Genomic DNA, 220,333 nt, shown 5'->3' on the forward strand with positions numbered 1-220,333 from the left:
GCCGGGCCTCACGCTTGACACCTGCCATCAGATTTTGTACAGCCACTTTGTCCACCTTCCTCGCCGCAGAAAGCCAGTTTGCCTTGAACTGGTGCTCGTCCTTAGCAGTTTTTTTTGGTCTTCTTTAGGTTCCGCTTGACAATAGCCCAGTATTTCTCAATTGGGCGGAGCTCTGGCCTGTTGGGAGGGTTCTTGTCCTTGGGAACCACCTGCACGTTGTTGGCGGCGTACCACTCCATGGCCTTTTTACCGTAATGGCAAGATGCCAAATCCGGCCAAAACAGTACGGAACAACCGTGTTTCTTCAGGAAAGGCAGCAGACGTTTATTCAAACACTCTTTCACGTAAATTTCTTGGTTGACAGTCCCGGAAGCTATGAAAATGCTGCCTTTCAAGCCACAGGTACAGATGGCTTGCCAAACCAGATATTTCTTTGCGAACTTTGATAGTTTTATGTACTTGAAAATATCTGCTACCTTTCCCCTTCCTTTTGCCGTATAAAACTCCTGTCCCGGAAGCTGCTTGCAGTCGGCTTTGACGTAGGTTTCGTTGTCCATTACCACGCAGTCAAACTTCGTCAGCATCGGCGTGTACAGCCTCCGGGATCGCGCTTTGGCCGTCGTATTTTGTTTATCATCGCGATTTGGAGTCACTACCTTCTTGTAAGTCGATAGTCCGGCTCGTTTTTTGGCTCGATGCACGGTTGTAGACGATACACCCAGCTTATTTGCGGCATCTCGGAGAGAGAGGGTAGGGTTTCGCTTGAAACTACCGGCAAATCTCTTTGTCGTCTCAGCGGCTTCCGGTTTTCGATTTCCCCCCGATCCAGACTTCCTGGCTGTCGACAAACCTTCCCCAAACACTTTAATTACATTTGTAACGGTTGATTTGGCAACTTTTAGCGATTTTTCCAGCTTTGCGTGCGACTAGCTCGGATTTTCGCGATGCGCGAACAAAATTTCGATACGCTGCTCTTCTTGCTTGGACGGCATTTTGACAACTGAAGAGTGAATTCCAAAATCAAAATAGGAGCAACATTCTACACACACACCTTCAAAATGAGGGGTGTTCAGGTTTTTTAAATGCAAAATTGAAAGAAATACGTCATGTTTATATTGACCAAATTTTGACCGTATCACCCTTTAGGAGAAACAAGGAAACTGAAATAGAAACCATTTAGCTTTGTATTTTAAAATCAGATAAAATATATTGTCATTCGAAAGCTGTTTGGGATATCCACTCCCTCATCAGACAACATTAGACGAAATCATCTTACTAAAATCAATCTTCAAAAAATTTAAAAAAAAAAAATCTAAAATTTAACTCTGTTTTGAGATACCAAAATCGACAACAATCACTAAATACCCACCCGGTCCGAGTAGCGTATCAGTATGGGCGAAAGCAGTGTAGCAATTCAAGAGTTTCAATTTCCTACGTTTGTAATTTCTCCTCGCTGTGCTCAATTTCGATACAAAACACAATGAAATAGGGAGTAGGAAGCTGACAAACAACAACCAAAGAAAACAAATTCATGGCACTAGGCCAGTAGCACAGGAACAATAGCAACAACATTAGCATTGCTCCCCAAGGCAGCAACATCATCAGAGCATGCCAAGAGCAACAACAATATTACCATTAATACAACAACAACAGCAACAACAGAAATAATAATAACACTGAACAAACAGTAGTAGTAGCAATAACAGCAGAAATGAAACTTGAATCTTCATATCCTGAAGAGGAAAATTTTCCAATTTCCATTACTCTGATAAAGACTGTCGTTGAGGTGGTGCGCATAATAGACACATACATTCTCACTCTCTCGTTTGCATTGTGTTCTCTTTTTCATACTTCATATAATTTACTCTTAATTTCTGAGAGTTCTTTCTTTCTCTCTCTTTTCTTTTTCGACATACTTCATATGTATGGAGCATCATTGTCGAAAACATCATCAGCTAACTCATCGCCCTCGTACATCATCGATATAATTGTAGCATAATTCGAGAGTTTATTTTCGTGCTATCTCGCATTCAGCCAAACGAACTCATTCTATGAACACACACATACATACATACACACTAGTTGGCATTCTTAGGTTACTACTAATGCTTAGTTATGTCGATGTCTATGTGGTTGTACATAACAGTATATTTGTATAAGCAGATCTATGCAAGTGTATGAAGCTGATATGGTTGGTTGCCTTTATAGTCGCTTTTCTCTTTTTTTATTGTTTCGACTTAAGCACGTGAAATTTCTTCACATTGAATTATAATCACATACGAGGGTTGAGGTAAAAAATACTGGAGAGAATATTTCTTTCATTCATCTGTTCGTTTCGCCTTTGTTTATAAGGGAAACTGGCAGTAGACTTTCACCCATAATATTTCAACTGTTGCATAGAAGAGAATAACCACTTGGGACCAAAATGACTGCCCGTTGTTGAAACTTGTAGAGAATTTTAATAGCAATACGACGAATACCACTTAATGTATCTTCTGTTAATAGAGTCAAAGCTTGGTTTTAAGAACAACATAGTGTCAAGCACTTTTATTATTTAGAAAAATTCGTTATGAGAAGAAATTCGTAAGCAAAAATAAGCTTCGTCACTGAACACAAATTTTTGCGCGATGAACTTTCTTAACAGAACACGAATTTTAATAAACAAACTCAATAATGTTCAAACGTTGTTCGTATATAAGACGATTCATGGATCAATTGTAGGCCAAATTCATGACGTATGACTAAATTAAAACACGAAACGTGCGTCAGTTGTTTAAAGCAGTGTTGCCAAAAAGATATTTTCTAAAACATACTTATACATAATAATATATAAAAAAATTCTTTTAAAAAAAAACTAATGACTTTAATAGTGGCAGCCCGATAGGGTTTTAGGCTAACTTTGACTATTCAATCCATTTTGATACCACAGGTGGTGAACTCATCAATGAATTCTACCCGATTATATATTTAGCTTAATGACACTTAATGACCCCTTTTTCATAGCCGAGTCCACATTAGGGTAAAATCACTTTGAAACATTCAGAAATGTCACCAGCATTACTGAGAGGGAATAAACCACAGCTGAAAAACTTTTTGGTGTACGGCAGATATTGGGATTGAATCCAGGACCCTTTGGAAGCCAGATGACATGCAAACTATTGCACCCCCGTGACTACCAATGTGATTTTGATATATCTATATTACTTTCATGACTCCACTGAATACAGCTTAGGCTTAAAAGAGGATCCAAATGTCTAATGAGGGGCGTTATGCGCTCCAACTGCTTCTTTCCATCATACCCTTATTTTATTCCGGGAACACGGTGTCTTTGACGAACTCCAAATTGGGCCTGGATCATTTTTATACCCTCCACCATAGGATGGGGGGTAAATTAACTTTGTCATTCCGTTTGTAACACATCGAAATATTGCTCTAAGATCCCATAAAGTATATATATTCTGGGTCGTGGTGTAATTCTGAGGCGATCTGAGCATGTCCGTCCGTCCGTCTGTTGAAATCACGCTAACTTCCGAACAAAACAAGCTATCGACTTAATACTTGGCACAAGAAGTTGTTATTGATGTAGGTCGGATGCTATTGCAAATGGGCCATATCGGTCCACTTTTACGTATAGCCCCCATATAAACGGACCCCCAAATTTGGCTTGCGGATCCTCTAAGAGAAGCAAATTTCATCCGATCCGGCTGAAATTTGGTACATGGTGTTAGTATATGGTCTCTAACAACCACGCAAAAATTGGTCCACATCGGACCATAATTATATATAGCCTCCATATAAACCGATCCCCCGATTTGGCTTGCCGAGCCTCTTGGAAGACCAAAATTCATCTGATTCAGTTGAAATTTGGTACATGGTGTTATTATATGATATTTAATGACCATGCAAAAATTGGTCCACATCGGTTTATAATTATATATAGCCCCCATATAAACCGATCACCAGATTTGACCTCCGGAGCCTCTTGGAATACCAAAATTCATCTGATTCTGTTGAAATTTGGTACGTGATGTTAATATATGGCCTCAAACACCCATGCAAAAATTGTTCGAAATCGGTCATTAATTATATATAGGCCCCATATAAACCGATCCCCAGATTTGACCTCCGATGCCTTTTGGAGAAGCAAAATTCATCCGATCTGGTTAAAATTTGGTACGTGATGTTACTATATGGTACCCAACAACCATGCAGGAATTGGTTCCTATCAGTCCATAATTATATATAGCCCCCATATAAACCGATCCCCAGATCTGACCTCCGGTGCCTTTTGGAGAAGCAAAATTCATCCGATCTGGTTGAAATTTGGTACGTGGTGGTAGTATATGATATTTAACAACCATGCCAAAAGTGGTCCATATCCGTCCATAATCATATATAGCCCCCACAAAAACCGATCTCGAGATTTGGTTTTGGAGCTTCTTGGAGGAGCAAATTTCATCCGAGTCAGTTGAAATATGGTACATTGTGCTAGTATATGGCCGTTAACAACCATGCCTAACTAGGTCCATATCGGTCTATAGTTATATATAGCCCTCAGATACATCGATCCCCAATCGCACAAAAATTGGTCCATATCAAGTTCATAATTGTATATAGGCCGCATATAAGCGACCCCCCCCCCCCCCCCCCCCCCATATTTCAATTCTGGCTCTCTACGTATCGTGCAAAAAGTCCATATCGATTCGTAATTATTTGTAGAACGATGTTAAGAAGTTTTAAGATACCACAACCCAAGTAATTCGATTGTGGATGACAGTCTTTCGTAAAAGTTTCCACGCAATCCATGGTGGAGGGTACATAAGATTCGGCCTGGCCGTATATACATGTTTAGAGCTTCCATTTAATATAGAGCTTCCACCGTATCTGTAAAGATGTTTATCGACAAAAATTTCAATAATTTTCATAATAGTCCAATACAATGGGTCTATGAAACAAAATACAACAAGTTCCGGACAAATTGAAAAATGATTGGATTCTAGATGCTAAAAATATTAAATCGTAAAATCATTCTCTGTAGGGTTTTCATTAAAATATGTCGCAATATCACCCATTTTCACTACATCTTCACACACTCACACACAATTTTATAGGAAGAATGAAGTACCCCGTGGGAAAATTTAACTAAATTGTGTTCCACATTTTTAGATTTCCATAAAGCGTTGTTAAAACCATGAAAATTGAAGCCTTGTTGTACTTTTTAACAGCAATTCAAGAAATTACTCTCATAGGAAAAAAACTGAAATCATGGCCATTTTAACCATACAGTAGGTTAGGTTAGGTAAGGTGGCAGCCCGATGTATCAGGCTCACTTAGACTATTCAGTCCATTGTGATACGACATTGGTGAACTTCTCTCTTATCACTGAGTGCTGCCCGATTCCATGTTAAGCTCAATGACAAGGGACCTCCTTTTTATAGCCGAGTCCGAACGGCGTTCCACATTGCAGTGAAACCACTTAGAGAAGCTTTGAAACCTCAGAAATGTCACCATCATTACTGAGCTAGGATAATCCCCCGCTGAAAAACTTTTTGATGTTCGGTCGAAGCAGGAATCGAACCCACGACCTTATGTATGCAAGGCTGTATGCTAACTATAGCACCACGGTGGCTCCCATACAGTAATTCATTCTTACTATTTTTCGGATTCGTACGAACATTTTCTTCTGCTTTAGTTCATATTGAACCTATGTGTACGGTCATTGAACTTTATACCCACGTTTAGTTCATAAAATTTTTGAGACATATGTACTTAAAGGGAGGAAAATTTCATTGGACTGTGGAAAATTAGCGCTAGTTTAACTACGGACTTTTTTGATGATACCTTTCGGACCCATACCTCGTCGATTAAAAACAATTTAATGGTGCTCATATTTACGGCAACTAGCTTTTGTGTTTGTTCCGTGTTCTATGGTTTTTTTGTTTTCGTTTGAGTTGATGTTCTTAACTTTCGCATTGCACGAGCTACCAAAGAAATGTCAAAGACGTACAAACACTCTCACACACACACACAAACGATTTCGCCTACAAAAGCCTCGAACCAAAAGAAAATATCAGCACAAAGAGGACAGACCAAAAACAAAATGCCAGTGAATTTTTTCTCGCTTACACCTGTTTTTATTCATAACAAATGTTTTGTAATCACAACAGTGCATGATTTAAAAAGAAGAGAAATTCATTAATTATTCACTTTCAGTTTTATTTCACTTGCTTGCTCTCACATAGGAAAACATACACTCACGCACCCATACACACACACACACACCCCATAACGAATGTTGCAAAAACAATAACCTTTAATTGTCTCTCGGGATTTAGTAAAGTTCACTTGAAGCACAACAACATCATAATCATCACCATCAGCTTCAGTCAGAGTTTATGGTCTTAGCTTGGCCATGTATGTTGACGTTGATGCTCTCTCTGATTCTGAGTCTGTGACGGTTACGGCTACCTCGTCGTCGTTGTTGTTTGGTGGATCTGTTGTTTTTTTTTTTTTTGTCTTTGAGCTACGCCGCCCTCCTCATCAACCTCGTGCAAACAGAAAACGTCAGTTCCATGCCACCAGGCCATGTAAACACTAAGGTATACCCCCTCCCCCGCACTATATTCATTCAAAAAACGAACGAACCACCACAGGCATTCCTATGAGTACCCGTCGTATGTTATGCATGCGAGAAGTTTGCTTGGTTGGAGAACTGATGTAGTTCTGATATGTGTGGTTACACTCGAAAGAAAGTATCTGTTAAGTATATTTGAAGACATGCATGACATTATATTGAACTCTATTGCTGCATTATAGTCACATTATTGCGAACTCTCCGGAAGAGAGAAAGTTAGGGTTTCGCTTGAAACTACCGGCAACTCTCTTTGTCGTCTCAGCGGCTTCCGGTTTTCGATTTCCCCCGATCCAGACATCCTGGCTGTCGACAAACGTTCCCCAAACACTTTAATTACATTTGTAACGGTTGATTTGGCCACTTTTAGCGATTTTGCCAGCTTTGCGTGCGAGTAGCTCGGATTTTCGCGATGCGCGAGCAAAATTTTGATACGCTGCTCTTCTTGCTTGGACGGCATTTTGACAACTGAAGAGTGAATTCCAAAATCAAAATAGGAGCAACATTCTACACATACACACCTTCAAAATGAGGGGTGTTCAGGTTTTTTAAATGCAAAATTGAAAGAAATAAGTCAAGTTTATATTGACCAAATTTTGACCGTATCACCCTTTATGGATGCGGACGATCGGAAACAGATGGAAGAAAACATTAGCAACTTACTGGAAAATCAACACAATATCAAATTCATGATACAAACAAAAACAGACATCCGCTGTAGAATCTACGGTAAATCTTTTATGTACTACCATGAAGGACGTGAATGACAATTTTAAAAGCATAGTGGAACAGATGAATAACATCGCGGCGATGATGGAGGAATCATATTTCATTTACAGGGAGTCAATTCGATTTTTTATGGTAACCAAAGACTTGGACGCAATAATCCGGGAGAACGAAAGAGTTCAATCAAGTATGATTAATTTGCTGATCGATATTAACCCTTCTTTGATTACACCAATGCAACTTCAAGCGGAGATGACAAGGATAAGAGAGCATATGCCCGATCATCTTAAATTCCTTGGGAAGAAATACGAGCAGATAAGAGCAGTGTATAAACTTCTTACTGCAAATGCGGAGTTGATTGAAAATAAGTTGATTGTGTCAGCTAGCATCCCGTTGTTTACACAGCACAACTCTCAGTTGCACCGCGTAATTCCGTTACCTGTGATGCTACAGGAATCTAAGTTTATAACCCAGACTACAGGACACTATATGATTTATAATTTTAACATGGATGCATCATATAATGACTCAAGCGGATTTGAATATGTACCAGCTGTTTACTGATGATGACTATGTTTGCGAAGGAAATTGGCCGTGGATTGATGCAAATGACCATTCCTGCGAGTTGTATTCCCTTAAGCCCTTGATCGCGCCTAAATGTCAATTCGCGGATTCGAAGATGGAGTTGTTATGGATAAAGCGACATGCAGACAATAGCTGGCTACTCAAGGTGTTTCAACAAACCACCGCGCATGTGTTCTGCCAGAGCGAGCCACCACAACTATTTCAGTTACCACTGCAGGGCATCCTTACATTGAAACCGGGATGTACGTTAAGAATAAAGGGAGCTACAATTTCTACGCCATTTAACTTGGAATCCAAACTATTAGCAGAGGACAGAGTTCATTTCGTTGTTAATACAAGCATGATATCCAATTTTTCTATCAGGCCTTTAGTACTTAAAGTTGTGTTTAACAATTCCGCTAGATTATCGGATTTAGAAAGTCAGTTGAAAAGATTGATGCTACTCAAATCCAACTCAAAGGCCTCAATTTCCATAATATATCTGGACATTTATCTCTAATCGTAATAATCGCCATCGGAATTATAGCTATGATTTGTGCAATTATGAATTGTCTTATGTCTAAATGGATAGCAACAATTCACTTTGGGGCCGGGCAGAATGTTTGAATTTCTCAAACATCATTTATCGCAGGCGAACACATAGTGCTATCTGTACTTAAAACAAATGTGGCCACAGCAGGGGAGAATTGTGGGTTGGATAGCTCACACATCACTTGTCCTATGTAAATAGAATCAATTGTAACCTAATGTATTTTTTATTATCAATCCATTGTTTATATGTTCCTTTAAAAGGTGATACGGTCAAAATTTGGTCAATATAAACTTGACGTATTTTGCATTTAAAAAACCTGAACACCCCTCATTTTGAAGGTGTGTGTGTAGAATGTTGCTCCTATTTTGATTTTGGAATTCACTCTTCAGTTGTCAAAATGCCGTCCAAGCAAGAAGAGCAGCGTATCAAAATTTTGCTCGCGCATCGCGAAAATCCGAGCTACTCACACGCAAAGCTGGCAAAATCGCTATAAGTTGCCAAATCAACCGTTACAAATGTAATTAAAGTGTTTGGGGAACGTTTGTCGACACCCAGGAAGTCTGGATCGGGGGGAAATCGAAAACCGGAAGCCGCTGAGACGACAAAGAGAGTTGCCGGTAGTTTCAAGCGAAACCCTAACCTCTCTCTCCGAGATGCCGCAAATAAGCTGGGTGAATCGTCTACAACCGTGCATCGAGCCAAAAAACGAGCCGGACTATCGACTTACAAGAAGGTAGTGACTCCAAATCGCGATGATAAACAAAATACGACGGCCAAAGCGCGATCCCGGAGGCTGTACACGACGATGCTGACGAAGTTTGACTGCGTGGTAATGGACGACGAAACCTACGTCAAAGCCGACTACAAGCAGCTTCCGGGACAGGAGTTTTATACGGCAAAAGGAAGGGGAAAGGTAGCAGATATTTTCAAGCACATAAAACTGTCAAAGTTCGCAAAGAAATATCTGGTTTGGCAAGCCATCTGTACCTGTGGCTTGAAAAGCAGCATTTTCATAGCTTCCGGGACTGTCAACCAAGAAATTTACGTGAAAGAGTGTTTGAATAAACGTCTGCTGCCTTTCCTGAAGAAACACGGTTGTTCCGTACTGTTTTGGCCGGATTTGGCATCTTGCCATTACGGTAAAAAGGCCACGGAGTGGTACGCCGCCAACAACGTGCAGGTGGTTCCCAAGGACAAGAATCCTCCCAACACGCCAGAGCTCCGCCCAATTGAGAAATACTGGGCTATTGTCAAGCGGAACCTAAAGAAGACCAAAAAAACTGCTAAGGACGAGCAGCACTTCAAGGCAAACTGGCTTTCTGCGGCGAAGAAGGTGGACAAGGTGGCTGTACAAAATCTGATGGCAGGTGTCAAGCGTGAGGCCCGGCAATTCGGATTTGGAAAAGCGAAAGCCTAACTGAATATTTTTCCTGAATTTTATACTAATTGAACTTGAAAAAGAAATTTAATTTGATTTTTTAAATAAACGATTTCACCGATTTACACGCGTTTTCCCTTGACCAAATTTTGACCGTATCAACTTTTATGATTTGTGCAATTAGGAATTGTCTTATGTCTAAACGGATAGCAACAATTCACTTTGGGGCCGCGCAGAATATTTGAATTTCTCAAACATCATTTATCGCAGGCGAACACATGGTGCTATCTGTACTTAAAACAAATGTGGCCACAGCAGGGGAGAATTGTGGGTTGGATAGCTCACACATCATTTGTCCTATGTAAATAGAATCAATTGTAATCTAATGCATTTTTTATTATCAATCCATTGTTTATATGTTTCTATATATAGTCTTATCTAGAGTTTAAAGTATTTATAGCTTGTGTCTACTTTGGGCTAAGGTATTGTAAGAATAGGCTAAGAAATATTTTGTACGATAGCAAGTAAGAAAGAAATATTAAAAATAAAATGAGTGTGTTCAGCAACCTCGACCAAAGCGGAGGCATTTTTATTCAAACTGTAAAACATAACATGAAACGTCAGCTGTTTAAACCAGTGAAAAAAACAGACAATAGATAACAAATCACCCTTTACATCTCCCCAGATCAGGTCCCAGAGACTATATCCTGTTCTCAGATCCCAAAAAAAAAAAAATACTTGCTGGCAAGAAATGTTCGTCGAATGAGTCGGAGTGATCGCCGGCTCTGTGACCTATTTTGAAGTAAAGGACAAAACGTACCACAAAAATTTGATTCAAAAGTTGGAAGGTAGCTATAATCAGTACTACATCACGTTTGGGGGAAAACTAATATCTCCAAACAAATGTATTATGAGAAGTCTGTTATATACTTACAATGTCCTGTGAACAATTGTCTTTATATGATCCGCTTGCAATTCAGATATTAGGTTAGGTTAGGTGGCAGCCCGATGTATCAGGCTCACATAGACTATTCAGTCCATTGTGATACCACATTGGTGAACTTCTCTCTTATCACTGAGTGCTGCCCGATTCCATGTTAAGCTCAATGACAAGGGACCTCCTTTTTAAAGCCGAGTCCGAACGGCGTTCCACATTGCATTGTAACCACTTAGAGAAGCTTCGAAACCCTCAGAAATGTCACCAGCATTACTGAGGTGGGATAATCCACCGCTGAAAAACTTTTTGGTGTTCGGTCGAAGCAGGAATCGAACCCACGACCTTGTGTATGCAAGGCGGGCATGCTAACCATTGCACCACGGTGGCTCCTGGACCGAGGACTTAAAAAATGGTCTACCATAAACCGGTACTGCTTTCCAGATGTGATCCCACACTATACTGTACACTTGATGGGCTGCAATTAGCTTTGAAGAATGGCTCTTGGATTTTGAGAATCCCAAAACCTACAGTTCTGCTTATTATGGTGCTTATTACGAGTTATGGAAAATGCTCTAAAAAGAGCGCATCAGTGCGAAACTGAAAACGGTGGTCATTTAAGTGACATAATTTTTCATACTTAGTGTAAACCAATTAGCTTTTTGTATATTATATAATCTGAAAAAAAAAACAATAAAAATATTAATAAACGAAACAGTTATTAAACTTTTATAAACATTGATTTCTTTAGTCCCACCCTGTATAAATGGACATGGACCCTATATAAATAAATACCTAGAGTTTGATTTCTTTAGCTGTTTGTACCATATTATAAAAATTCTTCGATTAAAAAAGAAGATCAAATAAAACCTCCAAGCTTATTATTAACCTCCATGCTTGAAAATAATCGAAGTTCCTTTATTACATTTTTTTCTTCGAGTCTCTCTGAGGCTATGGTAAGCATACGTGAGCTTTTGGGTGTGTGTGTGTGTATGTGTATGGTGGGGTTTAGTACTTTCGTAAGACTTGCCTGTTATTATTTTTTTGTTGCTTTTGTTGTTGTAACTAGCAGTAAGTTAAGAACTTTTGACATGGTACATGTACATGCATTGCCAACTCACATACACGTACTAACCCAAGAGGCAAATACTCCCACACACACACACACACCCGCTCATCCATACTCGCGTGCACCCATGTATCTTCTCTCGGCGTGTCGGGAAAATACAGCTAAGAGGTGAGATTGGGGGGTATTGAAATATATGTGAGTTTGTTGGAGTGTGTGTGTGTGTGGGAATGGGTGTATGGGATCGTATCGGATGTCAGGGTGTATTAGTCGTTTATGGAGTATACACATACTCATACATAATAACATAAATGATGTTCAAATGGCAATTTCGTGTTATGACTTTGTAAAACATTCTTACCATAAACACTGTCGCCACACAACCAGCTTCATCGCTATCGGCAGCATCGCAGTCAGTCGGCAATATCTAACACCAACGTCTATATCCTTATTGTTAGGGAGAGGGGCGAAAGGGGGGAGGAGTTATAGGGAAGGTCGCTGGAAAGCTTAGCTTTGACATATTTTGCAAACAATTTGCTTAGCATTGAACACTGTGCCCAGGCATCATTAGCCCATCCATGTTTGTTAATATGTTTGTCTCTCTACACCTAAATGAGGGCATACCCATGGAGTACGGTGGCATGGGAGGGGGGCCACAAAGGTGTACTGTCAGGCTACAGGGAGGAATAAAGGAAATTTATTTGCCACAAAACAAATTTTACGACAATAATCAGTTTTGGATGAAGTTCGAGAGACGGCGATGTTGTTATTAACCGACAACAATATGGCTTCGCATCCAAATTGACCATGACAACATTCGTTTGCCGTGTCAATGGAATCATTAGAGAAACACTCAGCATCACCATACGTCATGGCATCCGGATTCGTTGTGTGCGTGTATACCAAGGGATAGGGGAATTTTTGTTTTTTTGCTTGGATTAGTGTGATGGGCTTTTGACTGGTCGCTGGTCTGGTTGCTTGGGGGTTTTCCAATTAATTGCATGGAAGGAAGTGGGCAGCATAGCGCCACTGACTGGAAATAATCAGTCGTCATATTTTGTAGGTTCCTGTGTTGTGGTTTAATTTCATGGCGAGGTAAATAGAGTTGGTCATCATTAGAAACACTTGTTCAGCATTTTTAATGATGTTACAGTCACAAGATGTTGCATATTTTGATGGGCCGGAAGAAAATATTCAATGTCAAATACAGATTAGGCCATAATGACACACAATCAAATTAAGAGCTTGGGCAATCTGTCCAAAACACCCTGAGGAGGATCATACTTTTCGATGACCTCTCTTGTTGGTTAAAACTTCATGGTGCGATAATGAGATATTTTCTTGGAGGAGAACTTATTCTTGGAATGGTCCAAAGCTAAGCAGAAAGCAGCGATTCCAACGTACAAATGAACAATCCAATTTCAAATACAAAATTCAAAAAAAAGTTACTAATTTCGTCCAAAATAAATGGATATACGAAGAGGTTGATTTGAAACAAAAACAGTTGGAAGGGACACGTATAAGTTCCAACGATTTTGTCTTTAGTTATTGTTTTATTTCCAAATTTACCCCTGTTATGAGGGTTTCTCTTTTATATTTTGTGATTGGGCAACACCAGTGTTACAATCTTCCAATTGATAGCTCTATCGTAACACTTGACATTTTTGAGGTTATATGTACTCATAGCGTTGTTGTTTACAGCTTTGTTTGCTTTTTTACAGCACCTTTTAAAATTCATCTCGCCCAACAAATGAAATTATATCGTGAACATTCTCGTGCCATTACTTTTTACATCTTTCGAAGTGCATTAAATCAACAACAGGGCATCGATGAACTTAATTAAATTTGTAACAATAAAGCTCCATCAAAGACCAAAATTTAGCAATTTTATGGTGAATTCCACAGAGATCGTACTTCACTCTAAGACGAATTTCGTGAGTCTGTTGGTGTTCCGGAATCCATTGATGATGTGCGTCAAAACTTGATGTTTTGGTAGATTTAGCAAAATATTCCTCTTCAACTGAGAAGTACTTCACAAATTACATCTAGAAATAAAATTTTGACGAAATTTTCTATAGAAATATAATTTTGACAACATTTAAATACAATTTTGGCAAAATTATCTATAGAAATAAAATTTTAGCAAAATTGTCAATAGAAATATAACTTTAGCAAAATTGTCAATAGAAATAAAATTTTGACAAAACTTTCTATAGAAATAAAATTTTGACAAAACTTTCTATAGAAATAAAATTTTGACAAAATTTTCTGTAGAAATATAATTTTTACGTATTTTTGAGTATTGTTGACCTATTTTATGATTATTCTGTTTATTAATTTTGTTCGGCTTGAGGTCATAGAAACAATCGATTATTTATGTGTTTTAATATTTATTTCCAATATTTCGGTTAGTGCCACTAGCCATCTTCTGGGATTTTGTATCTACATAAAATACAAAAATTAAATTACATTTAATGTTCACAAAAATCATAATATTATTTAAGATATAATTTATTGAAAATAACTAACTTGAGTTCGTGTGCTGCTGTTCGATTCGCAAGTCACCGTACACTAAATAAGCTTCCTTTGTGTCGATGCTTGTTTATGATATGTCGATACATTCTCGCGCATTTTTCCGTGTCTTTTTTGAAATTCATTCTCTATTATATTAAGCATCTCAATAGTGTATTTTCGCCTATGATTATTCTCTTGAGCAAGTATCTCGACGTTTGTAAAATTGGGCTTTCTATAGAAATAAAATGTTGACAAAATTTTCTATAGAAATAAAATTTTGACAAAATTTTCTATAGAAACAAAATTTTGACAAAATTTTCTATAGAAATAAAATTTTGAGAAAGTTTTCGCAGAAATAAAATTATGAGAAAATTTTCTATAGAAATAAAATTTTGACAAAATTTTCTATAGAAATAAAATGTTGAGAAAGTTTCCGCAGAAATAAAATTATGAGAAAATCGTCTATAAAAATAAAATCTTGACAAAAGTTTCTTTAGAAATAAATTTTTGACAAAATTTTCTATAGAAATAAAATGTTGACAAAATTTTCTATATAAATAAATTGTTGGCAAATTATCTGTAGAAATAAAATTTTAGCAAAAATGTCTAAAGAAATACAACTTTAGCAAAATTGTCAATAGAAATAAAATTTTGACAAAATTTTCTATATTTTGACAAAATTTTCTATAGATATAAAATTTTGACAAAATTTTCTATAGAAATAAATTGTTGGCAAATTATCTGTAGAAATAAAATTTTAGAAAAATTGTCTAAAGAAATAAAACTTTAGCAAAATTATCAATAGAAATAAAATTTTGACAAAATTTTCTATAGACATAAAACTTTAGCAAAATTTTCTATAGAAATAAAATCTTGACAAAATTTTCTATAGAAATATAATTTTGAAAAAATTTTCTATAGAAATAAAATTATGGCAACATTTTCTATAGAAATAAAATTTTGACAAAGTTTTCTATAAAAATCAAATTTTGAGAACATTTTCTGTAGAAATAAAATTTTCTATAGAAATAAAATTTTTGCAAAATTGCCTATAGAAATAAAACTTTTGCAAAATTGCCTGTAGAAATAAAACTTTAGCAAAATTGTCTATAGAAATAAAATTTTGACAAAATTTTCTATAGAAATAAAATTTTGACAAAATTTTCTAAAGAAATAAAATTTTGACAAAATTGTCTAAAGAAATAAAATTTTGACAAAATTGTCTATAGAAATAAAATTTTGACAAAATTTTCTATATAAATAGAATTTTGACAAAATTGTCTAAAGAAATAAAATTTTATTTTCTATAGAAATAAAATTTTGACAAAATTTTCTATAGCAATAAAATTTTAACAAAATTTTCTATAGAAATAAAATTTTGAGACAGTTTTCACAGAAATAAAATTATGAGAAAATCGTCTATAAAAATAAAATCTTGACAAATTTTCTTTAGAAATAATTTTTTTACAAAATTTTCTATATAAATAAAATGTTGACAAAATTTTCTATATAAATAAAATGTCGGCAAAATTATCTATAGAAATAAAGCTTTAGCAAAATTGTCAATAGAAATAAAATTTTGAGAAAATTTTCTATAGAAATAAAATTTTGACATAATTTTCTATAGAAATAAAACTTTGACCAAATTTTCTAAAGAAATAAAATTTTGACAAAATTTTCTAAAGAAATAAAATTTTCACAAAATTTTCTAAAGAAATAAAATTTTGACAAAATTTTCTAAAGAAATAAAATTTTGACAAAATTTTCTATAGCAATAAAATTTTAACAAAATTTTCTATAGAAATAAAATTTTGAGACAGTTTTCGCAAAAATAAAATTATGAGAAAATCGTCTATAAAAATAAAATTTTGACAAAATTTTCTATAGAAATAAAATTTTGACAAAATTTTCTATAGAAACAAAATTTTGACAAAATTTTCTATAGAAATAAAATGTTGAGAAAGTTTCCGCAGAAATAAAATTATGAGAAAATCGTAAACCTTCAGCAAAATTGCCAATAGAAATAAAATTTTGACAAAATTTTCTATAGAAATAAAATTTTGACAAAATTTTCTATAGAAATAAAATTTTGACAAAATTTTCTATAGAAATAAAACTTTGACCAAATTTTCTAAAGAAATAAAATTTTCACAAAATTTTCTAAAGAAATAAAATTTTGACAAAATTTTCTAAAGAAATAAAATTTTAAAAAAATTGTCTATAGAAATAAAATTTTAAAAAAATTGTCTATAGAAATAATGTTCTTCAAATTTTTGTAATTTAATTGTGGCAGAAGTGGCAATCATGTTCGTGACAGGTGACGAATAGTGAATTTACACCTATGAGCACGACTATATGGGTATTTCAAGATGATCCAAGCCCAACAAAAATTACCTGCGCACGAAGCACTCCAAGCAAATGATCGGGTGTTTTTGTTTTTTTCAGAAAAAAAACCAATCGTACCACAAGAACATCGCAGAACAGTCAATTCTGAGTGGAATACAACCATTTGTTTACCAGTTGTTTCCCAAGGAATCAGGAAAACCAATCACCGAAGACGGATCACTCTTCACCACTACAAAGCGAGTTCTCGGCTCTGCATTTTTGAGCATTTCGATTGACGGGTCATCTGGGGTATATTCCTGACATGACATCGAATAACTTCTTTTTATTCCCGTACGTAAAAAAAAATAAAATGAGTTCAGTTCAAAAGAATTTTAAGAACGTATCGTTTGATCTAAGGGTGAAACGCCTTCAACGGAAAGTTCATTGACTTTTGGTCAAGTTTTTAAGGACATGAAATCATTACAGTAATCCCTCGATTTACGTCGTGATTGGTTCCCGAATTTGACGACGTTAGTCGAAACGACGTAAACCGAATTAACAATTCCTCATACTTACTCCTAAGTCCATTTATGTATGTATGTGCGTGTACATAATAAAAAACTTCAAAAATAAAGGCAATTCAGTAATTTCGGTAAGAATTTCAGAAAAAAAATGTTTCGATGTCATCATCGTTGATACTTATTTTACGTATGGAAGGCGTTTCTGATAAAGTGGGCAAAAAAATCGACGACGTAAATCGAATTGCGACGTAAACCGAAGTTTGATGGAACAAAAAATTCGACGACGTAAATCGAAACAACGTAAACCGAGATGACGTAAATCGAGGGATTACTGTATGCTTATTACAATAACTTTTTTCAGAGTGGGAATCCCCCCATAATAAAAAGGAATGAAACAAACCGTAATTATTTATTTTCATAAACATGTCAACGGCATGTATGTTATAGTTCAAGCTTCTTTACATTGTCCACACTTCATTTGATTCTTTACTCTTGACTTTGCCAACTGATTGTCATCAGAGATTTTTTTTCCTCTTTCTTCGTAAGCAACTCAGCAAGAGCTTCATATAATTTCATGTGGTTTACCCTATTAGAAAAGTTTCTTCCGTATACACTTCGTTGTTGTTGTTGCTGCTGTTGATATGACCTCGACATTTTATAAAATGCTTTTCTTGTCTTCCTTGCAATGACTGGCAAACAACAAAAACAAAATTATTCTCAACCACAAAGTCAGGATATGGAGAACAGAACCGGAATCCTTCAACAACAAACGAACGAAAATTATACGGCTAGAAAAAGCCACCATCACTTAGGGCGTTGATGGACAGTACATGAAGCAATTGTGTTTGTCGGTTATTTTAAATTTAATCTAGAGCATCATTTAGACAACAGACAATCTCTTCATGACCGAATGAATGAATGAATGAATGAGTGCGGAAATGGAAATGCTTTGTGGCAACTGCAGTTGTGTAAGAAATTTGTTCTCCACATTGTTCATAGTTGGCGGAGAAAGCTCGTTATTCCACATGTTTCCTAATGCATTGTATGTCGCATGGCATTTTTAACAACCTCCATGGATGGCAGCATTCTCTCAAACAAAACGACTAGGAAAGAATGTCCGCAAAATAGTTGAAATAAAATACCTCTGGATTATAATCAAGGACAGCGAAATGGATTTTAAAAATGTTGAACAAGTATCTAAACCCCTAAACAAGATGGGAAATGAAAATGCTATCCGCAATGTTAGATTGTCAGGGTGAATATCTTGGAAAATTGAAATATATCATCTGATAGAATACCATTAAAATTGGCTTAGAGTCACTTACTCAATACATAACCAGAGGATATACCATTGAGAGATCGCCCCATAATTTGGGATAATATAACATAAAAAAGTTTTTGTGTCAATCGAGAAATAATTTGATATGGGTAAATATGACCATATTTTGCACTTTGAAGCTGCTATGTAAAAAAAAAATTATTTCAACGAAATGTAATGGAAAATTACATCAGGAGAATATGACCACAAAATCATATAATATTTCCTTGACAGGCAAGAGGGTGGTCCCATAAGTATCTATCTAATTGGATAGTTACTTATGGGATCCATTATTTGGATTCAGAGGACTTTGGCTCTTTCACTTCAATGGCTGCCGTTGAAAAATTATATTCAACTTGGTTTTGGATGACTTCACAGAAAAACCACCATATCCATTAAGCAGACTATGTTAAAAAATAAATTGACACTTTTGCAAAATATGTAAAAAATTGGCGGCGAAACCTAGGGACCCCAAAGCCGATGACCATGAGTGACTAATGGACTTTTTGTAAAAAAGTTTAAGTCAACTTTTTGTTATCTTCAAAATCGACTAACCAACTTTTGAAAATCTAGTCAAATCACCTAATCGACTTTCGATGTTGATCAAAATCTAACCGACTTTTTATAATCACAATAAAAGTCGAATTCGGATTGAATGAGGACCATAAAGTCCACCATAAAACAAGTCGAGGCGATGAAACTTGGCTTTTTTAATAATCGATAATTGAAAATCGAAAATCTACTTTTTTAATTTTTTAAGACAGTTTTTTGCAAACGCAACAAAAAGAAGATGGAAATTGTTCTACAAGCATTACTTTTTAAAACTTATCCAGGGATCATCCATCCAAGTTTTAGAAGATGCGCTTTAAGCGAATGATGCAGTTTTAACTAAGAAAAAATTCACTCTAATGTGGATTTCACCCGTTTAGCTTTTAAACTTCCATGGTTGTTCTTTTGGGAAGGTTTGAATTTTTATTTTTTTTACAAATGCAAATTAATAAAATATTTAAATAAAAAATTTGAGTGTTCTTCCTAAGTCATTACTTTTACCGTACATCCAAAAATACTCTTCTAGAGATGGGCTCAATTTTCACTTCAGAAAAAGTTCCTTTGAAGTAGTACACGGACGAAAAAGACTGTTTTTGATATGTTTGGGTGTAAAAATTATATGTTTGGAACTCAAATTTTTTTAACACAATATTTTTAAGTGCAAGCATATAATGTTCATAAACTACCACATGTTTGGGAGATATATGTTAATATGTTAGAACATATTATGTTTGGGACATAAAATGTTTGTAAATATAATATGCTTAGATGTAAACATATATTAATTTGGAAATAGCCTATAAACATATATATGTTTAGAAAGAGAGACCTACACGCTCACAAAAAATCGCTTCTGTAACATATACTCCCAAACATATTTTGCTTCAAGCATATACATTTTTGGGTATTGCCCAAACATTTATATGTTTGATCTCTTCCAATATATAATATGTTTGAAAGCATATTGGTCTAAACAATATATGTTTGGGTAGTCTAAGTTCCAAACATTTTGTATTTTTGCATCCAAATTCAATAATGTTGTCTTCCAAAAAACAATATGTTATTATGTGAACATATAATATGTTTGGAAGCATTTTGCACCCAAAAATATTATATGCTCAAAAAAAATTCTCCAAAACAATATTGTGCTCAAAATTTTATTTATTTATTTACATATTTACAATCATAATGAATTATGAAAATAAACAGGTAATATAGGTGCTAACAACATAGGTTTTCGACCTGAATGCTCAAAAGTTTGTTTCTGCCCAATTGTATATTCCCCCACATCTTTCTCACTTCCACGAGATTTTTTAGTTCTTAGCACCTTTTTCTGTAATACAAACATTGTAGAAGAAATTATTTAATTTTATGATTTTTTTCTAATTTAATTTTACTTTTTGCCGGACGGGGATTCGAACAGCGGACCACACAGTTTATAAGGATCAAAGAAGTAGCTGATCAATTGCCCAAGGAAAAATAAAATGTTAATTTTGTAATAACAAGCAACAACCACCAACTTAATTCAATATCGCTCCCTGTTAAATAGCGCTCCAAGCTACTAAACACATATATGTTTATAGGCTATTTCTAAATTAATATATGTTTGCATCCAAGCATATTATATTTACAAACATTTTATGTCCCAAACATAATATGTTCTAACATATTAACATATATGTCCCAAACATGTTATTCTAGTTTATGAACATTATATGCTTGCACTCAAAAATATTGTGTTTAAAAATTTGTGTTCCAAACATATAATGTTTATAGCCAAACATATGAAAAACAGTCTTTTTCATCCGTGTAGAGACTATGCTGCAAGTAAAATAATGGAAGTAACCAATTGGCGCTTTAAAAAAAATCATTTAAAATTTTTACTACCAGTGTATGCGCTAAGGTGAAACGTGTATGTTTGAACAATACCAACAATATTTTGTTTGAACCAATCTTGAAAAGATATAAGCTTGAAGCAAAATGTGTTTGGGGTATATGTTACAGAAGCGATTGTTTTGAGAATTGTTTTACACAGTTTTATTAGTTTTTACTTTCTTTTTTAATTAATTAAAGTTTTTAATTTTTTGAAATTGAAATTCCAAAACATATTTGAAAAGTGTATCGATCAAGGTAAAATATTTAAGTTTTTTTTTGTTTCTTTTTTTAAGCAAATTCGAAATACTGACAATGCAGTGGATGCCTAAAAATAGGAATTCCGCCTTATGACAAGCCTACGTAAAATTCATTGTTTCTGAGCCAATTTTTGAAACTAAATTTTGAACCACATCTGAATCCAAAAAGATCATTTTCATAGCTTAATTGAAATGTGGCCATATCTCTCGCAATTATTGCATTGTAACACTCCCTTCGGTGTATGCTTCGATATGTGTATTCGACAGCTCAATATATGTTTTATTTCCCTGAAGCCCTTCATGTCATATAAGTCGTCTTCGTCCCATGTATTGGATAAACCCTCCATCATATGAGTAATTAGTTTACAATTTGTCGATGTGTAGGTGTAGAAATCTAACCCTAAATTTCTGATAAATTCACTGACCTTGGCATGTTCCTCTACCTTTACTAGTTGTAAGCCAATTAAATTTCTGTTACAAATTTCCATTGTGAATAATCCGTGACACAAAAAAAAGACACTTTATCAGTCAATTCTTTAGGATTGCTCCCGTATATTCTAATGACTGGTGGGCTGGACTTACCTTTAGTCTTCGTTTGTGTGGTCTTCTGTTGAGTATTTTCCATCGTCTCTTTCATGTTGTTTGTTGGACCTTGAGTCTGTTGGATCTGTCCTCCATTTCGTATGGATGGAGGTTCTTCTTGTTTCTTTTTTTGGTATGGCTCCTTTACTAGTTGAAGCAATCGGCTGTGTTGCATTAAGCATCTTTGCTGCGTCAAAGTTTTTCGCTAATTTGAGTGATAGCAAGATGGGGATCCAAATCACTTTTGTGGAAGCTCGTTTTTGCAGGGATCTTGAAAATTGACTCATTGAGTTTTGATCTTGATCAAAATCGACTAATCGACTTTTTGTACTGGAGAAAATCGACTCGAATCGAATTCTTTAGTCCTTATGTCGAATTTCATCTACCCAAGTACAATGAAAGAGGAATGTGAGCAGGTGTTTTTCAGACGAAGTTTTATCAAATTGTTAAATGGCCAAAAAACGATTTTTTAAAAATTTTTAAAAAAGTTGAAAAGTCAAAATTTTTGTATCTTCTGTGAGTTATGGAATAAAATTGCAGTCTCTCTTTTTTTTTGTAGGCTAAGTACTTATCCAAACACACCCGTATATGCTGTATTTTTTATTTTGTGATCTAATTATTTGCGGACCATTCTACTCTAAACAAAAAATTACTTGGCTCTTAAAATGTTGACCTTCTCTTTAGGATGTTGGTGTTGATTCCAAGCCAAAGACACGACTTTTAAATCTAGAATCAATAAAATTAAAATTAGAATACAGATTTCTTTTATCGAATTTGCATTCCTTTATCACGGTCTATTAAAAAAGCGATTCACGACCAAACAAATTCCAGTTAAAAAATCCAAATTATAACAAATACTTCAAAACAAAATAATATTTTCTTAATTCCAACAACACTTTAACCCAAAGATGTTAAATCCTTAAAATAAGTCTTGAGCTATATTTGAAGCGTTTTTATACCCACCACCATAGAATGGTGACGGGGGTATAATAAGTTTGTCATTCCGTTTGTAACACATCGAAATATCGATTTCCGACTATATAAAGTATATATATTCTTGATCAGGGAGAAATTCTAAGACGATATAACGATGTCCGTCTGTCCGTCTGTCTGTCTGTCTGTTGTAATCACGCTACAGTCTTCAATAATGAAGCAATCGTGCTGAAATTTTGCACAAACTCGTCTTTTGTCTGCAGGCAGGTCAAGTTCGAAGATGGGCTATATCGGTCCAGGTTTTGATATAGTCCCCATATAAACCGACCTCCTGATTTGGGGTCTTGGGCTTATAGAAATCGTAGTTTTTATCCAATTTGCCTGAAATTTGAAATCTAGAGGTATTTTATGACCATAAAGAGGTGTGCCAAAAATAGTGAGTATCGGTCCATGTTTTGGTATAGCCCCCATATAGACCGATCTCCCGATTTTACTTCTTGGCCTTATAGAAACTGCAATTTTTATTCAATTTACCTGAAATTGGAAATCTAGAGGTACTGTAGGACCACAAATACGTGTGCCAAAAATTGTGAGTATCGGTCCATATTTTGGTATAGCCCCCATATAGACCTATCTCCCGATTTTACTTCTTGGGCAGTTTTTATTCAATTTACCTGAAATTGGAAATCTAGAGGTATTGTAGGACCACAAATACGTGTGCCAGAAATTGTGAGTATCGGTCCATGTTTTGGTATGGTCCCCATATAAAACGACCTCCCGATTTGGGGTTTGGGCTTATAGAAACCGTAGTTTTTATCCAATTTGTCAGAAATTGGAAATCTAGAGGTATTTTAGGACCATAAAGAGGTGTGCCGAAAATGGTGAGTATCGGTCCATATTTTGGTATAGCTTCCATATAGACCGATTTCCCGATTTTACTTCTTGGGCTTCTAGAATCCGAAGTTTTTATCTTATTTGCCTGAAATTGGAAATCTAGAGGTATTGTAGGACCACAATTATGTGTGCCAAAAATTGTGAGTATCGGTCCATATTTTGGTATAGCCCCCATATAGACCGATCTCCCGATTTTACTCTTGGGCTTATAGAAACCGCAGTTTTTATTCAATTTACCTGAAATTGGAAATCTAGAGGCATTGTAGGACCACAAATACGTGCGCCAAAAATTGTGAATATCGGTCCATGTTTTGGTATGGTCCCCATATAAAACGACCTTCCGATTTGGGGTCTTGGGTTTATAGAAACCGTAGTTTTTATCCAATTTGTCTGAAATTGGAAATCTAGAGGTATTTTAGGACCATAAAGAGGTGTGCCGAAAATGGTGAGTATCGGTCCATATTTTCGTATAGCCTCCATATAGACCGATTTCCCGATTTTACTTCTTGGGCTTCTAGAATCCGAAGTTTTTATCCTATTTGCCTGAAATTGGAAATCTAGAGGTATTTTCGGGTCATAAAGAGGTATGCCGAAAACGGTGAGTATCGGTCTATATTTTAGTATAGCCCCCATTAGAACGATCTCCCGATTTAACTCCTTGGGTTTCTAGAAACCGTAGTTTTTATCTGATTTGCCTTAAATTGTAAATATTCTGGTATTTTAGGCTCACAAAAACGTGTATCGGATTAAGTTTTTATTGGTCCATTTGGTAATGCCTCCATATAGACCGACTTCACTTCTTGAGGGTGTAGAAAGCGCACTTATCATGAAAATTGCTTGAAACTCAATGTAAAATTTCCAGATTTTACTTCTACAGATTTAAGATTTCAAATCAAAACGTTATTTTATAATTTTCTTGCACACTTACAAGAGATGTTAATGATTCCTCTAAAACTCAAACAAAAATGGTTCTTATAAATCCAGAATCTGATATAGTCCTCATAGGTGAAATCTTTAAATTTATCTTCGGGAAGTGTCCTCAAGTCCTCAAGCCCTCCTGAAATTTCAAAGGAACCCCTAATATTTGGTTCATGGTGGTGGGTATTTAAAATTCGGCCCGGCCGAACTTACTGCTGTATATACTTGTTTTATCTTAAATCTAAAAATCCATGCATGTATTAATAATAATTTACGGACAGTTTATCGAAGGAATTTATATGGTAATAATAGGTTTAAAGTTTACGTAAACTTTTATGAATATGGGATCGATATTTCAGTCAATTTAAGGACGATTTCTTTAAATCAAAGATCAGTTTTTTTACTTTAAGGAAAATTTGGCTTAGTTCAAAGACATACGAATTTTGGCATATTGTGTCCTAGATTTAATAAAAAAAAATTAAGCAAAGATTAAAAACTTTATTCTAATGAAATATTTATTATTCTAAAGAAATTTATCTTTAATATTTTGGAAATTGCGCATCCTAAAATTTAGGTTGCGCAATCTTTAATATCACGGAAATATCTTTTTTTTCAGTGTATTAAAATGTCAAATATATCCCGCACTCTCTAATAACTCCCCTCTGTCCTAGTACCTACACTATTAGAAAAATATGTTTTCATATGTTCCGATATAAATAAAATGTGTTTCGGGCATAATTTTTAAACACAATATATTTAAGAGAATCAAAAGAGAGCAATTTCTGTGAAACCGCTTGTATGTTGTTTCGGAAAACTGTTTTATGATAAGGCCAAAAATTTGATATGCTTAAGTCTAAATATTATTTAATTTGAATATTAGAATGAGTATTCGGAGTAAAGAGAATAGACATTCGGAACCAAAATAATAGACAATTGAAAAGAAAAAAACAGCATGTGTTTTCGCTTGAGAGCAGCATTTTATGTAACAGGTTGGCTGATGACTCCCCGGTCTGACACATAGATGGCGTCGGCTAGTATTAAATGCATATTATTTTTATATAGTACCAACCTTCAAATGATTCGTGTCAAAATTTGACGTCTGTAAGTTAATTAGTTTGTGAGATAGAGCGTCTATTGTGAAGCAACTTTTGTTATTGTGAAAAAAATGGAAAAAGAGGAATTTCGTGTTTTGATAAAAGGGAAAAAATACGGTGGAAGCACTTGACTTGGCTGAAGGGAAAAAATACGGTGGAAGCACTTGACTTGGCTTGATAATGAGTTTCCGGACTCTGCCCCAGGGAAATCAACAATAATTGATTGGTATGCAAAATTCAAGCGTGGTGAAATGAGCACGGAGGACGGTGAACGCAGTGGACGCCCGAAAGAGGTGGTTACCGACGAAAACATCCAAAAAATCCACAAAATGATTTTGAATGACCGTAAAATGAAGTTGATCGAGATAGCAGAGGCCTTAAAGATATCAAAGAAACGTTTTGGTCACATCATTTATCAATATTTGGATATGCGGAAGCTCTGTGCAGAATGGGTGCCGCGCGAGCTCACATTTGACCAAAAACAACAACGTGTTGATGATTCTTAGCGGTGTTTGCAGCTTTTAACTCGTAATACACCCGAGTTTTTCCGTCGATATGTGACAATGGATGAAACATGGCTCCATCACTACACTCCTGAGTCCAATCGACAGTCGGCTGAGTGGACAGCGACCGGTGAACCGTCTGCGAAACGTGGAAAGACTCAAAAGTTCGCTGGCAAAGTAATGGCCTCTGTTTTTTGGGATGCGCATGGAATAATTTTTATCGATTATCTTGAGAAGGGAAAACCAATCAACAGTGGCTCTTATATGCCGTTATTGGAGCGTTTGATGGTCGAAATCGCGGTAAAACGGCCCCATATGAAGAAGAAAAAAAAGTTGTTCCACCAAGACAATGCACCGTGCCACAAGTCATTGAGAACGATGGCAAAAATTCATGAATTGGGCTTCGAATTGCTTCCCCACCCACCGTATTCTCCAGATCTGGCCCCAGCGACCTTTTCTCGTTCTCAGATCTCAAAAGGATGCTCGCAGGGGAAAAAATTGGCTGCAATGAAGAGGTGATCGCCGAAACTGAGGCCTATTTTGAGGCAAACCCGAAGGAGTACTACCAAAATGGTATCAAAAAATTGGAAGGTCGTTATAATCGTTGTATCGCTCTTGAGGGGAACTATGTTGAATAATAAACACGAATTTTGACAAAAAAAAAATATGGTTTTCTTTTTTAGACCGGGGACTTATCAGCCTGTTATGTGTGGACATGAGTTTTGTTTATCATTTTGACACTATGGGCACAATTTTTTTCTTGGTTCGTTAAAATAAATTGGAACGTACGAGGAGGAAGTCAAAATATTCAGGCAAAGGAAATTAAAAAAAGGTGGAAAATATAAAAAAATTACTAAGGGAACTTCATAAAAATAACGAAAGGGCACTATACTCTTTTTAGAGTTGGGACAGTAAAATGTATAAAAACAAAGTTTAGTTCCTTTTTATTAATAAGTAGTCCAAGACTACGAGTTTTGCAGCTAAAACAATTGAATAAGTTTATTTTCTTTAAAATGAATTATTAAAGAAAAGTAAAAGGCAATACAGGGACATTTTAGAGCGATAATGCCTACCCAGCAAAAAAATTTGGAAGTTCTACCAAAGGCACAACTTTAAAAGCACTTCCAATGATGTTCTTTATTTTAACTACACAGGAAGTTCTTTTCATTCAATTTTTTATAACATGCTTTTTCCATATTTTTAATGGGTAATTTTAACTTTTTTTGTTTCAAATTTGTTAAAAATAGTTTAAAAATTCATAAAATGGTACAAATTGTTTAAATTTTGTCGAAAAAAAATGCTAAATCCAATCTGAAAAAATTGTGCACTTTTGAAAATATTTGAGGCCAAACTTATCAGACAGGCGTTAGAATCCATTAAAAATTATAAAAATTTATTAAAATTATTTATTTGACAAAATATCACAGAATTTTTTTAATTTACACCCAAAACATTGAATTCGGATCACACCTAAAGAAGTGATGCAAATTCAGTGCACCGGCTCTTGAAATGGAGGACTTCCGTCCTATGACAAGCCCATGTTAAATTCATCGCTTCTGCGTCAATTTTGCACCACTTCCGGATCCAAAAAGGACATTTTCATTACTTTTTTGGCGACGCTTTTTTTGCTGGGTACTTAATACCGGCCTAAGGTAAAAATTAAATTAAGTACAAAACACGATAAGTTTTAAATGCTTTTAAAATGGTGTTAAATGCTAGTAAAACATAGTTCATGCCTTTCAAAATTTCAAATTTTTATACCAAAAGTTTTTTGTTACAAAATTGTTCTTTTTGCTATAAAAAATAATATTTTATTCAAAAGCTCAGTCCATTTCGTTTATATCAAGCACTGTTCTTTTCTGACTGTAAATCTTTAATAACCCACATTTCGAAGTTTCATTATAAAAATTTAATAAAGTATAAATATAAATGTGTGAATTAAAAAAAATAGTGTTTGGCGGGAACAGGGATTGTACCCACGACCCTTTGCATGCAAGGCAGACATGCAAACCACTTCTCCAAGTGGCCAACAAATGTATGTTTCTCTTAAATAATGTTATGTTTGCATGGGCTCGTGGGCGCTGCAAACTATGCTATATAAATGTAACTTATAACGATAATTGTCTCTTACGTAGCCCAGTGAATAGTGTGTTGGCTTACAAACTGTATGGTCCTCGGTTCGATTCTCCGTCCAGGCGAAAGGTAAAATTTTAAAAATTTATAAAATTGAATAATTTCCTCAACATTATTTGTGTTACAGAAAAAGGTGCCAAGAACTAAAAATGGAAGTGAAAATTATGTGAGGGAATGAGCACAACCTCTTTGGGGAAAATTCTTCCAAGCATATAACATTTTAGGGCTCAAAATGCTTCCAAAAATATAATATGTTCACATAAAACAAATATTAAAAAAAAAAATCAGAAAAAAATTAATTCATATTTAAAGTTATTACTCCTTCAATAGATTTATCAATAAAAACCCTGCTGAAAAAGTCGGAAAAAAGCCGACGAAACGTCCAGGAAATGATGAAATAAAATTGTTTTATTTGCATCTTCAAACAAATTGACCGAAAATAGCCCATCACAAATAATTAAAACTTAAATATTACATTGGTCATTAAAGAAAAACAAACATATTAAAGTTTCTGCAATATCCAATAATATATGTGCTTCCTGCCAAATATGTTTGGAACATATGTTAGAGAAGCGAAGTTTTTTTGAGGGTGTAGTTCCCATGCGGTTCAACCCAATATCCACATCTAAGGGATGCTACTAACACAGCACTCATACGAGTATGAACATAACTCAGGATTGAGAGTTTCCATTTAATTTTATTTGACAAATGGCGTTGTTGTTGTAAAAAAAAAAAAACAAAACAGCCATATAAAATGGCAAAGTAACACATTTGCTTCACTAAAGATTAAAGGGTTTATGATGGCAATTCAAATGTCACTTTAAAAAAAAATATAAAAATAAAAAATTCTCCCACACCACACACCATTTCCAAACAAATAAAAATTTAAAAAAACGCACACAAAAAAATTTTCAAAAGCCACAAAAATGGAGCAAAGCAAACAAAACAAAAAAACTAAAAACAAAATGGTATTCATAAAACAATTGTTTCAAAATACATCCCCATTGACTATTTTAGTACCAAGTTTAGTGGCAAAACAAAACCAAAAAATATTGGGCCATTGCAGTAGATAGACCCTGGGGACCATAAGCCCCATTGCTGATCCACCTAACACTGGTGAAGCAGTTGTTTAGCAACGGAAAAGAACAACCATCACCGTCATTTAACGTAAATTCTTTTTTATGATTCTATACCTCACAGGCGGTAATGGAATTGGAGGTGATATTCGGGCTGAACGTAGTACTGCTTAAATTCCTAATCATTTCCACGATGGCTGATTCGATTTGAATGCCCTGGTGTTGTGGGATTTCTGTTCTTTGTCGTTCTTTCTTTTGGCAGATCAAGTAACTGCAGGTGCGATAAGACACAAAATATAAACAAAGCCAAACAGACCCATAAAAACGCACTACAGCCGCCTTAGCCATCAAATCCAACACAAAATGGGCCCCCTTCGCCATAAAAAAAAAAAAACAACAAACTTTCGATGTTCTTTCCCTGGAAAAGTAGCTTGTAAGTTTCTGTGTTTTTTGCTCTGATTAAGGGGTGTTCTGTGTGGGGGAAGCTTTTTTTCTGGTAGGTTGCCGAAAGGGGGCGGGGGGAGGGTCAAAACAATAGCAAGCGACGCGCTATATTTTTATCGAGAAATAACCGGCCAAGATAAGATAAGACCATCAATGGAAAATGAATGGATGGGTGGATGGATGGAATGAATCGCTGTTATTGGAATGCCATAGCCCATTTGGGTGAACCAAGTTAAGCGAATATTAGTATTGATTATATTTCCCCAGCAGGTGGAGGCAAAACCGAAGACAAACGAAACAAAAGTAACTCAACTTTAACTGCCAAAGAATTCCATCGAAGTTAATCAAAAAGAATAGAAAACGGAAACGAAATTGAATCATCCAGACAGCAGTATGGTAACGACACAGGCCAAAATGGCATGGGCCATAATGGTCCTGCTAATGATGCAGGCTCTGGTAATTGCCTCGGCAGAAAGTTTCGATTTTCTTGGCGATAATGTTGACGATATCGAACGATTTTGTTATCCTGAGAATTACAAAAATACCCGCCAGTCCTGTGAATGTAGCAATGAAAGTTCCCCACCTTGGGGTTTGCGCGTAGTGAATGTGGACTGCAGTTTTAAGAATCTCAAGACAAAGGATTTCTCCGAAATGCTTCCTTTATATGTGGATCGTTTGGATTTAACCTGGAATACTTTGGAAAGAGTCCCCGCACTGGCCAGTGATACCCTGCGTTTGCTGAACTTAATGCACAACAACATTTCCATGATTTTAAGTAAAAATTTCATAAACATTGGCAATTTGCAAGAGCTTTATCTTAGCTGGAATAGCATACAATCGATTGAGGCGAATGCCTTTGATGGTTTGGGTTATCTTCAGGTATTGGATTTGTCCCACAATAATCTCCATCAATTGGCCTTTCAAATATTTGCCCCTTTAAAAACGTTGGAATCTTTATCCATGTCCTGGAATCGTGGCCTCAATCAAACCGAGGGTATACAAGAATTGGATTTCTATCAAACTTTTGGAGTCAATGTTAAACTGAGATCTTTGAAATTGGAAGCCTGCAATCTCGGCAATATATCTTTACCTCAGCAAGTCCCCCTTAAGGAGTTGGATTTGCGACGTAATCTCTTCACAGAAGTTCCAGGCCATTTACCCTCAACCCTGGAAAAAATTGATCTGAGTGAAAATCTCATGGTGACTTTCTCGGAAAATGATACTAAACATTTAAAGCAAATTCACGAGCTATATATGGAGGATATGCCCCGTCTACAGACCATAGAAGAGAACTCGTTTGTCCCTTTGCAATCTTTGGAAAAAATCAGTTTTCAAAACAGTCGTGGTCTATCGCATATACATGGCCATGCATTTGGGGAAAACTCCACTCGTCCTCCCCATCTGCATACAATAGTATTTCGTGGCACTGGTCTTCACACATTCAATTCAACTCTCTCCCCCGTCTTTTTCCAGCTATCCTCGTTGGATCTTCAGGGAGTGCAGTTACATTGCAACTGCAAATTGGTATGGCTTAAAGATCTTGCCCTGGAAACAAATGGCCGTTGCTTTAAGCCATCCCGCTTGCGTGGCATAAGCCTAACCTCTGCCAATTCCAATGATTTCAGCTGTGAACGTTGGCCCCGATGGGTCTATGGCATCATCATCTTGGCTTTGATTGTCCTCTGCTCCGTGGGAATTTATTTCATTGTTATGGGTCTTCGACCCCATGGAGGAGTAACTATGCGACGTAAAGTGGGAGCTGGCAGTCCATATGCTCGGGTGACCATTGAACCGAATCGTCAAGAACATTATTAATTTCATGACACATTTTCTTATTTATTTTTATTTGCACACTAAACCTAGATATAGATAGAGAGTGAGAGTGAGGAAAATATATAAACGTTTAGCTAGTAAGTGTTTTATCTATGTGTGAATTATCTATGTTTTTATTTTTGTATATTAAATAAACAAATCATTTATTTTATACTAGCCAGTGACGTGTCAATAGTGTCTATGAAGATAACAGAATTTTGGGAATGAACAAATTATCAAAAACTGCTTTAAAAATATATTTCTTAGACAATTTATAAAAAAGAAAACAAAATAAAACAAGGGGTGGGAAAAGATAAAATTTATATGGAGAAATTAATATCAAACATTTTAAGATGAAAGAATGGTTATTCCAATATCTCCTTAAATATGCCACCTAAAGCCAAAAAGAAATTAATTTGTAGCCATTTCTAAAAAAAATTGAACTTTTTATAAAAACATTAAAAATTTTAAGAAGTCGTTTTTGGAATTTTTGAAGTTTTAAACAGTCAACATTCAACTGCTGCGTCAACTTTGAACCTATGAACTTTCGACTTTTTGCAGAATTGTCATAAAAAAAAATGCATCGTACTGGCAATTAAAACTTGTATTTTCGACATTTCCGTTAAAATTCGTTTAGTCATTTTTGACCAAAATTTCACTATTTTGACAAAAAAAAAATTAATCGTAGAATTAAATTGTTCACCCTAAAGGTAAGTATTAAATTCGAGTTTAGCCGCTAAAATAAAAAATAAATCAAATAAAAACAAGTAAGTAAAGTCTAAAGTCGGGCGGGGCCGACTATATTATACCCTTCACCCCTATGTAGGCCAAAATTTGTGTTACCATCGCAACTACTTCACATTTGCTGGAAGCTATATAAAGGAGACAATTTTTTTACTTCTACAAAATCTCTAGAATTAAAATTTAAATCGCCTAACGCTATCCAGTTAATTGGAGGAAACTTCCATTGAAAATAGGTCTACAAATGTGTAACAGTCTACCATATTTCCCCAACTCTGGTGTACGTATATATGGGAGCAATATATAATCTGAACCGATTTTGACTAAATTTGACATGTATAGTTAGAATAAAATTTCTGCTATCTATGCGAAATTTCACGTAAATGGGAGTATAACTTTGGCCCCCCTGGTCATATGAGTGCAAATCGGACGGAAGATATATATGGGAACCATATCTAAATCTGAACCGATTTCAACCAAATTTGGCACAATTACCGATACTACTAAACGTACTCCTTGTGCGAAACTTGAAGCAAATCACGGCAAATCCCTGGATTTTGAGGCCATATAAGTTCAAATCGGACGAAAGATATATATGGCAGCTGTATCTAAATTTCAACCGATTTCAATCAAATTTACCAAGCATTGGTAGAATGTCAATTCTACCCTCTGTGCAAAATTTCACGAAGATCGGTAGTAAACTTTGGCCTCTGTGGTCATATGAGACTAAATCGGACGAAAGATATATATGGGAGCTATATCTAAATCTGAACCGATTTGGCTGATATTTTGCAAGATTTTCGAGATTCATAAAATATTCGGATGTACGGTATTTCAAGAAAATCGGTTGATAAACACGCTAACTATGACAAAATCGGGGATAAATATATATGGCAGCTATATCTAAATCTGAACCGATTTTTTCCAATACCAATAGCGATTGTCTCTGTCCCAAGAAACGGCCCTATGTCAAAATTGAAGACGATCGGACTTAAATTGCGAGCTGTACTTTGTGCACGAAATTACATATACAGACAGACGGACGGACAGACAGACAGACGGACATCGCTAAATCGACTCAGAATTTAATTCTAAGCCGATCGGTATACTAAAAGATGGGTCTATGACCACTATTTCTTGGCGTTACATACAAATGCACAAACTTATTATACCCTGTACCACAGTAGTGGTGAAGGGTATAAATATAAAATGCAGATGGAGAATAACCTAAAGCAACTTCTTATAAAGTTTATATTCTTTAAAATGGATTATTAAAGAAAAGTAATCGTGAAAAATGGCGACTTTAGCGGCTAAACTCCAACTTAATATACACCCTACGGGAAATTGGTGCAAATTGCCACTGATGGACCTATCACAGAACTGGTACCTGTACTCCAGTTATTTGCAATTTTTAAATAGTCGTAATTTATTTATTAAGATTTTAATATCAAGCATTTTCACATTTAGTGAAATAAAATTATCAGAATAACCTATTGTTCAACATATTTCAAAAGTTTTTTTTATACCCTCCACCATAGGATGGGGGTATATTAACTTTGTCATTCCGTTTGTAACACATCGAAATATTGCTCTAAGACCCCATAAAGTATATATATTCTGGGTCGCGGTGAAATTCTGAGTCGATCTGAGTATGTCCGTCCGTCTGTCTGTTGAAATCACGCTAACTTCCGAACGAAACAAGCTGTCGACTTGAAACTTGGCACAATTAGTTGTTATTGATGTATTGCAAATGGGCCATGTCGGTCCACTTTTACCCATATAAACGGATTCCCAAATTTGGCTTGCAATTGCTCTAAGAGAAGCAAATTTCATCCGATCCGGCTGAAATTTGGTACATGGTGTTAGTATATGGTCTCTAACAGCCATTCAGAAATTGGTCCATATCGGTAAATAATTACATATAGCCCCCATAAAAACCGATCTCCCGATTTGGCTTGCGGAGCCTCTAAAAGAACCAAATTTCATCCGATCTGGCTGAAATTTGGTACATGGTGTTAGTATATGGTCTCTAACAACCATGCAAAAATTGGTCGACATCGATCGATAATTACATATAGCCCCCATATAAACCGATCCCCAGATTTGTCCTCCGGAACCTCTTGGAGGAGAAAAATTCATCCGATCCGGTTGAAATTTGGAACATGGTGTTAGAATGTGGTCTCTAACAAATACGCAAGAATTGGTCCACATCGGTCCATAATTCCTATAGAAAATTTTGTCAAAATGTTATTTCTATAGAAAATTTTTTCCAAATTTTATTTCTATAGAAATTTTTTTCTAAACTTTACTTCTATAGAAAATGTTGTCAAAATTTTATTTCTATATAAACTTTAAACTTAGTTATATACGTATTTAATCGACCTTTTTTAGTTTAATTTATACCACGTATGGACTATGTGGTATATCTTACAGTGTTAGGAAGTTTTAATATACCTTGCCATCGGCAAGTGTAACCTCAACCCAAGTATTCGATTGTGGATGACAGTCTTCAGTAGAAGTTTCTACGCAATCCATGGTGGAGGGTACATAAGCTTCGGCCTGGCCGAACTTACGGCCGTATATACTTGTTTTCATTTCGGGTTCGATTGGGATGCCTAAATTGAAACAGATATTTAAGAGTTTGTCCGAGACTGATTCTTGAGGACCTGTCTATGGGGTGCTCCTGCTAAATTGTCCCAGGACGTGTCCTTTGGGATGAGTCCTAAAATGTAAATTTACCCCATCAATGACAAACCCATGTTAAAGTGACCGGTCCTTTCCATACGTTTTGACCAGAACTGGGACTGGTCCATACACACCAGGGACTAGTCCTGTACCGGTTCTGTGGTTGATTCATTTCCCGTAGGGCACCGTCAAAACGAAAATTTTTATAAAAATTGTCAAAATAAATCGAAATTTAATGTTAAATACGATCTTACATATATCCCCTTAAATACACTGAAAAAAATATTGACCTAATATGGACGATTATGCAACTTAAATTTTAGGACTCGAAATTTACGCAATGTTAAAAACAAAATTCTTTAAAATAACGACATTCTAATTAAAAGAAAGATTATAATTCTGGCTTCAAATTTTTATACCCTGCTCCACACTGTGGAACAGGGTTTTATAAGTTAGTGCATATGTTTGCAACACCCAGAAGGAGACGAGATAGACACATGGTGTCTTTGGCAAAAATGCTCAGGGTGGGCTCCTGAGTCGATATAGCGATGTCCGTCTGTCCGTCTGTCCGTCTGTCCGTGAACACATTTTTGTAATCAAAGTCTAGGTCGCAGTTTTAGTCCAATCGACTTCAAATTTGGCACAAGTATGTGTTTTGGCTCAGAATAGATACCTATTGATTTTGGAAGAAATCGGTTCAGATTTAGATATAGCTCCCATATATATATTTCGCCCGATATGGACTTATATGGCCCCAGAAGCCAGAGTTTTACCCTAATTTGCTTAAAATTTTGCACAAGAAGAACCATTAGCACTATAGTCAAGTGTGCCAAATTTTATTGAAATCGGTTCAGATTTATATATAGCTCCCATATATATCATTCGCCCGATATGGACTAATACGGTCCCAGAAGCCAGAGTTTTACCCCAATTTGGTTGAAATTTTGTACAGGGAGTAGAATTAGCATTGTAGCTATGCGTGCCGAATTTTATTGAAATCGGTTCAGATTTAGATATAGCTCCCATATATAGCTTTCGCCCGATTTACACTCGTATGACCACAGAGGCCAATTTTTTGCTCCGATTTAGTTGAAATTTTGCACAGGGAGAAGAATTAGCATTGTGGCTATGCGTGCCAAATTTGGTTGAAATCGGTTCAGATTTAGATATAGCACCAATATATAGCTTTCGGCCGATTTACACTCATATGACCACAGAGGTCAATTTTTTGCTCCGATTTACTTGAAATTCTGCACAGGTAGTAGAATTAGCATTGTAGCTATGCGTGCCAAATTTCGTTGAAATCGGTTCAGATTTAGATATATCTCCCATATATAGCTTTCGCCCGATTTACACTCATATGACCACAGAGGCCAATTTTTAACTCCGATTTAGTTGAAATTTTGCACGGGGAGTAGAATTAGCATTGTAGCTATGCGTGCCAAATTTGGTTGAAATCGGTTCAGATTTAGATATAGCTCCCATATATATGTTTTTCTGATTTCGACCAAAACGGTCAAAATACCAACATTTTCCTTGTTAAATCGCCAGCTTAGTCGAAAAGTTGTAAAAATGACTCTAATTTTCCTAAACTTCTAATACATATATATCGAGCGATAAATCATAAATACACTTTTGCGAAGTTTCCTTAAAATTGCTTCAGATTTAAATGTGTCCCATATTTTTTTTACTAACATTGTATTCCACCATAGTGCATTTGCCGACTTAAATTTTGAGTCTACAGATTTTGTAGAAGTCGATCAAATTCTGTCCAGGTCGAGTGATATTTAAATGTACGTTTTTGGGACAAACCTTTATATATAGCCCCCAACACATTTGACGGATGTGATATGGTATCAAAAATTTAGATCTACAAAGTGGTGCAGGGTATAATATAGTCGGCCCCGCCCGACTTTAGACTTTCCTTACTTGTTTTTCATTAAATTTAGGACCAAATCTTGAAATTTTGCGTACTTCTTTTGAAGTTGTAGTAAGTAAGGCAAATGTTCCTTAGAATAAAGAAAAACATTTTAAATTTAAAGAAATCGTCTTTAACTCAACTGGCATAATGCATTTTTAAATTTAAGGCAAAATCGCTTCAAATAAAGGCTAAGACTTATTTTAAGGATTTGCATCTTTGGTTTAAAGTTTTTTTTGTATTAAGAAAACTGTTTTTACTTTGAAGTACCTGGCATAATTTGGATTTTAAAATTGGAATTTGTTTGTACATAAATACCTTTATTAATATATTGCAAAAAGAGAATAAAAGTTCGATGATTGAGATCAATATCCAATTTTAATTTTATTGATCCTACACCCCAAAAAAAAAAGTGAACCCACCGTGGAAGAAAATGTAGGTTTATTTTAGTAAATTTTAACTAAAATAGTTTTCTAATTGCAACATGTTACAAATAAGTTAAAATTTTTGTCAAATTGAAGAAAATTTATTAAAAATAATTAATTTTTTTCTCTTGTTTAAGAAAATTTCATATGTTGAAAGAAAAAATTGGATTTAAATATTGTTAAAATATCTTTAGCGCTATACGAAGTTCATGACAGGTACAATTTTAGTAAAATTTACTCATTTGAGAGAATTATGAACTCAATTTAAGCAAACTTCTGCCATTTTAGGAAAATATGAACTATTTTATTTTGTGGCAAAATTGTGCACTATAATTGTATACAAATTTTTTTTTGATTTTTAGTTCACGTCATTAAAGTTAGCAAAAAATTATTCAAATAACGAACATTTACTCATATTGTGCAAAATTTAACTAAAATCAACTAATCTTCATGAACTAAAATAAAGTTCAATTGTCATTAGAGCCCCTTTTTCTGGGTGTATATTTAAAGCCAGGGAGGCCCGTAAAAAATGTCTTTATTTTAAAGTAGCCGCATCTTTGGCTCGGAATCAATACCAAAATCCTTAAGGGAAGGTCGAAATCTTTAGATCCAAGTAAACTTTTTTTTGGGTGTATGCATCCTATAGCAAAGGACCCCAACGAAACAATCAAATTTTAAAATAATCATAAATTGTAACGATCCTCAAACATTCAAAAATTTTGTTAATATTTCCAAAAAATCGAAATGTTGACAGGAAAAATTGTTTTTACTTACATCTGCTTAAATATGCGATTAATTCGAAGCCATCCCCAAAATTCAAAAATTTTGTGAAAATCCTCAAACTAACGAGAATTTTTATGTGAAAAAACACATTTTGTTTGAATTTACTTAAATATGCATCCTACAGCGAAAGAGAGGTTGCTTTCTGACCACCTCACCAAATCAAAAGGTTTGTGAAAGTCAAAAGAAAAATACGAAAATATAAATTTTAGTAAGAAAAACTTTTTTACTTATATCCTCTTAAATATGCAACCTAGGATCAAAGAGGCGATTAATTCGACATCATCATAAAAAAATCTAAAATTTTGTGAAAATTTTCAAACAAACAATAATTATACCCTGCTCCACACTGTGGAACAGGATATAAGTTAGTGCATATGTTTGCAACACCCAGAAGGAGACGAGATAGACACACGGTGTCTTTGGCAAAAATACTAAGGGTGGGCTCCTGAGTCGATATAGCGATGTCCGTCTGTCCGTGAACACAATTTTTTTAATCAAAGTCTAGGTCGCAGTTTTGTTCCAATCGACTTCAAATTTGGCACAAGTATGTGTTTTGGCTCAGAATAGATCCTTATTGATTTTGGAAGACATCGGTTCAGATTTAGATATTGCTCCCATATATATCTTTCGCCCGATATGGACTAATACGGTACCAGAAGCCAGAGTTTTACCCCAATTTGCTTGAAATTTTGCACAGGGAGTAGAATTAGCATTGTAGCTATGCGTGCCAAATTTGGTTGAAATCGGTTCAGATTTAGATATAGCTCCCATATATAGCTTTCGCCCGATTTACACTCATATGACCACAGAGGCTAATTTTTTGCTCCGATTTAGTTGAAATTTTGCACAGGGAGTAGAATTAGCATTGTTGCTATGCGTGCCAAATTTGGTTGAAATCGGTTCAGATTTAGATATAGCTCCAATATATAGCTTTCGGCCGATTTACACTCATATGACCACAGAGGCCAATTTTTTGGTCCGATTTAGTTTAAATTTTGCACAGGGAGTAAAATTAGCATTGTTGCTATGCGTGCCAAATATATAGCTTTCGCCCGATTTACACTCATATGACCACAGGGGCCAATTTTTAACTCCGATTTAGTTGAAATTTTGCACAGGGAGTAGAATTAGCATTGTTGCTATGCGTGGCAAATTTGGTTGAAATCGGTTCAGATTTAGATATAGCTCCCATATATGATTTCGACAAAAATGGTCAAAATACCAACATTTTCCTTGAAAAATCGCCAGCGCTTAGTCGAAAAGTTGTAAAAATGACTCTAATATTCTAATACATATATATCGAGCGATAAAGCAGAAATAAACTTTTGCGAAGTTTCCTTAAAATTGCTTCAGATTTAAATGTTTCCCATATTTCTTTACTAAATTGTGTTCCACCCTAGTGCATTAGCCAACTTACATTTTGAGTCTATAGATTTTGTAGAAGTCTATCAAATTCTTCCAGATCGAGTGATATTTAAATTTATGTATTTGCGACAAACATTTATATATAGCCCCCAACATATTTGACGGATGTGATATGGTATCGAAAATTTAGATCTACAAAGTGGCGCAGGGTATAATATAGGCGGCCCCGCCCGACTTTGGACTTTCCTTACTTGTTTTTATATTACAAAATAAATTTAGCTTGAAGCTCCTTAAATATGCATACTACAGTGAAAGAGAGATTAATTTCTGACCCAAAAACTCAAAATTTTTGTGAAAATCTAAAAAAAAACGGAGTTTTAACATGAAACTATTTTTTACTCTTATCCTCCTAAATATGCATCTTAGAGCGAAGAGTATGGGAATTTGTATACATCCCAAAAAAAATACAATATATCTAAATTTTTAGGAAATTGTTATTCTAAGAAATTTGAAATCAACGCAGCTTAAAATGTCATCTGCTCCATGAGAAGTCCGTTGGAAATACATGTGGTCTACTTTGGAATTCGAAATGAGCAGTCTCAATGACTTTCGAATTTTTGGAGAATTTTCAGGGTAAAAAAGAGCTACAAAACTTTTCCCTTTAAATTAAATAAAATCTCTCTAAATTTCAAATATAACAAAGTCGCTTAGTCGTTTTTAAAGATTACTAAAATTCGACTTTGATTATTCCACATTTTCTGAAAAAAAAGTAAATTTTTCGTCCTACTACAAATAGTCCAAAAATACACATTTCTTCTTTAACAAGTAAAACGATGCCTGGGACATGACTTCTTGCTATTAGAGAAAATACATGAATGATAATCAGCTGGCTTTACCTCAGTCATGTTACTTACTATCTATTTGCAAATCTCCAGAGAATTGGTTGTGACATTTTTCCTTTCTAACAACAGATTCCAGTTCAATGAACAAACTGAATGTGCTATTCATTCTTGCTTCTTTTGGCCATATCTATGGATTAAGTTAATATCTGACGTTTAGCATAAATCTGTTTAACTCATAAACATAAATGACAGTGGCAGCAAAAACAAACCCCAAAAAAGGAGGAGAATTTAAACACTGGCAAACAGTCATAGCCGGCCCCCAACTAAGTAATCCCCAAGCGATAATTAAGTCTATAACCACCCCACTAGCTCAATCCCTTTTTCCGTGTTTTCCAAAAACTGAAAAAGGCATTGTAGTGTAATCCTTTGGCTTCATTGTTGCTCATTAAAATATTCCAAAACAACCCCCCCCCCCTCTCTCTCCATGACGAACAAGTTCCTTGTGCTGCCTGTCGTCGACTGAATAAAAAATTGAAATGAAAGTAGTCTCCAGACTAACATTTCGCAGCGAATTCCAATTTCAACTTCTTTTGCATTTGAAATTTATGATTTCTAAATGGAGGAAATTACAGATGCTAAATATTCACCAGCAACTCCTTGAATGGTTGACAGGACTAAATGAAGATGCACAGCAAGGACAAGGATGTTTTCATTTGGGTCCAAAATAGAGAGTAGGAGAAACCCTCCCCCACCCCCTCTTAACCAGAGGTATATTTATTAAATGCATTACACTTTTAGGAATGTGCCCTAAATGTTTGCCTTCAAATTTATGTCTTGGTTAGCAAATGCCAAAGGCTGTTACCCAAAAACAAATGAAACGAAATATCTGTCACAAGTAATCCTTGCGGTTTAAATTTTTCTGTGCGAATTGTCAACCGTAGCTGGAGAATTGAACTCACAATGGCCTACCATGGAGTTTTTGTTACTCTTCAAATGTCATTTAAGGCTTAGACAAGAAGCCCTCTCCATTCCCAACGCATATAAAAACAATTCAACAATTTCCAAAGGTGTCAAATGAAAGTGGAAAATGGGTTAGTGAGTAAGTGAGGCTTTTATTGAATGACACAGGATATAACAAAAAAAAATCCATTAACCATATAGAATATGGGGGTTTTTGAATGATATATTGTTGGTTTTAACTTTGAAATGTATTTACATTTAATGGCATTTTAAAATGTTTTTTTATTAATAATTACAGATGTTATTTATAACACTTTTCTGGCAAAGCAAATGGATGAATGATTTCATTTCAATTTGAATTAATGTTTTTATTTGAATTAAATTAATTAAATTATTTGAATTAAAAATTTATTTTTTATTTGACAAATGATAAATTAAAACCACAAAGGAAACCTATTATATTCCTATTGTCCAGGGGCTTAAAAATTATCTTAAAGTATTCTATGACATTTGTATTTAAGTAAATAAAATTGAAAGTTGTATGAAATGAAATTGAAAATTTAGAATTGTTTTAATTAAAGATGTATGTTTGACCTATACCTATATTACTTTCCTCCCATTGCATTTCTACAAAGGGGGGCTATAACACATGTGTAAAATTAGCGTAATTTCGTGAAACTCAAACTGAAGGTGAAAGATTATCGCACATCGGCAAATGTGTTTACTCAGTTTGGAATAACGTACGAGGTTGTATATTTGCTCATTTTATATTAAAGACGCGTGATACCAATTTTCTTAGTTTTTTTTTTTGCAGCAAATCTTTAATATTAGACAAACAAAATAATTTCATCAGTAAAATGCCTCACTAAATAATGGCAAATAGGTGGGACGCAAAGAATGTTTCCCAAATAAATTCGGTTAAAAATTTATTGTTTTCAAACAAATATACAAAAATTTAATTGTAGCTTAGTTTATTTTACCATACTATGGGGCGGAAATGGATTTCCTTAATCAAAATACCACACAAAATTTATTGTTTTTTAATGGTTTTTGGAATCAACAACAAACACCTGTAATGTTTAAAATAAAATAAGCATATAATAACAGGTTGGCTGATAAGTCCCCGGTCTGACACATAGATGGCGTCGCTAGTATTAAATGTATATTATTTTTATATAGTACCAACCTTCAAATGATTCGTGTCAAAATTTGACGTCTGTAAGTCAATTAGTTTGTGAGATAAGCATCTTTTGCGACGCAACTTTTATTATTGTGAAAAAAAAATGGAAAAAAGGAATTTCGTGTTTTGATAAAATACTGTTTTCTGAAGGGAAGAAATACAGTGGATGCAAAAACTTGGCTTGATAATGAGTTTCCGGAGTCTGCCCCAGGAAAATCAACAATAATTAATTGGTATGCAAAATTCAAGCGTGGTGAAATGAGCACGGAGGACGGTGAACGCAGTGGACGCCCGAAAGAGGTGGTTACCGACGAAAACATCAAAAAATCCACAAAATGATTTTGAATTACCGTAAAATGAAGTTGATCGAGATAGCAGAGGCCTTAAAGATATCAAAGGAATGTGTTGGCCATATCATTCATCAATATTTAGATATGCGGAAACTCTGTGCAAAATGGGTGCCGCGCGAGCTCACATTTGACCAAACACAACAACGCGTTGATGATTCTGAGCGGTGTTTGCAGCTGTACACCCGAGTTTTTCCGTCGATATGTGACAATGGATGAAACTTGGCTCCATCACTACACTCCTGAGTCCAATCGACAGTCGGCTGAGTGGACAGCGACCGGTGAACCGTCTCCGAAGCGTGGAAAGACTCAAAAGTCCGCTGGCAAAGTAATGGCCTTTGTTTTTTGGGATGCGCATGGAATAATTTTTATCTATTATCTTGAGAAGGGAAAAACCATTAACAGTGTCTATTATATGGCGTTACTGGAGCATTTGATGGCCGAAATCGCGGCAAAACGGCCCCATATGAAGAAGAAAAAAGTATTGTTCCACCAAGGCAACGCACCGTGCCACAAGTCATTGAGAACGATGGCAAAAATTCATGAATTGGGCTTCGAATTGCTTCCCCACCCACCGTATTCCACAGATCTGGCCCCAGCAGCGACTTTTTCTTGTTATCAGACCTCAAAAGGATGCTCGCAGGGAAAAAATTTGGCTGCAATGAAGAGGTGATTGCCGAAACTGAGGCCTATTTTGAGGCAAAACCAAAGGAGTACTACCAAAATGGTATCAACAAATTGGAAGGTCGTTATAATCGTTGTATCGCTCTTGAAGGGAACTATGTTGAATAATAAAAACGAATTTTGACAAAAAAAATGTGCTTTTCTTTGTTAGACCGGGGACTTATCAGCCAACCTGTTACTAAAGACTGTAATTCACAATCTGTAATACCACAAAAGACTGTAATACCAAGATACAGTTTTTAGGGAGTTATATGTCTTTAAATCTACACGGACGAAAAAGACTGTTTTTCATATGTTTGGGTGTAACTAATATATGTTTGGAACTCAAATTTTTTAACACATTATTTTTAAGTGCAAGCATATAATGTTTTTAAACTAGCATAACATGTTTGGGACATATATGTTAATATATTAGAACATATTATGTTTGGGACATAAAATGTTTGTGAATGTAATATGCTTAGATGCAAACATACATTAATTTGGAAATAGCCTATAAACATATATGTGTTTAGAAAGAGAGACCTAGAGAGTATGCTGCAAGTAAAATAATGGAAGTAACCTATTGGTGCCTTAAAAATATATACACACAAAGAAAATTTCATTAATTTTTTTCTACCAGCGTATGCCCTAAGTTGGAACATAATATATTTGAATAATACAAACAATATTTTGTTTGGACCAATCCTGAAAATGTGTTTGGGGTATATGTTACAGAAGCAATTTTTTTTTTTTTTGAGGGTGTAGACTCTATAAAATTAAAATCAGATTTGATCTATCGAATTTTCATCTTGGTTTTGCGTTATATTAACAAAATTATTCATGTACAAATACATTTTACTTAAAAAATCCAAATTATCAGATATACTTCAAAGCAGAAAAGGTTTTTTTAATATCAAGAAAAAAAAACTTTTAACCAAAAATGCAAAATCCTTTATATAGGTCTTAGCCTATATTTGAAGTTTTTTTATCTTCAATCCAAAGATTCAATATTCTCAGTTAATTTAACGATTATTTCCTTAAATCAAAAATGTTTTTCTTTACTTCAAGGACAATTTGTCTTACTTCAAAAACATGCGACTATGGGAGTTTATAAGTAAGTATGAACTGATATGTAGCAATTTCCATATGGTAATTAGGGCGCCAAATTCATCGAATAAAATATTCTACTCCAAGACGTTCTGGAAGTCAAAGCTGAGGATCGGGGGCTATACACTCAAAAAAAAATTAAATCTAAATGACACTAAAGGCAATTTAATTTTATTTTAATTAATTGAATTATTGTGTGTTTGAGGAAATTTTCTTGACTTTATTAATTTTTTGTGTACGTTAGTTAAATTAAGTAGAAAAGGGAGACAAAACATTAGTTAAAATTTTCTAAAATTAGCTAAAATATTCTAAAATTAACAAAAACTCTCCTTCCTGGTGCGTTCACTGTTTTTTTGAGTGTATATAATTATGGACGTATATGATCCAACTTTTGCTTGGTTGTCAAAAAATTGCAACCGGATCGAATAAAATTCGGTACTCCCAGAGATTTAGGGACTCAAATCTGGAGATCGGTTTATCTGGGTCCTCCATTAGGATAAAATTTGCTCCTCCAATTGACTCCGTAATCAAATCTGGAGATCGGCTTCTATGGGGGCTATACCTAAAAGTGGTCCGATATGGCCCATTTGTAATACAATATGACCTACGTCAATAAATAAATTAGCTAGATTTCAACAAACGGAAAGACGGACATCCAGACAAATGGATGGACGGACGGGCATCGCAAAATCGTCGCAAAATTTCTCCACCATCCTCTCCATCCCAAAATAACATTTTTTTCTAGAGGGTGATCATATTACTTCTCTGCGTGTACTTACCAAATAGGTCAGCCTAAAATTTACATCAACAGAATTCAAGCGCCACCGATGGCAATGGTGAGCAAGGAGCGATCATCGACCGTTACGGCCAATTTATCATCGACGATGGGGTCAAGATAAATGCCCAATCTTTCTGGGTAAATGTCCTAAATACACTACTGCACAAAATTTTCCGTTTTGAAACCTTTTGTCATTTACCAAAAAATAAAAGAAAATGATGGCCACACAAAATATTTCCATTTTTATCACAACAGAGAATAAAAAATAGATTTAACTACTGAAAATTTTTCACTTGAAATTAATTGAAGAGAAAATATTAATTTGCTTTAAACCCTAACGGAGCTACCGGGTGATTTGTTAAGAGCTTGATAACTTTTTTTTTTTAAAAAACGCATAAAATTTGCAAAATCTCATCGGTTCTTTATTTGAAACGTTAGATTGGTCCATGACATTTACTTTTTGAAGATAATTTCATTTAAATGTTGACCGCGGCTGCGTCTTAGGTGGTCCATTCGGAAAGTCCAATTTTGGGCAACTTTTTCGAGCATTTCGGCCGGAATAGCCCGAATTTCTTCGGAAATGTTGTCTTCCAAAGCTGGAATAGTTGCTGGCTTATTTCTGTAGACTTTAGACTTGACGTAGCCCCACAAAAAATAGTCTAAAGGCGTCAAATCGCATGATCTTGGTGGCCAACTTACCGGTCCATTTCTTGAGATGAATTGTTCTCCGAAGTTTTCCCTCAAAATGGCCATAGAATCGCGAGCTGTGTGGCATGTAGCGCCATCTTGTTGAAACCACATGTCAACCAAGTTCAGTTCTTCCATTTTTGGCAACAAAAAGTTTGTTAGCATCGAACGATAGCGATCGCCATTCACCGTAACGTTGCGTCCAACAGCATCTTTGAAAAAATACGGTCCAATGATTCCACCAGCGTACAAACCACACCAAACAGTGCATTTTTCGGGATGCATGGGCAGTTCTTGAACGGCTTCTGGTTGCTCTTCACTCCAAATGCGGCAATTTTGCTAATTTACGTAGCCATTCAACCGGAAATGAGCCTCATCGCTGAACAAAATTTGTCGATAAAAAAGCGGATTTTCTGCCAACTTTTCTAGGGCCCATTCACTGAAAATTCGACGTTGTGGCTCGTTAGTAAGTCTATTCATGATGAAATGTCAAAGCATACTGAGCATCTTTCTCTTTGACACCATGTCTGAAATCCCACGTGATCTGTCAAATACTAATGCATGAAAATCCTAACCTCAAAAGAATCACCCTTTACATGAAAATCGCCGTTAATTCGCTTAATTTTGTATCAGAAAATGTAGTCAAGTTCTACTTAGGTATATTAGGTAACATACTCTTAGGGAGCCACCGTGGTGCAATGGTTAGCATGCCCGCCTTGCATACACAAGTTCGCGGGTTCGATTCCTGCTTCGACCGAACACCAAATAGTTTTTCAGCGGTGGATTATCCCACCTCAGTAATGCTGGTGACATTTCTGAGGGTTTCAAAGCTTCTCTAAGTGGTTTCATTGCAACGTTCGGACTCGACTATAAAACGGAGGTCCCTTTTCATTGAGCTTAACATGGAATCGGGCAGCACTCAGAGATAAGAGAGAAGTTCACCAATGTGGTATCACAATGGTCTAAGTGAGCCTGATATATCGGGCTGCAACCTAACCTAAATCTAAACCTAACATACTCTTAGGTAAAGTTAGGTTAGGTTGGTTGTAGTGGCAGCCCGATATTTCAGCTTGACTTAGATTACTCAGTCCATTGTGATACCACAGTGGTGAACTTTTCTCTTATCACTGAGTGCTGCCGGATTCTATGTTAAGCTCAAGGGACTTCCTTTTTATAGCCGAGTCCGCAGGGCGTTCCACATTGCAGTGAAACCACTTAGAAAAGCTATGAAACACTCAAAAATGTCACCAGCAATACTGATGTGGGATAATCCACCGCCGAAAAACTTGTTGGTGTTTTGTCGAAACTGGGTTTGAACCTACGACCTTGTATTTGCAAGGCGGGCATTTTAAATATTACGCCACAATGGCGCCCGTTTAACATGCAATTGAAGACACACATCGACGAACGTCTTGTTGCCCTCCTCCAAAGGGGATAAACCTTCAATGAGAATCCTTTTCGTTTATCGGCCGAGTATGCGATAGAAAGCAGTGCGTTCAATCCTGTCAAACAGCAATTGAATATTTTTCAAATTAAGGGAGCTCTTGGAGGGAGTTTCCCGATAAAGACTATTCTTGAACTCGTCTTAAGTTTGTTGAAGCCAATAATCTTCGCTAAATTTGAAGTAAATTGACTTGAGGGCTAATGTAAAAACGAGCTAGACAGACGAACGTGTGAACACGTCAAATTCCGAATGTTAAGAAAATACTTCCATTTCCACTTGCGCTTCTGGTTTCCAATAGTGCACACAAAAAAAAATTTCTGATTCAATCACGAAATTAATTGATCCAATGAATTTTTTAGTTGAAATGTCTTCAATCACAGAAATGATAGTATCAATTAAAAAATTAATTGACAGAAAATTAGAAAATTAATTGATAATATTAATTTGTGTGATTGATTTTTGTTTCAGTTAAAAAATTTTTTGAATCAATTAAATTTTTAATTGCATATTTTTTAAAACTCAATTAAGATTTTAATTGGAAAAATGTTCGTGAAATTTTTTTCTGTGTGCCTATTGTGATATACTTTCTACATTCTGCGGGGAATTGAAAATGTTGAATATATAACAATGTTTTTACTTCACATTTGTATGCTTGGTTTTTATTTTATTACGTTGAGAATCTCTTGTTCTCTGTTAAGCGGAACACGAGTGGAAGAACTAGACGAAGAAGAAAAACATATAACAAATTTCCCAAATAAAATTTTCTTATTTTGCTATTTACCTCTACGTTTTTCTACAAAGAATAATGCACTTTTCCAATTTTCACTTTCTGATGCATTTTCTCGATATTTTGTTTACAAACAATGTAGAAGAAAAACATACCAAAAATGTGTGCAATAAACATGCCTGAGTTCCCCACACATACTTCGCTCTCTCAATCTCTGTAACAATTTTATTTTCAGAGATTATAGGAGAGTGTAGGATAATCGCTCTTGAATTTGAAAATGAGTGCATGTAAGAAGATCACCTCTCGAGGTGAATACACTTCGACGTATCTGAAAATTTCAATATTCAACAATATCGAGAACTTTTCAACACACTTTAAGGTGGAACATTCAATTCGTCCCAAAAAGCTTTGGCGAAATTTTATCAAATTCAAGTAAAATGGTTCAGTTGCGAGCGGACCTCTGCACGGAGTGGAACAAAATAAAAGTGAAAAGAAGAGAAGATATAACGAATTGACTTAGTCCGCGGAAGAATTTTGTGAATATTAAAAAAAAAAGATATTTAAATAAAAAAAAAACTGAAACTGAAAAATTAAAACTAGGAGACACAGACATATAGTCTCTAAAAGATATACAAAAAAATATACATATATCGTGCTGAAAAAAAATGAAATTAATATAATAAATTTAAATAGCCAAAAATTTTCATATATATATTAAATTAACAAAAAAAAGTAGAAAAAGAAATATGTATATTTTTAAATGTATGTCTTTGAGTTTATATGTATGTGCTAGCAAGAAATCTAAAATTTTTCTGGCGAAACGATTCTAAAAATATATATTAGATAGACCCATACACAGACAAACCATAATACGCATACATGCAAATGCTTGCTGATGATCTTCTATATACACGCTTTGTGTATGGTTACTCGGCCCCGTGTGCAATAGATAATGAGCAAAACAACAAAAATCTCTTGAGAAAAAATGTTTTCAAAGAAAAAATTTCGAAAAGAATAATAAAAATATTTAACAAATGAAATAGAAAATTTTAAGAAATATTATAGAAGAAGAAGAAGAGGAAGGAAGAAAGAAAGTCAAGTGTGTTAAAAAAATGTGAAAACTTACTGAAGAAGATATTCACCACATTCACCACGACCAGAAAAAAATAAGACTACAAAATATTGAAATCTTAAAGATGAAAAATATTTAATAAAGTTATAAAAGAAATTTTTCTTTTTTCTATTTTGAGTGCATTTATTTCTTATCTCACTCACACATAGCCAATTTGTTTTTGCTTTTTTCTTTTGTAGTTTTTTTAGTTTTTATTTCATTTCCCCCCAAACCTGAGTTTTTTCGCCGATGAATTTCATTTATCATTCAAGTGAAATTAAGTTCTCTCTATGATTTGATTTTGTAAAACGAATATAAAGAAGAAGAAGAGAGGAGAAGCAAAAAAAAAATAAAGAAAATAACGAATTTAGTTGTTACGTTCTAAAGCCAAATACAAAAAGAAATGCATTTTCCGCGTTTAAAACCATTACTGACTTTGGTCATTTGTTCACTGTTTGTGCTGAGCAGCTTCCCCGAAAATGTGAATTGTGCTAACAACAACAACAAGAAAGCCCCAGCTCCAGCTCCAGCTGCACCTGTTGAACCCGAGGCTGTTATCGAAGAAGTCACTGCCAAACAATTGGAAAAACTATTGGGCGATAAGGATTATGTAGCAGTTTTCTGGTGTAAGTATCCTCCATTCATCATCGATGTGACCACCACCATCACTCTAAATATCTGGCATCATTAGCATTAAGGCACATTCATCATCAGCATTGGTGTCAAACCTAATCCCTACTCGATCTCATCGAGGCAAATCAACCCGCCAACTAACCAACCCAGCTAGCTAGTCAACCAATGGGCCACCCACCCACTCATTGTCTTTCTTTATTTTCTTTGATTTTATAAAAAAAAAGAAAACCAAAAAAGTTGTTCGCCTTTTTTTTTTTTTTTGCTGATTATATAAAAGAAGAGACTCCTCAAGTGGAAAAGAATTTCTCTATTGTATTCCACCTCTTAGTTGGTTGGTTGGTCTACTTGGTTTTTTTGTGTTTATTTATTTTTTGTCTATTTTGAATATTTACCGACTGACACACGGACGGACGCACAGACAGACAGACGTACGGACAATAGACCAATAGACGGAAGTCAAGAATTTCTTTTCTCGTTCTCTAGTCTATTTCGTCGAACAATTGCCCACATTTTATATATGGGACAAAAGATTACAATAACAACAATAAAAAAATACCAAACAAAAACAGCGCAATCAAAAACAAGTGAGCAGGGCTAAAATCGGCCAGAGGCATTAGCATGATACCCTATACCATGACAGATTTCCAAAATTGCTCAGAAAAATATTGAAATTTAAAATTAGAGGTGGGTCTTTTACTTGTCAATTGAATTGTTTCCCAGAAAAATCTGGGTAATTAGTTGAGCAATACAGAATTTGGGAATAATGCCTTACCGTCGCCTTAGTTTCGATTACTATATATTAAATTTCATGAGTACTACCATACAGCTAATAAATACATATTTGTTGTTTGCTTTTTACAAATATGATTTTCGACTACGCTAACAATTGAGCTCCTGGTAATGTTGAAGAAAAGTACTTCCTTGGACCTGACCTTGCGATAGTTATAATATAATAAGGAATTAAAATGGCACCATCGTCAAGTCTTAACAGTTTGGTGACACTAAATGCCATACATTTTTACTTTTTTGTGACACTTTTTTTTACAAAATATCAGTTTTTAATTGCTCTTATATTGTAATATTTTTTGATGTCGGCCACTAGTCTATAAAATGGATTTATTTCGATCTGTCTGAGTAGAAAGCAGGCAGCAAAGCAGTAATACGCCGGATAAAATTCTCGCAAACGATAAGTTTACCGAAATATTGAAAAATAAAATCAACGAAAAATACAGTTTCACGTTCATTTATCCATCTACACCGTTCAGAATACGGTTGTTATCGATAAACAACAAAAAATCAATTATTCTTGTCCTATAATTATATTCCTGAACCATTTTCCCTTTTCAAATGATAGTGCTTTCAAATAACCTTCCAAAAAGTATGAAAATGACGAAATAAATATACATATCTATTATAACCTAAATTTAGGTGTAAACTGAAAACAATATAAAAATTCTATATGCACTGAAAAAACAGTGAACCCTTTTCCATTGCAAAATGAACTAAACTGTAGTAATATTGACCATGATTTAGCCCTTAAGATTTTTTTCATCTTGTCTAGTTTATAATTTTCTTAAATTTTAGTTCATCTATAACATTGTAGTTTAGTTCATTTTTACAACACCATAAGATTTATATACCCCTACCAAGTTAAAAAGTCAGTATTATTTTGGTTTACTTGCTTATTTTGTGAGAAACCCGATAATAAAAATTGGTTAACAGTCTCTTTAAAAATTCGACGACTAAACTATTTTTAAATCAATCATTCCACAGTACAGAGAAATTAAATAATTAAAGGAACAACAAACCGTTTTACTATTATGAAAATTTTCATACATTAAAATTAAACTTTCTTTAAGAAAAGTACTTTTTTATAAAAACTTATGATGAAAGTTCTTAATACAATGTTTTTTGTGAATAAAAATTATGATCACGTGGAACAGAGAGTAGTTCATTTGAACCCGCTGTTTGGACATTTTGACTTATCCTTTTTTATTCATCGTAGGTAATTTTTCCACATATCTTGCTGGAAAACAATGGAAACAATAATGAAAATTGTTAAAAATGAACACCATGTAATGAAATATAATTTTTAATTCTTCATTTTAACTTGTAACTTACCATATTTGGGGGGGCATTTTATCAAATGGTGTATGGAATTCAACTTTTCTTTGGAAAACGTATCTCATAAAATTTGTACCTGAAACAATTAGAGAAATAATGAAGTATTCTAAATAAACTCATAAAACTGTGTTGTTATCGATGTGAAGGATAAAATAAAATAAATATTCTAGTTGAAAGAAAGCCAAAGTTTTAATATAAAACTTACCAATTCTCTATTAAATTGTATGCTGAGGGGAAATATAAAAAGTTGTCCAAATTTATTTGGGTTACTCTGAAATTAAATATTTATTTTTTACATTAAATAAAATTATTAAATAGGTTTTCAAAAAATCTAATCAGTCATCATTCGTCAAAATGACGACACGTAATTTCATTTTCGATTTAAAATGCATTTTAGTCTATTGGGAAATGGTAAATTTAAGTTATACTAATTCGACCGTTTTATGAATTTTTGTTTTATACTAATTAAAACCAAATTGAATAAGAAAATAAATTCAAGTTTGGTTCACTTTTTCGCTCACGATAAAAATTATAGCGTCTTGAAATGAGCGATAGTCAAAATGACGAAGGATGACGTTAATGTACAAAAAATAAGTATGACTGTAGAGGGTTAGAAGAAAGTTAAAGAATCCTTACCAATTCACTATTAAATTACAGGCAAAGGAGTACTAAAAATTTGTCCAAATTTTTAAGGGGTTATTCTGAAATTAAATATTTGTTTTTACATTAAAAATATTACAGTGGTTTCCAAAAAAATTGATTAAAAAAATACTAAAATAAGGTATTAAAAACCTGTAATTTTGACGATAAAAAGGTCACAAAAACGTAAATATTCTAGTTGAAATAAAGCCAATTTTTAAAAGAAAACTTACAAATTCTCAATTTTTTAAATTTGTTCGAATCCATCTGGAGTTGCTCTGAAATTAAATATTGTTTTTACAATAAAGAAAACATTAAACTGGTTTCCAAAAAAAACTAACAAATAATAATATACATAAAAAATATTCTTTTTAAAAGAAAGTCATATTAAAACAAGTATATACGGCCGTAAGTTCGGCCAGGCCGAAGCTTATGTACCCTCCATCATGGATTGCGTAGAAACTTCATCTAAACACTGCCATCCACAATCGAATTACTTAAGTTGCGGTAACGCTTGCCGATGGCAAGGTATCTTAAAACCTCCTAACACCATCTTCTAAATTGTATGTAAGTCCATACGTGGTATATATTAAATCGAAAAAGATCGATCCAATACGTATATAATTCAGTTTGACAAAGTAGACATAAAATTTTGACAAAATTTTCTACAGAAATAAAATTTTAACAAAATTTTCTATAGAAATAAAATTTTCACACAATTTTCTGTAGAAATAAAAATTTTGACAAAATTTTCTATAGAAAGAAAATTTTGACAAAAATTTCTACAGAAATAAAATTTTAACAAAATTTTCTATAGAAATAAACTTTTGACAAAATTTTCTATACAAATAAAATCTTGGTAGATTATTTTTGGCTCGAGTGGCAACCATGATTATGAACCGAATAAAATTTGAACAAAATTTTCTATAGAAATAAAATTTTGACAAAATTTTCTATAGAAATAAAATTTTGACAATGATGAAAATTTTATTATGAACCGAATAAAATTTTAACAAAATTTTCTCTAGAAATAAAATTTTGACAAAATTTTCTATAGAAATAAAATTTTGACAAAATTTTCTATAGAAATAAAATTTCTATACAAATAAAATGTTGGTAGATTATTTTTGGTTCTAGTGGCAACCATGATTATGAACCGATATGGACCACTTTTTGTGTGATTGGACCAATTTTGGTATGGTTGTTAGCAACCATATACTAACACCACGTTCCTAATTTGAACCGGATCGGATGAATTTTGCTCCTCCAAGAGGCTCCGGAGAATGTTTTATATGCGGGCTATATATAATTATGGACCGATATGGACCAATTCTGGCACGGTTGTTAAAGATCATATACTAACACCATGTTCCAAATTACAACCGGATTGGATGAAATTTGCCTCTCTTGGAAACTTCGCAAGCCAAATCTGGGGATCGGTTTATATGGGGCTATATATAATTATGAACCGATGTGGACCAATTTTTGCATGGTTGTTAGAGACCATATACCAATATCATGTACCAAATTTCAGCCGAATCGGATGAAATATGCTTCTCTTAGAGGCTCCACCAGCCAAATCTGGGGATCGGTTTATATGGGGGCTATATATAATTAAGGACCGATATGGACCAATTTTTGCATGGTTGTTAGAGACCATATACCAACATCATGTACCAAATTTCAGCCGGATCGGATGAAATTTTCTTCTCTTTGAGGCTCCGCAAGCCAAATCTGGGGATCGGTTTATATGGGGGCTATATATAATTATGGACCGATGTGAACCAATTTTTGCATGGTTGTTAGAGACCATATACCAACACCATGTACCAAATTTCAGCCAGATCGGATGAAATTTGCTTCTCTTTTAGGCTCCGCAAGCCAAATCTGGGGATCGGTTTATATGGGGGCTATATATAATTTTGGACCGATGTGGACCAATTTTTGCATGGTTGTTAGAGACCATATACCAACACCATATACCAAATTTCAGCCGGATCGGATGAAATATGCTTCTGTTAGAGGCTCCACAAGCCAAATCTGAGGGTCCCTTTATATGGGGGCTATACGTAAAAGTGGACCGATATGGCCCATTTTCAATACCATCCGACCTACATTGATAACAACTACTTGTGCCAAGTTTCAAGTCGATAGCTTGTTTCGTTCGGAAGTTAGCGTGATTTCAACAGACGGACGGACGGACGGACGGACATGCTTAGATCGACTCAGAATTTCACCACAACCCAGAATATATATACTTTATGGGGTCTTAGAGCAATATTTCGATGTGTTACAAACGGAATGACAAAGTTAATATACCCCCATCCTATGATGGAGGGTATAAAAATACTTACCAATTTATGAATAAACTATACGCTGAGATATAACAAAAATTTTCCAAATTCATCTGGAATTGAATATTATTTTTTTACATAGAATAATAAAAATTTCAATACACTTTCAACATATTTTCCTAAATATTCTTAAAAACTTTTTTCTAAACTACTGTTAAAATATTAATAACTTTCATTTAAAAGGTTTAATTAACAAACACCAATATATGTCTCAAAAATCCAAAATATTCCACGCCTTTATATTCCCTTGTTGCATACCAGCTAAAAAGATGCAACAGCCCACGCCAACGCCAACTATACAACTGAAGCATCCCAAACAAAACCAAGCAAAGCCAAAACATTCCTACAACAACAAAACACATGTGCCTTTATTGAAAACAACACCTCATCCAGCCAAATAAACCATCCGCGAATAACAAACACACACACACAAACCACTAAATGGACAAAAATAAAAACAACCCCACACTCATGTATACACAACAAAACTCAAGTAACATCATCTTTACATTAATCACATTCCACTATGCCGATAAAGATCTCTGTACTATGCATTAGTTCATAGCATCTGCTGACAATTTACTCTAAGAATAATATTCGTAAAGGCAGTTTATGAACGATGAAACGTTTAACTTAAAATTTGCAAAATTTTCATGAAATGTTATCTACCATTTTTGACGAAAATGTCTATAAATTTAATTACATGTGAACTAAAAATATTTCATTGGGTAATTTTTTACCAACAATTATTAACTATAGGAATTGTCAGTAAGAAATTTCTATCCACTTTCAAGTTCATTTTTCGTAAAAAAATATTTTCTCATACAAAAAAGTCTTATAGTAAATTGCACTTATTATTTAGAAAATACTTTACATTTCACAAGTAGTTTTATAGCATAACAAACGAATTTTTAACTACCAGTTAAGAAATTTTTTAAGGAAATTTCCATCGTATTTTGTAGGCCATGAACTAAACGATTGCTACTTAGAATTTGTAAAATTTCCTTTCGAGTAGTTAATTTTCGTTGAAGATACGAAAGATGAACTAAAATTCTGGAAAATTCTTGTAATAAATTATTGTAAAAATCTTCTTAAATTTACGAGACATTTTTTTTTCTGTGTGGTACAATTGATATTTATAAGAAATTAATTTAGCAAAAATATTCTATTTTATGAGAAAGAGTAGCATTTTTGTGCACTTCTTTTATCCCATTCTTAATTGCAAAACTGACCATAATACGTACATTCGAATCCAGTTACAATTAAAATATTTGATTTTAAATTCTAAATTGGATATCAAAGTAGCCACAACAACCTCTTTATTCTGTATTATACACAGAAAAAAAAAATCCGTAGTTAAACTGACGCTAAATTTAACTTATTTTTATTGAAAAAAAATTATTTGCTTGTAATTGAATTTTATTATTTTTATCGAAATTTTCCACAGCTTAATGAAATCATACTTTTGTTAAGTATGTCTCGAAAATTTTATGAACTAAACGTGAGTATAAAGTTCAGTGACCGTACACATAAGTTCAATATGAACTAAAGCAAAAGAAGATTTTCGTACGATTTCCAAAAATAGTAAGAATGAACTTCTGTATGGTTAAAATGGTCATGATTTGGAGCCAATGATTTTCTTCGTTATTTTAGTTCATTTTTCTTCTATGAGATGATGTAATTTCGTGAACTGCAGTTAAAAAGTACAAAAGGGCATTAAAATTTCCTAGTTTTAACAACGCTTTGTGGAAATCTCAAAATGTGGAGTAAAATTTAGTTCAATTTTCGTGCGAGATAGTTCATTATTCCTATAAAACAGTTCACTTTTTTTCGTTGTAGAATTATTTTGTGAGTTGTCCCAACACAGAGTGATATTGACAATGATTACAGAAACATAACAGGTTGGCTGATCCGCGGCCTAACAAAGAAAAACACATTTTTTTTTTGTCAAAATTCGTTTTTATTTTTCAACATAGTTCCCTTCAAGAGCGATACAACGATTATAACGACCTTCCAATTTTTTGATACCATTTTGGTAGTACTCCTTCGTTTTTGCCTCAAAATAGGCCTCAGTTTCGGCGATCACCTCTTCATTGCAGCCAAATTTTTCCCCTACGAGCATCCTTTGAGAACAAGAAAAAGTCGCTGGGGGCCAGATCTGGAGAATACGGTGGGTGGGGAAGCAATTCGAAGCCCAATTCATGAAGTTTTGCCATCGCTCTCAATGACTTGTGGCACGGTGCGTTGTCTTGGTGGAACAACACTTTTTTCTTCTTCATATGGGGCCGTTTTGCCGCGATTTCGACCTTCAAACCCTCCAAAAACGCCATATAATAGTCACTGTTGATGGTTTTTCCCTTCTCAAGATAATCGATAAAAATTATTCCATGCGCATCCCAAAAAACAGAGGCCATTACTTTGCCAGCGGACTTTTGAGTCTTTCCACGCTTCGGAGACGGTTCACCGGTCGCTGTCCACCCAGCCGACTGTCGATTGGGCTCAGGAGTGTAGTGATGGAGCCAGGTTTCATCCATTGTCACATATCGACGGAAAAACTCGGGTATATTACGAGTTAACAGCTGCAAACACCGCTCAGAATCATCAACACGTTGTTGTTTTTGGTCAAATGTGAGTTCGCGCGGCACCCATTTTGCACAGAGCTTCCGCATATCCAAATATTGATGAATGATATGACCAACACGTTCCCTTGATATCTTTAAGGCCTCTGCTATCTCGATCAACTTCATTTTACGGCCATTAAAAATCATTTTGTGGATTTTTTTGATGTTTACGTCGGTAACCGCCTCTTGCGGGCGTCCTCTGCGTTCACCACCCTCCGTGCTCATTTCACCACGCTTGAATTTTGCATACCAATCAATTATTGTTGATTTCCCTGAGGCAGAGTCCGGAAACTCATTATCAAGCCAAGTTTTTGCTTCCACCGTATTTTTTCCCTTCAGAAATCAGTATTTTATCAAAACTCGAAATTCCTTTTTTTCCATTTTTTCACAATAACAAAAGTTGCTTCACAAAAGACGGTCTATCTCACAAACTAATTGACTTATAGACGTCAAATTTGGACACGAATCATTTGAAGGTTGGTACTATATAAAAATATAAAGCATTCAATACTAGCGACGCCATCTATGTGTCAGACCGGGGACTTATCAGCCAACCTGTTAATTCTATCATTAGTCTTTTGATTTCAGCTTAAAACGTTATGTTGACTAAACTACAAGAGTAGTTTAACCAACAGAGGAAAAGTATTTTTGTAAAATTGATTTGGGCAAAGCCCGTTAGTTGTATCATGGTGAAAAATTGACTTTGATTTTTTCCACTAACCAGTTTTTAAAGCCTTAAAACTCGATCTTTCAATGATCAAATATAAATAGAAGGTTAAGTTAGGTATAGTGGCAGACCGATATTTCAGGCTCACTTAGACTATTCAGTCCATTATGATGTCCCAGTGGTGAACTTCTCTCTTATCAATGAATGCTGCCCGTCTCTGAAAAACTTTTTGGTGATTGGTCGGAACTGGCATTGAACCCATGCCCCTTTGTATGCAAGGTGGCCATGCTAACCATTGCACCATGGGGGCCCTCATAGTGAATATCAATTACTATCACATCACCGAGCTAAAGAATTGGAGAAGCGGAAAAAGAAAGACATAATTCTCTTTTAAATTAAATTCGTACTTGACAATAGGAAACAAATTTTAATTTATTATTTTTTTTAAATACTGTCAAAGTCCTTTAAAAATGTGTTAACGACAACTTAAATTTCCAAATTCAGACTCGAGATATTATATAGATATTATTCTATTTTTAAAATAAAGTATTGAAAGCTCTATCTCCTTTTTGTAATGCTTTTTAGCAAATATTCCATTAATTATGAAAATTACAAACAAATTGGGCAAATGTTCCCCATTATTAAATTTAACTTTATGTGTGAGGTTTTCATTAAAAAAAATAAACGAACTTTTAGTATGACGTTCATATCTTCCTCTTCCATGATTTTTGTGTTAAATTACGTGATGCTCACGTTTATTATGCATGAGAGATCCATATATGCCATATGCTACCCTGTAGATTTGTCATCGAAAGGTGCTTATTGAATAATCACAATGCTTCCATTTTACAAAATTAACAAAAAATTATATACTTTTTTCTTTAAAGAGTGAATATCTATTTATTCAAAAATTAACAAAGAAAAATAATAATGAAACCTATCTTAAATATCGAGATCAGTTAATACAGGGATGTATCCAAAAAAATTCGTTTTTCTACATATGGGTCTTTAACAACACCAGGTTCAAAATTTTAAGCAAATGGGATGAATATTCGATTCCGCAATTTATGATATCTCTTAAGTCATTTAAAATAATAAAAAATATACTTATCTATGCTTAAGAAGTAAAATGGCAAAATCTGTCCATAAAGAGGCGCCATATGTCTAACTACTTTGGTCAAAATCAGATTTTAGATATGCTTTCTAGACTATCCAGGAGTCACATCCATACATTTATTCATATGGGGCTGCCATATAGCAAATGGATCGACAAAATACAAATAATAAGTATGATAATCTCCATCCTATAGTGAAGGCTAATTCAATATAGGTTAGGAGGCAGCCCGACTTAGACTATTCAGTCCATTGTGATACCACATTGGTGAACTTCTCTCTTATCACTGAGTGCTGCCCGATTCCATGTTAAGCTCAATGACAAGGGACCTCCTTTTTATAGCCGAGTCCGAACGGCGTTCCACATTCCAGTGAAACCACAGTGAACCACTCAGAAATGTCACCGGCATTACTGAGGTGGGATAATCTACCGCTGAAAAGCTGTTTGGTGTTCACCATGTTCACCACCATTGCACCACGGTGGCTCCCTAATTCAATATAAACCGCATATATTCCCGGGAAAAATTATGACGACAAGCTATTCCTTAAATTTTAGTTCTTTGAAACATTCAACTAATGGAAGATGACAATTAGAATTTCCCTTCTTTGGGATATTCAAATCATGCTGATGTAGGGTATTTACTTATTTTCCTCCTAATGAATTCAGAGAACAGCATCACAAGAGTTGTGTGCGACAGCTAGCTACCGGTCTTGACTACCTTCCTTGTTTCTTCGCTCACCTTGCCTCTAATCTTTGTTCTATTTGGTGGCTATAATAGAATTGTGATGAAAGATGTGAGAGTATTCAAAAGAGGAATACAAGAGAATACAAAGACAACCATAGCCAAAACAAAAACAAAAAAAATGAAAAACAGCGGGACGAAAATAAATGGGACAGCAACAAGTGCTGAATTTATGCTACTGTCAGCGTTCCTTCTTGACTTGCTTGCTGGTGGCATCTTTCCTTAAGTTGATGTTGTTGCTGCCGTTGTTTTTTTTTCCTCATTGCCCTATTTTCGCATTCCATTTCATATCCGTCCGCTTCTTGGTGTATTCTTCAATTTTTTCTGTTGTTGTCTACAGTACAAAAATGAAATTAATAATGAATAGACGAATGGGTGTTACTCCCCTGTGCAAGACTTCATGGTCTTCGGTGTCTTCATAGGTACGTGCAATGTGCTCCTAATGTTCCTTGACTGTCTTTTCTTGTCTTGTCTTACTTCCACATTCCAGAGGTTATGAGTCTTCAATTTCATTGAGATTTGACAGGTTGACAAAAAGCCTCTTGACGACCTAAAGTTACAGGATAAAAGTCTTCAAAAGCTCTTACACTTCCCCTCTTGTGTCAGATCAGAATTCATTATCATGTCAGGGCAGTAATCCCTCCCCATGGGCAAGATGAGAATTAAAAGCCGCTTTCGAAAAGGCTTCACTTCACTAAATCTGGCCTAAGAAGTAAATGAAAATATAATTCCTGCAAAGAGCAGCAAGCACCATGCAGGAAGCCCATCAAAATGTTATTACTTTGGTGTTATTATGAAAGCCTATTGTCATTGAAGATGGCCAAGAGCTAAACAACATTGACAAAAGCCATCGGCCACCAAAACGAAAAAAGGATAATCTTTGCTACGTGTGTCATCACTCCAAAATTGGTTGGCCCCCTTTTTTGCTGATACTGAAGCTGAGTTGGCTTTTCGGGTAATTACCGATGGCACAGGAATGCAAATAAAATTTTAGTAATATTATGAATTTACTGCCTATTGTTTGGTACAACAACTCAAATAAATTTACTTAAGTGTTTTGCTGTTCGTTTTTATTTTTTGCTCTCCTTGAAGCAGCATTCTTTCTTTCATAGCCAATTCATTTTCTCCCATCCTCCCGGAATCTGTATGAGCATTCAGAGCTCCATACCATCTAACATCCATAATCGACTGAAATACGTTTCATTAAAAGACGGCACATTTGGTGTAACCAATAAAAATTATTTATGTGGATTATTTAGGAAGACTGAATAGCCTTACAGTCAGCCATAAAATATATTAAGAAGATGAAAAAACAAAAAAAAAAAAACAAGCAAACACCGAGATCAATTGAAGCATAGCCTAGATATCATATGGGGAAAATATATGAGTGTATGAGTTTAAATCCCTAAATTACTGTGCAACATGTATGGCATAATAATTAAATTCAAGAGGAAATAATTTAATTATTGTCCAAAAAATTCATTTAAGTCATTCTAAAATGTGGTCAATCTTGGCTATAGTTATTTTTGTGAAAACACACAAAAACAATCTATGAAAATTTCAAAAAAAAAATGAGAAAAAGTAGTGAAACATCTATTGAAAAGTCAACCGACTAACCATAGTAAAAAAAAAACAAAAATATGAATTTAAACTTCCTTTTAATATAATTGATATTGATCACTGTGAAAATCTAAAGTTTCAAAATAATTTTTAGTAAAGTTTGTTTTTCCCATCAAATCACAGGACTTAGATTTGGCCTCATCCTCTTCGAACGACAAAATTTTTTCAGGAAATAATTTGAGATTTGATAACATCAATTAATCGCTGGTGGTAATATCTGGAGTATGTGATCGATGACGACAGCCAACTAGAGAATAAATTAATTTATTTTGCAATAACTTTAAGTGATGTTTTGTCACAGTGTATTGCCTTGGTTCCATTTTGTTTAAAGTCTACAGTCATTTGAAGCTTTCGCCAGACAGTCAAATATTCCTATGTGTAGTCGCAAATTTTGCAAGCTATGTTAGTTCTAAAATACATTAGCAACTACCTTGCTACTCGACCGTGAACTTTTCCAAACTTCAAAATAATCGTGAGCTGTTCAATCGCTCCGGGATGAAAAAATGTGGATATCAACGTCACATGTCGGTGCATTTTTACTGGTGGGAATTTCCCAACACTGCTTTGTAGGATCAAGTCATCGTTTTTTAGGTTAAACGTAAGCTCGTGCGGTACGTACTTTTGAACAGTGCTCAAAACCTTAAATTACGTTTTTATATTGAGAAATAATATCTTCTTACAATGAATGCTGCGTGATTCTATGTAAAGCTCAACGGTAACAGGATTCATTTCTATATTATTTCATGTACTAAGCAATAGCTTAAGATGGACAGGCTATTATTTCAGGCTCATTTGGACTATTCAAATACATTGTGATACCAGAGTCAGAGTCAACTTCTCTTTTATCACAGAGTGTAGCCCTATTCCGTGTTTAGAACAACTACAAGTGAGAATCGACACATGGTAAACATTTTACTGTTTGGTAGATTGGTAGAATTCTTATGTTTTGGTAGATTTTGTAAAATATTCCTCCCATACGAGGTTAGGTATAGTGGCAGCCCGATATTTCATGCCCACTTAGACTATTCAGTCTATTGTGATACCACAGTGGTAAACGTCTCTTTAGACAAAATTTTATATACTAATAAAATAAATAAATTTTGACAAAATTTTCTATAGAAATAAAATATTGACCAAATTTTCTAAAAAAATACTTGACTTTTTTTATGGAAATAAAACTTTGACAAAATTTTCTATGGAAGTAAAATTTTGACAAAATTTTCTATAGAAATAAAATTTTGACAAAAATTTTCTATTGAAATAAAATTTTGACAAAATTTTTTAAAGAAATAAAATTTTGACAATTTTTTTTTTTGAAATAAAACTGACAAAATTTTCTATAGAAATAAAATTTTGACAAAATTTTCTATAGAAATAAAATTTTGACAAAGTTTTCTATGGAAATAACATTTTGACAAAATTTTTTATAGAAATAATATTTTGACAACATTTTCTATAGAAATAAAATTTTGACATAATTTTATATAGAAATAAAATTTTGACAAAATGTTCTATAGAAATAAAATTTTGACAAAATTTTCTATAGAAATAAAATTTTGACAAAATTTTCTATAGAAATAAAATTTTGACAATTTTTTTTTATAGAAATAAAATTTGGACAAAATTTTCTATGGAAGTAAAATTTTGACGAAATTTTTTATAGAAATAAAATTTTGACAAAAATTTTCTATAGAAATAAAATGTTGACAAAATTTTCTAAAGAAATAAAATTTTGACAATTTTTTTATAGAAATAAAGCTTTGACAAAATTGTCGATGGAAGTAAAATTTTGACGAAATTTTCTATAGAAATAAAATTTTGACAAAAATGTTCTATAGAAATAAAATTTTGACAAAATTGTCGATGGAAATAAAATTTTGACAAAAATTTTCTATAGAAATAAAATTTTGACAAAATTTTCTAAAGAAATAAAATTTTGACAAAATTTTCTAAAGAAATAACATTTTGACAAAATTTTCTGAAGAAATAAAATTTGGCAAAATTTTCTAAAGAAATAAAATTTGGCAAAATTTTCTAAAGAAATAAAATTTGGCAAAATTTTGACAAAATTTTATATAGAAATAAAATTTTGACAAAATTTTATATAGAAATAAAATTTTGACGAAATTTTATATAGAAATAAAATTTTGACAAAATTTTCTATAGAAATAAAATGTTGACAAAATTTTCTATAGAAATAAAATTTTGTCAAAATGTTCTATAGAAATAAAATTTTGTCAAAATTTTCTATAGTAATAAAATTTTGACAAAATTTTCTAAAGAAATAGAATTTTGAAAAATTTTTTTATAGAAATAAAATTTTGACAAAATTTTTTATAGAAAAAAAATTTTAACCAAAATTTTAATTGTATAATTAGACAAAATTTTCTATAGAAATAAAATTGTGACAATTTTTTTATAGAAATAAAACTTTTACAAAATTTTCTATGGAAGTAAACTTTGACAAAATTTTCTATAGAAATAAAATTTTGACAAAATTTTCTATAGAAATTTTGACAAAATTTTCTAAAGAAATAAAACTTTGGCAAAGTTTTCTATAGAAATAAAATTTTGATAAAATTTTCTATAGTAATACAATTTTGACAAAATTTTCTATAGAAAAAAAATTTTGACAAAGGTTTTGATAGAAATAAAATTTTGACAAACTTTTTTATAGAAATAAAATTTTGACAAAATTTTCTATAGAAATAAAATTTTGACAACATTTTCTATAGAATTAAAATTTTTACAATTTTTTTATAGAAATAAAACTTTGTCAAAATTTTTATAGTAATAAAATTTTGTCAAAATTTTCTATAGTAATAAAATTTTGACAAAATTTTCTATAGAAATAAAATTTTGTCAAATTTGTTTATAGAAATAAAATTTTGACAAATTTGTTTATAGAAATAAAACTTTGACAAAATTTTCTATAGAAGTTTAATTTTTTTCAAAATTTTCTATAGGAATAAAATGTTTACAAAATTTTCTATAAATATATAAATTTTAGCAAATTTTTGGCATGTTGTGCCACTTTTGAATGCATTTTTTACTACAATATTAGATAGAAGAAATAAAAATATAATCAGTGCCTTAATAAATAAAGGAGTTTACGCGTTCAATGCTCTTTTTGAGACCTTTTGCCCCTCTCATATATGAGTCTTACCAATCGACGACATTTACCTCCTAAAAGTATGCAAGAAGTTTTTCTATTGTGTTGTAGACCCAGTTACTGCATTGAGCTACTAGTTCCAAGGAGTGAATTTCGATTAAATGGAAATAAAATAATTTTTATTCATTATTACAGCTCTGCATAAAAAAAATAATATAAATACATTTAATTCATATAAAGTGAAACCTCTGAAAGGTGGACATCCCCGGTCGCCTAAATGTTTTCCAACTTTGGGTGGAGTCCAATTATGAGAGGTTAATTTTATTGTGTTAATACAGCAAACATCCCCATACAACTGTCCACATTTGGGAGGTGTCCGATTTTCGGAGTGTCCAAATTTGAGAGGTTTTCATGGCAAATTTAATTTTTCATATTTGGTTTGGAAAATAATGATCTTTTAACCCTTTCTTTCCAAGAATACTACTTGAAAATGAAAAGTTTTCGAATATAACATCCTAATAATTTCTTTCTTTTCAACAATGCCTATTCTAAAATACGTACCACGGTACGTATGTTATACACATGAATTCAAATTAATATAATTCATACGTTAACTACAACCAACAATAATATCATAAAATATCATTCAGTTTAATTTTATAATTGTATTAAATTTTTGCGGCCACTAATGATTTTTGTTTTTTCAAAATAGCATAAAACACCCACACACATTCTCCCCAAAGTGTAGCACATTAAAATTAACAAATCTCTTCAGATCTCTCCTTCTCTCCCTCTCTCACGCGTTATCTTTTAAGAGCTCCCCTTTAAGCATTAAAAACGGAAATGAGGTTTTTTAATCTCCAGTGTTGTCTTTCTGAGTGGTATAATATTCCGTTTTTTTTTCTCTCTCCTTCTTGTTTCATTTGTGGCCCTCAGAGAAAGTCATTTGGCTCGTCAGTAGCAAATAAATGTACATATACACAATTAACTTTAATTAAACATTACACATTAATTTTTAATCCTCAACAACTTGAAATCCACTGGATCTCAGATTTCTGTGTCATTTGACAACTTATGACCGTAAAGGACGTAAGCAGCAACTACTCAACCTCGACCACACCACACACCACAACCACACATACTCTCAACTCCAATGAAAAGAGGACGTAGGACGTCGTATGTTCTTTGTGAATGTGACAACTTTATATATTAAATATTTTGAGCAGTTGGTTTTTAATTAAAAATGAATCTGAAACTGAATGGGTACATGAATACCATAGCACTTGATTCTCGATTTTGTAAATATCAAAAAGGGAAATAATGTCGTGTTTATTCTTGTGAGAATATAAATTTCTTCAATTTATGAAGATTTTAAATTTTTAATAAATTTCATTTTTGTTTTCTTGTTTTACCTTTTTTTGTTTGTTCTTCTCATGTAAAATTGCTTTTATGCGGAGCAGCAAACAACAAAACACATTTTAAAATCCATGCATATCTAATTTCTAATCTATTTCATATTTATTGAAAATAATTTCCTTTTGAAAATGAAAAAGCCATAGAATCATGTTCAGTCTATTGAAGCAGAATTTAAAATCATCTTCTCCTTCTTTGGGGTCTTCTAGTCTGCCTAAGAGGCATGCATACAATTCAGCTTAGTTTAACTCCGACCATTTCGTCATTGTATTGCAGTATAATCTTTCATGTTCTGACTATGAAAACGAATGAAACACATAAAGTAAAGAGAGAGAGAAAGAGAGCTTTGTCTAAGGTTTCATCCTCTTGTCCTTGTGGCATCATCAGAGTTTATTTAATGCGGTTGATGTTCCTTGACATTAAATTCTGTCTTTTGAGACATTCATTCAGGCTATATTATCGTCGTCATCATCATCATCAGCATCAACATTAACATCATTGCAGAGCTCATTTTTTCATTTGTGGCTCATGTCAATGGTGCTGCTATTATGGTAACACATAAAGATAGCAAAATTGTCAAGGTTTGACATGGTTTATCTTCACATTTCGAGGGCAGCGTGAGGCAATGTAAATTTCATTTTTGATTGTCATTAAAGCCACGTTTATCCGCTTATATTTCACGTTGCTTTACGTTGTTCTTTTGTCAGGTATTTATTGATTTGCGGTGAATTAAAATAATTACCAATATAATGGGTGATGTAATTAATTTCTCGAAATTTACCTCCCATTTGCGGATAAGTAATATTAATTGAAATTGTCAATTAATATCACTTATACGCTGACCCCTCCCTTACTCACTCAATATTGCACACAAACACTCTCTCTCTCTCTCTCTATCTATCTCTTTTGTGATGAGTATACAGGGCTGAGGGCATTTAATGTTTATCAGTGGGAGTGTGATTTTCAAAGGAACAATTAAGGTAGCCAAAACTGACTAAGAATGCATTTGCTGACAAAGTAATCTAAACTAAATAGAAGTAATCCTTATATTTCAGAGAGTAATTGGATTTTAAGTTAAGGGTCAAAGAAGCACATTAAACTTCAAGAGCTGATTAAAATATTTCAAATGATAGTAGATAAGAAAAAAAATACATAAATACTATTAAAAGGTACACCTGTAGCACCTAGAAGAAATAGAAAAATATCCATATCAAGAATTAATACTTATTGGAGCATGCTCATGCGGAAATATGAGGATGTAAATACAACCATTAGAGCCTTAGAATTTAATGTACGTTACAAATGAAAAATTAATTAAAATATCCAAAGACAAATACTTGGGATGAGGTCGAACAATTCCTAGGTTCCCAATTAGGTGAGGTATAGTGACAGCCCGTCATTTTTAGCTCACGTAGTCCACAATGGACTGGTGGTGGAATTTTCCCTTATCAATGAGTGCTGCCCGATTCAATGGCAAGCGACTTCCTTTTTAAAGCCGAGTCCGAACGACGTTTCACATTACGATGAAACAGTTTACCACGACAATTCCTAGTGGTGAGAAAGTTCGGAATCATTGGCAATTGTATCCCATTTGTCGTCAACAAACCTACGGGAAATTGACACAAATTGCTACTGGGACTGGTATCAGTGCACCAGTTAAAATAATAATTTATTGATTTCTATACTCTCTTGATATTAAAATCTAATTGGATCTAATTGGTCATACTAAATTAACGTGTTCTTAGACAAATCCATGAACGTCGACTAGTCCGTACACACCGGGACTAGTCCTTTATCGATCCGGGGGTTGACCAATTTCTCATAGAGGAATTTAAACAGACTTTTTTTGAGGTCATGCCACTAGCCGTCAATTTCCCATAGAGGAATTTAAATAGACTTTTTTGAGGTCATGCCGTCATGGTACTCTGGCACCTAAATTGGGATTCTAATAAGAAATACACGCAATAACTCTCACAAGTCGTCCTCAGCAGTCATTGTCGTTCCACCGAAAGCTCCGAATCGTTTTAAAGATCCAGGTACCTCGTGATATCGGGAGGTATCCCAAATCCAAAAGCTATAACAAATTGGTGGACATATTGCAACCAATAACATACATTTCACATAAATTGCACTATTTATTAGAATCGAAAAAAGATCCTACACATAAACATTTTTTTCTGATTCAATCACGAAAATGATTGAACCAATAAATTTTTTAATTGAAATGTCTTCAATCAAGGAAATGATAGTATCAATTAAAAAATTAATTGATCCAATTAAAAAATTAATTGATACTATTAATTTTGTGATTGATTTTCCTTTCAATTAACAAATTTGTTGAATCAATTAAATTTTTAATAAAATATTTTTTAAATTCAATCAAAATTTTAATTGGAAAAATGTTCGTGAAATTTTTTTCTAAGTAGTAACTCCTGTTAGCAAATCGCTATAAGACCATCATTGTAATGCCACAGAATGCTGTCCCTTTCAATGATAGGGACTTCCTTCTTCTTAGCGAAGCTTTTAAACACTCATAAATGTCAAGTGCATTACTTAGAGGAGATGCAACCATTGCCGGGAAACTTGCCGAACGAGTTTCTCGGCAATGGTTCATCTCACGTCAAGGTGACGTGAGATTGGTATTTCACTGACATTAATTTTGTCGGCCAATTCATGAGTTTCGTGGCTCATTGGAACTTCGGAAACCAATGGGCAGTAGAAGGCACACTCTCCGTAAACAATGCATATGTTCCGAGCGGCATCGGCTGCTTGACTGTAAAAAACATATCTTGCAAATGTTGGACGAATCCCCCAGATTTCTGAGCCTGAAAAAGTATGAACGTTTCGTTGTTTTTTATGGGAGAAAGAACTCATTCGAAGGGTTATGTATACAGAAAATAAATTAGAATTTTTTTTGGGAAATATTAACTATCTCATGCGCAAATTAAACTAAATTGTATTCCTTTTTTTTTTTTGAGAAATCCTTAATGCGCGGTTAAGTAAACGAAAATTTACTGACTCTTTTGGATTTTTAACTATCACTTACAAAATTCTCATTCGTCAAAGTAAAAATAAAAATAAAGAAAAAATCGAATGAGATGAAGCCTTTCATATGACTGACTAAATCTGGAATCTGAAACTGGCTAACTTCAAATTTGGGGTTGATAAGTGCGTTGTACTTGAAGGCTATATCAAAGACTTACCGATGTAAACCCAATTTGCACATCTCTTTATGAAGTACCTCTATCTATAATTTCACTCAAATCAAACTAAAACTCTATATGGCCACGTAATTAATTCTGGAGATAGGGACTTAAATAATTAATCGGGAGCCACCGTGGTTCAATGGTTAGCATGCCCACCTTGCATACACAAGGTCGTGGGTGCGATTCTTGCTTCGACAGAACACCAAAAAGTTTTTCAGCGGTAGATTATCCCACCTCAGTAATGCTGGTGACATTTCTGAGGGTTTCAAAGCTTCTCTAAATGGTTTCACTGCAATGTGGAACGCCGTTCAGACTCGGCTATAAAAAGGAGGTCCCTTGTCATTGAGCTTAACATGGAATCGGGCAGCTCTCAGTGATAAGAGAGAAGTTCACCAATGTGGTATCACATTGATACATCGGGCTGCCACCTAACCTAACCTAATTAATTAATCAATATTTTCAAATTTATAAAATTCAAAAATTAAAAAAAATCATGAAACAATTTTCTTCAAATTATCTTTATACCATTAGAAAACCAAGAAGGTAAATATTTCAAACACACGCCAAAAAAAGTGAACTGTTTTATAGGAAGAATGAACTACCACGCACCAAAATTGAACTAAATTTTACTCCACATTTTGAGATTTCCACAAAGCATTATTTAAACCAGGAAATTTTAATGCCCAGTTGTACTTTTAATATATACTCAGACAGTCAACCTGCAATAAAATCCTTGGACTCTGTGTTCCTCAACTCGAAAACGGCCATCGACTGCCGCAAATCTCTCAATGAGATGGCTGAGCAGCAGAATATTCACCTAATATGGGTGCCTGGCCATAGGAACATACCGGGGAACTGCGAAGCAGATGAGCTAGCAAGGCTAGGAACTACCTTACATATTCCAGGTGAACTAGAATCTGTTGGTATGCCTCTGGCTACCTGCAAGCTCTTACTGCGTGAGAAGGCTGTCATGATGGCAAATGTTCGATGGGAGAATTGTAAGGGTTGTTACGACACCAAGCAAATATGGCCCCATTTAAACTTAAACCGCACACTAGATATGCTAGTGTTCTCGAGACGCCAGATATCACTCCTGATATCTGCTATAACGGGTCGCTGCCTGATAGGCGATTTTGCAAAAACTATTGGTGCGAAGTATAATGACTATTGTATGAGCTGTCATGATGCGGAGGAAAAGGAATCAATAAAACACCTCTTGTGTGAGTGTCCTGCATTTTGTGTAAGGCAAATTTTTGGGGCATATAGCTTCAGATTAATGGCGGACCTGGAAAACGTTAACTTAAGCAGTCTGCTAATGTTTTTGGAACAATCTGGTTGGTTCAACAGAAGAAAATAATCGAGAAGGTTCAACGGTTAAAACTAGAAGTGTCCATATGTAATAGGTACTTTTAGTTAGTGTGGTATCACAATGGACTGAATAGTCTAAGTGAGCCTGAATCTTAATCGGGCTGCCAATTTAACCTAACTGCAGTTCACGAAATTACATCATCTCATAGAAGAAAAAATGAACTAAAAGTAAAGAAGAGAATCATTGGCGCCAAATTATGACCATTTTAACCATTCTGTAGTTCATTCTTACTATTTTTGAGAATCCTACGAATATTTTCATTTGTTTTAGTTCATATTGAACTTATGTGTTATGTGTATTTATATTCACGTTTATAAAATTTTTGAGACATACTTGAAAAAATTAAGATTTCATTAAGCTGTGGAAAATTTCGATAAAAATAATAAACTTTAACTACAAGAAAATAATTTTTTTTCCAATAAAAATAAGTTAAATTTAGCGTTAGTTTATCTACGGAATTTTTGTTTTCTGTGCACAATTGCAAACAAAGTGTTACTTTTTAACACAAAACCCTATAATCAATCAATCAAAATTGTCAAGTACACTTAATCGAAATTTTACCCTAAAAGCTTTGTAAATATTATTATAAATATGAGAAATAAAAGCTTTTCAATATTTCAAACGAAAGGTTTATTTCATACATATGTAAAAGACCTTGACCTCCATTAAGGATGTTGCCAAGATTCCAAAGCCCACATATACCACATGGATGTTCATTTTTCAATTTCCTCAACCAAAAAAAAAACATATTCAACAGTCAAATCATGAGCCATCAATCAATCATGAACTTGCATGTACACATATTTAATTTAAATGGAGAAGAAACAAGAACAAAAAGTTGAGGTTTTTGATTGATATGCGTCGTCTCGTCTGCATTATCACATCATCTCAATTTGCGGATGCTAGCATTTCCACAATTAATTGTAACAAATTAATAGCAATTTCATTTTGCATAAATTAATTGCAATACAAATACAAGCGCTTTCTGGTGATATACAGCCATTTAAATATCACTCGGAGTATAGGAGTATACCCTACAATGGGCCAATCATCCTACTTAGATCGCATGGTCACAGGTGTAGTTGCTCTGTGGAAAGCCATAAATTAAAAGCTAGCTAAATATCCGTTAATTTCCCGTCCATATTTCAGTTCGTTTTGCTAATGGGGTATCTAAATGATTGCCTGACTGGCTGGTGGGCGGTATTTAATCTGCACCTTTAAAAAAACATGTGCGTTCAAAGTTTGATAATTAATGATGACACTGGCTGTGTACTTGCTCGAGTATACGAGTATGTGTATATGATGGTCTCAAATCTCTAGGCAACCAGCCACCCACTCGCTCTCACTCATACGCCCAACATATTTGTGAAAAAAAACAAAGCTCCCATTGTGCCAACAGAAACAAAAAAAAAACAACAACAAAATGAAATTTAAATATGCCCGCCATCTTCCATAGATATATAACCGCCAAAAAATATTTTCGAATGTCTTAAATTACTTGGCATAGCCATCATCATCATCAACAGTCGCCCAACATACTCAACGTACCCACCTAATGATAGCACAAAAAACCAGAACGGCATTAAAGCTCCCTTTAGGTCATTGCGAAGTCGTTTCGGATAGGTGGCTGTCATTGCCTTTTTTGCCCCTTAATTAATGCATATAAATCACAACTGGCAACAATGTAATATTTTGCAACAACAAAAACGCCAACAACAGCCGAAAAGACCAAGAGCATTTGTAGCCTCAGCATCAACATTGAATGTCTGCGACAAACATAAAAAGCAGCCGGAAAAAGGCAAACAGGCTGGGGCAGGCTGACTAACAGTTAACAAGGTTTCTTAGGGGCCTATATCTTAACCTATTTAAAAATATTTCTTAATTTAACAAACAAGAAAACACACACATTCGCACACACAACAACCACAAAAACAAAGCAAAAGGCAAATAGATGAATATGTATGTGCTTAAATACCCCCCACTACCCCGCACACTGGTATGTGTGCGTGCGTTGTTTTTAGACTTGTTTTTAAGAGAAATTGATTGGAACCCCTATAAAAAATGTTCTCGCTCTTACTCTCCCCTTACCAAGGCACACAGCAAGAACTACAACAAACATGAAATGAGAAAGGGAAAACATACGCACCGGTTCAACCACTACTACGACATCTTAAAAAAAAATTCTCGAACGCAAAGACATCGATGCACAGTGTTTTGTATTAGAAGCAAGAAACACACAACAAAAAAACAATGAGAAAAAAATGTGTTATGGTTCAAATAAAAGGGAAAATTCATATCTATCAAAAGTCACAGCCGTGTTGGCATACAAAAATTATTCATAATTTTGATTTATTATTTAATGACGTCATTGGATTGCACTAAGAGATTTTTGGCATTAAAATTGTGGATGTCTCTTTCGTAGGCAAGATTTAAATGGTTTTGTTTAAGTTTACCTCTTGCTTTGAGTTTTTCTTCTATTTTGATTAAAAATGCAATTACTTATATTTTATATTAATTAAAATTTATCAGAACTATGTTTGCATAGGATAAATATGGAGAAGTTGGGTGAACAATAACGAGATATCGCAGCAAAAAATTTTGGAAGTTCAACTTTAAAAGAACTTCCAAAAATGTCCTCCGTAAGATGTTCTTTATTTTAACTGCACAGGGAGTTCAATTGAGTCAATTTTTTTTATAACTCATGTTTTCATATTTTTAATGGGAAAAATATTTTTTTTTTATTTCAAATAGGTTAAAAACAGAATAGGAATTAATAAAATAGTACAAATTGTTTAAATTTAACCGAAAAAAATGTTAAATCCTTTCTAGAAAAATTGCGAATTTTTGAAAATATTTGATCCCGACAAGCGTTATAATGCATTGAAAATCATAAAAAAATTGTCAAGATATCACAAAAAATTCTTAATTCACAACCAAAACACTGAATTCACCTCAAATCTTAAGAAGTGATGCAGCAGCTGTTGAAATGGTGAACATCCGTCCTATGACAAGTCCATGTTAAATTCATCGCTTCTGCGTCAATTTGGCACCACTTCCGGATCCAAAATGAATATTTTCACTATTTTTTTGGCGACACTTTTTTGGTTGGGATATTCTACAATTGATTCCTATATGCTTAAACTATTTATGCTTACGTAGATCCCCTTTTATATTCTAGGTTATTACAATATCCCTGCCCAATGCTAACCGTTATACCTTATGGATATTACCAATAGTAGTTTACTCGTCGGAGTTTTAGGAAATTAAAGGATGTTTTTTAGCTATTATCTTTTTGGCAACACTGTTTTCTGTATTTTATTGAACCATCATGAATGGAGAATAATTTATGAAGACATACAGTGTGGCTGATATGTATTGCAACCATGCTCTGGGTGCTATCACTTCCAAACCTCTCGTCTGACAGCTGAGAGATTACTCCCAGTGACAGTTCCTTTTTTTATTTACAAGCTCACGAAGGCATTTGGTCTCTTGCTTTCAGAAATAAGTTATTCGTGATGGAATCCAACAATGCCAGAAATAATCCGAAAAGTGCTGGTCAGATTTGATAGAAATTTGATAGATAGGTAGAAAACTTGGTCGTGAACTGAACATATCGCGAGAACGGATGGAATAAATATTGAAAAATTACCTTGGACTAAAGCTATTGAAGTTCCAAAAAGTGCAATACCTCACCGATGCACAAAAAAGTTGGTCTTGAGAGACCCAAGCAGTTGCTTCGCTTACACGAACGTGGCCAGTTATCGAATTTGATTTTCTCCGATGAACAGCCATTTGGGAACAAACAAAAAACAAAATTTACTTGCTCAAAATTTACATCTTCGATTGGCCACCAGAACTCACGCGCCGCCGATGGTAATGGTGTGGACCAGGGTTGGCCTGTCACAAACTGTGACTTTTGCGACATACATTTGCGACGGTATAATACGTATGTCGCAAAAGTCGTAAACCTACTGTAGAAAACCAAATTTTGAATAGAAGAAATCCTGAACATTTTTTAATTTAGTTTGACAGCATTCGCTGTGAGTTTCTGCAGAAATTTGTGAAAGTTTTCCCATGGTCAAGCCTATTTTCTTGGTATCGAAATTCCCGTTGGTGAGTTTGCAAAATACCTTGGGGTTATATTGGACAGGAGACTGAAAGGACGAGAAAATCCACGGTTACCCTGTACTCGTGCAAAAGGCAATAGGGAAAATGTGGGAACTAAAACCGAAAATTTTGGACATTCCTAAGAATTGAAACTTATTCGCACATACCATCGTCTTGGATATTATCGAATTCGCTGCCTAGCTGACGCGACTAAAGTATTTTGAGTTTGCGACTTTTGTTACTTTTTCTACATTTACGACGCGTATGCGACAGTCGCAAACCTAAAAAAGTTTGATACAGACCATCTCTGGTGTGGACCGATGGTCACCTCCGCTATTGGGAAAATGTTCTAAAGACAGTATTGAAGCCCGGAAGGCAGACAAACTTTTCGGCCGCAGACCAGGAACATTTCAACAGGACTCATCACTGTCGCACACAGCACGCGTTAACCAAGAATGACTTATGCTATGGTCACACTGGGCAAATATTTAACAGAAATCAAAAAAAATCCAGCGCCATAGCCAAACCAACAGAAATTTTAGCTTACATTCGATATAAATATAACATCGTTATTTTATTTTTTTTTAATGTTGACTAAATTTCCTTAAAAAAAAAATATGACAAAATTTTCTATAGAAATAAAAATTTAATAACATTTTCTATAGAAATAAAATTTTGACAAAATTTTCTATAGAAATAAAAAATAATAAAATTTTCTATAAGAATAAAATGTTGACAAAATTTTCTATAAAAATAAAATTTTGACAAAATTTTCTATAAAAAATAACATGTTGACAAAATTTTCTATAGAAATAAAATTTTTACAAAATTTTCTATAGAAATAAAATTTTGAAAAAATTTTCTATAGCAATAAAATGTTGACAAAATTTTCTATAGAAATAAAATTTTTACAAAATTTTCTATAGCAATAAAATTTTGAAAAAATTTTCTATAGCAATAAAATTTTGACAAAATTTTCTATAGAAATAAAATTTTGACAAAATTTTCTATAGCAATAAAATTTTGAAAAAATTTTCAATATCATTAAAACTTTGAAAAAATTTTCTATAGAAATAAAATGTTGACAAAATTTTCTATAGAAATAAAATTTTGACTAAATTTTCTTAAAAAAATTTTACAAAATTTTCTATAGAAATAAAAATTTAATAAAATTTTCTATAAGAATAAAATGTTGACAAAATTTTCTATAAAAAATGACATGTCCAAATTTTCTATAGAAATAAAACGTTGACAAAATTTTCTATAGAAATAAAATTTTTACAAAATTTTCTATAGAAATAAAATTTTGACAAATTTTTCTATAGCAATAAAATTTTGACAAAATTTTCAATATCAATAAAACTTTGAACAAATTTTTTATAGAAATAAAATGTTGACAAAATTTTCTATAGAAATAAAATTTTGACAACATTTTCTATAGAAATAAAAATTTAATAAAATTTTCTATAGAAATAACATTTTGACAAAATTTTCTATAAGAATAAAATGTTGACAAAATTTTCTATAAAAATAAAATTTTTACAAAATTTTCTATAAAAAATAAAATGTCCAAATATTCTATAGAAATAAAATGTTGACAAAATTTTCTATAGAAATAAAATGTTGACAAAATTTTCTATAGAAATAAAATGTTGACGAAATTTTCTGTTAAAAAATTTTAGAAAGTACAGTTTATAAGTTAACGCTTTTTGTACTATATAGCCAATAAAGAATCCAAATACAAATACAAATAAAATTTTGACAAAACTTTCTATAGAAATAAAATTTCGAAGTAACAAACTTTTCTTCATAATAAGCACAAAAACTTGAAACTAAGATTTTTTTTGTGAATTTTTGGTAAAATTTTCTTCAATTTTGGTAGATAATCTTTGACACGAGTGGCAACCGTGATCTCAAGCCGTTGGTCTGGGGCATTGTGGAGGCTATGATTGGCACTAAAAATTACCAAAATGTCGATAGGAATGAGTCAAAATAACACAGAGCCACTTTCTTGAAGCTTGAAAAAGTCGTGTAATAATTCATGTCATAGATAGCCAATTCGGACAAATCTTAACTTATGCAAAAATTTGATTTTATTTTCGACATTTTTGCTATAGAACTATAAAAAATTAACTTCAATGAAAAGGCATTTCATGAAATACCGTTTTTCGATGTATTGATAACCCTTGTGCAAATTAAGATAATTTGAAACAAAATCCTTTCTTAAAGCACTATGCGATGACGGGTGTTAAATGTACATAAAAATGAATAGAGGCAGAAAAAAAGTGGGAAATATGGACGGACACAAAGAAAAGACGTATAAAATAAACATGAGGTGAACATATGCATCGTAGACGACAGACCAACCAACCAACCGACCAAACAACTAAGCGACCATCCGACCTTAAAAAATGTTGAACACTCTACATCACAAGATTAAGGATAGATTAGCAAAGGAACACGTAAAGAAAGAGAAGACGACCACGACAACGACTACCGCAGTGGAGCAAAGTAGAAACATACCAATTATGGATTAGAACTATAAGCCATATTAATGATGGCCAGGTTGGAAAGTAACACACCGTCACCATCACTACCAGACACTTTGCTGTAGGCCTACACAATTTTTGGTCAATAAATAAGCCATGGTAAGCCATGAAAACCATAATAAAGGGTGTTCTTGCGTAGCAGAAGGTTCGACAAAAGAGAAAAATGGTCAATTATGGCTGAAAACTTGTACTGCTGATGCTTGTCAAAAGTGACTGCTAATGTCCCTAGAAGGAAACAAACTCACACAGAATGGAGGCCAAGAAAACACCACGACCAAACACGAGTGCTTTTGGCAATGTTCATGTACTTGACGGAAATATAAAAATAGATGTACTTACTAGATTGCATTGATGGGCATTTCCTTTATTTCGTTGTGTGAAAAGCCCCCAAAAAAGGGCAAAAAACTTAATTTTGAATTTATTGTTGTGGCTCAATAACAACATTTAACGAGTCTATTAGGAAAAGGAAGAACCAATTGAGGGTAGGAGGTAGTGAAGAGGTCAGGGAATTCCCTTCAATCGTAATAATTTCATTAGAGTCTTTATGGTCATAAAGCTAAGTTGATTTATATCAGTAGGGTTAATACGAACTGGAAACAATAATCAATGCAGGATTTGCCATACACATCCTAATATGTCAAATTGGGACCAAATTAAATTATCCAATAAATTTTCTTTGGAAATATAGAGGCCATTACTTTGCCAGCGGACTTTTGAGTCTTTCCACGCTTCGGAGACGGTTCACCGGTTGCTGTCCACTCAGCCGACTGTCGATTGGACTCAGGAGTGTAGTGATGGAGCCATGTTTCATCCATTGTCACATATCGACGGAAAAACTCGGGTGTATTACGAGTTAACAGCTGCAAACACCGCTCAGAATCATCAACACGTTGTTGTTTTTGGTCAAATGTGAGCTCGCGCGGCACCCATTTTGCACAGAGCTTCCGCATATACAAATATTGATGGATCCTTTGATATATTTAAGGCCTCTGCTATCTCGATCAACTTCATTTTACGGTCATTCAAAATCATTTTGTGGATTTTTTTATGTTTTCGTCGGTAACCACCTCTTTCGGGCGTCCACTGCGTTCACCGTCCTCCGTGCTCATTTCACCACACTTGAATTTTGCATACCAATCAATTATTGTTGATTTCCCTTGGGGAAGATTCCGGAAACTCATTATCAAGCCAAGTTTTTGCTTCCACCGTATTTTTTCCCCTTCAGAAAACAGTATTTTATCAAAACACGAAATTTCTTTTTTCCATTTTTTTTCACAATACCAAAGTTGCTTCACAAAAGACGCTCTATCTCACAAACTAATTGACTTACAGACGTCAAATTTTAACACGAATCATTTGAAGGTTGGTACTATATAAAAATAATATGCCTTTAATACTAGCGACGCCATCTATGTGACAGACCGGGGACTTATCAGCCAACCTGTTAGATCGCACAAATGTATTTGTAGACAGATGGACATGGCTAGATCGATTCAGGGGCCTGCCTTGAGCATTATTTCCAAAGACACCCCATCTCTATCTCGTCTCCTTTTGGGTGTTGTAAACATATGCAGAAGAATAATGGTCTGTAACTATAATAACGATCCGTCCCTTGTCATGGTCAAATCCAACTAGGACTGCTGCCTATCTATTGTATTCTACTGATTTGCGACTTACTATTGTTTCCTAACTCCCTATTTGGCGAAGAAAACTTCCAGACTCGCCACCGCCAACAGATTTTTCCTGAAAAACAGGAGATGATTGGAGCTATCCTTCAAAACAATTTGCCACTCTTCCAAAATTATAGACCTTTTTTGACCATTAAATATATCGGTCCATCTCATTGTATCGTTTAAAAAGCCATCGACATTACCGTATCATATGTGTAAGGTTAACCGATAAAGGTCACTATACCTTTGCAAAATTTTCCAACGACTCATTAAGCTGCCAATGTCTTTCTGTAGACTTTTTCTAAAATAAAAATTTTCGACCGTCACAACTATAATTCTTTGTGGTTTGAGTTATGAGGGGATATATTAAAAAAAAATTAAAATAATTTGTTTAAATTATATTTAATGTGGGAACTTAATAGAATTGAATTTACTCGAATTAATCAAATCAATTTTAATTTCATTTCATTTAGTTATGCCTAATTAAATTAATCCAATTGGTATCTAGAACCTACTCATTGTGGATATAATTAGATCAGTCTTCCCTAAAAATGCTCTCTTAATGGTTTTTATGATTTTCTTCTCTTCTCAATTCATGGTAGTTCATGAGCAATGTCATGCTTTCGTCAGTTTAATAAATCAATATCTAATTACTATTCTTTGTGAATATCATCCATGGCAATTACTCAATGCAATTCAAAATTTCAACAAAACAATATATTCTCCATTGGTTTTATTGACCTAGGAAATATTGTAATTCTGCAACACTAACATGTCCGCTTTCAGGTGGTTGGAAGTGTACATTGATGGTGGAATACAAAACATACAAAAAAGATATAAATATGTATGAAATAAAGATCTGCATAATTCATATGGTTTTTTTGTTTTTGGTAAATATTCATATGTACTAAGTACACAAACACACTCTATTGCACGCACACCCATACACTTAATCTCATTCACACACACACACACACACACACACACACTCGCATAGTCTCTTATGAACATGGACATAGGATAGACCGACAATGGCTTATGTGAAAAGTAGCAACAGAACACAATTTTTATTTATTATAAACACTTTCATCTCTTGCTCCTGCAGCATGCTCGCTCCTACACAGCTGCCTTTCCCCTCATTGGGTCCCATAACAAGCCGTCACTCATACTTCTGTTTAAATGTTTATTCGAATTTTTATACTCGTATTTACATTATTTCGGTTCCTCATTCATTTCGAATTTTGTGAAAGCATTCACAAACATAACCGCCCCCACCCTCACATCCGTCTCTTTGTCGCATGAGTACACTCACTCACTAGAGAATGTTGTTGAGAGCTGATGTGTGAAACTGTTATGCCTGTGAGTAAATATGAATACTGAGCATTGCATATCAACACCACACACACACACTTCGCATCATATTTACTTGGATATACTTGAGTGACAAATGTATGTGTGTGTGAGTGCGTTTCTGTGAGTCGATTAATACAAGTATACATTTGCATATTAATCAAAATGATGACTTGTTTGTAGGTGATGGTGTTGGTGGTGGCAATGTTGGCTACACATTCAATTTTCCCTTTTTGTCTTAATTTAAGAAGAAAAGCACAACGACATCAACAAACACTTGCCAAAGCTAATTCTGGCTGTTGTTGGAACGACAAACTATCAACACAACATCAACCTCATCAAGCCATTCATTAAAGGCATTCACATAATTGTCCCACTGTTACAAGTGGCTCATAATCCATCCATCCATACATCTATGCATCGCAAAACGTTTTTATGAACCAATCAACATGTGTGAATAATTCGTGTGAAAGGCAGGGGGAGGGCAAGTGGAAAGACGACACATAAAGCAACTTAAAAAAAACGGATGTAAATGCTTTTGATTGAAACATTTCATGTATTTTAAATTTATTTGCTATATTTATATAGAGAGCAAAAATGAGATTTATTCAAAGTTCAAAAATTATTGGTACTGCGATAAGATACAATTTCGGACAAACATTAATTAGGATAATATCTCAGAACTACGATAGAAAAAGTTTTATAGTTTTTTTTTTTAAATAATGTTTTTTTTTTTTTTAAATTAAAATTACTGATAAAACGAGCTCCAAGTCTGTATTTATACCCTGCACCACACTGTGGAACAGGGTATTATAAGTTATTGCATATGATTGCAACACCCAGAAGGAGACGAGATAGACACATGGTGTCTTCGGCAAAAATGCTCAGGGTGGGTTCCTGAGTCGATATAGCCATGTCCGTCTGTCCGTGAACACATTTTTGTAATCAAAGTCTAGGTCGCAGTTTTAGTCCAATCGACTTTGGCACAAGTATGTGTTTTGGCTCAGAATAGAACCCTATTGAGTTTGGAAGAAATCGGTTCAGATTTAGATATAGCTCCCCTATATATCTTTCGCGCGATATGAACTTATATGGCCCCAGAAGCCAGAGTTTTACCCTAATTTGCTTAAAATTTTGCACAAGAGGAACAATTAGTTCTATAGTCAATTGTGCCAAATTTTATTGAAATCGGTTCAGATTTAGATATAGCTCCCCTATATATCTTTCGCGCGATATGAACTTATATGGCCCCAGAAGCCAGAGTTTTACCCCAATTTGGTTGAAATTTTGCACAGGGAGTAGAATTAGCATTGTAGCTATGCGTGCAAAATTTGGTTGAAATCGGTTCAGATTTAGATATAGCTCCCATATATAGCTTTCGCCCGATTTACACTCATATGACCACAGAGGCCAATTCTTAACTCCGATTTAATTGAAATTTTGCACAGGAAGTAGAATTAGCATTGTAGCTATGCGTGCCAAATTTGGTTGAAATCGGTTCAGATTTAGATATAGGTCCCATATATATGTTTTTCTGATTTCGACAAAAATGGTAAAAATACCAACATTTTCCTTGTTAAATCGCCACTACTTAGTCGCAAAGTTATAAAACTGACTCTAATTTTCCTAAACTTCTAATACATATATATCGAGCGATAAATCATAAATAAACTTTTGCGAAGTTTCCTTAAAATTGCTTCAGATTTAAATGTTTCCCATATTTTTTTACTAAAATTGTGTTCCACCCTAGTGCATTAGCCAACTTAAATTTTGAGTCTATAGATTTTGTAGAAGTCTATCAAATTCTGTCCAAATCGAGTGATATTTAAATGTATGTATTTGGGACAAACCTTTATATATAGCCCCCAACACATTTGACGGATGTGATATGGTATCGAAAATTTAAATCTACAAAGTGGTGCAGGGTATAATATAGTCGGCCCCGCCCGACTTTAGACTTTCCTTAATTGTTTTTTACTAGGTTAGGTTAGGTTAGGTGGCAGCCCGATGTAACATATTAGGCTCACTTAGACTATTCAGTCCATTGTGATACCACATTGGTGATCTTCTCTCTTATCACTGAGTGCTGCCCTATTCCATGTTAAGCTCAATGACAAGGGACCTCCATTTTATAGCCGAGTCCGAACGGCGTTCCACCTTGCAGTGAAACCACTTAGAGAAGCTTTGAAACCCTCAGAAATGTCACCAGCATTACTGAGGTGGGATAATCCACCGCTGGAAAACGTTTTTGGTGTTCGGTCGAAGCAAGAATCGAATCCACGACCTTGTGTATGCAAGGCGGGCATGCACCACGGTGGCTCCCATATTTTATATTTTTTTACTAACATTGTGCATTAGCCGACTTAAATTTTGAGTCTATAGATTTTGTAGAAGTCTATCAAATTCTGTCCAGATCGAGTGATATTTAAATGTGAGCAGTTTTCTTTTTTTTAGCATAATATTATCAGTGTTTTCTTTTACCACCTAAAAGTATGCATGAAAAATTTTCTGTAGTAGATAAACCGGGTTAATATTTTGAATATTAAATTTCAAAGTTCTTCAACTAAACGGAGATAAAATTAATGTTAGACTGCTATTACGCTATACAATTCTCTGATATAAATGCGTTTTATTATTGAATTTTATTTATGAAAAACTGTGCAACTAAATTGAGTGTACCACCTTTTATGGTTTGTGACACCTTCTTTGTGCCAATTTCTAGAAATTCTCAATACTAACGCTGCATCCCACCATTTCGGAAATGATCTTGGAAAAACGTTTCATAACCAGTTTGGTCAAATATTTGTCATACCCTCAGTGAAAGAAAAAGTATTTCCAAATTTTTGGAAAATTTGTTAAAAATTTTACCATTAGCGCGTATTACCATAACATTGGTAATATCGTGTATACTACCCAATAAGACGATGGCTCGACAAGTACTTACTCAGCCAACAAAAGATTAACTTTTGCAAAATGTCAATTGATTTTTAAACACACATCGCCGTCTATTAACTCGATACACTTGGGTCAAGCACTTTATTCAACAGAACTGCCAAATAGGCCTTTAACCTCAAAAAAAAGTCTTCAACGAAAGCCTTTTTTTGAATTTAGATACAAAGACAAAATTCTCAAGAGGTCAAATTGGGAGCAATCGGTTGATTGGTCAGCAATTCTCCTCCATTTAACGTGGAGAGGGTGAGGTGAGAGGCTGTAGATTATAATGTGAGGCCATGTAAGGACATTTTTCTGTAATAGATTTCTCAGCTATCCCTTAGGGATAGGATATGCAAATGACAAAAATGTTTGCAATTATAAGAATGCATTCTCTCTTTGGCATTGACTATTGAACTGAGCCGATACATAAAGACTAGCCACGGACCATTCCCTTTCCATTTATGCTGGCATAGTTTTTATTCCTTACTCACGTTGCTCAATAAAAAGGCCCAAATAAAGGGTGGTTAAAATTTCAAGGGCCGATGTTGATTTTGAATAAAACACAAACTATTTAGGAAATTATTGTAATTTTATTTTATTATGATATATTGGTATTACTCAATTATGTATGGAATAAAATATCGGCCAAATGGGCGCCGCGACCTCGGTGGCACACCTTCATCCGATGGTCCAAATTTTCGATGACGCTGAGGCATAATGGAGGTTCTATGCCGTTAATGTGCCGAATTATCTCAGCCTTTAGCTCTTGAATTGTTGCTGGCTTATCGACGTACACCTTTTCTTTCAAATAACCTCAAAGAAAAATCACATGATCTTGGGGGCCAATCACATGATCTTGGGGGCCAATTGACATCGCCATTACGTGAGATAACACGGCCATTGAATTTGTTGCGCAAAAGTGCCATTGTTTCGTTAGCTGTGTGGCAAGTAGCACCGTCCTGCTGAAACCACATATAGTCCACATCCATATCTTCCAATTCGGGCCATAAAAAGTTCGTTATCATCCCACGATAGCGAACACCATTCACAGTAACTGCCTGACCGGCCTCATTTTGGAAAAAATACGGCCCGATGATGCCGCCAGCCCATAAACCGCACCAAACAGTCGCTCTTTGTGGGTGCATTGGTTTTTCGACAATCACTCTTTGATTCTCATTCGGCCAAATGCGGCAATTCTGTTCATTGACGAATCCACTGAGGTGAAAATGTGCCTCATCACTGAAGACGATTTTCTTCGACAATTGATCATCCACTGTTGCCATTTCTTGGAACCATTCTGCCCATTCACGACGTCCATGGTTCAAATTGAGTAAGTCTGAAATAGAGAAATGTCAAATAAAATTCGGAAAAAAACTTGGCGTTTAGGTGTGGTTCACATTCAACATCGGCCTTTACAATTTAACCACCCTTTAGACAATTCAATCGGATTTGCATTTGCCATATAGGAAAACCTCCATTCGCTTCGCCATCTCACATATTGTTGGCCCACAACTATGGCGTTTGGCAATGCTACCAGTATAATTATAACGATTTATGAAGCCATAACAAATACAAACATTTTATTTATTTTTAAAAGACACCTAACCAGCTACGTTGCAATTTTCCAGCCAGATATAACACAATTCCATATAAAATTTTCCTTTTCGAAAAACTTTATTTTAAAATAAACTCAAACGCAAATGCTTTTGTTGGCTGATAAACAATATAATGGATTGTTAACAAAACAAATATAAAGTAAAATAGTTAAATCAGTGTAAACCTGGTAAACACTTCGTGTCAGCTACAGAATATTGGCTTACTCATCACCCTCATTAAGAACACTTAAAATTGTCATACTGATTCAGGTTTCCCCATTCAACATCTGTTGCCTATCCCACACTGTGTGTTTTTATGAATCAAAAAATCAACAAGTTTCAGATCAGTGACATGGGAGCAATGGTATTGCTGGTGGCTCTCGTATATCTCAAGCTATTGCTCATATTTTGAAATCTGAAATGGTGATTTTTTGATTCATTTGCATACCCCAGTGAATTTCACAGATTCGTAATGACACCACCAAACCAAAAACAAACAAAAAAAACACGGTGATAGTAAAAGGGGGTCAGTGGGTGCTAACACCGGAAATGGTAGAAACATTGACTAAGGAAGAAATATTTGTCATTGAGCTTAACATGGAATCGGGCAGCACTCAGTGATAAGAGAGAAGTTCACCACTGTGGTATCACAATGGACTGAATAGTCTAAGTGAGCCTGATACATCGGGCTGCCACATAACCTAACCTAACCTAACCTAAGGAAGAAATATTGCGAAGCAGGGAAAACAAAACGAAAGAAACGGCAAATAAACAAATCCCCCTCCCAAAAAAAAAGAAAATTCAGAAAAACCCAAGAAGAATACATCAATTAATAATAAAAAGCATTTCAGAGATTTCATTCATATATAAAACAAATTGGGAATTATGTCACTAAGGTAGCCTGCTCTGCCTTTGTGAATTTCTAACAGCGATGGCAATGACGATGATGCTGTTGCTGATGAATTCTGTGGCAGAGACCATGTCATTGTTTTGGCATTGTTCACATTGTGTTGAGCACCCACTGTGCCACACCATCACCATGGCCACCATCAAACACTCTTTGTGATTCAGTGCAGCAGGAATCTGTTGGAGGTGCCTGCCATTCGCCAATTCATTCGCGCGTCTATTTACGCGAACACGTGTAAATTAATTGTGCTCTGCCAGGTTGCTCATAAATCAGTGTTGAATTTTGCTTTCCTTTCCTGCTGTCTTATTCATGGTGTAAATATTTCCGTAGCCCACCAACCAACCTACTCAATTGAATTTTTTAAAAACAACAGAAAAAAGCAAACGCTGAGAAGAACTAATAAAAAAATTTACCATAAATTTTTTTATTAAGGCTATGATCTATATGGCCATGATATAGGACAATTAATGTTACATCATAGATTTTAATTCGGTGTGGACAATCTAAAATTTCCTTTATTCTTGCAGGGTAGCCCCCATTAATATTAATTCATACGGAAAATACTTGGGTCTTGGACGACTCTAAAGGTTTTCAAACAATATGCATGTATATTGTTTGAAAACCTTTAGAGTCGTCTTTTTCAAACAAAGTCGACTTTTTGATTCACAATCCCTAAGCGTTAAACGCTCATTCAAAGGTCAAATGTTTCGAAGGCGCTGAGACTTAATTAAAGTTTTATGCCGTTAATGAGCCGAAATATCTCATCGTTTTGCTATTGAATTATTGCTGACTTTGCAACGTCCACGTTTTCTCTCAAATGTCCCCAAAAGGAAGAAGACGTATGGTGTCAAATCACCCTAGGATCGTTTAGATGTGTTTTACACTCAACATCGATCCCGAATTGCCATACATGACCAAAAAAATACCCAATTTACAAGCGATCTCAACGATATTCTTGTCAAATCCAGTATTTTTTTTAAATTTTATTACAAAAAATTTTATTTATTTACTTTAATTATTATTTTATACAATTAAACACTTATTAATTGTTTACTTTGTATTTTTCAGATGCAAGAAGCTGTGTTACTTGTGATAAAGTGTTAGCCGAACTCGAAAAAATCGACGATGACACCGATTCCTTCGGTGTTGATTTCGTTAAAATCAACGACAAACGTTTAGCGAAACAATACGGTATTAAAAATTTCCCAGCACTAACATATTTCAGGTAAATCCAATGAATATTATTAACATACATGACTACTCAACTGCTTCGGTATTTTCTTTAGAAATGAAATTTACACAATTTTTTTTTTAAAAATTTCTTATAGACATGAAATTTTGACAAAATTTTCTATAAAGATGTAATTTTGAGAAAATTTCCTATAAAAAATAAATTTTGAGAAATTTTCATTTAGAAATGAAATTTTAAGGAAATTTTCTCTAGAATTGAAATTTTGACAAAATTTTCAAAAGAAATGAAAGTGTTAAAAAATTTCCCATTTAAATGAAATTTTAACAAAATGTCCTATTTAAATTAAATTTTGAGAAAATTCCTCTTTAAATGAAATTTTAAGAAAATTCCTATAGAAATAAAATTTGAAGAAAATTTCCTATATAAATGAAATTTTGAGAAAATGTATCGTAGAAATGAAATTTTGCCAAAATTTCATATAGAAATGAAATTTTGAAAAAAAAATCCTATAGAAATGAAATTTTGGGAATATTTTCTATGTAAATGAAATTTTGAGAAAATTTCCTAAAGAAATGAAAGTGTGACAAAATTTCCCATTTAAATTAAATTTTAACAAAATGTCCTATTTAAATGAAATTTTGAGAAAATTTCCTCTTTAAATGAAATTTTAAGAAAATTTCCTCTTTAAATGAAATTTTAAGAAAATTTCCTATATAAATGAAATTTTGAGAAAATGTATCATAGAAATGAAATTTTGGGAAAATTTTCTATAGAAATAAAATTTTGAGAAAATTTCCTATAGAAATAAAATGACGAAAAAAAATTCTATAGAAATTAAATTTTGAAAAAATGTCCTAAAGAAAAGAAGGTGTGACAAAATTTCCCATTTAAATGGAATTTTAACAAAATGTCCTATTTAAATAAAATTTTGAGAATATTTCCTCTTTAAATTAAATTTTAAGAAAATTAATATAAAAATAAAATTTTGAGAAAATTTTCTATAAAAATAAAATTTGAAGAAATTTCCTATATAAATGAAATTTGAAAAAATTTGTCATAGAAATGAAATTTTGCCATAATTTCCTATAGAAATGAAATTTTGAGAAAATTTATTTATTCCATATTTATACTTATAAGTAAATTACAAGCATAAAGGATAAAGCTATGACAACGGAGGTCTTAAGCTTAGAAAAAATTTCCTATAGAAATTAGATTACGAAAAAGAAATTAATAGAAATTAAATTTTGAGAAAATTTCCTAAAGAAATTAAATTTTGAGAACATTTCCTAAAGAAATTAAATTTTTAAAAAAATTCCTATCAAAATGAAATTTTGAGGAAATTTTCTGCAAAAATGAAATTTTCAGAAAATTTTCTATAGAAATGGAATTTTGGGAAAATTTCCTATAGAAATGAAATTTTAAAAAAATTTCCTATAGAAATAAAATGACGAAAAAAAATTTTCTATAGAAATTAAATTTTGAGAAAATTTCCTAAAGAAATTAAATTTTTAAAAAATTTCCTATAGAAATAAAATTTTGAGGAATTTTTTGCAAAATGAAATTTTGAGGAAATTTTCTGCAAAATGAAATTTTGAGAAAATTTTCTATAGAAATGACATTTTGAGAAAATTTCCTATAGAAATAAAATTACGAAAAAAAAATTTTCTATAGAAATTAAATTTTGAGAAAATTCCCTAAAGAAATTAAATTTTTAAAAAATTTCCTATAGAAATGAAATTTTGAGGAAATTTTCTGCAAAAATGAAATTTTGAGAACATTTTCTATAGAAATGAAATTTTAAGAAAATTTCCTATAGAAATAAAATTACGAAAAAAAAAATTTCTATAGAAATTAAATTTTGAGAAAATTCCCTAAAGAAATTAAATTTTTAAAAAATTTCCTATAGAAATGAAATTTTGAGAAAATTTCCTAAAGAAATTAAATTTTTAAAAAATTTCCTATAGAAATGAAATTTTGAGAAAATTTCCTATAGCAATAAAATTACCCGAATTTATTCTGATAATTGGTTGATAGTTTTGCTGCGAGTAGAGGATGCTGATGAGGAATGTGGTAATTCCGAAACAGCTGTACATCCAACCATCTTGCAGTCTATAGGGCTTTGCCCAAATAAATTTGACAAGCATACTTTTCCTCTGTTGGTTAAGCTACACTTGTAGTTTAGTCAATGCATGGCTTTAAGCTGAGATCAAAAACAACAATAAGAAAAAAATGTTGTATAGAAATTACATTTTGAGAAAATTCCCTAAAGAAATTAAGTTTTTAAAAAATTTCCTATAGAAATGAAATTTTGAGAAAAATTTCTATAGAAATTAAATGTTAAGAAAATTTGTTGTTCCAATGAATTTTTTGTCCGAAAATTTCCCATAGAAATGAAATTTTGAAATAAATACCTATAGAAACGAAATTTTGACAAAATTTCATGTAGAATGAATCAGAGAAATGAAATAATCAGAGAAATTAAATTTTCTCTTACAGAAATGAAAATTTGAGAAAATTTCCCATAGAAATGAAATTTTGAGAAAATTTTCTTTACAAATAAAATTTTGACAAAATTTTCTTTACAAATAAAATTTTGACAAAATTTCCTATAGAATGAAAATTTTACAAAAAAATCCTATAGAAATGAAATTTTGAAAAAAAAGAATCCTATAGAAATGAAATTTTGAGAAAATTTCCGATAGAAATGAAGTTTTTAAAAAATTTTGTACAGAACTTAAATTTTGACAAAACTTCCAATAGATATGGCATTTTGAGGAAATTTCCTAAAGAAATGACATTTTTAAAAATATTAATCTTAAAAAATCCTCTCGGAATAAAATTTTGACAACATTTCCTGGGCATATAAAAATAAAGATCAGCAAATTATCCTCTTTCTTTAGTCAACTACGGAAGCAGTTATTTTATATATGTTTTACTACCCTAAGAATTTATTAAACTAATTATTTTTAATACTTGTCTATCTATCCTCCTTGACCATAGGGAAAAGGAACCAATTATCTATGATGGTGATCTTATGGACGAAGAGGGTGTTCTCGATTTCCTCACATCATTGGAGGCTATGGACTTGCCAGATCGCATCGAAGAAGTCAACTCGAAAATTTTGTTGAAAATCATCGAAGACACCGATTTTGTAGCTGTACTATTCTGTAAGTACTTAATGTTCTCTTCTAACTTTTGTTTAATGTCAGTCAAGGATTTTTTATTTCTTGATATGAAAAAAAATAGAAACATTTGTTTTTCGTCCATATTTAAAACAGAATTATGTATCGATCAGGTTTTGATAAACATGCAAAAAAAAAAACAAAGCAATTCCAGAAAGGAAACAAAAAACATAATTTTTAAAGTGAAGAACTTGTAAAGCAGTTGCAGTTCTTTCTTTTAATAGAGTTTTATTATAGAGTTGTGACTAAACCCAACAAAAACAAAAAAACGAGCATCCGAATAGAAGATTGCAGAATGTAGCAGAGAAGAGAAATTGCGCTCTATCTCTCTCTCTCTCTCGTACGCACTCACTTACACTTACAATGAACGTTTTGTTCTCAGTATTAACCCAGTTTATAGAATTGTGACTAACTCATTTTCTCTTCACAAGAACAAAACATAAAAGAAAAATAAATATCATCCTCCTACACTGAAAGAAATTTGTTTGTCAAAGATCAAGAATAAATAAAGTGATGTTCCAACCAACAACTCGTTCAAAATAAAAAAAAAAAATAAACAAAACCACCCAACCAAGTGTAACAATCTGACCAACTCTATTCATTTATTCGAATTGATCACACACAGGTCCTGATCATGCAACTTGTCCGCCCAGGGTTATGGGTAAGTTTGGGTTCTTTTTGAAAGCATCGAAACCCTTTCTTCCTTACGTTTCCATTTGAAATTTGCTAGTTTTCAATTTGACTTTCTTCCTTATTTAAATATGGAATGCCCGCCCGCCCTATGTTTCCTCATTACAATTGGAAATACAAAATAATTATGTAGTATAGTCCTGTTCTCCCCAGATTTTTTGGAGTCTATCATTTTATTATCGTATCAAAGAAATCATCGATTTTATTTGTACATAGAGCAAAGAAGCTACATATATTTCTACCAATGTAGTTTCTTTTCCTCGACCATAAATAAAATAATTTCTTTCTCCCTAAAAAAATTTTAGACAAACTTAGATCTCTTTTGATATTAAAAGTCTTGGTTTCAAGGACAAAAATAACCGAGTCTAAGGCCTTATTTCAAATGAGCTTTATTTAACCTTAGAGAAAAATACTTTTATGGCAAAGGATATCTTTTTTATTTGTCTTGAATTGTTTTTAAGAGCAGAGGAATTATTTTTTTGATGTCTTCCCTTCGTATTATTTGGCTTTAAATTCAAGTTAGTGGCAAGCTGTAACGTAGTTTGAACGTAGGCAAAATCAAATTTCTGATTTGTAGAAATTTCGTTTTACTCTTAGTAGAGTGAAATCATTTGACTACCGTTGCTACTAACTTCAGTTAAGCTAAACATTTCCCTAGGCTTTCCCTCACTATTTCCTTTTTCTTTCACTATCTTCTCTTACTTTTTTTCTTGCTATATTTTTTATTGCTTTTTTTGTTGTCTAAATGCATGCTAAACCTAAACATAACCTTTTAATGTATCCAAATGCAACACATCAAACTGACATCGTTTTTAATTTTGGCTGTGTCATTTTAAATGTGATATCTTTCGAAAATGAAATTTCAATCAGACGGCATTAGATGAATTTTTGCTATGGTCTTTGCCAATAAGGTGGCCATGAGAGATATATTGAATAGAAATAAATTAAGATAAGAATACAAATTAATTGTTAAATAAAAACATATAACCACGTAAATGAATGAATTCATGCGCCCAAAAGAAATTTTGGATAAAGTTAATTCGTTTACCATTTTATTAATAAATTATTTTTTACAGAAAACACCGAATATATTTTAGATTAAATAAGTGATCAAAGTGAGTGAGTGAAATCTGTTTATGGTAAACACAGTTCCAGGTTTACAGTTAGAAATATTTTTTTTTTTTTTTGGCAATAGGTAATCCAAATTCTTAACAACCGAATTCATTTTGACTTTATAAAAACGTTTTATATATATTAAATATTTAATTATGAAAATATAATTATATTATGGACTGTATTGGTGGTATGAAAATGGGCCCCAGGAAAATGAGCTCCAAATTCAAAATATGGGGCGATGTTTGAAATGAATATGAGCCGCATAACAATGAGCCCCAATGTAATAAAGCATGGAAATGGACCCAAAATAAATGGAAGCTCATTTTCTTGTGTAATTTAAAACACCTTGTGATATTTCCACTTTGGAGATGAGAAAGCCTTAACTGCCGGCCAAAGTTGGACCACCCAATCCAATTAATTTTTTTTTTTGTGTTCCATTTATGTGGTTTTGGGGCTCATATGTTATTCACAACGTCGACACTGAAGTTTTTGGAAAAATTAAAAATATATTAAATAAATATAGACCCCAGGAAAATGAGCCCAAAAAAACTACATGAAGTACGACCCTAAAAAATCCAAATGGAAAACATACAAAATTTTATGTTGTTATTTTCCATATAATTTTTGGGGCCATATTTCATTTTTGGTGTATGGCTCTCATTCAGAAATAATTTAAATAGCTTAGAGCTAAAATGCGCTTATTAAAAAATACTTATAGACGTTTTGATTATGGGTCACATGAAACTGAACCCCAACAACCTAAATGAGGTGCGACCACGGTTGCCACAGTTGGTAGATTTCTACCAAAATAGGTAGATTTTTTACTGTTTGGTAGATTGGTAGAATTCTCCAAGTAACATGTACTTAAATTTTCTATAGAAATAAAATTTTGACAAAACTTTCTATAGAAATAAAATTTTGACAACATTTTCTATAGAAATAAAATTTTGACAAAATTTTCTATAGAAATAAAATTTTGACAACATTTTCTATAGAAATAAAATTTTGACAAAATTTTCTATAGAAATAAAATTTTGACAAAATTTTCCAAAGAAATAAAATTTTGACAGAATTTTCTATAGAAATAAAATTTTGACAAAATTTTTTTATAGAAATAAACTTTTGAAAAAATTTTCTATAGAAATAAAATTTTGACAAAATTTTCTATAGAAATAAAATTTTGACAAAATTTTCTATAGAAATAAAATTTTGACAAAATTTTCTATAGAAATAAAATTTTGACAAAATTTTCTATAGAAATAAAATTTTGACAAAATTTTCTATAGAAATAAAATTTTGACAAAATTTTCTATAGAAATAAAATTTTGAGAAAATTTTCCATAGAAATAAAATTTTGACACAATTTTCTATAGAATAAAATTTTGACAAAATTTTCTATAGAAATAAAATTTTGATAGGAATAATATTTTCTTTTTTTAATATTTGCTAGGAATATATTTTCTATAGAAATAAAATTTTGACAAAATTTTCTATAGAAATGAAACTTTGACAAAATTTTCTATAGAAATAAAATTTAGACAAAATTTTCTATAGAAATAAAATTTTGACAAAATTTTCTATAGAAATCAAATGTTGACAAAATTTTCTATAGAAATAAAATTTTGATAGGAATAATATTTTCTTTTTTTAATATTTGCTAGGAATATATTTTCTATAGAAATCAAATTTTGACAAAATTTTCTATAGAAATGAAACTTTGAAAAAATTTTCTATAGAAATAAAATTTAGACAAAATTTTTTATAGAAATAAAATTTTGACAAGATTTTCTATGGAAATAAAATTTTGACAAAATTTTCTATAGAAATAAAATTTTGACAAAATTTTCTATAGAAATAAAATTTTGACAAAATTTTCTATAGAAATAAACTTTTGACAACATTTTTTATAGAAGTGAAATTTTGACAAAATTTTCTATGGAAATAAAATTTTGACAACATTTTCTATAGAAATAAAATGTTGACAAAATTTTCTATAGAAATAAAATTTTGTCAAAATTTTATTATTTTATATTTATTTATAGAAATAAAATTTTGACAAAATTTTCTATAGAAATAAAATTTTGACAACATTTTCTATAGATATAAAATTTTGACAAAATTTTCTATAGATATAAAATTTTGACAAAATTTTCTATAGAATTAAAATTTTGACAAAATTTTCTATAGAACTAAAATTTTGACAAAATTTTCTATAGAATTAAAATTTTGACAAAATTTTCTATATAAATAAAATATTGACAAAATTTTCTATAGAAATAAATCTTTTAAAAAATTTTCTATAGAATTATAATTTTTACTGTTTGGTAGATTGATAGAAATCTCCAAGTAACATGTACTTAAATTTTCTGTAGAAATAAAGTTTTTACAAAATTTTCTATAGAAATAAAATATTTAAAGAATTTTCTATAGAAATAAAATTTTGAAAACATTTTCTATATAAATAATATTTTAACATCATTGAGTTCAAATCAAGTGTACCTTCGATTTAAGTACAATATTATATTTACCAACACATATTTAAATTAACATAAAATCACTGTGGAAAATGTTCTTCACTTCAACCCAATCCAATTTTTGAGTGGACATCATCTCCTACAATGAAAAGCATCCAGATTCTTTTAGCCTTGAAGCACTCTTGAAATACTTTTTTTTAATAATAATGATTGCCATTTTTCTCAACAAAAGTACTTTTAGAATTCATCCATTCCCCTTCATTTCATTTCGGTTTTTTTTTTTGTGACCATAATTTCCATGGAAATTAACTGTCTCACCTTTTTTCTTCTTCTTCTGTTTGTAAGGATCTAAACGTCATTACATTTTACTATCGTTGCTATGTTTTTATGTTGGTCCTTTTTTGCTTTTTGAATATTTAAACAACCTATTTGGAGAATGGTTTATTTAACCACAACCTTAGGTGGGGGGCAACCAACACCAACACCATCATCAATATTCAATTTTATTTAGGATTTTTTTTTTTGATAGCCCCATAGTAAAGGCTCTTCAAGTCGATGAAATAAAAATTGAATGCATAAACAATAAGTTTTGGTCCCAGAATTTCGTGATTAGCAAACCAAAACACATGCAAAAGTCCAAGTACGTGAGGAAATTCATTGGAAACTATTGGGTCACTTAGGCCAGTCCGATCTACTTGCTTCAATACACTCCATTTTCATTGAAATTCATTAAATATTTCGACTATAGTGAAAATGTGATGAAGAGAGCAAAGTTTTTGGGGGAGAAGAGAGTGAGTAGATGGAGGCATTTCATAAACTGCTCTTTTTTCTCTTAGGTTTATTTATTGATTTTATTGAGAATATGTATGAGTCAGGGCCAATATTTTCTCCTGACCACGATAATGTTATGATGCAAACCCCATGATGATTTTTAGTTTGTTCATCACCACGAATTTCTCTGAGGTTTCCTCCTTTGAAATTAACCAACATTGTTGCTCTGTTATAGTCAATCGTGGTGGTCACCCCATGATTATGTTGCTGTCTGAGATTTTGACCCAATGTTCGCTTGTTGTTTTTGTTTTTTTTTTCAAATTTCGTACAAATGTACAAAATGTAGTAAAACATGCAGATATATATCTACAAAGTCATATAGGTCCACACACATACACATACACATTACATGCTTGTACAAGATTAAATGCTTTTCTACACTTTGAAAATGAATATACGATTGTGGAATATTTCAAATTGATTTCATCATTTTTTTAATTTAATCGAATAATAATTATTATACAATAATTTTAATTTTTACTTGGGTAGATTTGGGGAAGTTTATAGTTGGGCGAACATCAGTTTAGTTTCGTTGTTGGTTGTTTTTATATAATTAATTTCGAAACAAGTATTTTTTAAATGAATTTAATAAAAATGCGTAGATGATCCGATAAGTACCTAAACTACAAAATATTAACAAACATTTTAGAAATTTTATTAAAAGTTTTCCACCCGGCCTATCACGATGGACTGAATAGTCTAAGTGAGTCTGAAACTTAATCGGGCTGCCACTTTAACCTAACCCTAGTCTAGTGAAGTTTCAACATTTTTGACTTTTTTCAAGTTTGACGACTAAAAAACTACGTTTAAGCTATTCAAATTTGGATGCATACCGAGCTCGAATGGGTGAACCATTATGAGAGAGCACTTTTTTCTTCGCAAAGTGCGTCTATTTTTCTCAGTCATGAAAATCGGCCGAAAAATTCGGCACTAGAATTGGTTTATTCTTTTTCAGGTAGGGAATGCGGGCACGGTTGCCACAGTTGGTAGAATTCTACCAAAAATGGTAGATTTTATACTGTTTGGTAGATTAGTAGAATTCTTGATGTTTTGGTAGATTTTGAAAAATATTCCTCTCCAACAAGAGGTACTACACATTAGGAATAACAATTTAGACAAAATTTCTATAGAAATAACATTTGACAAAATGTTCTTTAGAAATAACATTTTGACAAATTTTTTACGGAAATTAAATTTTGACAAAATTTTTAACGGAAATTAAATTTCGACAAAATTTTCTATAGGAATACAATTTTGACAAAATTTTCTATAGAAATAAAATTTTGACAAAATTTTTATATTGAACAAAAAAATTGACAGAATTTTCTATAGCAATAATATTTTGTCAAAATTTTTTATATAAATAAAATTTTAACAAAATTTTCTAATGAAATAAATTTTTGACAATAATTTCTATAGAAATAAAGTTTTGACAAAATTTTTATATTGAACAAAAAAATTAACAGAATTTTCTATAGCAATAATATTTTGTCAACATTTTGTTTAGAAATAATTAATTAACAATTTTCTTTAGAAATAAAATTTTGACAAATTTTTTACGGAAATTATATTTCGACAAAATTTTCTTTAGAAATAAAATTTTGACAAATTTTTTACGGAAATTAAATTTCGACAAAATTTTCTATTGAAATAAAATTTTGACAAAATGTCTATAGAAATAAAATTTTGACAAAATTTTTATATTGGACAAAAAAAATTGACAGAATTTTCTATAGCAATAATATTTTGTCAAAATTTTTTATAGAAATAAAATTTTAACAAAATTTTCTAATGAAATAAATTTTTGACAATAATTTCTATAGAAATAAAGTTTTGACAAAATTTTTATATTGAACAAAAAAATTGACATAATTTTCTATAGCAATAACATTTTGTCAACATTTTGTTTAGAAATAATTAATTAACAATTTTCTTTAGAAATAAAATTTTGACAATTTTTTTTGCGGAAATTATATTTCGACAAAATTTTCTATAGAAATAAAATTTTGACAAATTTTTTACGGAAATCAAATGTTGACAAAATTTTCTATAGAAATAAAATTTTGACAGAATTTTCTATAGAAATACAATTTTGACAAAATTTTTATATTGAACCAAAAAAAAATTGACAGAATTTTCTATAGCAGTAATATTTTGTCAAAATTTTTTATAGAAATAAAATTTTAACAAAATTTTCTAATGAGATAAATTTTTGACAATAATTTCTATAGAAATAAAGTTTTGACAACATTTTTATATTGAACAAAAAAATTGACAGAATTTTCTATAGCAGTAATATTTTGTCCAAATTTTTTATAGAAATAAAATTTTAACAAAATTTTCTAATGAAATAAATTTTTGACAATAATTTCTATAGAAATAAAATTTTGACAACAATTTTCTATAGAAATAAATATTTGAGAAATATTTCTATAGAAATAAAAATTTGAGAAATTTTTCTATAGAAATAAAAATTTGAGGAAATTTTCTATTTGAGAAAAATTTCTACATAAAAAAATAGAAACATAATAGAATAGAATTTTCTATAAATTAAAAATTTTTAAAGTTTTAAATTTCGTGTTACTCTATTGTGAGAAAGTTCTCCCTTTTTGTAGAAGTAAATAACTTAAATAAAATAATAAAACTTCAAAATAAGATTTTTTATTTGGTAAAATTTTCTTAAAATTTTGGTAGACTTTTTGTCTACTTAGGGACTTGGGGATTTGATGGAAAATTTCCATTGGTTTTGGGGATATTTTCTTTTATTTCTACCAAAAGAAAACTTGACTCCTCTATATTCCACGGCATACCAAAGGTTGCAAATGGAGCATTTGGACTGGAAATTGACACAGGATTATATTTTGAGGGCCAATGGCGCTTAATTATAATTTTAATCAGCTTAGTTATGACATTTTTCTAGAATCCTAAAGCAATTTTGTGAGGACTAGTGCCCAAATTTTGGACCTTGGTGAGTACTCATCACTGATTTGGATAATTTTTGGATATTTAGAAGTAAATTTACGTTCATAAATACATGGTGACCGAACTTCCATTTTCATTTCTCGAGCATTTTGATGATGCTCACTGGCGTCCTGTCGTGTCGTGTTTCGAAAAATTGATGGCAACAATTTTATATATTCTTTCAATTTTGAAATTATTTCTGATTTTCCATAGCAAAGCCTTTTTTTCTTTATTTGTTTTTATAAAAAAAATTGGGTTTTTGAGAAGAATTTTAATTTAAATTTAGGATTTTTGGAGACGAAAGCATCACACTTTGGGGACATGAGCCAGAAAAATACTGGCAACACTCACTTTTTAAAAACCCACATAAGGAAAAGGGTTACCACACACAGCATGTAGATGATCTTTTATTTCATCGAGCGATTTACTTTCTAATAACAAGAATCAGATCACCGACCGATATGGCCCTTTTTATAAAATCCATCAAACTAACATTTCAAATATGTATGACAAATTTGATTTAAATCGAATGTCGGATAGACAACAGAGTCCAGAAAATTCATGCCGATTTATTATAAATTTTGTACAGAGTGTATAATTGATGTCCCAGCTAATTTGAAAGAAATCGGTTCAGATTTAAACAGCGTTCATACTATACCACTTTCTTCATTCTGGATAAGCCGTCCTTATCGCATGTATTTCAGATTTTCAAACCCTTAATTTTTATACCATAAGTGTTGGCCTACGGAATGGTCTATGGTATAATAAAATCGGTCCCCTCCCCCAACATACAATTATCCTCCCCGGTTTGGTTTATTAATTCCCAATAAAACCTGAGTTATAATCACAAGCAGTTTTTTTCGCAGTGTCCCTACATACATTCGAACATATCGTTGTCTATATTGTCACAAAGTGAAATTAAGTAAAGACATCGACATCGGCAGTAGTACACAACATGACCAAATATTTTTAGATTTTGCCATGGCAACAACAATTTTGACAATAATCATGAAATGAAATGCCAATCTTCTAACATCCGTTGCCCCTACCACTGCTATATGTGTATGGGAGTGGAGCATGGTACTTCGTCGCTTGATGTTAACGCATTCTAGTCTAGAATAAAGTCATCAGCACATAAACGACAAAAGCAATAACCAAACCTGCTCCCCTCGCCAAAACCCCTAGTGCCCATCTGTATTTACTTTATATTCTGCAATATAATGATGATATTCAGTGAAGCATTCAGTCTAAAAGGATTGATGAATGCCAAAGAAATGCACTATGGGATGACATCTATATTTACAAGATACGAGTCAAATTTATTGATGTGTCAGGGTTGCCATCAGAAAAGAAGCTTAAATTTCTTAATAAATTAACTTAAATTTAAATTTCATTCTAAAGAAACTTAAATTTCTAAATACTGATGTTTCAAAAGCCGAAGAATAAATGCGTCTAGGCAATAAACCTACTTAGAAGGACTGCCACAAACATCTCAATGATATGACTGAGCAATTCAACATTTTTATTAGCTTAGGTGGATGATGATACGAACACTGATAGAAAAAAGCTTTATAATATTAACGAAATTTTTTCTTTGAAATGAAGCCAACAAAATTATTTAATAAAAACAAATAAGTCTCAGTTATTATAATAAATTTGTGATTTCACAAATAAACATTTCAAAATATTAATGAAAAATGTCTATATTTTAATGAAGAATTTTCGTTATGAAAATGTTCTTTGTCTCAATTTCGAAAAACTATCGTTAAGTGAGTATACAAGTAGAAACTTGCAAACCCCTATTAAGGCATAGAAATCTACCAGTTTCCCAGAGAAAGACCATTGGAGATCCAGGAAAGATTCTGAAGACATCAATAAATGAGCATGCTTTGGATATGTTGTTTAGTTTGGGTTATTGAAAAATAACAAGTATATATGGCCGTAAGTTCGGCCAGGCCAAATCTTATGTACCCTCCACCATGGATAGCGTAGAAACTTCTACGAAAGACTGTCATCCACAATCGAAATACTTGGGTTGTGGTATCATAAATCGTTTTCTAAATTGTAAGTTAGTCCATACATGGTATACATTAGACCAAAAAGGTATGTGTAGGTAAGTCTACAAATAATTACGAATCGATATGGACTTTTGCACGGTACGTCGGGAGCCAGAATTGAAATATGGGGTTCGCTTATATGGGGGCTATATACAATTATGAACTTGATATGGACCAATTTTTGTATGATTGGGGATCGATTTATCTGAGGGCTATATATAACTACAGACCGATATGGACCTAGTTAGACATGGTTGTTAACTAGCACAATGTACCAAATTTCAACTGACTCGAATGAAATTTGCTCCCCCAAAAGGCTCCAAAACCAAATCTCAGAATCGGTTTATATGGGGGCTATGTATGATTATGGACTGATATGGACCACTTTTGACATGATTGTTAAATATCATATACTACCACCACGTACCAAATTTCAACCAGATCGGATGAATTTTGCTTGTTCAAAAGGCACCAGTGGTCAAATCTGGGGATCGGTTTATATGGGAGCTATATATAATTATGGACTGATATGAACCAATTCCTGCATGGTTGTTCGATACCATATACGAGTACTAACATCACGTACCAAATTTCAACCGAATCGGATGAATTTTGCTCTTCCAAGGGGCTCCGGAGATCAAATCTGGGGATCGGTTTATATGGGGCCTATATATAATTATGGACCGATTTCGACCAATTTTTGCATGGGTGGCCATATATTAACACCACGTACCAAATATCAACTGAAACAGATGAATTTTGGTCTTCCAAGAGGCTCCGGAGGTCAAATCTGGTGATCGGTTTATATGGGGGCTATATATAATTATGCACCGATGTGGACCAATTTTGACATGGTCACTAGAGACCATATACTAACACCATGTACCAAATTTCAGCCGGATCGGATGAAGTTTGCTTCTCTTAGAGGCTCCGCAAGCCAAATCGGGGGATCGGTTTATATGGGGGCTATATATAATTATTGACCGATGTGGACCAATTTTCGCATGGTCGTTAGAGACCATATACTTACAGCATGTACCAAATTTCAGCCGGATCGGATGAAATTTTCTTCTCTTAGAGGCTCCGCAAGCCAAAACTGGGGATCGGTTTATATGGAGCTATATATATATAACTATGCACCGGTGTGGACCAACTTTTGCATGGTCATTAGAGACCATATACTAACACCATGTACCAAATTTCTCTTAGAGGCTCCGCAAACCAAATTGGGGGATCGGTTTATATGGGGGCTATATGTAATTATCGACCGATGTGAATCAGTTTTTGCATAGTTGTTAGAGACAATATACGAAAACCGTGTACCAAACTTCAACCGGATCGGATGAAATTTTCTTCTCTTAGAGGCTCCGCAAACCAAATTGGGGGATCGGTTTATATGGGGGCTATATATAATTGTGGACCGATGTGGACCAATTTTTGGATAGTTGTTAGAGACCATATACGAAAACCGTGTACCAAACTTCAGCCGGATCGGATTGAATTTGCTTCTCTTAGACGCTCGGCAAACCAAATTGGGGGATCGGTTTATATGGGGGCTATATATAATTGTGGACCGATGTGGACCAATCTTTGCATGGTTATTACAGACCATATAGTAACACCATGTACCAAATTTCAACCGGATCGGATGAAATTTGCTTCTCTTAGAGGATCTGCAAGCCAAATTTGGGGGTTCGTTTATATGGGGGCTATACGTAAAAGTGGACCGATATGGCCCATTTGCAATACCATCCGACCGACATCAATAGCAACTACTTGTGCCAAGTTTCAAGTCGATAGCTTGTTTCGTTCGGAAGTTAGCGTGATTTCAACAGACGGACGGAGGGACGGACGGACGGACATGCTCAGATCGAGCATGGGGTCTTAGAGCAATATTTCGATGTGTTACAAACGGAATGACAAAGTTAATATACCCCCATCCTATGGTGGAGGGTCTAAAAATGTAGCACAAAGTGTTGAAAAGTCTACAAATTTTTTTCACAAATCCTTCACAAGTCCTTGGAATACTTTGGGCTATTGTTTTTTTTTTTTGCATTTATCACCAAATATACAAAAGAAGATTATACACGAACGTGCATGTGACTACTTTTTTATACAAAACTGTCTCAGTGAATCCCAAGTACCTTAAATTGTTCCAAGTAAATGGAATATTCCCTCTATAGCCCACAGTGCATGGTGAAAGGAAATGGACATAGCGATGTTCTTTCCCTAGCAATTATTTTAAAATAACCATAGCCATGAAATGCACTTTAGTTTTGTATGGGGGCTATTTTGGTACGCTGATATGATTGCGTATCTCATTATTCTATCACCCATTGAGTGATATGTAAATATTTGAATTGGAATCGCTTTGCTACGCAGAAATATCCAATAAAGTGCCCTAAGGATATCAAGAGTTCTAGTTGGCTGTAATACTTTGAAACTTGAATGTTAGTTTTGCTCCATCAGCTTTTGCAAGAGTTAGCCAAAAGTTATGCTTAAGGAAAACAAACCGAAAAGAAAACCAAACAAATTAAAGCAACTACCAAGATTCATGCCATCTTGTCCGCCGCCTTCTGCTCTCTTCCCATAAAACTTAGAATCAAAATAAAAAATTAAAACATTCAATATACATTTGTTTTAACAAATTGTTTAGTTTTGAAATTAAAATTAGAAAATGAAGACACACATTTGTTACACTCGCAGTGGCCAAAGAAACAGAAAGGCAACGAAGGGAGAAAAGAGGCAGATAAGTAGTATAGGCAGACGGACTATAGACAGACGTTTAGTTAGATGGATGAATGGGCATACAGACAGACGGACGGACGGACGGACGTACGGATGGACGGACTGATATAAAACGATTTAAGAACAGCAAAAAAGTTCAACACAACGGGTGTTAGTTTGTTGTAAAGGAAACACACAAAACATTCATCGTTACAGATGTCTTTGGCTTTTTCAAAGCCTTTCACTGGCGCCCACACAATTTACATAATTTTTCCTCTGTTTTTCTAACACCCCGTTTTCACACCATCCTCCTTCAATAGCCGTAAAGTGAGGAAGTGAGAAGAATTTATTTTCCATAAAAGAATGTTAACAAAATGCAAAAGAACAATGCAATAATGCTGCAGCCGAAATAGTTTCATAATCTTTGCATTGCACTTCAATGACGAGGCATACGTGTGGAAACATGGCCAGCATTTTGCAAGGCATACCCCATTGAAACTTTTAAATTTTTTGAAAATATGTAAATTTTCATAGATGGGGCAATTGTATTTAGAACGACTTCAAAACATTGTCTGGTTCATCCAAATTTTTAGAGAATTTCTTATATCAAGATTTGCATAGAAACTAAGTTTGCTTTAAATTGAATTGTGGTTACTTCTCCCCAAGATTTCTCATAACGGAAATAAACTGTACACACAAAATAAATAATGATTTTTCTCCGAAACAAAATTTAACATCAATGAAATTCACTTCCATTGTTAAAGAGTTTATTTACTTTACATTTATGTTTAGTTTCAATTTAAAACTTTATGTTAAAGAGTACACTGAAAAAACAGTGAACCCACCAGGAAGAAAAATTTCGGTTAATTTTAGAAAATTTTGGATATTTTTAGAAAATTTTAACTAAACAGTATTATAAACGTTGGCATCACGCCGATGTCATAAAAATAAGTAAATATATTTCGACAAATTCAAGAACATTTATTAGACATAATTAAATTTTTTTCACTTGTTAAAGAATTTTGTACTTTGAAGGAAAACATTGGAGTTCAAAATTGCGAGAATGTCTTTAGTGACATACGAAGTTCATGATGAACGTATTTGTAGTAAAATTTACAAATTTAAAGAAATATTGAACTATTTTGTGGAAGACACGAATTTAGTTAATCTTTATCCTTCATTTGTGTATATTTTTTTCCTCGGTTTTAGTTAATTTAACTAACGTACACAAAAAATTATTAGAGTAGAGGAAACTTTCTCCAAACATAATAATTCCATGAACTAAACGAAAGTTAAATTGGCTTTAGTGAAATAGAGAGTTCACTTTTTTAGAGTGTAGCTGAACAAATAGAAACGATATGATGTGTTCTACTATAACAAAATGTCGACAACGCTTTTAAAAATCGATTAAATTAAAATCTACTTCTTCTTTATCGTCTTTGTGTTAAAACAAAGTTCCAAAAATATATTTTTTATATATTTGCAAATTTCGATAAATCGACATTTGATTATTTTCCCAATCGACTAATCGATATTTCATGTCATCCAAAATCGATTAATGGTCTTATAAGGTCGTCTGTATGCAAGAGAGAAAACTTGATTATTTATAAAAAAAGTGGAAAAAGTATTTTTTTATACCCTGCGCCACACTGTGGAACAGGGTATTATAAGTTAGTGCATATGTTTGCCACACCCAGATGGAGACGAGATAGACACATGGTGTCTTTGGAAAAAATGCTCAGGGTGGGCTCCTGAGTCGATATAGCCATGTTCGTCTGTCCGTGAACACATTTTTGTAATCAAAGTCTAGGTCGCAGTTTTAGTCCAATCGTCTTCAAATTTGGCACAAGTATGTGTTTTGGCTCCGAATAGAACCCTATTGTATATATAGATTTAGATATTAGTCTTGTGTCGTTCCGGAACGAACTAGTTCCAACGAACGGTTCACTAAAAGGAACGATTGTCACTAGTTCCATCTCTTTCGTCCTCATCGTTCCTTTTGTCATTTAGTTTTATGTTCAACTTACGCTCCATAGTTCCGCGGATCGCAATTTGTTTTTTTGACTTTTGCTTGAGCTATATAACAATTTATTTATTTTGGCGCGTATGTATATTAAATCATTGATTGGTATGCTGCTATTCAATAGAATCATTAGTTCCATTTTAGGAACTAATGATTCTTAATTTCTTGCAATGAGTTTAGTTACTTCTTTAAATTTTCCATTCAATATTTTTTCTTCCTATATTTTTATAAACTATTTTAAGTAATTTTATTCAATTTTTAATATTTTTTTGTATCTTCGTTGCAATGTCATCTCTGCCTTTAGTAAAGGGTGATTCTTTTGAGGTTAGGATTTTCATGCATTAGTATTTGACAGATCACGTGGGATTTCAGACATGGTGTCAAAGAGAAAGATGCTCAGTATGCTTTGACATTTCATCATGAATAGACTTACTAACGAGCAACGCTTGCAAATCATTGAATTTTATTACCAAAATCAGTGGCAGAAAATCCGCTTTTTTATCGACAAATTTTGTTCAGCGATGAGGCTCATTTCTGGTTGAATGGCTACGTAAATAAGCAAAATTGCCGCATTTGGAGTGAAGAGCAACCAGAAGCCGTTCAAGAACTGCCCATGCATCCCGAAAAATGCACTGTGTGGTGTGGTTTGTACGCTGGTGGAATCATTGGACCGTATTTTTTCAAAGATGCTGTTGGTCGCAACGTTACGGTGAATGGCGATCGCTATCGTTCGATGCTAACAAACTTTTTGTTGCCAAAAATGGAAGAACTGAACTTGGTTGACATGTGGTTTCAACAAGATGGCGCTACATGCCACACAGCTCGCGATTCTATGGCCATTTTGAGGGAAAACTTCGGAGAACAATTCATCTCAAGAAATGGACCGGTAAGTTGGCCACCAAGATCATGCGATTTGACGCCTTTAGACTATTTTTTGTGGGGCTACGTCAAGTCTAAAGTCTACAGAAATAAGCCAGCAACTATTCCAGCTTTGGAAGACAACATTTCCGAAGAAATTCGGGCTATTCCGGCCGAAATGCTCGAAAAAGTTGCCCAAAATTGGACTTTCCGAATGGACCACCTAAGACGCAGCCGCGGTCAACATTTAAATGAAATTATCTTCAAAAAGTAAATGTCATGGACCAATCTAACATTTCAAATAAAGAACCGATGAGATTTTGCAAATTTTAGGCGTTTTTTTTTTTAAAAAAGTTATCAAGCTCTTAACAAATCACCCTTTAGATGACAGTGATGACAAATATAAAAAGCTGGAACGAAAAGGAACGATGGAACGATTTGAAGGAACTAGTTCCTTCGTACAAAAGGAACGACGAGTCCGAATCACTATGGTGAACGATTTTGCCCAAGACTATTAGATATAGCTCCCATATATATATTTCGCCCGATATGGACTTATATGACCCCAGAAGCCAGAGTTTTACCTTAATTTTCTTAAAATTTTGCACAAGAAAAACAATTAGTACTATAGTCAAGTGTGTCAAATTTTATTGAAATCGGTTCAAATTTAGATATAGCTCCCATATATATCTTTCGCCCGATATAGACTAATACGGCCCTAGAAGCCAGAGTTTTACCCCAATTTGGTTGAAATTTTGCATTAGGAGTACAATTAGTAGTGTAGTCAAGTGTGCCAAATTTTATTGAAATCAGTTCAGATTTAGATATAGCTCCCATATATATCGTTCGCCCGATTTACACTCATATGACCAAAGAGGCCAATTTTTTGCTTCGATTTAGTTGAAATTTTGCACAGGGAGTAGAATTGGCATTGTTGCTATGCGTGCTAAATTTGGTTGAAATCGGTTCAGATTTAGATATAGCTCCCATATATAGCTTTCGCCCGATTTACACTCATATGACCACAGAGGCCAATTTTTAACTCCGATTTAGTTGAAATTTTACACAGGGAGTAGATTTAGCATTGTAGCTACGAGTGCCAAATTTGGTTGAAATCGATTCAGAGTTAGATATAGCTCCCATATATATCTTTCGCCCGATATGCACTTATATGGACCCAGAAGCCAGAGTTTTATCCCGATTAGCTTGAAATTTCGCACACGGAGTACAATTGGTAGTATAGTCATGTGTGCCAAATTTGATTGAAATCGGTTTAGATTTAGATATAGCTTCCATATATATATTTCGCCCGATATGGACTTATATGGCCCCAGAAGCCAGAGTTTTGGCCCAATTTGGTTGAAATTTTGCACCTTGAGTAAAATTAGTCATGTGTGCCAAATTTGATTGAAATCGGTTCAGATTTAGATATAGCTTCCATATATATATGTTTTTCTGATTTCGACAAAAATGATCAAAATACCAACATTTTCCTTGTAAAATCGCCACTGCTTAGTCGAAAAGTTGTAAAAATGACTCTAATTTTCCTCAACTTCTAATACATATATATCGAGCGATAAATCATAAATAAACTTTTGCAAAGTTTTCTTAAAATTGCTTCACATTTAAATGTTTTCCATATTATTTTACTAAAATTGTGTTCCACCCTAGTGCATTAGCCAACTTAAATTTTGAGTCTATAGATTTTGTAAAAGTCTATCAAATTCTGTCCAAATCGAGTGATATTTAAATGTATGTATTTGGGACAAACCTTTATATGTAGACCCCAACACATTTGACGGATGTGATATGGTATCGAAAATTTAGATCTACAAAGTGGTGCAGGGTATAATATAGTCGGCCCCGCCCGACTTTAGACTTTCCTTACTTGTTTATTCTGATATTAGTCCCTCCCTGTGCGTTGCAATCACCCTACAGACATCAAAATGTTCAATGGTAGTTTATCCCTTAGAGCAATAGTGATGGTTAGGTTAGGTTAGGTGGCAGCCCGATGCATCAGGCTCACTTAGACTATTCAGTCCATTGTGATATCGGAATGGTGAGCAATAGTGATGGTATTTCGAAAACTGCACTGTGAATATAAAATACGAATCGCCTTTTATATTTCGGCATTAGAGACCAAAAACATCTTATCTTAATTATCCAAAATCGCTTTTTTGTTTTTCACAATATTCCCCATTAAGCTCTGAAGAAGGTGAATTAAATAATTCGGCAGTAAAAGTGATTAACATCAACTACCTGGAGATGGGTGAAACGATGGTAAGGCTGTATGATGTCAACTAATTGGGTCCATTCGATCCAATTGAAGAAACACCCCCCACTTTGTTCAGAAAATAGTGCAGTTTCATCGTGATAATGAATCGGTTTATGATACCCGTCCCGCTCCCCGACACAAACAGTCCACTGTTTTTGGCCCATTCGCCTTCTTTTTGTTTCTTAACTGAAAAACAATCAGTCATATCAGTCAATTGAAGAAGTTGCCTTTGCAAATGGGACCTATTTTAACGGCCTTCAGGATTGTAGCGTCGCCCAAAATCTACACTATATTAGAGATATGTACTTGAGTAATATTTTACTCACGCGCACTCACGACAAAAAAAATTTTCACTCGCCCAACACTTCTGGTAAGACTGCCGCTTACACACGAGAATAGCTTTTAAAGACTCGCACTCACAAGTTGAATATTTTTATTCACGCATACTCACGATCAGAAGAAAGCTCTAACGCACAGACTCACGAATATTCGCCTCATTCAAAAACATCGTGACTCACCATTTAGTTGTACGTCACGTTTGAAATTTGCATATTGAGAGTGCGTAGATACGAACACTTTTACTAGCATTTGAACCAAATGTCCAAGCACGTTTACCAGTCTGATTGGGGTATGTCCAAAACATAAAGAAAAAACCTGTAGAAAAACCTTGACCTCTCAATTTTGACTTTCACTTGCGGAAATAAAAAGAAGTCATTCGGTGCCAAGTCAGGACTATACGGCTTAATGAGCCATAAAATCGATATTTTGAGGGCATGCAGTGTCTTGAGACGATGGGTGAGAGCTTGCCTTGTCGCGGTAAAGAGTGATCCGTCTTCGGCGTTTGGTTTTTCCGAATTCTTGGAGGACAACTGGCAAATAAATTGTTGTATACCACTCACAGTTTTGCGTTGTTCTTGTAGTACGACTGCGACATCTCCGGGAACAAAAATAGGCGATCATTTGCTTGGAAATGCTTCCTGCGCGAATAACTTTTGTTGGATTTGGCTCATCTTGAAATACTTCATCCAATACAAACAATTTTTTTTGACGGTCAAATGTTCATGCAATACTGAAATATTGCATGTATATCAAAACGTCTTACGTACGTATAACCTCAAAAATGTTAAGCTTTACGAAAGAGCTGTAAAATAGGTTAAATTGGCATCCCAATTTATTCCAGGTTCCTTAGACTATTCAGTCCATTGTGATAATAGAGCTGTAAGTTCACAGATGGCAACTCTAGAGTTGCCAAATCCTGTCACATAAAAGCAAACGTCTTAACCTATATGACCCAACTTTAAATCCTATACAAACCGAATAAAAGATAATATTCTATACCAAATTTGAAACCATTTGATTACTTATCGTAAGAGTTATCGTGTTAATTTACGAACGGAAGGACTTGATGCATTTGAGACTAGGAACAAACAAAAATTATCGACGTAAGTCTGATTTCTTAAACACTCCTTATGATTTTAAAATATTTGTTATATATCAAATGCTTATACGGTGTACTTTTGGGACACTGGTGCAAAAAGCTTCGTAATATTAACGAAAGTAATAAAACTGAGCCAATGGAACAATTTCATAAATGCAATGAAATGTTTCATTATTGCCATGAATTTTTTATTTAATAACAAAATACTTCCTACTATTAATGAATATTTTCATTATCTCAATGAAGAAATTTCGTAATGTCAACGAAAAATTTTGTTGGGCCAATTTTAAGAAAATCTTCCACATATGAAAAATTGCATGTAACTGGTGTAGACAATCATTCTAAATAAATATTTAAAGAAGTACAAAAACAAAGCGTGTTCTTACTAGCTCCATTTGTTATCGAAAAATACCTAAATCTGTATTCACTTTGTGCCATTTCGAAAGCATTAAAAAAAAAACATCAGTGAAACAAACAAAATCACAATGACCCACCTGAACACGAAATCTATTTGAATTGTTGTGATTTTTCAACTTTCAATCAATATTTTCATTGTGATTTAAATGTGTCTTCAAACAAATTCATTGAAAATCAATAAATTCTCATTTCACATTTTGAAACGAACAAACGAAAAGAAACAACAACAAAAAATAGAAAAAGCATTTGTCTTCACAGATTTTCAACAAAACGAAAAATGTAAATCTCCCCCTACGGTTCGGCCAGACGGAGGAACCACTTCAACTGGGTCTTTGTAGTTGGCATTCCGTTTCGTACACTAGACAAAACAAATTGCCATTGTGTACTCCGTGCAGAAGATGTGCGTCCATTTGTCCGTCCATCATATCCATCCGTTGTAGTACGTACATCCGTCCGGCATTCGCATACAGATTTGAATCGTTGTCGTCGACGTCGTTTGCCATAGATCTTTGCACACACACAACGGCAAATGCTCGTTGCGATGGACGGACGTACGGACATATGAATGGATTGATAGATGGATGGGTGGATGGATGTTTTTATCTATAGAAGAGACACAAAATCTGTTTGCCACCTACAATTGATGTTAAAAATAGAATTAAATAACAACAACTACAACAACAAATAGCTATACATCAGCGGAGAGCAGATATAGACAATGATAACAATAACACCAACAAGGGCAATAACAAACAAAACACACCAATAAAATGAATACGTTGGTATTTGTGGCCAAAATGATTTTCTTCGAGTAACAAATTCAAAATTTCAATATTGCGATTCTGAAAGATAGCCAGCCGCCATCAAATGTAGCAACACTTTTTTTCTTCGAGGGATTTTGAAATGTTTTAAATTTAAACAAAACTAAAAAAAAAAAACATTTACCAACAAATATACAAGCATTAATAGAGCTAAACAAATACAAATGTACACGCACAATAACTCTTGCCAAACACAAAAGCGCGCACACATACACACGCACGTATTCAAATCCATCCAGAGATACAGAATGGATGATGTATAAGTGTATGTATGTATTTGTTTTCATAACACATAACACACATATAACCTCTCTCACTTATTCTCCTACCCGCAATGAATGTTCTGAACGGACTCACTCACACTTTATCACTCAGTAACAGGCTGCTGCCTGGTTGAGTGATGTGTTTCTCCATCACTGAAAGCCAACGTTGTGCGAATAGTTTTTCAAATGTTTTTGAGGTTAAAAGTATGAAAGCACAGGCAGCCTGTGGCCCACTGGCATCCGTAGAGGCCAGAATCCACATGCCGGAATATGGGTCATGCACATGTGTGTTTCAGCCTTAATTAGTTTGATTTTTATTACAAAAAAATATATAAAATGTTTTTCGTTTTTTTATTTTACACTAAAATTTGTTTCAACTGCTTTTCAAGGCCGGCAGAGCAGCACCTAACTCAATCCATTTAATGGGCGGACGAAAGAACCCACGGGGGTAAATCGTAAAAGTTTCTTTTGGTGATGGGACTTCTGGAAATATCATAAATTTTCCAAATTTTTGTGTAATAAATGAAAGGTATGACTTAGACACAGAATAGTAGGCATGGAGAAATCTTCCACTGCAAACAGTGTAACAGTTTGCCATGAACATTTTTTTTTTGGCATTGTGTGGTAGATTTTGGTATATGCCTTCCATACTTTTGGCCAGAAGCACTCCCAGAAAATTTGAGGAGCACAATATTCACAGCACAAAGGTGTATCTTCCATATGTCGGATTTATGATGATATTTTTTTTTTGCCTAGAACTTTATCTAAATAAAATTAAAAGAAGTAAGCATGAATCAGTGAGGTAGGCTGACTTAGTTAATTAATTTATATGAATTAATTGTGATTGATTTAAAATTTAATTAAATATACACATATGAAATTCCGTTTTCTTAAGATTAGTTACAATTTTATTTATTTATTTTTTTAATATTTAATAATTGATTATGACCATGAGTTTCCATTTTACTCTGTTGTAGTTGCTGTTTTTTTTGAATCAATTAGTTTTAATATAAAATAAATAAAATAACTAATTTATTTCATATTTTACTCAACGTTTCGTTGGGGTTTCCAACATAAATTTTAAATTTTTAAACTTCGATTTTCATTATACCCTGCGCCACACTGTGGAACAGGGTATTATAAGTTAGTGCATATGTTTGTAACACCCAGAAGGAGACGAGATAGACACATGGTGTCTTTGGCAATAATGCTCAGGGTGGGTCCCTGAGTCGATATAACCATGTCCGTCCGTCCGTCTGTCTGTGAACACATTTTTGTGATCAAAGTCTAGGTCGCAATTTAAGTCCAATCGCCTTCAAATTTGGCACATGTTCCTAATTTGGGTCAGAATAGAACCCTATTGATTTTGGAAGAAATCGGTTCAGATTTAGATATAGCCGATATGGACTTATATGGCCCCAGAAGCCAGAGTTTTGGCCCAATTTGGTTGAAATTTTGCACTAGGAGTACAATTAGTAATATAGTCATGTGTGCCAAATTTGATTGAAATCGGTTCAGATTTAGATATAGCTCCCATATATATGTTTTTCTGATTTCGACAAAAATGGTCAAAATACCAACATTTTCCTTGTTAAATCGCCACTGCTTAGTCGAAAAGTTGTAAAAATGACTCTAATTTTCCTAAACTTCTAATAAATATATATCGAGCGATAAATCATAAATAAACTTTTGCGAAGTTTCCTTAAAATTGCTTCAGATTTAAATGTTTCCCATTTTTTTTATTAAAATTGTGTTCCACCCTAGTGCATTAGCCGACTTAAATTTTGAGTCTATTCTGTCCAGTCAAATTCTGTCCAGATCGATTGATATTTAAATGTATGTATTTGGGACAAACCTTTATATATAGCCCCCAACACATTTGACGGATGTGATATGGTATCGAAAATTTAGATCTACAAAGTGGTGGAGGGTATAATATAGTCGGCCCCGCCCGACTTTAGACTTTCCTTACTTGTTTTTATTTAAATTTAAAAAATTTCATTTTATATTATAAGTTGTTTTTATTATATTCGACCTGTATTTATTCTTTTCTCATTAATAATTGTTGATAAAAACAAAATCAAGGTCGTTTTTATCAAAAACTATATTTAATTATTAATTTTTCCTATTATCTCCAATGTTAATTAAATTAATAAATTAGACTTAGATATAATTATATATAAAAAATATTTTATATATAATTTTTTTTTAGGGGAAAAATGAACTATTTCGTACGAAAACTTAACTAAATTGTACTGTCTTTTTTGCGATTATGCGTTGGTAAAATAACAAAAATGAATTAAACTGTTTGGATTTTTAACTACCAGTTACGAATTTCTTCCTTCTCGCAAAAAAAAAAATGAACTAAAAAATATAAAAAAACAAATTATTGCCGCCAAATCAATACGCTGTAGTTCATTCTTACTAATTTTGAGAAGTGTATGAAAATTTTCATCTGCTTTAATTACCATTGAACTTATTTGTACGCTCATCGAACTTTATACCCACATTGAGGTTTTTTTTGAGACATACTTGAAATAAAGAAAATTTCATTGGGGAAGCTTCTTAAAATTTTTTAAACAATTAACTAAAACAAAATAAAATTGGTTACAACAAGAATTAAGTTAATGTTGGCATCAGTCAACAAGGGAGTTTTCGGTGGAATTTTAAAGGAACTCCAGTTTAGTTAGAATTACTGTTTATTCGATTCGACTAAAGTTTGGAATTTTCTGAAAGGAGTCGCTAAACATGATTGTGATGATAGTAATCCATTCTAATGAAATCAAACACACATGACAAAATGTATATCGATATAGCCCCTATTTAGACCTATCGTCTGATTTCCTTCATAATTCCTTATTAAAATTATGAAAATTTTTTTAAATCTAATTTTTTGCCAGTGTGACAAACAAATTAATTAAAAATTAAAATCTTAAATTTCTTTAGAATCATAAATTGATATTGTATAGATTTATATTGAATTTTAGTGTAAGAATAAAATGGAAATAAATAAATAAATAGAGGTAGAATTCTACCAAATATGGTAGATTTTTTACTGTTTGGTAGATTGGTAGAATTCTTGGTTTTTTGGTAGATTTTGCAAAATATTCCCCTCCACCTAAGAGATACTTCACAAATTTTGTATAGAAATAAAATTTTGACACCATTTTTCTAGGTATATTATATAATTTTTTATAAAATCTTCTCTAGGAGTAAAATTTTCTCCTAGAGAAAATTTATATTTACAGAAAATTTTAACAAATTTTCTGTAAATATAAAATTTGGCAAAAAAAAAATAAAATTCTGATAAAATCTTCTCTAGAAGTAGAATTTTGACAACATTTTTGTAGGAATAAAATTTTTACAAATTTTTTTCTAGGAATAAAATTTTTACAAACTTTTTTCTAGGAATAAAATTTTTACAAACTTTTTTCTAGAAAATAATAAATTTTTTTTCTAGGAATAAAATTTTTACAAACTTTTTTCTAGGAATAAAATTTTGACAACATTTTTTCTAGAAAAAGAAAAGAGGGATATTTAAACGCCCAAATAATCATAAAATAGTAAATAAACTTCTAATATAAAATAAGAAATCATTTCATTCGAATAAACATTTTTTTCTTATTATAATAACCACAAAAATATTACCAGCAACTGCCAACAAAGATTTTTTGGTAGTTGTTTGGTAAAATTTTTTGCAAATTTTAATAGATTATTTCTGGCTCGAGTGGCAACAGTGGTCCCAACTACATTCGTTCATGAAAAAGTACAGTGCGTCACATATCAGGCAATGTCAAATGACATCGATGTAAAGTCCACCATTCATGATCTCAAAGTATTAGCACGTGAGTAATATTTTGCTCACACACACTCATGACAGAAAAATCTTATTCATACACACTCACGCACAATATTTTTTGGTGGGACTCACGCTCACGAAAAGAAAATTTGTACCCACGAACAATCACGCATGAAAATATTTTAAATGTCGTGACTCACGAATAATTTTATGAGTGATTTACCTATAGAACCTTACTGAAAACATGAGTATGGTTAAAATCAAATGCGTTATAAAACTCTTACCACCTAGGATGTGACTAAAATTATAAATGAATTCAACTCGTAAGCATTTTATGTTAGGTTAGGTTAGGTGGCAGATCGATATATCAGGCTCACTATTCATCTATTCAGTCCATTGTGATACCACATTGGTGAACTTCTCTCTTATCACTGAGTGCTGCTCGATTCCATGTTAAGCTCTATGACAAGGGACCTCCTTTTTTATAGCCGAGTCCGAACGGCGTTCCACATTGCAGTGAAACCACTTAGAGAAGCTTTGAAACCCTCAGAAATGTCACCAGCATTACTGTTCGTAAGCGGGATTATTTTCGTGAGCATATTTTTCCGAAATTTGTTACTCACGCACACTCACGAAGTTATTATTTTCGTGACTCACGCTCACGCACACTCATGCCGTTTCCGTCAGCGTGACTCGCGACCCACGCGTGAGTCACGACAATTTCGTGTCCCGTGCACACCTCTATCTCAAATCCTAAACAATAATAACAACAATAGTTGTATTTTTTTTTACTTTTTATGAAAAACAAATAGCTTGGTACCCCAGCGCAATTTTGATAATTTTCGAATTCAGCATTATTTCACGAAATATCCCGGTCCCAATCTAAGCCGAACAATCTTTACATGCACACCAGAACTTTTTTTGCTAAAATGATATTTAACGTAAAACACGGGCTCGAATTTTTCAAACATTTTTTTCGTATTATTTCCATCTTAAAACGCCATTTTTCACAAGTACTTCTCTTTAATAATCCATTTTAAGGAATACAAACTTTGTGAAAATTTGCTTTAGGCTATTCCCCATCCAGTTATAATGAAATTTGCAACAAAGATGTTGCATTTCTTTACTGATTTAGTTTTCACTTTAGCGGCTAAACTCGAACTTAATACCCACCTTTAAGAAAGAAGGAAAAGATACAACACGCTCTTATAAGCTTTAGAGTGAATATTGGTTTCAAAAAAATGAAAAAGTACTTTCGGTTTCTAAAAGGTACCTTTTTAAAATCAAAAGGTACCACTCCACCATTTATTACCCCTGAGGTGTATATGATTAGCAGTTGGACTTAAAGAACTTTAATAGCGAAGGCTCAGGACCCGCCACAAAACAGTTTTTGTTATTAAAAATGTTGAACTGTCTCATAAATCTTCTTCATTTACGATTTTGTAACATCTTTTTTTATTAGTGCTGTAAATAAGAAAACACATAGAAAACAACAGGAAGTACCTTTCAATGAAACAACTATTTTTGTGAATATTTATCTTTGTCACAAAGCACTGTGCCGCAATACCTTATGGTAAACATGTACGCTTTCAACACAGCCTCTTTCTTTGGCATAACCTTTGGGGACCTTTTGAAGGCTGATAACTGTTACCTATTGCCTTCACCCAAACAAACACCCTCCCCCCTCCTATCCATCACCAACTCACACCACTAACAATATCACCTCATCTCACCTCTCATCAACAACCTGAGAAAACTTTTAAGTTTCACATAAGGAAACTTTCTTCAACATTCGAGGACAATCTTGGAAGAAAGTTGTCATTGATGTACTTATGGCTGTTAGCAAACAAAAATAAACCTTTATCATTTGGAGTTGGACAAAAGGGACAAAAAATAAACAATGGAAGAACCAAATACACACCAACAACAAATAGAATAAAGAGAAAACTAAGGACAAATGTCGAAATATCTTTGATTAATTGGAGGTTTTCAACCAGAGATTGCTTTATGGGAAACTTTACCACACTAACTCAACCAAATTGAGGGGCCGAAATATTTATTCGACCATAACGAACCCCAATGATGGTGGAGAAAAATAAATAATTGAACATTACGTGTTCCCCTCTCCCCCATCTTCGCCCACCCTTTCCAGCGACCGAATTATGTTTCCTTTTGTATGTGGATTGAATAGAAAAAGTTTTGTGTTTTTAGCAAAATTACATTAAATAATTACCAAATGAAGAATTCTGGGATTTTTAATTTGTCTTTGCTAAATTGTCACGGTTATTAACTCGGTGTCTTCAAAAAGGCCTAATATGATAATTAAGGTCGTAAAGAAGATTTTCATGGGAAAACTGAAAGGATAACCTTTTCGCAGAAGGTGATGATGTTAGAATGGAGAGAATAAACTGATGAGACGACTATTAATCCAATTAACCCCCATTTTCATAAAGCTCCGTTAGTGTTCCGTTAACTAACCAACTTTTAAACCGTATTATGGACGAAGCTGTCATCTTGCATATATATTCCATATGCCAGTTAGGAATTTAACTGACGAAAAATTTTCAGTTAAAGTTAACTGGAGAGAAGATATTTGCAATTTACTTTCTGTTAACTGACAGTTAAAGCCTAACGGAGCTACATGAAAATGGCCGTAAGACATAAATATATGAATTTATTAGGGCTTATTTATGATTTAGTTACTGTTCCTAAAGAGATTTACAAAATGTGTTTAAAAAAAAAAAATTAAATAAGTGCCAAAGCATGCAGTTTTGCAGAGAGAACTGATGTTGCCCAATTTTTCTAAAAAAATTCTTTAATTTTTTGATTAACACATAAGGAAATTATTAAAAAATAAATAAAAATGTTTTATTATTATTAATTATGAAAATGTTTCGTTGGCTCAATTTTAATGACAAATTTTGTTAAGAAAAAACAGCATTTCTACTAGCGAACATTCTGAAGTTGGTAGTATAATTCAGTACACTGAAAAAACAGTGAACCCACCAGGAAAGAAAATTTTAGTTAGTTTTAGAAAACATATATTTATTTTAGAAAATTTTAACTAAACTGTATTAGAAACGCAGATGTCACGCCGATTTCACAAAACTAAGTAAATAATTTTCGATAAATTCAAAAAAATTTATTAGACGGAATTCATTTTTTTCACTTGTTAAAGAAAATTTCGAAGTTTGAGGGAAAAAATTGCAGTTAAAAATTGCAAAAACGTCTTTAGTACCATACGAAGTTCATGATGGGCTCATTACTGGTCAAATTTACAAATTTTAAGAAATTCTGAACTATTTTATGGGAGACCCGAATTTAGTTAATCTTTATGCTTCATTTGTGCATAATTTTTTCCTTTATTTTAGTTATTTTAACTAACGTACGCAAAAAATTATTAACGTCATAGAAACTTTCTTAAAATGTAAAAATTCCATGAACTTAAATTAAATTAAATCAGCTTTAGTGAAATATAGGGTTCACTTTTTTTGAGTGTAAAATTGGCTTAAGGTACCGTAGAACCTTTTTATACCCTCCATCATAGGATGGGGTATATTAATTTTGTCATTCCGTTTGTGACACATCGAAATATTGCTCTAAGACCCCATAAAGTATATATATTCTGGGTCGTGGTGAAATTCTGAGTCGATCTAAGCATGCCCGTCCGTCCGTCTGTTGAAATCACGCTAATTTCTGAACGAAACAAGCTATCGACTTGAAACTTGGTACAAGTTGTTGTTATTGATGTAGGTCGAATGGTATTGAAAATGGGCCATATCGGTCCACTTTTACGTATAGCCCCCATATAAACGGACCCTCAGATTTGGCTTGCTTCTCTAAGAGGCTCCTAAGAGCCTCTTAGAGAAGCGGCTGAAATTTGGTACATAATGTTGGTATATGGGCTCTTACATCCATGCAAAAATTGGTCCACATAGGTTCATAATTATATATAGCCCCCATATCAACCGATCCCTAGATTTGGCTTGTGCAGCCTATAAGAGAAACAAATTTCATCCGATCCGGTTGAAATTTGAAACATGCTGTTAGTATATGGTCTCTAACAACCGTGCAAAAATTGGTCCACATCGGTTCATAACTATATATAGCCCCCATATAAACCCATCCCCAGATTTGGCTTGCGGAATCTCTAAGAGAAGCAAATTTCATCCGATCCGGAACATGGTGTTAATGGTCTCTAACAACCGTGCCAGAATTAGTTCATATCGGTCCATAATTATATATAGCCCCCATATAAACCGTTCTACAAATTTGACCTCCGGAGCCTCTTGGAGGAGCAAAATTCATCCGATCCAGTTCAAATGTGGAACGTGGTGTTAGTGTATGGTCTCTAACAACCCTACCAGAATTGGTCCATATCGGTCCATAGTTATATATAGCCTCCATATAAACCGTTCTCCAGATTTGACCTCCGGAGCCTCTTGGAGGAGCAAAATTCATCCGATCCGGTACAAATTTGGAACGTGGTGTTAGTATATGACCGCTAACAACCATTCTAAAATTGGTCCATATCGGTCTATAGTTATATATAGCCACTCGAGCCAAAAATAATCTACCAAAATTTTATTTCTATAGAAAATTTTGTCAAAATTTTATTTCTATAGAAAAATTTGTCAAAATTTTATTTCTATAGAAAAATTTTTCAAAATTTTATTTCTATAGAAAATTTTGTCAAAATTTTATTTCTATAGAAAATTTTGTCAAAAATTTTATTTTTATAGAAAATTTTGTTAAAATTTTATTTCTATAGGAAATTTTGTCAAAATTTTATTTCTATAGAAAATTTTGTTAAAATTTTATTTTTATAGAAAATTTTGTCAAAATTTTATTTTTATAGAAAATTTTGTTAAAATTTTATTTTTATAGAAAATTTTATTAAAATTTCTTTTCTATAGAAAATTTTGTCAAAATTTCATTTCTATAGAAAATTTTGTTAAAATTTTATTTCTATAGAAAATTTTGTCAAACTGAATTATATACGTATTTAATCCGTCTTTTTTAATTTAATATATACCACGTATGGACTTACTTATAATTTAGATGATGGTGTTAGGAGGTTTTAAGATAACTTGCCATCGGCAAGCGTTACCGCAACCCAAGTAATTCGATTGTGAATGGCAGTGTTTGGAAGAAGTTACTACGCAATCTATGGTGGAGGGTACATAAGCATGGTCGAACTTACGGCCGTATATACTTTGTTTTTTTTTTTTTAACACAACATCACAATAGCAAATTTGTTCTCCTAACTCCCCGTTTTGGAGATAGGAAAATTTTATTTCCTGCATAAACAAAAGACATTTTCTTTGAGCTATTTTCCCAAACTGTTATATTTCTATTTCCAAAACACTCATTTCTTTGCCTTGATTTTAGCCATATGTAAAACCTATGACGCTAATTTAATTTATGAAATGACAGATGACGTAAATTCCATGGGAAGCTAATTGTCAAATCAAGCAAAATGTTGAGGAATGTGACATCTCCTTGGAATTTTCTTAGATATTCACCTTCACATGTGTGACAATAAACGACAAAGGCCTGTTTTTGTGAACGTTGAACTTGAAACATAGTTCGAAGACAACAAATTAACAAAAATTATGAGATGAAAAAAAAAATAAACAAGGAATGAACACATTTTTATGAGTGTATAAATGGGGGGAAAACTAGCAGAATAACAAGCTATACAAATGTGGTCAACAATCATATAATCGTACATACATATGGCTCTTATGCGTATATGGGAATGTCTGTTTGTATGTATTTACATAAGTACGTACATTCACATACGTACGTACGTACGTACGTTTAAAAGATTTGATATATTCTGCTGTCTTTGGCACTGACACTCATCTTTTTTCATTTTTCCGTTTATTTTTCTCGCAGCAACAGAAAAAAATGGCAAAAACGAATCTTTACGTAAAAACGTATGTAATTCATCAGAATAGCCACTTGACCAGCCAATGGCCAGAAACATTTATTTTCTCGTTTTGGCCCCCAAGGTTGGTCACTTTTTTTACACACAGATCCACCCAAAATATAGAGAAAACCAACCTCCAAAAAAAGCAAACGCTAAATATAATAAACTATCTACTATTCCTAAAACAAGCCACAGCCCCATAACATAGTCCAACACGGAGGACACCAAATAAAACCAATGATGCAAAGAAAATGCCAAAAATCATTTGGCTGAAAAACTGCAATGGACAAAAACGGAAGGCTGTGACAAAATTAAGGAGAAATTATTGAAATGCATAAGCACACAAAGCAAGCAATAATAATCAGCAAGCAACACCCTCATTCACTCGATGCAGGAGGCTGCGGATGTGAACGTTCAAGGCTGAGTCATAGCCAAATAGCCCCAAGTGCCAGTGTGAAACATTTCAATTTTTATTACTTTGCTCATGTGTCCGTCCGTCTGTCTGTCCGTTAGTCGGTCTGTTACAGACAATAATCATAAAATGACTAATTTCACAAAATGTCTTCTTTTTCACATGGGTGAGTGAGTGCATGAGTGCTTAACTGTCTGTCTGTCTACGTGTCTGACAGACTTGTGGTGGTACCTGGCTTTGTATTCTATTAAAGAAATTATTGTTTGTTCTCTTTTCTGGTCTTTAACTGCATTTTGTTTGTATTTCTATTGAGAAAGTTCTTATGATTTTTTTTCTTTCCTGCGAGCAAACAATCAAAAATATGACCATCTTTTGCACAATGGGACGAAACTGGACTCAGGATGGAGTTGAAACTTATTAGCAATTGTGAAAAGTATGACCTTGGTTAGGGGTTATATATCTCAAAAGGAAAAACCTCATGAAACAAAAGTCGATTTTTGTTTGAAATAAATTTAGGAAGACTTTTTAAGTTGATAATTTCGTAAACTTAACTTTCGAAGAGTTTGAAAATTATTGACAACAAATTGGCCAAAATCAGATTTTTATATTCTCAATATTTGACTGTCAGTACTAGGCCTTGTAAAGCTACAAATTTTTACCACCCGTATGAAAGGAATTCTTGACGTCTGCAATATGCAGATATGCAATATGCAATACGCAGAGAAGGAATATGATAACCCCAAATATGTTACAGGAGCAAAATGTTATTTTTGGACGGTGAACATCGAATATTTTTGTCGCAAAAAGCGGAGATGTCTTCCTCATTCGAATGACGAGTGACTGCTTTTGGAAATAAAACGAAATCGCACAGAAATATATAAAGAAAATAGGGTGGACCAAATTTTTATAAATTAAAGGTCAACTCTATTCTTCGGCAATTTATAGTCCTGTGATCGTTTTATCTTTCTCCAGATAATTGATGTGGATCTCACCTTATGAATCCTAGATGATGGAAAGATTTCATTTTTCCGCCTATCGGGCAGTATTCACTTAGTGAAACAGAAATCAGATTCATAATTTCCGAGAAAACAAAATGAGATAAACACGTTACATGTTCCCCTATCCAAAACTATGATTTTGCTCTTGAATTATGTTAGAGGTGATCATATTTCTTCTCTGGGTGCAAAAGCCGAAAATCGACTTTTCGATTTCTCGAAAAGTTGATTATTCAATTTTTTTGAAAATCTAGTCAAATCGACATTCGATTTTGATCAAAATCAACATCAAACATTAACCGAAATTTCTAATTGAAATTGAAGAAGGAATGTGATAAGCTTTGCTGAAAAGTCGTAAGTCGCAAATTCAAAAGTCGACTTTTGAATAACCCAGTAAATTTTGAAATAGTCGAAAATTCGGCTTTTTGATTTTCATTACAATTCATATAAGCGCCTTCATCAAATCTTCGGATACAGTTCATTGCTCCTTAGTCTGGTGTGTCCCAATGGATACGTGCATCGTCGGTTCTGGTTTCACGATTATTATGCGGAGTGACAAAAGCTGCGGACATCGCAAAACACCTGGTTGAAGGACAACAGTGGCAGCCGAGATTTGGGCTCAAGAAAAAAAGCCTTCTCTTTTAATTTTGTCTTGGCATTTAGAAAGTGACCATAACATATATATATAAATTCAGCCCATTGTGCGTCTACACTGACAGTTTATAAAAACTTTTTGTCATACCATTTATAACATTCACATACACACACACTCGAACACATGCAAACACACACATACAAGAATAAATAAAAGTTTGCAACAAAATAAAATTATTTTATGAAATGGCACTGGGCCAGCAACTACTTGAGATCAACAAACGTTCGAAACAATAGAGCTGATGGGGACGCCACTGGGACGCCATGAATTTTTCAATAACTTGTCAAAGAAATATTAAATGCATTCTAAATGAACGTTTGCACAAAAACGAAAACAAAATTATGATCATGTAATATATGTATTTGCTTTAAAATGTATTCAATGTATTTTAATTTATTTGGAAACAAAAAAAATGTAAACTTTGAAAGATGGTGAATTAAAATTGTGATTATCTAGGCGAAAGGGCGAATTTTCATAAAATTTTAATGGCAGTGCAAAGCTGTTCCATCACATGTCCCATAGTGAAATAAGCTTTTATTGTGACAATTCTCTATATTCACCAAACCTCTTGAAGGCGAAAATACGATGAGAGTTTAATTGATAATTTTGTTATATTATGTTTCACCTTAGGGCATACATTGGTAGTAAAAAATTTTAATGAAATGTTTAAGGCGCCAATTGGTTACTTCCATTGTTTTACTCTCTAGGTCTCTCTTTCTAAACACATATATGTTTATAGACTATTTCCAAATTAAAATATGATTGCACCTAAGCATATTATATTTACAAATATTTTATGTCTCAAACATAATATGTTCTAACATATTAAGATATATGTCCCAGACATTTTATGCTAGTTTATGAACATTATATGCTTGCACTCCAAAATATTGTGTTAAAAAATTTGAGTTCCAAACATATAATTTTTACACCCAAACATATGAAAAACAGTCTTTTTCATCCGTGCACTCATTTGTTTTCTATGGAATGTCCCTGTGACCACGCATTCATATTAGGTAGACATTGAATTGCTCAGCCATCTCGTCGAGATATTTGGGTCAGTCCATTGATCTTTTTCTAATTTGAATAACACCGAGTCTTCAGTAAATATAATACTTCCTGAAGTGCAGAGTTTCAGCTTATAAACAGTAGAATAAGCAGATATTCTTACTAAGGTTTTGTTCAGAATATTTAGAAAAATATATTTAAGTTGTGAGAAGATTCAAAGATCGCCGTTTATCATAGGGCAAAAGTCACCTTTTTAAGCAACCGCTAAAGTGATTTCGCATTAGTTCTTCATTTTCAGAAGCTTTTTGAGTATTTCGTATTTTGGCGGTATGAGATTAGTCCCAGATAATGAGCCCAAAATCCAAGTGAAAGAGGATCACACATATGCGGTGCTGCATAAGGAATATGAGACGCCAAAAATTTTAAGAAAAAATTAAATGTGTTACTCAGCACGAATCTCTTGGGAATCGCGTTAGCCCACTTTGGACTCTGCCCAAAGGAGAAAGTTTTACAGCCGGTCAAAGGCCGTCCACGCAAAAACCAAATCTGCGATGCTACAACAAAAGTTTGTATAGTTGCAACCATTTTCAAATCCAAGAATGCAAAAATTTGCCCCACTTGAAAATGAAACACAAAGGAAATTGAGTTTTATTTTCATAAGGCAAACTATCCCCAAGAACATAAAATTTGGTTTTGTTCTTTTGGACTAATTTTTATGAGGCCCATATTCATAGCGCCTTGAATTTCATTAAAACATAAGGAAAAACTAAAAAAATAAAATTTTGGTATAATTCCCTTTTGGTGGTAGGGGCCTTGCTACCACCAAGTGAAACAGGCCCAAACTATTAAGTTGCCATCTTGTGTCCTACATTTGGTGTTTTTATACCCTCTACTACAGGATGGCGGGTATATTAACTTTGCAAAAAATTTTGGAAGTTCTTCCAAAGGCACAACTTTAAAAGAACTTCCAGAAGATGCACCCACAATGATGTTCTTTATTTTAAGTACCCAAGATGTTCTTTTAATTCAATTTTTTATAACTTAGTTTTTTCATACTTTTAATGGGTAATTTGAACTTTTTGGTTTCAAATAGGTTAAAAACAGAGTAAGAATTCATAAAATGATACAAATCATCTTAATCCAATCTGAAAAAATTGTGAATTTTTGAAAATATTTGAGGTCAAACGTTTCCGACAAGCATAAAAATCCATCATAAATTGGGAAAAAATATTTATTTGACAAAATATCACAGAATTGTTTAATTTACATCCAAAATATTGAATTCGGATCACACCTAAAGAAGTGATGCAAACTCAGTGCAACGGCTGGTGAAATGGAGGACTTCCGTCCTATGATAAGCCCATGTTAAATTCATCGCTTCTGCGTCAATTTTGCACCACTTCCGGATCCAAAAAGAACATTTTCATTACTTTTTTGGCGACGCTTTTTTTGCTGGGATATAGTTCCTATATAAACTGATCCTCAGATTTGACCTCCGGAGCAAAATTCATCCAATGTGGTTAAAATTTGGTACGTGCTATTAGTGTTATGGTCTTTAACAACCATGCAAAAATTAGTCCATATCGGTCCATAATCATATATAGGCCCCATATAAACCAATACCCAGATTCGACCTCCGTAGCCTTTTGGAGGAGTAAATTTTATCCGATTCAGTTGAAAGTTTTGTATTTTGTTTAAATATATGGCCGCTAACAACCATGCCAAACTTGGTCCATATCGGTCTATAGTTATATATAACCCCCAGATCGCCACATTTGAAGTATGGCTCTCTAATTACCAGGCCAAAGTCTATATCGGTTCGTAAATATTTGTAGACTACCTATATATACCGGTCAAGAACTGAATTATGTATGTATTTAATCTGCCTTTTTTGTCTAATATATACCACGTATGGACAAACTTTGGTAAGTATTGCCACAGCCCAAGTAATTCGATTGTGGATGACAGTCCTTAGTAGAAGTTTCTACACTGAAAAAAATATTGTCGTGAGGTCAAAGATTTAATGTCTTTAAAATACGAATACAAATTTTGCTTAGCATAGAAGACGCATTTCTCTAAAATAAAGTTATTTTCCTTGTCCAAAAGTTGATAAACTTTTCAGTGAAGTCGTATTGTCCTTATAATTAAGTGATTTGACTTAAAAATGGGTATCTTAACATGAGGGAAAAAATTTATAGGCTAAGGTCAACTTGACTTTAATAATTCAGAAAAATTCTTTAAATTTAATGAAATTGTCTTTAAATTTGTTGTCTTTTTGCATCTTGACTACAAAGCAAAAAATCGTTCAAATATAGGACATGTTTTTCAAAACTTTATTTTAAAGAAGTTTTTTACTTCAAACATAGCATAATTGCTACTGGAAGTCGAGTCCTAATTTGGAAAATAAAGTTGCCGTTAACTCGTTTTTAAAGGACTTTGATAGCATATGAAGAAAAAAAGCTGAGAAAGCGAAAAATTAAAATTTGCTTCCTAGAAGCAAGTACACAAAACCTAAATTTAAAAGAGAATTGTGTCTTAAAAGTATCCTTACTTGTATTCTCCGCTTCTTTGGCTCGGAATCAATACCAAATTTTTTAAAGTAAAGACAAAATCTTTGGAACCGAGTATGCTTTTTTTTCAGTGTACGCAATCCATGGTGGAGGGTAAATAAGATTCGGCCTGAACGAACTTACGGCCGTATATACTTGTTGTTGTTTTTTTTTCTTAATTTCGTAAGGACGGTACTAATAATACTCCTTGCTTACTTACCGAAAATAATTCATTTTGGTTTCATTTGATTTTTACTCCTTTGTAAAATTTTAGACAAGCCTTCAGATATTTTTCACAGCGTTGGTTTTTGTTTGATATAAGATCAATTTGTTTATGCTGTAGGGATTGTCTTTGTGTCCCTTCAACGATTTGACTTTCTTGAGTAGCAGATATTTTCGTCATCTTATGTGTCATTAAAAATTTCGCAAAAAAAAAATTTTAAAACTTATCCACTGCGGAATTTTTTTATATATAAAACTTTTCTATTAAGAGCTGAAATAAATTAAAAAAATATCTCAGTTTTGCTTATTTCCGATGATGTTAGACAAAAATTAAAAGAACATGCAATAGGGCCTACATTGATGAAAAATTTCTATTTTTCATCAGATATGTAGAAAATTATTTTTGGATTTTTTAGGTAATATCCTAATGAATAATTTAGATTATAAATATGACAAGATTTAATATACTTTATACTTTTTTAAGCATTTTAAAAATATTATTTGGTCACATGAATCCACAAGTGCACACTACTGTATACAATCTTACGTAAAATTTTCTCTAATTATGTATAGAAGTAAGTTCTGTTGTAAGCTCTTAGTCCGTCCTGGCACGGCCGTCTCGCTTCTTTCATTCATCCGAGAACTCAAATTTAATTACAATTCGACTATTAAGTGATTACTAATAAAACTCTCATATATCTCCATGTTGACCACAATTGTCATATTCGAAAGATATCGCACAACTCATGATGAGTAATGACCACAAAAATGATCTATCACTGTCTTATAAAAAAATAAAATCGTTCCTTAGACCAAAGCCTTTCAAACGTCAGTGTATATAAATGTTAATTGGATTTATGTTAGATGTTGTTAATGAATATTTTTGGTATTAGTATAGTAAGCATGTTGCATGACCCTTCTATGTTTCAATAAAATGTATGTACATTTGGGTGTAGTTAGACTATTGTATTTTTTTTTGTATATATATTTGTTTCCATTATGTAAATATTTATATGTTCCAAGAGAGTTACGTTTTGTTTTCCCAAAACGAGTATACTCGTCGAGCCCCTTGGCCCCAAAAATATCCTGTATAATATTGTAGTGCCAATTGAAAAAACGACAAAGCCCTGCTTAAAATTGTAGAGCAAAGTTCTATCCTCTTTATGTTAAATTTCTTTGGAAACCTCCTTATCTTGAAGACCGAAACATACGCAGAAAACTTGACTTGCAAATTTTTTGTTCTCATCTTCAAAACTCATCATTCATATGCGCCGGTGATCATCAGATAAGCCACAATGCCGAAAATGTGCCAAAGCCTTACAAGAATTGGAGAATATCGATGATGAAGCTGATCAGTTGGGTATAGGCTTTGTCAAGATCCATGATGAAGCATTGGCTGAGGAATACAATCTGGGAGGTCTACCAGCCTTGGTGTACTACAGACATCAAACACCCATAATCTATGAAGGTAAAGCGATAGAGATTGCAAATTCCCCCTGCAATACAAAAACACACTCTCTCTCTCTTACTCTTTCTCTTGCTCTCGCTCATATACAAAAAAAATAAACACAAAGCAAAATACTCACAAACATCTATGCTTAATTGTACACGCATCCACACACACGCACCTGTACTTCCCCCACCCACCAAACAACAACTACCAATAAGAGTGAGACCCATTGATATCTTGGATTTTATTATATTTCATCAGGTGAATTATCTCGTGAAGAGGATGTCTTGGAATGGCTGGTCCAGAACAAATCCACAGGCGATGAAGATGATGTCATTGAAGATGTCACTCCCAAGACATTGGCTACGCTGATAAGCAACATAGATAATCTTGTAGTTTTATTCTGTAAGCCATGTTCCCCCCTCCCTCCCCGCAGAGTAGTTTGCTTGCTTTTTAATATGAAAAACAAAAATACTCTCTTATAGATGATCATGGTAATGATGATTCTATGACCGTTTTGGAAGAGCTAGAACAAATTGACGACGACTGCGATAAGCATGGCATACAATTTGTAAAGATTGATGATGCCAAGACCGCAGACGAATACGGAATTGATTCGGTAAATATTTGAACTAGCATGGGGGAGGCGTATGAAGACGTATGAGGAGAGCAGCATCAACGATTTTGTAGAGACTTCTCAGAGAGAAGGAAAGAGAGGAGAGAGAAGGCGAAGAGATTGAAGCTGAGTCATATAAACCCCACAAAGTTTCTACAAAATTGAAGAGGCATATTCTTCACAACGTCCCTTCTACTCTCTCCCTTCCTGATTTGTTTGATATTCCACCAATTATGATTGTTTTGTCTAATATCCTTCTTCAGATTCCGGCCATTGTTTATTTCGAAAAACAAGTACCTAACATTTACGACGGCGACCTTATGGATGAGGAACAAATCCTGCATTGGTTAATCTCCCAATTGGAACATGACGAAATCGAAGATGTTACCGATGAAATGTTGGACAAAATGGTCAAAGAAGGCCGCGTCCTAGCTGTTCTATTCTGTAAATATCTATGAAAAATGGAAACTACATTCACCACAACGATGAATTTCTTCAATCTTCAACTTCTTCTTGCTTTTGTTTCCCCTCCCTCTTGTAGATGACAATAACGATGAGAAATCCGAAAGGGTTTTAGAAGAATTGGAAAACATCGATGACGAATGCGATCAATTGGGCATTACATTCGTGAAAATGGACAACATTGAAGAGGCCGTAGAATATGGCATTGATTCAGTTCCTAAATTGATTTACTTTGAAAAAGGCATTCCAACCATCTACGAAGGCAACCTACAGGATGAAGAGAAACTCTTGAAATGGCTTGAAGAGCAGACCAGTTCCGATCAAATTGAGGATATTACCGATGAAATGTTGGATTTGATTATTGAGAAAATGCCTCATGTTGCAGTGCTATTTTGTAAGTGAAAGTATACCTAAGGGTAGGCCCTAAAAACCAGAACTACCAGATTAATGATTGAATTTTATTAATTTCTAATGATATGCTCCATCTTTGCTGTAATCCCCTTGCCAGAAAAGCAAAAACGATTCGCATATCCTTTATTAGAGAATATTTCCTTGGATATCTTTATCGCATATTTCTTCGAAAGGTAGTATGGTTAATGGGGAGTTTATAACTCCCCTCGTTTCTTGTATAGCTGTTGTTATTCAAAAGATCTCTCTCAATGGATGTGGCTTGCTTCTTCATTGCTTTCTTGTATATATTTTGGTTAAATGGAATAATTTTGATGTTGTGAACAATAACTAACAGGGCCCCGTGAAATATAACCAGGGTCCACAATCTATAAAAATCTAACTTTTTTCAAAATCTTTTAATCTTTCAAATAACATTGAGTAAGCCAAGGGAAAAGTTACCTTAATAGGTTTGAGGATTTGAGGATTTTCCGATTGTTTAGGAAGATGAAATCATCAATACCTGATTTAGATTGTGATTTAGGAATACCACGAAATATCCCTGATTTTTTTATTCAATTTAATGATTTCTTGACTTTCTCCCGCCCCCCCCTAGACGACAAGGATCAAAAGAAATCCCAAAAAGTCTTGGCCGAATTGGAGAACATTGACGATGAATGTGATCAAAATGACATTGCCTTTGTCAAGATCGATGATGATACCGAGGCCAAGGAATGGGGTATCGATGAGATTCCCTGCATTGTCTTATTCGAACGTGGCATTCCTCATGTCTATGAAGGTGATCTAATGAAGGAAGACGAATTACTTGGCTGGTTGGTCCATCAGAAACGTTATTCTGAGATTCCTGAAGTTACCGATGAAATGAAAGACAAATTGGTTGACAGCACTGAACATTTGGCTGTTATCTTCTGTAAGTATCTGCAGCATTTCTCCTTATAAACTCCGTGAATCTAAATATCCTGTTTTTTTTCCAGACGATAAGGATGATAAACAGGACATTCGCATTTTGAATGAATTGGAAAATATTGACGATGAATTGGAAAAGGAAGGCATTGTCATTGTTCGCATTGACAATACGGCCGAGGCCAAGGAATATGGTCTTGATCATTTGCCTGCCTTGATCTATTACGAAAACAAGATTCCCGCCTTGTACGAGGGTGATTTGATGAACGAAGATGAAGTTCTCGAATGGTTGATCTTGCAAAAGAAAACTGCCACCATTGAAGAAGTTACCGATGAAATCCTAACCAATCTCATCAATGATCATGAATATGTTGTGGTCTTCTTCACTGGCCCCTGTGAACCTGGTGAGAAATGCGACAAGACCTTAACTGCCTTGGAAACCATTGACGATGAATTGGATGAGACTGGCATTATCTTTGTCACCACCGAGGACACCACCATTGCCAAGAAACACAACATTAAGGTCTATCCCCAATTGGTATTCTTTAGAAATCGTGATCCTTTGCTCTTCACCGGAGATTTGGAAGATGAAGATGAAGTTTTGGCCTGGATTACCGATGAGGATACCTTGGAAATTCCTGGCAAAATTGAAGAAGTCAACATTAAGATGTTGGATAAAATTTTGGCCGAAAATGATCATGTTGTTGTATTCTTTTGTAAGTTTCTTAAATGGTCTAAATCGAGGGTCTAAGTGTTATATGTGTGTGTGCCTTTATTTTACAGATGCCGAAGGTGATAAGAAATCCCAAAAGATTTTGAATGAATTGGAAAATATCGATGATGAATGTGAAGAAAAGGATATTGATTTTGTTAAGACCTCCGATGAGGATGTTCAAAAGGAATACGATTTGGCCTCTTTGCCAGCCTTGGCTTTTTACAGACATAAATTCAGAACAATTTACACTGGTACGTATAAAGATAGTCAGAGCATAAACATTATCACTGTTAAAGAATCAAATGTGAAGTCATTGGTTCATATTCTATCAATTCAAACTAAATTCAAACAACATAATAAGCCACATTTCCACATATATACAACAAGGGATAGGAGAAACCATTTATAAACAATTAGTCAATTAATTATAAAAGAATTATGGCAAATATGTCACTTAAATCACTGTAAGCTATGAAGCCTCGAATTAATGTCATACTTTTGGATGTATCCGATTTTAGATGTTAACACTTTGAACTTATTGCCCGTTTTTCTCAATTTATAATGATTAAATAAACAACAAAAACCTTTTTTATTATTGCTTAATATAATGATTCATCAGTATAATGTAATACAACTTAAATAATCAGATTTATTAAAGTGTAATCTTTAATTTATTGATTTTAATTGTTCATTCTTTAAATGTGTTGCACATTTCCTCTATTTTAGGTGATTTAATGAAGGAAGAAGAAATCTTGGAATGGGTCCTCGAATTGCACGAATCCACTGCTGATGTCATTGAATCTGTTGATCGTAAGACTTTGCAAGTTCTTATCAATGACGTTGAACATTTGGCTGTATTCTTCTGTAAGTATAGAGCTCATCTAAAATTGGCATCATTGAATCTATGCTAATATGAGAAATCCTTTTGCAGATGACGACAAATGTGAATCTTGTTCATCTATTTTGGAAGAATTGGAAAATATCGATGATGATACCGATAAACATGGCATTCAATTTGTCAAATCGAATGATGTCAAGTTGGCCCATGAAATTGGCATCTTTGCTTTCCCCGCTTTGGTCTACTATGAGACCGGCGTTCCAATCATGTATGACGGTAAGTAAATCAGAAAATGTTGAATTATTGATATACTCCAAGCAAATACGAGTGTACTTCTAGTAAATTGCTACTGTTTTATGAAATATCAGTCTAGATTTTAGTTTTTTTTTTTTTTTTGTGAAAGGGAGTAACCGTGGATTCTAATAAAATAGGAAAAGAGCAATAAAGGTTGGAGATTAGTTTGTTTGAATATAATTTGGTGTATGCGTATGGTAGCTTTTCTCCTTCGATTGCTATCTGCAAAAATTCCTTTGACATGGATGCCCTGGAAACGCATTCAATGGACGATAGAAACAATAATTGAGGCTTTTTGAGAAAAAGGCAAGAATATTTTCGGGTTGTTTCGATGAAATATGGATCCTCTGGTACACACGGAAGATCAAAGGAAGTCGAAACTGTATACTGCAACCGGCGAACGTGGAAGGCGTTTGTTATTCTATCGGATGGAAAAGCAACGTCACCATTTTCTGGAATGGAAAAGTTGAAGAAGGGTACAATCGATGATTCAATGATCCCGAAGAAAACTGATTCCTTCATGCTTACACAACCCGCTTCACATTCAAATTAATCGAATTACAGACTTGTAACACTTCTAGCATTGTAAAACGCGCCACTCAAGTTAGGCTACAAGAAGGAAGTCCCTTATTATTGAAATGAAAATTAATCGACATGTTCTCATTGATAAGAGAGAACCTCCCAAAATAACCTCACTAGTTGAGGTTAACATGGCAGCACTCAGTGATAAGAGAGAAGTTCACCAATGTGGTATAACAATGGACTGAATAGTCTAAGTGAGCCCGATACATCGGGCTGCCACCTAACCAAACCTAACCTCACTAATGGTGATCCAATATCCGACCATTTTAGCATTGTAAAGCCTCCTCAGAATGGGTGTCTAACATTATGTGGAACGCCAAATAGAAAAAATCTTTCCGCGGCGGATTATCCCCTCTCAATAATGCTGGTGACATTTATGAGGATTTCAAATCTTCTCGAAGTGATGTCACCCTACTGAGAAACGCCGTTCGGACTCGGCTATAAGAAGGAGGTCCCGGGTTAATGAGCTTAACTGTCCGCCTGTGATATCACAATGGACTGAATAGTCTAAGTGAGCCTGACATATCGGGCTGCCATTATACCTAACCTGTCCTAGAAGAAGGTCCCTCTCCAATGTGATGGAATTTGTTTTTCGGCACGAGCAAAAGAAAACAAAAAGATTGATATTAAACTCCAGTTCAGTTAATCCGACTGTTCAGTTCGTGTAGCTGCTATCATATAAGGCCACAAACTTGCATAGAAACCAATTCCGAAGTTGATATTCTTGAGTGCTCTGAACGATAATTGTTCATCCAATTCTTTTCCAAAAGTTTCGGGCTTCTAATAGCGACAAAAGAAATGGGTTCATAATCTCACACAGCCATCACTCAATCGATCTGTTAATTATTCAATGATGGCATCCATACTTTAGTTTCCGTAACTTCAAACAAAAAGATTGATCAGTTCGGACTTCTTAGAGGGAAAATTTTAATCCAATTGACAAGGAGTTCAATTCGTGCAGTTGCTATCATATAAGGCCACAAACTTGCATAGAAACCAATTCCGAAGTTCAAATTCTTGAGTGCTCTGAACGATAATTGTTCATCCAATTCTTTTCCAAAAGTTTCGGGCTTCTAATAGCGACAAAGAAATGGGTTCATAATCTCACAGAGCCATCACTCAATCGATCTGTTAATTATTCAGTGATGACATCAATACCTTAGTTTTCGTAACTGCAGAATGTTTATTTCAATTCGGTTCGACAAAAGAAATGGGTTCATAATCTAATACAACCATCATTCAATCGATCTGTTAATTATTCAATGATGGCATCCATACCTTAGTTTCCGTAACTTCAAACAAAAAAATTGATATTATCCTTCAGTTCGGACTTCTTAAGGGGAAAATTTTAATCCAATTGATAAGGAGTTCAATTCGTGTAGTTGCTATCATATAAGGCCACAAACTTGCATAGAAACCAATTCCGAAGTTCAAATTCTTGAGTGCTCTGAACGATAATTGTTCATCCAATTCTTTTCCAAAAGTTTCGGGCTTCTAATAGCGACAAAGAAATGGGTTCATAATCTCACACAGCCGTCACTCAATCGATCTGTTAATTATTCAGTGATGACATCAATACCTTAGTTTTCGTAACTGCAGAATGTTTATTTCAATTCGGTTCGAAGGACCAATAATTTTTGATATGGACAGATTTAATTTTAAGACAGTCATAAACATAGGCTTTCAACACAATCAATACTGATAAATGGGATTTATTTTTCCTCTAAATTAGAATTGTCTTATCCGATGAAAATTTTTGATTATCGCTGTGCATTATCTACCTTTCTATTACTCGAAGTACTATTAAAAGCTATATTTGATATTTTTATATTTACTCCTAAACTTATATGTATTTCCCTTTTCTATTGCAGGTAATCTCAAAAACGAAAACCGTGTACTGCAGTGGTTAATCGATCAAAAGAGTAAGCTATTCCCTCCTCCATCATACGCACTATCATAATCACAAAATGTCTCTAAACCAATACAAAAAAATAACAAAATCATTCGGGAAACATACTAACAACTTTCAAAAAAATGAAAAATGACCTAACCCCTAAAGATATACACACGGAGAAAATTTCACATGTAAATTGAGCCGACGTAGTAGTTAACAATTTATAATGAATTTTAGTCATAAACTATTACAAGAAAACGGTTTTGTTGGCTCAATTATGGTGATAAATTCGTTCATATAACGAAAAAAATCAATTATACAAAAAAAAACCTGGTAAAAGAAAAATAATATGAATTCATTCATTCTAGTTGCGTATTTTTATTACGTATCAATGGACCACCCATTCCCAAAAAAAAAATGAAATCGATTTCTCCCGCCCACCCCGCACACCACGTAACGTTTCTGAGTCCCACAGAGAAATAATCACAACCAACCGCACCATGCAATTTGAAAAATTATGATTTGATTTGTTTTTATTTACTTTGTAATTGCAGTAGAGATATTGAGATTGTTAATATTCGGCGCTTTAAAAACTTTAAATCATTGTCTACCCAAAATAATGGAATTAGTTTCTTGGCTCTAATTTTTATAGAATTTTACAACGATAAACTGCAAATACGTTACGTCAAATATGAAAACTAGATAAGATAACTGAAACAAGCGCTCTCCTCTCTTAAGAGCGTTCTCTCGCTAATCTCAACTATAACTTCGTACGTTCCTTCTGTATTTTTTTTTACTCTTTCTCTTATACTCGCTCGCTCTAAGACTGATTTTTTTGAATAAATTTGGCATCATTTTTATCTGTCGACTTAACTAGGTACAGTTCCCAAAGGTTTTTATTATATTATTTTTTTTTTAGTTATTTATCATAGTAGTGTTTACATATTGTTTTTTAAACAATTCAAAGTTATACAACAACCTGTAGATCTATCCTCTAATGCGATATTTTTAAAAGCTTTGGTAATGATGATTTTGAATACCTTTTTCCTGTATCCAGCACTTGCATATACCTCGGAGGATTTCTTCTGTTATCTCTTCATAACATTCACTTCCCTTGACAATTAAAGGCATGGTGAAAATGAAAATATTTTGTTTTCGAGTGTATTAAATGAGTTTGAATTTAATAAATTTAATTATATTCTAAATGATTTATGAAATGAAAAACTATTTATTGTAATTCAATATTCGTATCAAATATTATTATATTTATTGATTAGTTTTATTGCAAAATGGAATTATTTTATTTTTTCATTATTAAATTTTTAGAGTGTTTATCTTATCACTTTGAAATATATATAATATGAAGACTACATTTGGGTTATTTCGCGGCTTAGGAGCACGGTTGCCACAGTTGGTAGAATTCTACCAAAAATGGTAGATTTTTTACTGTTTGGTAGAATTCTTAATATTTTGGTAGATTTGACAAAATATTTGACAAATATAATAAAAACCACATTTCCAATAGAAAAAAATTTGTCATAAACTGTTTACAAAATAAAATTGTGGCAAAAATGTCTATACACTGAAAAAAATATTTACGTGATATTAAAGATTACGCAACCTCAATTTTAGGATGTGCAATTTACACACTGTTAAATACCAACAAATTCCTTTAAAATAATGAAATTGTAATTAAAAGAAAGTTTATAATCTTTGCTTCAAAAATTTTTTTCATTAAATTTAGGACACCCATTTTGAAAATTTGTGTCCCTTCATTAAAGTTGCATGTCTTTAAGCCAAGACAAATTTTCCTTAAAGTAAAGAAACACATTTTTGATTTAAAGAAATCGCCTTTAAATTAACTGAGATATTGAATCTTTAGATTTAAGACAAAAACGCTTCAAATATAGTCTAAGACTTATTTTGAGGAGCTAGCATCTTTGGTTTAAAGTTTTCTTTTTGTTTTTTTTTGAATTAAGAAAACATTTTTTACTTCGAAGTATCTGTCATAATTTGGATTTTTAAACTGGCATTTCTTTGTACGTGAATAGCTTTATTAATATACCGGAAAAATAGAATGAAAAGTCGATAAATAAGATCTGTATCCTAATTTTAATTTTATAGATCCTAGATTTAAAGCCAGATAGGTCGCAAAAAAATTTCCTTATTTTAAAGAACCCGCATCTTTGGCTCGGAATCAATAGCAAAATCCTTAAAGGAAGGTCAAAATCTTTGGATAGAAGTAAACATTTTTTTTTTTTTTTGAGTGCAGAAATGATTTTTTTTATAGAAGTAAAATGTTGACAAAATTATTTATAGAATTAAATTTTTTACAAATTTTCTATAGAAATACAATTTTTACAAAATTTGCTATAAAAATACATTTTTAAAAAATTATCTATAAAACTACAATTTTGACAAAATTTTCTACCGAAATAAAATTTTGACAAAATTTTCTACAAAATTAAATTTTTGACAACATTTTCTATAGAATTAAAATTTTGACAAAATTTTCTATAGAATTAGAATTTTGACAACATTTTCTATGAAATTAAAATTTTGCCAAAATTTTCTACAAAATTAAAATTTTGACAAAATTTTCTATAGAAATAAAATTTTGACAAATTTTTCTATAAAAATAAAATTTTGACAAAATTTTCTTTAGAAACAAAATTTTGACAAAATTTTCTTTAGAAACAAAATTTTGACAAAGTTTTCTACAAAAATTTGATGCAAAGATTAAAATTAAAATTTTTTTTAAATTTGATAGATTTTTGGTAATATATTCTTCAAATATTCGATAGTTTAGAAACCGTGGTTAGGAAGTGGGTTCTCCCAATCATATCAATTAAAGTATTCTTCAGCCATTATTTTATTTTTAGCGCTTTTAGAAACTTCGGGTTTCGTATTATTTTCTATATCGGGTTTCGTATATTTTCTAAAAATTAAAATTTTGATAAAATTTTCTATAGAAATAAATTTTTGACAAAATTTTCTATAGAAATAAAATGTTGACACATTTTTCTATAAAAATAAAATTTTAACAGAATTTTCTTTAGAAACAAAATTTTGACAAAATTTTCTATAAAAATACAATTTTGACAAAATTTTTTTAGAAACAAAATTTTGACAAAATTTTCTTTAGAAACAAAATTTTGACAAAGTTTTCTACAAAAATTTGATGCAAAGATTAAAATTAAATTTTTTTTTTAAATTTGATAGATTTTTGGTAATATTTTCTTCAAATATTCGATAGTTTAGAAACCGTGGTTAGGAAGTGGGTTCTCCCAATCATATCAATTAAAGTATTTTTCAGCCATTATTTTATTTTTAGCGCTTTTAGAAACTTCGGGTTTCGTATTATTTTCTATATCGGGTTTCGTATATTTTCTAAAAAATTAAAATTTTGATAAAATTTTCTATAGAAATAAATTTTTGACAAAATTTTCTATAGAAATAAAATGTTGACTCATTTTTCTTTAAAAATAAAATTTTGACAGAATTTTCTTTAGAAACAAAATTTTGACAAAATTTTCTATAAAAATAAAATTTTGACAAAATTTTCTTTAGAAATAAAATTTTGACAAAATTTTCTTTAGAAACAAAATTTTGACAAAGTTTTCTACAAAAATTTGATGCAAAGATTAAAATTAAAATTTTTTTTAAATTTGATAGATTTTTGGTAATATTTTCTTCAAATATTCGATAGTTTAGAAACCGTGGTTAGGAAGTGGGTTCTCCCAATCATATCAATTAAAGTATTCTTCAGCCATTATTTTATTTTTAGCGCTTTTAGAAACTTCGGGTTTCGTATTATTTTCTATATCGGGTTTCGTATATTTTCCAAAAAATTAAAATTTTGATAAAACTTTCTATAGAAATAAATTTTTGACAAAATTTTCTATAGAAATAAAATGTTGACTCATTTTTCTTTAAAAATAAAATTTTGACAGAATTTTCTTTAGAAACAAAATTTTGACAAAATTTTCTATAAAAATACAATTTTGACAAAATTTTTTTAGAAACAAAATTTTGACAAAATTTTCTTTAGAAACAAAATTTTGACAAAGTTTTCTACAAAAATTTGATGCAAAGATTAAAATTAAATTTTTTTTTTAAATTTGATAGATTTTTGGTAATATTTTCTTCAAATATTCGATAGTTTAGAAACCGTGGTTAGGAAGTGGGTTCTCCCAATCATATCAATTAAAGTATTTTTCAGCCATTATTTTATTTTTAGCGCTTTTAGAAACTTCGGGTTTCGTATTATTTTCTATATCGGGTTTCGTATATTTTCTAAAAAATTAAAATTTTGATAAAATTTTCTATAGAAATAAATTTTTGACAAAATTTTCTATAGAAATAAAATGTTGACTCATTTTTCTTTAAAAATAAAATTTTGACAGAATTTTCTTTAGAAACAAAATTTTGACAAAATTTTCTATAAAAATAAAATTTTGACAAAATTTTCTTTAGAAATAAAATTTTGACAAAATTTTCTTTAGAAACAAAATTTTGACAAAGTTTTCTACAAAAATTTGATGCAAAGATTAAAATTAAAATTTTTTTTAAATTTGATAGATTTTTGGTAATATTTTCTTCAAATATTCGATAGTTTAGAAACCGTGGTTAGGAAGTGGGTTCTCCCAATCATATCAATTAAAGTATTCTTCAGCCATTATTTTATTTTTAGCGCTTTTAGAAACTTCGGGTTTCGTATTATTTTCTATATCGGGTTTCGTATATTTTCCAAAAAATTAAAATTTTGATAAAACTTTCTATAGAAATAAATTTTTGACAAAATTTTCTATAGAAATAAAATGTTGACTCATTTTTCTTTAAAAATAAAATTTTGACAGAATTTTCTTTAGAAACAAAATTTTGACAAAATTTTCTATAAAAATACAATTTTGACAAAATTTTTTTAGAAACAAAATTTTGACAAAATTTTCTTTAGAAACAAAATTTTCTATGGAAATAAATTTTTTACAAAAATTTGATGCAAAGCTTCAAATTACATTTTTTTAAATTTGGTAGATTTTTGGTAATATTTTCTTAAAATTTTCGATAGTTTATTTTTGGCCCGAGTGACAACCGTGGTTAGGAGGTGGGTTCTCCCAATCATATCAATTAAAGTATTCTTCAGCTATTATTTTATATTTAGCGCTTTTAGAAACTTCGGGTTTCGTATTATTTTCTATATCGGGTTTCGTATATTTTCTACAAAATTAAAATTTTGATAAAATATTCTATAGAAATACATTTTTGACAAAATTTTCTATAGAAATAAAATTTTGATAAATTTTTCTTTTTTTTTTTTAGAATCAAAATTTTCTATAGAAATACATTTTTGACAACATTTTCTATAGAAATAAAATTTTGACAGAATTTTCTTTAGAAACAAAATTTTGACCAAATTTTCTTTAGAAACAAAATTTTGTCAAAATGTTCTTTAGAAACAAAATTTTGACATAATTTTCTATAGAAATAAATTTTCTACAAACATTTGATGCAAAGCTTCAAATTAAAATTTGTTTAATTTGGTAGATTTTTGGTAATATTTTCTTCAAATTTTCGATAGTTTATTTTTGGCCCGAGTGGCAACCGTGGTTAGGAGGTGGGTTCTCCCAATCATATCAATTAAAATATTCTTCAGCTATTATTTTATTTTTAGCGCTTTTAGAAACTTCGGGTTTCGTATTATTTTCTATATCGGGTTTCGTATATTTTCTACAAAATTAAAATTTTGATAAAATTTTCTATAGAAATAAATTTCTGACAAAATTTTCAATAGAAATAAAATTTTGACACATTTTTCTATAAAAATAAAATTTTGACAGAATTTTCTTTAGAAACAAAATTTTGACAAAATTTTCTTTAGAAACAAAATTTTGACAACATTTTCTATGGAAATAAATTTTCTACAAAAATTTGATGCATAGCTTCAAATTAAATTTTTTTTAATTTGGTAGATTTTTGGTAATATTTTCTTCAAATTTTTGGTAGTTTAATTTTGGCAACCGTGGTTAGGAGATGGGTTCTCCCAATCATATCAATTAAAGTATTCTTCAGCTATTATTTTATTTTTAGCGCTCTTAGAAACTTCGGGTTTCGTATTATTTTCTATATCCCCTGAAAGTTACATAGGTAGTGCTCCAAAGGGCTCCATATACTCACCACATGCCCTACACACATAGATCATTTTCCGCCTCTTCTATTCGGCAAAGATGTACTCCCTCAACTTTAAGCATCCCACTCCTTTCAATAGTTCCCTGCTTTTATTCTTATTCAGAGCAATCAGTAATGTTTTCAACATCCTTTGGAGTCACCGTGGTGCAATGGTTAGCACGTCCGCCTAGTTCAATCCTAGTTTCGACCAAACAACAAAAAATTTTTCAGCGTTCACGGAAAAAAAATCACGAAAATTTTTTCAATTAAAGACTTAATTGAGCTTTAAAAAATATTCAATTAAAATTTTAATTGATTCAACAAATTGTTTAATTGAAACAAAAAACTATCACAAAAATTAATAGTATTAATTAATTTTTTGATTGATACTATTATTTCTGCGATTAAAGACATTTCAATTAAAAATTAATTGGATCAATTAATTTCGTGATTGAACGAAATAAAAAATTTTTGTTTTGGATTATCCCCATCTCAGTAATGCTGGTGACATTTCTGAGTGTTTCAAAGCTTCGCTAAGTGGTTTCAACGCATTGTGTAACTCCATTCGGACCCGACTACAAAAATGAGGTTCCTTGTTTGAACTAAACATAGAATCTGACAACACTCAGTAATAAGAGAAAAGTTCACGAATGTGGTACAATGGACTGAATAGACTAAGTGGGCCTGAAATATCGGGCTCCCACTATACTATAACCTAACCTAACCATCAACACCTAATAAATGGACTACTAAATTTTGGCCAGTTATGTTATGAGAGCTTAATTTTAATGTGTTTAACCCCCTACGACAATTATCCATTTTTGAGAGGTATCCGGTTTTCGGTGTGGGAGGTTTTGCTGTATTTAAGTTCATCGCATCCCTTTTAAAATAAAATATGTCGCCTAGAGATATTTTGAGTTCAGTGGATTTTGGTCAACATCGAAAGTCGAGTACAGTGAAACTTCTTAGAAGTGGGCACACATGGTCGCCTAAACTTTGTCCTCTTTTAAGAGGTGTCCTGTTATGAGAGGTTAACTTTAATGTGTTAATATATCTAACGCCTTACAATTTTCCACTTTTGAGAGGTATTTTCGGAGTTTCCAAGTTTTTTTTAATCGGAAATGGGAACATCATTTTAAGATTGACGTATAGGTATTATTGTACTATGTGATTGAAAATGGAAATATCCCAAGAAAACATCCCAAACCCCTACTTTATGCCCAGACAAATGCACTCATTCCCAAAGTAAAAAAAATCCACAGTTGGCAACTTCACTGCCTTTAAGACGTCAAGAACAACGTAACCAGAGCTGCATTTAGAATGTGTTGTGATATTTTCATAGACTAAATAAAAGCAAAAGATGGCGCTGAAGTTGCTCATTTATATTCAAAAAAAAATTGTGATATTGAATTTAATATTTGTGTTTCTTTCAAAGTGTTAGGTAAATATACTATAGTACATAATTTTTCTAAAAATAGCAAGAATTCTTAAACAACAAAAATATTCTTGTATGCATTTTAATTTAATATTTAATAAATACCCCTGGGTCACAAAATCGAATATTATTTAATATTAAAGTTTGTCATATACGTGCGTAAAATGTAAAAAATGAAAACTTTTAGGACACTACTGAAGCTGAAGAAGAAAAACCAATTGCGAACAATTTCACTCTCTGGCAGATATTGAACCAATAGTCCAATAAAAAATTAATTCATTTTGGGATTTACTCGAAGCAATCAAACAAATAAGGAAACAACTCTATGGGCTTGGTAAACCGCATTGCAGGATTGTTGTTGATTGTTAAAAATTGCAGAAAAATTAAACAACTGAGGACTCATTTAATACACTCGATAAAAAAAACACATATTTTATGGAAAAATAAATGTTTTCTTGAACGCACTATGCCTTTATCTGTTTGATGTTTAAGGGAAATACTGTAATGCATTTATTACAAGAAACCAATACAAATAAATCGTCTCCATAGTTGACTATGCATGTTGTTTTTTTTTTTCTACCCATACCCTGAGAACACATTTTATGTTTCTAGCACTAACTGTATAGAAATATAATTTTAAGAAATTTGCAAAATTTATATGAACACCAACTAACCACAATAATAAAAAAAAAATTATTATTATAATACTTTCGAACAAAAAAAATAATATTGAAAAATTCAGAAACATAGCTGACACAATGTTTTGTTTTGAGTAATATTTATTTATATATATAGAAAAATAATAATATAAAATCCAAAACGATAATATATATAATTAACAAAATGAAAACATAAAAATCCAATTGCTCATTAATTAAATAATCGAACAAAAACAACCATTTCAAGAAAAAAATCTATTTATTAAAAATTTTAAAATTTTATATAATTTTTTTGTTTTGTAAACATTTATAGGTAACACTAAGCCATAAAATAAAATTCATGTATTATTTATTTAGAAAAAAATACCTAAAATTTTGTTACTTTCGCCCAAATATGTTATTTTTTTTTTTTTTTTGTAAAACCTAAGACCTAACAAAAAATATCTGTAAAACATAAAATATATTGTCAGCATCAAAAGCATTTTGTCAGTTATAAGTTTTTGTTAATAATTTAGGAAATCATTTTCTAGCTCTAATTATTCGGAGTCTATTCTTGGATTTATAAATAGAGCATTCACGTTCTTATAAATTTTAAAAGATAAGAATGAAAAATCCAAACAACCTAAGAGCACGCTTTACTTTTCTTTAAATACTTTTTGTAAATGCAAAAAATATTTGTTTTGTTTTTTTTTTAAGAAAAAAATATAATTTTCCAAAAGAAAAAAAATACTTAAATTTATTTTACTAACTTTTGTCTATAAAAAATCCAAAAAAAAATCTGTTTAACAGAGAATTATATTGAGAATTCTCTGAAATTTGTAATTTTGTTATGTTTAACAAGAACAACAATATTTTCTTCTTCTCCTTTTTTTAATACTCTACTATTTTTTTGCATTAATGTTTATGACGTTGATTTGATGATGATGATTTTTTGAACTTGAATCTGACAAAATGTTTTTGTTTGTTTGTGTACAGATGACGAATGTTTCTATGTTGGATTGGGTCACGATGGCCGTTCAGCAAAACGTGGCAACAATTTTGTGCCCGATCAATACCAACCATTCCAATGCTGTCCAACAAAATTGGAAAAATCAACGAAAGTTCCTAAAATGACTGCCCAAAGAATAGGACAAAGCCATGCGGGTGATGGTGACAAACGCCCACAACCTGGCAATTTCCAATTTGGCAAACCCGACTCGACACCCATCAAAAGTACCCCCAAACCATCAGCGGCTAGTGGTAAAAAGGCTGCAGCTAGCAAAACCACCAAATCGAAATCCTCCAAAAAAGTTGTAGTCCCAGAAAGTGATGAAGATGATGATGACGACGATGATGATGAGGATGACGACGATGATGATGATGACGATGAGAGTGAAGAGAAATTGGTTAAGGTCACCTATAGCCGTAAAGGCCAAGCCAATAAACCTAAAGCCACTGATGCCAAACCTGCTCCCGCTGTCAGTACCAAAACTGCTTCAGCCAAAAATTCGAAAAAGACTCTTGCTAAAAATGAAGACAAATTGAATGTCAGAACCGGTACGTTCGAATCTGAACTTTCTAAATTCCTTATATGGTAGTAAATGTTGTAAAATATTTTAATGTCCATTTATTTTTGTAAAACAATCAGAGTTTTTTGTGGTCTCAAAAAAAAAAAAACAAGAATCGATAAAGCAAATAATCAATGTCTTCCAAAAAAAAAAATATTAGTAAAATTTTAGTTTATTTTACCCTTAAATTAGAAAAACAAATTTCGTTTTTGTCTTTTTCCTCAATATTTTTTTTTCCTTTTTTTCTCTCTCTCTTCTCTTTTGTAGGCATAAATTATTTGCACAAACGACTAAAACATTTGTATGACCTAATTTTTCAGGATATCTCGGTGTAGGTGGCAAGAAACATTTCGACTGACTAAAAATGAAATAAGCAAGCAAACAACATCCGCTTGCTAGCAAATCGAAATTTTAAAGAGCAAAGCATAAAGTTTTTTCCACAAATCCTTTAGAAAGAACAAAGCAAGAGTTTTTTTCGTTTTCCCCAAAAATCAAAACGTTTACAAATCATGCTTCGTTATTTCTCCCAAAAACAAAAATCCAAAATTATTAAAATCAAAATCAAACGCCTAAAAATATGCTTCGTGGGACTTACTCCTTGGCTGAAACAAGCACAACTTATGTGTGTGTGTGCGCGTGTATGTGCAGAAGCCCGCCGATCGACTCACCATCTACCACCACCACCACTCTACTAACGCCCTCAAAAAGGAAATTGCTGAACATATCCACTGTCACCGACACAAACATCTCCACCATGCCACCAATCAATCAACAACAAATATCCACCATAGCCATAATCTCACCACCCACCACTTTGCTCTTTGTCATGCCAATACTTAAGCATTTCTCTTGGCTTAACAACCAAACCAGTGCTGCCGCTAGTGAAAAATTGAGTGAAGTAGATTTTGGAAAAAAGTGGAGTAGATTGAATAAAATTGAAGTAGCATACATTTTTGAAAACAAAACAATAGAATTCATTTTATTATACCCTCCACCATAGGATGGGGGTATATTAACTTTGTCGAAATATTGCTGTAAGACCCCATAAAGTATATTCTGGGTCGTGGTGAAATTCTGAGTCGATCTGAGCATGTCCGTCCGTCCGTCTGTTGAAATCACGCTAACTTCCGAACGAAAGAAGCTATCGACTTGAAACTTGGCACAAGTATTTGTTATTGATGTAGGTCGGATGGTATTGCAAATGGGCTATATCGGTCCACTTTTACGTATAGCCCCCATATAAACGGAACCCCAAATTTGGCTTGCGGGGACTCTAAGAGAAGCAAATTTCATCCGATCCAGCTAAAATTTGGTACATGGTTTCAGCATATGATCTCTAACAACCATGCAAAAATTGGTCCACATCGGTCCATAATTATATATAGCTCCCATATAAACTGATCCCCCGATTTGGCTTGCGGAGCCTCTAAGAGAACCAAATTTCATCCGATCCGGCTGAAATTTGGTACATGGTATAAGTATATGGTCTCTAAAAACTATGCAAAAATTGGTCCACATCGGTTAATAATTCCATTATTAAAACCGCTATGTTCATCGTAATTAAAGGAATAGGAAAAACAATTAGGTAATATGGGGAAACATTTTAAAATTTGAAGCAGAACAAAAAGTGAAGCAGATTTTTGGAAGAAGGAGTGACGAAGTAAATTTTGTGAAAATGAAGCAAAATACTTCGATTGAAGTAGTAGCGGCAGCACTGAACCAAACTCTCTCTCTCTCTTTTTGTATTCTCATTAAAAAGAAGACAAATACTTTGTTCTTAACAATGAAGGCAGTTAATTAAAAAAAAAAAAAAGAATAATCATAAACATTTTTTAAATCAAATTTTGATACTTATTTTTACTCTTTAACTTTTAACTTCCTTAGAGATCAAGCTTAATACAATTTTGCTTCAATACATCTCATATTTCATGGCAAACTGTTTTTCACAGTAAAACTTTTTGGATTATTTACTCATATCTCCTCATTTTCTAAAATCTTAATAAAAATTTTGTTTGATTTTGATTTTTGCCTTTGCGTGCTTGCCTTCATGCCCGCTTTGGTCTTTCATGGAATTTAGAAAATGGGGTGGTTGTTGAAGTTTCTCTTAGAAACAACTTTTTACAAATTTGTATTAAAGTGTGTGTTTTAAGGGATAACAAGTTAGTTTTGTGTTTTAGTTATTTGAGGCGGCTTGGTAGATTTGTTTTTTTTTTTTTTTTTTATTTTCTTTAGATTTTAATTTATTTTAATTTTCTTTTGTAGACTAGTAGCTTCTTATATTATCTTTTTATTTGTTAATAAAAAAATTGTTATTATTTTAAGTTTTTTCATTTGTTATTTATTTTTAGTTGTTATTTTAAATGAAAAATCCATAAATCTTCTACACGTGGATTTTTGTTAATATTTTTGTATTAAAATTTTGTTGTATATTTTTATTTTAATTGTTATCTATATTTAATTATGTTATTGATATTTAAAATATCAATTTTTTTATTTTCTAAAACAAAACATGGACATAGTTTTAAATTATGTCTAGTCCCCATATAGGTTTTGCTTTCCTTTGCTTAGCCTATGTTAGGTCAACTCCAAGACATTGTGAGTTACCACTTGTAGTTTTTTTTATTATTAATCACAAACAAACAAAACAAACTTTGTAAGACTTATTTCAAACATCTTCTTCGTTTGAGAAATTAGTCACTATACTATTTTTTTATAAATTTTGTAATTTAAAAATTAACTATAAAATAAATTTAGCTTTCTATCACCACCACCAAAACATCTAAATACATACATTACTTTTTTGAAAATCAACAATAAGAATATTTATCACTAATTAATATACAATTTAAAGTTATAGAAAATGTGTCTCCTACGGATTTTTATAAATTGTTGTTTTGACAGTTGTAACAAAAAAAATAAATAAATAAATTATATACATATTTAATTGATAAAAAAGGTATTCAATTAATTCAAATAGTAAATAAGTAGAAATTTATCTAATCCATTAATTATTAACAGTTCTATATATCATGGTCACACCACGGACACGGACAGAAACTATGGAGCAGATTTAATAAAACACAAATAATTGTACTTACATACGTTGATATAAAAATACTTTGAAATAAAAATAAACCATACCACAACAATGATTCAAACATTAAATTGCCAAATATTTTCGAAAATGATCAAAAAGTTCCTATTAAAAAATTAACATTTGTATTTCAGCTAGTAAAATTTCCAAGTTTTTTTATTTGTCGATATTGAATGAGGCCTCTGATCGCCATAACTCAGAGTGGACGATAGTAGGGTGTATGGATCTAAAGATGTTACTCTAGTTATACACAGAAAAAAATATCTTTCGGTTTCAATCACGAAATTAATTGATCAAAAAAAATTAAAATAGAACATAGGGAATGTAGACTTTTTGTAGCATCTTATTAAATAATTGTTTTAATTATTTTCATAATTTTTCACGGTTCTTGTTCTTGCCTAAACAACTACAACAACAAAGACGAAAGTATTTGGTATTAAATAAACTGAAAATCCAATAATGAGTAACAGTTTATTGTTCGGACAAAAGCGCTTGAAAGAGCTTAAAAACACTCTTTCTCTGAGAACTCTAATACCACTCTGTGTCGTGTAAACGTGGAGATATGCTCACAGACAATAGGTTGGAACCAGTGTTGCCAATTTGGTGCTTTTAGCACCAAATTTAGTGCTTTTTGATTTCTAAAAAGCACCAAATTGCATTTTTAGTGCCTTTTCAAAAAAAGCACCAACTTGGTGCTTTCTGGCATTTTCATTTAGTGCTTTTGGTGCTTTTTTTATTTTGAACAGTATTAAGTTTAATTGATACAAAAATTTTGACTAAACTTTCAAGAGCCGAAGAAACTCCAATTTATTGCCAAATATAGAATTTGATTGTTATGAAGTTGGTATTGATTATTTTTTAATTAATATTGTTATTTAGGGTATTCTGTAGGAAAGTAGAGCGATGAGTGTCGAATTTTTGAATTTGGTAAAGATGTCATTAAAAACGTTTATATTAAATTCACAAAAGCACGCACAACTGAAATAAGCAATAAACTCCTTCCATATATTAATATTTTGAAAGTTGAAAAACATCACTGATCAAAATGAATTGGACGAAAGCATTAAAACTGATCAAGGTGTATACTTGAATAGCGGTTCATAATGGTGAGTACTATGTGTGAGTTTTGCCGCTAAAGTGAAAACTGTCTCAGTAAAAATGGGCATAAAATTATGCATATTTGCTGCAAATTTTATTATAACTTGATGGGGATACTGGATGATAGCCAAAAACAAATTTTCACAAAGTTTGTATTCCTTAAAATGATTTATTAAAGAAAAGTAATCGTGAAAAAATGACTATTTTATATTTTAGCGGCTAAACTCGATCTTAATACTCACCTTAACTTCTTGAAATGCAATTCACAAAAGTTCTATAACACATCTTCAGAAGTTTTTTTTTTTTTTTTTTTTTTTTTTAGTAGTAGAGCATTTAATTTCCGATTTTGTGGTGGAAGGTGGTATGTTAGAATTTATAATATTTTTTTTTTGGTGCTTTTTGGCCTTGGGGAGTTGGCAACACTGGTTGGAACAACTAACTAAAATTATTTACAAGGAATTTAGCGAGTAGAAGAGAGTAATTTTGAGTAGAGTCACACTTTCAACCAGAGATAAACTGTGTCTCAAATAGGGTTGCCAAACTGAAAACAGTTGCAGCAGAAATTGGTGCCATATAAAACGATAAGTAATTTTTGTAATTATTTGTTTTAATCTTTTAATTGAAGTTTTTAAATTTAAATTAAAATGTTAATCGAAAAAATATTATTCATATATTTTTTGTATACAAAAGTGACAAGACGAATTATCACAGAAAATTTCGCCTAACAAATGGAGATGCCTCTGATTTGGTATCAAGGAAAGAGTAAATGCCAAGTAAGCGGAGAAAAAAATTGTTTGTCTTAAATCACGACATTCATTGATGCTGTAAAGTGTTAAGGGAAATTTCTTCAACACGTTAATGATAACATCAATCACCAATTAAAAAATTAATTCGTTCAATTAATCTGTGTTTTTGGCTTCGCTTTTATGAAATCAATTAATTATGTAAATGAATATATGTCTTTTTTTTCAATGAAGAGTTTAACAAAATGTTGATGTTAGCAATTGATGTTGATGATTATGCCGCATGGGATAAGTTCCAAGTGGTGGCTGATGTTATTCCGATACTTAAAAGTGGGTTAAAAAGACTCAAAGCTACCATTATACAATTAATTTTGTTATTTTTTATGATAACAACATTTTTCATAGATAATTTTGCACAGCACTCGTATATTTAAATTTTAGTAGGGCATTGTGAAGTGCCCACTTTCATTTCTTCTATACTCTTCTTATATTTGACAAAGTTTTAAAGTTATATAGATAACAAATTCAACTTCGTGCACAGAAAAATATCACCAATATTTTTACAATTAAAATTTTAATTGATTTTTAAAATCTGTGCTATTAAATTATTATTCAAAACAAAAAGCAATAACATAAAATTATTGTACTATATAATTTTTAATTGGATCAATTAATTAACAAATTGGATTAATTAATTTTTAATTGAAGTTAATGATTGATGAAATATCAATAAAAATCGATTGAATCAATTATTTGCATGATTTAAGAGAAAAAATAGTTTTTTTTCTGTGCAATGGCTGCACATATTTTGCCATGACCCTACTAGAGGTGTGCACGTGAGTAGTATTTTACTCACGCTCACGCACACTCACGCACGATATTGTTTGGTGGGACTCACGCTCACGCACACTCACGAAAAGAAAATGTGTACTCACGCACGAAAATGTCGTGGCTCACGAAAAATACCGTGGCTCACGAAAAATATCGTGACTCACGAAAAATGTCGTGACTCACGAACAATTTTTTGAGTAATTTACCTTAGCGACGTGTCTGAAAACATGAGCATTATTAAAATCGAGAGCGTTATTGCACTCTTAACATCCCAGGAGTCACTAAAATTGTACATGAATTTAAGTCTTAAGCGTTTTATGTTGGTGAGCGGGATTATTTTCGTGAGCGTAAATCTTTAGTCACGCACACTCACGAAGATAATATTTTCGTGACTCACGCTCACGCACGACATTTTGGTATGTTAATCACGCTCACGCACACTCACGCCGTTGCCATGGGCGTGACTCACGACTCACGCACGAATCACGAAAATTTTCGTGAGTCACGACAATTTCGTGTCACGTGCACACCTCTAGACCCTACACGGACGAAAAAGTCTGTTTTTCATATGTTTGGGTGTAAAAATTATATGTTTTGAAATCAAATTTTTTAACACAATATTTTTGAGTGCAAGAATATAATGTTCATAAATTAGTATAACATGTTTGGGACATATATATTAATAGGTTAGAACATAATATGTTTGGGACATAAAAGTTTTGTAAAGATAATATGCTTAGATGCAATCATATATTAATTTGGAAATAGCCTATAAACAAATATGTGTTTAGAAAGAGAGACCTAGAGAGTATGCTGCAAGTAAAACAATGGAAGTAACCAATTGACGCCTTAAAAATATATCCACACAAAGAAAATTTCATTAAATTTTTTTGTTTTTCACCAGTGTCTGCTCTAAGGTGAAACCTAATATGTTTGAACAATACAAACAATATTTTGTTTGCACCAATCCTGAAAATATATATGCTTGAAGCAAAATGTGTTTGGGGTATATGTTACTGAAGCGATTTTTTTTTGAGGGTGTAGATGGCTACACAATCCAAACATATATCGAAGATCTGACTTTGTGAACGGGATTTTGGGTTTTGTTAAGATAAAATTGTTTTTTCTTTACAAATCTACAAGGCTCTAAGGTATATAAGAAAGCTTTTTATTAATAAAGGGTAAGGTATGAATGCGTCAATTTCCATACTTATTCTTTTTACGTTTAGACTTTTTATATAACTAGTATTTGTACTTTGTTGTGTATAACAAAAATCGAGTTTTTTATTCTTCAAGAGTTCAAAACTTGAATACTTTCGAAAATTTCAGAAATTAAAAATATCGAAATTTTAAAATTTGACCTTAGCTTAAAGTCAAAAACAAAGAACTTGACTTTTGCATTCTGATTATCCTCAATCCTCATCCTCTAATCGCTAACCTCAAGTCACTTTTACCTCTCTATTATTTGGGATACGTATTCAAAAGATCATAACGAAGAGCAAGTAATATTGTCCAAACTCTCATAAAATATCATATGACTCTGATGGTATTTTAGTTTTTTTTTTTTTTTTGGTTTATGTAAACTTTTGTCTATAAAGTGATTGTGTACCAAATTTTGAGAGAATAGAATAATCAGTTCGGTTCGACTCCCCTAAAGTTTTTGCTTATTGCCATCACAAATAACCAAAGTCGCAAAAATATGAAGAATTAAATTACTTTATTGCAAATAATCATTAAATCTAGTAAATCTTTCAATAGAAAAAAAAAATGAATTTCTATAGTGTTTTAATATATGCATAAAACATTTATTTATTTATCTCTATAATTGTTTTTATGAAACACGAATATCGATTATATGACATAGCTTTTGTATAACATAACTCACGACATGACAAATTAAATAAACTTATTCCTCCAAATAAATACAATAGCAAAGCAATTGTTTATTTATGACCCGTAGATATAACAAAAGCAAATATTGAAAACATTTTAAAATACACAAAAAAAAGAAGAAAAAATATTTGGCAATAGCATTTAAGCAAATATCAAATATAGACAGACCACTATACGTTATCCATTAATGCGTGTATGTATGTGTGTGCACACATCTATGTCACAAATGGTTGTTTTTGTTCTATTATACAATAAGTAGCAAAATTTTAAAGCTTATTTAAACAATTACCATAAATCTGTTAAAATTATGAGGCATATTTACCCAAAAGGTAATTATTTTGGAGCCTTTCAATGAAATGCCTCCGACAATCTCTCAAACATACACCCGCATACCCACATTTGGCTTTAGGCCAAAACAGAAAAAGAAACAAACTAACAAAATTATTTCACCCAAAAAAAAAATAATAATAAAAATAACAACAAAAACCTACAATACAAGGAAGGAATTTTTAGTAAATCCCCTTAAGCGTTTCCGACCTCACAGCGCCCACTCAGCCTAGTATATCACACCAAAAACTTTTGATTGAAATTTAAACACTGCAGTATACAGGTATGTTGGTATGTGAAAACAAGAAAACTTGTCAACAATGTCTTTTGAAGAAAGAGAGACAATTTAAGAGAACGCCTACATGGTGGCATCTCTCTCTCTTGCAATGGAATTTGACAATATATTTTTTTCTTGGAATACTTTCGTTTAGGTGATATTGGTAAGAGTAATGAAGTTTTCCAATGGATCCTGGAACAAAAGGCTGATGAGACCATTGAGTTAATCGATCGTGAGACCCTATTTGAATACATCAACACTAAAGACTTTTTGGCGGTAGTCTTCTGTAAGTATTTTGCATAGAAATGATAACAATTGAGAATAGCGAAAAAAAAGAAAACAAGCGACAATAATTCTTTTAAATACAATTAATAAAATTAATACAATTGATACTCTGCTGGCCTTTTTTCAGTTAATTTTCTATTTTTTTAGCGTTAGCTTAACAAAAAACACCAACAACAAACTAAACTCTGCTAAAACATTAAGAGAACTGTAACTGCTCAAACAAGCCAACTTCTCTTCTAATGCGTTCTCTAATTTCTCTTTTTATTGCTATCTTTCTCTATGATCTTACAAAACAGATGTAGAAGAACAAATGTAACCGATAAAAGCAAAAATAATTTAGTTAAAACAGTAACATTCAAAATGCCTTTGTTTCTAGAGAACGATTTTTTAATTATTAACTTGTTTTTTTTTTTTATTTTCGCATTTTTGCAGATAAAGAAGATGACCCTGACTCTCCCCGAGTTTTACGTCACATCGAACTAATCGATGATGAGGCCACAGAGTATGGCATTCAAATTGTCAAATGCCATGACAAATTGATGGCCAAGAAATATGGTTTCCGTAATCCTCCTGGCATTACCTACTTCCGTAAGACGAAATACATTAACTATGATGGCGACATTGATGACGAAGAGGAAGTTTTGGATTGGCTAACAAGTCCCGCGAATATGGAAATGACCGATCACATTGAACAAGTGAATCGCAAAATGTTTGAGAAAATCCGCAAAGCTTCCGATTATTTGGCTGTCATTTTTTGTGAGTATTAAAGAATTTAAGAGAGAGACATATTCAAATGAGAGGTAATTTCGGAAGATTTAATAGGAATTGCCAGTACAAGAGAGCTTAATATAAAGAGAGATACACAAATGGTTCATAAACTATACAGGGATGATAAATTGCATAGTCAAAATGGTACTCGAAAATTTACTTTTCTTAATAAACTGGAACATTTCTGCCCCGGTAATCATTTTAAAACTTTTTTGGGCATGTTCAAAACATCACTGAAATTAAAGGCTTCACCGAAATAATGCTCTTCGTAAAAGATGAATGATATCATTATTTTCGAATCAAAGGCACTTTTAATCGGAAGATTTAATAGGAATTACCAGCACAAGAGAGCTTAATATAAAGTGAGATACACAAATGGATCATAAACTATACAGGGATGATAAATTGCATAGGCAAAATGGTACTAAATTATCCTCAAAAATTGACTTTTCTTAACCCACTAGTACTTTTCTATCTAAAAGATGAAAGATATCATTATTTTAGAACCAACGACACTTTCCATTGAATGTACGAAAAGTTACGTTCTTTAAGGATAATGTTCGTAGCTTGGTTCAAGGGCGCATTAAACTAAACACTCTATGGAGTGAAATTTGGGAAGTAACCGCTACATGCCCAGTAAGATCATACACTCAAAAAAAGTTTACTTGGATCCAAAGATTTTGACCTTCCCTTAAGGATTTAGGTATTGATTCCGAGCCAAAGATGCGGCTTCTTTAAAATAAAGATTTTTTTTAACGACCTATCTGGCTTTAAATCTAGAATACAGATCTCATTTATCAAATGTTCATTCTCTTTTCGCGTTTTATTAATAAAGGTACTCACGTACAATCAAATGTCAGTTTCAAAAATTCAAATTATAACGGATACTTCAAAGTAAAAAATATTTTCTTAGTTCCAAAAAAACTTTAAACCAAAGACACTAAATCCTCAAAATAAGTCTTAGCCTGTAAAGGGTGATACGGTCAAAATTTGGTCAAGGGAAAACGCGTGTAAATCGGTGAAATCGTTTATTTAAAAAATCAAATTAAATTTCTTTTTCTAGTTCAATTAGTATAACATTCAGGAAAAATATTCAGTTAGGCTTTCGCTTTTCCAAATCCGAATTGCCGGGCCTCACGCTTGACACCTGCCATCAGATTTTGTACAGCCACCTTGTCCACCTTCTTCGCCGCAGAAAGCCAGTTTGCCTTGAACTGCTGCTCGTCCTTAGCAGTTTTTTTGACAATAGCCCAGTATTTCTCAATTGGGCGGAGCTCTGGCGTGTTGGGAGGGTTCTTGTCCTTGGGAACCACCTTCACGTTGTTGGCGGTGTACCACTCCATGGTCTTTTTACCGTAATGGCAAGATGCCAAATCCGGCCAAAACAGTACGGAACAACCGTGTTTCTTCAGGAAAGGCAGCAGACGTTTATTCAAACACTCTTTTATGTAAATTTCTTGGTTGACAGTCCCGGAAGCTATGAAAATGCTGCTTTTCAAGCCACAGGTACAGATGGTCGTCGTCCATTACCACGCAGTCAAACTTCGTCAGCATCGTCGTGTACAGCCCCCGGGATCGCGCTTTGGCCGTCGTATTTTGTTTATCATCGCGATTTGGAGTCACTACCTTCTTGTAAGTCGATAGTCCGGCTCGTTTTTTGGCTCGATGCACGGTTGTAGACGATACACCCAGCTTATTTGCGGCATCTCGGAGAGAGAGGTTAGGGTTTCGCTTGAAACTACCGGCAACTCTCTTTGTCGTCTCAGCGGCTTCCGGTTTTCGATTTCCCCCCGATCCAGACTTTCTGGCTGTCGACAAACGTTCCCCAAACACTTTAATTACATTTGTAACGGTTGATTTGGCAACTTTTAGCGATTTTGTCAGCTTTGCGTGCGAGTAGCTCGGATTTTCGCGATGCGCGAGCAAAATTTTGATACGCTGCTCTTCTTGCTTGGACGGCATTTTGACAACTGAAGAGTGAATTCCAAAATCAAAATGGGAGCAACATTCTACACACACACACCTTTAAAATGAGGGGTGTTCAGGTTTTTTAAATGCAAAATTGAAAGAAATACATCAAGTTTATATTGACCAAATTTTGACCGTATCACCCTTTATTTGAAGCGTTTTTATCTTAAATCTAAAGATTCAATAGTTCAGTTAATTTAAGGAAAATTTCTTTAAATCAAAAATGTGTTTCTATACTTTAAGGAAAATTAGCCTTAGTTTAAAGACATAGGACTTTAACGGAGGGCCGAAAATTTACAAAATTTGTGTCCGATCTTTTATGAAAAAAAAAATTTTAAGCAAAGATTATAAACTTGATTTTAATTAAAATGTCATTATTTTAAAGAAATTTGTCCTTAATATTTTGTAAATTCTAACGTTAAGGTTGCATAATCTTTAATATTACATAAATATTTTTTTCAGTGTAAGCTTTAGTTTTTTTTTCCTCGGTATGTAATATTTTGTGTGAACTATCCAGACTATAAATAATACGTCTATAGCATTTATTAGTAAAACTAAAGCGATACATACATTCCCTCCAGCTCAATGGCCTTTGGGGTGTTGAATGTAATTTCAGTGATAAATCAACGAACATGACAATTTCCCACAGCAATCTTGAAATATATCTCAACAATGTACACACCCATCAACATTTGCAATTTGCATTTCACTTTAGATAATTTTCGTCTTTTGTCTTTGATAAATGACTTCATTCGTGTGATTCCAGTTTTGTTCTCATCTAACCTTTGGTCCTCCAAAAATAACAACCTTAACCTAATTTCTTTCACCATTGTCTTATGTTTTGCAGACAGTGAAGATTGCAAGCAATGTCCTCGTGTTTTGGCTGAGGTGGAACATATTGACGATGAGGCCGATAAGGCTGGCATTGACTTTGTCAAAATCGATGATAAACAAATGGCCAAAGAATTGGGTGTATTTGCATTGCCAGCCATTGTCTTCTTTAAGCCCACCTCCAAGGAGCCAGTGATATACGCCGGTATGTGTATGAGTTTCTATATGGGGTTGTTAGCAATGATTGATGATACCCAACAACCAACCAGCCTGCATGTCGAGACATATGAAAAAGAACAACAGCCAAACCCTTAAAGACATTTTAAATATTTATGATGATGATGATGCTGATGCTGACGCATTTCTTTTTCGTTATTTTATCCTTTTTTAGGAGATCTTTATGAAGAAGAACAAATCCTCACTTGGTTGCTTACGCAAAAGGACCCAGGTGGAGATGTCATTGAAGATCTTGAAGGCGACAAGCTGGTGAATTTAATTGAAGAATCTGGATCCATTGCTGTTTATTTCTGTAAGTTATTCAAACAATCTCAATTTTTGTTCTTTGGTAAAACAAAGGAGTATCTCCTAAATTGTGTGAAGGAGTTACTTGAACAAGTTGTAATCATTTTGGTGGTAGGAAAAATAGAAAAGCGAAAAAATCGTAATGATTATTTTCATTTTATTATTATTTTATGAAAAAAGTATTTTGTTTTGAAATTTTTGTCAGATTTGAAAATAGTCTTAAATATTCCTTAATTTTGGCTATACCAAAAACACAAAACAGTTTTAATTGGCTAAATATAAACCCATCTAAGCCGTTTATATTTTATCCACTATGGGATGATGTAAGAATCGATATTCAACTTAAATCTAATGAGTGAGAATTCTAAGGACACATAAATTTTGGTTGGCACAATTAATTCATGATCAAATCATAATCAGATAGTAGATCTTAAACTAAAATTCCTATGAAAACTGGTGTGTAGATGTTTAAAGGCATTTTATTTTTGGTTGTCCTTTAAATTTTGGAAAACTCTAAGAATATGGAAATTCCATTTTCCACTTAGCCCTAACTCAAAAGACGATTTTGTATGAAATTTTATAGGTCACACGATGATTGTAGACATGTTGATGGCCAACAAAAGATGAAAGTTCTACTCTAGGCTCAGAAGATGCAGGGCCTTAAGTATGTTGGCTACTAGCGAGACATGGGAGATTCACGTCTACTTGAATCTATCCTATTTCAATAGCACATTTTCCAGACATAGACCACAATATATGAATTCAGGAACAAATTTAAAGTCATTGGGCTTAAGCGTCTTTGCCATATTCAATTTCGTTTCTTTCACTTCCTCCAACAAAAGGGACTGAATATCTGTTACACATTGAACAAGTGAATCGTAAAATGTTTGAGAAAATCCGCAAAGCTTTCGATTATTTGGCTGTCATTTTTGTGAGTATTAATGAATTTAAGAGAGAGAAATATTCAACTGAGAAGTAATTTCGGAAGATTTAATAAGAATAGCCAGCACAAGAGAGCTTAATATAAAGTGAAATACACAAATGGTGCATAAACTATGCAGAGAAGATAATTTCATAGCCAAAATGGTACTAAATTAAGCGTCTTTGCCATATTCAATTTCGTTTCTTTCACTTCCTCCAACAGAAGGGACTGAATATCTGTTACACCTTATAAGGAGGATCAAGAGAGTTCTTACAATAGATCACAACCTTTCTATATATGAGCCTAGGTTACGTAACTTCAAGCCTTCCAACGATCTAAATATGTAATCAGGCAGCAATCTTAGGAAAACTTCATCAGATGTTGTATTAAACTAGAATAAATATCTAAAGGTATCACTATCATCTGATTACACCAAACTTAAGTGGTCATTCAACAGGCCTTCTAACGAGGCTTTTGTTCGTAGAAATTTTGATCTCAAGATTCAGTTCACAGCTTCTGGTTCTTGAGGTTAGGTTAGGTTATTAGGTATGGAATCAGGCAACAATCTTAGGGAAACTTCATCAGATGTTGTATTAAACTAGAATAAATATCTAAAGCTATCACTATCATCTGATTTCACCAAACTTAAATGGTCATTCAACAGGCCTTCTAACGAGGCTTTTGTTCGTAGACTTTTTGATCTCAAGATTCAGTTCACTGCTTCTGGTTCTTGAAGTAAGGTTAGGTTAGGTTATTTGGCAGCCCGATGTATCAGGCTCACTTAGACTATTCAGTCTGAGATTTATATTAGTCATATAAATCACTTTACACATCTAGAAATCGCTAGTCCTTCAGCTGGGAAATTCGCTACAACCTTAACAGCTCAAGCCGCAGATATAAAACAAGATTGCTGGAAATCCTTATCAGCAAAGCTACTATCAAAAGATGGTAGTTCACTGAATCGATCTTTTGGTGTAATATCTAATTTAGCCACTAACGTCTTTCCGCTGACCTATATAAGCATGTCATTCAGATGTCGACAGATCGGTGGATATGGGGGGTGGGAATACTGTGGAGGAGGTGCAGGTCTGACCCTGAAGAAATCAAGGGTTTCTAGACTACGATACACATCGATAATTTTTTGACAACGACCTCGTTTTTCATGCGGAGCTGATGGTCAGCCAGGATTATACTCCTATGATTTAGGGGTAGCTGGCTATACTCACCGGATGCCCGCAATGGTTCAAAGTTATCCCTCTGTGTAAATTATAATGTAGATGTTTTCACAGATTTTCAATGCCAAAAATATCAGATTATTTGGGAAAATTCGACTTTAGCAATATTTTAAAAATCTAATTTTTTCTTTTCCTTATAATTTTGAAATTGATCTGGGCTTTATACCACACGGAACATCTCCCAAACTTGGAAACTCCGAAAAGCGGACAACTTCCAAAATCGAACAAATGTGAAGGTGTGACCGTGGCTCTTCTGAGAGATTTATATAAATCGGAGTTAAGGCTTGTGTTCAGAAAATTTTCATCCCTTTTAATTGCCAATCGGCACCCCATTTACTTGAAATTCGATATGCCAATCACATACAATTTAAACGAGCATAAGTTGCAGAACATATGTGTCCAAAATATTTTCCAAATGTAGTATACAAGGGGTATAAAATGTCATAATTTTGACTTTATGAGATATCTCCATTTAAAGACTGCACTGAAAAACAAGTAAGGAAAGTCTAAAGTCGGGCGGGGCCGACTATATTATACCCTGCACCACTTTGTAGATCTAAATTTTCGATACCATATCACATCCGTCAAATGTGTTGGGGCTATATATAAAGGTTTGTCCCAAATATATACATTTAAATATCACTCGATCCGGACAGAATTTGATAGACTTCTACAAAATCTATAGACTCAAAATTTAAGTCGGCTAATGCACTAGGGTGGAACACAATGTTAGTAAAAAAATATGGGAAACATTTAAATCTGGAGCAATTTTAAGAAAACTTCGCAAAAGTTTTATTTATGATTTATCGCTCGATATATATGCATTAGAAGTTTAGGAAAATTAGAGTCATTTTTACAACTTTTCGACTAAGCAGTGGCGATTTTACAAGGAAAATGTTGGTATTTTGACCATTTTTGTCGAAATCAGAAAAACATATATATGGGAGCTATATCTAACTCTGAGCCGATTTCAACCAAATTTGGCACGCATAGCTACAATGCTAATTCTACTCCCTGTGTAAAATTTCAACTAAATCGGAGTTAAAAATTGGCCTCTACGGTCATATGAGTGTAAATCGGGCGAAAGCTATATATGGGAGATATATCTAAATCTGAACTGATTTCAACCAAATTTGGCACGCATAGCTACAATGCTAATTCTACTCCCTGTGCAAAATTTCAACTAACTCGGAGCAAAAAATTGGCCTCTGTGGTCATATGAGTGTAAGTCGGGCGAAAGCTATATATGGGAGCTATATCTAACTCTGAACCGATTTCAACCAAATTTGGCACGCATAGTTACAATGCTAATTATACTCCCTGTGCAAAATTTCAACTAAATCGGAGCAAAAAATTGGCCTCTGTGGTCATTTGAGTGTAAATCGGGCGAAAGCTATATATGGGAGCTATATCTAAATCTGAACCGATTTGGCTGATATTTTGCAAGTTTTTCGAGACTCATAAAATATTCGGATGTACGGAATTTGAGGAAGATCGGTTGATATACACGCCAATTATGACCAGATCGGTGAAAAATATATATGGCAGCTATATCTAAATCTGAACCGATTTTTTCCAAAATCAATAGGGATCGTCTTTGAGCCTAAACAGGACCCTATACCAAATTTTAGGACAATCGGACTAAAACTGCGAGCTGTACTTTGCACACAAAAATACATCAACAGACAGACGGACAGACAGACAGACAGACGGACAGACAGACAGACAGACGGACATCGCTAAATCGACTCAGAATTTAATTCTAAGACGATCGGTATACTAAACGATGGGTCTCAGACTTTTCCTTCTTGGCGTTACATACACTCAAAAAAAAGTAAACTCTCTATTTCACTAAAGCCATATTAACTTTATATTAGTTCATAGAATCATTATGTTTGGAAAAAGTTTATTTTAGTCAAATAATTTTTTGCGTATGTTAGTTAAATGAACTAAAAAACGGGAAAAAGTTATACCCAAATAAAGCATAAAGATTTCCTAATTTCGTATTTCTTACAAAATAGTTCATTATTTCTTTAAATTTGTAAATTTTACCAAAAATGTGTCCATCATGAACTTCGTATGTCACTAAAGACATTCTTGCAATTTTGACCTCCAAGATTTCTCTTAAAACTACAAAATTTTCTTCAACTACTGAAAAAATTTAGTTATGTCTAATAAATTTTCTTGAATTTGTCGAAAAATATTTACTTATTTTTGCCATATCGGAGTGATGCCAGCGCTTGTAATACCGTTTAGTTAAAATTTTCTAAAAAAGTTCCAAATTTTCTAAAATTAATCGAAAGTTATCTTTCCTGGTGGGTTCACTGTTTTTTCAGTGTACAAATGCACAAACTTATTATACCCTGTACCACAGTAGTGGTGAGGGGTATAAACAGTGAACCCTCCAGGAAGAAAACTTTCGGTTAAGTTTAGAAAATTTTGATTACTTTTAGAAAATTTTAACTAAACAGTATTATAAACGTTGGCATCACGCCGATGTCATAAAAATAAGTAAATATTTTTCGACAAATTCAAGAAAATTTATTAGATATAATCAAGTTTTTTCACTTGTTAAAGAAAATTTTGTACTTTGAAGGAAAAAATTGGAGTTCAAAATTGCAAGAATGTCTTTAGTGACATACGAAGTTCACGATGAACGCATTTGTAGTAAAATTTACACATTTAAAGAAATATTGAACTATTTTGTAGATGACACGAATTTAGTTAAATTTTTGTGCTTCATTTGTGCATATTTTTTCCTCGGTTTTAGTTAATTTAACTAAAGTGCGCAAAAAAATTATTAGAGTAAAGGAAACTTTCTCCAAACATAATATTTCCATGAACTAAAATAAAGTTAATTTGGCTTTAGTGAAATAGAGAGTTCACTTTTTTTTTTTTGAGTGTGAGTTGCGTAAGAGAGTTAATAACATTTTGACAAAATTTCTACATACATACAATCCTTGGTGGAAGATATATAAAATTCGGCTATGTCAAATTTATTATTTAATTTAATTTTCATATTTAATTTAATTCTCAAGTTCAATTTTCTATTTGATCCCTGCTACACTTTTGCGCAAAAAGATTACAACTTAACAGTGTGTCTGTGTATACTTACATGTGTGTGTGTCGTGCCGTCGTAATAACAATAAACAATTTCAATAATAATAATTTTAAAAATAATAAACGAAACATGTCATCATAATATTAACCATAAACTTTTTTCAAGTATGTCCTCCCCTAAAAAAATAGCGAAAAACAAAAGAAAACAGGCAAAAAGTTAATAACCTGCTTGCTGAAAGCAAAGAATAAACAAAGCGAAAGGATCTGGCAACTCTTCAATAATTACTGACGTATTTTAACATTTCATGTTTAGCGTGACTAACATAACAGCGAGAGTCCATTTTTGTTACGTTTCTTAAAAGTTTTCAGCTTATGAGATCTATAAAACAAATTTCTTATTTTATTTTTTCAATAAAAACTAAATTGAAAACTCAAAAATCAATTCAAACAAAACAAATTCTAACTGCAACAAAAACAACAACTACCACAACTATGAAACACAAACAACCGTTACATTTCCGCTGGCCAACAACTCAATATTCACAAAACAATACCAATACAAACAACCACCTACTACCACCCACTACCATCACAACCACATCCATGATGATGATGATGATGTTGGTGACCACTCACTTCACCATAGGGAATAAGACCCAGTGTGACATCTGTAATTCGAAGGCTGCACGCAAGGCTCGTCTTAAAAAGGAAAAGGAGCAACAGTCGCAAGATCCTGGAGCTGGAGCAGCAGCAGCTTTTGCCAGTGAGGGCTCTGAAGGGGGCGAAGGAGCTGAGGGGGCCGAGGCAACGGACACAAGTACAACAACAAAGGCCTCAAAGCAAGAAGATGGTATAGCAAAGAATGTGCCATGACCCATGGTCGTGGGAACCTTGTCATTGTTGTTGATGACGACGATGATGTTGTTGTTGTTAAGTGATGTTACATGTTAAATGGAATGAATGCTAAGTCAACCAAACAACCTGGCAAAATACCCGACCACACCACAACCAAAACACCCACCGCCACTAGTTAAACCCACATCATGCTCGTACTATGTCCCACCTATGCCAGACTACAAAGAGTAAAAGAAACCCAAAAATACATGAACATGTCTCAAACCAAAAAAAAAAAAAACAAGAACAAGAAACCAACTCCAGCATCCAGATACCCTTTTGCTTGTTATGAACACCCTTTTCCAGTTGTGATCCTCCACCCAGAAAAATACAACAAGTAAAACAAAAACTGGAATTCTAACTGCCATATGACCGCCCACTCCAACCCACTCTACTCTGAGAGACATCCTTCATTGTTTCGTGTTGTTTGAGAAACATAAATCTCTTTTCGTTGACATGGCCTAAATATCCCCTAGAACTAAAACCTCCCATACCTTGTAAACTGTAGGCAATGTTTAACCCTTTGAGATTCAAAATGAATATTTGAAATTTTGATATGCATCAGATGTTACATTTAAGTGCCATTATCATCAGAACTCACCTAACTTAAGGTGGTCATTCAGCAGAGATAAAATCTTTTGATGTCGACTTATGTGTTTGCGTTCTATTTAGGGATAAATGACAGAAATAGTAAACCAATGAAAAAAGTTATATGTGATCAGTTATTTTATTGACACGATAAATTATACGAAAATGTGAGAAGGCAGCTTAAATTACATACTATATATGTAATTCAACCTTTGTTAATGAGTTAGAGAGAGTTATTCAACTTATCACAGAGAAGAGAGTCGTGAGAGTTCGCGTCACTACTGTAGTGAGTGATCAGGATTAACAGTGAAATTGAGTCAAATGTCGCTCACACACACACCTACAACTCTTGCGTACCTCGGTTTAATTCTTAGTTAACGGTAAAATATGTTGATGAAATTCGTATGTTATTCTCTTTCGCCTCAAAGTAAGAAAGTCTCTCTTGTGTAATAAAAGAAACTTTCTTGCATGCTGTGATGCAAAGTAATATGAATACAAAATGTACACATGTATAAGTGAATGAGATAGTAGAAGAGGGATTTTCAATAGTAAAAACGAGACACTCGTAAGCACATAACTGTCGACAGAGCGAATAAATGTGACGTAGTTGTCTTTTGTTTGGATACTCGTAGTGTGCTTGGTAGTAAGTAACAATAAAAAGCCTGAGTCAAATTTCAATAAAACTCATATCTGTTACATGGTCTATCTACGAAATATACCGATAAAATATTTGGATAGACATCGATTTTCGATGTTAAAAGTTCTTCAGTATCTATTTTGCATTACGTTCATAAGTCTCCGGTATCAAAAACAAAAAAAAGAAGCAAATGCTCTGCCCTTGGAATTTGGTGTAAATTGCCACTAACGGACCTATCAGTGTTCCAATTTTTCGCATTTTTTTTTTAATTCTTATATAATTTATTGATTTCTATATTCTCTTGATATAAAAAACAATTATCAGAATAATCTATTGTTGAAGATATTCCAAAAGGTTTTCCTTTCTGGTACGACTCGGATATTCAAAATTAAACAGAACCTCAGACGTGCCAATTCAATTCACATTTATTTCATAAAACAAAGTCATTCTACCCTATTGGGTAGTCGATGTCGCAGGACGTGTCCTTTGGAACGAGTCCAAATCATGTTCCAAAGTATAAATTTAACCCGTCATGTTACGTTTTGGCCAGAACTCGGACAGGTCCATACACACCAAGGACTAATCCTATACCGGTCCTCGGGTTGATCTTTTCCCGTAAGTTTGTTGCACAAATTTATAACGTCTCAATTTTCAAGTAAGAGAGTTATTTTGGGCCATGAAAGAGAATACGCTTAAGAGAGTTGTGCTGTCGACAGCGCGATTAAGTTCGCCAAGTGTGTTCCGTCATTAAAATGATTTTTTTATACTTCAAATTTGAAATTTGCGGGTATTGACAATTCATTTAGCCAACTTCAAATATCTATAGACACCATGGAGCCATGGTTAGCATACCCGCCTTGCATACAAAGTGTTATGGATTCAATCCCAATTTCGACAAAATACCAAAAGGGTTTTCAGTGGTACACAAAAATTTTTTTTCGGATTCAATCACGAAATTAATTGATCCAATCAATTTTTTAATTGAAATGTCTTCAATCACTGAAATGATAGTATCAATTAAAAAAATAAAATAAATAAAAATAAAATAAATATCAATTAAAAAAATAATTGAAAGTCAATTAAAAAATTGAATTGATCCAATTAAATAATTAGTTGGTACTAATAATTTTTGTGATTGATTTTAGTTTCAATTAAAAAATTTATTGAATCAATTAAATTTTTAATTATTTTTTTTTTTTTAACTCAACTAAGGCTTTAATTGGAAACATTTTCGTGATTTTTTTTTTCTGTGTAGTAATGCTGGTTTAAAAGTTACTCTAAGTGGTTTCACCGCCGTTCGGACTCGCCTATAAAAAAGTTCACTTGTCATTGAGTTAAACATATAATAGGGTAGAACTTAGAGAAATTCGCCAAGTGTGGTATCACAATGGGCTGAATAGTTTATGGGAGTCTAAAATAGCGGTTTAACATTTGTGTCGATTTCGGTAAAATTGAATTCGAAAAAATGGAATATTTTAACTGGAAATGGAAAAAGTTTTAATTTATTGTTATAAATCGATTTCGACTTCTTCATCCAAACGTTGAATATTTGGCTTCCACAAGTTATGCAGTACTGTAGCACATAAGGTTTCTCTGATATTAAAAAGTGTTATTCGATTGTTTTTTTGAACACAACATGTTTCAAGGGCAAAATCTTATTTTTAGATGGGAAACATGGAACATTTTTGCGGCACAAATTTAGTTTTCTCAGATACATAATTTACGAGAAAATAAGATGGTTGTAAACAAACATGTAATATGTTCTTCCTCCCTTTTGTTCCTGAAACATGCTTGAGGTGATCAAATTCCTTCTCTAGGTGAACGAAACAAATAAATTTCTTTTCTATTCGTATGTATCCTTCCTAAGTAAATGCTGATTCTCTATCCAAAATTCTACTCCATTTCATTGGTATCTCAAAGGGTTAAGTGGATCACATATCTCGTTAATGTCGACTATGCCCCTACTACCTCTCGTCTTGCCCCTCGTTTTGATTTCACCCCCTTGTACTGAAGTAGTATCCAAACTGAATGCATGTTTTATTTCACTGTTTTGCTTTTAATGTTAATTAACCAAGAAGTTCTTGTCAAGTTGCCAGAATTTTAAAGAAATTTTGTTCTTGTTTTTGTTTCTGCCAAATCAAAAAAACACACGCACACAACCGACATCAGATTCCGATGGATGTGAACAATGCACCAAAGTTTTGGAAGAGTTGGAAAATATCGACGACGATTGTGACAAGCATGGCATTACATTTGTAAAGACCAAGGACTTTTCCGTGGCAGATGGTTATGGCGTGCACGATTACCCAGCCCTGGTATACTTTGAGGGTGGCATTCCCAATGTATTTGAAGGTAAGACAAGCCCGAGGCCAAAAAAAAAAGCTTCGACATCGTGGCTCTTACAAAAGGAAAAACGCAAACGCACTTTACCAAATTAATTTCAGGTGAACTTGGTGAAGAGGAAGAAGTTTTGCAATGGCTTATCACACAAAAGACCGAAGATCGCATTGAGCTGATAACCCGACAAATGTTGGAGACCATGGTGGAGGAAACTCAATATTTGGCTGTGTATTTCTGTAAGTAGCATGACTTTTTGTGAATTTTTTCATTATGTGCAAACAAACAAGAAACCATGGTTGGCTTTTATTTTTGTCGTAGAAAACCAAAATGTATCATAAAATACCATTTAATTTATTTTCCCCCATTTTTAAATCGAAAACGCACACACATACACCCACACTCACTTTAAAACTTTTTTGTTTGAACCACACTTTCCTACACCATCTGAATGCACACGCACCTTAGTACCACCCGATCGTAGTGATGGAAAAACTCCTGCTTATTGCCGCAGTTTTTGTTCTCCATTAAGCCAACGCGATAGCACCACAGCCACAATTGCCACCAGTCGTACCAATTCTACCGCCAACACCCAAAAACCTAAAAAATTCCTCACAAATTACATGTCGCGCAAAAGAAAACGTATCCAAAATCAAGGTATTCATAAAAACGCTGATACAATGGAAAATTAGCCCAAAATTAAATAACAGATCTCTTATTTGTGACTTTTTTTGTATTTTTTAATATGTAGTACACCCTTTCACTATCTTTATTCCCGCCCATCCCCAATTAACTTGACCTATAAAAAACTGTACAAAATGAATCCAAAAAATTCTAAAAAAAAAATAATCTAACATTCAATGTTGTTCGTATTAATCCTCCCTAATGTACAGATGTATTGTGTCCAAACTAAATAGAAAATAAAAAAAATTAATGGGCTTATTGTTAATGTGTGAGATATGAACACAGGAATTGTAATCGTATTTGCCTTATAGACTTTATACACTATTGGAAAATTAGTCTTTGAACTTTTGCATACATTGACTTTTTTAACAATTCGTTGCATGATTAATTTTCGCATCGATAAACATTTTTTGGAATGTTACAACCATGTTATTATATTTATGATACCAAACCCCTATTTCCATACAATTCTTGCAAAAAATCTTAACAAAGAGTATGTCTAATGTGAAAAGAAGAGAAAGACAAAAAACTAACGGTAAAATGTTCAAAATAATAGCGTCATGTAGGCAAAAAAATAAACATATCATATATGCAATGGTGAGCAATGAAGGGTCAATTGTATCAGAATTTCTAATTTCCTAATATACTTATCGATTTTTTGTAAAATTTTAGGATTGCCGACTTATCTTCTTTTACCATTATTATTAGGTATCCACTTGGGTGTCCAAAACCGAACCGGTTAATCGGTTAACCGGATTCCGTTACATGCCTAAACCGGATAGTGGACAAATCGGATAATCCGAAAACCAGTATTTGAACATCGGGTTCCTGCTAACTTAATGAAATATTTTTCTATGTACGTTGTGTGACTTCGAAAACTCGAACTTTCTTTAGAGACGTACAGAAGAAGTAAAACAGCTGGAATTTAGTTTATAAAGCAACGCCAGTTGAAATCTAGTTATAGTGTATTTGCAAAATATAAAATCGAAACTCGACTTTTAAAACATTTAGATTTACGTAGAAACCGAAAACCGTTTTTCAAAAAACACAACTTCCGACTTTCATGAGCTCGATCACCCCTTCCTCCATATGTTGGGACCTATAATACATGAAAACTTAAAAGTGGCATACGCAGTCCTCCTAGGTCTCCCTATCGTCGCAACAACTTCTTCAGTAGTTCTCTAGTCTTGTTTTAGTCCTCAATGTTATCCTCGTGCTTCCGATCGTTGTAGTCTTCCATATTGCTTTGTATATTTCGTCTGTTTTGTAACCTTTTGTTCTGTTCTAGAAAGTCCATAAAGGGTGATACGGTTAAAATTTGATCAAGGGAAAACGCGTGTAAATCGGTGAAATCGTTTATTTAAAAAATCAAATTAAATTTCTTTTTCAAGTTGAATTAGTATAAAATTCAGGAAAAATATTCAGTTAGGCTTTCGCTTTTCCAAATCCGAATTGCCGGGCCTCACGCTTGACATCTGCCATCAGATTTTGTACAGCCACCTTGTCCACCTTCTTCGCCGCAGAAAGCCAGTTTCCCTTGAACTGCTGCTCGTCCTTAGCAGTTTTTTTTTTGGTCTTCTTTAGGTTCCGCTTGACAATAGCCCAGTATTTCTCAATTGGACGGAGACCTGGCGTGTTGGGAGGGTTCTTGTCCTTGGGAACCACCTGCACGTTGTTGGCGGCGTACCACTCCATGGCCTTTTTACCGTAATGGCAAGATGCCAAATCCGGCCAAAACAGTGCGGAACAACCGTGTTTCTTCAGGAAAGGCAGCAGACGTTTATTCAAACACTCTTTCACGTAAATTTCTTGGTTGACAGTCCCGGAAGCTATGAAAATGCTGCTTTTCAAGCCACAGGTACAGATGGCTTGCCAAACCAGATATTTCTTTGCGAACTTTGACAGTTTTATGTGCTACCTTTCCCCTTCCTTTTGCCGTATAAAACTCCTGTCCCGGAAGCTGCTTGTAGTCGGCTTTGACGTAGGTTTCGTCGTCCATTACCACGCAGTCAAACTTCGTCAGCATCGTCGTGTACAGCCTCCGGGATCGCGCTTTGGCCGTCGTATTTTCTTTATCATCGCGATTTGGAGTCACTACCTTCTTGTAAGTCGATAGTCCGGCTCGTTTTTTGGCTCGATGCACGGTTGTAGACGATACACCCAGCTTATTTGCGGCATCTCGGAGAGAGAGGTTAGGGTTTCGCTTCAAACTACCGGCAACTCTCTTTGTCATCTCAGCGGCTTCCGGTTTTCGATTTCCCCCCGATCCAGACTTCCTGGCTGTCGACAAACGTTCCCCAAACACTTTAATTACATTTGTAACGGTTGATTTGGTAACTTTTAGCGATTTTGCCAGCTTTGCGTGCGAGTAGCTCAGATTTTCGCGATGCGCGAGCAAAATTTTGATACGCTGCTCTTCTTGCTTGGGCGGCATTTTGACAACTGAAGAGTGAATTCCAAAATCAAAATAGGAGCAACATTCTACACACACACACACCTTCACAATGAGGGGTGTTCAGGTTTTTTAAATGCAAAATTGAAAGAAATACGTCAAGTTTATATTGACCAAATTTTGACCGTATCACCCTTTAATCCTGAAACATCTTGTTCCCAACCGCTGTTTCCAGGTGAGGCCAAGATGGGCCATCCCTGCCCTCCTAGATTTCTTTAACCACACAACACGCCTTGCATTCACTATCATCCGCAGCTTCTTCAGAAGTTCTCTAGCCTTTTTCAAGTTGTTTTTGGCAGCCCTTAATGTTATCGGCGTGCTCTCGATCGTTTTACTCTTTCATTTCGTTTAACGTACCTCCAACGTTTCCGTTTCGTACCATTCTATTATTCTAGGAACTCTATAACTCTGACCGAACTTGTTACCAATCATTTTTCCAGGTAAGGTCAAGTTCTGGGTCATTCCTTTCCCCAATTGTGGAAGGCTTCTTCTTTAGTCTTTTTTATTTCTGTCTGTTTGGTACCCTTCTGTTATTCTAGAATTTCTATATTCCAGATTTCCAATCACTATATATGCAATTTCTGGACCATCCCTTCTCCCATTTAATGGGATCCACAACTCTTGTAACCTGAACACTGATGTACGGACTTCTCCAAAGACTCCTTAACCTCACAACATTCCTATATTCATCATCTTCTGCAGCTTTTTCGTTATTTTCCTATTTTTTTATTTAATTTCTGTCACCCCAAAATCTTCTCGTCGTCCTCCCAATCGTTATACTGGTCCACATAGTTCGAGTCTCCAACGCTTATACGTACGCCATATCTCGTGTGTCGTGTACTTAGACTTTGCGTTCTCTAAATATGTCTCTCTTTATCTCCTAACTCTTATACATATGTTGCAAATCTTTCCATATTCTGAGAAGTTCTTGTTCAAACTTTTGCATTCAAACACGGTTCGCGATTGCACCATAAAGTCTGTTATTGTTTTTATTGAACTTCTAATGTTCGCCGAAATTGAATCTTTGTGAATGTCCTCTAGTCCAGTCCTTTCCTGCATCTTCGATTCATCGGTGTAATAATTATCACTCTTTGGAGGGGTAACAAGCTCCCACAACCATCTTTCTGACATGTAGTCACAGTTACTTCGTGGCCGGAATGTTAACCGGAATTTAATCTCTGTATACATCCACTATGGCTAGTCTTGTCCTTTCCTACAGTTCTTTCCTGCATCTTCGGTCCATCGGTGTAACAGTGATCACTTTTTGGTGAGGTAACAAGCTCCGTTTTATCGACATGTGGTCATGGTTATAAAGATGATGACCACGCCATGTCTAATGGACTTGCTTTCTTTTAGTACTGGATAGCCAAGCCGTGATGGACTAAAAGAATTTACCGCATTCCCTCATCCTGAACATGAACCACACTGGACACAATTAAGGGCTTAATTAGTAAAACTGTTGTTATTGAACAAGTTAATCGCAATATATGGCTATTGTAAATCGAGCAAACTTCCCTTTATTCAACGAGAAATTTGGATTGAGGAGATAGCAACAGTTGGCCCAATAAATTAAATTATTAAAAAATGTCTATGTGAGGTCTATATAGAAACCTTCTCATTGCGTGTATGAAAGATTCGTATGTTAGTCGACGAATATTGATATCAAGCGTAGGGACCTAAATACAAATTATTAAAAATATAAAGCACATAAAATCGAACTAAAAATTATTAAGACTGTGCTATGACCATTTGCGGAATTAGATAGGAAAATTCACTGTCGTGTTACTGGACGCTCCCAATCTGTTTTCTAAATATTTAAAGATCCAAAAGAATAGCCTCCAACAAATTTATTTACTCACACATTAGCAGTCAGTCCCAATCTTCATTATGATTTAAGAAATTTTAAAGATCGGGTTTGCATTTATTTAGTTTGGAAACGAATACCTTCATTTTTGGCGTTTTCTGGAAATTCACCTCTACTAATTTTCAGAACAATGAAGCAAATAAAACCACTACTACCCCTAAAGATAACACCGATTAATCATCTTCATACATAATTATCATCGCAAAGCAAACTCAATAATCTTTTGGCACTTGGAAAATTTCAGATAAAATAAATTGCAACATTTGTGATCAAATATTGGAGGGTTTGGAATTGATTGACGATGAATGTGATGTTTTTGGTATTCACATGGTCAAAATTCAAGATCCACAATTGGCCAAACGTTATTCTATTAAAACATTCCCCGCCTTGGTATACTTCAGGTAAAGCTAACAAAACATTTTTGATAAAAAATAAAAAAAAAAACAAATTAAATCGCCAAATTTGAAATTGATACATAGTAAATAAAAATAAATATTTAATTAATTAATAAATTAATTTGATTATTTAAACTAATATTTTTCCATAGAAATGGAAATCCTTTACTCTTCGAGGGTGATTTACAAAATGAACAATCGGTCTTGGAATGGCTAATTGACGATGACAATCGTGAATTGGCCGATGAAATTGAGGAGGTAAATGAGCGTATGTTGGAACGTCTTATGGCTGAATCCACATTATTGGTGGTATTCTTTTGTAAGTTTACATCATATATAATAATTGAATATTTAATAATTTCAATTTACTTTCGAAGATGACGAAGACTGTGCTGAATGTGAAGAAATTTTGGAAGAATTGGAAGAGATCGATGGTGAAGCTGATATGTTTGGTATTGATTTTGTAAAGATTGCCAGTCCTGAAGCTGCCAAAACCTATGATGTTGTTAATATACCATCATTGGTATACTTTAGGTATTCACAAAACGATATCATATTGTAATTGACACGAAATGTTGTATTCATTTATATTTTCTTCTTTTTCTAGAAAACAAGTTCCTGTTTTATACGATGGTGATTTACATCAACACGACAAAATTATCACTTGGCTAACATCACAAGATGTCTTCGAGATCAAGAATGAAATTGAAGAAGTTAATCGCAAAATGTTGGATAAATTATTGGAAGAGAACGAATTCATCACAGTATTCTTTTGTAAGTCAATTTTTAATCAAACCTTTAATTTCAGCAAAAAAAAAATAAGCAACTAAGGTTGCAGTCAGGAAGATGTTAAAAAAACCAAAAATTTTGTCTTGGGGCTTGATATTTGGCACCTATAAAAATAACTTAGAGGTGCAATATATCCGATTTCGTCCTCTCGGAACTGCAGGCCCTAAGTTTGGTGGTTAAACTTCACGGATAATTAGCTGCATTTAACTCTTTAATTATTGAGCGGTCTAAGTCTCTATATACGAAACTCAAGTCGAAGTCTGATTAACTACAGACTGTGCTCTCAATATTCGAATTGTTAACGAAAATCTCTGTGTTTGAAATTCAGCATAAAATCCGGCTGTCCAAAGTCTTACTGGTTAACATGTAGGTCAAACCTCAGTGTTAGAACTTCAGATCGAATTCTTAGTTTCTAACCTTCACACCCAAACTTCGGTGGTTAAATTTCAGGAAGAAGTATCCGTAAACTCAATATTTTTAGAGCTGAAAAAAAATATCATTACGGTTCGGACTACAGTCTAAAGTATCAGGGGTTATCCAGTCCAAAGATATGTCTCAATAGTTGACCTGCAAATCAATGTCTCAGTGGTTAAACTGAAGACCATAATCATAATGTTACAACTATAGACCGAAGCTTTAGTGATAGAACTTCAGAGTAAAGCCTGCAGACAGAAGTCTTAGTGTTTGGGAGCCACCGTGGTGCAATGGTTATCATGCCCGCCTTGCATACACAAGGCCGTGGGTTCGATTCCTGCTTCGACCGAACACTAAAAAGTTTTTCAGCGGTGGATTATCCCACCTCAGTAATGCTGGCGAAATTTCTGAGTATTTCAAAGTTTCTCTAAGTGGTTTCAATACAATGTGGAACCCCGTTCGGACTCGGCTATAAAAAGGTGGTTCCTTGTCATTGAGCTTAACATGGAATCGAGCAGCACTCAGTGATATGATAGAAGTTCACCAATGTGGTATCACAATGGACTGAATAGTCTAAGTGAGCCTGATACATCAGGCTGCCACCTAACCTTCAAAGCGAAATCTACGTATTTTTGAGCTGCAAACTTTATTGTCTCAATTCTCCTTATAGGAAGTTCAGGAGAAGACCTAAATGTTTGATCTGCAGAATTAAAATAATTACACTCCGCATAGCAAACTAACTTACTACGATTCCATACCAAAATTGTACACATAACTGCATGCAAAAAGGATCCTCAAACTCGATTATCCTTTGTCGCATCTATCATGAGATAACCGTAAATATTTTCTGGTCTCCGATCGTCACCCTTTCCTGCATTTAGTTTTAAATAGACCTAACGAAGGAATGTGATCAGCTCAAACATGTTTAAAGAACAAAATGTTATTTTTGAATGGGAAAAATGTGATATGTTTGTCGCAACCATATTATTTTCTCTGAAATTCAACATCAACATTTTACTCTGAAACATGTTTGAGTTCATCATATTCCTTCTCTACGTGTAGAGAAGTTGTATCGTACGATTAGGGATGGCATGTAGGCTTATCGACCAATCACTATGGCGGATTATTTACGAATATGAAATTTCCATTAAATGTCTATATTTTATTCTCACATTTACTAATAAGTATTTTTTTATTGCTTTTTTATTATAGATGAACACAATCAACAAGAATCAATAGCGGCTTTGGAAAAATTAGAAAATATTGATAGTGAAACGGATAATTTGGATATAACATTTGTGAAAATGGCCGATTCTCGATATGCCAAGAAATGGGGTGTAACCAAACTGCCAGCAATGGTTTACTTCCGAAGAAGATTCCCAAGCATTTACAGAGGTTTGTTCAGACCCATACAATTTACTAAATTTCTATTAATTCAAAATATAAAACTAGGTGATCTATTATCCGAGGACGAAGTGCTAGAGTGGTTGCGTAAAAATCGTTTCCGCCAACCCGAATTGAATATCTTCATGTATGCCCTGATAGCCTTGGCTGTGGCCTTTGTCCTATACACCGCCTTTTTACTGCAATGTTTTAAGCCAGCTCCACCACCGCCACCACAACATCCCAAACAATCGTGATATGTTTCCATAACCAAGAAAACTCTCGATCCATCAACCGATTGATCGCTACGCTGCAATGCGAGGGATGGGAGAATTCTGTTTGCAAATTTTTTGGTTTTGGATTTGATTTTTGCCACACACACACACAACTACAAGAGTGACAATATTTTCTAGCCAAATTATTAATTAATTTAATTAGTTTTTTTTGTAAACAATCAAATGAATTTTATTATGTGTAAATTCATTTGTTTGCAAACTCACTCGCTACTATGATGACATTACACTAAATAATTTATTGTACTTATGTATTATTTCTCTTATGTATGGATAATGATGATGACGAAGACGATAATCATTTAATTTCATTGTTTTTTTATATATAATTTCAAAATTTGTTTTCATTTTGCATTAAATTTTCATTATAATGTCCACCAGAGAAAAAGAGAAACCAAGAGCATCGATAAAAGAGATCTACTTTAGGACTTTGAGAGCCAAAGAGAGAACAACTAACTTGAACGAAAAATAAAAATTTAAACGAACGAATCTCACCACTGTTAACACACTCCTTCTCTCCTCTCTCTCTCTCTCTCGCACACACACATCCGAACTCCGTTTGCAAAACACAAATCTTGCTAATATTTTATATAAATTCTAAGAATTTTCATTAAAGCCCTGTAAGCACCTTTAGCGAAAATTTCGTTTGTATGTCGATAAGGCAGTGCATGTTATTGGAGAAAAGTGTAAACGTTCAATTTCTGTTCTGTACTATTTCGCTAGAGTTTTATTCCGGGCTTCACGATGTTTAACGCTCTCCAGCTTTTAAGTTCTAAAGTAGAGCTCTTTTCTGGGGGGCTGTGTGTTTTCCATTAAAAATTGATGTGATGTTCCATTCATTTGCTCCATTGATTCATGCAATTCACGCATAAATTCACTTAAATGTTTTCGAAGTCAAACTAGGCGAAAAGTTAAATCTACCACCACCTCAATAACAACAACAACAACAAAATGATATAAATGACAACAAACATAAATGTATTAAAATAAACCAAATCATTGGATTCTATTCGCTGTACTCTGAAAACAAACAAACAAACAAACAATGATAGAAAGAAACAAGAGTAATTGTAAAAGTAAAAAAACAACAACAACAACGATTTAGATATTTCGATATAAAATAAATAACAATAACAACAACAACAATACACATTTATCTGATACCATTACAATGACTATGTGTTTGAGATTTGAGGGCGTTGAATGATAATTTCTTCTTTGATATCCTGTGACTGCAAACATTTGTGGAACTATGTCCAACAAGACCGACCACCTTTGTGGCAAGCGAAAAAGAAACGAAAAGTCATCTATCAAAGGTGTTCTTACATCGATTAAACTTAAATCCTTAAGGTATGGCTAACATTACACTCAAAGAAAAAATATGTATATAAAAAAAAGTAAGAAAGAGCCTAGCTAGGGTGGAGTTTGAGTGATATTCGGCAAGATTTGTTCTAGACATATGGTACGTATCAGATAGAGGTCTGCATCGAATAACTTTTCACTACATGTATGCAATTCGCTGTCGAATATAGTACATACACTGTCTTTCTCTCAGAGCGCAAGTAGTGAAGTGAAGAGAACACTTATTGTCAAATACCACCAAGTACTTATCCGAAAAAATATGTGTTCCGAAAAAAAGGAACAATAAAAATGCAAGTACTTGAGAAAAAGTACAACATGGATTCTCTTCACTTCACGTGGTACCACAAGTATTTCTCAGTTATGTGCGAAGCAAAACTTTCCATTATTATTAATCATTGATATGTATGTATGTCACATATTTCATATATTTATGTATGCCGTTCTTTATAACAAACCGAAAACATATATTATGGAGAGTAACTGTTTTTTTGTATTTCTGAAACTGCACGTGGTACATGGAGTACTCTATGAAGTTTTGTTCTCGCAACATACTCGACGTGAACACTCTGAGTACACTTCAATAAGAGGGAAAGGGGAATATGTGTTTGTTGGTAGTGAAGACATCAGAGTAGCAACAAGAAGTTACTCGTGGCTTTTGGTGTTCCTCAAAATGTGTACCAATTGTTTTGCGCAACATACTCGCAACATACTCGACGTGAACACTCTGAGTACACTTCAATAAGAGGGAAAGGGGAATATGTGTTTGTTGGTAGTGAAGACATCAGAGTAGCAACAAGAAGTTACTCGTGGCTTTTGGTGTTCCTCAAAATGTGTACCAATTGTTTTGCGACTCTCTCAAATAGATGTACTTATGTAGCAAGTACACGTGTACTCTTCATTTACAAATGGAATTGTGCAGACCTCTAGTATCAGAGAATGAAAAGGAGTACTGATGAGAGAGTATATCGCAATACTTACTCATATTCGGATAAACGTTGAACGGAATCGTTATATAAATTACATAAATGGTTAAAAAATATTAAATTTCGTACGATTTCGCTCTGAAAAGCCGGTATGCATCTCTAAAGAAATTACCGTTACGCATAAGAAATTCATTGGTATTTTTGCTACCGAAAGTTTCGTGAGATATTGTTATCGACTGTTTACTTTTTGCTCCCATAAGAAATGTATGGCAAAACAGTATTAATTCAATGCAAGTGGAATTTTCGTAAGAGCTGCATACCGGGCTTTACGAAAGACACAAAAGCAACAGGTCTCGCAAGAAAACTCAATCTACCATGTATAAGACAGCCTATTAAAATTAAAAATGCTCAGAACTTAGTACGCTAATATTCTGGACGCATGTGAAGTACCTAAAAGATTAACTTGTGCCAAATTTGAAGGCGATTGGCAAATAAGGTAACTTGTGAAGTATGCCTGTGATAAAAAATAGGGTGTTTTGGCTGTTACTGCGAGTTCCACGGCATGAACAACCTAAATTAGGTTAGGTTAGGTTAAAGTGGTAGCCCGACTAAGTTTCAGGCTAACTTAGACTATTCAGTCCATTGTGATACCACATTAACTAAAAGTACCTACTACATATGGGCACTTCTAGTTTGAACCGCTGAACCTTCTCGATTATTTTCTTCTGTTGAACCAACCAGATTGTTCCAAACACATTAGCAGATTGCTTAAGTTAACGTTATCCAGGTCCGCCAGTAATCTAAAGCTATATGCCCCTAAAATTTGCAAGAGGTGTTTTAAATTGATTCCTTTCCCTTCGCATCATGACAGCTCATACATTAGTCATTAAACTTCGCGCCAATAGTTTTTGCAAAATCGCCTATCAGTCAGCGACCCGTTATAGCAGATATCAGGAGTGATATCTGACGTCTTGAGAACACTAGCATATCTAGTGTGCGGTTTAAGTTTAAATGGGGCCATATTTGCTTGGTGTCGTTACAACCCTCCTATCGAACATTTGCCATCATAACAGCCTTTTCACGCAGTAAGAGCTTGTAGGTAGCCAGAGGCATACCAACAGATTCTAGTTCCCCAGGAATATGTAAGGTAGTCCCTAGTCTTGCAAACTCATCCGCTTCGCAATTCCCCGGTATGTTTTTATGGCCAGGCACCCATATTAGGTGAATATTGTGCTGCTCAGCCATCTCATTGGGAGATTTGCGGCAGTCGATGACCGTTTTCGAGTTAGAGAACACAGAGTCCAAGCATTTTATTGCAGGTTGATTGTCTGAGTATATATTAATGCTAACATTTTATGGAACATTACTTCTCAGCCAATTCGCCACCTCTCTTATTGCTAATATTTCAGCCTGAAAAACATTACAGTGATTAGGTAATCCATTCGCTATTCGCAGTTCCAGATCTTTAAAATATACTCCGAAACCCACTTGTCCATCCAATTTGGAGCCATCAGTGTAGAAATCTACACCCAGAAAAAAGTGCCTTCGAAACTAAAGGAAAAAATTTTCATCAATATAGTTTATCCATTTTATTTCCATTAAGGTAAATTTTTGTGAAAAATAATAAAATTTACTCGTTTCAGTAAAAAAATCCTAAACTGTAAGCAGTTAGGATTAGTTCATTAACTAGAATAAGGCATGGAATTTTACTCATACTATTTTCTTCGCTGGGTATAAGAATTTACTACTGAAAAAGAAAATTTTATTCACCGATAACAAAGCATTCGTAAAAATAAACAAAAACCGAACTAAAACCAAGTTTCCTCAAAATTAGTAAAATTTCTTATAAAATGATAATTGCTACTTCCTTTATAATAGAAAGTTTTTCATACATACGAACAACACTTGGCATAGAAAAATATTTTAGTTCATTCGTACTAAGAAGTATGCAATCCTTTCAAAACTTAAGGAAACACACTTGTTAGAATATAAGAAATTTTCCTACATTTCTATTGTCTACCTGTAATCGATACCTGTCATCGTAATCGATGTGTTTGCGCGTGGGTGTAATCGATATATTTGCGCGTCGGTTGTTTTTTAGTTGGAATCGCGTTGTTTTGGTATGCGGAGAGATTGTTAAAAAATAATATGGTAAAATAATATAATAAATAACAAATAAAATATATAAAATATTTGTTATTTTAAATTAGTGAGAAAAATTTTCGTTTTTTTAAATAAATCTATCAATGTTCGTGATAGTGTATAAAGAAAGAAAACACCAGCAGAATAACAACCCTTTCATTTGACTTCATTTTGGAATCTTCAATTCAGGTAATATTCAGTGACGCTAACCTTTTGCAACAAAAATGTTTTATGATTTTTTATATTTGTAGGTATTGAAATTGTAAAAGGAGGACAAAATCGTTAGGCAGCAACTTATTAAAAGTGAAAAGTACAAGAAGAAGAAAAAGTGTGTTTTACAGTTGATAATATCACACGGAAATTGGAAATAGTGGAATAATAAATTAATATTTCAAAGAGATTCGATGCTGTTGATTCTTAATAAATATATTCAATATATTAATAAAACATGTCTTTTATTGAAGATAACATTGCTTATAGAAATAAATAAAATTGTATTTAAAAACGAAGGTAAGCAGTTCTAATTATGAAGTAAAAGTTTTACCACAAATGTGTAAGATTTGTCGAAATGAATGAAAAAATTTCAATAAAATCATTCCATATATGAATTCAAATTAGTTAAATTTTTTCATTCTGTAGTATAGTGGTATATAAATATAGGAAAATGTTAACTAATATATGGAATGCATTATTCCTAATTTCTACGAAAATCACATCGTTCAAACAAATAAAAATGTCTTTGGCGCTATACGAAGTTCAACTTTCTTCACAATGAGTTCATTTTAACTTAAAGAAGGGGTCACTTTTTTCTGGGTGTATATATCGTTTATTCCCCGGGGTCTGTGTGCACCACGCCTCACTGTTGGGAATTAGAGTTTCAAACTTTTTGTCGAAAAGTGGTTTCGCCAGAGTGTAATCCACTACGTTAGGCACATCTGGCATTGTTTTGAGAACCGAACTGTGGCCGTACCTTTTTTCCGACCACAGCGATAGCTCGCGCAACCGCACAGCCGTTGTTGCAGCTGACTGTTTGGCCAAAATGTCTAAAGGCAATAGATGTAGCTGATGTTACTGATGTTACTGAATGCGCCTGAGATACACAACCACGCCATACGCTGAACTTTGTCTAAACTTGTCGGCTTCTGAAGTGCCGGCCAACAGACTACAACACCATATAGCATTATAGGTCTAACCTAGGGAGTGCTGCTTTGCCAGCATGTAGTTCTCATAGGGAGTGTCTAACAGCCTGTTTCTGTATGTCGAACGAGCTCTATCGATCGACTGAAATGGAAACAAACAGCCGAATTTATAACCAAAAATCAGCTGTTTGTGTGCATTTCAGTCTATCGATAGCGCTCGTTCGATATACAGAAACAGGCTGTTATTCTCGACATTGAGATTATCTACAAGCTTACACCTTGCCTGACGTGCCTCTTGATCTGTTTATTCTTGGTGAACTATTCTCGCTTTTTCTGAATATTTCGCCATTGACCGAGCAACGGACCTATTCTGAATATTTCACTATTGGTCGACCAACTGACCCCCAAGCATGGAAGTGTCTCGAAGAACTTATTCCAACTTCTCGAAAGTAAACCCGAAAATTTTGTAGCATGTTATTTTCGGTACTGTGACACTATTGACTGTGATACTTGTCGGCTTGTCAGTGCTAAATAAATTGTACTGGAATATAGGATAACAAAGGGCATTGATGAGTCAAGTACCACATGATTAGCATGCCTTGGCCATGGGTGTGATATCAGTTTCGGTCGAACACCAAACCGTTTTTCAACGGTGGTTTATCTTCTTTCAGTAGTGATGGTGATTTTTCCAAGTGCTTCAAAGCTTCTCTAGGTAGTTTCACCGTACTATGAAACGCCGCTCATACTAGGATGTACCTTGTTATTGATCTAAACATGGAATGAAGGATGATAAGACAGATATATCACAATAGAATGAGTAGTCTGAAATGCGTTGAAAACGGGCACCATACCTAACCTAAAAACTAACCTTAGGTTCGGAAGGAGCAATACTTCCAGGTTCTATCGTAGCGAAACACCTAAGACGCTATGTATAGCGAATGAATACAGGAAGTCTGGAATTTTGGTTGTTGGCTGGAACATCTCCAATATCAAGAATTTCTTTCCTTGACGCTCTCTCACTCTTTGGAATTACGAATTCCCTATATCGACCGCAAAACTTCCCGCATCTGTTCGGATCACTGCCACATTGTCAAAGTTAACTGATGTTCTGTCATTTAAGGTAGTTTCAGGCTGGTGCGTAATCGAGCGTCGTGTGTTGTGTTGTAGTGTGGATGATGCCAATCCTGGTGTTGCACTATTCGACGAATGTTGTCTCCGTTTTATGCTCCAAAGTTGTATTACTACCCAAATGTGGAACTAAGGTAGTAAGTTTGAGGGATTCTAACCAATTTCTACTGCAACAATTCCCGCAGCTCTTCGGATTACGAATTCCCAATATCAACTGCAAAAATTTCCGCAACTCTTCGTATCACCGCCACATTGCCAAAGTTATCTGATTATCTGTCGCTGAACTTTGCTGTTAACCTGAGTAGTACTTCCAGTTTTTGTTCTAGCGGAACTCGTAAGACGCCACACTGAAAAAACAGTGAACCCACCAGGAAAGATAACTTTCGATTAATTTTAGAAAATTTGGAACTTTTTTAGAAAATTTTAACTAAACGGTATTACAAGTGCTGGCATCACTCCGATATGGCAAAAATAAGTAAATATTTTTCGACAAATTCAAGAAAATTTATTAGACATAACTAAATTTTTTCAGTAGTTAAAGAAAATTTTGTAGTTTTAAGAGAAATCTTGGAGTTCAAAATTGCAAGAATGTCTTTAGTGACATACGAAGTTCATGATGGACACATTTTTGGTAAAATTTACAAATTTAAAGAAATAATGAACTATTTTGTAAGAAATACGAAATTAGGAAATCTTTATGCTTTATTTGTGTATAACTTTTTCCCGTTTTTTAGTTCATGTAACTAACATACGCAAAAAATTATTTGACTAAAATAAACTTTTTCCAAACATAATGATTCTATGAACTAATATAAAGTTAATATGGCTTTAGTGAAATAGAGAGTTCACTTTTTTTTGAGTGCATGTACAGCAAAAATGAATACAGGAACAACGTGAGAATCTGGTCAGTTGACCAGCTTCATCGGCAACTTTGATTGTTAGCTCGGACACATCCAACACCAAGACTTTCTTTCTTCGTCACTCTACAACACTTGGGAATTCTGACCAATTACCAATTTTGACTGCAACTATTCTCGCAGATCTTTGGATCACTGCCATATTGGCAAAGTTAAGTGAATTTCTGTCACTTAACTTCTGTCATAGCGGAACAGCTTCTGTCATAGCGGAACACTCAAAGCGCAATAGCGAATAAATTGACCAGCTTTGATTGTTAGCTTCGACATCTCCAATACCAAGAATTTCTCTCCTTCTCACTCTACCACTATTGGGAGTTACGAATTCCCAATATCGTCTGCAAAAATGTTCTGACTTTGGTGTTAGCTTGAGGGTTTCTAACCAAGCCTTGAGGGTTTCTAACCAAGCCCTCATTCGCTTCGTCGATTCTATTATTTATATCAGGATTCAGGTACTTGATTCTCGTATGAGATAGATTAGGTATAGTGACAGCCCGATATTTCAGGCTCACACATACCATTGTGAAAACTTCTCTCTTATCACAGAGTGCTGCCCGATTCTATGTTTAACTCAATGACAAGGGACCTACTTTTTATAGCCGAGTCCGAACGACGTTCCACATTGCGGTGAAACTTGCGGTGAAACTGTGGAAACTGGGGTTGAACCCACGACTCTATGTATGCAAAGCGGGTAAGCTAAACATACGATTTGAATGAATCGAACAGTGGTCAGGGGATTTTACTTACCCGGGCTTGGACCAAAAACATAAGAAGAAGACCTACCGGCAATTTCTTCAAAATAAAAAAGAGTTTCTTCAAAGAGAACAACAAGCAGTTGCTGGTCGGTGGGATAAAAAAATCAGAGGGGAAACACCAGAATTTGACATTTGAATGGCAGCAGTAGATATATTTTCAAAAAATTCTTCTGAAATTTTGGGAATTGCCATAAAAATTGAATATGGTTGGTCTAGGATATAGTTTTCATTCACTTTTTATTATCTATTTGGAATGCCTTTTGTGTTAGTTTTCCATTGAACAATTCTTTATAAAATTCCACTGCATGGAATATTTTTAGCCCACTGTTCTACCAATACCGAATGCCAAAGTTTAACCTGAAAGCAGAAATAGTTTGAAAAGTTTCACTAGACTCTCAGGTAACGCATTAAGCGCTGTAAGCCCTCTATGGTGCAACTTTATGAAATGCCATAAAGCTTTCATTTTCCAACTATACGTCAGAGCTTTCCAAAAGCTCCATGCACTGCTACAGCTGTTCAAAAGTTTCCTTTGTTTACATATTGTAGCAACATGCAAAAAAACCAAACACCCTCCTATTCCAAAACAAAACAAACTTTCTTGGCAGGATTCTCCGTTGGATACCCAAAAAATGTGCGCAGTAGGAAAAGCTTTAAAGGATGGTAACCAAAACATCGATTGACAGACGATTGGAGAGGATATTCGAAAAAAATACATAATAAATACTCGCAGACCAGTGAACGGTGAGCACACTTTTCCATAGGATTAAAGGAGATACCCAAAAAAAAATGAATCATTAAAGAAAAATCTAAGGCAAAATGAATTTTAACAAAATAAGCCAAAGAAAAATAAAATAAATCCATATGTGTGTGCTTTTTCTATTGAATCCGAAGAGAAAATTGAAAATTGTGTGATTCTTTAAATGTGGTGAAAAAACATAAAAAAAAAAATAATTGCCTGAACGAATTTTGTTTTTGGCATAGAGGAATAGCTGAATCAGCAAGTCCTTGATGGTTTCAAGCAAGCACTTGTGAACAGGTAAGTACTGCAGAGAACTTGAGAATGTTAAAAAACTACGAAACGACTATAGGGTCTTGAAAGAAAATTTCAAGTACTTGCATTATGCTGACTGACTGAGTGAATGTTTTGCCTCTAGATGAACCAGACAAAGTTCCTTTTCCAAGGACTTCTCATAAAAGTCTACATTTTAATCTTCATTCATGAGGAAACTGTCTTTTTTTGTTGTTGTCGTTATTGTTGTTCAGCTGGAACAAAAGTAGTTTCACCTAAGGCCAAATTGTAGACCACATATACAAACCCTCCTCTCCACTCCACTGCCTTCTCCTCACCACTCCACCAGACCCTATACTTCAGGCACTCTTCAAACCAGTACTCGTTTACTCCCTCGGTGTTTGGGTTTATGTATGTCGCCTGGGTGTTTGTACGTGTTTGTTTCTTGAGTGTACATGTGCGTATGTGTGTGTGTGTGTATTTCAAACTGAGTGTTTGTCTACTATCTCGAATAGCCACCGTATTCCCTTGTCGAGCTCATAAAAATGCACTCTCCCTATCTTCATCCATGTTTTTTCTTTTTTCTTCTCTTGAATTCTTGTTCTTCTCGGTGTTTCGTATACTTTTTTTTGTGACTCCTCAGCTGATGTGCAGTGGTGGGTAATAAAATAGCAATGATTCACGATTCCCTAAAGAAAATCTGGATTTATTCACCATATGCTATACAAGGAAAATTGCAATGGGAGTAAAACCTATCCCTCATAGAATTGCCGGTCCACAACATCAAGGAGGATTTTCATGTTCCAACAAATGTCGAATGGAAAAAAAGAATGTGTATGTCTATAAATGCTGAAGGAACACTATTGTGCAAAAAAAAATCCAAACACATGTTTTTTTTTCAATATATGATACTCAATATTCAATCTCCTCAATATGAGAAAATTTGAAGATGATTTATTAGCACTCAAATGTTTCAGAAAATGATTAACAGTGTCTTTAATGTTCTGCTGTTCGATATAAATGTACTATACATTGCTGTTGAATATGCTAAAGTGTCGAGAAAACTGTTGTATAGGCACACTACTGATTCTAAATTGAAGACATATTGGTAAAGATGGCATCTTAGCAACACACTTGGGAGCCACCGTGGTGCAATGGTTAGCATGCCCGCCTTGCATACACAAGGTCGTGGGTTAGATTCTTGCTTCGACCGAACACCAAAAAGTTTTTCAGCGGTGGATTATCCCACCTCAGTAATGCTGGTGACATTTCTGAGGGTTTCAAAGCTTCTCTAAGTGGTTTCACTGCAATGTGGAACGCCGTTCGGACTCGGCTATAAAAAGGAGGTCCCTTGTCATTGAGCTTAACATGGAATCGGGCAGCACTCAGTGATAAGAGAGAAGTTCACCAATGTGGTATCACAATGGACTGAATAGTCAAAGTGAGCCTGATACATCGGGCTGCCACCTAACCTAACCTAACCTAGCACCACACTTCGAAAAATCCAAAAATTTTAGAAAAAGAGTAAATTAAAAATATTTTTTAAAAGTACGACACTTTAACGTAGAATTTTTATTGTCCTACAAATATTTTTTTAACCTCCACCATGTGATGGGGGAATACTAACTTAGTCATTCCGTTTGCAAAGCATCGAAATATTGGTCTCTGGCCCCATAAAGTTTAAATTCCTGGTCAGGGTGGAATTCTGAATCGATATAACGATGTGCGTCCGTCCGTACGAAACAAGCTACCGGCTTGAAACGTGGCGGAAAAAGTTGTTATTGATATGGTTCGGATGGTACGAAGATTGCCTTTTATACTTCTGAATTGGGCAACCATAATGTTGCAATCTGTTAACTGACAGCTGCTTAACATTTTTGAGGTTATACGTATTCAGAACGTTTTGACATTCGAGAGCTGTTCGTTAAAAGATTTGTCTCGCTCAAAAAAATTCAATTAAATCGTGAACATTTTCGTCGTGAACATTGATTTTTTACAACTTTCGACGACGAACTTAATTCAATTTTTGGCGATGAATCTCCATCAAGTACTTTATCGATGTTTCCAAAAAAAATTATTAATGTAGCATAAAACGGTCAAATTTTTGAATTTGAGTGATTGCGAAAATGGCTAAGGCATATTTGGGTACTCGGCCTTATTGCTCGTTGATGGGTGTGGGGTTATGCCATGTCTAGTACTAGAATTTGCTACCATAAAACTTAACAAAAATTTCATAAAGCGTGCACTAAGAAAGAAGAAAGAGCTTGTAGAACTGAGAAAACGCTTCCGATCCGAATTCAACCGAGGTCTTAGTTACTCCAAGGGAGCCACCGTGGTGCAATGGTTAGCATACCCGCCTTGCATACACAAGGTCGTGGGTTCGATTCCTGCTTCGACCGAACACCAAAAAGTTTTTCAGCGGTGGATTATCCCACCTCGGTAATGCTGGTGACATTTCTGAGGGTTTCAAAGCTTCTCTAAGTGGTTTCACTGCAATGAGGAACGCCGTTCGGACTCGGCTATACAAAGGAGGTCCCTTATCATTGAGCTTAACATGGAATCGGGCAGCACTCAGTGATAAGAGAGAAGTTCACCAATGTGGTATCACAATGGACTGAATAGTCTAAGTGAGCCTGATACATCGGGCTGCCACCTAACCTAACCTAACCTTTACTGCAAGACGAATTTCTTGAAGATCGTCCAAATTCGGTTGTTCTTCCGGAAGCGCTCACTGATATTACAAGATCGTCATGTGACCTATCGTGAGTTTGGGACAACATTGGACATTAGTGGGACCAGCATACATTCAAAATTGCATGAGCATTTGATCGTCAAAAAAAATTGTTCTCGTTGGATCCCACAAATTTTGTCAATCACTCACAAAAAAAGGCTCGTACCGATTGGTGGAAATAAATGCTCCAAATATACGAGCGTGATGCTTCAAAACGCGCCTGTGACGTCGTGACAGGTGATAAATCGTAGATTTACGCGTGAGTCCTAAAGAAAATGTATAGATGTTCCAAGACCATTAAAATCCAACAAAAGTTGGTCTTGGATTTGGATGGTCTTGGTCCAAGCAAATGACCTCCTGTTTTTTCGCAAAAACTGGACGTGTCCCAATTGTTCCACTAAAGCAACGCTGAACAGTCAATTCTAAGTGATACACAACCATTTGTTTGCTATTTAAGGAAAACCAACCGCCGAAAACGGATCACTCTTTACTACTCAAAACATTGATTTGATGGGTCATCCGGGGTATAATGTTGACTTGGCATTGAATGGTAAAAAATAAAATGGAAGATCACGATTTTCGACACCATAAGAAGCGATTGATGTGTTAAGACTGCATGTTTTGGAGATATCTCAATCAGAATGGCAAAAGTACTTCGAAAATTGGTTCAACGTAAAGGGTGCTACGGTCAAAATTTGGTCAAGGGAAAACGCGTGTAAATCGGTGAAATCGTTTATTTAAAAAATCAAATTAAATTTCTTTTTCAAGTTCAATTAGTATAAAATTCAGGAAAAATACTCAGTTAGGCTTTCGCTTTTCCAAATCCGAATTGCCGGGCCTCACGCTTGACACCTGCCATCAGATTTTGTACAGCCACCTTGTCCACCTTCTTCGCCGCAGAAAGCCAGTTTGCCTTGAACTGCTGCTCGTCCTTAGCAGTTTTTTTGGTCTTCTTTAGGTTCCGCTTGACAATAGCCCAGTATTTCTCAACACACACACCTTCAAAATGAGGGGTGTTCAGGTTTTTTAAATGCAAAATTGAAAGAAATACGTCATGTTTATATTGACCAAATTTTGACCGTATCACCGTTTATGGAAAAATTTATAGATCTTAATGAGGAATATTTTGAAAAGCAATAAAATTGCACTAGGTTTCACTTATGGGGCCACCTGAAGGAGCAAAGTTCTGCCAATTCGGTTAAAATTAGGAATGGGATGTATATGCCCTTTAGTAGCCATTTAAAAATCCGTCTATATTTGTATTAGGTTTGGTTAGGTATAGTGGCAGCCCGACATTCCAGACTCACTTAGACTATTCAGTCCATTGTGATACCACAGTGGTGAAATTCTCTTATCACTGAGTGCTGTTTGATCCCATGTTCAGCTCAATGACAAGGGACCTACTTTTTATAGCCGAGTGCGAATGGCTTCCACATTGCGATGAAACCATTCAGAGAAGCTTTAAAACACTCAGCATTACTGAGAGGGGATAATCCACCGCTGAAAAACTTTTTGGTGTTCGGTCGAAACTGGGGATTAACCCACGACATTATGTATGCAAAGCGGGCATGCTAACTATTGCACCACGATGGCTCTATATTTTTATTAGATTTTGGCTGACAGTCTTTGGTAAAGCTTTGTAAATAATCCATAGTGTAGGACTTCTACGAGTATCTATTCCGGCCAATGCAGAATTCCCTTAATGAAGTTGGCTTCAAGAGAAAATAACTTGTCGCAATTTTTCGACTAGGGGTCATAAATGTTTTATACTACAGGAATAATTTCTCTAGCGGACAAATAGCAAAAGTGGTCGATCGTTAGGTCATATCTCATTCAAGTTAATTATCGATAATTTGACTTTTGACAAACGAAAAGTGAATTCTGAATACTTTTTTCTCGCTTTTAGTTGATTTAAAAGCAAAAACTAATTAAAACAAGTATATAGGGCCGTAAGTTCGGCCAGGCACTGTACCCATGGATTGCATAGAAACTTCTACGAAAGACTGTCATCCACAATCGAATTACTTGGGTTGTGGTATCTTAATACTTCTTAACATCGTTTTCTAAATTGTGAGTTAGTCCATAAGTGGTAGAGAGCCAGAATTGAAATATGGGGGTCGCTTATATGGGGGCTATATACAATTATGAAATTGATATGGACCAATTTTTGTGTGATTGGGGATCGATTTATGTGAGGGCTATATATAACTATAGACCGATATGGACCTAGTTAGGCATGGTTGTTAACGGCCATATACTACCACAATGTACCAAATTTCAACTGACTCGGCTGAAATTTGCTCCTCCAAGAGGCTCCAAAACCAAATCTCGGGATCGGTTTATATAGGGGCTATATATGATTATGGACTAATATGGACCACTTTTGGCTGTTAAATATCATATACTACCATCACGTACCAAATTTCAACCAGATCGGATGAATTTTGCTTCTCCAAAAGGCCCCGAGGTCAAATCTGGGGGCTATATATAATTATGGACTGATATGAACCAATTCCTGCATGGTTGTTGGATACCATATACTGACATCACGTACCAAATTTCAACCGAATCGGATGAATTTTGCTCTTCCAAGGGGCTCCGGAGGTCAAATCTGGTGATCGGTTTATATTGGGGCTATATATAATTATGGACCGATGTGGACCAATTTTTGCATAGTTGTTAGAGACCGCATACTAACACCATGTACCAAATTTCAGCCGGATCGGTTGAAATTTGCTTCTCTTAGAGGCTCCGAAAGCCAAATCGGGGGATCGGTTTATATGGGGGATATATATAATTATTGACCGATGTGGACCAATTTTTGCATGGTTGTTAGAGATCATATGGTGACACCATATACCAAATTTCAGCCGGATCGGATGAAATTTGTTTCTCTTAGAGTCCCCGCAAGCCAAATTTGGAGGTCCGTTTATATGGAGGCTATACGTAAAAGTGGACCGATATGGCCCATTTGCAATACCATCCAACCTACATAAATAACAAGTACTTGTGCCAAGTTTCAAGTCGATAGCTTGTTTCGTTTGGAAGTTAGCGTGATTTCAACAGACGGACGGACGGACATGCTCAGATCGACTCAGAATTTCACCACGACCCAGAATATATATATATATATATATATATATATATATATATATATATATATATATATATATATATATATATATATATATATATATATATATATATATATATATATATATATATATATATATATATATATATATATATATATATATATATATATATATATATATATATATATATATATATATACTTTATGGGGTCTTAGAGCAATATTTCGATGTGTTACAAACGGAATGACAAAGTTAATATACCCCCATCCTATGGTGGAGGGTATAATAATTCTCACATTTGGCAAAATTTAACGAATATCAACTAATCAATAATATCAATTAATTTTCATAAACTAAAATGAAGAATTTTTCGTTGAGATTTTTCTGAAAATATTCAACATGCTACTTCACCAAGATTCCAATGCGAATGTAATAGGTCCCGGTGTAGTCTCCTTTATTCAACTTTATTCTTTTGTATAATATGGAGTTACAACATTCCACAATTAAATATGATATATGAATATTCAATAGATAAATCTCTTTGTGTTTGTTTTTCCATTCATTCATCATTTTTGTGTGAAAATTATTACTAAACTTTCGATAGAATACCTGGAATGCAACACTAGCAATGTGACCACAACTGCTGCCATCAGACCTGTCCCCTTCGTGATTAGTGTGTTTCGTGGTATTCTTTGTGAAAAGAAACTCATCAACAGCATTGATGTCTTTGTAATTTGAACTTTTTCATTCAGTTTCTTTTCATTCCAATTCACAAGAATATATGTCAGTGTTTGAGCGGAGGAGTGGTTATGTGGTCCTTTGTACATTCTTTCAATATGTGGCGCATCGTGTTTCCACACCATATGTGTTAGTGAATGAGGATGAGTGTATGTGTGGTGGAGGGCGACCAGGGGGAGTGATCAGTTTATTTATCTTCGTTAATGTTGATGTCATATTTTCCGCATTATTATGGGTAGTGACGAACAAAACAATCTTATGAATAGATTTTACTTCATCCAGGACCAGCGCCTAATAAAAGAGACTGACTGATACTTAATATGCCTGGAATCCAAGAGCCCTATTTATTATGATAGTTTAAAGGTTTGTTTCTCCAAAAAGGCTTTTATTCTCAAGGCCTTATAAACTACACTACAGTTAGATGATTTATGTGTACATTACGGTGATTTCAATATTATTCATATTATTTTTCCAATATTGGATAGCTTGTCTATCATTCAAGGAATGATGAATGCAAATACTTTGCACAGTGGGTGCTCTTACAAAGGGTAGATATATAGAGTAGTGTCCATATGCAAAACTATTTATTGACAGTTTATCGAAGGCATTTCTATGGTTAAAATAGGCTTGAAGTTTTCTTTAACTTTTTTTTATGAGTGTAGGAATGAAAGTTATTAAAAAAATATAAACTTTCTCTCAATGGTGCTGTACTTGTGAGACCTATTTTGTTGTTGATAAATGAGCTTGAGATGTGTCTAGCGCACGAAAGAGGCATCCCAAACATTTTAAATGTTAAAAGTAATAAAATAGCGGAGAGCATTTAGGATTTATGGACATATTTATTTAAAAAACAAGTAGAGAAAGCAGTAAGTTCGGCCAGGAATCTTAAATACCCACTACCTGCGAAAATTTCAGGGGGGTTTGATGACAAGCAGATCAGTTCAACCAGTACACTTCCCTAAGATAAATTTAAAGATTTTACCTATCAACGATTTGTAAGAACCATATATGTTAGAGTTTTAGAGGAATTATAAACATCGCTTGTAAGTGTGCAAGACAACAACGAAATAACGCCTTGATTTGAAATCTAAAATCTTTAGATTTTTACCCCCATTATTTAAATGATTACGAGAAGTAAAATCTGGAAATTATACATTCAGTTTCTAGCAATTTTCATTATCAGTACACCTTCTATACCCTCAAAAAGTGAAATCGGTCTATATGGAGGCCTTACCAAATGGACCCATAAAAACTTAATCCGATACACGTTTTTGTGAACCTAAAATACCAGTATATTTGCAATTTCAGGCAAATCGGATAAAAATTACGGTTTCTAGAAACCCAAGGAGTTAAATCGGGAGATCGGTGTTATGGAGGCTATACAAGAACATAGACCGATACTCACCATTTTCGGCGCATCTCTTTATGGTCCTAATATACCAATTTCAGACAAATCGGATAAAAACTACGGTTTCTATAAGCCCAAGAAGTAAAATCTGGAGATCGGTCTATATAAGGGTTATAACAAAACATGGACCAATACTCCCAATTTTCGGCATACCTTTTTATAGTCCTAAAATACCTCTAGAATACCAATTTCAGGCAAATTGGATAAAATCTACGGATTCTAAAAGTCCAAGAAGTAAAATCGGGAGATCGGTCTATATGGAGGCTATACCAAAACATGAACCGATACTCACCATTTTTGACACACCCCCTTATGGTCCTAAAATACCTTTAGATTTCCAATTTCAGGCAAATTAGATAAAAACTACAGATTCTAGAAGCCCACACACAAAAAAATATTTTTCTGATTCAATCACGAAATTAATTGATCCAATTAATTTTTAAATTGAAATGTCTTCAATCACAGAAATGATAGTATCAATTAAAAAATTAATTGACAGTCAATTAAAAAATTAATTGATCCAATTAAAAAATTAATTGATACTATTAATTTCTGTGATTGATTTTTATTTCAATTAAAAAATTTGTTGATTCAACTAAATTTTTAATTGAATATTTTTCAAAACTCAATTAAGATTTTAATTGGAAAAATTTTCGTGAAATTTTTTTCTGTGCAAGAAATGAAATCGGGATATCGGTCTAGTCTTAAATACCTATAGATTTCCAATTTCAGGCAAATTTAAGTAAGTACGATCTGGAGATCTGTCTATATGAGGGCTATATCAAAACATGGACCAATACTCACCATTTTCGGCATACCTTTTTATAGTCCTAAAATTCCTCTAGATTACCAATTTCAGGCAAATTGGAGAAAAACTAGGGATTCTAAAAGTCCAAGAAGTAAAATCGGGAGATCGGTCTATATGGAGCCTATACCAAAACATGAACCGATACTCACCATTTTTGACACACCCCTTTATGGTCCTAAAATACCTTTAGATTTCCAATTTCAGGCAAATTAGATAAAAACTACAGATTCTAGAAGCCCAAGAAATAAAATCGGGAGATCGGTCTATATGAGGGCTATATCAAAACATGAACCGATACTAATCATTTTCGGGACACCTCTTTTTGGTTCAAAATACCGCCAGGTTATCAATTTCAGAAAAACTAGGGATTCTAAAAGTCCAAGAAGTAAAATCGGGAGATCGGTCTATATGGAGCCTATACCAAAACATGAACCGATACTCACCATTTTTGACACACCCCTTTATGGTCCTAAAATACCTTTAGATTTCCAATTTCAGGCAAATTAGATAAAATCTACAGATTCTAGAAGCCCAAGAAATAAAATCGGGAGATCGGTCTATATGAGGGCTATATCAAAACATGAACCGATACTAATCATTTTCGGGACACCTCTTTTTGGTTCAAAATACCGCCAGGTTATCAATTTCAGGCAAATTAGATAAAAACTACGGATTCTAGAAGCCCAAGAAATAAAATCGCGAGATCGATTTTATTTCTTGGGCTTCTAATCATTTTCGGGACACCTCTTTTTGGTTCTAAAATACCGCCAGGTTTCCAATTTCAGGCAGATTAGATAAAAACTACGGATTCTAGAAGCCCAAGAAATAAAATCGGGAGATCGGACTATATGAGGGCTATATCAAAACATGGACCAATACTCACCATTTTTGGCACACCTCTTTATGGTCCTTAAATACCTCTAGTTTTCCAATTTTAGGCAAATTGGATAAAAACTACTGCTTCGAACTTGACTTGCCTACAGACAAAAGACGAGTTTGTGCAAAATTTCAGCACGATTGCTTCATTATTGAAGACTGTAGCGTGATTACAACAGACTGACAGCCAGACAGACAGACGGACATCGTTATATCGTCTTAGAATTTCTCCCTGATCAAGAATATATATACTTTATATAGTCGGAAATCGATATTTCGATGTGTTACAAACGGAATGACAAACTTATTATACCCACGTCACCATTCTATGGTGGTGGGTACAAGTAAAGAAAGTCTTAATTTTGGGCATGACCCTGCACCACTTTGTGGATCCACATTTTCGATACGAATTCAAATCTTTCAAATTTGTTAGGTTCTATATATTTTAAAATTTTTTTTTAGACTTCCATGAAATCTCTTGACTTAAAAAAACAAATACGGGAATATTTAAATCTAAAGCCATTTTTATGCAATTTCGCAAAAGTGCATTTATGATTTATCGTTCGATAGATATGTACTAGAGGTATAGGAAAATTTCAGTTTGATTCACTTTCATAATTTTTTGACTTTACAATGACGATTTTACAAGGAAAATTTGGGTATTTTGGCTATATTAGCCCCATTCGGAAAAGCATTTACTATATGGGAGCTAACATATATCTAAATCTAAACCGATTTCTATCAAATTTAGCACACTTAACGATACTATCAATTGTCCTTTTTTTTTGCTAAATTTCAAGCAAATCAGGATAAAACTCTTGCTTCTAGCTCTTAGCATACTAGAGCCAGAAACCCTTGCTTCTGGCTCATAGCATATATGATCACTTTTTGACCACCAAGAAAACACTGTGCTTAGTATTTATATTACACTAATAAAGGGATTGATATAGAAAATGAGATATTCAACACTCCCTACCACTACTCTCTGAACCCAACTGCACACCCATCCACTCTCTTATTACACGTAGATTGTACCACATGTGTGTGTATTGTAATCAAGGGTTCTATGTTTATTGTATATGTATTTGCTAATATTGATGTTTACTTGCACATTAAATTGATGCTGAATAAATTTATTCGATTCCATGCTTGAATTACAAAATCCTTATTTGCCTTAGAAAAGGCAAAAACAGATGAAAGGAACCTATACACACACACACATATGTACATACGAAATGATTGAATGATATGGAAAGGACTCTATTGACAATTGTATGATGACAAGCCAAAAGAGGCTTGGTTCCAATTTCCAATGAATTGCCAGACAACAATGTTAATGGAGGCTGTTATTCATTGAAATGCCTATGCATCGGATTGACTCCAAGAACACAATTGTAAGTAAATTCAATTGTTTAACTTAGAAAATTAGACAAGCAAAAATAAGGACAATAGCGATACACAAAGGAATAATAAAATAGCCTGGTATATGGAAACTTGAGACATTTTAACCATTTCCATGTAATGGATATGAGGAAAGGATTTTTGTATATCAAGAAAATTACCTTGAAAACCCTGGGGATAAAACATTTTAAACATTTTTTTTTTTTTTGAAAATCAAATTTGCAAATTTATTTAGGACATACAATAAGCGGAATTTTAACTTATGGCGATTTCGATTGGGAAAAAAGGTGCAACATTCTCGAAATTGATTGCCACATATGAAGGACACTGTCATAGATTTTGGATCCTGTATCCCTCAAAATGTTATGAATTAATAATAACTTTGAAATGACACTATCATTTGGGCGAAAATACAATGAGGGAAAAAGTAGTGTAACACCAAGGCAACATATTTTTTGCGAAACGAAAACGCCCTTAATATACACCCAAAAAAGTAACCTTTGTGCCCTGCATCCAACTCTAGTGAAGTTTGTGCTACCTATATGAGATTCATACCTCTTTTTGGACCTCTAGCTTTCCATAAGAAATTCATTACTAAGCGAAATTCCGTGAGGATTTATTATCGATCATTTATATTCTGCTTCCGTAAGAAATACCAACGTGGTGCAATAGTTAGCATGCCTGCCTTGCATACATAAGGTCGTGGGTTCAATCACAGTTTCGACCGAACACCAAAAAGATTGTCATCGTTAGAACGTTGTTATCGATTGTATACATTTTCTCTCATATTAAACAAATAGCAAAACTGAGTTATTGGCATGGAATCAAATGTCGTTTCAGTGCCATCACTAAAAATTGGTTTAACAACAGTCTTTGTTGCTATCGATCTGGCTGAAATTGCAGTGGTGAAAATGTAATACATGACTATAATTGCCCATACCTTAAACCCAACTGAGCTCACGGAATTTTCAGAGCAGTATTCTACAGCCTCAAAAACTAAAATAATCAATTTACATTTTTCAAAATTATGTCCCAGCAAGGTTTTTAGCATATAAAAAGTGCGTTACTCTCTCTGTCTCTCTAGAAATGCCTGCAAATCAACCCACAAAATTGGTCCAAATATAATTGACTTCCTCTGACATAAAACCCAGCCCTTAGGCCCGAGCTAACGTCCTATATCCACTTTTACTTTTTAACTCCCCTTGCAAATTTCCGAAAAAAAATTCCATGGATCTAAAATTTAATCTTTCAATATTTTTTTTATATTGCATCTTTATCACTCTAAATAACTTTTTCGTTAAAGGAAATTTGGAATAAATTTATTTCAAAAAAGTCTTAAATTCGTAAATACAATGAAAATTTCATATATATTTCTAGCGGTTCTTGTCTCAAATAATTGATTCGATATTAAATAATTCTACATCCAATCCCATTCAACTTTTCTATGGAATTTAAATAACTGCACTCAACACGCAAAAAATATTAAATTTTAATTGAAATATCTTCAATCACAGAAATGATAGTATCAATTAAAAAATTAATTGATCCAATTAAAAAATTAATTGATACTATTCATTTTTTTTTTCAATTAAAAAATTTGTTGAATCTATAAAATTATTTATTGAATATTTTTTAAAACTAATTCGAAAAATTTTCGTGAATTTTTTTAAGTGAAATGGATGATTTGACTTTGGCAAAGGAAAAGTGTACTATTTGTACAAAAATTTGTTTAGGCAAAGCCTACTATCGAAAACCTTTTTTCAGGAGGTTCGAGTGTAATTTACATTGGGTTTAGTGAATTACCCGAATTTATTCGGATAATTGGTTGGTAGTTTTTCTGCAAGTAGACAATGCTAATGAGGAATGTGGTAACTCTGAAACGGCTGTCCATCCAACCGTCTTGCAGTCTATAGGGCTTGGCCACAATAAATTTTTACAAATATACTTTTCCGCTGTTGCGTAAACTACTCTTGTACACAGAAAAAAATTTCACGAAAATTTTTCCAATTAAAATCTTAAAAATTGATACTATTAATCACACAAATTAATAGTATCAATTAAATATTTAATTAGATCAATTAATTTTTTAATTGACTGTCAATTAATTTTTTAATTGATACTATCATTTCCGTGATTGAAGAAATTTCAATTAAAAAATTAATTGGATCAATTAATTTCGTGATTGAATCAGAAAATTTTTTTTGTGTAGTTTAGTGAACGCAATGGTTTTAAGCTGAAATCAAAACAAGAAATATGAATTTAAATAACTCCAGAATTTTTCTCTCATTGCAGATTGGTTGTAAATTTGTTCATCAATCGGTAAGAAATTTCACTAATGTCTCACGAGAATTCATTTACACAAAATAAATTATTCATGCATGCATGCAAAAATTGCAAATGAACATCATCCAAACAAATCCCATGCCCATCAATGATAAGCAAAATTTCACAAAGATGCTTAACAGAGAATAATAATTAATTCAATACTATGAAAAGTTGAAATCAATATGAGCAAATATAGAAAACAAAAGTGACATTATTTAATATGACTTGCCGTTTGAGGATTTCCTTGTGGACTATGTAGTTTTATTGGCATTTTGATGACATTGGATCATTTTTAAATATAAAGGTTTTATTAGTTATTTATTTAGTGGATTAAGTCCATTTTTAAAGTGAGTGTACTAAAGTTCGTTAAAAATCTTCTCTTTGTAAGAGAAGAATTCATATTCAAGCGATGTCATAAGGTATTAATTTGTACCAATTTTTATGAAAATTGGCTTCAGTGACGGAAATTGATTGAATCGATTAATTAAACTAAACTTATTCAGTCCATTAATATTTATTTAATACCCATTACAGAAGTCATTCGAAAACGACCTCATAACCTAACATTTAATGGTGTTTTCTTTTCTTGTAAAAAATGCGCATATTTATTGCATTTTGCCCGGAAAATAAACTGTTTAGGTTCTTTTCTAAAAAAAAAAAAACAGTGCGAAAATGCTTCGAATTCTGTTGTGAAAATAGTGCCACGCAAAGAGGCAAATTGCGGGCATTTTCACCACAGCCGACAAATGAGAATGCTGCGATTGACCTGTTTGCTTCTTTGAATTATTTTCTGCCCATAACATAAGTTTATTAACTATACACACAGAAAAAAGGGACTCTAATGCCAACTGAACTTTATTTTAGTTCCTGAAGATTAGTTGATTTTAGTTAAATTTTGCACAATATGAGTAAATGTTCTTTATTTGAATAATTTTTTGCTAACTTTAATGACGTGAACCAAAAATAAGAAAGAAATTTTATACAAATATAGTGCACAATTTTACTACAAAATAAAATAGTTCATATTTTCCTAAAATGGCAGAAGTTTGCTTAAATTGAATTCATAAGTCTCTCAAATGAGTAAATTTTACTAAAATTGTACCTGTCATGAACTTCGTATAGCGCTAAAGACATTTTAATAATTTTTAAATCCAATTTTTTCTTTCTACATATGAAATTTTCTTAAACAAGAGAAAAAGATTAATTATTTTTAAATAAATTTTCTTCAATTTGACAAAAAGTATTAACTTATTTGTAACATGTTGCAATTAGAAAACTATTTTAGTTAAAATTTTCTAAAATAAACCTACATTTCCTTCCACGGTGGGTTCTCTTTTTTTTTGGATGTATGATTTTGGGTTTTATTTTATATATTTTTCTTGCACATTGCACTTTTGCTTACATCATATAGCAAAAATTTTGCAATTTTGAGGGTTTATCTCAATTACACAGAAAAAATAAAATATGAGAAAAGTGAACTACTTCGTGGGAAGATTAAACTAAACTGTATTCCCAATTTTGAGATTAATAAATTAATGAAAACTTTATGATTATGTCTATAACAGCGCTTATTTTCACCTTTTTAACTAATTGGCATAGGCCCTATAAATTACAATAATATTTCCTATATGATGTAAGTAAAAGTAAATTAAAAAGAATAGTTTAATTCGGTTTAATTAAACAATTAAATTTTTTAATTCAATATCAGTCTCTCTTCAATCAAAATCCTTATTGAAAAAATCTTTTTTTTTTTTTTGGAGATTCTTCTCTGTTGTTCTTTTATGCCTCTTTGTGAAACTTGCTCTCACAGCTAAAACATATTTGGGAGAGTGTCATTCACAATCACCCCAAAACTCTCCCAAATTACCATCACTATTGTCTTCCATCTATTTGTAGGTATTGAAATGCATACATAATTTCAACTATCTCATCATGATCTTTGATCTCTGAGAAATACAATATAATCTACATAGATTCATATACCACTCTAATCCATTATTAAAAAAATAAAAACACTCAATAAGAAACGAAATGCAATTATACCTTCACTCATGATACATATATGTATGTGTATATTTCTCATAATTTTTAACTGTACTCTATCCCCCTTTTTTAAAGTTTGTTCTTTATCTTCCTTTTTCCTCTTTGTTGTTGTATTCTATGTAATTAATAATTGTAGTTGTGAATATAAAAAAAGACAAAGACACAGAGAAAAGAACCATAAAACATATCTCTAGACTTTAATGTATAAAGAAAAAGACATAGCAGAAAATTCCTTAAATCCCTCACTACTCCCACTCCTCTAAAAAAAACAACAACAAAAACAAGACTTTCGATCCAGGCCAATTAGAGTCAACGAAGAAAGGACTACGACGACGACCAGAAGTAGTGCATAGTAACAACGAAACCATGGCTCCTTTTAAACTTAAATTTCGTATGGGAAGTTCACGTAGTACCTCGCAGGAACATGATCCTCAAGATCCTCAGGTAAATGAGGCATTGCTTAATCATCAAACAAGCGGAGCAATTGGTGCCAGTAGCTCGACCATAGATTCGGTGGATTGTAATAGTCTGGTATCGTTAAATACAAGTGAACGCAAACTTTTGCTGCCAGCCAAGGGCAACACTGTGAGAATGGGTAAGAAGCAAAAAAGTCTTAAAATGAATTTCATGTATCAATTACTACTACTATCGGTGTTGTCAATTGTATCTATGTATATGAGTATGTGTGTGCGTGCCAAAGAGCGAGTCTGTGTGTGTGTGTGTAGACAAAGAATTTCACCGAGGACCAACAAACTGTTGAGAATTGAAATGGATGAATGTGTGTTGCACAAACTAGCACATAATTAACTAAACAACCAGCCACACTAGAACACCGTTAAGCATCAATCATCACTGGGAAACCAGCACATCATTATCGTCGTCACAGCGTCATCAACATCATCATCACCAACATCATCATCATCATCGTTTCGCAACCTCAGAATCATTATCTACATCATAAATTACCCAAGAAACGAATGAAAAACAAAACCATTTGTATTTCACAAAATAGCTTTCGTTCGTTGCCCCGACCATTTGATAAAAAGGATATGGCAAAAGATGCCCAAAATAAGACAAACAAAGAACAACTTTAGTTTACTTAATGTACACAAATCTCTGATTTCTTTTTTTCATACCTCATTTTGTTCCAAAAAAAAGAAAAACCAACAAAAAAAAACCAAATGTTTACATCTAAGTTTGCACTTGTGTTTTCTCTAAATACTCGCATTAACAAACACAATTCACCATGTCCCCAACCCAACCACACCACACCACCCTCAACTCTTTGTCACAATGAATTTTGGTCAAACAGCCAACCTCTTCAACTCACTCTCTTTCTTGGTGCACATTCACTCACTCACTCAACACACAAATACATTCACAGACACACATGCAAAACCCTAAATGAATGTCTACATTTTTTATATCAAGAGAAATAGAAGAACAAATGATTTCATCTTCACTTCATGTGAAACATTTGCAGGCTTTATAAACCAGAATCAGACGATTCAAGGAGAGAATATCCCCACCACACCACCACCAACATACGAACATGTTTTAGAAGAGGTAAATGACCAATGAATATTGCAAAATAGGTCAGTGATGCCAGTTTTTTCTGATAATGCAGCGAATTAAATGAAGCTTTACATGTCAAATTTATAAGAAATTGTCACGAAACGAACGAATGGAGAAACAAGTCTCAACAACAAGAATCTTCCGATTCACAGTTCGATAATAATAAGTAAAGATCTTGGAGCTAATAAAGGGTGTTTTTCTAAGATCAATAGGAAAATTTTTCAAAAATCGCATAAAATTCAGAAAATGTATGAAATATATATTTGAATCGATAATACAGTTCATATAATGTTTGCCGAGACTGCGCCTCAACTCGCTCAGTTCTATTTTGGTATACTCTTGTTTAATAAACTGTAATGAAAATACTTCCAAGTAGGTGCAACGTACATTTAAATTAAAACTATGTGTCCAACTCTTAACAAATGATCGCATTATTTTTTCGTTGATTTTTTGTGACAATAAGGGCCTGCTCGAATTTTTTGCTATGGTGAGGTATCAATTTTCTATGGTGAGAGAAAAATGGCTAGTTTACTGTACTCATTTCTTTAAGAAATATAACTACTTTTTTTTGGTTTGAGATAATCAAACTATGCCAAATGTCCAGAATGTACAACAAATGTCAAAATTCTTACCAGCCCCTGGGATAGTGAAATTATACTAACCTCAGTTTACCTCAAATTTTTACCAATGCGGGTAAAAATTTCGCTTTGGAACAGGCCATAAAAATAGAAAATAGACCGGTTGAACCGATTATTTGTTTAAAAAACACCGTCCACCGGGTTTGGAAAAAATTCCGGTTTTTAAAACCGAGAAACCCCGACTTTCAAAAGCTCCGACTTTTTAGTCATTCTAGTTAAATCGCACTATCTAGACGGCCAATTGAACGGTTCTGAGGGTGAAATAATATTTTCCCCGAACTTGCCTCTTAATAATAAAATTTGCAAATTTTAAATAGGACTGTCTAGGGTTTAAAAATCAAATCATTGAAATAACGTTTATTAAATTTATTTTACAGAATGAACATCAATATTTTTTGACTTTATTCAGCTAATGGTGATTTCTTTTCTGAAAAATGTGCTTTGCCTACATTTTGTCTGTACAGAATGCGCATTTTTGAAATGTTACCAGCAACCTAAAAATGCTACCATTTCAGCGGGCAGAAAAGTATTCAAAGGAGCAATCAGGGCAATTGCAGCACTCTCGTTTGTCGGTAGTGCTGAATGTGTCCGCAATTTGCCTCTTCGCGTGGCACTATTTTCACAACAGAATTCGAAGCCTTTTCGCACTTTTGAAAGTTTTTTTTTTAGAAATGGACATAAAATGTACATTTTCCGGGCAAAATGATAAAAAAGTGTGCAATTTTTACAAAAAAAGAAAATGCCAAATTTCATAATTGGCTACAAAATATAATTTTGGAATTAAGAGCTCTCACAATAAAGAGTGATACGGTCAAAATTTGGCCAAGGGAAAACGCGTGTAAATCGGTGAAATCGTTTATTTAAAAAATCAAATTAAATTTCTTTTTCAAGTTCAATTAGTATAAAATTCAGGAAAAATATTCAGTTAGGCTTTCGCCAAATCCAAATTGCCGGGCCTCACGCTTGACACCTGCCATCAGATTTTGTACAGCCACCTTGTCCACCTTCTTCGCCACAGAAAGCCAGTTTGCCTTGAACTGCTGCTCGTCCTTAGCAGTTTTTTGGTCTTCTTTAGGTTCCGCTTTACAATAGCCCAGTATTTCTCAATTGGGCGGAGCTCTGGCGTGTTGGGCGGGTTCTTGTCCTTGGGAACCACCTGCACGTTGTTGGCGGCGTACCACTCCATGGCCTTTTTACCGTAATGGCAAGATGCCAAATCCGGCCAAAACAGTACGGAACAACCGCGTTTCTTCAGGAAAGGCAGCAGACGTTGATTCAAACACTCTTTCACGTAAATTTCTTGGTTGACAGTCCCGGAAGCTATGAAAATGCTGCTTTTCAAGCTACAGGTACAGATGGCTTGCCAAACCAGATATTTCTTTGCGAACTTTGACAGTTTTATGTGCTTGAAAATATCTGCTACCTTTCGCCTTCCTTTTGCCGTATAAAACTCCTGTCCCGGAAGCTGCTTGTAGTCGGCTTTGACGTAGGTTTCGTCGTCCATTACCACGCAACCAAACTTCGTCAGCATCGTCGTGTACAACGTCCGGGATCGCGCTTTGGCCGTCGTATTTTCTTTATCATCGCGATTTGGAGTCACTACCTTCTTGTAAGTCGATAGTCCGGCTCGTTTTTTGGCTCGATGCACGGTTGTAGACGATACACCCAGCTTATTTGCGGCATCTCGGAGAGAGAGGTTAGGGTTTCGCTTGAAACTACCGGCAACTCTCTTTGTCGTCTCAGCGGCTTCCGGTTTTCGATTTCCCCCCGATCCAGACTTCCTGGCTGTCGACTTTCCCCCCGATCCAGACTTCCTGGCTGTCGACAAACGTTCCCCAAACACTTTAATTATATTTGTAACGGTTGATTTGGCAACTTTTAGCGATTTTGCCAGCTTTGCGTGCGAGTAGCTCGGATTTTCGCGATGCGCGAGCAAAATTTTGATACGCTGCTCTTCTTGCTTGGACGGCATTTTGACAACTGAAGAGTGAATTCCAAAATCAAAATAGGAGCAACATTCTACACACACACACCTTCAAAATGAGGGGTGTTCAGGTTTTTTAAATGCAAAATTGAAAGAAATACGTCAAGTTTATATTGACCAAATTTTGACCGTATCACCTTTTATTATAAATTAGCAAATAATATGGGCGAAAGGAAAATGATTGAAAAACTATTAGGCATTTTTTTTGCAGAAACGAAATCGACAGAAATTTCCCATTTAAATTAAATATAATTATAAATTTGGCATGTTAGAAAAAGCAAACAATAATCTAGAGACAGGCATTACTGAAAATGAAAACTTACCAAATATTTTTATAAAATTCCCTTCAATCAATTCATCCCATAATTTCTTCTCTCTCTCCTCTCCAAAAATTGTTTTACATCTTTTTCTTGTACTAACAGCAACGACAATTGGCCAACGCTGGCATTAGCAACGACGATCAGATTCATTTGAATGAACTGGAACAATTAAGCCTCAACGAATTACCCTGTACCGATCCCAATTGTCAAGAGAACTATCTCACGCAAAGCAACAACAACTACCATAATACTAACATTCACAATAACAACATCGAAGTGGCAACAACCACTAATACAAATCATTCAGAGACACTGTGCAACAACGATCATTTGGCAAATCGCAGTGAAGATAAACACAACAACGACGGCAACGACATAGGAGACGAGAACAATCCTGACGACGATCGCAAAGAATCCATAGATTCCCAAGAGTTGTTATTGGGTGAAACTATGACAGACTCATCATCGGATCACGAACGGGAGCAGATGGTCGATAACAGCTGCACAGGCAATTGTCAACAGTATAGCGATGGGTCAGCCTCGTGTTCGGGCGGTGGGGGACAAGGTGAACATAATCAGAATAATGATTTTTATGATCCCTTAATGAATCATGGAGTAGTATATTGTAATGATGGTAAGTTAAATTAATTCAATTCAGATTTCTTTAATTTTCTTTACGAAAATATTTAAAACTTTTAATACAAAATTTTCTTATATCCCTCCAATTTCAGCCTCACACTATGACGATGATTATCAAAGTCACCACCAGCAGATGTACGACAACGATGGCAATTCAGGTGAATGCAATGAATCATGTACCAGTGAACACCATCACTGGGAAATGAATCAACAATCCAGCTCCCATCAGAGTCTCCAGTGTGATAGTGGTGAACAGCAACAGCAGCAGCAACAACAACAACAGCTTAGCTACAATCAACAACAGCAGCAGTATTATCAGCAACAGTTGGAACGTTCGCTGACACCGGAAATAATCAGCAATAAATCCTCCAAGGAAATCTACAAGGATCTGGCCAAACAATGCGGCATAACGTGCAAAATGTCAGACGGTTGCCGTTGCATGGAATGTCAAAGTCATTACTTTGATTGTGAATTTGATGATGTAGGTTGAACGATATAGAAACGTAGGAAACGGATGCTGAGGCATAGAGATTTATAAGAATATTCAAGAGGGTTTATGATACAGATGTGACACAAAATTAATTCTTTTGCGAAAAAGGAAATAATATATAACACAGATAGGAAGAAATATTTACGAACTTGCGTTGAGAAAATGTAATTTGAAAGAAAATGGAAGACAGTGGGCCGGGATTAAGTGATTTGGCATGTGGGAATGTGGGTATAGCAAATTCCATAAGCTTTGGACAAAATTCACAAAAACCAACATACATTTAAAGTGTCAGTTAAGAATTATAGGAAATTTTTGCAAAACATATAAAATTGACAAAATATTTATTTGAATCAATGGTACGGCCCATATAATTTAATGTTTGAAGATGGTTTCATACATGTGTTGACCGCGACTGTGCCTCAAATGGTCCATCCGCTTTCGCGGGCTCTGTGTGGTATGTAGTACAGTCTTCTTGAAACCACATGTCATGTACGTCAAGTCTCATGATAGCACTCACCTTTCACAATTACGTTACGGATTCGCATCATCTTTGAAGAAGTACGGTCCAATGATGCCACCAACCCACTAAACGCACCAAAATGCGGCTTTTTTATGCATTGATAAAATTTGCAATGCCTCTGGCTGATTGACGTAGCCATTGAGATAAAAATGAACTCCGTCGCTCAACATATTTATTCGAAGTTATGAAATTTGAGAACAGAGACAGAATTTTCCTTGAGGTCTGTTGATCCAGGTAAGGTCTAATAACTCCGAAGGACCATACACCGTATCAAATAATCCCACGTTGAGGATGGATAAGCTACTTAATATTAACTCTAGGATTTTCTGAGGTCCATATGCGAAATTTTTTATTGTGGAATGTGGAAATGGGCCTCATACACACAAAGAAAACTTTTCAATTCAATCACGAAATTAATTGATCCAATAAATTGTTTAATTGGATTGTCTTCAATCACAGAAAGTCAATTAAAAAATTAGCTGATGCTATAAACTTTTGTGATTGATTTTTGTTTCAATTAAAAATTTTGTTGAATCAATTAAATTAAAAGGTCCAGATGCGACAATTTTTATTGTGGAATGTGGAAATGGACCTCATACACACAAAGACAAATTTTCAATTCAATAACGAAATTAATTGATCCAATTAGTTTTTTAATTGGATTGTCTTATATCACAGAAAGTCAATTAAAAAATTAACTGATGCTATGAACTTTTGTGACTGATTTTTGTATCAATTAAAAAATTTTTTGAATCAATTAAATTTTTAATTGAATAAACTCAATTAAGACTTTAATTGGAAAAATTTTCGTAAATTTTTTTCTGTGTAAGCCAGGATGATTTTGTAAATGGAAGATTTTCACAATTTTTGTGGTGAATTTTAATAATTTCAATGTACAGAAAAAATATTTTTTTCTGCAATCACGAAATTAATTGATCCTATTATTATACCCTCCACCATAGGATGGGGGTATATTAACTTTGTCATTCCGTTTGTAACACATCGAAATATTGTTCTAAGACCCCATAAAGTATATACATTCTGGGTCGTGGTGAAATTCTGAGTCGATCTGAGCATGTCCTTCCGTCCGTCCGTCTGTTGAAATCACGCTAACTTCCGAACGAAACAAGCTATCGACTTGAAACTTGGCACAAGTAGTTGTTATTGATGTAGGTCGGATGGTATTGCAAATGGGCCATATCGGTCCACTTTTACGTATAGCCCCCATATAAACGGACCCCCAAATTTGGCTTGCGATTGCTCTAAGAGAAGCAAATTTCATCCGATCCGGCTGAAATTTGGTACATGGTGTTAGTATATGGTCTCTAACAACCATGCAAAAATTGGTCCATATCGGTCCATAATTACATATAGCCCCCATATAAACCGATCCCCCGATTTGGCTTGCAGAGCCTCTAAGAGAACCAAATTTCATTCGATCCGGCTGAAATTTGGTACATGGTGTTAGTATATGGTCTCTAACAACCATGCAAAAATTGGTCCACATCGGCCCATAATTATATATAGCCCCCATATAAGCCGTTCCCCAGATTTGACCTCCGGAGCCTCTTAGAGGAGCAAACTTCATCCGATCCGGTTGAAATTTGGTACGTGGTGTTAGTATATGGTCTCTAACAACCATGCAAGAATTGGTCCATATCGGTCCATAATTATATATAGCCCCCATATAAATCGATCCCCAGATTTGTCCTCCGGAGCCTCTTGGAGGAGCAAAATTCATCCGATCCGGTTGAAATCTTAGTATAAGGCCGCTAATAACCATGCCAAAATTGGTCCATATCAGTCTATAGTTATATATAGCCGATCCCCAATCACACAAAAATTGGTCCATATCGGTTCATAATCATGGTTGAGCCAAAAATAATCTACCAAAATTTTATTTTTATAGAAAATGTTGTCAAAATGTTATTTCTATAGAAAATTTTGTCAAAATTTTATTTCTATAGAAAATTTTGTCAAAATTTTATTTCTATAAAAAATTTTGTCAAAATTGTATTTCTATAGAAAATTTTGTCAAAATTTTATTTCTATAGAATTTTTTTTTTCCAAATTTTATTTCTATAGACATTTTTTTCCAAATTTTATTTCTATAGAAAATGTTGTCAAAATTTTATTTTCCCAAAATTTTATTTCTATAGAAACTTTAAACTTAATTATATACGTATTTAAATGGCCTTTTTTAGTTTAATATATACGTCGTATGGACTATGTGGTATATATTACGGTGTTAGGAAGTATTAAGATACCTTGCCATCGGCAAGTGTTACCACAACCCAAGTAATTCGATTGTGGATGACAGTCTTCAGTAGAAGTTTCTACGCAATCCATGGTGGAGGGTACATAAGCTTCGGCCTGGCCGAACTTACGGCCGTATATACTTGGTTTTTAATTGTAATTTCTTCAATCATAGAAATTGAAAAAATAATTGATCTTAATTAAATAATTACTTCATATAATTAAGTTTTGTGATTGTTTCTTTAAATTCCATACATAGTTGAATCAATTAAGTTTTTAATTGAATATTAAAAAAAAAATAGTTTCTACTTGATAAATAATAAATTATTTAAAGTTTAGGAAAAGTTTAGGAAAATGTAGATGAATTTTAGAAAATGTTAAACTATATTGCAAATGCCGTCGTTATTTAAAATTTTTTTTTGACAAATTCGAGAATATTTATTAGACATTATTTATTCATGTGTTAAAGAAAATTTCGTAGTTTGAGGAAAATATTGGAGCAAAAATGTCTTTAGTGCCATACAAAGTTCAAGATAACTGCATTTGTGACAAAATTTATTTCAAGAAATTCTGAACTTTTTTGTGGGACATACGAATTAAGTAAATCTTTATACTTCATTTAATTAAGGTACACAAAAAAATTTAACCAAAACATAATAATAGAACTAAGAATTGAATTGGCTTACATGCCCTGGTTAACTTTTTTGTGTGTACTGAAACACCGGGAGATTAAAAATAAAACCCCAGCAAATAAATTTGGAAGTTCTTCTAAAGGCAAAAAAGCACTTCCAAAAATGTCCTCCCAAAGATGTTCTTTATTTTAAGAACAGAGGAAGTCCATTTAACTCAATTTTTTATAACTCGTTTTTTTCATATTTTTAATGAGTAATTGTAACTTGTTTTATTTGAAATTAGTGAAAAACAGAGTAAGACATAATAAAATGGTGCAAATTATTAAAATTTTATCGAAAAAAAATTCTAGAAATTTGCAAATTTTTGAAGTCAAACGTCTCAGACAAGCGTGAGAACCGTGAGAATGCATAAAAAGTCATACAAAATTATATAAATTATTTATTTGGCAATATTTCACAAAATTTTTTAGTGCACATCCAAAACACTGAATTTGGATCACACCTTAAGAAGTGATGCAAATTCAGGGCTGTTGAAATGGTGGACATCCATCCTATGACAAGCCCATGTTAAATGCACCGCTTCTGCGCCAATTTTGCACCATTTCCGGATCAAAAAAAAAACATTTTCACTGATTTGTTGGCGACGCTTTATTTGCTGGGACTTCTTGTTGCAAACCCCTTTTTTTAATTTTTCCTTAAAGTACAAAACATTTATTTATATATTTTTTTTTCTTTGCTTACTTTCAGAACGAACATCAGAAAACCGATGGTGGCTTGGGAGCTGGAACACCCATGTTCATCACCGAGGTTATGCATGGCTCTGCCTGTAATATTTTGTAAATTGAACGACGAAACAATGGACGAATCGATAACCATTGAAACGATCTTGTTCTATTATTAGCTGAGAATTTATTTATAACAATTTATCAGAAAGTTTTACAAAACCAAAAACAAAAGCCAGATCGGATAGAATCACGACAGTGCTTCTTCTTTATTATACATAGATAAATTAATACATTGATACATTCACAGCTGCATACATATACAAATGTACTCTACACATGCAGATGATGTAGAAATGCACCCAAAACAAAAAAACCCCAAGCATAGATGTACTATTTGGACTGTAATTAAAACAAACACACACACACAAAAAGGAAAATAATCCCCAAAAACGATTCAATTAACAATCAAAGAAATTAAAACAAACGATCAGCTGATATTAAATGAAACAGCATTTCACAAATTTATTTCAACATTTTATGAATTGATATTAACATTTTCATTTTCAGTGTCTTTTTCCTTTGGTGCCAAACACTTTTATTAAAACAAATTAATATAAAAATAAAAACAAAAATCATAAATTTTGATAGATTTGCATCATATTTGCTACAAGACATTATTAAATCCTTGTTTTTCCCTTCGTATAATTAGCATCATAGAAGTAGTTTCGAATAGATTCGTATTAAAAAGAGTTCGGTGTTGAATGGTTATCAAATCCATGCCTGCGCCACTTTTAAGCCACGAATTCGTGTTCGAATGAAAGCCAGCCTTAACTAACGAGTCAATGTTTCTAGGTTTATTCTTCACACGATCTCATATTGTAATGCATTACTAGAGTATCACAAATTTTTGACTTTTCGTTAACCATTTTAGTACATACTTATATGTATTGTGTATATATATATTTTTCTACTTTATAATCATATGCATTGAAAAATCCAAATTAAAAATAAATGAAAACAAAACCTTAAAACCTAAAGATATTAGTATTTACAAAAAAATTAAAAATAAAAATGATTAAATAAATTAACATTCACCAACGCGAGCATTTCTATTACTTATTGGGGAAAGGGTAATGGTTTGGCGTTTATTTTATCCGATAATAGTTTTCCAATTTTAAAACAAAAATATTTAAATCTATGACCAGAGCAACTACACTCAAACCAAAATGAATCCACCAAGAAGGAAAATGTACACCCAGAAAAAAGTGCCTTCGAAACTAAAGGAAAAAATTTTCATCAATATAGTTTATCCATTTTATTTCCATTAAGGTAAATTTTTGTGAAAAATAATAAAATTTACTCGTTTCAGTAAAAAAATCCTAAACTGTAAGCAGTTAGGAATAGTTCATTAACTAGAATAAGGCATGGAATTTTACTCATACTATTTTCTTCGCTGGGTATAAGAATTTACTACTGAAAAAGAAAATTTTATTCACCGATAACAAAGCATTCGTAAAAATAAAGAAAAACCGAACTAAAACCAAGTTTCCTCAAAATTAGTAAAATTTCTTATAAAATGATAATTGCGACTTCCTTTATAATAGAAAGTTTTTCATACATACGAACAACACTTGGCATAGAAAAATATTTTAGTTCATTCGTACTAAGAAGTATGCAATCCTTTCAAAACTTAAGGAAACACACTTGTTAGAATATAGGAAATTTTCCTAAATTTCTATTGTCTACCTGTAATCGATACCTGTCATCGTAATCGATGTGTTTGCGCGTGGGTGTAATCGATATATTTGCGCGTCGGTTGTTTTTTTAGTTGGAATCGCGTTGTTTTGGTATACGGAGAGATTGTTAAAAAATAATATGGTAAAATAATATAATAAATAACAAATAAAATATTTGTTATTTTAAATTAGTGAGAAAAATTTTCGTTTTTTTAAATAAATCTATCAATGTTCGTGATAGTGTATAAAGAAAGAAAACACAAGCAGAATAACAACCCTTTCATTTGTCTTCATTTTGGAATCTTCAATTATCAGGTAATATTCAGTGACGCTAACCTTTTGCAACAAAAATGTTTTATGTTTTATATTTGTAGGTATTGAAATTGTAAAAGGAGGACAAAATCGTTAGGCAGCAACTTATTAAAAGTGAAAAGTACAAGAAGAAGAAAAAGTGCGTTTTACAGTTGATAATATCACACGGAAATTGGAAATAGTGGAATAATAAACTAATATTTCAAAGAGATTCGATGCTGTTGATTCTTAATAAATATATTCAATATATTAATAAAACATGTCTTTTATTGAAGATAAAATTGCTTATAGAAATAAATAAAATTGTATTTAAAAACGAAGGTAAGCAGTTCTAATTATGAAGTAAAAGTTTTACCACAAATGTGTAAGATTTGTCGAAATGAATGAAAAAATTTCAATAAAATCATTCCATATATGAATTCAAATTAGTTAAATTTTTTCATTCTGTAGTATAGTGGTATATAAATATAGGAAAATGTTAACTTATATATGGAATGCATTATTCCTAATTTCTACGAAAATCACATCGTTCAAACAAATAAAAATGTCTTTGGCGCTATACGAAGTTCAACTTTCTTCACAATGACTTCATTTTAACTTAAAGAAGGGGTCACTATTTTCTGGGTGTAGGTAAATTTTACAAACTAAAATAGTGCAGAAGCCATATAAGGGACGTGAAACAAATGAGGAACACTCACTCGATCCAAAATACCAAAATTGTTAACATTGTATTTCTAATGAAAATTTTGTCAAAATTTTATTTCTATTGAAAATTTTGCCAAAATTTTATTTCTATAGAAAATGTTGCCAAAATTGTATTTCTATAGAAAATTTTGTCAAAATTTTATTTCTATATGAAATTTTGTCAACATTTTATTTCTATAGAAAAATTTGTCAAAATTTTATTTCTAAAGAACATTTTGTCAACATTTTATTTCTATAGAAAATTTTGTCAAAATGTTATTTCTATATGAAATTTTGTCAAAATTTTATTTCTATAGAAAATTTTGTCAAAATTTTATATTGCTACTGAAAATTTTGTAAAAATTTTATTTCTATAGAAAATTTTGTCAAAATTTTATTTCTATATGAAATTTTGTCAACATTTTACTTCTATAGAAAAATTTGTCAAAATTTTATTTCTAAAGAAATTTTTTTCAAAATTTTATTTCTATAGAAAATGTTCTCAAAATTTTATTTCTATAGAAAATTTGAGCAAAATGTTATTTCTATAAGAAAATTTTGTCAAAATTTTATTTCTCTCAAAAATTTTGTCAAAATTTTATTTCTATAGAAAATTTTATCAAAATTGTACATTTCTATAGAAAATTTTGTCAAAATTGTACATTTCTATAGAAAATTTTGTCAAAATTTTATATTTCTATTGAAAATTTTGTCAACATTTCATTTCTATAGAAAATGTTCTCAAAATTTTATTTCTATAGAAAATTTGAGCAAAATGTTATTTCTATAAGAAAATTTTGTCAAAATTTTATTTCTCTCAAAAATTTTGTCAAAATTTTATTTCTAACAAAAATTTTGTCAAAATTTTATTTCTATAGAAAATTTTATCAAAATTGTACATTTCTATAGAAAATTTTGTCAAAATTGTACATTTCTATAGAAATTTTTTTGTCAAAATTTTATTTCTAAAGAAAATTTTGTCAACATTTTATTTCTATAGAAAATTTTGTCAAAATGTTATTTCTATATGAAATTTTGTCAACATTTTATTTCTAAAGAAAATTTTGTCAAAATTTTATTTCTATAGAAAATTTTGTCAAAATTTTATTTCTAAAGAAAATTTTGACAAAATTTTCTTTAGAAATAAAATTTTGACAAAATTTTCTATAGAAATAAAATTTTGACAAAATTTTCTTTAGAAATAAAATGTTGACAAAATTTTCTTTAGAAATAAAATGTTGACAAAATGTTCTATAGAAATAAAATTTTGACAAAATTTTCTTTAGAAATAAAATTTTGACAAAATTTTCTATAGAAATAAAATTTTGACAAAATTTTCTTTAGAAATAAAATGTTGACAAAATTTACTTTAGAAATAAAATTTTGACAAAAAAATTTCTATAGAAATGTACAATTTTGACAAAATTTTCTATAGAAATGTACAATTTTGTCAAAATTTTATTTCTATAGAAAATTTTATCAAAATTGTACATTTCTATAGAAAATTTTGTCAAAATTGTACATTTCTATAGAAATTTTTTTGTCAAAATTTTATTTCTAAAGAAAATTTTGTCAACATTTTATTTCTATAGAAAATTTTGTCAAAATGTTATTTCTATATGAAATTTTGTCAACATTTTATTTCTAAAGAAAATTTTGTCAAAATTTTATTTCTGTAGAAAATTTTGTCAAAATTTTATTTCTAAAGAAAATTTTGTCAAAATTTTATTTCTATAGAACATTTTGTCAACATTTTATTTCTAAAGTAAATTTTGTCAACATTTTATTTCTAAAGAAAATTTTGTCAAAATTTTATTTCTAAAGAAAATTTTGTCAAAATTATATTTCTATAGAAAATTTTATCAAAATTTTATTTCTATAGAAAATTTTGTAATAATTTTATTTTTATAAAAAATTTTGTCTAAATTTTATTTCTATATGAAATTTTGTCAAAATTTTATGTCTAAAGAAAATTTTGTCAAATTTTTATTTCTTTAGAAAATTTTATCAAAATTTTATTTCTATAGAAAAATTTGTCAAAATTTTATTTCTATAGAAAAATTTGTCAAAATTTTATTTCTATCGAAAATTTTGTCAAAATTTTAATTCTGTAGAAAATTTTGTCAAAATTTTATTTCTATAGAAAATTTTGTCAAAATTTTATTTCTATAGTAAATTTTGTCAAAATTTTATTTCTATAGACAATTTTGTCAAAATTTTATCTCTATAGAAAATTTTATTTCTATAGAAAATGTTGCCAAAATTTCATTTCTATAGAAAATTTTGTCAAAATTTTATTTCTATTAAAAATTTTGTCGCAATTTTATTTCTATAGAAAATTTTGTCAACTTTTTATTTCTATAGAAAAATTTTTCAAAATTGTATTTCTTTAGAGAATTTTGTCAACATTTTATCTCTATAGGAAATTTTACCAAAATTTTATTTCTATAGAAAATGTTGCCAAAATTTCATTTCTATAGAAAATTTTGTCAAAATTTTATTTCTATTAAAATTTTTTTTCACAATTTTATATCTATAGAAAATGTTGTCCACATTTTATTTCTATAGAAATTTTATTCAATTTCAATACAATTTTTTTTTGTCAAAATTTTATTTCTAACAAAAATTTTGTCAAAATTTTATTTCTATAGAAAATTTTATCAAAATTGTACATTTCTATAGAAAATTTTGTCAAAATTGTACATTTCTATAGAAATTTTTTTGTCAAAATTTTATTTCTAAAGAAAATTTTGTCAACATTTTATTTCTATAGAAAATTTTGTCAAAATGTTATTTCTATATGAAATTTTGTCAACATTTTATTTCTAAAGAAAATTTTGTCAAATGTTCTATAGAAATAAAATTTTGACAAAATTTTCTTTAGAAATAAAATTTTGACAAAATTTTCTATAGAAATAAAATTTTGACAAAATTTTCTTTAGAAATAAAATGTTGACAAAATTTTCTTTAGAAATAAAATGTTGACAAAATGTTCTATAGAAATAAAATTTTGACAAAATTTTCTTTAGAAATAAAATTTTGACAAAATTTTCTATAGAAATAAAATTTTGACAAAATTTTCTTTAGAAATAAAATGTTGACAAAATTTACTTTAGAAATAAAATTTTGACAAAAAAATTTCTATAGAAATGTACAATTTTGACAAAATTTTCTATAGAAATGTACAATTTTGTCAAAATTTTATTTCTATAGAAAATTTTATCAAAATTGTACATTTCTATAGAAAATTTTGTCAAAATTGTACATTTCTATAGAAATTTTTTTGTCAAAATTTTATTTCTAAAGAAAATTTTGTCAACATTTTATTTCTATAGAAAATTTTGTCAAAATGTTATTTCTATATGAAATTTTGTCAACATTTTATTTCTAAAGAAAATTTTGTCAAAATTTTATTTCTGTAGAAAATTTTGTCAAAATTTTATTTCTAAAGAAAATTTTGTCAAAATTTTATTTCTATAGAACATTTTGTCAACATTTTATTTCTAAAGTAAATTTTGTCAACATTTTATTTCTAAAGAAAATTTTGTCAAAATTTTATTTCTAAAGAAAATTTTGTCAAAATTATATCTCTATAGAAAATTTTATCAAAATTTTATTTCTATAGAAAATTTTGTAATAATTTTATTTTTATAAAAAATTTTGTCTAAATTTTATTTCTATATGAAATTTTGTCAAAATTTTATGTCTAAAGAAAATTTTGTCAAATTTTTATTTCTTTAGAAAATTTTATCAAAATTTTATTTCTATAGAAAAATTTGTCAAAATTTTATTTCTATAGAAAAATTTGTCAAAATTTTATTTCTATCGAAAATTTTGTCAAAATTTTAATTCTGTAGAAAATTTTGTCAAAATTTTATTTCTATAGAAAATTTTGTCAAAATTTTATTTCTATAGTAAATTTTGTCAAAATTTTATTTCTATAGACAATTTTGTCAAAATTTTATCTCTATAGAAAATTTTATTTCTATAGAAAATGTTGCCAAAATTTCATTTCTATAGAAAATTTTGTCAAAATTTTATTTCTATTAAAAATTTTGTCGCAATTTTATTTCTATAGAAAATTTTGCCAACTTTTTATTTCTATAGAAAAATTTTTCAAAATTGTATTTCTTTAGAGAATTTTGTCAACATTTTATCTCTATAGGAAATTTTACCAAAATTTTATTTCTATAGAAAATGTTGCCAAAATTTCATTTCTATAGAAAATTTTGTCAAAATTTTATTTCTATTAAAATTTTTTTCACAATTTTATATCTATAGAAAATGTTGTCCACATTTTATTTCTATAGAAATTTTATTCAATTTCAATACAATTTTTTTTTGTCAAAATTTTTATTTCTATCAAAAACTTTGTCAAAATTTTATATTTCTATTGAAAAAGTTTTGTATAGAAAATTTGTGAAGTACCTCTTAGTTATATGCCGAAGCAAAGAGTGCAGAGGCAAGCTAAATAGTTAACATGCTCAAGCCTATACTGCGAAACGAAGTCAGATGTGCGAAAGCAAACCACCTAAAGCAAAATGTTATTTTTGGATAGGGATCATGGAATATTTTGCCGCAAAAACGTTGTTTTCTCGATAAACATAAAGAAAATAACATGGTTACGACAAACATATTACATGTCCAAAAATAAGATTTTACTCTAGAAGATGATCATATTCCTTCACTGGGTGCACTTTATCCACTTTAATCAAATCCACTTTTAGTACATTTCGAACCTACTGTGAATGGACTATAAATATATAATGGAAATTCTTATTTTCAAATTATCCCATTTCAACATTGGTGTACGAGTACATGATGGAATACATGACATTGGTACAAAACCAACTCAATCCCAAGTACTTCAATATGACAAATCCAATCTTTCATTTCGCATATTAAAATCAAACATTCCATGACTAAATATGTGGCGTAACCTTTGCAAATAAATCATTGAATTGACTTCTAGCACCCTCAACCAATTAATGGAAACCTCTGCCCATGTCATCTCCATTCACCCCAACCACATGGTTAATGGAATTAAATAAATTCATTGTGTAAATCTATGACCCTTTTTTTTGGAAATATGCTTTACCATCCATCCTCCTACCATTGGAATAGTGCTCACTCATCCACAAACCGCATAATAGGCCATGAAAGGAAAATATTTTAGGTCAGTATTTACAGTATTTTCAACCCAAATCAACCTCCTTCCCCATCGTTTTTCTAGATTCCAATTGCGTGTTACCACAAAAATATTCAACCTGGAAAAAGAATTTAAAATATTCCAAAAATAAAAGTTTTTCTTTAAAATATGTAAGACCAAGATAATACCCAGGGCTTTCATCAATAATTTAGATAATGAGGTTATTAAACTTGAATAGTAAAACTAATGTGGGGGAGGGTCAAAGGATGCCATTGGAGGTAAATTCCATAGAATTTAGCGCATTTAAAATAATTTTCCTTACAATTAACCCCTAGGATAGATAGGCACATTTATTGAATGTGGGTGATTTTAAATTTATTTCTTATAGAATAGATGTCATAAAAATTAAGCCAACGATATTTTTTTATTGATACAACGAAACATTTTCATTAACAAAAATTAAAAAAATTAACTGAATTTTTGGTTAGTAGTATAAAACGTTTTGCTTTTTACCATAAAATTCGCGATACTAATGCAAGATTTTCGTTATATTTATGAATTTGTTTCGTTGGCTCAATTTCAATGACACATTTCGTAGTCAACACTGGTAAAAAGTATTGACTGGAATTTTCAATTTAATTCAATTTAAATAATACACCCAGAGAAGGAATATGATCACCTCAACCATGTTCCAAAAGCAAAATGTTATTTTTGAATGGTGACCATGTAACATGTTTGTCGCAACCATGTTATTTTCTCGGAGATTATGTGTCTGATGTCGGCAAGCATATTATTTTTGGCGAGAAAAGAACATTTTTGCCATAAACATGTTACATGGTCACCACCCAAAAATAACAGTTTGCTCTTGAAACATGGTTGAGGTGATCATATTCCTTCTCTGCGTGTAGGAATGGAATTTATTTGAGCTAAATTGAACTGAATTCACTTAAATCCAATTAAACCAAACTGAGGGAAATTTAATTTAATTGAAATTAGAACGAACTATATTGAATTAATTTTAAATTGTATGAAATTAATTTGTGTTAATTTACGTATTAATTGAATTTATGTTAACAGATATACTGAAATGCAGATGTCACTTCTAGAATTAAATGCATATCATATTAAATTTGATAGCTTGCCGTTTATTTATTTTGTGTAAAGCCACTGTGGATGGAAACGAATATAATCGTTTTTTTTTTTTTGCTTTAAAGAAAACTTTTTTAGCTTCAAAAGAAAAACTTTATTTTAAATTTCTTTCCTCAGGAATGAAAACTCTTCTTTATAATATGAGCGCTTAGCAATCTCACTTTTGACAAAAAAAATTATTCGGAACAGTTTTTGGAGATCGGATATCGAAAGATCGCAATAAACCGAGGATTTTGTGAGTGAATTAAACATGGCTCCAGCCTTTCACTCCGAAGGCAAATTGACGGTCATCCTAGAGGACTGCACACAATGAAAATAGTCAATACATCGTGTCACAAGTAGAGGTGTGCACGTGACACGAAATTGTCGTAACTCACGAAAATTTTCGTGATTCGTGCGTGGGTCGTGAGTCACGCTCATGACAACAACGTGAGTGTGCGTGAGCGTGATCAACAAACAAAAATGTCGTGCGTGAGCGTGAGTCACGAAAATAATATCTTCGTGAGTGTGCGTGAGTAATGAATTACACTCACGAAAATACTCCAGCTCACCAACATAAAACGCTTAAGAGTTAAATTCAATTACAATTCTAACATAGTGACACCTGGGATGTTAAGAGTTTAATAAGACTCTTGATTTTAATAATGCTCATGTTTTGAGACACTTCGGTAAGGTAAATTAATCATAAAATTATTCGTGAGTCACGATATTTTTCGTGAGTCACGACGTTTTCGTGCGTGAGTGTGCATGAGTACAAATTTTCTTTTCGAGAGTGTGCGTGAGCGTGAGTCCTACCAAAAAATATCGTGCGTGAGTGTGCGTGAGTATGATTTTTCAGTCGTGAGTGTGCATGTGCGTGAGCGTGAGTAAACTATTACTCACGTGCACACCTCTAGTCATAAGTCTGTGGAATTGGGATCTGGTCTTAGCGGCTACTTCCTGTTCTCAGATCTCAAAATCCATGAATTGGGATCTGGTCTTAGCGGCTACTTCCTGTTCTCAGATCTCAAAATATATATGTCGGGGAAAAAGAACTTGATTAAATGAAGAAGTAACTGCCGAAACTCAGTCTATTTTGTGTCAAAGGAAAAAATTTAATACAAACAGTTTGGAGGGTCGCTGACGATAATTATGTTGGAAAAGAAATCCCAAAAAATGCCCCCTACTTCGACAGACGATT

General features: G+C 33.0%; 3 protein-coding genes across 11 annotated transcripts; all 3 read left to right on the forward strand.

Moving 5' to 3' along the window:
• The first annotated feature begins 30,023 nt into the window (after positions 1-30,023).
• LOC142239391 (uncharacterized) lies at positions 30,024-31,777 on the forward strand. Its single transcript, XM_075311174.1, has one exon. The coding sequence runs from the start codon at positions 30,182-30,184 to the stop codon at positions 31,601-31,603; it is 1,422 nt and encodes a 473-aa protein (XP_075167289.1). The 5' UTR covers positions 30,024-30,181; the 3' UTR covers positions 31,604-31,777.
• A 16,926-nt stretch (positions 31,778-48,703) lies between these two features.
• hlk (hulk) lies at positions 48,704-176,719 on the forward strand. 7 transcript variants are annotated; one of them, XM_075311129.1, is made up of 28 exons: positions 48,704-48,740; positions 49,567-49,992; positions 87,161-87,317; positions 90,285-90,451; positions 91,092-91,127; positions 128,278-128,460; positions 128,704-128,847; positions 128,928-129,061; positions 129,322-129,502; positions 129,600-129,914; positions 130,524-130,838; positions 130,903-131,547; positions 131,615-131,797; positions 132,273-132,410; positions 132,478-132,660; positions 153,381-153,512; positions 153,944-154,267; positions 157,095-157,283; positions 157,470-157,607; positions 163,464-163,667; positions 167,106-167,288; positions 167,381-167,512; positions 172,518-172,674; positions 172,821-172,987; positions 173,046-173,202; positions 173,276-173,442; positions 175,084-175,266; positions 175,324-176,719. In XM_075311129.1, exons 2-28 carry the CDS (start codon positions 49,770-49,772, stop codon positions 175,509-175,511), a joined length of 5,325 nt encoding a protein of 1,774 aa, XP_075167244.1. In that variant the 5' UTR covers positions 48,704-48,740; positions 49,567-49,769; the 3' UTR covers positions 175,512-176,719. The 7 variants fall into 7 exon arrangements, with proteins under 7 accessions (XP_075167244.1, XP_075167243.1, XP_075167246.1 ...); XM_075311128.1 differs by having other exon boundaries at positions 48,707-48,791; XM_075311131.1 differs by lacking the exon at positions 163,464-163,667 and having other exon boundaries at positions 48,707-48,791.
• Positions 176,720-184,478: 7,759 nt separating this feature from the next.
• On the forward strand, positions 184,479-211,221 carry LOC142240398 (uncharacterized). 3 transcript variants are annotated; one of them, XM_075312111.1, is made up of 7 exons: positions 184,479-184,946; positions 198,269-198,295; positions 200,420-200,939; positions 201,828-201,910; positions 204,964-205,495; positions 205,593-205,981; positions 210,146-211,221. In XM_075312111.1, exons 3-7 carry the CDS (start codon positions 200,711-200,713, stop codon positions 210,236-210,238), a joined length of 1,326 nt encoding a protein of 441 aa, XP_075168226.1. In that variant the 5' UTR covers positions 184,479-184,946; positions 198,269-198,295; positions 200,420-200,710; the 3' UTR covers positions 210,239-211,221. The 3 variants fall into 3 exon arrangements, with proteins under 3 accessions (XP_075168226.1, XP_075168225.1, XP_075168227.1); XM_075312110.1 differs by having other exon boundaries at positions 200,481-200,939; XM_075312112.1 differs by having other exon boundaries at positions 184,479-184,651; positions 200,481-200,939.
• Positions 211,222-220,333: the final 9,112 nt, after the last annotated feature.

This window comes from Haematobia irritans, chromosome 5 (genome assembly GCF_050003625.1).
Source record: "Haematobia irritans isolate KBUSLIRL chromosome 5, ASM5000362v1, whole genome shotgun sequence".
Classification (NCBI taxonomy): Eukaryota; Metazoa; Arthropoda; class Insecta; order Diptera; family Muscidae; genus Haematobia; species Haematobia irritans.

Coding starts and splice junctions, on each gene's coding strand:
- LOC142239391 (XM_075311174.1), top strand. CDS start 30,182: ATGGTAACGACACAGGCCAAAATGGCATGGGCCATAATGGTCCTGCTA.
- LOC142240398 (XM_075312111.1), top strand. CDS start 200,711: ATGGCTCCTTTTAAACTTAAATTTCGTATGGGAAGTTCACGTAGTACC. Junction 200,940..201,827: donor GGGCAACACTGTGAGAATGG/GTAAGAAGCAAA, acceptor AAACATTTGCAG/GCTTTATAAACCAGAATCAG. Junction 205,982..210,145: donor TTGATTGTGAATTTGATGAT/GTAGGTTGAACG, acceptor GCTTACTTTCAG/AACGAACATCAGAAAACCGA.
- hlk (XM_075311129.1), top strand. CDS start 49,770: ATGCATTTTCCGCGTTTAAAACCATTACTGACTTTGGTCATTTGTTCA. Junction 163,668..167,105: donor GGCCTCAAAGCAAGAAGATG/GTATAGCAAAGA, acceptor AACCGACATCAG/ATTCCGATGGATGTGAACAA. Junction 173,203..173,275: donor CCATCATTGGTATACTTTAG/GTATTCACAAAA, acceptor TTCTTTTTCTAG/AAAACAAGTTCCTGTTTTAT.